At 35.4% G+C, this 267747-nt stretch overlaps 3 protein-coding genes and 1 pseudogene across 9 annotated transcripts; 1 reads left to right on the forward strand and 3 right to left on the reverse strand.

The window, feature by feature from the left end:
- Positions 1-2080: 2080 nt before the first annotated feature.
- LOC150095864 (vesicle-associated membrane protein 7-like) lies at positions 2081-67923 on the reverse strand. 4 transcript variants are annotated; one of them, XM_090409362.1, is made up of 7 exons: positions 67863-67907; positions 67617-67737; positions 42331-42508; positions 37696-37792; positions 17931-18032; positions 12208-12366; positions 2081-2651 (listed from the first exon to the last, which is right to left on the reverse strand). In XM_090409362.1, exons 2-7 carry the CDS (start codon positions 67651-67653, stop codon positions 2505-2507), a joined length of 720 nt encoding a protein of 239 aa, XP_090265488.1. In that variant the 5' UTR covers positions 67654-67737; positions 67863-67907; the 3' UTR covers positions 2081-2504. The 4 variants fall into 4 exon arrangements, with proteins under 4 accessions (XP_090265488.1, XP_090265489.1, XP_090265491.1 ...); XM_090409363.1 differs by having other exon boundaries at positions 67867-67885; XM_090409365.1 differs by lacking the exon at positions 67617-67737 and having other exon boundaries at positions 67867-67923.
- Positions 67924-74667: 6744 nt separating this feature from the next.
- Blos2 (biogenesis of lysosome-related organelles complex 1 subunit 2) lies at positions 74668-128913 on the forward strand. 3 transcript variants are annotated; one of them, XM_090408878.1, is made up of 5 exons: positions 74668-74801; positions 85589-85688; positions 103974-104093; positions 114535-114639; positions 128676-128913. In XM_090408878.1, the coding sequence occupies exons 2-5, from the start codon at positions 85592-85594 to the stop codon at positions 128705-128707; spliced, it is 354 nt and encodes a 117-aa protein (XP_090265004.1). In that variant the 5' UTR covers positions 74668-74801; positions 85589-85591; the 3' UTR covers positions 128708-128913. The 3 variants fall into 3 exon arrangements, with proteins under 3 accessions (XP_090265004.1, XP_090265002.1, XP_090265003.1); XM_090408876.1 differs by lacking the exon at positions 74668-74801 and adding an exon at positions 74886-75074; XM_090408877.1 differs by lacking the exon at positions 74668-74801 and adding an exon at positions 75150-75304.
- On the reverse strand, positions 91225-91787 carry LOC150095866 (ADP-ribosylation factor 1 pseudogene; annotated as a pseudogene).
- Positions 128914-161329: 32416 nt separating the features above from the next.
- LOC150095867 (uncharacterized) lies at positions 161330-267244 on the reverse strand. 2 transcript variants are annotated; one of them, XM_090409159.1, is made up of 8 exons: positions 266576-267244; positions 189896-190058; positions 185239-185405; positions 181739-181844; positions 175412-175482; positions 166477-166576; positions 165443-165557; positions 161330-162706 (listed from the first exon to the last, which is right to left on the reverse strand). In XM_090409159.1, the coding sequence occupies exons 1-8, from the start codon at positions 267078-267080 to the stop codon at positions 162395-162397; spliced, it is 1539 nt and encodes a 512-aa protein (XP_090265285.1). In that variant the 5' UTR covers positions 267081-267244; the 3' UTR covers positions 161330-162394. The 2 variants fall into 2 exon arrangements, with proteins under 2 accessions (XP_090265285.1, XP_090265284.1); XM_090409158.1 differs by having other exon boundaries at positions 165443-165560; positions 266576-267243.
- Positions 267245-267747: the final 503 nt, after the last annotated feature.

The raw sequence follows: 267747 nt of genomic DNA on the forward strand, positions 1-267747 counted from the left end.
GCAGTTTAAACTTAGGCTTAGAGTACGCATGGTTAAATGCTATGTATGGTCTGTATTGCTGTACAGTGCAGAAACTTGGACCTTGAAGACAACATCAATAAAAAGACATGAAGCCTTTGAGATGTGGTTATACAGACAAATGTTAAAAATCCCATGGACAGCAAAAACGTCCAATCAGGAAGTACTGAAACAAATGGGGAAATCACGTGAACTTTTAGATACCATAAAAAGAAGGAAAACTGCATATCTTGGTCACCTACTTCGTAATGAAAAATATAAGATACTTCAATTGATTATAAAAGGGAAAGATAAATGGAAGAAGAGGACAAGGAAGACGAAGAAAATCTTGGCTGGCAGATATCAGACAGTGGACTAATATGAACTCTGAGAGACTGCTCAGAATAGCTGAGAATCGCTCAAAATTTGCCAAGGTGGTCACCGACCTCTGATAGGAGATGGCACTCAAAGAAGAAGAAGTTGTAAATGAAGCAGCACAACACCTAAAAGGGAGACAAATAGAAATTATAGCTGAAAGAATCAGAAATGTATTATAAAATGTTAATTGAGATGGGCTGGATGTCAATAGGACTGTGGAACATAATTTTAAGGAATGTGCAAAACAGTTATCTATATCCTTGACCTGGTTATTTAAAGAAATTCTTGCAGTGGGAAACGTGCCTAAACAGTAGAAAGAACTCTGAATAGCATCACTCCAAAAGCATAGTTCTAGAATAGAAATTTTCAATTACAGACCAGTATGTATATCTGCAGTTGTAGTCAATGTATTAGAGGGGTTGGTAATACAATACCGGATTAGGTTAATAACATAGGCTTTTCTATCAAATGCTTATAGACAGTTCAAGAATATCAATGTATATGAATCTCTATTATCCAACGTAATCTGACAGATTACCACATATTAGCTGGGGAAGATGAGAATCTATAATAAATTGGATTCATTTAGAAATGACTTTCTAAATGATACCAGTAAGTTATGCATGACAAAACAGTGTCTCCAAATTTAATAGTGTAACCAATAGTGTTTTTGAGCAGAGTTTTTCTGTTCTTGTGCCCTGCTGTTTAATTTGTTAATGATATTTCATGTGGATTTGGGGATCTTCAGCTATTTGCTAATGCAAAGTTGAACATTATAGAGTGTTTAAAATTATAGAACATTTAACATCAGCAATGATGTTAATGGCTCAGAGAGGACTAACGTTTAGAAGGTACATCACAAGTGTTGCAAAAACATATTGCACTGCTGCTATGGTAAGGTGTACGAGTACATTGACTAGTAGGGATAAGGAGATGGTTATGCTATTGCATAAAGCATTGACTACACAGAGCACTTTACCTAAATTCAGTCACTTAGTTTTCACTGTGATGTGAAAAGACTACAGAGAGTCTGGAGATGAGTGACAAAGGCAATTGCAGAAATGTAAATTGCAGAGTTTTGTCAAATCAGTCATGCCTGTTCTTGTTTCCTATATTCATTTGTGTATTAGTGAGGGGATTTTATTGGATTAATACAACAGAGGATTATAAAATGAGTGGAAGGTCAGAGGGAAAGAGCAAGAAGCCATCTTTATAAGTTGTGTAAAGATGAGATGAAGGTACTAAGAGCAGATTTTTTGCATGGAGAGAGATGAGTGAGTAGAACGCATTTCCAGAATGTGTTGTGAATGCTGAGAGCATAATGAGTTTAATGCTTTGTATGCCATATAACTTGCTAATATAACAGCATCATAATCAGTTAGTGCAGCATTATAAAGAGTAAGTACATTTTGTATCCAGCCTGTATAAAGATAGGCACTGCACATAAAATGGGGATGCATATCTTTAAATAGACTTAAATCATGCTTTATTTGAAAGATTCTTTTAACTATTGCATAAACTGGTTTTCAAATAAGATGGTTCAAAAAGTCAGTCAAAAAAATGTGTCATGTGTAACTTGAAATTTCATTCTCTACAAATTTTATATATTAAAAACAAGTTTTCATGCATTTTCTATTAACTGTAGTGCACTTTTTTAATGTCCACAAACAAAAAAATTTAAATATTCAGAGTTTAAAAAAAGTACTCAGAATTTGTGAAAAATTTATTAGAAAAAAATTCTTATGACAATTTTCACAAAACTTTTGCTGTTGCTAATGATTAAAATTGGTCTTATATACTCTTTGGAAAACAGAAAATACTTATTTTACTAGTCATCTTTGGCTTTTCTATACCCATAGGTTTGAAAATTTAAAATTTTTCTCCATGATGTAATATTTTTCTTAATGCTTACTTCAAAAACCTTGGCATGACATGATTTTCACATTAGAATCAAAAGCACTTTTAAAGCTATTCACATAAACAAATACATATTCATGTGTACTTGTACACACATGGACCCTCAATTACAGAATGTTTCAAGGCAGTGTTGAAATACTGATGTCTAGGAGAAATCTTCCAGATTAATTTCATTTACATCATGCAATTAATTACTGTTAATTGGCTTGCCATTATTTTACTGGAATCACATTTGTTGCCATAAGAACTATGAAAGTAAGTATCACCAATCCAACGAAAATAAGTACCAACCACATTTTCACATTTTTGCAGTACATTTTACGGTAAACTTTACGAGAAGTTACTTGAAAATGAGATGACTAAAAAGGAAAGAAAAATAGAAAAGGTTAAATTATGAAAATGCAAAAATAAACTATGATACATAATACAGACAGCACTATATACATTTTAATAAAAAAGCAGTATCTAGTAGTTACCAATAACAAAAAAAAAAAAAAAATACTAAATTCCATATTTAGTATTGTTACTTTTAAATGCATTTTAGCATGATGAAAAGGCTGCTCATGAAAAGTTATAATCAACAATTTTAAAACATTTTCCAGTGCAATAAATTAAACATTTCCCTGCTTTTTTTTTGGGGGGGGGGGTGGATTATTTGTATATAAATACAAATTATATAAGTCTAAAACTTCAATTTTTTTTTTTTTCAAAATAATTCAAATAAAAAATATATAGAAAAAATTATTAAATAAATTTGATTTAATTATCATGATTTATGTTCCTATTCATCATGAAAAAGTTCTATTATACAACCTATCGAAAAGTGTCTAGTTATTGGTTACATTGTCATATCTAGATTTTCATTTTTATTTTCTCAACATTCCATAACAACTAGCTTAGCTTGAATAACAATTATATTCCTATATAACATCATCAGGACATTATTTTCTTTTTACTGTTACAGTAGATGTGCTCTACAATGAACCTGTACAGACAAAGTGTATTTTATCACAAAAGTTTGCTAAAGTGAATCTAGGAAAAAAATCTTCCCAAGATTTTCAGAAAATAAACACCTAAGAAATTATTGGCATTTGGTGGGGGAAACCGTGACTTCTCAGCTCTTAACTGCACTAAGCTTGGCAGGGTCAAAGCATTTTAAGCACTGAATAGCTGTGGACATTTCTTCGTAATTCCATATTTAGTATTATTTCAATAAAAATAATTTAAAATATTAACTTGGAGATATTACTGATTTCAGTTTGAACTTCTATATTAACAAAAGTGTAAATTAATTCATACTGGGAGTCATCTTTAAGCAGATGAATGTATTAACAATTTATTAGCTATAGCAATTAAAAAAGGGGGTGCAAAAATAATTCAAGGCAAAACAGTATGCAACATCATTAAGAATTCTGACTTCTAAAATTTTACAAGGCACAACACTGCTTAAGTAGGGAGAAATACCCAATATTATATAGCCAAGCAAGCAAAGTCCAAGACATCCATCATGATCTCCTAATGTGTGATAATCATGGACAAAAAAACAAAGGCATTAGCAAGAACCATACATAAGGAGCACTGTGTAACACACATACACACAATGGAAACCAAAGGAAGAAGAAAACTAGGAAGGTATGAAATTATAAAAATGAAAATCCAGAATTAATCTTTAAATTTTAAAAAATTATGGTAGTTTGAATTAATAATTTACGCAAAATCTTCATAATGAATTAAAACTAAATATCTGTGATGCATATTATTAAAAAAAAACATCTTTAAAATGCTAATTACACTTGAAACTGTACCCCAACTTTTAAGATGTCATCAATGAAGAAATGAAAATAACATCTTTATGTGGTCACAACAGACTTGAGAAGACAGCTTATAACTGCTGACCTTGATCACGAAGAGGGTGGGTACAAGTGATGAACAGTTAGCATGCATTAAGTCAACCTTTAATAAGTGAACTCAATCATGCAAGAAATGGACCTGATCAATAAGGAGATGGATTTATGCACATAGCTGGTGTGCATAAATCAGTCTCCTCCTAATTGGTGGCTAAATGAGAAGCGGTCGAGAGTGAAAACAGCTGGTGTATATTTTTAAGTTCCTAACTGGCTTGGATAAGCTGATACTGTGTATTATGGATATGCTTGTGCAGATAACAATTCTTTTCATGTCTGAAAAGTTAATTTTTTAATCATAAGATAGAAACTAAATTGTTCGATGAAAACCACACAATCTTTATTTCATTCCTTATCATAAGTATTTTAGATGCCTAATTTCAACATTTATAACAGAATAATGTTTCAAATAAGTATTTATCCAGTTATACTTGACATACATACAATAAAAGTAAATAAAAAAAAATCATCCAAGTAAGTAAGTAAAAAAAAAAAAAAAAAAGCTAATGCCTTTTTATTCCTGTAATATATAGGGAGTAGGCGAGGCAGTTTTTAGCCCTATCTTCTAACTTTTAGAGACTGAGTGAGCAGTTCAATCTCCACTAGCACCCAATCAGAGATAGTTGGCCCAAGGCTATCACTAATTAAGCGGCACGCAGTGAAGCGAGGTTAGGGATCTCGTGGTCCCTAACACTCGTATTTAATATCAGAAATAATGTGGGTTCTACGGTCCATTTTCTTGAGTTTACTGGACGAAAAACCAGAGTTTCCAGAAGAAAAAACCCATTTGTCCATGCAAGAGAGCATATCAAGTAAGCATATCTTTAACAATAATTGCAAAATATATTAATATTTTCTGATGTTAAGGAAACCTGAAGTAACAGATACAGTTGAAATAAAAACTATTATGAGTGCTATGGTATTGCATATTAGAAATGTTCATCTTTAGCCTTCTGAAGACTTAAAAGAATGCCTTGAAATTTATGAGCTATAATTCACTTAAAATATTTAAGGTCATTTTAAAGATATTTTAAAGACTACAATTCTTTAGTAACTAAGTTTAAACAAAAAAAAATTCAATGTAACTCAGATTCACATTTCAGGAATCTAAGATATGTGAATCAAATAATGAAATGCTAATAAAGAACCTTAAATATGCTATACAAGTTTACAAATAAATGAGAAACATGAATCAGAATTATATAAAAATGCTAAAGTTACATAAAATTTCACTATAAAGTACAAAATGAAAGCATTCTGCAGAGGAATGAATGTTCATTCTTTGACATGATCACTGAAGGATAGGAGTCAGAAGTGTCAATACTAAGCTTAGTGGAATACAAAGTGAGAGTCCATTTTACATTCATTACTAGTCAAAATAAACAGAAATCAGGAAAGGAAATATTCTTTTCAAGAATTTAAAGAAAACAGCATATATGTTAATAAAGAAAATATTTCTTAAACTATCTATAAGGTCACTTCTGATTTGGTTCTGTACCTGATAATAATAACTACAAAGTAATTTCATTGTAAACAGCCTCAGCTGTTTACAATAAAATTGCTATGCAGTTATAAAATTACCTTCCAACTGTAAATTGGAAAGAAAATAAAGCATTCTTTTAAACCAAAACACCATGATAAATGATTTTATTACCTGAGTTTTGCTCTTGAGGAAGAACTTGGGTAATAAAATCATTTTTGCATTTAAAGAGCTTACCATATTTTTCTGTGTATAAGATGCCTCCATATATAAGACGAACCCTACTTTTTCGAACCCAAAATTAAGAAATCAATATTTTAAACATCTCCACTGTCTAATCATACATTCAGTGGGAGGAGGTCCAAACTGTCTCTCTAAAGATTTATTTTGATGTTCTTTTGCATAATTGAAGATTTTTAACTTGAATTTTGAAGAATATGACAATAGGTTTTTTATTTTTGAACATTTTTATGGGCTAGTGCTCAAAATATTGTTAATGCATTAACTTACCCTGCCAACAAGTGCAGACATATGAATGCTTTCAGAGTTCTGATTGGTTTATTCAGAATCATCTGTTAATGACATCAATCGATAGAGTTAACAATGGCTAGTGATTAGCGGAAGCCTGTTCATGGAGACAAGGTACCAGCAGTTCCGCCACGGCAACCGTGGGTCTCTCAACTGGTTACCCCCATGTATAACACGACACCCAATTTTTGGTCTAAAAATTTTAGAAAAAAGTATGCTCTTATACATGGAAAAACACGGTAAGTTCTTTTAATCTTTTACAACTAGGCACTCATTAAACTAAAATTTTATAGCAATTTTTTTTCAATCAATGCTGCGCTTTACAACAAAACTTTGATCACAACTGCATACAGATTGGCCTATAATTGGATGAAAACTTCTGTTCTCAAATCATGCTTGTGGAGAGGTATTATTTTGCCTTCTTTCCACTCCTTAGGAACCTCCAACATTGCAAGACTTTCATTAAATAACCAGGACAAGGGCATGGCTAACTCTTTTGCACATTCTTTAAAAATAAGTGGTGATATGTCATCCATTTCCCACAGCCTTATTAACATCTAACCTGAGTAACACTTGATACACCTCTGATTCTTTCACCTTTAATTCTAATTCTTGCCTCCCTTCTACATGTTACACAGCATCATTCACACCACTATGATATACACTGAAGTTTCTTCAAATTAATTCAGGACTAAAGATTATGTGATAGTTATCATTTTTTAACTCTCACCAGGAGTCAAATGTCCTACAGTTAAGCCCAAATGACCATATGGATAAAATATATCAACTATTTTGCACTTCATATCCATGTTATTTCAATGGAATATCAATTATATTGTAATTTTAATGGATACTTCAAATTCATGTTTTGGTTACAGGAGGGATTTAGAACCGTAAGCAAAACAATAATTTTCAAGGATATGCAAAAGAACAACAATCACAATAACAAAAAATAAAAGTTATATCCAGTGGCGGCCAGTAAAAATTTTAAGTGGGGATGCCACATATAGAAAATAAGAAAAATAATTCATTTTTTCCTAATCAGTAACCAATTTATTAACAAGTAAATTTACATATTAAAAAATTGCTTTATTAAAAATATTTCATCCTCACCACAAACACACACCAATAATAAAAGTTTCATACACAGAAATAATGCATGCAAGCATACAATTTATCTGTAGCAACACTGCTCATTGAGCAGTGTCAATTTCGACATTGTGACAGTGCGTTTTTTTCATGTAACGATAATTTTTCATGTAATGATAATTTTTCATGTAATGATAATTGAGAAAATATAATCTTTTCATATTTTCAGTGACACTCGTCATAATTCAGCCTTGTATCTATAATAAATAAATAATTATATGTTATTTTAACAGAATAAAATAAGATTTACCAAATATATTTCACCCTCGCCACGAACACACACCAATAATAAAAGTTTCGTATCTCACAGAAATAACGTGCACAAGCATACACTTCTGTAGTGACACTGCTCGTTGAGCAGTGTTGGATTCACTTGCTACGTGCAGTGCAAACGAATATTGGCAAGTCTAGCCGCAATTGGCCGAACGTGATAATTCTGAAAATGCATTAGATCGCAGTGCATTTGTTTCACAATCTAAAGCGTTAATCGAACAACTCCAATTATTAACTATTCAATCAACGTCAAAACATAAGCTGTAACCTTTAACATGTTGTATTGCATTTATATAATGTTGTAAGCATTGTTATTATTTATAAACACAAACAAAATTTAATTTTTTCGTTTTTTCCTCGGGGTGGTGCAGTGTAGCAGTGCTTATGTACAAGCCGCCACTGATTACATCATTACCATATCATAATTACTATTGTTAAGTATATAAATCATGTCTTAGTAGAAAAGCTACAAGTTTCCAATTATCAATAAAAGAAATCTGATATCAAACACGTAGTCTAAGGCAAAAATATACTAATATTATTACATACATAAATTGACATAAAAACAGAAAATGTCTTAAGAGCAAAATTTTCAATCAAGTTTCTCAGCTACTCTTGGTGTTACTGCTAAAAAAGGCTACAATCAAGTAGAACAAAATCACACAAAACCAGAGAGCTTCACTTAAAATACTGTTTAATAAAAGACTTCTCTACTGTTTGCTGATCAAGGTTTTTTTTTTTTTTGTTCCAATTAATCAAGGTAAATGGACACATACTGCAATAGTATGAATGCATAAGAAAATACAGGAAATGCAAAAAAACTAATATAAAACAGTGCTAAAATTTTGGTACCAAATAAATGTTGGAAAAGAAACAGAACTACTGCAGTCTTCTCATAAAGTGAAATCTTCCAAAGGAAAGAGGACACTAGGTACTTCCATCAGGAGCAAACTACACTGGCTAAGTATATTTTTCTATAGATAGCATGCTAACATGGAAACTAATTATATATGCCTGCTAGCAGGGCCGTCTTAACAAGTTTGCGTGTCTTGGGCTAAACATAAAAAAAAATAAGTTTCATTGCAAAAAATTTTATTTTAAAATATATCGACATTGCACAAATTTATTTATAATATTGTTGATTTAAAATTCAACATAATTAGTTTTTAAGTGCCCCTGGCCTACAGCCCATTTAGCCCAATGGATAAGGAGGCCCTGCCCACTGGTTAAATAAAGTTTAACATAAACATGGTCTATTCTACTGCTGGAGTGGTTATTTTCTTTATAAGGCTGAAAATGTAATAATGCATTTCACTGAACATAGAAATAACAAATACAGTCCCTATTACGATCCCTAGGGTTTATTACTACTTTTATTAATTTTTTTTATTCTTAGATATGCTAAAATGAGTCTTTAGGCTGCATAGAGATTGTTAATATTAATAATGCTGCATGAAAAATAACAAAAAATGTTATAATACTAAGGTTATACATAGACACAGTTAAAAAAAATTACTTAAGACTGATTAAACTTCAGATATTTCAATTCCCATATCATAAACCATCATCAGTGTATTACAGTTGGAAATTAAAAATTAAACAACAATGATCATAGATATATGGAGGACAGAATCTCTCCTCATATGCGGTCACAAGGCAGCCAACTGAAAAATGATTTAGAATCAAAAGCAATAAAATAAATGTATCTAATATTAAACTGTATAGTTCTTAATTTTTTTTTTTTTATTCTTAATAATTTCCCAGATTTTTGGCAAGGAAAGTCCATCATTAACTTCATATTTGGGCAATGTAGAAGGACTTCTGAACTTTCTTTACTTAAGAACTTCAGATATTTCAACTTTTTTTTAAAGATATGTTCATATTTATAACATCTGGGTTGTAATCTGGTGTCATTTCAAAGGAAAGATGCCAAATTACTGTGGCTAGTATTAATAATCCAGTGTTCTGCTAGACCTCACATGTTGCATTTCTTGGAGGTAATGTAGGACTGATGTTCAGAAACATATAGAAATAGATCAGCCATCTTGACCAAAACAGAATAATTGGCAGTTGAATAGGACTGAATGCACTTCAGATAGCAGCAGAGATGGAATTTTATCCTTTGGAGATGGTATCATAGAGCTGATTTCTATTGTTTTGGGGTTGTAACCATTGAGAATGGCCATTTCTTTGTTATTGTATAAATTTCTTTTTGAAGCAGTTCAGAAGAGTAACAGATAACATGAGCTCTTGAATGAAGGCATTTAACCATATTTCTAAGAGGGATGGTGGGCAGAAGTGTGATGGATATACTGACCAGAGAAGGAAGGATTGCAAATACAGATGTCAATAAAAACACCATCCAATTCTCTTCTTATAAGGACATCTAAGAAAGATAAAGTCCCACTTGACTCAAATTCCATAGTGAATTTAATTCAGTGATGAAAGTAGCGATTTTTTTTGTGATTAGGCTCCTAGTTATTCACGTGAATTATTCCAAACAGCAAAATCATCACTCATATGGTGAAACCATAGGGCAATTTTTGGTTTAAACACTGAAAATCTTTTCTTTCAGTTAGAAGATGCTAAATCAAAGTTAGAAGGATGGGAAAAATTGGAGAGCATTGCAATACCTTCAATTTGTTGATAAAGCTTGTTGTGGTAGCTGAAATACCCAGGATTAAACCAAGAATATAATTTCTTGGCATTTTTAATTTATATTATAACCAAGTGGGAAAACTTCCAACAAATGAGGAAACTGTGCTGTTATAACAGATTTCTTTCATGGAGATGATATAGCCAAAACATCCCAATGACAGATATGTTGATTAAGGAATGACTGTGTTATCCATTATAATAACATCACAAGTGGAAACAGTTGAAAAATTATTTAATTAAACGTAATTAAACTAGAGATATTTCAAATTTGCATATTGTGAACTAACATCAATGTATTACAGTTGAAAATTAAATAATAATGAAGATATATAGAGACTGGAATTTCTCATTGTATGCAGTCGCAAGACAGTCAATTAAAAACTGATACTATTAAGATCAAATGAAGTGAGAGAGGGAGAGAGATGGGATAGCCATGGATTTGCCCCATTCTGTCCCTTTGGCTGATTTCTACACAGAATACTTAGAGAACCAAGCACACACACACACACCATAGGTTTAACTGCACTATGTAGATGATGTGTCCACAATTTGGCCACATGGTCCAGTCACATTAGATACATTTTTAGTGCATTTAAATAGTCAATATCCTAAAATCCATTTTGCAATGGGAAAAGGAATCAAACTGTTTACTCTTCCTAGATATGCTAGTCATCCACTTTCCGAATAGTTTATCCTTTTCTATTCACAGAAAGCCTACACATATTGGAATATGTTTGCACAATCACAACATCATCATCCAGCACAACAGTATGATATACTAATAACACCAAACAGAAAGCCAGAGATATCTGTTCAATTGATACTGCTCTTTGCTACTGAGTTCACCTATCTTCACCACACTTTTTCAGCCAATGGCTATAATTGCTAGCAAATGGAGAAAATACTAAATATCCCCCCCCAAGTTCTTTTCTTTCCTAATACATAAGACCACAACAAAACTGCTACTATTACACACACATTCAGGGTACATCTGAAAACATATTCAGAGTGCTTAACAAATACCAGCTTCACTCCACATTTAAACTATATATCACACTGACAATCCTCAGCTGTTAATTTAAGGATAAGCTCTCTTTTTTGCATTAAGAAGTAAATGAAGTGTCCTGTATACATGATCTGGATTACTATCGAGAGAAAGGAAGATTTCTTGACATCTGACTCGGAGAATGTAAATAAATTCATCATCATTGTTGTGGCAAGTCAGGACTAGCAGACCCTGCCATGGACACTATTTCACATTGGACTGCATGAAAAAAAAAAAAAAAAAAAAAAAAAAAAAAACAAGTGCCAAACTCAATACAAGTCAGAGAGACTGAATCTGCAGCAGAATGAAAATATTTCAAAAACCTCAACAAGTATAGCTGTTTCAGTTTACCTAAAATCTGGGAGATAGTCATTTCAAGATCAAATTAAACAACAGATGGGCCAATTAGGACAACTTCAGTTTTTTTGTTGTCTGTATAATTTTAATTTTTGAAACTGTTCCCATTATTTAACTACCTGTTCCTGTTTGAATACTGTGACAAACCGTTTATGCTGTAAAGATGCTGGGTAGAAAACCTGAAAAATATCAGCAACTAAGTAAATAAATACATTATTTTCTTATTAGTTCCTTGTGTTGTGAATTAAGCTGTGATGAAAAACTCATTGGTTTCTCCTATCTCACTTATGATGCCATAAAAATGTGTGTCCCTCCTCCCAACTTCCAAAACCAGAAACTTGATTTGAACAAAATGAAAAAGAAAAAAATAAAGAAACAAAATAAATAATACACACACATATACACATTAAAAAGCATAATTATCAAATCTTCAGTTATATGAAAGCCTTAAGGACTGAAATGTTTTAAAAAGAGAAGTTTTAAAAGTCTTTTGTATAACAGCTTCATATATATCAACTTACTGTTGCTTCCAGTTCATTTGTTTTATCTAGAATAGACTCCAGTTTATCTCCTCTTTCTATAACTTTTTCTATGTTGTGGGTCATTACTTCCTTCACTTCATTTACTTGGGCTTTCAACTTTCCTATATTGTCAACTTCATATTCATCACTATATCTTTCCTTGAACAGAAGCATATAAGTATTTTATGTCCATCACAACTGAATATTAATAATTTTATATATTACAAATAATCATCATGAAGCAACTACAATGTTAAATTATGTATGTATGCAACACTATATAAAGGGTGTTTCAAAATTCACGCAAGATTTAAATTTAGCACCATTTGTGCAGTAAAGAGATCCAACGAGAAAAAAAAAAAGACAGCGTGACAGCTGACAGTTCAGGGTTATTAAAAATGGAGCGCTACACGAAAGAACAACGCATTTTCATTGTTGAGCAATATTTTAAAAATAATCAAGGTTTGGCAGCTACAGTTCGCAATTTTCGTACAAAATATGGTCGGAATAGTGATTTAACTTCATCAACTGTGAAAAGATTAATTAAAAAATTCAAGGAAACTGGATCAATTAGTGATCTTATAAACTCTAGCCGAAAACATCGAAGCAGTTCGTGAGAGTGTTGCTGAGAGTCCAGGAACATCAAGCACCATGGTTTTGAATTGTGCATTTCGAGAAGCTCTCTACAGCGTATTCTCATGAAAGATTTGCATCTTTATGCTTACAAAGTTCAATTGACTCAAGAACTGAAGCCTACTGACCACACACACAGCAAAGAGAGTTCGTTGAATGGATTATGGAACAACAACAAGTGGATGCTTATTTTTCAAACAAAATCATCTTCAGCGATGAGGCTCATTTTCATCTTGATGGCTTCGTTAATCGACAAAATTGTTGCATTTGGGGTTCAGAAAATCCACGAGTGATTGTTGAGAAACAAATGCATCCACAACGTGTCACTGTTTGGTGCGGATTTTGGGCTGGAGGCATCATCGGTCCATTCTTCTTTGAAAATGCGACTGGTAAGGCAATAACAGTTAATGGTGCTCGTTATCGCGACATGATAATCCAATTTTTTTGTGCTTAAATTGCAAGATATGGATATGGACGACATGTGGTTTCAACAAGACGGTGCCACATGCCATAGACCCGAGAAACAATTCAATTACTGCATGAGTCATTTCCTGGTCGTGTAATTTCCCGTTTTGGTGATCAGAATTGGCCGCCCAGATCATGTGACTTAACGCCGTTGGACTTTTTTCTTTGGGGTTTTTTGAAGTCTAAGGTTTATGCCAACAAGCCCACGACCACCCACGCCTTGAAGGAGGAAATTGAGCACTGTATCAATGAAATTCAGCCACATTTATGCAAAACGGTCATGGAAAATTTCAACAAAAGAGTGCGTATGTGCCAGCAAAGCCGTGGAGGCCATTTACCCGATATGCTATTCCATGCATAGCCCTATACTGTATACTTCATGAATCAATAAGAAATTACAATTTTTAATTAAAAACCTGTGTTTTCTATCAAAATTACTTCTTGCGTGAATTTTGGGACAACCTGTATATAAAAATGAATTTAAATGACTCTATACTGAGAAAGAAAAGTATAATGTTAAGATATGACTAGTTTCGTTGAAATTCAACTTCTTCAGGTATCACAGGCAAAGAATTAAATAAAAAATAACAGAGACATGATAAAATACATTAACAGATCTAGTATAAAACACACAAGTACATTTAAAAACAGGAATGCATGTTTGAGTTCCAACTGAAGTTGACTACGTGCGTGAGCTGACACGAGTGCACCAGTGTTGGACAGTGGCAATGTGTGCATCAGAAATATTGTAGCTAAGGCTGTTATTAATATGAGATGAATCAAGCAATATTTCTCTAGATTCAATTATTCTTCTTTCAAGTTCATCATAACACACATGGATATTAGACGTTTGTGGCAAGTCTACGAGGTGTTGGCGGCCTTCATCCGAGTTGATAAAGAAGAGAATGTGGCTAGAGAGAGCGCTGGCCCTAGTTCTGTTGTAGGAAATGTCTCTTTGGTGTTATGTATATAAAAATGAATTTAAAATGACTCTATACCAAGAAATATATCTTAACATTAAACTTTTCTTTCTTGGTATAGAGTCATTTAAAATCATTTTTATATACATTTTCTACCGAGTAAATTATGATCAACACTATATATATGTATATATAGTTTTATAACTTTTATATTCTATTAATTATAAAGACTGATAATCGACACTAATTGAATAAGCATATAATTATTAATCAATCCTTATTATGTTAAAGTCAATCTTTTAAGGTCTCATTCTATGCTACTAAACTAATGTAAAATCTTTGTTAAGTAGCTTGAATCATCCTACGATGGGGAAAGACAAATACATTTTCGCTTCATTCTTTCTCCACCCCACTCCCATCCTTAATTTAATAGTTTGCTAGTACTGTTGATGATATACATCAGCAACTCCAAAGCAAAGTTAAAAATTACAGATAATGTGCCCTTTAATTAGAAAAGGCGACTTCATTCTTGCTATGATGAGTGAAATCAAATGAAGATTAGCCAATCTCATATGGAAGAAACAAGGTGTTTTCTTCTCGGAAACTTGGGTTTTTCTTCGTGCACAGATGCAAATTGGCTATAGAACACATGAAAATAGCAGACAAAAAAAAAAACTATTAGTAGAAAGCAGATGGCAAGTTATGTAGTGTGTAGATGGTGGTTGGCAATGTAGGGTTCTTGCAGATGTGAGTCCTTGAACATAAGTTTCACAATTTTAACAATATGCTCAACTATTGTAGAAGCTTTGGAAATAATACAAGCATGGATGCATGCGCGTGCGCGCGCACACACACACACACACACACACACACACACACACACAGAAGGTCATGATCATCTTTCTAAATTACAGATTTTATTAAGTTTTTGGGATTTTTTTCAAATTGTTTATTTAAACAGACAGGCACATGCTAACCTTATACAATATACAATTTTAATACCCTACCATCTCCCTATGAGAATGACTAACTTACTTTCATTTGAAAAAGCTTCATAGAGATCATCTTAGACAGGATCTGAACTAACTGGAGGGCACCGTCATTACTGAGCTATATAGGTTCTAACATTTTAGATCATAATCAGTCTCAAGGGCAAGCCAGATTTAGAAACATATCTCAAAATATCACCTTCAGATAAAACAATTAACTGAAAAATCACATGAATCAGATCCTTCTATGTATCAACTTCATGCTAAAATCCACATTAAACCATGGATGCTATTAAATTATAGAAAAGTCAACAAAATATGAAGGATTTTCCTGCAAACAGGTGAAAAGGCAGAGATTCACTTATTTCAGTATATTTCTTTAATAAAAAATGATAAAATGAAAATATACAAAAAAGGAGTGAAAAAAAAAAAGAAACATTTTTCACTATCTCTTTAATAGCAATGTCGGAGTAAACTGATGAAATGGGAATAAAGATAAATGGGGAATAACATTCAAACTATGATTTGAAGATGGCATTATAATAATCTGCACTGGCACAGAACAGGTAGAAATGTTTCGAGATCTGAAAAAAAGCAAGTGAAGATAGTGGATTAAAACTGATTATTAATTAAAATAACAACAGTATACAAGTATTCAGGAGAAATTAGAAACGGAACACAACTACAAAATCATGACAGAGAAAAATCAATGCAAAATGGTTAGCATTTTCAAAGATATCAAATTACTAAAAAAAAAAAAAAGTTAAAACAGAAAATTCTTGGATAGATGCATACCAACCATGACTCAATATATATGGTACTATTGTATTATAGGTTTTTGAGGTTTCTGGTGCAGGGTTGATATATTAAGAATATATGTTAAAATGAAGTATCTATTGATGCTTACCTACAAAAGGTTGTCAACTACAGTACATTAGTACTGTGAATTAAAACAAAGCTTGCATAAACCTGAAATTATATTGATCTGAATTCTGTGGTAAAGGTACTGGAGAAGTTGGTCAAAGACAAACATTCACAAATGTGTAGATAAGAATATGATACTCTATGGAGGACAGCATAGTTTTGTAAAAGGCAGGTCTTGCCTTTGTAACTTACTTTTATAAATGGTGATAGCAGAGTTAGATAATAATAATATAAAGAAAATGGCTACTACATTAGATACTGCTGGTTTTACAAGGAATTTGATAGGATATCACATAGAATTCTGCTACAAAAACTGGAGCAAAATAGAAGATGGATATGAAGGATATGTTGATAAGGATACAACGGTGAGAGATACCAAAGAGTAATATATGAAGTGCAGAATTAAGTAAAAGGAAGATGACCAGTAATGTACTTCTGGATTTATGTGCAGAGTCCACTGCTATTTAATTTGTGCATCAGTGATATAGAAAATGTTTTGAAGAGAAATATTTACAAAAGGTTATAAACTACCTTTTGTCAATAAGTACCTTCTGCATCATCAGTAATGATATTACTGATGATGCAAAGTTAAGTAGTGTAATAATTAATCGAGCCAACAGGCTGACAGTATGGAATAAAGTAATGGTATTATCAGTTTAATGTGTAAAAGAGTCAAGTTATGCATTTTTGGATGAAAATTACAAGCTTAAATTCCAGGAGAATGATGAAGCTAAGGATTGGAGAGTTGAAATTCAGAGAGCATATTACAAAAGTGTTTAAGGTAGCTAAGTTACTTGGTTATTGAAGAATCCACTAGCATACAGAGATAAGGAAGTTATCAATTCCTTTATAAATCTGACTTGACTACATCTGGATTACTATGTACAGGTGTGTTCACTTTGGTTTCTTGGGGATGAGGAAATCGTAGAGAGAATCCAGAGGTGACCAAAATGGTAAGTGGACTGTAGGATGCACTTTACAAGGATAGATAGAGTTTATGGCTGTAGAAGTTGGCTGACAGAAGCATTTCAGTAACTAAAAGAGTTTTATAGGGCTGATACAGAGGAAATTTTGCTGCACTTGGCTTGGAGGGGGGGGAGAAAGAACAAGGGGGGGTCATCCCTGGAGAGTGAGTAAGTTTGGCTATTAAAAGGTCTCCAGATTAAATTTTTTGTTACAGAGAGGTGAATAAGAGGAATGGGTCATTAGAGTGTGATGAAGTGCCTTTGTCAGTGAATGCATTCAAAAAGTATGACAGATATTAAGTTGAAAGTGTTGGACATCCTCCAAAGATAGGAAGCATTAAAATTAGCTTTAATCCTTTCTCAGTGCTGATAATATTTCATTAAACCTCCAACATGAATTCTTCACAGCACTTAAACTTCAACACACATATAACAAAAAAATTTCTGGATAAACATTATGGGTGCCACTGAAAATGCGCATAGTGGCCATTATGAAATATTCCAAGCTTTATGAGCAGTATGTGAATTACATAATCATATATTTTTTTCCCACACACTATGCAAGTATTCTTGATGATAGTGAATAGTAACAATGAAATATATAAAAGCATATATGATATAAAAGGAAAAAGAAATTAGCAAAGACATGTTGCCTTTTCAGAAATGTATCTCAAACCTCAGTAAATAAGAAATAAAAATCAAAGACATTCTATATAATAAAAATCTTTATTTTATTATTTAAAGAGGTTTTGTCAAGGTTCTGCATTGAATAGAACATTAGAACATAAATTAATAATAACAAGAGTATTAAAAATAACTGAACTTACCATCTGCATCAATAATACATGGGCAAAATCTCGGTCAAATTCATGTTCACCAGCCAGTCTAGATCTTGTGAGAAGACTCCCACTTTTGAAGCGAGTTTTGATCTAACAAAAAGGGATATAAAGTCCCTTATTTTATAATTAAATTCTAATATATCAAAATCTACATTATATATTTATAAATAAGTCTAATATTTAAGACTTACTTAGAAAGAACAAAACTGATGAAATGCTTAATTACTCCCCCCTCCCAAAAAAATCCCAGTTTGTTGGTGATTTTTATGCAAACAATCAAACGCAATGGTTATAATCAAGTAGAATACAATGACATGATTATGGATATTCCCAAAAACTGGGAAATTTTGATACAGTCATTCTTATTTTGGTCAGGCTGAACTACAAAACTAAACTTTTAAGTAAGCATAAGTGAAATAAATGTGTAAATAAATAAATGAAGTAAATGAAAAGAAATGTGTTGCCTTTTCAGAAATAGGATCTCAAATCTTGGTAAATAAGAAATAAAAATTAGAGATATTCTATACAGTAATAATAATAAAAGTGTGTTTCATTATTTAAAAGATTTTTGTCAAATATTTTTACATTTAAATATGGGAAAGTAACAATAATAAGAGTATTAAAACTAACTGAATTACCATCTGTGTCAATAATAAAGATTCAAGTCACAGATTAAAATCTCTAACTTAAATGGTGTGATGCACAAGACTAGACTTGTCAGACTCCAGGAATCGTATATGTAATCCTTTTAAGCATATCATAACTGATCCTAACTGTTCATAACATGAAGAACCACAACAACAATGAATCCAATAAACTCCTGGACTGAACCTTTGACACACACACACACACACACACAGGGTGTTTCAAAAAGAATGTCCCGATTTGAAAAATGTATATCTCTGCAACCACGAACCACAAATGAATGCGACTTGAGCATTTGTAATTATGGTGAGTGAAACTTTAGGCCTTACTTCATACTTGGTAATTTATTTTCTAACTATACCACATTTTCATTATTAAATATAATTATTTGAAATCGGGTCATTCTTTTTGAAACACCCTGTATATATATATACAGGGTCAGGGTGTATGTATGTATGTATGTATGTATGTATATATATATATATATATATATATATATATATATATAAATATATATATATATCAGTCATTCTTATTTTGTGTGTGTGTATATATATGCACACACACAAAATAAGATATATATATATATATATGCATACACAGGAGACGCCTCTTATTGTGATCACTTTGAGACAGTTGCCTTTAACCAGCTGATAACATTAAACAAAGGACATAAAAATTGCATAATTTATTTCAATTAAATGCTATGAACATTATTTAATCTAATTTATTTTAAAAACTTATCTAATGTTGTCTGTAGTGTGTTTGAATATAGTAGTTCATATAAAACACTGACGATTTTTACTTTTTCAAATCACTAGGAGAACTTGTTTCTCACCTTTCATATCAGCGCAACAAAGAACTGCAGGATGAAAAATCTGAGTTTCTAGAAGGAAAAACACTACCACCTCTTATCTGCAGTTTTCATGTCACCATTATCATTTTTGATTCCTTTTACAGTACTCTTTCCTCCATTTCTAAGCTTTTTTCAACACCTTCCAGAACATCCTGCAACCTTCCTAATACTTAGTTTATATATTCTTACCACTCTTCCCATGACTTTTATTTAGCTACTTTTACACATAGCTTAGCCCTGTTACATTTTTGTCTCCATTCTTTTAGGATATCTACACACTTATTTGATAAGAACTTTCAGCATGCTTTCTTATTTTCCAGAACTGCTTCTTTAACTTCTTTTGTCCACCATGTTTTTTTTTTTCTTTTCTCCTATCCTTACAGACAACTTCGCCACATAATTCCCTATCTGATTCAATCAATGTCTTCTTCAAAGTTTGCCACTGAGACTCGAAGGTTTGGTTCTTGTTTACAAGAACCAAACCTTGATGTCATCATCATCAAATTCCTGACATGTACCCTCAAGGGGTGTACAGGATATGATAGTACTACATGAAAAATTTACATCATTACTAACTTCCTATCTACAATTTTCCTCCAAATCAGTCTGTTACTTGTCAAGACTCCAACATTATCAGATCTTATATTTCTACCGTCTAAGGCACTTTGTACCGTATCAATCCACCTATATCTTAGTCTTTCTCTGGGTCGTTTTCCTGCCAACCTAGCAGACAACACTTGTTTTGCTAATCTTTCTTCGCCCATTCTGTTTAAGTGACCATACCACCAGAGATTAGCTCTGCTAACGCATTTCTGGATGCTGACAATGTCAAATTCTTTCCTAATATCTTCGTTTTTAATATGATAATGCCATTGATGCCATCTGTTCACGCCTCTAAGTTTTCTCAGGACTCTCATATCTGCAGTCTCTAGTCTTTGGTTAAGTGTTTTACTTCTGACCCAGCTCTCAGATCCATAAGTTAAAACTGGTTTGAACACTGTCATGTACACAGCTAATTTAGTGTTCTGACTAATTTCTCTTATTCCATATGAATTTATTCAATTGACTGCCTACCATACCAGCTTTGTTGATTCTGTTGTCTATTTCCATATTTAATTTACCATCTTCACTAAAAATCGTGCCTAAGTAGCTGAAATGTTTTCCTTGTTCCACAGGTTCCCCGTTCACAACATAGTTGACATTTTCAACAATTCTACCTATTTTCATTGTCTTCATCTTTTTAATGCTGACTTTCATACCATATCTATTACAACAGCTATTCAATTTAGTCAGGGAATCTTGCAAACTTGTAGAAGATTTATTTAGAAGCATAACATCGTCTGCATAAAGCAAAGAGCTGACATTAACATCTCCAATTCTGATATCATGTTTAATACCACTTTCCTTCATAATGTGATCCATATAGATAATGAATAACAGAGGGGATAATGTACATCCTTGTTTCACACCAGATTTAACATTAAACCATTTTCCTGTACTTCCTTCAATTCTAACTGCTGACTTACAACTCAAATAAAAACTAAGTATTGCTTGATATAATGCCCCATTGACACCATATAACTGTAGCATATTGAATAGCTTCTCTCTTGGCACCTTGTCATATGCCTTTTCCAAATTGACAAAACTTAAATACAGATCTATGGTATATTCGCATGCTTTCTCGACTATTTGTCATAAAGTGAAGATCTGATCCTGACAGCCTCTATTTGTCCTGAATCCAGCTTGTTCTTCACCAAGCTTTTCTTCCACAATTCTTCTCAACCGTTTCTCAAGTATACTTTTTTTCTGAAGTTTCAAAGTAATTACTCCATACTTCAAGGATATCTTTTTCTCCCATTTTCATATCACCTTTATCATCTCTAACTCCTTTTACAGCACTCTTTCCTCCATTTCTAAGCTTCTTCAACAACCTCCAGAATATCTTACCACCTTCTTGATATTTATTTTCGATGTTCGTGCCAAAGTCCTCCCATGACTTTTGTTTATCTAGTTTTACACAGTGTTTCGCTTTCTTACATTTTCTGTATTCTCTAAGAGCAAAAGCTGACTTGTTTGCCAGGAACTTTTGATATGCTTTCTTCTTTTCCTTCACTGCCTCTTTAACTTCCTGTATCCTGCATGGAGTTCTGATTTTTCTATCCTTGCAGGCAATCTCACCACATGCCTCTCTGGCTGAATCAGTCAGGGTTTTCTTCAAGCATTGCCACTGAATCTCCAAGGTTTCGTTCCTGTTCTCAAACTCTTTCATTTTTTCTTCAATAATCTTTGTGTATTTTAGTCTACAGTTCACATCTGAGAGCTGCTCAACTTTTATTCGCTTTAAAACTATCTTACATGTTATTCTTTTCAATATGATTTCAATGTGATCGCTTCCAATTTCAAATCCTCTGTACACTCTGGTGTCCTGCACCAGTGAGAAAACATCACTATCAACAATAACATAGTCAATGAGACTTTTCTTATTCCTAGCCTCTCTCCATGTCAATTTGTGCACATTTTTATGTTGGAACATGGCGTTAGTAATAACCAGTCCATGTCCTGAGCAGAAATCTAACAAATATTTGCCATTATTATTAGCTTTGCTCTTTTCTTCAAATTTTCCCAAAATATTTTTGTATGTCTGACAATCATTTCCTACTCTGCTATTTAGATACCCAACAAGGACTAACTTTTCCTTTTTCATTGTGTCAGTAGCTTTCTCTAGAACCTCAAAAAATTCCTCCACTTCTACCTTAGTAGAACCTTCTGTGGGACCATAGGCAAAAATAAGTCTCATTGTCCAATTTCTCATTCTGATATTTGCCCACATCACTCTACTTGAGACTGCCTGCCATTCAAGAAGATTAGCCTCGTATTTTGTGTTGAATACTATGGCTACTACTCCTTGATTGTCATTTCCTGAATATAACATTTTGTATTTATTGCTCAGAAAGATCTCACCAGTTTTGTCTTTTTTGTTTCAATCACCCCTATTATGTCGATCTGGTACTTATCTAATTTCTCAGCTAGCTCCATTTCTTTGCCATTCAGGCTTCTTATGTTGATAGTACCAATCTTGAACTCTGTTGAGTTGGGGTGTGCTTTCAGATTTGTTCCAGTAGCTGACTTTTTGCTGTTCGCCCTGGTTCCCTGGTGAAAACAACGGGGGCCTTGTTTAACTGGGTGACGCCCCAGCTGGCATAAAATTTTGTCATGTTGTACCATCATTTTCTATATTGGTTTAAGCCAATAAGAATACAATTTGGTTGGCTAAATCCCAAATTGCCAGCCCATTCTCATTTCTTCAGTTAAATGTAGCTTGTTTCTTTGTATATATATATATGTGTATACTCCAGATGATGATGACCTTAATGTGAAAGTAGAAATTTTGATAATTTCTGGTTTAGATTAAACTGAAGTTTTACTTTGAATATGGTAGCTGTTTCCATAAATTTTATAATGAATTCTGATCACCATGTAACCATGAAGAAAAGGATTCTTAATAATATGCCTTGATAACAGTAATTACATGCTAGTTCATGGAATGCAGGTATGAGGTGTGTAGTGGTTTTTATCCTCATTTTTAATATGACATTGCCATTGATGCCATCTGTTCATGCCCTTAATCTTCTCAGGACTCTCATATCTGTGATCTCCAGTCTTTTTTGTCAAGTGTTTTTTTCTAACCTAGCTCTCAGATCCATAAGTTAAAATTGGTTTGAACACTGTCTTGTATACAGCTACTCTCTTATTGCATATAAATTTATTCAGTTGACTTTCTACCATACCAGCTTTGTTGATTGTGATGTCTACTTCCATATTTAATTTACCATTTTCACATTTTCATCAAAAATTCTGCGTAAGCAGCTGAAATCTTTCAGCCATTCTATAGGTTCTCCATTCACAATGCAGTTGATATTTTCAATGTTTCTGCCTATTTTCATTGTCTTTGTCTTGTTATTGCCAATTCATACCAAATTTATTACGATAGTTATTCAATCTGGTCATGGAATCTAACAGTTGTACTGGATTTCTTTAAAAGTATAAACATCGTCTGCATAAAGTAAAGAGCTGAGATTAATATCTCCAATTTTGATATCAGGTTTAATACTGCTTTCTTTCATAATGTGATCCATATAGATAATGAATAACAGAGTGGATAACATACATCCTTATCTAACACCAGATTTAATATCAAACCATCTTCCTGTACATCTTTCAATTCTAACTGCTGCCTTACAACTCAAAGACTAAGTATTGCTTGATACAATGTCCCACTGACACTACATAATTGTAGCATTTTGAATAGCTTTCCTTTTTTCATCTTGTCATATACTTTTGCAGGTCTACAAAACATATATACAGATCTTTGTTATATTCCCACGATTTCTCAACTATTTGTTGTAAAGTGAAAATCTGATCCTGATAGCCTCTATTTGGCCTGAATCCAGCTTGTTCTTCACCAAGCTTTCCTTCTCAACCATTTCTCAAGTATACTGGCAAAAATCTTACCAGGGACAACCAGTAGGGAAATACCTCTGTAATTCTCACATTCAGTTTTATTTCCCTTTTACGTATATGAGTACTATCAGAGCTCAACTCCGATCATTTGGAATTTGTCCCTCTGTCCAGGCCTTCTGAAACTATGCAGTGCAGCCAGCCACTGAAAGACTTTCATACCTCCATACTTCATCATCATCATCATCATCATCAAATTCCTGCCATGTACCCTCAAGGGGTGTACAGGATATGACAGTACTACATGAAAAAATTACATCATTACTAACTTCCTATCTACAATTTTCCTCCAAATCAGTCTGTTACTTGTCAAGACTCCAACATTATCAGATCTTATATTTCTATCGTCTAAGGCACTTTGTACCGTATCAATCCACCTATATCTTGGTCTTCCTCTGGGTCGTTTTCCTGCCAACCTGGCAGAGAACACTTGTTTTGCTAATCTTTCCTCTCCCATTCTATTTAAGTGACCATACCAACTGATATTAGCTCTGCTAACGCATTCCTGGATGCTGACAATGTCAAGTTCTTTCCTAATATCCTCATTTTTAATATGATATAGCCATTGATGCCATCTGTTCACACCTCTAATCTTTCTCAGGACTCTCATATCTGCGGTCTCTAGTCTTTGGTCAAGTGTTTTACTTCTGACCCAGCTCTCAGATCCATAAGTTAAAATTGGTTTGAACACAGTCTTGTATACAGCTAATTTAGTGTTCCGACTAATTTCTTTCTTATTCCATATGAATTTATTCAATTGACTTCCCACGATACCAGCTTTGCTGATTCTGTTGTCTATTTCTATATTTAGTTTACCATCTTCAGTAAAAATTGTGCCTAAGTAGCTGAAATGTTTTACTTGTTCCACAGGTTCTCCATTCACAACACAGTTGACATTTTCAATGATTCTGCCTATTTTCATTGTCTTTGTCTTTTTATTGCTGACCTTCATACCATATCTATTACAACAGCTATTCAATTTAGTCAGAGAATCTTGCAGACTTGTAGCGGATTTATTTAGAAGTATAACATCATCCGCATAAATCAAAGAGCTGACATTAACATCTCCCATTTTGATATCAGGTTTAATACCACATTCCTTCATAATGTGATCCATAAAGATAATGAATAACAGAGGGGATAATGTACATCCTTGTCACACACCAGATTTAACATTAAACCATCTTCCTGTACTTCCTTCAATTCTAACTGCTGACTCACAACTCAAATAAAGACTAAGTATTGCTTGATATAATGCCCCATTGACACCATATAACTGCAGCGTATTGAATAGCTTCTCTCTTGGCACCTTGTCATATGCCTTTTCCAAATCGACAAAACTTAAATACAGATCTTTGTTATATTCCCATGCTTTCTCGACTATTTGTCGTAAAGTGAAGATCTGATCCTGACAGCCTCTATTTGGCCTGAATCCAGCTTGTTCTTCACCAAGCTTTTCTTCCACAATTCTTCTCAACCGTTTCTAAAGTATACTTGCATAGATCTTGCCAGGAACACTCAGTAGGGAAATACCTCTGTAATTCTCACATTCAGTTTTATTTCCCTTTTTATATATGGGTACTATGAGAGCTCTACTCCAATCATTGGGAATTCGTCCCTCTGTCCAGGCTTTCTGAACTATACAGTGCAGCCACTGCAAGACTCTTATACCACCATACTTCAGCATTTCTGGTCGAATATCATCTACTCCTGCTGCCTTTCCACATTTCAAGCCTTTGATGGCTTTTTCTACTTCAAGTATGTATATGTATTCCTGACTGCATGCCTGGTCAGTGTTTTTTATCACTGTGCTGTCATCACTGCTTGTTTCATTTAGCAGTTTTTCAAAGTAATTACTCCATACTTCAAGGATATCTTTTTCTCCTGTTTTCATTTCACCTTTATCATCTCTAATTCCTTTTACAGCACTCTTTCCTCCATTCCTAAGCTTCTTCAACAACCTCCAGAATATTTTGCCACCTTCTTGATATTTATTTTCTATATTCTTGGCAAAGTCCTCCCATGACTTTTGTTTAGCTAGTTTTACACACTGTTTAGCTTTCTTACATTTGTCTCTGTATTCTGTAAGAGTAAAAGCTGACTTATTTGCCAGGAACTTTTGATATGCTTTCTTCTTTTCCTTCACTGCCTCTTTAACTTCCTGCGTCCACCAGGGAGTTCTGATTTTTTTTATCCTTGCACACAACCTCACCACATGCCTCTCTGGTAGAATCAATCAATGTTTCTTTCAGAGTTTGCCACTGAATCTCCAAGGTTTGATTCCTGTTCTCAAACTCTTTCATTTTCTTTTCAATAATATTTCTGTATTTTAGTCTACAGTTCACATCTGAGAGCTGCTCAACTTTTATTCGCTTTAAAACTTTCTTACATGTTATTCTTTTCAATATGAAATTCAATTTTATCCTGCTCAAGACTAAATAGTGATCACTTCCAATTTCAAATCCTCTGTACACTCTGGTGTCCTGCACCAGGGAGAAAACATCACTATCAACAATAACATAGTCAATGAGACTTTTCTTATTCCTAGCCTCTTCTCTCCATGTGAATTTGTGCACATTTTTATGTTGGAACATGGTGTTAGTAATAACCAGTCCATGTCCTGAGCAGAAATCCAACAGATATTTGCCATTATTATTAGCTTTGCTCTTTTCTCCAAATTTTCCCAAAATATTTTTGTATGTCTCACAATCATTTCCTACTCTACTATTTAGATCCCCAACAAGGACCAACTTTTCCTTTTTCATTGTGTCAGTTGCTTTTTCTAAAGCCTCAAAAAATTCCTCCACTTCTACCTTAGTAGAACCTTCTGTGGGACCATAGGCACAAATAAGTCTCATTGTCCAGTTCCCCATTCTCATATTTGCCCACATTACTCTACTTGAGACTGACTGCCATTCAAGAAGATTAGCCTCGTATTTTGTGTTGAATACTATGGTTACTCCTTCTTTTCCTTGATTGTCATTGCCTGAATATAACATTTTGTATTTATTGCTCAGAAAGATCTCACCAGTTTTGGTCTTTTTTGTTTCAGTCACCCCTATTATGTCGATCTGGTACTTATCTAATTCCTCAGCTAGCTCCATTTCTTTGCCATTCAGGCTTCTTACGTTGATAGTACCGATCTTTAACTCTGGTGATGTTGAGTTGGGGTGTGTTTTCAGATTTGTTCCAGTAGCTGACTTTTCGCTGTTCGCCCTGGTTCCCTGGCGAAAACAACGGGGGCCTTGTTTAACCGGGCGACGCCCCAGCCGGCATGAAATTTTGTCATGTTGTACCATCATTTTTTATTTTGGTTTAACCAATAAGAATACAATTTGGTCGGCTAAATCCCAAATTGCCAGCCCATTCTCGTTCGTTCAGTATCAAAGTAGATCCCCAACAGGGTGCACCACGAGAAGGTGAGGATTGGACATTAGGTCAGAAGCCCTGGTCGGTTCTCCACATTCCTTTAAAGGCTATGTGGAGGTCTCCTCTCAGTTATACAGCTTTGACCCTTAAGCACCCCACCTCCATACTTAAGCATTTCTGGTCAATCCTCATCATCATCTACTCCTGCTGTCTTTCCATATTTCAGACTTTTGATGGCTTTTTCTACTTCAGTATGGATATATATTCCTGATTGCATCCCCAGTCAGTGTTTTTTACCACTGTGCTGTCACTGATTGTTTTATTTAGCAATTTTCAAATTAATTACTCTAGACTTCAAGTATCTTTTTCTCCAGTTGTCATGTCTAATTCCTTTTACAGCACTCTTTCCTCCATTTCTGAGCTTCTTCAACAACTGCCAGAATCTTGCCACCTTCTAATTTTTATTTTCTATGTTCTTATCAATGTCTTCCCATGACCTTTGTTTACTAGTTTTACACAGTGTTTTAGCTTTCTTATATTTGTCTGTATTCTCTAAGTGCACAAGCTGACTTATTGCCAGGAACTTTTGATATGCTTTCTTCTTTTTCTTCACTACCTCTTTAACTTCCTGTGTCCACCATGAAGTTCTGATTTTTCTGTCCTTGCCGACAACCTCACCACATGCCTCTCTGGCTGAATCAATCAGTGTTTTCTGCAGGGCTTGCCACTGAATACCCAAGGTTGGTTCCTTCTTAAATGCTTTCATTTTTTTCTTGAATAATGTTTTTGTATTTTTTCTACATTTCTTCCTCAAAACTGGGCACAGTTTTGAGGAAGGTATGCTGCTTTTCATGGTTTTGGGATTAGATTACATCTACTGCCTTTCATTATGCTGGGAAGCAGTGATATCTTAATATTGAATTAAGGTTTTGTTGTAGGAGGCATTTGGTGATTTTGTTAGAAATCACCATCTGTTAAGTTTGGTAACGATTTCAAGTACCTCATCAGGTGATGTTGGTTGTATGGGATTTACGTACTCTTCATCCTTGTGTACAACATACCTAGGCACATACATACTTTACTGATGAAGTCTGGATCTGAATGGGTTCAGCCTGGACAACTGTTGTACTGTGATTAGGACATCAGAAACTCTTGAAACATTGTGGTATGTAGGTTCTGGAGGTCCTATAATCACTGTGTTCCTGGCAGCAGCAGTGTTTGTTTAGGGCTACCATTTCAATTTGTAGTTTTGTTGTTCCAGGCTGTATGCCTGGTGTTCAGGTCTTCTGCTACTAATCGTTGCTTGGTTTGTGTGTAGAATTTCAGTTAAGTCTGCTTCCAGTAACTGTTGGTTTGGAGAACTATATATGGAGTATATTTTCAGGGGATTTGCATTTGCAGATTTCTACAATTTCATTGTGTTCTATGTTGATCTTGACAAATATGGTTGTGTCCCAGACTTCCAGTAATGGATATAACAATGATGCTATTGATCATTCAGTTTTCCAAAGTATGAAAGATCACATTCACACAACTTAGTAAACAGCCAGTAGAGACAACAGTAAGAGTTTATCTTTGGCAATGGGTAAGAAATTGAACATTTTATTGACAGGATAGTTGACACTTCTTCAGAATTCCAGTGACAGGTTAAGAGATTCCAGAAACACAAGAGATAAGTACCCTACATTCAACAATGCAGTTAAGAAAAATAGGCCTGCAATAAATATGTTGGAATTTCCATGGATTAAGCACCTTTATATGCATGACAGATTTAATACATCGAATTTTTGTTGTAATAAAAAATTCAAAGAATGAATGTAAACTCTGTATGCAAGATCTTAATGCTGTCTATTTTTTGGGATGGACGATGGATTGAGTTGAATATATCTACTGGTGGAAGTTAGTCTGCAAAAGTCAGAGCTACTCAAAATATCAAATAAGGAATTCAGATGAGCATGACATACAGCAAAGCTAAACTACTGATCTTTTCCATGGTGAGACTGACCTGAAGATGAAGGATATTTTTTTCTAAGGAGATCAGTGTAGCTTCTGGATGTGGCAAAACTGCAAAAGTGTCATCCATGTCAAGGACCCAAAAGGAAGGCTGAGAGTAAATGGAAGAGAGCCTAATTTGCCAGTCAGGAATGAGTAAACCAGGCAGACTATTTGTTCAACAATGCAAGATTTGAATTTGGATCAGCTTTCTCAAAATATAATTCACAGATTATCCATATGCTTGCCAGAATTAAAGAAACCATTAAATCTCAGAGAATCCATTTAGATGGGTGCAAATAAGAGCCATGCATGTATAACTAATAACAAGCTGCCAAATGGGATCTGATCAAGAATATTTATGCTATCACAGAATGAAAGCAGATGATTTCTGTCACTTAATATCAAACTACTAAGAACTGTTCTACAGATCTTTTGGAACAATCTTTTGTGATCCTGGAGATAACCTCATGCATCCTTGTCAGAAACTGGATTCCCTATATTTAAAACAAAAATCCAGCCATTAACAAATAAGCAGTTAACATCTCAAGATGCTCATACTGAGATTCAGGTTCTCTCCATAGGACATAACTTTGACATTGTTCCTAAAATAAACTAAATAAAATAAACTGTTGATAGAATGACTTGCAATTTCACATGGATGCTTATGACAGATGTACCAACTCAGAAAAAAAAAATTGTATTGCCATCCATGGTTGAAGACTTTTCAGACCACCTTTAATGCATCCCCCCCCACACCACCAGCTCATATCTGCAAGTTTAAAATTCATTGCTGATTTGAAGATGAACTTTAAAAACAGAGGTATGCAGATGTCAGTTTGATACACTGCCAGTGTTATTGCTTACAAGTGTACATAATTTATTACAGGTTTCATTTGCACCCTTCTTAAACATGTCAGTAAGATCAGCAAAGGATAGGCCACAACATAAAAAGAGACATGCTGTTATCAGTCTGGATACAAAATTAAAAATCATACAGAAACTTGAGACAAATTAAAAATCATACAGAAACAAAAACATCCAGTTTTAAGAATGCTGACATCATACATGAATTTAAATTAAGCAGGTGAACATTAGTTTGAATACCATCTTGTATAATGCTAGCTTAGTATTCCAACTGATTTTGCTCTCATTAACTGTGAACTTGTTTAAGTTTGCACATAAAGTCTTTAAACAAGGTATACTGATGGACATTGAAAGCGGACGGCAGTGTCTTTGTTTATGCATGAGTTAAATTTTGGTTTTAGTTTTGTTAAATGTGAAGTTGTGCTACGTGTATTTATTGGATTATGTGGATAAGTGATGAATTTTAAGGTCGATGGAAGGAGAATGTGTCTGCAAAACAACACTTGAATGTAGTTGATGGACAGTAATGCATCAGTGACTGAGGGTAACAGTAATGTGAATGAAACATGAGTGCTCATCTCATATATGAAGAGAATACTGAAAGAGCACTGAATAAGTGGTAAAAATTATGAAAAAACAAGTGAGTGATCTGGTTTAACACAGATGAATGGTAGAAGGTTTAGGAATAAACTGAGGCATGTGCAGAGTGAAACAGGGAGGAGACTAATAGTTAGAAATGTAAATTAAACAGGCATCAAAAGTTTGTTTAAGAGGAGCAAAGAGAGGAATAGTGACTAAAGCTGTGGAGAGGACAAGAGATGAAAAAACTTGGAGATGACTGAAGTAGGAATAAATGATTTGCAAGTAAGTGTGAATGAGGTAGGGCAGGATTTGCAAGTGTTGCTGTAATACAGTAGAGAAGAAAAGCATGAAAGGGAGAATTGTGAGGAGAAGAGCAATGATTATGGACTACTGAACTCAGATTTGGTCACCTAGTTTTCATTGTGATGTGGAAACACTACACGGTCCAAAGATGAATGACTAAACTTATACCAGGACTCTGAAGTGCTGGTTATTAAGACCATTTGAGGGAATATGGATTGCAGAGGTTGGTGGATAGGAAGAAAAGAGGAAATATGATAGAGACCTTCAAGTTAGTTACGGGATTCTATCAGATTAATACAGATGGCATTATACAAAGAGTGGATGTTAAAATGTGAAGAACAAGAGTCCATCCTTGGAAATTGTATAAAGATATGGTGAAAAAGGATGTGAGGAGTAGATTTTTATTGTGGACAGTTGTGAGTGGAATGCATTACCAGACTACATTGGGAATGCAGCGAGCATAAATAACTTCAAAGCTCATTACAATAGACATGTTGCTGGTTGAGTGGGCCTCCCATTATGAGTCTATTGACTCCATGGAGGTTACTAAAATAATAATTATGAATGGCATGATAGCTAGAATGTGCAGAAGAGGACTTGAATTTGTGGATGAGTGGCATAAATTTGAAGATAGGAGAGAGCCATTTGCTGCAGATGATGTGCATCTGAGTGAGAGGGGTAAGGTCAAACTGGGTGGATTGTTAATGAGAAGAGAAGCCAGTCAGGGAAATGAAAACTAGACAGTGGGACTATGGGTATAAGATATCAGAATTTGTGTGAGATAAAGGTAAGACAAAATATTGATGCAGAGAAGGACTCAATGGGAGCAACAGAGTCAAGGCACTTAAATGATGGACTTAAACCTCAAATCACTGATGTCAGTAAGATGTGGTTACAAGAGGATGATGTATTCACAGGAATAGAATGTAATGGTTATAGCATTTTTGAAGATATTGAGGCCATTTAGTGTGATTTTGAGGTAAGCACAAATTTTATATATTCAGTTAGGTGTTGCTAAGGCAAGGGAATACAGAGAAAGATGATTCTGAAATGTTCAAACAGATGACACTGGTTAACAAGAGGATGATAATAAAGCTAACTATGGAAGCACTGACTAAAAGGAGGAAATAATGTACACGCAAGGAGTTTTAATTCCTTGCATTCCTTAGGGAAAATGATCTCATGCTGCATGTGTAACTCTAGTGTTAGACTCAATAACATCATCTCATACAGTGATAACAGATGTCACCATGATGCCACCAATTGGCAACAGTGATCATGTTGTTTTGATGTGGGGAATGGCTAGGCAGGTATAAGTGTTATGGAACAAGAGCGATGTGTAGAATTACAGAGCATGGGACTATGATAAATTAAGGAAACAGTCTGATGATTATGTACAGTGGATTGATCAGTTGAAGGAAAGAGAAGTCAGCATGGAACTTGGTCTGGAATCTGTTATTACTTACAACGTCAGATTGCACTCCTAAGGATCAGAGGATAAATAAAGTGAAATGGTTGAATCATGAAATTATGCAAGAGCTTCTGGGCAAGAGAGTATGGAGAAGATATAATAAAAAACAGGATACTCCTCAGAAAAATAAGGAGTATAAGGAGCAGCCTAGTAAGGTGAGGAGTAGCGAGGAAACAGAAATTGGCAGATGAAAGGAGACTGGTTGAAGCAGTAGAGCAAAATTGGAGAATTCTACAGTTATGTTGTTAGTAGAAGAAGAAAGGGTGAATACGAAAGTCTGACTTCGGTTAAAAAGATTATTGAAGAAAAAATGAAAGAGTTTGAGAACAGGAACCAAACCTTGGAGATTCAGTGGCAAGCCTTGAAGAAAACCCTGATTGATTCAGCCAGAGAGGCATGTGGTGAGGTTGTCTGCAAGGATAGAAAAATCAGAACTCCATGATGGACACAGGAAGTTAAAGAGGCAGTGAAGGAAAAGAAGAAAGCATATCAAAAGTTACTGGCAAATAAGTCAGCTTGTGCTCTTAGAGAATACAGAAAAAAATGCAAGAAAGCTAAACACTGCGTAAAACTAGCTAAACAAAAGTTATAGGAGGACTTTGGCAAGAACATAGAAAATAAATATCAAGAAGGTGGTAAGATATTCTGGAGGTTGTTGAAAAAGCTCGGAAATGGAGGAAAGAGTGCTGTAAAATGAATTAGAGATGATAAAGGTGAAATGAAAACTGGAAAAAAAAAAAGAGATATCCTAGATGTATGGAGTAATTACTCTGAAAAATTGCTAAATGAAACAATCAGTGACAGCAGTGTTGGTAAAAAAAACACTCAACAGGCATACAGTCAGGAATACATATCCATACTTGAAGTAGAAAAAGCCATCAAAGATTTGAAATGTAGAAACGCAGCAGGAGTAGATGATATTCAACCAGAATTCCCGGTGATTGGAGTAGAACTCTCATAGTACCCATATATAAAAAGGGAAATAAAACTGAATGTGAGAATTACAGAGGTATTTCCCTACTGAGTGTTCCTGGCAAGATTTATACAAGTATATTTGAGAAACGGTTGAGAAGAATTGTGGAAGAAAAGCTTGGTGAAGAACAAGCTGGATTCAGGCCAAATAGAGGCTGTCAGGATCAGATCTTCACTTTACAACAAATAGTCGAGAAAGCATGGGAATAAAACAAAGGTCTGTATTTAAGTTTTGTCGATCTGGAAAAGGCATATGACAAGGTGCCAAGAGAGAAACTATTCAATATGCTACAGTTATATGGTGTCAATGGGGCATTATATCAAGCAATAATTAGTCTTTATTTGAGTTGTAAGTTAGCAGTTAGAATTGAAGTACAGGAAGATGGTTTAATGTTAAATCTGGTGTGGAAAAGGATGTACATTATCCCCTCTGTTATTCATTATCTATATGGATCACATTATGAAACGAAGTGGTATTAAACATGATATCAGAATTGGAGATGTTAATATCAGCTCTTTGCTTTATGCAGACGATGCTATACTTCTAAATAAATCTACTACACGTTTGCAAGATTCCCTGACTAAATTGAATAACTGTTATAATAGATATGGTATGAAGGTCAGCAATAAAAAGACAAAGACAATGAAAAAAGGTAGAATCGTTGAAAATGTCAACTGCACTGTGAATGGAGAACCTGTGGAACAAGTAAAACATTTCAGCTACTTAGGCACAATTTTTAGCGAAGATGGTAAATTAAATATGGAAATAGACAACAGAATTAACAAAGCTGGTTTGGTAGGAAGTCAATTGAATAAATTCATATGGAATAAGAGAGAAATTAGTCAGAACACTAAATTAGCTGTATACAAGACAGTGTTCAAACCCAGTTTTAACTTATGGATCTAAGAGTCAGAAATAAAACACTTGACCAAAGACTAGAGACTGCAGATATGAGAGTCCTGAGAAAGATTAGAGGCGTGAACGGATGGCATCAATGGCAATATCATATTAAAAACGAGGATATTAGGAAAGAACTTGACATTGTCAGCATCCAGGAATGCGTTAGCAGAGTTAATCTCAGGTGGTCACTTAAACAGAATGGGCGAGGAAAGATTAGCAAAACAAGTGTTCTCTGTCAGGTTGGCAGGAAAACGACCCGGAGGAAGACCAAAATATAGGTGAATTGATACGGTACAAAGTGCCTTAGACGATAGAAATATAAGATCTGATAATGTTAGGGTCTTGACAAGTATTTCCTCCAAATTTGACTGATTTGGAGGAAAATTGTAGATAGGAAATTAGTAATGATGTAAATTTTTCATGTAGTACTATCATATCCTGTACACCCCTTGAGGGTACATGTGAGGAATTTGATGATGCTGATGACTTCAGTTACTGGAGATGAAACTGAGTCACATCTACTAAAGATATGGAACTTGGTCTGAGGAAAATATTCCATGAGTCTCTTGTTAGTGTATTTCATATGGGGAAGGGAAGTGTTGAATAGCCATAAGGAGGAGGAGGACAGAAGACTGATAGTACAAGAATGGGAAGTGTTTAGAATATTACGCAATCCTGATGTTATTAAGGCTGTGGGACTGGATATGATATCACCACATATATTAAATGCTGTAAATACTGTATATTACTGCAGAAAAGCTGAAAGTGAGCTTGACTTGGATGTACACAGAAGTCTGACAAACAGGAAAGCAGTAACAGAAGAGTGGAGAGAAGGAAAAATAGACATTGCATAAGGGAGAAACTTAGTCAGTAGTATCAAACTATAGGCCAATGTGTATATCAAATGTAATATAAAGGTATTAAAGAGAATAGTGAGGGAGAAAATGAAACCTGGATTGATAACAATGGAATCTTTCAAGAGAGTAGCATGGGTTTGTTAAGGATAGGTCATTCTTTAGTAACCTACTTTTTTTTTTAATAGGGTGACTAGTGTTTTGGACAGAGGAGATGCTTATGCAGTGATTTATCTGAATTTCGTTAAAATATTTGATTGGGTACTACATGATAAACTACTGTTGAAATGAGTAGGATAGGGATGGATAGTCATTTGGAAGCTTGGCTACAGGGATGGTTGACTGATAGAACCCAGCAACTTGTTTATGGAGTTCTGAAAAAGGAAGGTGACATGAGGGATACCACAGGATTTCTGTTCTGGGACCACTGTTGTTTACTTCGTATATCAAATATATAGTTCAGGGTGTGACAGGAGATATTCAGTTGTATGTTGATGATGCTAAATTAGAAAGAGCAATGTCAGGAAGTTCTGAAGTAATAACATTACAAGAGGATTTGAATAGGTTGGTGCTTTAGGTTGAGAAAGGTACATGTCTTTCAATGTTGCTGAGTATAAAGTTATGCACTTTTTCCAGAAAAAATGGAATAAAGTTTATCATATTTGAGGAACTTTGCTTCAGAAGGTGGAAGCTAGGGATCTGGGGATCTTGGTGGATAGGAAGCTGAAGTCTAGGAGGACACAATGCAAAAGTTGTAAGGGTTACCCAAAAAAACTGCTGCTATAATGCAAAAAATAAATACATGTAGATTTTATAATTACACTGTATAAGGCAATAATGAGGCCTCATTTAGATTTTTGTGCATAAATCTTTGTTGTGCTGGCAATAAGGAAACATTGGAAAGAGTGCAGAAGCGAATAACTAAGAATATCTCAGGATCTGGAATATTGAATATGAGGACAGATTAAGGCAAAGTGGTCTTCAAAGCTTGGTGGATAGGAGGAGGTTAGATGATATGACAGAGATGTATAAACTGGTGAGAGGAGCTTACCAAATATATATAAAGGAGAATTATTGCATAAGATAATGGATGATATGAGAACAAGGTTATCCTTGGAAAATGTACAAAGGTCATGTAAGGAGATTTTATGCTTGGTGGATGGTGAATGGGGTGGAATGCATTGCCAGAGTGGGTTGCAAGTACTCTTAACATTGAATGTATTCAAGGCAATGTATGATAGTTATTGCGGTATGCGAGTATCTGACCTCCTGTGACGAGTCTTTGGACACAACAGAGGCTTGAAAGTTATACTAATATTTGCATAAATCTTACCTGAAATGCTCAAGAGAAATTCCTTTGTAATTCTCAGTTTTATTTCCTTTTTTATAGACAGATACTGTGTGAAAAAGATTATATGGTCAGTGCAAAACACATTAGCAATTAAAACACATTATGGTGAGTGCTCTACCATAATCATCTGGAATTTGAAAAGCTTCAAGTAAGATTATTAAGGGGGGGGGGATAATCTTATTAACTTCAGTATTGCTAAAATGAAGTCGTATTTCTTGTACAAAAGACATCATGATCTTCAATCCCCCCCCCTACATATAATAACTGGATTGTATTACAATACTGTTCATGGTTTATACCAGTCAGATGTACAAAAGAATAACAGAAACCAATTGTTGTATTTTCTACATTTTGAATTCTGCCTATTGTCACTGATTATGGATAAGTTCTGTCCAAAATATCTTAGAATTATCAATAAATGTTTTTTGCTGTTGTTGTTGTGTATGGGTTGATTGTGTAACTCTATGTCACATGGTCCTCCAAAATTACTTATTGGTGAAGTAAAATAGTTTTAACCACCCGAATGGTGGTTAAAAATATATTTGGAAAATTCATAAAATATATCAAAAATATATGCTTGTATCCACATATATTATCCAAGGTTATATTGACTTCAGTGGACATCCATTTGCATCCATCTAATTATGGATGCAAAATGTCATCCATAATTATGTCTGAAAGGTGATTTCTGTTTTAGTTTTTAAAACATCTTTGAAAATCATATCTGACAAAGATACTCAATTTCCAGAAAGTATTTTCATCTTATACCTCTGCTTCAAAAATGTTTAGATACATCAAACATTTATGAATATACAAATAACTGTCTTCAAAGTTTTATTCAAAATGGTAACTGGATACCAGCTGGACACACTGCTAAGGGGGTTGTTATAGTATAGTTCGGAAATCGATTCATTAAGTTACACGTGATCTAATTCCAATAATAGAACAATTCTGTTGTGTTCACAAATCATTGCTGCAACTCAAAAGATTTAGTGCAACTTGAAAAACAAGTTAAAACTGACAATAACAAAGAGTTATAATTAAGTTAATTTTTTTTTCTTTCCATACTTGCCTCTTCTAGAAAAGCATATGGTATCCTTCGGCCATAACTGGATTCTGCTGTACAAATATATATCAAGCCATCTTCGACAACAACATGATAAGTAAAACTGAAACAAAATTTCAAAAATGTATACAAGATAGCACTTATTAAGCATATTAACATGTATATATTACTTTGATAATAATGAAAAAAATTAAGTAAACTCTGAATGATATTATGCAATTAGAGCTGGAAAAATTTAGGCACATTTTTACTTCTATTTTGATTCTCATTTTAATGATTGGATGAATTCTGAAGGTGAGGACTGTATTACAGATAAAAGATATTTATTGCTATGCAGTCTTCTACTGGATGGATGGAGTTAAAGAAGCAACTGGAGTGCACTTGGAGGTTTCGAAAGACATGGTCAGGGACAGATCAAAATGGAGAGTGTATGTTCATGGAGTCGCCAGGAGTCAGAAACGACTCGATGGACCTAACACACACAGTCTTCTACTGCTGAATAATTTTAATGTTCCCATGTAACAGGAACTGCTTTTTAATATTTAGTTCTCACAGATGACATACTAAAAAATATTGGATTTTTTTCAACAAACATTTGTAATGACAAAGATTATATGGTCAGTGCAAAACACATTAGCAACAGCAATAAGTTTACTGAAATTAGCAACAAATATTTCATACTGAAATTAATACATCATTAGTATGGGAAAAATAAGCAATTCAAAGAGATGGAATAAAACTGATACTGAGGGCTAAAAGGATCATATAATTTTGATATTTGCAGGGAATGTAAATCTCTCAAACATTTAGGATAGAGAGATAATCATTCTGACTTAAATTTGGATGATTTAACAGGGGCTCTGAATTACCTTTAATGAAATAACATTTAAAACTGCTATGAATTGGTTGATCATTCCAGTGGATACTGTGTTCTGTCTTAATATTATGTTGTGCAGGACCTCACTTTTGAGGTTTAAGGTATTCACAAGAATAGTACTGACATTCACTGTTCTTTTTCCTACAGACCGTACGGAGTGTTTTAAATTACATCACATGGAATCTGATAAACACTAGCTGGAGATAGAGATGAACATTTGTCTTTTGTACTGGTAGAAGATTAGAAATTTTGTTGACTGGAATATGGGTATTAGGTTGAACTTCAATATTCTCCTGATAGGTTCAGAAGTGTCCAAAATGTATGCAATGTAGAACTGCTGATCTAATTATAGCCATTTGATTCCATTAATGATTTGATTGTGAGAAGCTCTTGTTCTAAAGATGAAGGAAATGGGCAATTATGTGCTCTGCTCAAGTTTGGACAACTTACTAAAGGACAAGATACCAAAATTGTGAGATAAGGGACAAAGGAAGACAAGATTGGAATGCAGGGATGCCCTCAGTAGGATCAACAGAGTCAAATTGCTGGAATGATGGGATATGGAATTAAAATGGAAAGGAAAGAGTTAAGGGGGAAAGCTATTGTGCTTATTACACCAATTCAAGGAGTATTAAGAATAAGGGTGCAAGTTTGTGGCCTTGACACAGTTATAATCAGATAACACATTATTGGTGTCAGCGAGATATGGTTAACAGAGGATTATGTGCTTACAGGAATAGAATGTGATGGCTACAGCATTTTTTGAAAAGATGGAAAAGATAAAGGAGGAAGCTGGGTATTACTGATGATTTCAGAATAGTTATATCCACTCAAGGTGGAACTTGAAGAAAGCAATAATGATAGTAGCATTGAGGCCATCTGGTGTTAAGTTGAGATTAGCACAAATTTTAGATATTTAGTGAGTGACAGGAGGGTTGACAGTAACTTTTGATATGCTTTCTTCTTTTCCTTCACAGTCTCTTTAACTTCCTGTGTCCACCAGGGAGTTCTGATTTTTCTATCCTTGCAGGCAACCTCACAACATGCCTCTCTGGCTGAATCAATCAATGTTTTCTTCAGATTCTGCCAATGAATCTCCAAGGTTTGATTCCTGTTCTCAAACAAACACTTTCATTTTTCCTTTAATAATCTTTGTGTATTTTAGTCTACAGTTCACATCTGAGAGCTGCTCAATTTTTATTAGCTTTAAAACTTTCTTACATGTCATTCTTTTCAATATAAAATTCAATTTTATCCTGCTCAAGACTAAATAGTGATTGCTTCCAATTTCAAATCCTCTGTACATTCTGGTGTCCTGCACCAGGGAGAAAACATCACTATCAAAAATAACATAGTCAATGAGACTTTTCTTATTCCTTGCCTCTTCTCTCCTTGTGAATTTGTGCACATTTTTATGTTGGAACATGGTGTTAGTAATAACCAGTCCATGTCCTGAGCAGAAATCCAACAGGTATTTGCCGTTATTATTAGCTTCGCTATTTTCTCCAAATTTTCCCAAAACATTTTTGTATGTCTGACCATCACTTCCTGCTCTGCTATTTAGATCCCCAACAAGGACCAACTTTTCCTTTTTCATTGTGTCAGTTGCTTTTTCTAAAGTGTCAAAAAATTCCTCCACTTCTACCTTAGTAGAACCTTCTGTGGGACCATAGGCACAAATAAGTCTCATTGTCCAGTTCCCCATTCTGATATTTGCCCACATTACTCTACTTGAGACTGACTGCCATTCAAGAAGATTAGCCTCGTATTTTGTGTTGAATACAATGGCTACTCCTTCTTTTCCTTGATTGTCATTGCCTGAATACATTTTGTATTTATGGCTCAGAAAGATCTCGCCAGTTTTTGTCTTTTTTGTTTGTCACCCCTATTATGTCGATCTGGTACTTATCTAATTCCTCAGCTAGCTCCATTTCTTTGCCATTCAGGCTTCTTATATTAATAGTACCGATCTTTAACTCTGGTGATGTTGAGTTGGGGTGTTTTTTCACATTTGTTCCAGTAGCTGACTTTTTGCTGTTCACCCTGGTTCCCTGGTGAAAACAACGGGGGTATGGTTTAACTGGGCGACGCCCCAGCCAGCATGAAATTTTGTCATGTTGTACCATCATTTTATAATTTGGTTTAACCAATAAGAATACAATTTTGTTGGCTAAATCCCAAATTGCCAGCCCATCCTCGTTCGTTCAGTATCCAGGTAGATACTCAACAGGGTGCACCACGAGAAGGTGAGGATTGGACATTAGGTCAGAAGCCCTGGTCGGTTCTCCGCATTCCTTTAAAGGCTATGTGGAAGTATCTTCTCAGTTATACAGCTTCGACCCTTAAGTACCCCCTTGATTTATTTCCCATTTTAGGACAGGCTGGATAAAAGCTTGTTTCCATGCTAATGGGTAGATGACCAGATGGCTATGACTGCTTATATAGATGATACAGGATGGGGTTAGAATCTTTGATGTTCTTTCGTCTGATGAAAGATATGCAGACACACAGTGTGGTAATAGGAGGCAATTTCCCTTAGTCATATATACAAGCGTTGGTGGATGTCAAGAGATCTGCCTATTTTTGTATAATATCACTATGGTACCATCAGAATGTGAGAAACAAGAAAGAACGGAAGTTATACCCAACAGCTTTAGTAAAGGACCAGAAGGCTCAGTTGCAATTTGAGCAAGAGACAAGCATATTTGTATTTGGCCTCACAAAGTCAGCTTTAGATTTGTTGACTATTTTCATCACTTGTTTTGGGAGTGAGACTGAGTGAGAAGCTGAAGTTTTTGACTTGAGTTATATGGTCAGAGTTGGTGTAGGAAAAATAATTAGACCATGGGAAAGAGGCAGAAATCTGGGAGATCACCTACTTGCACTGTTATAGTGGCATAGGGTAAAGAAATAGTCTAGTGTGTGTTGGAAAAATGATGATCGTCTGGTATACTGGTGGTAGATTAACTACACTGGTTCCAATAAATTAAGGAACAAAGAGAAAAATGGCAACCACTCAAAAACTGTATGATGAATTTTTATGAAATTCAGCAAAAAGCAGTATAATGAGATGTGAAGGAAACAACTTCATGGTCAAAGCGTCTCCATGCTTTGACCATGAAGACAATGGTCAAAGTGCCTCAATAAGGAATATGGTCACTCCTCACAACAATACAACATCTACAACGACATTGTATATGGTTTTTAATGGTATCCAAGAGCTCAACTGGTAATAACCAAATTGTGAAAAACTGACAAAATTATATTAAGGAAAAGTAAGCAGCAGTAATGGAAAATATTGTTAAATTTTGTATTCTGTAACTGGTTCTGTATAAAACCAGTTACAGAATGAACTGGTTGATTTCTAGCAAATTTCTGTTGAAACAGAAATTTGCTAAAAAAAATAATATACACACAGCATTAAATTTTGATCATACAGAATCAGTTTGCTGTAGGGTTTTTTTTGTGGGTGGGAATGATATAACCACAAAATACAAAATTTTATACCTGTGTGTGATCAATTACGTTAGAAATAATAACTTTTTTTTTCTCTCCATGCATTAAACATTGTCTTTACATAACTATTATGCAATTCTTCTAAATGGGAAATAGTAAAAATGTGTAGCTTTAAACAGATATATATATATAAAAAATCCTCTCCTCCTCCCCCACCACACACATACAGATTATTACACAAAATACTATATTTTTTTTTTATTGTATGATAAGGAAAGAGAGAGAAACCTTATAAAAAAAAAACTAACTCATTATTAGTGTAGCTAGTCTTTGTATTCCGATCTGTTGGAATTTTGGGCAATATGGACAATATCTCTGTTTCAAATTCACCAGCAATCCTTCCACTGCTTACAAGAAGAGTGTCTCCTCTAGCAACTGCACTATATAAAATCCCTTGCATCATATAGTTTTTAGAGCAACTGTTTTCTATTAAAGAAAATATAAAATTAAATACCAATACACAAATATTATAGTTATAGTACATATAGTTTTAATTTGAGAATTATGAATAAGAACTATAATAAACCACATACAACATTAAGTGAGAAATACAATAACAACACAAAATTCTTTTGGGACCAGGGCCTATCAGATGATTAGAGGGAACCAAAGTTGCAGTAGGGGAAGGAACAACATGCATAGTGGTATACGGTAATAATTTGCTTTCTTTTTATAAGAAAATGACAATTGAGCTGAATTTATTCAACTCAATTGTTTGAAATGGCTATTCAGTGATAGACTGCTAATTAACTGGGCTGTGCTCATGTGGTTCATATCCCAGTTTTGTTGTTTTTAGTAACCAATGATTCACACTTGGGAAAAGCAGTCAGGTGATCTTGACCCGGGACTGCCAGATATGCCAAATTTTCTGTTTAAAAGGGGTACAGGTGGAATTACAAAGCAAGTAATTATAACAAACTGAGAAGATAGCCTAGAGCAGTGCCAAAGCATAAAAATTTGGAGGAGAAAAGAAGCTAGCAGTGCATTTGAGATAGTCAAGGGATGTTTGAAGAAAGCAGTGCCAGAATGTATACCCAGAATTAGATGATAAAAAATGTAGGAGTTGGATGAATAGTATCATTAAGGAGGAGTTGCAGAAAAAGGAAAAGTTGTGAAAGAATGGGAAAAAATCAAAATTCAGCAAGACCATGCGCAGTACAAGGCACAGGCAAGAAAGGTGACCAGTCTAGTAAGGAAAGTCAAAACTAATCACAAGAGGAATCTAGTTGACAGGCCAAAAGAAATCCCAAAGAGTTCTTTGGCTATGTTGGCAAGTAAAAGGAAGAATGGCTGTCGAAGTATGATTTTAATAAGTGTTTGTGGTAGGAATGTGACAGAAGAAAACAAAATATTTGAGTTACCGAGTGTATGTACATTTTGTAAGTGCATGTGCCATCCAAGTAGAGATATTCCAGTGCCATGATGCTGAATGATGGAAGAAAAGAAGTAGATGAATTAGAGAATATGCCATCTAATCCCATAGCCATGTTCACATTAAGATGCTTTGTATATTGCAGAACCTTCATGTGAATGTGGCCATGGAATCAATTTGTGCATTACAAGAATGTGCAGAGAATTATCACTTCCTCTGACCAAGGCTGTTTAATTTGAGCCTCAGTTCTAAGAAAGTACCAAGGGTGTGGAAAGAGCAAAATAGTTTCACTGTATAAAGGATGATGAAAGACAGTAGTTGCAAATTACAGACCAATCAGAATTTCAAGAGTGGTGGTTAAGATACTGGAGAAGTTGATAAAAAACTGCATTCAGGACTGGGAGGATAGGAGCAGGACACAATATTCTTTTCTGAAAGGGTCTTGCCTTAGTAATTTGCTTACCTTTTACAATAAAGTGATAATCGAGTTGGATAAAGGAAATTAGTACTCTGTGATATTGCTGGACTTTGGAAAGGCATTCAATAGCATTCCACTGGAACTCTGCTTTAATCTTTTATCCAAGTGTAAGCAAACAAGTCATTAGCCTCTATATACAAGTTGCCAAGTCATGAATTTACTTCACACAAAAACTTTGTTTGCTTATGCTTAAACCAAGAATACAAATTCTTGACATCTTTAATTTATAGTATAACCAAGTGAAAAAACTTTCAACATCCATCTCTAATCCAGAGTATTTTAGTAATAAGGTGCGACACCTTTTGACTACTTGTATATGGAAATATAAATTCTGCATTACTTCAACCTTGGTATCACCTCTGAGTCTGGCTCCCACTAATGAGACCTCAATAAAATACAATAAAGTACTCTGATTCAAAGTTTTCTCAGTACAGTTATCACTACATGAAAATAAAATAACCAGCTTCCAAATCAAGAACAATAGGCATGAAATTGAAATAATGGAAATCAACTGTAAAAAACTGGAAAACAGTTTACAAGAAGCAGGTTACACAATTGCTCCTTCACAGATTGAAGAACTCATCAGGTTTATCCAAAATTTAGTAGTTAAAGACTTACCAGTGACACTTCATTAACCACAGCATCTCCTTTCTGCATTGTCTCATTAAATGTACAAGGATTCCACAGGCAAATTAAACAAGAAACTATATGGAAACTTATGCTATGCCATAATATCAGGTTTTTGTTTCTTCAAGAAACATACTTCTGATAATATAAAGATATAAAAAGTTTAACAGATAGATATCCACTTCTTTCTTATTGGAGCTTTGGAAGATTTAACAAGGCTGGAGTAGGAGTTTTTATTCTTGCTCCCCCCCCCCTCCTTGAGTCATTCTGTAATATCCAAAGGGATGCACAGAAGGGAGAATCATAACAATAGATTGGAAATATTATGGATGTGTAATAAGGTTTATAAATGTTTATGCTCCATCCATAGAACAGTTAGACGAAAATTCTTCCAGGAATTGGAACCATATGTATATGTTGCCCACTACATCATAGCAACTGGAAACTGGAATTATATTAAAAACCCCACATTAGACAAAATAGGAGGACACCCCAGGAGTGGAATATGCACAGTTAAAAACATGTCTCGACAATGCTCAACTAGTAGACAGGGAGGATTCACATGTCCACCACTCAAGACATCCTTGACTCCTTTCAAAAACCCTACGAAAATCTGTTTGAAGACAATAATCAAGAATCAAGGTATTGGTACTCATATTGATCGAATTTATATCTCTTCTTCCCTTATAAATAGGATAATTCAGATAAAACATTTTGACATCAACATGACAGATCATAATCAAATTCTACTTAAGTTCCACTGCATGGAAAAAGTAGAGATTTGTTCTGGACCATGCAGACTATCACGAAATTTTCTGTTGGTCTTTTCGACTAAATTCCAGACCATCTGTTCAAATTGGAATAATGTTACCTGGAATTGGGATATGTGGTTAAAATTCAAAGAAGCAGTAAAGCAGAATATGATGAAATGGGGAAAGGAACAGGCTTTTCTCAAAATGAAAAAGTTGAAAGACCTACATACAAAGAGAAGCTGGTTCGTACCAAACCAACACAATGGTATAGAATGTAGCAACATCATTAGAAACATTAACATAGAGATAGAACTGGAAAAGCAGAAACAAGTAGAAGAAAGAAATTTTAAGATAAGAATACAGCAGCACTTAGCAGATAACCCTTCAGCTGCATTCTTCAACATACAATTTACAAAATTTCACAAAGAAAGGACTATTACTGAAATCTGCATTGATGGAGAAGACATGTCCACCACTTAAGACATCCTTGACTCCTTTCAAAAACCCTACAAAAATCTGTTTGAAGACAATAGTACTGTTGGAAATAATAACTCTTGGAACATTAATGGCATTCCTGTTCACATCCAAGATGGGCTTGACAGACCCATTACAGCATCTGAAGTTACCACAGCCTATACAGAATGCCAAACAAGAAAATCCGCAGGACCTGATGGTTTTGGGATAGAACTTTATTGCGAGGCCTGGGATTTTATTCTTCCCATTCTAGTTACACTATTTAATTCCTTTCTCTCATCAGGATACATACCAAGTGAATTTGTAGCAAGCCATATTCTCCTCATCCCTATACCTAATAGAGATCACACTTTAATCAGCAGCTGGAGACCTATTTATCTAATACTAACTACGAGATATTTTTCTGCATTATCAATAACAGGTTCAAAGTGAGAATGAGATATACAGTAATCCTTCAATTAATGCGCCCCCAATTAGTGTGTTTTTGATTAATGCATCATTTTTTTTCAATACCCAGATTTGATTAGTGCGCCTATATACATCTTAAAAATAAATATTACAGACTATAAAAATTTTTTATCTATAAATTTTTATGGCTAACTATTTTAAAAAATCACTCACCATAATGAAATAATTTAGTTACTGATTTAAAACATTTTACAAAGTTATTTTTAATGGCATACTAAACTACTTCCATGTACACTATGCTCCAAATTTTTACTGCCAAACTTTAGTTGTCTGCTATAGTACGCCCACAGATTCGAGACCCTTCGACACTTCTGCACGTCACAAAAAGGAGAATCCATTCTGATAATAGGGTAATCAATCAGTCTTCTGGGATGAGTTGTTTATTATTATACGTCTGAAAATTAACTTCTTTTTTAAGATCATTGTAGTTTTTAAAGTGGTAAATATTTTGCTTGAATAACAGTTGGGAAATTTTTATCTATAAAGCACGTGATCTCGCATGTTGGCGACCAATTCGTACGTCCTTCATTTCTTTCTCGCCTTCAGTGATAACGTCCAAGAGTTGAGTGATTCCGACCTGCTAAATTTGATGCACAGCAGGAAGATCCTGAAGAATATGAAGAAAATTTAACTACTGATAGTCAGTCAAAAGAGATTTCACAGAAGCAATTTGAAAATATTTTTTGTACAATTGAAGTTTTTAAGCAGCAATGCTTGGAGGCTGACCCTGATGAAGAGAGAAGCAGTAAAATTTGCAGAAGAGGCAATAGGGCCATACCACTAGTTGTATGAAAAAAAGAAACAAAATGCAGCCAAACTACGTTAGCTCAATTCTTTGTAAATATATATAACCTGTCATTATTATTTAATACCTCCAGGGAATTCAAAGACTCATCAAGGGAGAGTGTGCCAACAGCAGCGAACTATTGATCCTTTCCAACTACTAACCGCGCTCAAACTTGCTCGACTTTTTGCGTTTGCCATTAGTAGCAGAGGCTCTACCAATCAACCAACCTTTGCTGGCAGTAGAATAATAAAATTTATATTCTGAATATGTTTTATTGTCTTTCAGCTTCACGGTTTTCCTAGGCCCTGAGACAAACCTTAATTCTTTTATAAAAAAATTAAGGTTCAAAAAAGAAATTTGAGGAACAAATTATACTTTTTCCCATAGGTTATTATATTTGATTAGGGAGTTTCCGATTAATGCGCCTGTTTTAAAGAACGCATTAGGTGCACTAATCAAGAGATTGCTGTATATAATTAGAAGCACACAGATATATCGAGTACCAGGTCGAGAAGCAGAATTCAATCCATTTTTGCTACGTGATTTAATCTGCTTAGTTAACACGAAAAAGCAGTTGATGGCAGTGCTATCAGTAGACCTTACTCAAGTATTTGATAATGTCCATCATCCCTTTCCATTCCACATTCTCCAGCAAATTGGTGGTGTGGGTAAAAAACTGCTATCCATTATCAAAGGAGTCTATGCAAATTCAACCACCAGCCTCCTAGTTAATGAGTTCCTGTCAGACCGGGTAAAAATTCGAAAAGGAGTCAGGAAGGTTGCTCTCTCAGTCCATTGCTCTTTGCATTGGTTCTTGAACCGTTCTTACAGGAAGTCAACAATACACATGCTGTGTGAGGAATAACAGTTCCTCCAACTATAAAGGAAAATAAGGTATTAGCATATGCCAATGATGTAGTAGGAACTTTGAAGGATAATGATTCCATATACAGTAGACTCTCGACTATCCGGCCTAATGTGGGGGAAGGGCAGGCTGGATAACACAAAAGCCGGATAGGCCGAAGTTCTAGGCCTATGTTTTCACACAAATGTGAAAAGGTGGGCCTAAGATGAAAGAGTCAAAACTTATAGTTTTTAATTTTTGAAAAAGTCCATAATAGATGACTGCTTCGTTCTTTTAGCTCTCTTCCGCGACACAATGTCCCTCCACTTACGCAAGCAGATGATATCAGCTGGCGTCGCTTCCTCCTGCTCACTAATGTACTGCAGCGCTGCCTCAATCATCTTGAACCCTTCCGAATGTGGGATGAGATTTTTCCTGTCATCTAAGGATGCCTCCTCCTCCTCTTCTTCTTCCTCCTGTGTCACCATTTCCACAATATCATTGTCAGTTATTTCATCAACTTCATCATTTGACATCCATTCTGTAATGTTCTCTGCATTGACATCGTCACAGCTCGGTACATTTTTGAGCAACGAAACAAGTTTATCATTTTCATCTTCCACTTCGGTTTCACACACGGGTTCATTGAAATGTCCACCTTCATGGTCCAAAAGAATTTTCCAAGGCTTTACAAGTGATATGTTTCGAATCTCTTCCCATGCTTCGGCTAACCACCTTATGACATCTAGCAAGTCAATCTTTTTCAGAGTGGTTACGCAGTCTTCATTATTATCAATCACTGATATCAATGAACTGAGAAGACACCGACGATACTTTTTCTTTAGCATTTCAAGGACACCCTGGTCCATCGGCTGACAAACAGCAGTCACACTGGGTGGTAAAAATAAAGCTTTGATGTCTCTGTCTGTGAGTTCGTCATTGGCAGGATGCGAAGGTGCGTTGTCAAGAAGTAGCACAGCTTTTCTCGGCAAACTGTGGTCTTTCAAATGTTTTTCTACAGTTGGTACGAATTCATTTTGGAACCAGGTTTTAAAGATTTCTGAATTCATCCATGATTTCTTTTGATGTGTGTAATATAGGGGTAGTGATTCCTGATTTTTCAGTTTTTTAAAAGCTCTGGGTTTCTTTGATTTTCCTATTAACGTAAGCCTAAGCTTGTGGTTGCCGGATGCATTACTGCAAGCCAAGATGATGACTCGTTCCTTGCTTTTCTTGTATCCTAGTGCAGTGGCTTCTTTTTTTGATGCAAGCATTTTTGTAGGGAGCATCTTATAATTTAAACCGGTCTCGTCGCAGTTGTACAACGGCTCCCCAGAAATTCCCTCCTTTTCAATAAGCTTAAAAAGATAGTCTTTGAACAAAGGTACAGCCTCTTTATCAGCGGATAAAGCCTCCCCACTTATGGTAATCTGGCAAATACAGAATTGTTTTTTTTCCACCGATCTAACCATCCATCACTGGCATTAAATTCTGAATCTTCTCCTATTACGTGTATTTGTCGCTTAAATTGCAATGCTTTTTCCTGCAATATCGGCCCAGTAACAGGCAAGCCTTTTCCTCTTAAGTGTTCATGCCATAAAAATAAAGCTTCCTCAACTTCTTTATGCTTACCTTTCAGCATCGTTTTTCTTATTTTCATTGCACTTCCACTAGCTTGGGAAGCACAAAACTTTTCAATTTCTGCTCGATTTTTCTTCCAGTCTCCAACTGTACTTTTCCCGACTCCTACTTCCGAAGCAATAGTTTTTGCCATTACCCCAGGGTCTAGTCACTTTATAGCGCGTAGTTTCTCCTTCATACAACCTTTTTTCGTTTATCATCCATTTCGTAATCTTAATAAAAAAAAACAACAAAGCACACCAAACAATTTACTAACGTAACCAGGAACAGTGGCAAACGTATTCTGCACTTGTGGACATCCGATACACAACTGACGAAGTGGGGAAATCTGCACTTTGCATGTCTCAACTTGTGTTATGCACACAGCACGTAAGAGGATTGTAGCAGACGCCCACTTGCAATGCCAAAGTAAATTACAGTATGTGTTCCTCATTTTATCAGAGAGATTACTGTATTATTATAATTCTCCGTGATAAAATCCGGGCTCCGGATAGTTGCGAGTCTACTGTATAATATATTTTGGTATTTTGGAAAAATTCAGCAAAAGTAGTGGATTAATTATTAATGCAGACAAGACAAGTTTACGAAAAGTGGGATCTTGGAGGCATTCCTTTTGGACTAACCCTTAAAAGAGAACCCCTCATTATATTTGAGGTCTCTTTTAAGGGTTAGTCCAAAAGGAATGCCTCCAAGATCCCACTTTTCATAAAATTTTAATTTTGTCTTGTCTGCATTAATAATTAATCCACTACTTTTGCTGAATTTTTTCTAACATTTCAAAGTCCAAGAACTTTGAAATGTTAGAAGACTGGAAAATAGAGCCACTCTCCTTTTCTTCTAAAGCCATAGTACTCAAAACCATAATCTTTCCTGCTCAGTTGTACATAAATATTACAGACATCGCAGAAACTGAAGAATAGCAATTATATAGCAAACCTCTGCAATATTTTTGGTCCAGCCAATACCAAGTAAAAAGGAATTTCTTCAACCATCAAAGAAGCATGGAGGATTTGGACTTAGTGTCTTAAAATTCTGCTATTTAAGCAAAACATCTTCTAAAATCCATAAAATATTACAGACTGATCACACATGTGCAGACCTTCTCCGGTACTACTTAGGTTTAACTTGTTTGTAAATAATACATCATTATTATTATTATTACGTAACACCTCCAGGCAGTCCAAAGACACATCGAGGGTGGGCACCTACTCCAGAACTCTCCGTCTCCACTACTCCCAACTACCTTCATCATCTACACTAACACTATCTACTGCTGACCACTACCACCAGTATTTTCACAGACAATCATAACATCCATCCCTACAGCACGCACACGCAGCCTTTTGGCTGGAGAGCAGGTATGCTAACCATTCGGCAAACCAGGCCGGAAAATTAGTGTTCGCATATATCACAATCTATCATCGCAGAATACATATCGTATGACTATCTATCATTGTTGGTATGATAAAGAATCTCAAGCAATCTTTGCTTACCTTTAATAATGTACAAACAAATCACCAAACAGGATGAAATCCTTCTCCATGAGGATATTTCTCTTTAGCCTTTTCAGATGAAGATGTATTTACTTGCTTCTAAAAAAAAGTCAACATCTTTTTTCATAGCTCAAAATGCACTTAATTTTCATCCATCCAGTTACTAAATCTGTGCTTTTCTGATCCCTTTGCTTCCAATTGAGCCTGTTAAAACAAATCATGTTCAGCAGCATTCCTTTACAGTTCAACTATAAGCTGCCATGAGTGGCCACGGTGTTGGAGAGAATAGTTATGAACAGAATACAAGATTGGGTTCATGAACATAGTATTCTTTATGATGATCAGCATGATTTGTAAAGGGTAGGTCTTGTTTTTAGCAATTTACTTGCATTTTATGATTAGGTGATAAGTTAGATAGGAGGGGGAATTATATACAGTGATATTCTTGTACTAAAGCATTTGATAGACCATCACATAAGTTAGTGTACAAGCTGAAGATGATAAGAATAGAAAGTATATTGGTTCAATGTATCAGAGATTGCCTCTGAATGATACCAGCAATTTAAGTATGATGTATCAGTGTCGAGGTGCTTAAGGGTCAAAGCTGTATAACTGAGAGGAGACCTCCACATAGCCTTTAAAGGAATGCGGAGAACCGACCAGGGCTTCTCACCTAATGTCCAATCCTCACCTTCTCGTGCTGCACCCTGTTGGGTATCTACCTGAATACTGAACAAACGAGGATGGGCTGGCAATTTGGGATTTAGCTGACCAAATTGTATTTTTATTGGCTTAAACCAAAATATAAAATGATGGTAAAACATGACAGAATTTCATGCTGACTGGGGCATCGCCCGGTTAAACAAGGCCCCCGTTGTTTTCACCAGGGAACCAGGGTGAACGGCAAAAAGTCAACTACTGGAACAAATCTGAAAACAAACCCCAACTCAATATCACCAGAGTTAAAGATCGGTACTACCACCATAAGAAGCCTGAATGGCAAAGAAATGAAGCTAGTTAGCTGAGGAATTAGATAAGTACCAGATCGACATAATAGGGGTGACAAACAAAAAAGACAAAAACTGGGGAGATCTTTCTGAGCAATAAATACAAAATGTTATATTCAGGCAATGACAATGAAGGAAAAGAAGGAGTAGCCATAGTATTCAACACAAAATACGAGGCTAATCTTCTTGAATGGCAGCCAGTCTCAAGTAGAGTAATGTGGGCAAATATGAGAATGGGGAACTGGACAATGAGACTTGTTTGTGCCTATGGTCCCACAGAAGGTTCTACTAAGGTAGAAGTGGAGGAAATTTTTTGAGAATTTAGAAAAAGCAACCGACACAACGAAAAAGGAAAATTTGGTCCTTGTTGGGGATCTAAATAGCAGAGTAGGAAATGATTGTCAGACATACAAAAATATTTTGGGAAAATTTGGAGAAAAGAACAAAGCTAATAATAATGGCAAATATCTGTTGCATTTTGCTCAGGACATGGACTGGTTATTACTAACACCATGTTCCAACATAAAAACGTGCACAAATTCACATGGAGAGAAGAGGAAAGGAATAAGAAAAGTCTCATTGACTGTGATATTATTGATAGTGATGTTTTCTCCCTGGTGCAGGATACCAGAGTGTACAGAGGATTTGAAATTGGAAGTGATCACTATTTAGTCTTGAGCAGGATAAAATTGAATTTCATATTGAAAAGATTAACATGTAAGAAAGTTTTAAAGCGAATAAAAGTTGAGCAGCTCTCAGATGTGAACTGGAGACTAAAATACACAAAGATTATTGAAGAAAAAATGAAAGTGTTTGAGAACAGGAATCAAGCCTTGGAGATTCAGTGGCAAACTCTGAAGAAAACATTGATTCTGCCAGAGAGGCATGTGGTGAAGTTGTGAGCAAGTATAAAAAAATCAGAACTCCCTGGTGGACACAGGAAGTTAAAGAGGCAGTGAAGGAAAAGAAGAAAGCATATCAAAAGTTCCTGGCAAATAAGTCGGATTTTATTCTTACAGAATACAGAGACAAATGTAAGAAAGCTAAACAGTGTGTAAAACTAGCTAAACAAAAGTCATGGGAGGATTTTAGCAAGAATATAGAAAATAAATATCAAGAAGGTGGCAAAATATTCTGGAGGTTGGTGAAGAAGCTTAGGAATGGAGGAAAGAATGCTGTAAGATGATAAAGGTGATATGAAAACAGGAGAAAAAGATATCCTTGAAGTATGGAGTAATTACTTTGAAAAACTGCTAAATGAAACAAGCAGTGATGAGAGCACCGTGGTAAAAAACACTGACCAGACATGCAGTCAGGAATACATATCCATACTTGAAGTAGAAAAAGCCATCAAAGGCTTGAAATGTGGAAAGGCAGCAGGAATAGATGATATTTGACCAGAAATACTGAAGTATGGTGGTATAAGAGTCTTACAGTGGCTGCACTGCATAGTTCAAAAATCCTGGACAGAGGGACGAATTCCCGATGATTGGAGTTGAGCTCTCATAGTACCCATATATAAAAAGGGAAATAAAACTGAATGTGAGAATTACAGAGGAATTTCCCTACTGAGTGTTCATGGCAAGATCTAAGCAAGTATACTTGAGAAACGGTTGAGAAGAATGTGGAAGAAAAGCTTGGTGAAGAACAAGCTGGATTCAGGCCAAATAGAGGCTGTCAGGATCAGATATTCACTTTACGACAAATAGTCGAGAAAGCATGCGAATATACCATAGATCTGTATTTAAGTTTTGTCGATTTGGAAAAGGCATATGACAAGGTGCCAAGAGAGAAGCTATTCAATATGCTACAGTTATATGGTGTCAATGGGGCATTATATCAAGCAATACTTAGTCTTTGAGTTGTAAGTGAGCAGTTAGAATTGAAGTACAGGAAGATGGTTTAATGTTAAATCTGGTGTGAGACAAGGATGTACATTATCCCCACTGTTATTCATTATCTATATGGATCACATTATGAAGGAAAGTGGTATTAAACATAATATCAGAATTGGAGATGTTAATGTCAGCTCTTTGATTTATGCAAACGATGTTATACTTCTAAATAAATCTGCTACAAGTTTGCAAGATTCCCTGACTAAATTGAATAACTGTTGTAATAGATATGGTATGAAGGTCAGCAATAAAAAGACAAAAGACAATGAAAATAGGCAGAATCATTGAAAATGTCAACTGTGTTGTGAATGGAGAACCTGTGGAACAAGTACAACATTTCAGCTACTTAGGCACGATTTTTACTGAAGATGGTAAATTAAATATAGAAATAGACAACAGAATCAGCAAAACTGGTATGGTGGGAAGTCAAATGAATAAATTCATATGGAATAAGAGAGAAATTAGTCAGAACACGAAATTAGCTGTATACAAGATAGTGTTCAAACCAGTTTTAACTTATGGATCTGAGAGGTGGGTCAGAAGTAAAACACTTGACCAAAGACTAGAGACTGCAGATATGAGAGTCCTGAGAAAGATTAGAGGTGTGAACGGATGGCATCAATGGCAATATCATATTAAAAACGAGGGTATTAGGAAAAAACTTGATATTGTCAGCATCCAGGAATGCATTAGCAGAGCTAATCTCAGGTGGTATGGTCACTTGAACAGAATGGGCGAAGAAAGATTAGCAAAACAAGTGTTCTCTGCCAGGTTGGCAGCAAAACAACCCAGAATAAGACCAAGATATAAGTGGATTGATACGGTATAAATTGCCACAGACGATAGAAATATAAGATCTGATAATGTTGGAGTCTTGACAAGTAACAGACTGATTTGGAGGAAAATTGTAGATAGGAAGTTAGTAATGATGTAATTTTTTTTCATGTAATACTATCATATCCTGTACCCCTTGAGGGTACATGGCAGGAATTTGATGATGTAGCAGTGTCTCAAAATAAAAAAAAAAATTCTTGGGCCCCTGCAGTTTGTACCGTATCAATCAATTGTAAATGATATATCATGTAGACTAACTGGGATCTTCAATTGTTTGCTGATGATGAAAAGTTGGAGAGAATTATAAGTAGCACAAGTGATATTAATTTCCTTCAAGAGGATTTGAATAGACTTTTGAACAAAGGTGTGAGGTTGTAGTTTTAATATTAATAAGTGCAAGTTGTTGCATTTTGGAGTGTAGAAATATAAGGCTGTGTACTATATTGACAGTGCTGTAGCGCAGAAAGTGGATAAGATTTGAGAGTGATGGTTGACAGCAGACTGAAGTTTAGAGGGAAAACTGCAAGTGTTGCAAAGACTGATCATTCTAATGCTGCCATGATACAAAGCACACTGACACATAGGGATAAGAAAGTGGTTGTGCCACAGATCAGTGGTATATACGTAGGCTGTTCAATAAGTAATAAGACTATATTTATACAGAAAACAGATTACCTTTAATCGTCATCATTTACATGGTCTTTTTCGAAGCAACTACTGTGAGACGCAATGCATTTGTCCCAACGTTGCGTCCACTTCTTAAACACATGTGAGAGTCCGTTTTTTGAGAGTTCTTTCAAATCTGCCTCCGTAGCTTTTACACATGCTCTGTTGCTTTTGAAATGGCAGCCTCTTAGTGGTTTCTTGAGCTGAGAAAACAGCCAGAAATCGAACGGTGTGAGATCAGGACTGTATGGAGGGTGTGGTAGGATATCTGTGTTGTTGTTCTGCAAAATGTCCACTACACAACCAGCAATATGTGGCCTTGCATTATCGTGGTGCAATAAAAAGCTATTCTTCAGCAATGGACGCTTCCTTTTGACGTACTTGATGATAATCGCTGCTGTGCTGATCATTGTCTCTGTGATGGACATTGAAGTTCTTCCCTCACGTTCAAGATCTTCCAGATTTTGCCTTCCTTCCTTAAAAGTTTTATGCCAGCAAAAAACACTTGCCCTCAACATTGCTTCATCGTGGAAAGCTTTGCGTATCATGATAAAAGTGTCTGATGCTGATTTTTGCAAACGCACACAAAATTTAATTGCATAACGCTGTTCCAAGGACGCTTCCATTCGAAGACTGGTCACACCTCGTAGGCGTGCCGATGAGCACTTGCGTTTAGTCATGTGACACTCTGGCAAATCAGCCCATATATGCCATCTATCAACTTCTTTTGTTAATACATAAACAACATTTCTTTATTCCATAGAAATTAATATTGTGATGAGTGGTTTCGCCACAGTAAAATTAGTCTTATTACTTATTGAACAGCCCACATATATATACACACACACGCACACACACACAGCACTGATCAGACTATACTTATATTTCGTCACCTGGTTTTAAATGTGATGCAAAAACATTGGAGAGAATCTGATGATTAAAAGGGAGGATTAAAACAATATCAAGACTCTGGAATGCTGGCTATGGAGAGGTTGAAGAAATGTGGATTGTAGAGCTTGGTAGATAGAATGAAAAGAGGTGATATGATAAGGTGACCAATCGTCCTTTAGGGAGGACAGTCCTTTTGTAGGTTCTGTCCTTTCTCGAAAAGTGTCCTCCTAGCTGTCCTCCTTTTCGATATTTTAAAACTAATCTGTTAATCTCTGTATTCAGAGATGCCGCGCCGAACTGTTACGCATCATGTGACAGTACAGTTCGGAAAGACGCAATTATGAAACGCATGCGCAGGGCATAGGAGAACTTCACGTGTCTCGCACCATTGCGCACTTCACTTTGTTTACTTTATCTCTATATTATACTTCGTGTTTATTTCTAACGGAAATACGAAATTATTTCTTTCTCAGTGAATATTATACTCAGGTAAGTACAATTCACGTTTTATTAATTCAATTTTATACAACCCTGTTTTCAACACAAGTGTAAAATAATTTAAACATAGATTTAGTAAAGTTTTATTGCTTTTGTTATTCAAGTTTTAGTTTTAATTATTAATTTTATTTATTCATAATGTGCTTGCATCGTTCGTGTTGCTCTATATTTTATTTTTAATTTCATTTAAGGGATGGAAAAATCAAGAAAGAGGAAATGCCATTTCAACGATCAATTGAAAAAGGAATTTCCACTCCTCATATCAAAGAGAGACAACATTGTTTTCTGCAATATTTGCAGAGGAGAATTTTGTATTGCAGTTGGAGGCAGAGCAGCTATAACGAAACACTTGAACACCAACAAACATAAGCAATCATTAGATGCATCGGCTTCCAGTAGTAAAGTAACCTATTTTTTTAAAACTTCTAATTATTCTGAAGATGAAAATCAGTTAGCTGTAATGGAGGGAACATTTGCATTTCATACCATAATTCACAATCAAAGTTTTCGTAGTATGGATTGTACAACTAAATTATTGAAAAAGTTTCACAATGCTAAATTTTCATGTGCCAGGACAAAATGTGAGGCTATTATTAAATCAGTATTTAAAAATTACTGTGATAAAATACTTGCAAAAGACTTGAAAAATGCAGCATTTGTAACGGTTTTATCTGATGCATCAAATCATAATGAAACCAAATTGTATCCAATACTAGTAAGGTATTATAATGTTACCAAGGGCATTCAAGTAAAAATTTTAAATTTAGAATCCATTGAGGGCGAAACTGCTGAAATTTTGTCAAACCACCTATGCAGAGTAATAAATGAAAACAATTTGAAATCTAAAGTTGTTGCACTAACAGCTGATAATACAAACACAAATTTTGGTGGGCGAAGACGCAAAGGAGTGAATAATGTCTATGTAAAATTACAAGATTTACTCCAAAAGAAAAGACTAGGAATAGGTTGTAATGCACATTTTGTCAAATGCAATCAACACAGAGTCACGTGCCATGCCAATTGATGTAGAAATAATAATAACGACAATTTATTTGTATTTTAGTCGTTTTACTGTTCGTGTGGCTACTTTAAAACAATTTTGTGAAGACGCAAATGTTGAATACAAAAAACTTTTAGGATATTCAAAAGTTAGATGACTCGCTCTAACACCTGCTATAGAGCGCGTTTTACAATTGTTTGAGCCTCTCCGTTCATATTTTTTAAGTTTAGACAAATGTCCAAAAATTCTGGAATCTTTTTTCAATTATGAATTATCGGAGATATTAATGTATTTTGTATATAATCAGGCATCTATTTTCCACAAAACGATTCAAAAGATTGAAGGTGAACATATTTCAGCTACAGAAGTTAGTCTTATTTTGAACGATTTTGTCCTTCAATATAAATCACGATTTGAAGAAAAATTTATTCCTTTAATAATAAAAAGAAAATTGTCAAACTTAGAGGAATCAAATCCGGGCATAACGGAAAAGTTTACCAAAGAAGTGCAGAATTTTTACCAAACATGTTTCCAATATGTCAAAGAATGGTCTGAAACAAATATCACAGGAAATAACAGTTTTCAATGGTGTTTTTTTACTTCATCGCAAGTAAATTGGGCAGATATTGAAAACTGTGTTCAGTTTTCATCGAAAGAAATGCCCGATATTAAAATCGATGACAATTGTCTGTTTGAAGAAATTAGAAGACTGAATGTATATTTAAATTCTGATAAATTAGAACAATGGTAAAATCAACATGTTGAAATTGATAAAAGATGGGTGGAAATATTTAACCGTTTCAAAAATGAACACATTCCATGTGAAAATTTAGTTATTCTTGTTGAATTTACGTTGTGCTGCCCTGGAACTAATGCAGCAGTTGAAAGAGTTTTTTCAATTGGTAATGGTTTTTGGACAAGTGAGAAATCAAGATTGAATTTGATACTCTAGCTGCAGCACTTACCGTAAAATTCAATATGAAGGATATTTCTTGCTCCGAAATTTCCAATATATTGTTAGAAAATGATATATTGACAAAAAATATTCATTCAATGGAAAAATACTCGTTTAATTAAAAGGGATGCAAGCATAATTAGTGCATTTTTGTTTAAATTAATAAAATGTTTCATTTATTTACGTTGTACTTTTTTCTTAAATTTTTTCATCCTCCTTTTCATTGTAAAAAAATTGGTCACGTTAGATATGATAGAAACATTCAAGTTAGTAAAGGGATTTTTCTGGATTAATCCATAGAGGGAGAACTAGAGGCTATCCCTGGAAGTTGTGTGAGTGTGTGGTGAAGAGGGCGTATGGATGTAGATTTCTTATATGCAGAATTGTCAGCAAATGGAATGCATTACCAGAATATGTTGTTAATGCAGGGAGTGTTAGGTATAGTTCGCCCACCATTTCTAGATCCCTTCTTGGCTTTGTGCCAAGAATAGTCGATTCATACTGAAGGGGAGAAAGAAATGAAGGATGTACGAATTGGTCGCCAACATGCGAAATCACGTGCTTTCTTGTCTGTCGCTGTACTAGTACTAGCTTGATTTTTGTTGTTCTCTTTTTGCATTATTTTTTTATTATTAATTTGTATGATGGATCCAGTACAGTCAACAAGTTCTATTGTTACACGTTTCAGTAGCTCTTGCAAAAGAATATTGAATAATGTGCTGACATTCTGCGAAAAAGAATCGTCAGAAGGCCGTCTTCTTGTTCCCCTTTCTCAAGTCATAAAACGTGCAAGTGCAATTGCGGGCGTATCGGGGTCGACTGTTAAAAGAATTCGTAGGGAATCAAAAGGTGAAGGTAAGCCAAAATTAAAATCTCCTAAAAAAAAAAAAAAAAGCGCCAGAGTAAAGAAAACCATCTAAACCGTAGCTTTGAATGATTTTGATGTAGACGTTATAAGAAGAGCTATTCACGAATTTTACGTATTCGAGAAAAGAGTGCCAACTGTTCCGAAATTGATTCCTGTGCTTAAAGAAAAAATTAATTTTCCTTGGAAAAGAGAAACTGTAAGGAAAATACTTCATGAAATCGGATTTTGTTTTAAAAAGTCCCAGAATAAAAGGAAACTTATCATGGAGCAAAGTGACATTGTTTTATGTAGAATGCAGTATTTGCACGTATTAACACTCTACGTACATTTTTCCAACTATTATACAAGCAAAATAGTTACACTTTAAAAACAACAATGTTCGTAAAAGAAAAGCTAAATTTTCCGACCTGTAATAATAAACAAACTCAGTTTGTTTATTATTACATCCCAGAAGACAGACTGATTACCCTATTATCGGAATGGATTCTCCTTTTTCTGACATGCGCAGTAGTTTCGAGGGACCTCAAATCGGTGGGCAAACTATATTTTAAGATTCAGTAAAATAGATTTGTTGTCAGTTGAATGAACCTCCCAAGCCGAGTCTGCCAATTCCATGGAGGGTGTAATAATAATCTTCTTCTTCTTGCTAAGATGGATTTTAGACAAAGTTCAAGAATGGGTGGATCAGGATATGATACTCTATAGGAGCCAACATGGTTCTTTTAGTCTCATGAAACAGAATTCACTCTTTCTTGGTCTTCCAATTCTTCTTTTTCCACTTATTTTATAATATTTTCAGTTGTCTGCTGTTGTCCATTTGATTTATATGTTCTATCCATTTTTGTTTATACTGTCTTATGTAGTGATTAATTGGTTTTATATTCAGGGATTGTAAAATTTGTTTTATGGTACCACTTGGTATATCCAGCTGTTTTTCTGAGAAATCTGCTGTTTGAATTTGTTTTTCATCTTTCCTTTTTATGGTCCATGTTTTGCTTCTATATTTGTTGGTTTTGACAAGACATTATATAGTCTGATTGTAGCATGTTTTTGTACTAGGGATGGCTTAAATATATTATTTATTATACATTTACTTTGACAAAGCTTGACATTTTTGTGTCTGTCTTTTTCTTCTTCGTATGATAAATCACATCCTAAGTATTTGAAAGTATTTACTTGTTCTAATATTTTATTATCTATTCTATTTTACTTCTTATTGGGTTTTCTCGTTTGAGTGCCATTATTTTTGTTTTTTCATTAGATATTGTCATATTATATTGTTTTGAGATTCATTTAACAGTTTTAATGATCTTTCTATATCATCTTCTGATGTAGATAATACTATTCGATTGTAATAATCCAAAATAATAACAAGTGCACCAAACCGCTTCTCCTTTTCCTCTCTCATTTCCTTTGTTCATTTGAAACAGCATTCCTCACAAAGTTCTCTCCAACCTACTGCTTCCAGCTTTATAAGAATGTGGAGAGTATCCTTTCACAATCCCTCATCTATATCTGTCACTGATTCAAGGTCCAGGTTCTTCCACTTGTTGAGTATGGGGTTGATATATAATTTGTAGTAATATATGTACATATTCATCAACATCACTAGCAAAATAAGACTGATGGGCCAAAACATAATGAAGTACTTTTTTTTTTTTTTTTAGTAATAATGTAAAAATAATCATGTAGTCAGTATCCTGTATAACCACTGAGGGAACAAATGAGGAATTTGACAACACATTTAAGTAGATATGGCTTATAAAATAAGTATTTAATTTAGATAATATACTATTTCAGAAACAGTATACTGTTTAAATGCTATAATATAGCATGTTTATTTTGCAAAGGAGCACCAGTGTTTGAATGTGCCATTACTCGTGATTCAGTAATTAAAACATAAGTTTAGTTTAATCCTTTATCCAAGTGTGAGTACACAAAGTTGGCGGCTGAAAGTATCTTCAGGACTGGGGTAAGGTAGTGCAACACCAGGCAACTTGTTGCAAAGGTGGAGAAAGCTCTCATCACTCCTATCTCAGTATCCCCCATAATGCAAAGCACATCTCCTTGCGGATATGTGTAATGCTATGCATTAAGGCAAGGGCCACTACCCATACCAGTTTTGACCTTTATTGAGGTCTCGTCAGTGGGAGCCAGGCCCAGTAGTGGAGATACAAAGGCAGAAGCAATGAGAGGTCATCCTAACCTATAGGAGTTGCCAAAGGGTGTGCAACCTTATTATTAAATTACTCCGGATTCAGAGAAAGATGTTGAGAGTTTATTTTTCACTTGGTTAGACTATAATAAGTTTAGTTTAATCCTTTATCCAAGTGTGAGTAAACAAAGTTTGTGCCTGAAAGTATCTTCAGAACTGGGGTAAGGTAGTGCAACACCAGGCAACTTGTTGCGAAGGTGGAGAAAGCTCTCATCACTCCTATCTCAGTATCTCTCATAATGCAAAGCACATCTCCTTGCGGATATGTGTAATGCTATGCATTAAGGCAAGGGCCACTACCCATACCGGTTTCGACCTTTATTGAGATCTTGTCTTACCCCAGTCCTGAAGATACTTTCAGGCACAAACTTTGTTTGCTCACACTTGGATAAAGCATTAAACTAAACTTATTATAGTCTAACCAAGTGAAAAATAAACTCTCAACATCTTTGTCTGAATCCGGAGTAATTTAATAATAAGGTTGCACACCCTTTGGCAACTCCTATAGGTTAGGATGACCTCTCATTGCTTCTGCCTTTGTATCTTCACTACTGGGCCTGGCTCCCACTGACAAGACCTCAATAAAGGTCGAAACCGGTATGGGTAGTGACCCTTGCCTTAATGCATAGCATTACACATATCCGCAAGGAGATGTACTTTGCATTATCTCCACGACTGGGCCTGGCTCCCACTGACAACACCTCAATAAAGGTCGAAACCGGTATAGGTAGTGGCCCTTGCCTTAATGCATAGCATTACACATATCCGCAAGGAGATGTGCTTTGCATTATGGGAGATACTGAGATAGGAGTGATGAGAGCTTTCTCCACCTTTGCAACGAGTCGCCTGGTGTTGCACTACCTTACCCCAGTCCTGAAGATACTTTCAGGTGCAAACTTTGTTTGCTCACACTTGGATAAAGGATTAAACTAAACTTATTATAGTCTAACCAAGTGAAAAATAAACTCTCAAGTAATTAAAACAATTATTATTATTATGTGACATCTCCAGGGAGTTTACAGACTTATTGAGGGACGGCATCTATCGTACAGCTCTGTCTTCACCACTCGATCCGCCAACTACAACTAACTGCAACTACACCAATTCCATCTACTGTCCCCCACCACTTCCACAGACAATCACAAACATCCATGTCCATGGAAGGATTTGAACCTGCCGCCTTTTGGCTGGAGAATGGATATGCTAACCACTTAATAAATATGAAATTGACAATTCATTTCATAATTCCATTATGAAATAGATAATGCATTTTGAATCACATACTTTGGAGTGAACCTGTACTTTCTGTTTCTATCTTTATAAACTTGAAACTTAACTGATAATAAACAATTTATTGATAATACTATTATCAATAAATTGTTTAAAAGCATAAGAAACCAAATGACCATAAAAGAATAAGTCAGAAAAGAATTAAACACGATAATTATAAACAATTAAAATATGAAAGTTAAAAATATATGAGCAATGATTAAAACCCCAGAAAAGGATAAAGAATGTGGAGAAATAATTTAAAACCTCAGTAAGGATGAATAAATAAAAATGACGTTGCAAAATTATGGTGGATGCCATTTTGATATGAGTCTTCAGAAGTAAAAACGTGCCCTACTGAGGGAAAGAAAGAGATAAAAAAAAGAAACCAGTGGTGGAGTCCACTTGTTTCTACATCGAATTGCTAGTCATTTCTTATTGGTGGAAATTTTAATTTAACCATATTAAAATAGATATAGTAAATTTTAATTTTACCATATTAAAATTACTCCATATCACATTAAAATTATTTCTTGGAGGATAATTTTAACATGGTGGAGCTTCCAATTATCCAAAATTATGTAGGGAGTGATGGATGTTTATAGAATTGCTGTCACTCTATAGCTATAGTTTCTGAAATCCTGTCACTTCTCATAGCTACAGTTTCTGAAATCCATAATTATTATTATTATTAATATTATTATTTGACACCTCCAGGGAGTCCAAAGACTCATCGAGGAGAGTGTGCCAACAGCATCGAACGATTGGTCCCCTTCCAACTACTAACCGCACTCAAACTTACTTAACTGAGCCATTAGTAGCTGAGGCTCTACCAATCGACCAACCTTTGCTGGCTAATAATGTCAACAGGATTGTGCTGTCACTTATACAGACTTGACAATTAGATGTCTATGGTTGTGCCTACAAGAACATTTTTATGACTGTAATATACCCATTCCTGAATATCTATACAATAGTAATAAAAAGAATAAAAACCAAAATAATAACAAATCCAATAATGACAAAACTGAAATCGCAATCTACACATTTGAATCAAACCACATTCCTAAATTGAAAAAGCCACCATTCTCGACTGAATATGTACATATATTATTACAAGTTATATATCAACCTCATCCTCCACCATCCTAGAAATAACTAGCAATTCAATGTAGAAACAAATAATCACATCATGTTACAGAATTCAGAAACTATAGCTATAGGAAGTTAATGTAATTCTATTAAATATCCATCACCCATGTGTGATTTTGGAGAACTGGAAGTTCCACCATATTAAAATTATTCTCAAATTTCCACCAATAAGAAATGACTAATGATTCGATGTAGCTATTTAAGTGGACTCTGCCACCTGTCATTTTCATCTCTCGTTCTTTTCCTCAGCAGTGTGCTCTTTGCACTTCTGAAGATGATGCTACATTAAAATAGCTCATATGCTGTAATTATAGAACATAATTTTTATTCATTCTTCCTTTCTGAGGTTTTAAATTATTTCTCCACATCATATTTTTTTCCGGGGTTTTAATCATTGCCCACATATTTTTAACCTTCATATTTTAATCCTTTTTAGTCGTGTTTAATTCTTTTCTGACTTATTCTTTTATGGTCATTCAATTCTTATGCTTTTAAGCAATTCATTGATAATAATATTGTCCCAGTTTATAAATTTCAAGTATTTTTTGAATGTATTTCAAAGCATTTTGAAATACATACAATAAGAAGTATGTATTTCAAAATGCTTTATCTATTTCATAATAGTTTTAATCACTAAATCATAGGTCAAAGCCAGCACATTCAAACAACAGGTATGCTCCTTAGCAAAATAAACATGCTGTGTTAATCTAATTAAGTATTTAATATTTTTTGCTTATCTCATAAGAGGGTATCAATACAAAACATACAGGCATTAAATATATATATATATATATATATATATATATATATATATCAGCAGCAAAAAAAAATTACTAGAATAAGTTATCTTTTTCAGGTGTTTATGCTCTTTTATGCCTGCATAGATTACATTACTCAGAACTGATAATCCCCTGGTTGGATAGTTGGAATTATGGCCGAAGCAACTAATACTATAAGGAAACCCTATTCTGTCTGTTAAATGTATGTGCTGGTTTGCCTATTTTGCAGGATAAAAAAAAAACATGTTTCTGAGTGGAAAAACTGTGTCACCTTTATATGAGACCAGCTAACCTGCTTTGAGGTGGAGGAAAAAAATCTTCATACTACCAGTCTGGTTGGCTGAGTGATTAGCGTATTCGCTCTCCAGCCAAAAGGCTGGGGATTCAAATTCTACCATGGACATGGATGTTTGTGATTATCTGTGAAAATACTAGTGATGGGCAGCAGATGGTGTTGGTGAAGATGATGCAGCAGAGACAGAGTTGTACAGTAAGTGACCTCCCTCAACGAGACTCTGGATTCCCTGCAGGTGTCACATAATGCCAGCCAGGTTGGCCAAATGGTTGGCGTATCCGCTCTCCAGCCAAAAGGCTGCGGGTTCGAATCCTGCCGTGGGCATGGATGCTTGTGATTGTCTTTTGAAATACTAGTAGTGATCGTCGGCAGTAGATGGCATTGGTGTAGTTGCAGTCAGTTGGTGGATTAGTGGTGGAGACAGAGTTGTAGAGCGGATGCCCTCCCTCGATGAGTCTTTGGATTCCATGGAGGTGTCAAATAATAATAAAGGTTCTATGTGTCCTAGACAGAATATGAACACAGATCTTTCAAACAAAATGGTAGTGTAAATAAAAAAATGAATCCTCATATCCTCAGCAGTTTTAACAGTAAATTCTGATGATGTTCTCCTTTATGGGGAAGAAAAAAAAAAAAGTTCTGGGTGATGAACAAGCATCAGCAAATTAAATCAGAAGACTCCTTCAGAGTTTACTTTTCTATTTAATAAGTATTGCCTTTATATACGAATTATTGCTTCATCTATCTAAATGTAATATACTGCAAAATTCAAATATTCAATATCCTTAAAAATTTCTGCAACTTAGTGCAAGGACATTTTAATTTTCAAAAAATGTTCCATCTTTTGTTGAGCTAAATTATTATATTATGGAAAAACTTGCAGAGATGTACGTAACAATTTGCATTTTGTTTTTTTTAATGAAATTAAAACCTTAACTATATACAGCACAGCTAAGCTTTTAATGAAAGTCAAAAACTGTTACAAATTTTCTATCCAAATGGTTTAAAACATTTTTATCTTATCTTACTTTTCTAAATTCCAATTATTATTATTTTTTAATGGAAGGAGTATATTAGAAGTATTTAAGAGAGTAATTCTGAATTCCACAAAAATATTTGATCATCACGGTATCTCCATAGAGTCCAAAGACTCATTGTGGGAGACCCAAAATTAACTTTTATACACATAAAACATATCATACCTCTCCTTAAACTCATTCACTGTCAGTGCATTCACAACTAATTCTGGAAATCCATTCCTCACTCACTATTCTCCATGCAAAAAATCTAGTCTGCACACTCTTACTCACTATGCTCTTACAAAACTTCCGTGGGTGATCCCCTAGTTCTCTCTTTGTTCCGTACTGAAAATTTTCCTTTGTCAATCTTACAGAGCCTCTTTAATAATTTCTAAGTTTCTATCATGTCCCTCTTTTTTGCCTATCAACTAAACTTTGCAACCCACACACCTTCAACCTATCCACAGAGTACATTCCAGAGACATGTCACTTAGTCACTCATCTCTGAATCCTCTCTACCATCTCTTGAATCCCCAAGAAACCCAGGTGACAATCTGTGCAAATTAATCAAGATGCTGTCTTGGGGTAGGCCTGATAATAAAGGGGGACAATAACCTTCATATATTAACTTGTATTTTTCAACATCCTCTCAGCTATTTTGCAAAGTAATCCTCTGAGCAATTTTGCAACTTCTGCAATATGCCCTCTGAACTTTAACTTTCTATCCACCATTATTCCCAAGTCTCTAGCCTCATCAATTTCCTGCAATTCAGTACCATCAATATGATTCACAGTATGTAATCTTTTCAACAGTGCATAACCATACATTCTGCATCATTAAATTCACAGTCATTATTGTTCGCCCACAATAAGTTATTTAAATCACTCTGCACGATATCCATATCACCTATTTCCATCCTCAGTTTTGTCATCAGCAAACAACTTAATATTCCCCTTTAAATCGTTCCCTATATCTTTAATATACAAATTAAATAGTGGCCCTAGCACGGAATTCTGACGCAATCAACTTGTCACCTTCATTCTCCTAGATTCCATTTTACCATATATATGACTCGAGTGTCAATCTTTCTCTTTATGTCTATCATACACGACTACAGTTTTTTTTTTTTTTCTGAATTGTATGAAAGTTAATTCCCTTACTAAATTCAATATACGACTTATGCTTATACCTCTGACTTAAAATTCTCTCCACACGTCAGAATGTGTTAGAAAGAGAAGAAAAAAAAAGTCTTACTTATCTTAGTCTGGACAGAAAGACAGGTGCAGATCATATAACTGTATTAATAACAGAGATGTAAGGTTTGGGCATCGTTTTATCCCATTTATTTATGATGATAATACATACACGAAATTGCCTGTAAGAAGTAAAATAGATTAAAAAAAACACGAGCACTACTCTAGAATACGAAAAAAATATTAGTGAAGATAAAATTTGTAATGAATCTAAACAATGCACATAAATTTTGAACAAGAAACTCACGAACTTAGATAATTTCATCATATTGATAACACAAATGTCATTTTAGAAAACATGCAACGCCCAATGAAAACACAGAGCAGTAGCCATCTATTGGTGCATAAATAAACCATGTTGTTATTATTTTTACGGCTATTTTGCCTGTTTTTGTTTAGGGGTTCCCCCTTTTTTAAAGTCATTGGCTTTTTACTCAAGAATTCTTAGGGCATTGTAGATGAATTTAAGAGACAAATATATGTAGCATGATAGAAGAAAATTGGCACATACTTTTTCTTGGATGTCGTTGCCTGTCTTCTCTCTGCGGTATGCATAGTTCTGCTGTTATGGTGTTAAAAGGGGAGTGGGGGTAGGCAATGTGGCACAATTCTCCCACATTGCCTAAGCCCCCCCACTCCTCTTTCAACACCATAACAGCAGAAGTACACACCGCAGAAAGAAGACGGGCAACAACATCCAAGAAAAGATATGTGCGAATTTTCTTCTATTATGCTACATATATGTGTCTCTTAAATTCATCTACAATGCCCTAAGAATTCTCGAATAAAAAGCCAATGGCTTTAAAAAAAGGGCACTCCGAAACAAAAGCAGGCAAAATAGCCGAAAAAATAACAGTTTTTAAGAGGAGTAACATGGGAGTTTTCCCAGAAAAAATACCATATTGTTATTATATTGTTATTATATTGAATCCCACCACAAAAGGTTGTATAACATACATTAGTACCATGGGTGAGCTATGAATTAGATATTTCGAAAACCTTGCTCTGGAGATGCTAGATATGAAACTTTTTTGAAGCCATATTCAGCGTTCATTAAACAGCGAGGAAATGAAAATGAAATTCATCTACTACCTCATGCAGTAGCACACTTAGGGTTTAATCTTGGGGGGGACGAGTAGAGTAGCCGATTTGAGAATACACATTACGCATCACATACGACCTATGACTGAGCATCTGCAATGATCGCTAATTCATAAGTAGTATAGAAATAGAAGACACGACATAACATAAATAAAAAAAAAAAAGAATTTTATTAATTAGGAAAAGTTTTTGGAAAATTTTCTTGTGTTTTTTCCTTTTTCTTTGGGGGAAGGCCCGCTTCCCCCCCTCTGGGTGGATCACTGACCTGATGACCTCCACAAACACCATGCTGTTAATGAGATTAGAGCCCACGATATATTATTTGTAGAGCAAAGACGTTATTCACCTACGATGCTAAATAATTCGAATTAGTTTTATTTAGGAAGGAAACCTTACAACTCGCATATGAGAATGGATAACTCACCTTCAGTTGGAAAGCCTCTTAAAAGTTGCTTGTGTCTCAGACGAGATTCCAGCTGACATCTTTCGAAGCTCAGGAAATATACCGAGTTGTCCTCGCAATTGTAATATTGAGGCGTTGTATAACAGCTGCTAAGTCACTAGAGAACATCAGTGACTAAAAGAGAATAGAAAGAGAAGATTATTTATTTACCTTGGATTAGATGGCCTATGGTTCTGACTAATAGAATTTCAATATTATTAAGCAGGATGAGGCTTATATTAATTTGGAAGAGAAGTAGAAAAGAATATGGAAAAGGAGGAATTCGAAAGGAAGAGAGGGAGTGGCAAAAGAACAACGGTGGGAATTGGTGATATGTTAGGACAGAAGTGGTAGCATTATAGCAAAGGGATTTGAGATGTAATGGAATTGAGAACAGTTTCCTTACGTCTTAAGCGATATCATAACAGGAAATTAACATGCTTTCCAAAATCTTCTTTTCATAAGTCAGTACAGTGTTCCACGTAATCAAAGATAAGACATCCATCCTAGATGAATAATTATATTAGTCCCAAGAATTTATGGAGCAACCAAACTAAACAAACAAGATATCCGTTACATCCTATTGTAGATGAAAGAGATATCCACCAACCTCAAATTTGGCAAAGTATCTATCAAATTTGAAAGCTTTACACATAGGAAAGACGAAATCATTATATTGTTGTTGCACTGCCACCTCCATGAAATCCTAAGGGTAATTGGTAAAGTACGATAACAATTGCACTACTCCTTTAAAGAACTCCGACTTACTCGGACAACCCATTCCATTCATTCACCACTCTCCTAAAGAAAAACTTAGTCCTCACGCTATTGCTAACCACCCAACTTCCAGAGATGATCTATTATTCTACCGATATAGCCAACTGCGGAAACATTTCCCTTTACCAATCCTATAAAAGCCTTTAAGTTAAATATTTCTATCATGCCTCCACTTTTATGCCTAACAACCAGCTTTTGCAATTCACAAACTCTCAATCTATCCTCATAGGGATCATTCCACACATCGCATACCACCCTTGTTACTTAGCTCTGGATCCTCTCTACACTTCCTCATTTCTAAGAAATCCAACTGCACAGTAATCCAGATGTGGTAGCATCAATGCTTTACAAAGAGGAAGGATAACTCCATTATCTCTATTGTTAGTGTGTTCTTCAACAATAAAGTAATCCTGGGAGCTTTCCTGGCTATTTTAGCAATATTCCCTCTAAACTTCAACTCTCGACCTATTATTACTACTACCATTCCCAAATTCCTGGCTTCATCAGTATCCTAGTGCATTACAAACTGTGTACCATCGAGGTACACAACTTGTAAACTTTGTCTACCAAATTGTAACTTTATACTTTTCCACATTAAATTGATATCCATTAGTTTTTGCCCATATCGTCAGTCAATTTAAATTATTTCACAAGCTCTTTACATCACCCTGATTAACTATTATCCTTCCCAAATTGTATCCGGTGTAAGCGACAGCCGCGTCACTCATTCCACCTGGATATGTGGCACGTTACAATGATAATAATAATTAAACTAAAACAACTTGTGAGAGACAGAAATTAATATAGTGATTGAACTCACAGGAAATAATGTTTTATTCATCAGAATTAGGGTCCCCTGGACTACATACTCGATTTTCAATGTGCTGACCTTTCTTGTGTACAACAAATTGTATTCGGTGTGCGACATGCTCTGCCCCTGAGCATAAAGAGTCAGATTGGATGTTCATAACAGCCCGTTTTCCTGTTATATCCGTTCTCTTTCAAGACATGCAAGTTGCGAACGCTATCAACATACACAACGGATTTCAAATAATCCCACAGCCAAAAGTCACATAGAGCGATGTCTGGGTATTGAGGCGGCCCTGCCGTCAGAAGGAACTGACTGATAACCCTTTCATTACTGAAATGCTGGCGCGTAAATGGCGCTGTACTGAACGTTCAATGTGTGGCCGTGCTCCATCCTGCATAAAAATTATGGAGTCCAAACATTGTCTTTGCTGCAAAGCAGGAATGACAAAATTTTCCAGCATTCGTCGATAAATCTCTCAAGTAATGAAGCAGGTTACAGGACCTGTAGGGGTAATACGCTCAAAAAAGTATCCTATTATGAAATCGGCTGTGAAATCACACCACATGGTTACTTTTGGAGAATGCAGTGGTATTTGCTGGATCACTTGGGGTTGTTTAGATTACCCAACTTCTGCAGTTGTGAGTGTTGAACGACCCATTCAGATAAAAATGAGTCTCATCGCCCCACAATATTCTCCAAGGCCAGTCATTTTCGACCTCCGTTCGGGCAAGAAATTAGCGTGAAGGTAATGCGCTTATCATAATCTGCGGTAGTCATTGCTTGCACACAACTGAACTTATATGGATAGAAGTGAAGCATTTTCCTTAAGATTTTCCAGACTCTACCACAAGCCATACAATTTTGAGAGCTATGGCACGAGCGCATGGACTAGTACTGGTCCATGTGTATTCTATTCAAATCCCAGATTTGTATCCCAGATTTGTATTCTACTCAATGTCCCAGATTTGTATTCTACTCAATGCCCCATATTCTGCATTCAACTCATCGGTTGTTCGAATGCCGGTTTTTACACATTATCCTTAGTAACATCCTACGTCACGTTCGGTGAGTATGGTAGGTCGCCCACTGCTGATATCACTTGCAGTTGACTCTCTGCGCTTCCATCTCATTATGATGTCATTGATTGTTGTCCTGGGATGGACAAATTTGTCAACAGTTTGCTGAACAGATAGGCCTGCAACATGACATCCTATCACAACGTCGCTTTTAAATTCCGTCAGTTCCCTTCTCGCAGCCATTTCACCTGGACAGTTGCACTGATTTCAGAGCGTCATATTTCTTTAATTTATCCTTCCTATTCTTCTCATCCATCCCTTAGGACGGGTTGAGTCCCTTAATGGAGGGACTTATGAAGAATTAAGCAACTGGCTCGTCACTTCTCTGCTGCATCTCCTAAGGACAAGAATTCATGACCGTAGATCCGTCTGTGTTCATGGGGCCTGTTTGTCTGTTCTGACGGACGAAACGAATGAAACTGGCTAACTCACCTTTAGTTGGGAGAGAAAAGATAAAGTTCTTTAAGTCATGGGCGGGAATCGAACCGAAGTCTTTCCAACAAAAGTGCTTCGTCTATTCTGACTGTTCTGACTGACCTATGGAGGCTCTTGCCGAACAGATAGGCCTGATACATTGAATCCTATCACAACACCTCTTTTAAGCCCTACAATTTATACCGTACACAAACACGTGACTCATTACACGGCACGAGTAACGAGTCACGTGGGAGTATCAATGGACACTCCCATGGACACGCATCTTTTCCATGGGAGTGTCCATTGATTTCTTTGGAAACAGTGTAGTTTTTAACTAAGTGCGAAAAACTCCCTAAAATTATCATCGAATCAGAGCACTGTATTTTAATCTCAGTAAGACAAGGCTGTTCTCTATCACCAATTTTGTTTAACATGTTTTCCGAAGCAATGTTAAAAGAAGCACTGGAGAATTCAGAAGAAGGAATAAAGTTGGAGGTAGACAAATATTTTCAATTCGATATGCAGATGACAAGCATTATTATCTACAACATCTGTTGAACAGATTACTGGAGTCCTGTATCAATTATGGAATGAAAATTAACGTAAGAAAAACAAAAGTAATGAAAGTAGAAAGGAAAGAGTCAAATGTGGATATCAGAATAAATGGAGAAAAACTGAATCAAGTAAAGACCTTTAAATATCTAGGAAGGGTGATTAGAAGTGATGGAAAAGTGACATAAAAGCAAGAATAGCGATGGGAAGATATGCCTTTAATAGAAAATAGAATTTATTTAGAAATAAAATGGACAGAAACCTGAAGAAAAGACTAATAAAATGTTATGCGTGGAGTGTTGCTCTCTATTCAGCTGAAATTTGGACATAGAAGAAAGAAGAAATTAAGATTTTGGACAACTTTGAGATATGGATTTCGAGTAGGATGGAAAAAATCAAATGGACAGATAAATAACTAATGAAGATGTCTTAAAAAGAGTTGTAGTAGAAGAAAGAAGTCTGTTTAAGAGGATAAAAAGAAGAAAGGGAAACTGGACCGGACATATTCTGAGAGGAAATCGATTCATCAGAGATGATCGAAGGAAAAATAGACTGAAAAAGATCCAGAGGGGAGAGAGTAAGTAAAACAATGCTAAATGACATGCTGAATGGAGACAGGTACACGGCCTTCAAAGAGAAGGCTCAGAACAGAAGACAGTGGAATTAAAGTTTTTGCGACTAAGAGAAGACTCTTAGTTGAAAAACTTCTTCTTAAGTATTCTGCTCATTTGCAGAATACTTAAGAAGAAGAGATATGGAAAATATATGACTCCGGTATTGTTGTTGGATTTGCATTCTGTTGATGTCGTTTTTAGCTAAAACGATCGTGATCGTCGCATTCCATTGGATGTTTGTCTACGACATTGCTCCTACTGATGTGAAATTAATTAGTGTTCTTCAGGGGAGGGGCAGTCATGTGGCCTGAGCAGTTCTTGATGGTGTTGCTGAGGTTTATGTTTAGCTAGGTGGTAGTTTTTACGAATATCACTATATGGAACAGCGGATTTTCGTAATTGTTGCCTGGATAATCATTGCTGAATATCCTGGAATTGGTAAAGTGTAATGAGTTATATTTCTTTCTGATTGCTTTTTGAAGTTAGAAGGATCTGAAAGATCCACTTCTGAACTTACAATAAATTCATTCTAGTCAGTGACCCTCTGGCTAATGATTTTGCATAATGGGATATTCAACCAAGTGATATGAAGTCAAGAGTCTCTATGCACGCAAGCCTCTTGTGATGATACTTCATGTGGAAAACATAGTTTGATTAAGTATTAAACAAGAATATAATTTCAAGTTAGGTATCATATACTTTACAATAAAGTAAAAAATAAAACTTTCTATAAAGATGGTTAAGTATGGAGAGCAGCTGCCCACCAATTTCCAAAAAGTTCTTAGGGTAAAGTAGCTCATCATCTCCTTAGGACAATTTAAAAAAAAAAAAACGTGTCACAGGATTCAATTCCTATAATTTCTTCATTTGGAGGGTAAAATGTTTACTCCCAAAAATTTTAATTGTTTCATCTTTCAAAACAGGCAACTTTGCTCGTAAAACAGCAATTAAGAGATCAAATATACTGTCCTATTATCTATAGTTCCTTTGGTAATAAATCCAGCTAAATCATATTGTTTAAAACCAATCATGCCAAGTGTACCATAGTTAAAATATATGACATAAATCGAGGATGACGCAGTAAGACATGAAAACTCGATAGTAAAACGAAGCCGAAGAAGCAATTAAGCATACAGCATAATCGGATCGAAAGAGAAAAACTAAGAACTGAGCTGTGTAGATCCTCTTATCATCCATTAGTGGAATATGTGAACCAGAAGTTCTAGATAGGTATAGCTGTTGAAGCCTACGACAGAGCTATATGTAATGTTTCAGTTTCTTTTGATTTTATTTTTATTTATTTTATGGATTGGCTGCTGCACACAGAACAGCAGTCACGCTAAATAACAATGCTTGATGATCTGCTTTGCTGGCAAAGAGCTCTTAAAAAGTAAATGTGAGTTGTCTATCAACCTATCAACTTTATTGAAAGTTAATATAATCGTGATAAGCGAAATACTGCATTGTTACCGCCACGAATGGCGCTGCATATAGAAAATTAAAAAGTTCTTTGTCAGTGAACTCTGAATTTGAATGATATGAAAGCTACTTGAGGGTGGAAAGGTCAAAAAAAAAAAAAAAAATTGCGAAGACTGTAAGGTGATATTTATTCCGAATACAGAGGATGGTTTAAGCGTTCCTTATCCTAACCGACTTTCACACTTACTCAGTAAGACATGTACCGTTCTGTTTATTTTCTTACGATTGTCAGATTGCGAGAGGTGGACGTGTCACTTTTATTTACGTCTCGCCTGCATTTTAGCGTTTAGAATGATTATGTTTTATCGCTATCATGTTCTGCATGCATTTTCGAGAATTATAATGTATAAAATATGATGAATGATTTTAAAGCGTTAAGTTTATTTCAATAAATGTTATAGAGCTGTATTTTGCTTAACGGTAAAGTAGATCAATAATAGTAAATCTCATGATGTTCATACGTATAAATATCATTTATGATGAAATATGAAAATTTCTATATAGCTGTTATATCTACTTTTCCATTGCTGAGTTGGTATACGATATATATATATATATATAGTACAGCAACCAGAATTTTGATGTGGAATGAAAGACAGAAAAAAATAAATGTGTGTATATATGGGGATGAAAATTAATATCATATACACATTCTGATGAGATTATGCATACCTAAAGATGCTTTATGATTAGATAACAAGCAGGATGTTTTTTTTTATTTTATTTTTTTATTTTATTTTTTTTTTTTTTTAACCAAAGCATCCCACTTGTAAGATGGAGAATCCACAAAAGATAAAAACAATTTTGCACTCTTTAAATTTTCAAGTTGCGTAGGCCATGGTTGGCTTGCCCTTGTATGCATGCATTTTAGGGAAAAAATGCATCTGATATCATATTGGTTTTTGTACATACCAAATAATAGTTTGAGTTTAAAAGTTGACATTGAAGTAGAGAAAAGAGAATGAAAGGCAAAATTTCAAAATGTCAGTTCTAGTTCATTGTACAAACTATCGACTTGCTTATTGGAAGTGTGAAAAAGTTTAATATTTGGATTACTGAAGCAGAGATCTTGGATTATCTAACCCTTATCTCTAAAATATGCTTATAGGTTTATCGGCATTGAATATTTTTCTTGTCACTTATTGAAAAAATTCCTGGACTAGAATTTATGCACAAGATAAAGCACATTTCTTACTTTCTTTATTCCTTTATATTATGAAATATCTAAATTGCCTTTAAAAGTTTGTGTTGGAGTAATGGGGGGAAAAAAAAGAATGCCAATCAAGTATAATTGCAACACTGGTTTTCGTAGCAGTAGTGACTTGGTTTTGATTTACACACACAGTGGTGTCTTTAAATCATCTACTGCATTACTCAAAACAGATGTACTAACCACTGCAGCTAATAGTGTTGCAGTGGTGGCTATTTTTTTTCTATTTCTTTTCTACACTATCATTTATCCAACCTTCAAAATGCCGACCCTTGCATATGAACCGACTCTTCTGGTGCATCATGTAATGGTACTTCACTTATCCAACCCTTCAATTATTAGACCAGCAAATTGTCTTCCTCACATGGTTGGATAAATGATAATTTACTGTGTTTTTATTTTTACCCTCTATTTCTGCTTCTATACCTTGGCATATATTTCTAAAACTATATACATGTATATCGAGTTAAAAGCAACAGAGTAAGTTATCTGACTGTGCCTGTGAATTACGTACTTAAATTTACACTTTAACCAAGTCACTAACTCTTAGAATAGATTAAAATTGTAATGCATGATCTGGAATTTGCATTTGTGTTGTAATGTTCTGTTATACAGTATATATTTACTTATGTAATGTGAAAATGAACAGCATTTGTGAAATACATATACCAAATGAAACAAAAAAAAAAAAAAAAAGTTGACAGGCATTTCTAAATTTCTAGAGATGTCTTCTTTTGATAGAAAGTATATATGTGGTTGCAATCTATCCAATCTTTATATATATAATATAATATAACACAGCCTTTCTTAAAGCATAAATTATATTAGTTTTCTTTTTCTTTTTTTGCATGGGTTAGAATAGGGTGTACTTTCCTTTAAATGTATTGGGAGTACTTAATGATTTAAAAATATACCTTGAAGCAAATTTTTTTAAGTGGGCTTAGAAAATAACAAAAAAAAATGCAGTATGAGCAGAATTAGCAAATCAGTTTAAGAAAACCCCTTGAGTTTTTTAGACATGTAGCAAGTAGAAAGAAGAATGATTATGGCAAGATGATGTTAATGGATGAAAATGGTAGAAAGTTATCTGTTGCAGAAGACATTGTCAAGTACTCGGTGATTATTTTATAAGGATGTTTCATCCATATCAGGGTGAAATCATGAGAAACTCACGTATAGAGGATATAGGAGAGGATGGCTTAATTGTGATTGAGTAAGATTTGAGGAAATAAACTTGATGCCAATAAAGCGATAGGACACATGATAATATATCATCGAATCCTAAGGGAATGTTTTAGGGAATTGGCAGTAGCATTGGCATGCCTGTTTAACAAGAGCCTTACATTAGCACAGATTCCAAGAGAGTGGAAAGAAGGTAATAGTTCCACTGCATAAAGGTGGTGATAAGGCTGTGGCTACAAATTATAGGCCTATCTGGAGTTGTGGTGAAGATATTAGAGAGATTGGTTAGAACTAGGATACAGAAATGGGTTGAAAACAGCAGTATTCTTTGTGGTTATCAGCATGAGTTGGTTAAGGGGAGATCATGTTTTTCTAACTTATGTGCTATAACCATTAGGAGTGGAAATGAATGGGGAAATGAGTGGTATGAGTATAGAAAATGAGAGAATGGGTGTGCAAGAGGAGCAGGGAAACGGGGAAACTCAGGGTGGACAGGGATACACAGCGTGAGAAAGGTGGATGCTCCAAGAGGAGGTGAGAGCATGTGTAGGCAGGAAAGTAATGGGATGATCAGGGATCAAAAGGAAACAGATGGAAATGCAAAGGGTTCTAAAATGAAGAAGCAGAAAGGGAAATGGCCCCAGTCCAGCATGGAGAGATCACATCGAGTGAGTGGTATCAGTGGAACTAGCTGTAGATCCAGAAATGAGTTGTTGTGTTTGTATACCAATGCTAGAAGTATAAGAAACAAGGCGGATGAAATGGTTGCACTAATTGCGTCTGTGCACCCAGAGATTGTCGGAATAAGTGAGACATGGTTAGATGAGGATGACATCCTGACAGGAATAGAGATGGAAAGGTATGATGTGTTTCGTGAGGATAGAAGGGGTAAAAAGGGAGGGGGAGTGCTATTGATGATAGAGAAAGAGTTATGTCCATACAAGGTAGAGATGCAAGAGGGAAATGGGGCCAGTGGTTTTGAGGCAGTATGATGTGAGATAGAGGTGAATAGAATCAAATACTTAGTGGGATGTTGTTATAGACCTGGTAATGTGGATGGTGGTGATAGTGAAATGTATAGTCAAATAAGCCAAGCAAATAAGAAAAGGGTGATCATTATGGGTGATTTTAATTATGGCAATATAGACTGGAAGTAAAGAAAATGAGTTTCTTGAGTTTTTGAGGGATAACTACCTCAGACAGTATGTAACAGAGGGCACAAGAGGATTAAGGGTCTTGGATTTGGTCATCTCATCGGAGGATGTAATTATCAATGAGGTATCAAATCATCCACCAATTGGTGAAAGTGACCATGATGTGATTACTTGGGTGGTTGCCAGCAGTGCAAGGACCCCTGAAAAAAGGGTATATGTGGAACTACAAGGGGGGTGATTATGAAGAACTCAGGAGACAGCTTGCAGGTGTAGCATGGAATGAGGAGTTAGCTGGAAAAGAGATCAATGCAGCTTGGGGGATTTTCAAAAAATATTTCGTGGATGCAATGTCTAAATGTATACCACGGGTGAGAAGGTTAAATAAGGTAGGTGTGAGATGGATGAATAAAGAGATTAAGCATGCAATACAGAGAAAAAGGGCATTGTGGAGGCAGCATAAGAGAAGTGGAAGTAACCAATTTCATGAGGTCTACAAAGACCAGGCAAGGAGGGTGACTTGGTTGGTGAGAGTAGCTAAAGAGAGGTATGAACAGCAGTTAGCTAATGAAGCCAAAAAGAATCCTAGGGAGTTCTTTCGATATGTAGCCAGCAAAAGAAAGAATGATTATGGAAGGATGACATTGATTGGAGGAAATGGTATAAAGACAGCTGTTGCAGAATGTGTGGTGAAGATACTTAATGAGCAGTTCATAAAGATCTTTCAATCTTGTGAATGTGACTTCATGGAGAGATTAAGAGCAGTTGATGATGGGGAGGAGAGACTGACTGTAAGTGAGCAAGAGGTGTTTGGGGAGTTGAGTAAACTAGATGTAAATAAGGCTGTTGGACTTGATAATATATCACCGCGTATTCTGAAGGAATGTGCCAGAGAGTTGACACCTGCCTTGACATATTTTTTTAATACGAGTCTTGCACTTGGTCAAGTCCCTAAAGAGTGGAAGGAGGGCAAGATTGTGCCACTTCATAAAGGAGGTGATCGAACTCAAGCATCAAACTATAGGCCTATCTGTGTGTCAGGTGTTGTGGTTAAGTTGTTGGAGAAGCTTGTGAGAACTAGGATCCAGAGTTGGGTTGACAACAATGGTATAATCTTTGATGGACAGCATGGATTTGCTAAAGGGAGGTCGTGTTTTAGTAATCTACTTACTTATTACAATAAAGTTACTGCTTCCTTGGACAGAGGAGAAGGATACACAGTAATATACTTGGATTTCGCAAAAGCTTTTGATAGAGTACCTCATGATAAGTTGACAGTCAAACTAGAGCAGATGGGGTTGGATATTAGATTAGTGCATTGGATTGGAGACTGGCTATCTGATAGGTATCAACAAGTTGTGTATGGGGGTGCAATATCCAGGAAAAGGAAAGTCACTAGTGGAGTGCCTCAGGGATCTGTTTTAGGGCCATTACTATTTAACTTGTATATTAATGATATTGGCGAAGATTTGGATGGAGATATTCAGTTGTTTGCAGATGATGCAAAGTTGGGACGAACCATAAAGAGTAGTGAAAATGTTGTGGCCTTACAAGAAGACTTGAATAAATTGAGTGATTGGGCAAGCAAATGGGGATGTGAGTTCAATGTTGCAAAATGTAAGGTTTTAAAATTTGGAAAACAAAGATGGGATGCAGAATTTATGCTTGGTGAGAATATATTGTTGGAAGTAGAGGAAATAGAGATCTGGGAGTGATAGTGGATAAGGATCTAAAATTTAGGGGACATATCGCCAAAATTGTGAAGACAACACAGACTTCTGGGAATGATGAGGAGGACACTGACGTGTAGAAGTAGGGAGATTCTTGTTCCATTGTATAAGGCTTTGATTAGGCCACACATGGACTATTGTGCCCAGATTTGGTCACCAGGTTTTCAGAAGGATGAAGAGATGTTGGAAAGGGTCCAAAGGTGAATGACTAAGGTAGTTTCTGACCTCTGGTCGAGTATGAGGAAAGATTGAAAAGATGTAATTTGCAGAGTCTAGTGGAGAGAAGGAAGAGGGGAGATATGATAGAGACCTACAAGTTGGTAAGGGGTTGTTATAGGATCAATGGTGGAGAAGTTCTACAGAGAATAGTGGGAGATCAGGGGAGAACCAGAGGTCATCCCTGGAAACTGTATAAAGAGGGTGTGAGTAGGGGAGTGAGAGGCAGGTTTTTTTCGTGCAGAGATGTGAATGATTGGATTGCCTTGCCTGAGAGTGTGGTGTCTGCAAGAAGTTTGAGTGTGTTTAAGACCCGGTATGATGAGATGTGTGTGAGATAAACGGACCTCCTAGATGAGTCTTTGACTCCATGAGGTCTTGTTTAATAATAATAATAATAATAATAAGGTGACAAATGTCTTAGAAAAGGGAGATGCATATATAGTGATATACTTGGATTTTGCAAAGCTTTTGACAGACTGCCACATGACAAGCTGTTAAATAAATTCAAATGGATGGAATCGGATGACAGACTTTTGAGTTGGATTGGTGACTGGCTGTCTGATAAGTATCAGAAAATTGTATGTGGGCATGCGGTATTTCAAAAGAGACGGGTCACTAGTGGTCTGCTGCAGAGGGTCAGCATTGGAACCATTGTTGTTAGATTTCTATGTTAATGGTACTTGGATGGGTTTAACTGGTGATATGCAACTGTTTGCAGATGATGAAAAATTGGGGAGAGCAGTGCAGAGTCAAGCAGATGTTATGGCCTTACAGGAGGACTTGAATAGCTTTGTATGAATGGGCAGATAAGTGGAATGTCAATTCAAAGTTGCAAAGTGTAAGGTTTTGAAATTTGGTAAGCAATGATGGGATGCAAAGTATACACTTGGGTGGAAAAGCTTTAAAGGAGGTAGATGATATGTTTAGGTCCTTGTTAACGATGGTGAACAAGGACATAAAATTCAGGGGGGCACATTGCACAAATTGTGAAAACATCACTGTGTGATGAATTTGAATATGATACCATTGTATAAGGCCTTGATCAGGCCTCATACAGATTATTGTGCACAGATTTGGTCACTGGGTTTTCATATTGACACGGATATGTTAGAAAGCCAGAAAGGTGGTCTTTGGAATGTGAGGACAGATTGAGAGAATGTAAATTACAAAGCCTCATGAATAAGAGGAGGAGGTGGGATATTATTGAGACAAATAAGTTAGTCAAGGGTTGTTTTCAGGTTAACATGGAAGAGATTTTTCATAGAATGGGAGAGGGAGGTGGGGAGAGAACCCTGTATACAGTTTCCAGAGATAAGGAGGGTGTGAGAAGAAAAGGAGGCACAGGTTATTTACATGGAGAGTGGTTGGTGAGTGGAATTCATTTCTTGAGTGTGTTGTGAATGTAGACACGTTGATTCAGTTTAAGGCACAATTAGATGAACTTTGTTGTGATAGTGTGTACCTCCCATGATAAGTCTGACTCCATGGAGGTCAGGTGTTAATAATAACAACATGCATGAAACACACCCATTTCTTTGTGAAGACTAAATTTGCAATTAGCAAATTCCTGATCATAACTGTGTTTTTTTTCCTCTACCTGTCTTTTCCAAACTTTCTAGTACTTCCTCCACTTTGAATCTATTCAAAGGCTTTTTTCCGAATCCAGTAAGTTATAAATTAGCGTTTTAGCAGTTTTCAGTGTCTCTATTTTCTTTACATCAAATATCAAATTAAGAGTTGATCTCCCTAAAACTAAACTTTTCTTCACTTACACATTATACTTATTCTATTATTTTTTTATAAATCTTTGCATACTTACATAGTACTGTTATTCCTCTCTTGTTACTGCACTTCCTTGCTGTGTGTATTATTGAGACACTAATCCTTAGTCTTATTATGAGGTATCTTTTCTCCAGATTTGTGTAAAAATCTTTCACAACCGTTTCAATCCTAAATGACCAGAAGTCTAATCAGTTCCAAAGGAAAATCATCTGTCATGGGGCATTTTTCCATTCATCTTCCTTAATGCTTCTTCAGCCTCTGTTGGACCTATTTCTATATTTCCATATCATCTCTATTGTCTTCTCTTGTCTCTATATTCATTTCAATTTTATTTTACTTTGGCTCTCTGCTTAATGGATTTGTAAAATGATGTTGCCACATCATTCTTATGTCTTTACTGGTAGCCACAAGATTCTCATCTCCATCTGTTATTGGTATGCCCCTCATTGCTTGTTCTTTATTAATCCAGATAACATTTTTTTTTTTGTATTAATATCCAACTTATGTGTAAATTCAGCCCAATTTTTGTTTTTTAATCTTTTCCTCTTTATACATACATGAATGGTCTGGAAAGTTCTCAGCCTCAACCATAAATGGTAACACCATTGGCAAGATTTTTTTTTTTCTAAGTTGGTACATCTGTCATGAGCATCAATGTGAAATTGCAAGTCATTCTATGAAGTAGTTTTTTAATGCAGTTATCAGAAGACAAAGTGTTGTCTGTATTCCTTGAAATAGGTAAAACTGAGTATTGTGTGGTTATAAAATTCTTTGTAAAAGAAGGTTTAAAGCCAAAAGAAATTCATTCGAAGTTAATGAAAGTTTATGGACACTCTTCTCTGGGCTGTCGAGTTTAAACGTGGCCATACCAGCCTTGAAGATGATTCGTGTGAAGTATGTCCAAAAAGTGTAACAACACCAGAAATCATCGATCTGTGCACGATATGGTATTGGATGACCGGCGAGTGAAAGTGTGTGAAATTGCTGAGACTGTAGGCATTTCAAAAGAACATGTAAGATACATTTTGCATAAAGAATTGCAAATGAAAAAGCTTTGCGCAAGATGGGTGCCATGCAGATCAAAAATGCACTTACATGAAAATCTCTGAACAGTGCTTGGAGCGTTTTAACAAAACTAAAACTGATTTTGTGCATAGATTTATTACTATGGATGAGACTTGGAGTCACCAGTACATGCCAGAATCCAAAAAGCAGTCAAAACAGTGGAGAGAAGCCAGTTATTCAGAGCCAAAGAAGACAAGGTCAACATTGGTGTTTTGGGATACTAAACGTATTTTTTTTTTATTAATTATCTTGAAAAGGGTAAAACAATAACCGGGGAATATTATTCCAATCTTTTAACCAGACTAGATGAAAATATTCATGAGAAAAGACCTGGTTTGCTGAACAAAAAAATCATCTTTCATCAGGACAATGCACCTGCCCACAAAGGTGTTTTGGAAATGAGAAAATTAAGGGATATGCATTATGAATTGTTGGAGCATCCACCCTATTCTCCAGATTTGGCTCCTTCTGACTTCTTTCTCTTCCCAAACTAAAACTCTTCCTCACTGGTCAGCATTTTTCTTCAAATCAAGAGGTGATTGCAGCTGTACAGGAGTATTTTGCAGAATCCTACTGAGAACCACTATAGGGAGAGGATAATGGTGCTGGAGCATTCCTGGAATAAATGTATTAGTCTTAAGGGAGATTATGTGGAAAAATGAAAATAATTTTGGAATTATAAATTCGTTTTTTCATTATTAGGCCGAGAACTTTTCAGACCACACACGTATATATACATATATGTGTGTGTTTGTGGATTTTTATTTTATTTTTTTGTATACTCTTTTTCTCATATTAAACAATTCTATCATCATTTATTCTATTCTTTATGAACTTTGGATGCCCAATGCCCATCACAGACACCAGAAAGTTTACCACACTGTTCTTAAACATGTTCACCGTTTGTCCTCTCATTACTCTATCTGGCAGTGCATTCGGCAGTCCATCCACCTTTCATACTAAAAAGCCACTTCTCACCTCTTATTCACCCCTTTCATTTGCAACTTCAGAGATGACCTTTCTCCTTTTCCTTGTTCTATCATATAAAAGATCTCCCCATTGTCAATTCTATAACTACCTCTCAATAGTTTAAATGTCTCAATCATTTCACCACTTCATCTTTTATCCATCAAACTGCTGTTAGCATGTCTAGTCTATCCTCCTAACTAGCATTATATGGTTCTGGTATCATTTTTGTTATCTGTTTCTGTAAGATTATCACTTCCTCTGATATAGTTCCACCAGCGGACTTCAAATTTCATTGTATTAAACTGACATTGCCATTGATTTGCCCGCCTGTTTTGCTTAGTCGCATCCTCCTGCAGAGCCACATCATCACTGTTGCTAATAACGTTTCCCAGCATCACATAATCTGCAGCCAACTGACTCCCTCCCCTCCTCCAGTCCACTAACAGTATCGTTGACATAAAGGTTAAATAGTAGAAGTCCCCAGTACTGAGCGAAGTGCACCTTCCTTGATGCCACTCCCTCGTATATGACTCCCTGATATCTTTCAGAAAGCCAGTCACCAATCCAGTTCACTAACCTTTTTGATTGAACTATTTTTTTTAACTCGCTCTCTCTTTAACATTCTGCCAATATATTCTTTTTTATTTTCTTCATCTACACTAACTTTCCTTACACTAGAATGTGTTGAAGTACTAGCGCATTGATGCTTGAAGTAATTTGGACATACAATGAGAATGAATCTAAAAGAATACCAAGGAGAATGCATGAAATGAAAATTGACAGAAAAGGCCAAGAGGAACCATGTAAAAGGTGGAGAGAGCAGCAACAAGAGATTCATAAAAAAAAAAAAAAATTAAACTCTTTGGAACATTTGTCAATGATGAACATTGTTTTCTAGAAATTTTTAACAGTGGGCACTAAAATTGCTTCAAAATTTAACAGTCAGTTTGTGCAAACTGGATGCAGATAGTTACTGTGTATATGTACACAGTGTTTTTTTTATTTTTTTATTTTATTTTATTTTATTATTTTTTTTTAACAGTATGCTGTATTGCTGACTTTTGCCAGAGTGAAAGTCTGCTGAAATGGCATTTCTATCTCAGTTGACTCATTGGATGCTTATATAACTCCACCACTAAAAAAAAGTATAAAGTGTACCATTAAGTTTCTTGACTAGCAAGCATTTTGAGCACTCCTGCTGAAAATTGTGTTATGATATTGATATCATTCCTTTATGCTTCATTTTTCATAACAGAAAAAAAACTTTGTCTGGTTGTATTGGAAGAGTCATTAGAAATTTTGTGGAAAAATGTTAAATATTGAACTATATCATTTGTAATTGATATAATTATTCTTCAGTTTTTTTTTTTTTTTTTTTTTTTTTTCCCCACTTTAGACAATGGAATCAGATACAACACCAGAACAACAAAACCTCAATGACTTGGCTACGGTGATGTTTGACAAAACCGCAGATTATTTACAGGAAGAACTTGCAGGTATTGCTTTTTTCAGATCGTTCATCCTTCATTTACTTTTTGCAAGCAATTTTTATCAACTAGATGCATTAAAATGAACTGCTATAATTAATATATTTCTTTATAATATATATATATATGTATATACACACCTACATATACATACAGAAACATGTCTGACTACACCATTTCTCAGTTCATAATACAAAGTTATCTCAACCAACTAGTTATCACTTGATGATGGACTTGCAACTGTCTTTACTAACTTGTCATCAATTAACTGCTTCTGTGTATGAAGTAAAGCATCTTGAATGTATAAATTTAATCGCAAATTAAGTTCATGATACTGAACATACAAGGAGAAACTTATGTATTGGAGACTCAGTAATCAGGGGGATTACTTAACAAAAGTATGACAAAATTGTGTTTCCCAGGAGCAAAAATTCATGCTATTAGCCACGCCATTGGATGCAAAAAGGTAAGTCAAAGGAAAGGATTGTCTTGGTTGGTACCAATGATTTGAGATGCAAGAAGTATTCTGTGAGGGAGAATGTAAAGTAGTTGCTAGAAGAGGCAAAACTGAAGAGCGAGAAGGTGAAGATTGTTAAGCTATACGCTATATAGAGGAACCGAGAGGAGGGCATTGATAGCCATTGAGTCTATACGTAGATTGTGCAAAAGGAATTATGTAGAATTTGTGGATCTGTGGTCTCTGTTTAATGGAAAGAAGGATTTTTACAATGTGTTAGGTGTCTGGAGAGCTTTGTTCACTGATCCTGTTGATGTGCAAATTCAGGGAAACTTAAGCAATTTAGGGTGGATGCAAGTGAGTTTGTATGAAGGCATCCATGAAGCAAGTGAGGGTGAGAATCTAGTCTCTCAAGCAAAAGTATTGAATAGGGTAGTCAGTTCAGGGTGGGAGAATAAAGGGATATTGCTATTTCTCTATACTAATGCCAGAAGTATCAGAAACAAGAGGGAGAAGTTTTGGGCATTGGTTAGTGCAACCTCACCAAAAGTTAGACATTAGTGAGACTTGGCTAACAGCAAATGATGTAGTTGTAGTGATTGAATATGAAGGGTTTAGTATTTTCAAAGAAGATAGAATGGGGAGAGGAGTAATGCTGATGATAGCAGATGTATTGGTGGTGTTGAGTGTCCTTGGTAAATGTGGCGGTCGAGTTTAGCTAGTCTAGAAAACGTGTTTTTAAAGTTAAATATAGTGTGGCTTTTTGTCACAAATTGTGCTGCAATTGTGTATCGGTTAGAAACAAGTGTCCTTCAGTGGTATTATTGTTTAGAACTGTGTTGTATATATTGTGTTTTCACTGCCGTTTGTTTCACTATATCAACGTGTAAAGATGGCGTCCAACAAGAAACGTACGTCAGCGGCGCGCAGGACTTCTACTACTACAAGAAAGGCCGGCTCAGCGTTGGATTTTTCGCAATGGATGCGTTGCGGAAACTGCTATATGTATGCACCGAAAAATGTGAAGGATCTGTGGTCGGTCTGGCAAAATGAAAAGAACGAAAATGTCGACGTATGTGAGAAGTGTCGGGATAGGCTGGAGCGTTTAGGAATGGAAGCTGACATCGGGACCGTAGCGGAAGAACTTCGGCGGGAGTTTATGAAAATGAAAAATGACCTTCATCTTCTTCATGAGGAAGTGGAAGTGATCGGTAAGGAGATACTGGAAGTTAAAGCGGAGTTTAATGTGTTAAACAGAGAAATTAGGACTATAGAGATTACTTTAGCTGAAGTAACTAGAACAGGATTACATATGGGTGAGTCTTTGGTGAATGATTCAGTAATAAATAGTATGGGAGTGATTGTGAGTCAATATAATAAAACCACAAGTGGCCTAGAAGAAATGAGATGTAGTGAGAGTGGGGGGTAAGTAATAGAGAGTTGAGTAATGAAGCTGGGAGAGTCATGCTGAATAGTGTAGAGAATGAGTCCATGAGTGTGGACTTGAATGAAGTTAAGAGTAGTAAAATATATGGTGATTCTATGATTAAGGGTATGGAGAGTGGTATGCATGAGGAGTGCTTGGCTGATGGGACAATAGAAAGAGTGGCTTTAGCAATAAAGAGAGGGCATGAAGCAGACAAGATGATAGTTATGGTGGGTACGAATGACCTGAGAGGTAGTATAAATCGGGTAGGAAAAGATTTAAGAACATTATTAGATATTGTGAAGAGGAAAAGTGTCAATGGGAGAATAGTGTGTGTGCTGCCTCGTTTTGACAATTACGAGTTAAGTAGACGAGCAATGATAATGAATGATATGATTGCAAGAATGTGCAGAAAAAGAGGTCTGGAGTTTGTTGATGTTTGGAGTGTGTTTGAAGGAAAAAGGCAGTTGTATGCTAGAGATGGACTGCATCTTAACATGGAAGGACATAAGCGATTGAAGAAGTTATTGTTTTCTGAACAGGTTGAAGTTATTGGGCAGGGAAACTAATATTGAAAAGGTTGAGTGTAAGAGAGAGAAACTTTAGCACTGATTGTGTATTTATTGATCCTTATAGGCTGAATAAATTGCAGAAGAGAGGGGATAAAAATCGGCATAGGACTACGGTAGTTAATGACTTATATATCAGTTCTAAAGCCGGTACAAGATCTAGAGGGAATCTGCAATTTTTGTATACCAATGCTAGAAGCATTCGAAATAAGAGAGAAGAATTTTTGGCATTAGTCAGTGAAATCTCACCAAAAGTTGTAGGCATTAGTGAAACTTGGCTGTCAGCAGAAGATGTGGTCACTGGAATTGAATGTGATGGGTACACTATTTTCAGGGAGGATAGAGAAGATAGAACAGGGGGAGGAGTACTGTTGATGATAGCTGATGTGTTGCAGCCAAAGAAAGTAGTATATCATGATGATAGACATGTGAATAAGAGTTCATTTGAGGCAGTCTGGTGCGAAATAGCGACCAACGCAACCAAATATACAGTTGGATGCTGCTATAGGCCAGGGAGTACGGGGGGAGATATTGAATTCATGCATCAGCAACTTAGTGCAATGAGTGAAGGCTTGGTGATTATTATGGGGGATTTTAATTACGGTGATATCAATTGGAAGGAGGAAATATCACGTAGCAAAAAGGAAATGGAATTCATACATCTTCTACGAGATAATTACTTGAAACAGCACGTAACTGAAGGGACACGTGGTGTGAGAGTGTTGGACCTGGTTATTGGTTCAGAGGTTATATGCATAAGTAAGGTGTCCTCGTTACCTCCAGTTGGTGAAAGCGATCATGTGGTATTGACTTGGGAGGTTGCAAAATCTGTGGATTTTTCTATTAAGAAGGGGTATGTACGGAACTACAGGTTAGGCAATTATAACAAGCTTCGGAGTGAGCTTGCAGCCATCCCATGGCAGAACATATTGCAAGGGAAAGATGTTAGCAGTGCTTGGGATAAAATCAGCGGGTATCTGAGGAAAGCAATATCAGATTGTGTCCCCATGGTTAGGAGGTCAAACAAGGCAGGCATTAGATGGATGAGCAGTAGTATCAAGCTTGAACTGCAAAAAAAGAAAATGTTATGGAGAATTTACAAGGAGAAAGGCGATCAGGACACCCATGAGCAGTACAAGGCTCAAGCTAGGAAAGTTACCAGCATAGTAAGAAAAGCTAAATCAGATTATGAGAAGACCTTAGCCAAAGAGATCAAGGGTAATCCCAAAGAGTTCTTCCGCTATGTGGCAAGTAAGAGGAAGAATGACTTCGGAAGGATAACCTTAGTGGGTGCTGATGGTATTGAGGTGACAAAATCAGATGTAATAGTCGAGTTGCTGAGTGATCACTTTTCAAAAGTCTATCACCCAAGTGAGGATATCTCTATACCTACAGCAATACCTAATGTGAGAATTGAAGCTAAAGAATCAGAGGTATTAAATATATTGCAAAACTTAAATGCAAACACTGCGGTAGGCTTAGATGGAATATCAGCTCGGGTGTTGCGTGAATGTGCAAATGAATTGTCAACCCCTCTCACCTGGATATTTAACTTAAGTTTGAACTCTGGTATGGTCCCTAGGGAGTGGAAGTTAGGCAAAGTGGTTCCTTTGCATAAGGGTGGCTCTAAAACTGCGGTATTGAATTACAGACCAATCACCATCTCAGGAGTAGTGGTAAAAGTATTGGAAAAGTTGGTTAAAGACAAAATTCAAGAATGGGTGGATCAGGATATGATACTCTATAGAGGCCAACATGGTTTTGTTAAAGGTAGATCCTGCCTTAGCAATCTATTAACTATTCATAATAGAATAACATCTGAGTTGGACAAAGGAACTGGCTACACAGTGGTACTTCTGGATTTTGCTAAGGCTTTTGACAGGATACCCCATAGAACACTGTTACGCAAATTGGAGCAGATGGGAATGGATATTAAATTGGTGATATGGATAGGAGAATGGCTCAGGGAGAGATACCATAAGGTGGTGTATGGAGGAGCCGAGTCCAGAATGAGGCAGGTGACCAGTGGTGTGCCTCAGGGCTCTGTGCTTGGGCCAATGTTGTTTAATTTGTATATAAATGATATAGGAAACGGCTTAAAGGGAGATATTCAGTTGTTTGCTGATGATGCAAAGTTGTGTAGTGCAATAAAAAATCAAGCTGATGTTGAAAGTTTGCAGGAGGATTTAAATAAGCTGGTAAAATGGGCAAAAGAAAATGGATGTCAGTTCAATGTGGAAAAGTGTAAAGTCATGCATTTTGGGATTAAAAAAGATTACCAGCTGTGTACTACATCGATGGAAAGGTACTCCAAGAGATTGATGAGGCTAGGGACTTAGGGGTATTGATAGATAGGGAGATGAAGTTCAGAGGACACATTGCTAAGGTGTCCAAGATTGCACATAGGATTACTTGGTTGTTGAGGAACACACTGACATCCAGAGATAAAGAGGTTATTATTCCCCTTTATAAAGCATTGATACTTCCACATTTGGATTACTGTGCTCAGGTCTGGTCACCTGGATTCCTTGGAGATGAGGAGGCTGTGGAGAGGGTTCAGAGAAGAGTGACCAAGTTGGTGAGTGATATAAAAAATGCTCCCTACATTGATAGATTGAGAGCTTGTGGATTGCAGAGATTGGTTGATAGGCGAAGAAGAGGGGATATGATAGAAACATTCAAATTACTAAAAGGTTTTTATAGGATTGATGCAGGGGAAATGTTTCAGCTGTGTGAAAGTGATGGAAGAACAAGAGGTCATCTCTGGAAATTAAAGAAGAGTGTGGTTAACAAAGGTGTCAGAACAAGGTTTTTTGCCTGGAGGGTGGTGAACGAGTGGAATTCATTGCCTGACTTAGTTGTGAGCTCTTCGTCTGTAAATGAATTCAAGAAGAGATATGACAGATATTGTTTTGCTAGTTTGGGTCTCCCGCGATGAGTCTACTGACTCCATGGAGATACCCGTAATAATAATAATGTATTGCAACCAAAAAGAATAGGAGACAGGTGGGGCAGTGGGCTGTTCATTCGAAGCAATCTGGTGTGAGATTAAGACCAATAAGACAAATCCTCATAGACAAGCTTATACGTTGGTTATGCATTATTAAAACACTTAAGGAATTGAACAACGTAGTTAAGGATATACCAGTTTCTGTTGCGAAGTGAATGAAGCCTTAACTTGTCTGTTATTTCTGCAGCATTCATGGCATTAGGTAAGTCTTGTTTATTAGCAAAAATAAGTAAGACTGCATCTCTCAATTCGTCCTCTGCAAGCATCCTCATCAATTCCTCTCTAGCTTCTCCAATACGTTCTCTGTCATTGCTATCTACTACAAATATCAGTCCTTGTGTATTCTGGAAATAATGACGCCATAGTGGTCTGATCTTGTCCTGGCCACCAACATCCCAAACAGTAAAACTAATGTTTTTATATTCTACAGTCTCCACATTGAAACCAATTGTTGGTATTGTTGTTACTATTTCACCCAATTTTAGTTTGTACAATATTGTAGTTTTGCCAGCTGCATCAAGACCAACCATTAATATATGCATTTCCTTCTTTCCAAACAGTCCTTTGAAAAGATTTGCAAAAATGTTCCCCATTTTTCAAGTCTATTTATCAAGCACAGCACTCTAACAACACAAAATGGCGGACGTGGAAAAGCAAACTTTTAGAAAACTTCACAGGCTCCTGAAGAGAGTCACTTCTTGGCCTGTAGAAGTTACCAACAGATTAAAGCCATTTAACTCTATACCCCCCCCCCCCCCGTATTTACGGATTCCCAAAAATACATAAAGAAAATGTGCCATTACGTCCCATAGTGGATGGCATTGATTCCCCCACATACAAATTAGCTAAACATTTGGCCAAAGAGCTCACACCACACTATACTGGCAACAGACCATCACACATAAAAAACTCAGCCCATTTCAAAGCTAGCATAGAAAACCTTACACTCCAACATACTGACATAATGGTCAGCTTTGACGTCTCCTCTTTATTCACAAATGTCCCACTCAAGGAAACTCTAGAGCTAATCCAAGCTAAATTTTCTCCCGATATCTCGGCCTTATTTCAGTTCACAATGAACTCAGGCTATTTCGTTTGGCAAGGAAAATTCTACAAACAAATAGAGGGGACAGCCATGGGTTCACCACTCGCCCCACCCTTGGCCAATTTCTTTATGGAGACCTTTGAAGAAAAAGCCTTAGCCTCTGCCCCACAAAAACCAACCATATGGCTTCGCTACGTTGATGATGTGTTCGCTATTTGGCCACATGGCTCTGAAACACTTCTCTCCTTAACACACTTAAACAACCAACATCCCAGAATCAAATTCACCCTGGAAAAAGAGGAAAAAAACAGCCTCCCTTTCCTAGACACACTAGTCACCCGCCAGCCCAATGGAACCTTGGTTTTCTCAGTTTACAGAAAACCCACCCATACAGGCAGATACATTCACCAACAATCCCCCCCCCACTCACAACAATATGGAGTAGTGAAAACACTATACAACAGGGCCAAACTAATCTGTTCAAACGACTTGGCCCTAAACACTGAACTAAATCACATCCTCAACACTTTCTCAGCCAATGGAGAAAAAAACCCCCCAAAAAAAGTCCAAAAAATATTAGAACCTACAAACCACATCCCCCCCCCCCTCCACAACAAGGATTACTCTAAATCCATCACCATTCCCTACATCCGAGGCACCTCTGAAAAGCTTACCAAAATCTTAAAAAAGCATGACCTAACCTCCTGTTACAAACCTTACAGAAAATTGGCATCCCTTATCCACTCCACTAAAGACCACCCACTTCCCCTAGACCTACCTGGTGTATACCAGGTCCCTTGCAGTTGTAATCTGTCTTACTTTGGCCAAACAGGCAGGACAGCAAATATCAGAATTTCTGAACACAAGGACTACATCCGGTTTCACAAGTATAGCCATTCTGGTCTTGCGGACCACGCTCTGGATACACGCCACAGAATACGGTGGAAGAAAGCTACAGTAATACACCGTAGCAAATACAAATACGAAAGACTATTTATGGAATCAGCCTCAGCCCTAAGAAATTCTCCAAACCTCAACAAATTTGGTTGTATGCGACTGCCCCAAATTTGGGAGGCTTGCATCAGCAGACCTTCAGCCCAACGGCCAAGAACACCTACTTAGCCTGCTAGAGGGCACCATCAGGACTTTTAGGAGAACAATAGCCTCAGCTCTTCATTCCCAGTTACTGTGTTTGTAGTGCCTACGTGCACGTGCCTTTTTGTAAGTTCCTTTAGAAGATGGCAATGTGACATTGCCGAAATATTGGAAAATATTTATTAAAGTTTAATTTAATTTATATCCTTAACTTACGTTGTTCAATTCCTTAAGTGTTTTAACAATAAGACAAAATATACAGTTGGTGTAGCTATAGGCCAGGGCGTTCCACAGATGATCTGGAAGATGTGCATTGCCAAATTAGCATGAGTACAGGTCGAGTGATTATAATGGCAGGCTTCAACTATGGAGATATAGACTAGAAGAAAGAAAGATCACATGGCCAAAAGGAAATATAATTTAAACACCTGCTGAGAGATAATTACTTAAGGTGGCATGTGATGGAGGGGGCTAGGGATGGAAGAGTATTGGACCTGGTCATAGGATCAGGAGAACTGTCCATAACCAAAGTGACAACATTGCCTCCAATTGGTGAAAGTGACCAATGTGGTCTTGACTTGGGAGATTGTAAAACATGAGGAATATTCTATCAAGAAGGGGTATTTGTGGAACTACAAGGCAGGTGATTATGGCATGTTTAGGAAAAAGCTTAAATCTGTACCATGAAATAAAACAGTGCAGGGTGAGGATGTTAGTAACACATGGGATATAGTTAAGGGTCATCTAGAGCAGCACTCCCCAAACTGTGGGCCGCAGCCCTCTTGGGGGCCGTAGGTTTTGTTAAGGGGGACCGTGAAATAATGAAAACAAATTTAAAATGTTTTAAGACTAAGTAGATTTTTTTAATTCTAAAAGAAACATATTTAATTTCTATTATTTATTATTTCTTTTTTGTTATTTTTTATATTTTAATGGAAAAAAATCACACATTGGTGCGGGTTCACAAATTTTGCTTCCTGCGTATTTCGGCGCTTAATGAATATTAGTAAATATATGCTTATTCATATAAGTTTCATTTCAAAGCAGGAATCTAAGAATTGCAGTTTCGAATATTTCACTTGGTATTGACTTTTTGTGTAGCAGTATTGAAATACATCCATCACATTAAATTGTTATTAAACTTCTTTTATGTTTTTAATTCTTTCCTTATTACTAATCGTTTTATGTTTCATGTGCTTGTACTGCAAATGTACAATAACAATATATCTATCTATATACAAAATATGAGATAATGTGCCATGTCAAATGGCACATTATCTCATAGTATGTAAGATGCTAAAAATGTAATATTTGCATTTCATTTTTGCAATATTCGCTGTGGATGTTTTGTATTGAATATAAATACAATAAATATAATATATGTCTATGTTACGATTTTTTTTCGATGGGGGCCGTGAAATATTTTAATTTTTCCAAAGGGGTTCCTGACATCCAGAAGTTTGGGAAGCACTGATCTAGAGGAAACAGTATTAAATTGTATACCTAAGGTAAGGAGGGTTAATTGGGTAGGATTTAGATGGATGAATTATATCATTAAGCATGAGCTGCAGAAGAAGAAAATGCTGTGGAGAGTTAAAGAAAGTATTCAGACATTCCAAAACTGCAATCTTTCCACTGCATTATTCATCAGCAGGTCCTGTGCTCTAAAGTATTGGAAATGAGCAGCATACTCAGGCCTGTGACAAATACTGCGAACTTCATCCGATCCAGAGGCCTCAATCACCGCCAGTTTGCACAATTTCTTAAAGACTTGGAGAGTGAATTTGAAGGGCTACCTTATTACACAGAGATTCGTTGGTTTTCTTGTCATAAGGTTCTAAAAAGCTTCTTTTTTTTTTACTTTTAGAGGAGATAAAATTGTTCCTAGAAATGAAAAAATCATGAAGTTGCATTTCTTAATGATCAAACATGGGTACAAGATCTAGCATTCTTAGTTGATATTACAGGACATTTGAATGATTTGAATGTCAGACTTCAGGGGAGAGATCAGTTAATAGTGCATATGTATGATGCACTGGCAAGTTTTAGATGTAAATTAGGTTTGTTTCAAAATTATTTAAAAGAGAATATTCTAAATTACTTTCCTATGTGTGAACAGTTAATAAGAATCAAAGTTTTACATTTTCTCAATATTTGTCCCAAACTAGAAAAGATTGAAGAAGAATTTGATAGGCGATTTAAAGATTTTAAGGAGCAAGAAGTTTTTTTGCTTTTTACAGATCCTTTTTCCTTTAATTTCGAAAAAGCTCATATTTATATTCAAATGGAACTTATTGATTTCCAAAATGATTCCATTCTAAACGCAAAATACCAAGAAGTTGGTGTTCCAAAAATATGGTTATTTAGGTCAAAAATATCTGGAAATAAAATAGTTTGCAGCAAATATTCTATGTTATTTTGGAAGCACATGTTTATGCGAACAATTATTCTCATGTATGAAAAGTAACAAAACAGCCCACAGATCAAGATTAACCGATGTCAATCATTTCTGCTATAATGAAGGTCGTATGATCACAATCTTTGAGTCCAAATTTTACCAAACTGGTTAAAAATGAACATTGTCAAGTATCGGATAAAAAATAAAATGCTACAATTAAATTACTTAAAATTACTATAATATATATATTTTAACCCCAAATTATTATCAATTTTTCTCAAAATATTTTCATTAACATTTAAAAAATTCCCCAAAATATACACTCCTCCCCTCCCCCTTCAAAAAAAAAATATTATTTTTTCAACACAAACACAGAAAATTTTAAACCAAAAGGAAGATCTGTAAATTTTTGTGATGGTTATTAACATTGTACTTTTTTTAAACTGTATAAATATTTGATTTATTCAAATAAAATTTAATTTTGGTTTAGTTTGGTTTAAATTTCATCTATTGTAAATATTAATATATTAAAAATATTCTTTATTTTTATTTTTTTTCAGTTGTCATAATCATTATACTCCTGTCTTAGAGGATGATTTAAATAGGCTGTATGGGCAAAAGTTAATGGGTGTCAGTTTAATGTCGAGAAATGTAAAGTTATGCATTTTGGGATAAATAGATTACAAGTTGTGTATCACATGGGTTTCTTCGGGGATGAGGAAGCAGTGGAGAGGATTCATAGGCAAGTGACTAAGATGGTGAGTGGCCTGTGGAATGTTTCCTATGAGGATAGATTGAAGGTGTGTGTGGATTGCAGAAGTTAGTTGATAGGAGAAAAAGAGGGGATATGATAGAAACATTTAAGTTACTTAAAGGATTTTATAGGATAGATAGAGGGGAAATGTTTCACTTGGTTAGATGAACCAGAACAAGGGGTCATCTGTGGAAGTTGAATAAAGGTGTGGTCAGTAGGGATGTGATGACTAGATTTTTTGCTTGAAGAGTGGTAAATGAGTGGAATTACCTTTCAGCCTGTGTGTATATGTAAACATGGGGGGTACTTATTTATTATTATGCCCCCTTTTTTATATCTCTTTATTTACTTATATAAATATATAATCTACCCTCTTCTGTTTTTTGTTACTTAATATCTTTATTGGCTTATCTTATCTCATCATAGATGTCTTCTTTTATCTTATCACTATTATATCTCTGCGTCCACTCTATATATATTTTAATGCAGTAACTATTATGTACTTCTAACTATACTTCCTTATCACTCTTTGGTATCTCTCTAAGCTATACTGCCTACCGCACTTGCCTTCTTGTTCTTAGAACACCAGAAAATTTATTTGAAAAGCTGTGCCACTGATGTCCATTTTCTAGTAACAAGAAGTGTTAAGTGCATCCAGTAGTTTCCCCATTACATTCAAATTATCCCTGATTAATTATTATCTGCAGTCGTGGTCTACTATCTATCCTTTACTATCCTTCCTCCTGGGTTCCCGCTAATAGGCTCTAATAATTTTTTCGGAACAGTGCATCAACGAATTAAATATCAGGCAACACTCTATTAACTTTTAAATAACACATTTATTTACCATAAAACAATTTACACTATTATTGCAATAAAGAAAAATTTGCTTAGTTCAGCTCTACATAAACAATTAGCTTAAAATGCCCTTTCAATTCATGAAAATTATGTCACATAAATAACCACTCTCTTCCAAATACAAGTTACTACCCTAAGCAATGGTACCTATTAATAAACTGTTACTTCTTAACTGTTATGCACATAAAAAAATATCATTACACACAAAAGCTCTTTCCTTCTGATACTAAGGATAATTCTATAGGCAAAATGCACCATTGACAAACATTACTCTGACTGTTACACATATAGATTTCTATCAATTATTAAACATCTAATTTTCAACCATTAACTCTGCTCAATTTCATCAGCCTCAACTTAACAGTCCACTAATAAAGTTCTATAATTCAAGAAAATTGAACAAATGGATCAACTCACTTTATGGCTGCTACCCACTGTGTACTTGGCTTCGAACTGGAGTCCTGATCCTTTTCTCCCATGTCAGGTTTTCTCCCCCTGCTTATGGCGGCATTAGACTTGTTGACGACTTTCTGAGACAGTGTCCTCCCAGTGCACAGACAAAGATTCTCAGCTTGAGGAGTATTTGCATGTGCTTTGAACGTAATGGAGCAATTCTCTCCTGCTCGAAAATTCCTTCTCAGATAATAGCTTCCGGTGAAGAGTTGTCATCAGGTCTATGTGTTGCCTGGAAGATCGGCTCCTATCATCTTTTCTTTCAGGCCTCTGGCATGATTCCTGCTGAAGTCGCGTCCTTGATGGCTTACATCTGACGGGCAACCGATGGCAATTTCTCGATAATGACCTCTGGACAACCGATGAGGAACTCCTGGAACCGATACTAGATCTTTCGGCCAACACCTTTTATTCACCTTCTTTCGAATCCCTGCACGAAGATATTGGCCCCAAACATTTTGGTGCGGTCCCTTGTTCTTCCACTGATGCTAACTCTTTCTTTGTTCTTCTCGTGTACTCCTTTAATCCTATTTGTTCTGGCAGCGGACATTCATCTGAAGTTTGTCGGTCAGTCTGACACTGACCTTGAGTGCTTACAGGTGGCCTTCACAAACAAATTTTATGTCCTTATAAGGAGCTAACATATACGGTTTTCTGGTGCAAGGTATTGCCTTAGTTCAATACATTCTAGAATTTTCCCTTTTTTGGGCAGTGAGCATAGACAATTCCCATAGGGATTATTTACATTAACAAACTGTTTCAACTATACATAGACATACAGGTTACAATCTTACTGGGCTTCACTTCTGTAAAAATTGATGTAAGGCTTTCTGGCATTATTAATCTACATCAAATTTTTACATATACACATATAATAATTCTTTTGACTCAGTAGATTCCATGAAATTTGATATTACCCTTACTTATAAGTGGTAGAGAAATACTATCATCATCAGAAAATTCCTGATAAGTACTCTCAAAGGTTGTACAGGATACTATGTTATAAGTCATACAAGTGGGAGAGGGGGGGGGGCTGTGGAAGGAAGACCTTCACAGGGCTGAAAAGTTCAGATAAACACTCTTAGAACAAAAATGATATTAAAGCAACTGATATAATTACAAGAAAGAACATATCTTAGAAACCGTCAATACCCATGTTTTATGAAATTGTAATAATTTGTTCTTCTTTTAGGGTGTATGAGTTGATTTAATATCATTTTTGTTCTAGATGTTTATCAAAACTTTTCAGCCACCCCCTCATAATCAAGTCTGAATATATTACTGGTTTCCTGTAACAATTTTTTTTCCAAATTAATCTGTTATTTGTTAGGTCACCAGTTTAGCTACATTTAACATTTCAGTCTCTTAAGGCATTTCTAACTGCATCAATCCACCTAGATTTTGGCCTTCTACTAGGTCAGAATGCTACCAAATAAATATTGTATTATTCTTTCATCTTCCATTCTGTTTATGTGAACATTATCATATTAGATGACTTAGAATGGAAAAATTGATTCCAAAAATAAGCAAGGAATAGTATACAATACAATAGAGAGAGAGAGAGTGCAGTAATTTTTATAGGGTCCTATACAAAGGCACAGAAACAGATACAGATCCTTTACTGAATAGAAGCATTAAGGGATGTTCTAAATTCAGCAAAAAATAGTAAAAATCCTAGAGAAGACAATGTATTAACAGAGCACATAAAATCGGTAGGTTCACAGTTTCATAAAGTCATGCTGGATACTATAGAAAATCTTCCACAGCAATGGCATGAATCAATGATTATCATATTATATAAACAAGACAGTTTTTGACGATATAAGAAACTATAGGTCAGTCAATCTGTTATCATGATTGTATAAAATTTATATATATAAAAACATTGGATTATGTTGGCTTCAGAGCAAGATTCTCTATAATAAATCATGTGCACACTATTATGAAAGAGATAGAAAAAATAAATGGATACCATCTTCCTGCAAGTTTAGTGTTTGTAGATTTTAAGAAACTCCTATATCAGTCAGAAATAATAAACAGCTTAAAATAATAGTGCATTTCAGCACAGTACATCAGATTATTAAAACCGGTGTGTGTGTATATATAAAATCGTAGACTTCTACTTGGTTATTGATACATTTTAAAAAAATAGATTTAATGACTTAAACCGAGATAACTTATAAAGTTTAATGAGAATAATACAACTAGTTTCGGCTTATAACAGCCTTCATCAGGTATTCGTTAAAGGAAGAGAATAGCAATAAACATTGAGGTATCTAAAAAACTGGGAATTACAAGTAAAAATTGCAACATATAATTGAAACAAAAAAAGTTGTATTTTTTAAGTTGCTCTAACTGTGGCGCTATTGTTTATTGCGTGTGTGCGTGCAGGCTCGTGAAAGCCAATATTGAATAACTGCAGTATGGCTATCTGGGATGTTATAACTTAAATTGCTGTTTAAGTGTTCAGGATTCAGGATGATTTCCCTGGATTCTACAATTTTTCTTTCGAACTCATCACCACAGCGAAAAATATTTTCTGATTTATCCCAGTAAATGGAGTGACTTTGGAGATCATCATTTGGATTGTTTGAAAAAAGAACATGACTGGACAATGCAGTTGCACGTTATCTTTTATAGGAGATGTCTCTCTTAAGCTCTTCTATACGTTGTTCAATAGATTTGTTGGTTTGTCCAAAATATGGGATGTTGCAATCACACCATCATTTATATACTCCTGGATATTTTAGATTGCGATGAATAGGTTTTGGATGGCTGATAAGGGAACGGATTTTTGGAAGTGTGGTGAAGAACGTCCTGATGTATTTTTTATGGACCTTTTTCAGTTTGTTAGAGACTGTGCTAATGTATGGGATGGAGATGCTACCTTTAAAATTATTATTAGTTTCTGTGGTGCACTGCCTAGGAGTTTACAGGAATTCTGATATATCAGAACTCAACAGTCAGTATAAAGTTAAAATGTGAGGGAAAGGAATTGGGCATTGAAAGAGAAGTGATGTAAGGAGATCCAGTATCACCCAAATTGTTTCCTGTCACATTAGAAGTTTTTAGGATGGTATCATGGAAACACTATGGAATTAACATCAATGGAAGATATCTAAATCACTTACATTTTTAAGATACATTGTTATGTTAATAAAAAATAAAAACGCTCAGAAAATGCTAAATGACCTTCACAGAGATAGCAGGGAAAAAAAAGTTTAAGAATTAACATAACTAAAATAAAATTTATGACAAATTCAGATCATCTTGAACTAAAATTTGCAGGTAATCTTACTGAAATTGTGGAAAGCTATATTTACTTTGGACAGTTAGTGTTTTAAGCAAAAACAATTAAAAAATTAAATAGAAGAAATCACACCAGGAAACAAAGTATTTTAGTCATGCAGATTATATGTTAGGAGATTGACCTGTATGTTTAAAAAAAAAAGACTATTTAATTTGTGCATTATTCCTGTGTTTACCTGTGGTAGTGAAATGTGGGCAGTGATTAAAAAAGGAAGTCAGGTTGCATATGGCCCAAAGAGCCTTAAAGAGAAGAATGCCCCACATAACAAAAGGAACCATCAGATCAGTGAACTAAAACTGCTTTGAATACTACATTTATGTGCACTGCTAGTTTCATATATAACATCCAGAATATTTTCAGTTTTTATCATCTTTGATTCCTTTTGCAGTGCTCTTTTCACAATTTCTAAGTTTTTTTCAGTTGCCATGTTTGATATTTATCTTCTATATTCTTAGAAAAGTCTTTTGTTTTCCTTAGCTTTATTTCTTACATTTTCTTATGTATTTTCTTATGTATTTCCTATATATTTTCTTAAGCTTTCTTACATTTTTCTCTGCATTCTCTCAGAGCATCTGTAGCAGACTTGCCTAGAAATTTCAGTTTTTTTAATATTTTTTTTTATGACTAACTTCTTGTATATACCATAAAGTTTGTATTTTTCTATCCTTGCTTACTTTACCACTTGTCTGAGATGAATGAATTAGTGTTTTCTTCAGAGTTTATCACTGTGACTTCAAGGTTTGGTTATTTTTTAATTTTAATTGATTATCATTATTTTTTTGAATAATATTTATATAGTTGAGTAACAGTTTTTCTCCAAAAGCTGTTTGACTTTAATTCTTTCTAAAACTTTTCAGCATTTTTCCCCTAGTATGATATTCATTTTTATCCTGCTTAAAACTAAGTGACAATCACTTCCTGTAAATTCCTTGTTTACCTTTGTATTCTAAACCATTCTGATGATATCAATATCATAGTCGATAAGGCTTTTCTCTTGTCTTCTATCCATATGGATTTATGCACATTTTTATGTTAATACATGGTATTAGTGATGACTAGGAAGTATCTCCTCAACATAAATCTAGTAGGCACTTACCATTATTATCAACTTTGACTTTCCTCCTAATTTTCTCAAAACATTTCTTTATGCCTGTGATTCGTTTCAATCTTCAACAAAGACCAGCTTTTCCATTTTCTCTGTGCCAGCTACATTCTCTTATGACTTGAAAACTTCCTCCACTTCTTCCTTAGTAGAATGTTTTATGGAACCATAGGCACAAAGAAGTTTATAAAATAAACCCGCTAATATCTTTTTTTCCCCAAAGAGAGTAGGCAAAGCCATTTTAGCTCTAACTTTTGGAGACTGAGCAGCAGTTAATCTCCACCTTAGCCAATTCTCTATTTAAAAATTTTCCCACATTCTGGTTGAAATTGCCTGCCAATGAAGAATCTTTGTGGTGTTTAATGCTATCACTATTCCTTCATTTTCTTGATCACTGTTGCTTGATTATAACATTTTGTATTCAGTATTTAGCAAAATCTCACCATTTTCAGTTTTTGTTTTGATAACTTGAGCCTTGATAAGACCTCATCTCGACTGCTGTGCCCAGATTTGGTCACCTAGGTTTCTTCTTGATGGGGAGGAGGTGGAGAGGATCCAGAGGCAAGTGACCAAGATGATAGCAGGTCTATGGAATGAACCTTATGAGAACTGGTTGAAGATTTGTGGGTTGCTGAAATTAGTTGATAGGTGGAAAAGGGAAGATATGATTGAGACATTCAGATTGCTAAAGGGTTTCTATAGGATTAATTCAGAGGATATTTTTGAGATCAGGACTGGTGGTGGGAGAACTAGGGGACACCTATGGAAGCTGGGCAAGAGTGTGGTTAGCAAGGGTGTTAGAGCTGGGTTCTTTACTTTTAGAGTGGTAAATGAGTGGAATAAGCTGCCTGTCTGTTGTGGGTGCTATGACAGTGAGTGAGTTCAAGGCAAGGTATGGGACATTGCACCCTTTGACTGGAAAATGACCTGGGCTTGATTCTTGTCACAATGAGAAAAATCTTTATATAGGCTTTTTTTTTCAATTGAAGGTGAGTTAGCTGATCTCATAAGGGAGGGCAGATTTTTTGTCCTGGAAACTCGGGTTTTTCATCCCCCATCAGGCGAATTGATCAAGAGAACATGTAATTTAGAGACAGAAAAATATTCTTGGTGGTAGTAGTGAGCAGTAGATGGCATTGTGTGTTGCTGTTAGTAGTAGTGTTGTTTAGTTGGAAGATTAAGTAGTGTAAATAGTGAGTTGCGTGTGTGTATATTGGAGTAGTGTGCTCTCCCATGATGAGTCTTGGACCTCCTTGGAGATGTCATAATAATAGTAATAGTTTTTCTGTTGGTTCCACTTCTTTTTTCTTGAAACCTCTCATGTTGATGGTGCCTATCTTAAAAATTCTGCTAATATCAAGTTCCAGTAGCTGACTTTTTACTGTTAGACTTATTCCCTGATGAAAGCAGCAGGGATCTTTTTTTAACAAGGTCGCAACCAGCAAGTTATCTCAATACATTGTCATCATATGTGTTTCTGCTTTAATGCACTGTTTGATTGGTTAAGTCTCAAATTGCCAGCCAATCTTTGTTTGTTTGGTATTCGGTAGATATTAACTGGGGGCACCACATGATAGTGAAGGTGATATGAAGCAGAGAAATGAGTAGGTCAGAAACCCTACTCATTTCTCTGCTTTCCTTAAATGTTTATGTGGGCATTTATTTAGCTTTAATCATTAAGTGACCTATGTACTTTCTCAATAAATAAAATGTACAGATATTTGTATTCATTAAGAAGCTCTTTGTTTCTAGATATAAACAAAAGTTTTCAAATTCTCAGAACATTTCATTGAAATATCTTGACCTTTCTTAAATAGGCACTTTAGATGATTACAGACTATTGGAAGAAATGAATAGAGTTACAATCACCAAATATTCTGACATGAAACAAATAGCTGCCAACGTAAGCAAAGCGCTTAAAGATCTCAATGAAAAGTGTAAGCCAATTTTTGTCATAAATGCACTTAACATTATTTGAGATATGATGTACTCTTGTATAGTTATTTTGAATGGTGTGTGAAATACATACTATATCTTTAGTTGGTATTTAATGATAATGGTTAAGTTAGCTTATCACCTGAGAAAACCAGCCATAATATAAATGATTTTTCACTTTTAACTTTCATGTGAATATTTTTTTTCCAGGATGTCTTTCTAAGTAAGCTTAGTGATCTTTTATTTTATATAAGAGGTACGCAAGCAGTATTGTATGAGGGAGGATGTGAAAGAATTACTTAAAGCGAAAAAAAGGGCAAAAAAGTGAAGTTTGTCAGTCTGCTGCCATGCTATGATAGAGGCGACCTGAGAAGAAGGGTGATGATAGTTTAATACACAAATTCTGCATAAGGAATGATGTAGAGTTTATGGACCTATGGCCTGAGTTTGATGGATGGAAAGATTTGTACAATACTGATGGATTGTACTTTAATGGATTTGTAGTTAGGTATCTTGAGAGTTTGTTCACTGAGAATGTGGAAGCACAAAGTTAGGAAAAGTAAAGAAATTAGGTCAGATTCAGACAGATGTGTGTGTGAAGGTACCTGTGAAGTGAATGAACAACAACAAAAAAAAAAAAATGCGGAATCTAGTTCCTCACACAACAATATTGAATTGGGAAGTCAATTCAGAATGTAAAAGTGGCTGGGGGCCCTAGGAGATGCTACAATTTCTATATACCAATGCTAGAAGTATCAGGAATAACAATAGTTTTTAGTATTGGTTGGTTCAACCTTGCCAAAAGTTATAGGTATTAGTGAGATTTCACTAACAGCTGACAACATAGTTACAGGGATAGGATATTTTCTGGGAGGATAGATTAGACAGAATGAGGGCAGGTGATATACTGATGATAGGAATGAAGCTTGACTATACAAATATTATTGAAGAAAAAATGAAACAGATTGAAAACAAGAACCAGACCTTGGAGTCTCAGTGGCAAACTCTGAAGAAGACATTCAGAGTATGGGTGAAGTTGTCTGCAAAGACTGAAAAATAAGAACTCCATGGATACAAGAAGTTAAAGAAGCAGTCCTGAAAAAGAAGAAAGCATACCAAAATTCCTAACAAATAAGTTGCAGATGCTCTAAAAGAATGCAAAGAAAAAGGTTAGAGAGCTAAGCTATGTGTAAATAAAAGTAGCTAAACCAAATACATGGGAAGACTTTGGCAAGAATATAGAAAATATCAGGACAGCAAAATGTTCCAGAGGATATTTAAAAATTCCAGAAATGGAAGAAAGATTACTGTAAAAGGAATCAAAGATGATAAAGGTGACATAAAACCTGAAGATTAAGAATATATCCTAGATGTCTGAAGTAATTACTTTGAAAGACTGTTAAACAAAACAAGCAGTGACAGAACCGTAGTAGAAAATTCTCAAACGGAATGCAAACATGAGTACATATTGACACTTGAGGTAGAAAAAGCCATCAAAAGTGTGAAATGTTGGAAAGGTATCTAGACTAGATGATATTTGACCAGATATGCTTAACTATATGCCTATAAGCATATAGGGAAATTTTGAAGAAAAGGGAAAAGCTAATAATAATGATAATTATTTATATTTACTGGACTTAGGCTCATGACATGGACTAGTAAATTACTGACACCATTTTTCAACATAAAGATGTGCATAAGTTCACAGGGAGAGAAGACACAAGAAATAAGAAAAGCCCTCATTGACTACATTATTGTTGATAGTGATATCTTCATGGTGGTTCAGAAAAGAGTGTACAGAGGATTTGAAATTGGAAGTGACCATTACTTAGTACTAATAGTATTAAGCAGGATAAAAATGGATATCACATTGAAAAGAACAGCATGTAAGAAAGTTTTGAAAAGAATTAAATTTGAGGTTCTTACAGGTAAATTGTAGACAAGACTATACAAACATTATTGAGAAAAAATTGAAACAAGAATTTAGTTCTTGTTTCAATTTTTTTGAAACAAGAAGGTATTGATTGATTCAGCTAAGGTGGTATATGGCAAAGTTGTCTACAAGGATAGAAAAATAAGAATGCCATGGTGGACATGAGAAGTTAAAGAAGTAGTCCTGGAAAAGAAGAAAGCATACCAGAAGTTTGTAGCAAATAAGTTGGCAGATGCCCTAAAAGAAGACAGAAAAAATATAAGAGAACTAATCTATGTGTAAAAGTAGCTAAACAAAATTCATGGGAAGACTTTGGTAAGAATATAGAAAATAAATATCAGGCAGGTGGCAAAATGTTCTGGAGGATATTGAAAAAGCTTAGAAATAGAGGAAAGAATACTGTAAAAGGAATCAAAGATGATAAAGGTGACATGAAAACTGGTGATAAGGATATCCTTGATGTCTGGAGTAAGTATTTTGAAAGACTGTTAAATGAACCAAGCATTGGCAGAACCATACCAGAAAATTTTCAAGTGAAATGCAAAGGGGAATACATATCAATACTTGAGTTGGAAAAAGCCATTAGAAACTTTAAATCTCAAAATGCAGCTAGAGTAGCTGATGAGAAGAAAAGTTTAAATATGGAAGTATAAAAGTTTTGTAGTTGCTACACTGCATAATTCAGAGGGCCTGGTCAGAAGGTCAAATTGCCAGTGTTTTGAGTACAGCTCACATCTATAAAAAGGGAATAAAACTGAATGTGCAAAGCAATTTCTCTAAGTGTTCCAGGTAAGACTTATGCAAGTATACTTGAAAAGAGGTAGAGAAACTTGGAGAAGAACAAGCCAGGTTCAGGTCAAATAGAAGTCAAGATCAGATTTTTACTTAAGATAAATAGTTGAGAAATTGTGGAACTAAAAAAGACATACGATAAGGTGCAAAGAGAAAAGCTTTTCAAAAACACTATGATTATATGAGGTGAATGGAACATTATACAGAACAATAAATAATCTATATTTATGATGTCAGTCAGCAGTAGAATTTGAAGGAAATATAGGAAGATGGTTTGATGTGAAATCAGGGGTAAGAACATGGATGTACATTATCTCCACTCTTCATCTATATGGATCACATTATGAGAGAAAGTGGCATTAGATCTGATATTAGAATTGGACATGTCAGACTTAATGTTTTGCTTTATGCAGATCTTGTACTCCTAAACGCATCCAGTGCTAGTTTCCAGGATTCTTTAACTAAATTGAATAACAGCTCTAACAAATTTGGCATGAAAATCAGCAATAAAAAGACCAAAACTATGAAAATAGGCAGAACTTTTCAGTTATTTAAGCACAGTTTTTTTAGTGAAGATGGCAACTTAAATGTGGAAATAGACAACAAAAGAAGCAAAGCTGATATAGTGGATAGTGTCGTGACGTGTTCTCTCGACGTTCGAATCCGCCATCTTGCTAAAAGTCACTTTCATAAAATAAAGGAAAACTAATTGCAAATTAATCACTGATCTAAGGGTAGAGAAATTTCTATTATACTGCGCCACTCTATCCTTAGATAAGTCTATATGAATTAGTAGGATTAATTCCAAATTAGTTAGCAGTCTTTTCATTCATTCGGGCCGAAGTATTTATTTTCTTTCTGGGATTCCCGCTAGATTCGAATTTTTGTGAACGGTGCAGTAAAAAGAAATTCAGGCAAACACAATATTTAAATTAACAAACAAAACATTTAATATATGGTTATATGACAAATACATGAACTCCACTTCTAAATATGACAAACCAGTCAAGTCATTCATATTAATTCAATCTTCCAAACTTTCACATACAAATTCACAGTTTCAGAATCACAAAGTTTCTTTACTCAATTTATTGCAATAGAATTTCTTATTTAATCAGTTTCCATGTATCTCTCAGCCACACTCTATGATTAACTCATAACAGGCACTAACCACGGCAGATATTATTTCAATGTGACTATATTTTCAACTCTCAGCCTCGATGATATACTACAGTTAATGTTAGAAACAGCGCAACGGAACTAATACTTAAATCTTCATACACCGAAATAAACTAATATGACTGTCCTTACCAGAAATAATCTTCAGTACTTTCAATATTTTGTGAGCACACTTTCAAATTATATCTATTACACTTGCGAAACACATTTATAAGAATTCTCCAAGGTTATAACTAAAACATTACTAATCGCACTTTATAACTCCAGACAACATCCATAGGGAACATTAATTATTCTTGTTTATCACTCAACTAGTTAAACTCAGTACATTTCCTTTTATGGTAGCATAGAAATAAGTTGTAATTCTAGACTGACTGGATTTATTCAAAATTTCTTCTTTGAATGTCCAGTTCTGGGGGTGCTAAAGGGTCAAAGCTGTATAACTGAGAGGAGACCTCCACATAGCCTTTAAAGGAATGCGGAGAACCGACCAGGGCTTCTGACCTAATGTCCAATCCTCACCTTCTCGTGGTGCACCCTGTTGGGTATCTACTTGGATACTGAATGGACGAGGATGGGCTGGCAATTTGGGATTTAGCCGACCAAATTGTATTCTTATTGGTTAAACCAAAATATAGAATGATGGTACAACATGACAAAATTTCATGCCGGCTGGGGCGTCGCCCGGTTAAACAAGGCCCCCGTTGTTTTCGCCAGGGAACCAGGGTGAACAGCGAAAAGTCAGCTACTGGAACAAATCTGAAAATAAACCAAAACTCAACATCACCAGAGTTAAAGATCGGTACTATCAACGTAAGAAGCCTGAATGGCAAAGAAATGGAGCTAGCTGAGGAATTAGATAAGTACCAGATCGACATAATAGGGGTGACTGAAACAAAAAAGACCAAAACTGGTGAGATCTTTCTGAGCAATAAATACAAAATGTTATATTCAGGCAATGACAATCAAGGAAAAGAAGGAGTAGCCATAGTATTCAACACAAAATACGAGGCTAATCTTCTTGAATAGCAGCCAGTCTCAAGTAGAGTAATGTGGGCAAATATGAGAATGGGGAACTGGACAATGAGACTTATTTGTGCCTATGGTCCCACAGAAGGTTCTACTAAGGTAGAAGTGGAGGAATTTTTTGATACTTTAGAAAAAGCAACTGACACAATGAAAAATGAAAAGTTGGTCCTTGTTGGGGATCTAAATAGCAGAGTAGGAAATGATTGTGAGACATACAAAAATATTTTGGGAAAATTTGGAGAAAAGAGCAAAGCTAATAATAATGGCAAATATCTGTTGGATTTCTGCTCAGGACATGGACTGGTTATTACTAACACCATGTTCCAACATAAAAATGTGCACAAATTCACATGGAGAGAAGAGGCTAGGAATAAGAAAAGTCTCATTGACTATGTTATTGTTGATAGTGATGTTTTCTCCCTGGTGCAGGACACCAGAGTGTACAGAGGATTTGAAATTGAAGTGATCACTATTTAGTCTTGAGCAGGATAAAATTGAATTTCATATTGGAAAGAAGAAAATGTAAGAAAGTTTAAAAGCGAATTATAATGCATTGATACTTCCACATTTGGATTACTGTGCTCAGGTCTGGTCACCTGGATTCCTTGGAGATGAGGACGCTGTGGAGAGGGTTCAGAGAAGCGTGACCAAGTTGGTGAGTGATATAAAAAATGCTCCCTACATTGATAGATTGAGAGCTTGTGGATTGCAGAGATTGGTTGATAGGCGAAGAAGAGGGGATATGATAGAAACATTCAAATTACTAAAAGGTTTTTATAGGATTGATGCAGGGGAAATGTTTCAGCTGTGTGATAGTGATGGAAGAACAAGAGGTCATCTCTGGAAATTAAAGAAGAGTGTGGTTAACAAAGGTGTCAGAACAAGGTTTTTTGCCTGGAGGGTGGTGAATGAGTGGAATTCATTGCCTGACTTAGTTGTGAGCTCTTCGTCTGTAAATGAATTCAAGAAGAGATATGACAGATATTGTTTTGCTAGTTTGGGTCTCCCGCGATGAGTCTACTGACTCCATGGAGATACCCGTAATAATAATAATAAAAGTTGAGCAGCTCTCAGATGTGAACTGTAGGCTAAAATACACAAAGATTATTGAAGAAAAAATGAAAGAGTTTGAGAACAGGAATCAAACCTTGGAGATTCAGTGGCAAACTCTGAAGAAAACATTGATTGATTCTGCCAGAGAGGCATGTGGTGAGGTTATCTGTAAGGATAAAAAAATCAGAACTCCCTGGTGGACACAGGAAGTTAAAGAGGCAGTGAAGGAAAAGATGAAAGCATACCAAAAGTTCCTGTCAAATAAGTCAGCTTGTGCTCTTAGAGAATATAGAGACAAATGCAAGAATGCTAAATACTGTGTAAAACTAGCTAAACAAAAGTCATGGGAGGACTTTGGCAAGAATATAGAAAATAAATATCGAGAAGGTGGCAAAATATTCTGGAGGTTGTTGAAGAAACTTAAGAATGGAGGAAAGAGTGCTGTAAAAGGAATTAGAGATGATAAAGGTGACATGAAAATGGGAGAAAAAGATATCCTTGAAGTATGGAGTAATTACTTTGAAAAACTGCTAAATGAAACAAGCAGTGATGACAGCACAGTGGTAAAAAACACTGACCAGGCATGCAGTCAGAAATACATATCCATATTTGAAGTAGAAAAAGCCATCAGAGGCTTGAAATGCGGAAAGGCAGCAGGAGTAGATGATATTCGACCAGAAATGCTGAAGTATGGTGGTATAAGAGTCTTACAGTGGCTGCACTGCATAGTTCAGAAAGCCTGGATAGAGGGACGAATTCCTGATGACTGGGTAGAGCCCTCATAGTACCCATATATAAAAAGGGAAATAAAACTGAATGTGAGAATTACAGAGGTATTTCCCTACTGAGTGTTCCTGGCAAGATCTATGCAAGTATACTTGAGAAACGGTTGAGAAGAATTGTGGAAGAAAAGATTGGTGAAGAACAAGCTGGATTCAGGCCAAATAGAGGCTGTCAGGATCAGATCTTCACTTTACGACAAATAGTCGAGAAAGCATGGGAATATAACAAAAATCTGTATTTAAGTTTTGTCGATCTGGAAAAGGCATATGACAAGGTGCCAAGAGAGAAGCTATTCAATACGCTGCAGTTATATGGTGTCAATGGGGCATTATATCAAGCAATACTTAGTCTTTATTTGAGTTGTAAGTCAGCAGTTAGAATTGAAGGAAGTACAGGAAGATGGTTTAATGTTAAATCTGGTGTGAGACAAGGATGTACATTATCCCCTCTGTTATTCATTATCTATATGGATCACATTATGAAGGAAAGTGGTATTAAACATGATATCAAAATTGGAGATGTTAATGTCAGCTCTTTGCTTTATGCAGATGATGTTATACTTCTAAATAAATCTGCTACAAGTCTGCAAGATTCTCTGACTAAATTGAATAGCTGTTGTAATAGATATGGTATGAAGGTCAGCAATAAAAAGACAAAGACAATGAAAATAGGCAGAATCATTGAAAATGTCAACTGTGTTGTGAATGGAGAATCTGTGGAACAAGTAAAACATTTCAGCTATTTAGGCACGATTTTTACTGAAGATGGTAAATTAAATATAGAAATAGACAACAGAATCAGCAAAGCTGGTATGGTGGGAAGTCAATTGAATAAATTTATATGGAATAAGAGAGAAATTAGTCGGAACACTAAATTAGCTGTATACAAGACAGTGTTCAAACCAGTTTTAACTTATGGATCTGAGAGCTGGGTCAGAAGTAAAACACTTGACCAAAGACTAGAGACCACAGATATGAGAGTCCTGAGAAAGATTATAGGCGTGAACAGATGGCATCAATGGCAATATCATATTAAAAACGAGGATATTAGGAAAGAACTTGACATTGTCAGCATCCAGGAATGTGTTAGCAGAGCTAATCTAAGATGTTATGATCACTTAAACAGAATGGGCGAGGAAAGATTAGCAAAACAAGTGTTCTCTGCCATGTTGGCAGCAAAACAACCCAGAGGAAGACCAAGATATAGGTGGATTGATACTGTACAAAGTGCTTTAGACGATAGAAATATAAGATCTGATAATGTTGGAGTCTTGACAAGTAACAGACTGATTTGGAGGAAAATTGTAGATAGGAAATTAATAATGATGTAATTTTTTCATGTAGTACTATCATATCCTGTACACCCCTTGAGGGTACATGGCAGGAATTTGATGATGATGATGTCCAGTTCTCTAAATTATCCGACTACGGCATTAATTTCCTTTTATTACCACTGCTGACTTTGCTTTCAGCCAACTATAAGATTCACTTATATAAAAAAAAATCCGCTTAACTCCTGCCCTTAAGAACCTTTTATTTACTTCTACTTCTTCAGTTTTCCTCCTTGCTACCATTTAGTTCCAAAGTTCCGTTCCGACTCTCTTTACTACGTATATATTTTCTCTTCTCCTCCTCGTCACGCTCCCTTCACTCGCGCTCGTTTATTTCACGCGTCTCTATGACAACCGATAAACGTAAACATTCTCGCGAATGTTACATTAGGCTATACAAGTACATAGAGTTATTACATAACATTAAGCTTTCACAAAAAGAATAAATAGAATATTTGCGTTTCAATAAATGCGTAGTTAAATTACAAATATAAGTTCTTACAATATTGACATAACAATAAATAAAACAGCTTATTAATATTTAATACAGAACTTCTTTATCATTAACACTTTCTTTTGATTAAATAATTAAAAACTTGATATAATTAGGGCAGTTATATGATATCAATTATAATTTATGGTCATTACATTAAATAATATTTACAAATATAGTTCTTGTGACGGAAATTCATGTTGGATTCTGAATCAAATAACATTTATTCTACTTCTACATAATCAGAATCCAACAATAGCTATCTGAATCAATTTATATGGAATAAGGCAGAAATTAGCCAAAACCCGAAACTAGAATTTGCACACAATCAACTGTGCTAATTTATCTTGCATAAGAAAAACATTTTTTAACTATCAAAATATAATAAGAATGAAATCTTTTATAAAACATTTGATTGGCTCCTGGTTTTACCATATGATTGGCTACCAGAAGGGAGAAGGGTAAAGATACCGCATGCACTTATTTTATTTTCAAACTTGGGCACGTTTGTTATAGAGGATTTGAAACAATAATTCCAAATAATCTATACACTGCTGAATAGACTAATTTTTGTTAGGTTACCGTATGAGTTTGCACTTAATGTTTCAAATGTTTACTTTTTATTTAAAAAAAAAAAAAAGAAGAAGAACAAGCAGCTCGCATATTTGAGAAAAATTTAACAAAGGTGAGCCCCTTATAGCTCACCACTGGTTTTAACTAGTTTGAACATTGCTATGTTTAAAATAATCCTGTCCTCCATTACTGCACTCTACTCAGCCTATGGATAAGGATAATACTTCTCTCCTATAGCTGCACTTTCTATCTGATGTCATCTGCACTAGGTATTCAAGTTTTCTGATTTGTTACATCTACTTTCTCTCAAATGCTCTGAGAGATTCATTCTCTGATAAGATCACTATACTGAATCCATTGCTGTCATGTTTAAACAACTTGCTTAATATTCTTCCCCCTGCCTCTCTTCAGCTGCAACTCTTATTCTCTCTTGGATTCCTTACCACTCTATTTACATCACTTCTCAAATGATTTGTGCAACCTGTCTTTCAAGTGACTTACGGTTTCTCAAACAGTGTTTCAGGATGCATACCAGACATTCAGATGCTCTAGTCCTCTTTTTTTGTGTGTAATAATGGTATCATCTCATTCATTAATGAGATGGCCACTCCTAAACTTAACACTATCATATTTGGGTTGTACACACTCCGTTTTTCTTCACTTTCTCCTTTCTCTCTTCAGTTACACTGTATATCTCAAACTTCTTGCACTCAGATCATTTTTTGTGATAAAAAGTATTTCATCCACTTTGTTTTATTTGACACCAAACAGGGCTCCTTACACTGCGTTCTGTACCACTTTGCCTTGCAAATGTCTGCTGCCCTCTCTCTTTTCCATTTTCCAACTTTTAACTTACATATTGCTGTCTTCTATTTCCTTCTCTCCACATTTTTTGTCAGTTAGTCTTTTATCTAAATTCCTGATTTTGGCTTGCAATTTGCCTAGTGCACCACTTTTACAAACACAACAAAATGTAAACAGGTATTTTGTAATTACATTGATGATATCACCAAATAATGATAATAAATACTGGTATCATTACTAATGGTTCAGAGGTTTTAATCTTTTTCACTAGCATCTTACCATTGCTTTTTTATGTTTGTCTTGGTATTCTTTTCTGGTGGTCACAGGGTTGATCAAGTGTACTGAAGACTGATATAAAATATTTTTGATGATAAATGAATAGCAAACTCTTGATATTCAATATAACTTCAAAAATATTTAAAGTCTTCAATGGTATTTTTTTTCAACAATGAAACTTTTTTTTTTTTATTTCAGATAAAAGTCTCAAACCATATTTGGATCAGATTGATCAAGTAGAAGACAGTGTAGCTAAGCTGGAACAAGTAGCATATAAATTAGATGCATATTCCAAAAGATTAGGTAAGTTAGGATAAATTTAGATGTTATATTAGATAATTTCAAATAGATGATTCAGTACATATTGAAAATCGCTATCATAATATACATATGATAAAGATAATATGGCTTCGTCATTAATGTTATTTTAACTAAACAGGCTTGTTTTGCTACCTGTTAAAAACAGTTAAAATATTGTTGAGTAATGCAACAACTTGAAAAGGAATCTTCCACATTCTGTTTCAAAAAAGTTTTGTGTACTACTTTCAGCTATCTTGGAAATTGGATATTACAAGTCTCTCTCTCTCTCTCTCTCTCTCTGAAATGAGATAAGATAATGATTTAAATGCTCTTAAAGGTGATTAATATGACAAGATGTGACTATTACAATGAAAAATGGATCATTCAAAGATAAATTTGAAATGCTTTTTTAGAATATCAATATTTGAGCTTTACTGCAACTCTAAAATTCTTCATATGAAATATGATTTTTGCATAGAATCTGCTTTCAAATGGCTGGTTCTTTGTTATCATCATCATCATCAGCTGACACCTATTTGTTCCCATATAGGGAGTAGGCGAGGCCGTTTTTAAGCCCTATCTAACTTTTGGAGACTGAGTGGGCAGTTCAATCTCCACTGTTAGCCAATCAGAGATAGCTGGCCCAAGACTATCACTAATTAATCTGCACGCAGTGAAGAAGGTAGCTAGTAAGTGCCACCATCTGGTGGTCCCTAACACAATATATTTAATGTCTGAAAATAGTGTGGGTTCGATGGCCAATTTTCTTGAGTTTACACGAAGAAAAACCCAAGTTTCCAGGAGGAAAAACCCGGACAGGTGCTCTGCAGGCAGACTTAAATTAATTAAATAAATATTTTTTTAATTATCCAAACAAAATAAATTAAAATTTAATAAGTAAAAATTATTGAAATCAACTGGAGCTTAAAAAACCAACAAATAGCGTCAGAATGTTCAAAGGTGGAAGCAATAAAACTAGATTGTTTTTCACTTCACCCCTCTTTTATTATTCGTCATTCTGCCTCTAAATTTGTAGCTGCAGAATGATGAATAATAAAAGAGAGGTAAAGTGAAAAACAATATAGTTTTATTGCTTCTGCCTTCCTTTCCTGTTTTGTCAGATTTGAGGTGAACATGTGGATAACACATTTCAACCAAGGCTCAATATATCTTCAGAGGTGCTAAGTGATACTTGAACAAAGTGTGTCGTGAGTTAACCCCAGTATTTATATATTTTTCGGAAAGGTTTTTTTAATAATGGAAAAGTGGCTTAGAACTAGGACTTTGAAAAGAAGAGCAAATGAAACCTAGTTGTGATACAAATGTTGCAACGGTGAGTAATTCTGATACTATTAAAGTAGAAGAAACAAGCAGTTCAAAGAAAAAATACAGTAGGAAATATAATACTTCATATTTGGAATTCGGGTTTACTTGGTGTGGAGATGAAAGTGAACAGAAACCTCAGTGTGTTTTGTGTTATGAAGTATTGTCGAACGAGTGCATGAAACCTGCGAAATTCCGACATTTAGAAACTAAACATGTGATGTGAAAAATAAGCCAATTGAATTTTTTCAGCAATGCTCAGGGACATTAAATCATGGGAAAGATATAATTTCAGCTATGGGTTCCATTAATAGCAAAACACTGGAAGCATCCTATCTCTTAAGTTTTTGCATAGCAAAAACAGGAAAACCTCATTCTATCGGGGAAAATTTACTGCTTCTAGCTATAAAAGATGTGGTAAAAACTATGTTTAGCAACAAGTTATTAAAAGATATTGATTTGATTCCTCTTTCAAATGACACTGTCGGTTGCAGAATTAATGATATGGCAGGTGACATAGAATCTCAGTTAATCGAAAGAGTTAAGAAGAGCCCTTATTATGTATTACAAATAGACGAGACTACTGACGTTACAAATGATACGTAGTTAATATGCTATGTAAGATATGCGCATGATAACAACATTCATGATGATATTCTGTTTTGTAGAACTTTGTCATCCTGAACAACTGGCGAAGAATATTTCGCACTCTCAATACGCAATAATTACATAATACACAAAGGGATCCAGTGGGAAAAATGTATAGGCTTCTGTTTGGATGGAGCTCACGCTCTTACAGGAAGGTATAATGGGGTTGTTTCTAATGTCAAAGAAGTAGCTCCGGATATGAATTGGGTGCATTGTTTCATACACAGGGAAGCATTAGCCTCCAAAGGAATGCCACCAGAATTTAAAACTGTGTTATACAATGCTGTCAAGCTAATTTTATTAAAGCTCAACCGTTAAATAACAGGTTATTTTCAGTACTCTGCGATGAAATGGGCAGTGAATATACACAACTTTTGCTTCATTCTGAAATTCGCTGGCTTTCCAGGGACAAAGTACTAACAAGGTTATTTCAATTAAGGCACGAAGTTTTATTATTTGTAAATGAACGTAATTCTGATTTTGCATCGCTCCTTGTTGACGAAGCATGGTTATCAACACTATCCTATCTTTCAGACATTTTTTTGAAATTAAATGAACTAAATCTCTCCCTTCAGGGAAATTCTTTAACTGTTCTTGAATGCTTACTACAAAATTATGGCATTCAAGAAAAAACCGGTTTTATGGATTAATTATGTAAAAGACAGACAATTTGCACCTTTTCCAACATTGGAATCCTTTTTAGTGGAAAATAATATTTTTGTTCATTCTGAGTTTGTGGAAAGGGTTTGTGACCACCTCAAAAATCTAAAACGGAATTTTGAAAGATATTTTCTGAATAACTTTTATAAGAAATTTCTGTGGGTTCACGATCCATTTCAGGCCTGCAGCACGAGAACGACCTTTCGTTATCGAAAAAGGAACAGTTGATTGAGCTTTCAAGGGACAGTGGGCTTAAAATGCAATTCTGTGATCTTGGTTTTGCTCGATTTTGGATCTCTTCTTCAGTGAGAAGTGAATTTCCGGAATTATCTGAAGAAGCATTGAAAATCGTCCTGCAGTTTTCTACAACCTATCTTTGTGAGAAAGGATTTTCATTGCTCCTTCAAATAAAAACAAAATACAGAAATCGTCTTAGTGTGTGTGTCGATCTCCGACTGAAGTTGACCAATATTGAGCCAGATATCCAGCAACTCTGCAAGGGCTGAGAAGCTCAACCATCTCATTAAAAGTAAGTAGTAACATAATTATATCATCTTATTTATTTGTTTAATAAAAATTAAAACTTTGTTCAATGATGATACACTTTTAATCGTTTACTTCCAATTTAATTAATTATGTTGCCATATCTTTCAAAACATGCTTTTAGATTTATTATGTTATAAATGGCACAGTTTTTCTGAAATGTTGGTTATTCCTACATAGGTTTTTAAAAAAAAATTACAAAAAGTCAAAACGACGTATAAGGAAATAAATTAAAAACACTGTTTATTTTTGAAATAAAACTTTAATTCCAACATTCTAAAATGTTATTTTTCTTGCTTTTCTGTTCGCAAAATCGTCGATCACATTGTCGAAGTCTATTTCATCACTCAGTTGCTATTTTATAGACAGTAATGCAAGATTTCATAAACGTCAAAAAAAAGGTGCTGCCAGGGGCGGATCCCCCCCCAGCTACGCCTACGATTATTCCAGACACGCTCTTCTCCATTTCTTCAGGCCCTTTTCATCTCTTAGGTCTTGACTCATCAACTGTATACTTCTCCTTTGACACAGAAACCCAAATATCATCAAATCCATGTTCCCTGTCATTCCTAGCTGCTTCATAGTGTCATGCACTTTTTTTTTTTACAACAGTACAATATATCATAGGATGAAGTTTTCAGTATATTATTCAAGACCATAATAGTTGAGCTATTTAGCAGAACTAAATTAGAACAGAAAAAATTTCTAGCAATAAAATTGTTTTAAAATCTTGAAAAAAAAAAAAAAAACACGAACTTTGATTACTGCATCTCCACTATGTGTTCAAAAAGTTCATTGAGTTGACTTCAGTGATATTTACAGCGCTTGTTAAATGGGAAGTCAAGTTCCATCTGGTTGGTGTGACGGAGTGTAATTTTTTAGCAACAAAATCTTGCAAAAAAATTTATACTTTTTGATGATTTAGAAAAATATGCAACCAATGCACTGACTGTTATGAAAAACAATCTACATTCCTTAATATTCCTTAATATTCTGAGGCTTTGCTTCAGAACCAAATTCAAAACATAGGCATAGCAATGTGTAAATATTTTTAAAGGATATGCCTCTTTCCTCTGTAACCCATTAATATGCCCACTCATTATATAGGCACCATAAGTTTGGTGACTAACTTGTCCTTAATATTAAATTCCTTAGCTCTGTTTACATCTTTAAAAAGACCACTAGAAGTTCTATCATCACATATGTTCCAATGAACCTTTTGTGTGTTTGCCCATTACAGATAAAACGGGAAAACAATTAATAGATGAGATTTTGACATGACATCAGACGTTTCATCCAGAATAATGGCCACAAGTGTAGCAGCAGCAATTTCTTTTTTTATAGTATCTTTAACCAGATCAGATATAGTGCTAATGATATCATTTTGTGCTGCTGTGGAACAAGTTCCTTGAAATGCAGTTGAATCCTTTAAATGACCGTCTAAAAGAGGATTACACTCATGGAGCACATTTAAAAATTCTATATTATTTTCTCGATTAGCTGAATCTTCAGACTCATCATGACCTCTCAAAAGAAGCTCTTGCTTTGCCAAATAGCATACAGCATCAGTTAATCTTTTAAAATGTCTCTATTTTTCTTTACATGTTCATTATGATGGGTGACATAAATGTTTCTTTGTCAATGAGAGTGTCAATTCTTTGTTTTCCAAACATCTTGAGATTTAAAAATGACTGAACATGTGATTGGGAGTGCTCATGTTTTTGCACTGCTGCTGTTAAATGGTTAAGGTTGGAATATTCATGCTTATTCCACATGCCTCTCTCTCTCTGAGATGATAATAAACAAGGCCAACAAAAGTTTTGACTGCACTTCACATCCAGTTAACCATTCTACTTTACTGTATTGTGAAATAGAGAAGCATCTCATGCGTTCAGTTTTTGCATCTTTGTGCTTGCTTTGTAAATTTGGAAGAAGACGAGGCTTACCTCCTTTGACTACAGTCATACAATCTGCAAAAGTTGTGGCAGAAAACAGGACATTCAGTAGATCGTCAAGACTGTTTCCCATTGTAAGTATGGGCAGAAAAAAAAAAGTTATATATTAAAAAACTTGTCTATATTATATATAAAAACTTGCCTACCATGTCAGTTCATACTTCAAGCACAAAACAGATGAAACTCAGAAAATAAAAACAGCAACTCGTAACAAAAATGACAACATTCAATTGGATTGGTTGAGACAATAACCAATCACACCCACTAGGTGCTATTCTCAGAGCAATGAGCTCTGAGAATAGCACCTAGTGGGTGTGATTGACTCAGCTCAGCTCAGAGCTCAGTGATTTTAAACTCGCCTTCTAGGCAGTTTAAAACCATTGGAATGCTAAGAATTTGACTGCTGCACCATCTGCACGTCTGATCAAAGGGCTCAAAAGTGTATGTATTTTAAACACACGCCCCCTGGGATATTAACATGAATGTGATGCAATGTTTACGTGTTGAAAAGTGACCTCTTCATGAAGCATTAGTATACTCTACTTAATTTTAGGAATCACAGGAAGCCAGGAAACAATTAGGGGAGTTTTTAACGGGAATAAATGCAAAAATATAATATCAGTGATATTGATATTTCATGGACGAGCGCTGCACACCTAGCACACCCAGAATATTCGCCCTTGATATACACTGAGCTAGCTTTGCATTAGGATCCCCCCCCCTCAATTAACATATTCTGCATGATAAAGTACCATGTGATATCAACATCACATGCAGCTACTATAAATAGCCACACATAACCTTGGTACGTAATCAGTAAATGTTTGTTTGTGAAAACGTGGTGACATAAGCCAATTTGACCATGGGCAGATGGTTGGGTCTGGGAGGGCAGTTGCCAGTATTTCAGAAACAGTTGCACTTGTTGGGTGCTCCCATACTACTGTATCAAGGGTGTATGTACCAGGACTGGATTAACATGAACAGACCCAGCAGAAGGCTCACATTGGTCAGCCACGCACAGCCCATTGCCTAGAGATGAATTTTAGTTGTTACAACTGATATCTCAGCAATGACATACAACAATCACACAGCTCTCCCACCAGTACAACTGTGGGACAGTTTGATCTATTTCTACATGCACCATGTACTGTAGCTTGCTTCACCTGGGTTTCCACAGCTGGATACCAACAAGGGTACCCATGATGATGTCCAGGCATTGCAAATAACACTTTGCTTGGGCCAAGGAATGTCAGCAATGGCCCCTCAACAAATGGAAGAATGTCATCTGAAGTGATGAGCCCTGTTTCCTGCTGCACCATGCTGATTGCTAGATTTGCATTTGGTGTAAACAGCATGAAGCCCCATCCCCTGGTTTCACAATTGCGATTCAACGGCTGGTTAAAGTGGTGTCATGATCTGAGAGCTTTTTCCTTGCATGCCCTAGGTTGGTTATCATCCCACAAACACTGAAAAGTGAATGCTATAGGGACCTGTTAGCCAACTATCCCCATCCATATACCCTGACCATCTTTCAACAAGACAATGCACCTTGTTATCGGGCTCGTACAACTACTGAGTGGTTGGAGGAACACAGCAAAGAATTTGCCACATTTCCTTGGCCCCCAAACTCTCCTGATTGTAACCCAGTTGAACATGTGTGGGATATGCTAGAATGGGGCATGAGAACTGCTGATCCTCCTCCATGGAATGAGTGTGAACTGGTGGAGTTGCTACAGCAGATGTGGGTCGAGTTATGCATGGAGGATGCTTGACATCATGTAGAATCTATTCCTAGGTGTCTGCAAGCCATTGGTCCACAGGAGTGTGGACCAATGCCTTATTAGGTGGGTGTTCCTAATGTAAAGCTACTGTATTTTCCGGTGTATAAGACGCACTTTTTTACCTTAAAAATTCATCTTAAAAATAGGGTGCGTCTTATATAATGAAGGTAAAGATTGTTTCCTCTTTTCAAAGTCATACGCACTCCCTTTTATGTTCCAAGATCTTTGTAGGTGGTTAATGGTGCAATCAAATTGATGCGTGACCTTCATGTGACGTCTAGTGCGTCATTGGCTAAGAACTTGGCGTGGTCCGAAGGAGATTTTTTACAATTTGCGTAAAGAAAAGCGTGCGGAACGTGGAAAAATTGCGAAGTGGCCAGAACTAGAGACTGAAATTTTGAAATGGGTGCAAGAAAATTGGCAAAATGGCATTACCATTTCAACAAAAATGATTCGTACACATGCAGTCAAAGTAGCCTGTGAGCGTAACATTGAAAATTTAAAAGGTGGTGCGTCATGGTGTTACCGTTTCATGAAATGCAGTGGACTTTGTATGCATACAAAAACAAAAATCAGTCAAAAAATGCCAAAAGAATACGAAGACAAAATTATTTCTATATTATAAGAAATTAATGATGATAGAGAAGAATCAGATGACAGTGACATGGGTTTTGCAGGTTTCTGAAAGGTCAGTTTACTATTAAAAATTACCTATTATTTTATCCATTTTTTTTTTTTAAATCATACTTTAAAGTTTAGTTTTTTTTCCAGAAATTTGTATTAAATTTCTTGGGTGCGTCTTATACATAGGAGTGTCTTATACACCAGAAAATACAGTAATTCAATGTATATATATTACATTATGAAGGGAAAGTAGCATTGACCCTGATATCAAAATTGGAAATATTGAATTCAGCTCTTTACTTGATGAAGATGATGCTACACTTCTGAATAAACCAGGTATATGTCTTCAGGATTCTTTAACGAAATTGAGTAACTGCTGTAATAAGTTTACGATAAATAAAGCTGGTATGGTGGAGAGAAGTAGTTGAATAAATTTATACGGAGCAAGTCAAAACACTAAACCACTATACAAGACAGTGTTGAAACCAGTTTTAACTTGCAGATCTGAGGGCCAGTTTAGAACTAAAATGATTGATCAATGACTAGCAATCACAGACATGAGTTTTGATTAAAATTGGAAGAGAATAATAATAAAAATTAAGATATTTAAAGGAACTTGACATTATTAGCATTTAGGAATGTGTGAAGAGAGCTAATCTAAGGTAGCATGGTCATTTAAACAGAGTAAGAGTGGAAAAGTTAGCAGAACGAGTGTTTTTTACCAAGATGGCAAGAAAAAGAACATAAAGAATAGGTTAATGGTGTTTTGTCGTGGTTTTTGAGTGTTAACAAATAGCAGATCAGTTTTGATTAAAAAAAAAAATGTTGATAGGTAATTAATAATATAAACTTTATAACATACACTTCATATAGTACTATCATGTTATGCTGTACACCCTTCGATGATATAAATAATCACTTGTTTTTTTAAAATTTCATAACTATAATAAAGTTACTTTTACTCATAGTCCCTTATCTTAACATTCTAATATGTATTAGAAGCAGTGGTGAGCTATAAGGGGCTTGCCTGAGCCCGTTGTTAAATTTTTCTCAAATTTGCAAGCCCCTTATTCTTGTTTACTTTTTTATTTTTTCAAAAAAAAACACATTTTGAAATATATTAAGCAACAAACTCATACGGTAACCTAACAAAGTGATTTTAGTTACTGTTACTACCATTTTACAAATAAGAATTCACTTTTGGTAATTGCATATAAATCTCCTTCTTTTGCTATGCCTTCTCCCGTGTTAAACGGGGTCGGCGTTCACATCTTTAATCTTCTTCTTCCAGATTCTTCGGTCCAGGGCATAGACTCCATCCTTTCTCCCTAAGATCCTCTGCCACCTTATCCTGCCATCTGAGTTTGGGCCTGCCTCTTTTCCTCCTTCCCTCCACCTCCATACGCTCCACTCATTTACCAACATACTCCTCACTCCTTCTCTCTCTCTACATGACCAAACCACCTCAGTCTGCTTTCTTGTACCTTCTTACCAATTGGTCCCACCTTGATTGTCCCTCTGATGTAGTCATTCCTTATCCTGTCCTTTGTCACACCACTCATCCATCTCAACATCCACATCTCTGCCGCCTCCATCTTTCTCTCCTGTGCCTTTTGTTATAGGCCACATCTCCATGCCATGGAGCATCGTCAGCCTCACCACCATCTTATACAGCTTTCCTTTCATCCTACAACTTGCTCTCTTGTTGCACAGGATCCTGCTCATCTTCCTCTAGTTCATCCAGCCACATGTTATTCAGTGCTGTATTTCCTCATCTAGGTCACCATTCCTCTCGACGACCAGCCCAAGGTACTTGAATTTCTTCCCTGAAGTTAACCTTTCACCCTGGAGTCGTATGATCATATCCTCGTCACTCCCCGTTGACATATATTTGGTCTTTACCCGGTTAATTTTCATTCCTCTCTCCTCCAATACCTTTCTCCACTCTTCCAGAGTCTTTTCAAGCTTCTCTCGAGATGATTCGCAAAGAACAATATCATCGGCAAACATCATACTCCATGGCACCTCCTCCTTGACGTCCTCCACTAGTACATCCATGACCAGATCAAAGAGGCAGGGGCTCCGAGTTGATCCCTGATGGAGCCCTACGACAATGGGGAACCCTCTGTCGACACAGACCTGACCTGAGTTTTCACTCCCTCATACATCTTCTTCACCAACCTCATGTACTTTTCCGACAACCCCTTCTTCCTCATACACCTCCATGCCACTCTGTTGTATGCCTTTTCCAGGTCTATAAACACCATATGTAGCTCCACCTGCATCTCTCTATATTTCTCCATTAATCGCCTTAGCGCAAATATTGCATCCGTTGTCACTCTTCCTGGCATAAATCCAAACTGCTCCTCACCAATTTTTGTTTCCCGCCTTATCCTTCTTTCAATTACTCTTTCCCATATCTTCAACGTGTGTGACATCAGCTTGATCCCTGTATAGTTGCCACAATCTTGAACATCTTCTTTTCCCTTGTAGATTGGGACGAGATTGCTTTTCCTCCATTCCTCTGGTATCTTTTCCTGTTGGGCTATTTTCCTCATCAGATCCCATAACATATCTGCCCTCGCTGCCCAACCTTCTCCAGGTATCTGGTCCGCCCCCACAGCCTTTCCATTCTTCGTTTTTCTCAGTGCCCAATACACTTCCTCTCTGCTTATGCACTGCACCGATCCTTTGTTAGCCTCTCCATCCTCGCACCTCTCTCTTGGATTCTCCTCATTTAGTAGATTATGAAAATATTCTTCCCATCTTCCTCTGATTTTGTTCTCCTCTTGTAGTACTACTCCTGTGGCATCCTTTATCTGCTTAACTGATGTTATGTCTTTCGAGGCCTTATCTCTAGCTTTCGCTATTCTCAACAACTTAGCTTCACCACCATTTCTCTCCAGTACTTCATAAACCTCTTCAACTGCCCTTGCCACAGCTCTCTTTGCACTTTTCTTTACTAATCTAGATGCCTCCTTGTAGGCTCTGGTTCCAGTCATGTCCCATTTTTTCTTTGCCTCTTTCTTTTCCCTGATCTCCAACTGCACCTCCTCATTCCACCACCATGCCTCCTTATGCTTGGACGGCCCCTTTCCTGATGTTATACCAAGCACCTCTTCTCCAATTTTTCTAATATTCCGACTATTTATGTCCCACCATTCTTCCACATCCTCTGGTAACTTCATTCCTTCCAATACCTTTTCTTTAAACTCATTCCTTGGACCTTCCTCTTCCAATTTCCACCATTTTATTTTACTATCTTTCCGCCACTTCTGTCTATTCTTCTTTTCCCCTTTTATATCACAGTCTACCACAACCAACCTGTGTTGTGCCGCTACACCTTCTCTGTTAATCACTTTACAGTTTTTCACCTCCTTCAGATGTTTCCTTCTGCACATAATATGTTCAATCTGACTCATCCTATCCCCCGCTCTTATAAGTTATCAGGTGTCCAACTCTCTTCTTAAAGCACGTGTTAGCTATAGCCAGGTCGAAGGCCACAGCATGCTCTACGATTCTTTTACCTTCATTTCTTTCACCACCACTACTCCAACCCCCATACACCATTTCTTCACCACTTCGTCACCTTCCTACATGCCCATTCAGGTCTGCTCCAATGATCACTCTCTCACCATCAGGGATTCCCATTACTACCTGGTCTAGTTCTCTCCAGAATGCCTCTCTCTCCTCCTCATCACAACCTACTCGTGATGAGGAGGAGAAATCCTCATCCACACGTATCCACACACTATCACAGCCATGCTTCCTCCAATCTCAAGTTTAACACTCATAATCCGATCGTTCTTTTGGCGCACCTTGCAGACTCCACCCTTCAGCTCCTTGTCGATGATGATTCCAACTCCGTTTCTTCTATTCTCATTCACCCCGCTGTAAAACAGTTTATATCCTTTTGCCAGCTCCTTTGCTTTATTGCCCTTCCACCTTATCTCCTGTATGCACAAGATCTTCAGCTTCCTTCTCATCATGTCTACTATCTCCCTACTCTTCTCGTTCATTGTACCCACATTCAGCGACCCGATTCTTACTTCACACACTCTCTCTTTCTGTTGGATTCACTTCTTTAGCTGCACCTGTCCTTGGTTCGGTAGCCCAATCCCACTTCTCACAGTCCTCGGGCGACAAAACTGCACATCGCTTACAGGGGACACCCTAGCTGTTGTCCTTTCTCTGTTATTTGACTCATCCCTGGTTTTGGCATGATTTTTTTACGGCTGGATGCCCTTCCTGACGCCAACCCTCCCCATTTGTATATAAATAAATAGGACTATAAAATAATGCCCCTTGATTGGTACTGTTGATTATCACTTGAAGTATAAAAACAAAGAGAAATACAATGTACTTCAATATCATTGTGTTTAGATAATATTTATTTATTATTTGTCATAAAAACTTCTATCGGAAACAAAAGAAATTTATTTTGTTTATAAAAAATGTGGGCTATTTCATATGTGCGATTATAAAAGATTTTATTCTTATTATATTTTGATAATAAAAAATTTTTTCTTATGTAAAATAAATTAACACAGATGATTGTATGCAATATTATTTCATGTTTAGATCATGAAATATTGGTTTAAAAATGATAGCCTTTTGCAGGTTGTCTCTCCATACTTTTTGATTGACATTTGTACACAAGCTGTATTAATAAAAGTTTTTGTGTGAAATTTTTTTTTTTGCTCAATGATGCAAGCCCTTTGTTGAAATTTCCATAGCTCACCACTGATTAGAAGTATCATTAATAAACATGCTAGTGATACCTCATTTGTAACTATCTGTACATTTTATTTTGACAATCATTGAGTAGTTCCTTGAAATGAAGAAATAGATAAAGTTAATAGTTAACATGATATTAATCACTTTTTAATCCCACTTCATACTGATGAGTAAGATTTCAACATATAATACTATCGTCCTTTGAATTTATTTCATGGTACATTGAAGATAAAAGAAATTTACCAGATAAACATTTTTTCCTTTTTTAAACTACCAAGCTGCATTTATTTCCAATTCAGAAATGATATGGACTATTATAACAGCAACCTCACCAAGTTCAGTACATTAGGATTAACTAAAGTCATCAGCAATACCAGTAAGATGAAAGTCTCCATGGTATTAAAACTAACTTAACAGAAAGAGATTAATATTTGCTTTTGTTTCCTCTTGTGAAGAATCAGTGGAGTTGTATATGATGGACCCCTACTAAATTTTCAAATAAATAAAAATTGTATACACTGGCATCTATGAATCTTTGGTATCCAGATTTGTTGTAGGAGGCCACTCTAACCATTATTCACACAATGCCTTTCACACCTCCAGTCGCTATTGCAACAAATCTAACCCCCACACCTTTGATAACCACATTGTTATGCATCTTCTAGAATTGATTCCTTGTTTTCTTCTTTCTCTTGTCATGTATTGAAAAATTTATGGCCTATAAAACAAACTCTTTTAGCAATGTATATGTTCTATCATATCCCTTGTTTTCTGAATTCAACTAAATTCTGTAACCCACAAACTTTGTCTATCCTCATAAGGACTGTGTGGATAGGCAAAACATTGTCTATTCTCTTCCTTTTGTCATATATTAAACAGTTCTGCATCCAGCTCATAAAAACCCTTGAACAGCTTATAGGTTTTTATTATATCCCTTCTTTTCTGCCTATCAACTGAGTTTTGTAATTTCACAAACCTTATAGTCTGTCTTCTGCAGGCCTCCAGCCATCTATGAAACTGTCCTCATCCTTGAGAAACAGAGATGACCAGATCTGTGTGTGCATAATCTTGTTGAGGTGGTTATTGCCACGAATATAAGTATGCAGTCCATAAACACAGAACTCCTTAACACTCCATATTAACTGCAACTCACTGTATTGTTTTTAGTCATAATACTAATATAATTAACACTACAGAATATGAGAAAAAATATATGGTCATAACACTTTAATTAATACTACAGAACATGAAAAATTGCACTTGATAATATCATTATCAAGTGCAATATGTGATTTGGTCTCCTGGATTCTAAGGGAATAATGCTGTAGAAAGGCTGCAAAGAAGACTTATAAAGATTATATTGCATATTATAATATTATAAACTATGTTATAAGGACAGATTGAGACCTGCTGATACTAGTAGATAGGAGAAAGAGGGATGAGAAGGAAGTTTAATTTGTGTGCCATTAAGAAAAGGGCAGGTGCATCGTTTTTTTTTTTTTTTTTCTTCTCTTCTCTCTCCTAGAGTGGTAAGTGGAACAGTTTGCCTGTTGAAGTGGTGAATGCATCTGATGTGATTGAGTTTATATCACCCATACCAGATGTCACTGGTATGGGTGATATATGGCCTCCCTTGATGAGTCCTTCACTCCTTAGATGATTATTATTATTACACTGATATAAGCATCATTCTTGATAGTATGCACAAACCCAAAATTATTACATATTTGATAATGCCTTTTTTTTTTTTTTTTTTTAAATAATTTAGAAGCACGATTCAAGCATCTGGAGAAGAAATAATTTCTAGGAAGTGACTTGTGTAATTCAGCAGAGATGTTCATGTTAAACTATGATTATGGTATCTTGGATGAAAAATGTAAATACATTGTTTATAATACTATGTCCCATGATTGAAAAATGTCATATCGTAATGATCACTTGTGATTTATTTTAAAATGTAAGTTGAACTAGACTTAATGAATAAAAATTGTAATGTATTCCTTTAACATTTTTTTATTTATTTATTTATTTATTTTTTTTGAGTTATGTACATAGTGTTCTTATGTAGAAGCTCAAATAAATAAACAGATGAAATGATTGGAAACTGCAAGCTTCATACATACACAGTTCAGGCATTTAACAAGACTTAGTGCTGTTTAATAGTATTAAGTACAGCATTTACAGTTAATAAAGACAAACTGTGAATTTTATTAAATCTGCTGATAATTTGCTGGATTCAGATCAGTCTTCTCAAAACTCCAATGTGCTTGTCTGAAATAAGGAACCTCCTTAACACAGAATAGGATGGAAGCAAATAGTGCTGCATAAAAGCTGTTTTACTAATCTGAAAGGCTGGTTTTGAAGTTGGGAGCAGAAACGAAGCAGTCTCCTAATTTCTGTATTAACGAACTCCAAATTTGTTAGACCAATTCTAAGATCACCTGCAGCCTCTCAATTATAGCCTACTGATCTTTATCCCCAGATGATGCTTGTTAACCTCCCAAATGGCCAGGACGTCTATAGACATCCAGCTAAATCTGGATAAGATTCAGCCCACCTGTTGAAAGAACCTGGATAAGAAATGCAATTTGACTGTCATGTCCATTAGAAGGTGTGATAAACCTTCACGCTGAAGAGAACAGTTAATCGGATTATCTCATGTTCATAGCTGTCTCTCAGTTGCCATATAACAAGAAACGCACTTCTTTGTTCTATACTGGATAACTGGATTTTAGTTATATAGGATAGACTAAAAATAGAGAAATTATTTATATTTTTGTTTTCTCTTTTTATTGTACAATACAATTTTAATGTCTGGACAAAATAAAGATCTTGCATAATTTCTTCACTTAAATATTTCCTTACCTTGGAGAACCAACTTAATTTTTAATTTTTTTTCGCTAATTTTTTTTTTAAAAAGAAAACCAGCTGCGACGTTCCAGATTATATTATTTTTATTTTTGTAGAAAACCATCGAAATCAAATAATACTTCACAGATTTCCTTTAGGACACGCTTGAGCAACTTTGCTTTATAGAGAATAACATGAAATTCTTTAATCATATCACTAATTTTTTTCTTTATATTCTATAGTAATCTACTGTTCTTTGTACTTACACTTTCTTGGTTTCCTTGTATAATTGGTCATTACAAAATGAAATTAACTGTTATGATTTAAATTTATATTCAGATATTTTCTGCATAATTCAGATATTTTATTCTCCAATTTTTAAAGTAAGCGATATATTTACTTATTTTTATCATTAAAAATATGTATATTAAATGTAAAATTTCATTTCCTTTCACAATAGAATTGAACTTTATTTTGCCTCTGATAGTTTAACCCCCCCCCCCCCCCCCGTTGCATCACTATCACACACCCGAAAACTGTTATGAAACATAGGTACAGTTTTTATTTAATTCGTTATTTTTCTCTAGTAATTGTTCCACATAATTTTAACTTTTCGATACTGAAACTGTGGTGATTATTATAAATTAGCAAATTATAAATCACAAAATATACATTATTTCCTGATTATTATAAATCAGGAAATTGTGATATTCGGTAATAGGCAAAATTAATATTTAAAATCACTGTCATCCTTTAAATGCAATATCAGAATAAAGAAAGTGGGAAAACCAAACAAAATATTCAGATATTGCTTGAGGCTCTTTAGTGTGCTGCATGTTCTATTGTTCTGTTTCTCAGTGGGGGTTAGTAATCTCCGTTAGCTTAGAGCTGGGCAGAAAGGAATAATTAGTAAGTATATCCAAGACAATTCATTTACGAGATGGCAAGCAGCAATTCTCGCCGTAAACTTTGGAGCCCGACATATCAGCATGCTCCTTACATTTATAGCACTCTTGATTGTGCAAGGTATCGTGAAAAAGCCCGCTCTCGAAATGTATTGCTCTACAGAATGGATTCTGAACACGCCAATGTTTTGTGATGTTATGACTGAAAAACAATTCAGTCTCATCATGAAGTATTTGCATTTTCAGAATAACGAGGAATACGATCAGGCAATACATCCTTGCCCAGTCCTCAACAAAATTTATGATTTTCAGATGAAAATCCGTCAGAAATGTAGATCACTCTGCATTCCTGAGAGAGACTTGAGTATCGATGAAAGCCATATACCGTTCAAAGGTAGACTGAAATGTAAGCAGTATATTCCCAAAAAGAAAGCAAAGTATGGAGTAAAATTTTTTATGCTTTGCGAATAGCAAAGTGGATATCTTTGGGATTTCAAACCTTATATGGGAAAGCTACCTGTAATCGAGCATGATAAATATTCGGATCTCCCCTTGTCGATGCGTGCAGTAATGTAGTTACTAGACCTTTTGCTGAGGAAAGGTTACTGCATTACAATGGATAATTACTATATGTGTCCTGAACTCACTGATTTGCTTTTACAGCATCGTACAGATAGTTATGGTACTGTAAATGCAAAAAGGCGAGACATGCCTCCAGATCTGGCTTCAGGAAAGCTATCAAAGGGGGAAATCCGAGCTTATCAGTCAGGGAAAGTCTTTGCACTATGTTGGAAAGACAAAAAAGATGTTTTTCTGCTGTCTTCCCTGCACAATCCATCAATGGAATCCATTGAGCGAGCGATTTATGAAATAAATTCTCTGAAATAACCACAGATTGATTACTTCAATCTGTGGTTATTTCAGAAAAAAAAAAAGATTATGAAATGCATATGCACCTTTTCTTTGAAAATAATTCATATCCTCTTTTTCAAGATAATTGTATGAAATAATTTATAATTTTTCGATTATGAAAGTGAAATTGATCATTATAAATTAAGAAATTATTTTGGCATAAATGATGTATAAGCATGTAAACGAAATGTCAGTATTTCTGTTAGGATATCTGTAATCAAAAAGGAAACGAGGCATTCTTGATGTATTCTGCACTACAGCTTGAGGCACTTTAGTGTTGTTCTCCCCCTTTCTTTCTCAATAGCACTGAGAGTAATAAGCCTTCAGCTTTTCCTCCAGCTAAGAGGATATTACCAAGTATTTATAAGACGTACATTATTTCAGAAATAGCTTCCAGCAGCAGCAGAAGTAATATTTAGATTTTTTTTTAAAGAAAAACAAACAAAAATAATACTACTGAACTTTCTTTTGTGTGGTATGCCTATAAACAATTTTGCATGGTGAAAATATAGCATATTATTTCTAAAATTTCACATAATTTCAGCAGACAGTAGAACAGCTGGTTTTAGATTGCAAATAAATAGTACAGAATTAGGAGCATCACGGTACAATCTGATTGCTGCACATCTTTTGTCAAAATGGTAAAATGAAGTAATAAGAAATTTAGAGTAGTTATGCAATTGAGTTTCAGGAGAGGATAAGGAGGGGGGGGTGAAGCATTAGAAAATCTTCAAAATGAGCAAAAATTTTGAATTATTCCGTATATGATATTTTTCATATTATATTTTCGACATAATCTACGAGGATATACAAGATATTATCGTAACATGAATAATACAAATAAATAAAAGACGAAGACGAAGAATCACTGCTAAAATATCATTGGATACAAATTCTAAATTGCATTACTCGGAAACAGAGTAATGCAATTTAGCATTTTAACATTTTTTAAAAATTTTGTCTTTATGAATTACAAAAAATCGTTTCTAAAAACTGAAATGTGATGATCCATGTAATGCTATTTGGCTAGAAACGAAAGCAAAAGGACATATTTATTTCAATAAATATTATTTAAAAATATAAATATTTGACATAGTATTTTCAAAGCAAACATTTGAAAATTTTGAAATTCGAAAAAAATTGTTTCTATATTATAAGTAAAGTGAAAGAACAATCAGTGCAACTCTTCCGGTGCACTGATTTGTAGAATAAAATACAAAATTTACTATCGCTAAATAGATTCATTGCAAAGGCTGATCGGTGGTCATTTCAGGATTGATTTTTTTCGCATATGTGAAATTCGTTTCAATTTTTGGCAAGAGATACAATAAATCATTTTAGAGGCAAAAAAAGGTCAAATAACTTAGGATAGTAAATGAAATTCTAAGCAACACAATAGATGTAAAGACAGGGGACAAAAAAGGTCACTCCGCAACAGTTAATCCACTAATGGCTATAGAATAGCCGTAACGAGATTAATGATAGAGGAAGGTAATGGCATGATAAAAGGCAGAATGCCGATGAAGTTTTAATCCATGAAAAAAGCTAGGGAGAACTGACTATTTCATCCACACCAGCCGGTTGGGAGGTTAAGACTTGAGTTATCACATTTTTCATTATCATTTTGAATTTTTACCCTATATATTATATATGGTTAGCTTATCCGCCCTCCAGTCAGAAGGCTGCGGGTTCGAATCCCACCTTGGCGTGGATGTTTGTGATTGTCTGTGAAAATACCAGTGGTGGCGGTCAGCGGTAGATGCCGTTAGTGTAGATGAAGGTGTTTGTGGAGTGGTTGAGCCGGAGAGTTGTAGAGTAAGTACTCTCCCTCGATGAGCCTTGGACTCCCTGGAGTTATGTTATGTAATAATAATAATATTGCCCATAGAACCTCTTGTTTTGGATAAGTGATTTTGTGCTGCATTGGTAACGATTTCATAACAGCTAGATGACAGCTGACTTAATAAATGCATAGTTAATGTACTTTGATCTGATGTGAGTTAATCCTTTAAAAAAAAAAAAAAGCACAGTGTTGATTGTCACTACTTTTCTGAAAGTCCTGAAAAAATCTACACCATTCTATAAGAAATTTCTTTGGAACAGTGCTTATAAATGCAGTGTTGTGAATTTCTCAGATTTCAGGTAATGCTACTTTAATTTTGCTAAGTAATTTGGCTTAGTCATGGCTATGAAGTGCATATTTAATTCACATTTATTATCATTGAAACACACTCCACTGAATTAAAAACTTTCATTTAATCTTGTGTTGGACCTATAGCTTGAATTACAGCATTTATGCAGTTTGGCATAAATTCCACAAGGTATTGGATTACATCTACAGCATACTAGGCATTCACCAGACAGTCCTTTAAATGACCCAGATTTGATGTGTTTTTCTAACATGTCCCATACATTCTTAATGGAGTTCAGATCTGAGCTTTGTGGCAGAAGTCGCTGTCATGTTTGCTGAACAAATCTTGCACTATGGGCAGTAATAACATTGTCATCCATGAAACACCTGTCACCTGCTGGATAAAAAGTCAACATTGCAGGATGGACTTAATTGGCAATAATGTACATCTATTCTCTGGAGGACACCTGATCTTCAAATATCTGGGGACCCATTCTATGCAACAGAACATGACACCACTTCCAAAATCTTTATGTTTACAATGGAAGCTGGGTTGATGATTGCCTCATGGAGCTCTCGCCAGACTCTCTGCCTATTGTTGGTACCATGACTCGTCAGACCATATAACTTTATTCCGGTGTCCAGTCATGGTGTTTCTGACACCGCTGTAGACTAACTTTCTGGTTCTTTGCAGAAATCAGTGGTTTCCATATAGGTTGACCAACCTAGTTAGTCAACCACTCAGTTGACTAACTAGGTTGGTAAATAACATATACTAATAATATAATAAAATAATATTTACAGATAAAGACAATAAAACAGTGTGCATGTGTGGAAGTTTCTACAACCCTGATAGGGAACAGTGTACTGAAAAGAAACTTAGCAAAATGAGTGTTCTCTGCCAGGTTGGCAGGAAAACGACCCAGAGGAAGACCAAGATATAGGTTGATTTATACGGTACAATGTGCCTTAGACGATAGAAATATAAGATCTGATAATGATAATATTTAAGTCTTGACAAGTAACAGACTGATTTGGAGGAAAATTATAGATAGGAAGTTAGTAATGATTATTATTATTATTACCACGGGCTACTGCAGGAGTCCTTAGACTCATCGAGGGAGGCCCTAAACATCATGTTCACGCAGCTGTTCAACATTCTCACAGTATCTATCATACCTTGCCTTGAACTCGCTCACTGTCATAGCACCCACAACAGACTCTGGCAGCTTATTCCACTCATTTACCACTCTAAAAGTAAAGAACCCAGCTCTAACACCCCTGCTAACCACGCTCTTGCCCAGCTTCCATGGGTGTCCCCTAGTTCTCCCACCACCAGTCCTGATCTCAAAAATATCATCTGAATTAATCCTATAGAATCCTTTTAGCAATTTGAATGTCTCAATCATGTCTCCCCTTTTCCGCCTATCAACTAGTTTCTGCAACCCACAAATCTTCAACCTGTTCTCATATGGTTCATTCCATAGACCTGCTATCATCTTAGTCACTCGCCTCTGGATCCTCTCAACCTCCTCCCCATCAAGAAGGAACCGAGGTGACCAAATCTGGGCACAGTAGTCGAGATGAGGTCTTATCAGGGCTCGGTACAGAGGTACAATAACTTGTTTTTCTCTGCTCGTCAAGGTATTTTTCAACAACCAAGTGAGTTGATGAGCTGATTTAGCTACTTTCGCAATGTGCCCCCTAAACTTCATCTCCCTATCCACCAACACTCCCAAGTCCCTGGCCTCATCAATCTCTTGGAGTACAGTTCTACCAATGTGGTATACTGCTGCTAATCTTTTCACTCCGAAATGCATAACCTTACATTTTGTCACATTAAATTGACATCCATTCTCCTTAGTCCAGAACTCCAATCTATCTAAGTCATCTTGCAAGACTTTGACATCTTCTGCATTCACTATCGCCCTACCCAACTTTGCATCATCAGCGTACAAATGAACTGTCCCACTTAGACCCTTCCCTATATCATTAATGAACAGATTAAACAGCAGTGGTCCAAGAACAGAACCCTGTGGCACACCACTAGTCACAGGCCGTTTTTTGGACTCTACTCCTGAATAAACTACTCTTTGATATCTCTCCATCAACCACCCAGCTATCCATCTCACCAACCCTATATCCATTCCCATATGTTGTAGTTTACGGATTAGAATTCCATGTGGTATCCTGTCAAACGCCTTTGCCAGGTCCAGCAGTATCACTTTAAACCAATTTCCCTTATCCAGTTCAGCCGTCACCTTGTTATAAAACTTGAGCAAGTTACTGAGGCATGATCTACCCTTCACAAAGCCATGCTGTCCTCTGTACAGTATCTCATTTTCATCAATCCATTCCTGTATTTTTCCCTTGACTACTTTCTCCAAGACCTTGACAACGACTCCTGATATGCTGATCGGTCGGTAATTTGCAACCATAGTCTTGGATCCTCCTTTATGCAGTGAAACTATTTTCCCCTCTTTCCACGCCTTCGGGACTAAGCCAGACCTGAGACTCAGATTAAACAACATGGTCAAGGGCACTGATAATTCATTAGCCGCTTCATGCAAGACCCGTGCCGGTATACCATCCAATCCCACAGATGTATTGACACTAAGGTTCTGTAATAGACTATTCACCTCCACTTCATTCATCACAATTCCCATATAAACTAATGGTTCCTTCATTTTTTCAACGTCACCACCTGGATGATATACTTTTGCAAAGTGCGCGCTCAGTAACTCCACTATATCGACTGGTTCAGTGAACTCTTTACCATCGTCATTCCTTAAAATCATTTTGCCATGTACAGTTTTTTTCTTGCTTGCAGCATATTGAAAGAACTGTTTGGGATTCTCTTTTGCTTGCATAGCTAGTTTCCTTTCATAATCGGCTTTTGCATGTAAATTTACATATGATGTAAATTTTTCATGTAGTACTATCATATCCTGTACACCCCTTGAGGGTACATGTCAGGAATTTGATGATGATGATGGAAAAAGCAGTTAGTCAAAATGCTAAAGCAGCAGCTTGCAAGACAGTGTTCAGATCAATTTGTAACTTAAGGATTTGGGAATTGGAATAGAACTCAAATAGTTGATAAAAAAAAAAAAAAGAGACCAGCTATAAGAGTTCTAAGAAAAATTAAGATAGTGAATGAGTGGCCTCAGTGACAGAATCTTATTAAATTTATATTAAAAGGAATTACTTGTCATTGTTAGTATTCAAGAATATGTGAGCAAAACTAGGCTAAGGTGGTATGGTCACTTCATTAGAATGGGAAAAAATAAGGTTAGCAAATCAGATGTTTAATAACAAGAAAAATATCCAGAGGAAAACCAAGATCTGGGTGGATTGATGCAGTAAATAGTGAAGATACACTAGCATTGAAGATACAGATCAGAAAATTATGATCAAAATATATCAAACACCATATTACAAATTTATTCACTCTAGCAAACAATTGAAAAGTCCCAACCACAGGTTCATAGGCACGGTGTTGTCAAAGAAATTCATTATAACAAAATAGCCATTATATAAGAAACTGTACTCGCAGTCTCTACGAGTTTGCCAGGGAGAATCAAATATAATTTATTGAATTTTTTAATTTTAGCAGTTATGAATTTTATTATTATGTGACACCTCTAATGAGTCCAAGGACTCATCACTGGAAGGCACTCTCTCTCTACTCTACTACACACATCTCACTGTCTCCCCTATTGCTTAACTATAACTACTATCAACACCATCTATTGCCCATCACCACCAACAACAGTATATTTTGTCTGTAAATTACATGTTTTCTGCTGACCAACTTGCCTGTACGTGAGATGAAAATCATCAGTTTCTGCAAGAAAAAAAACCCTGCTACCTCCATAGTTGATCAGCTAACTTGCTTTCAATTGAAAAAACCCATATAAGGATTCCTCTTGTCATGACAAGAATTGAACTCAAGCCTTTTCTATTTGAAGGGACAATGTACCATCATCTACAAATGTGCCATGGAGTTGCAATTTTGATGAAGATATTAATGAATAATTAACAGAATCTGACATTCGGAGTGCTTAAGGGTCAAAGCTGATAACTGAGAGGAGACCTCCACGTAGCCTTTAAAGGAATGCGTAGAACCGATCAGGGCTTCTGACCTAATATCCAGTCCTCACCTTCTCGTGATGCACCCTGTTGGGTATCTACCTGGATACTGAACGAACGAGGATGGGCTGGCAATTTGGGATTTAGCTGACCAAATCGTATTCTTATTGGCTTAAACCAATATACAAAATGATGGCACAACATGACAAAATTTCATGCCGGCTGGGGCACCGCCCAGTTAAACAAGGCCCCTGTTGTTTTCGCCAGGGAACCAGGGCGAACAGCGAAAAGTAAGGTACTGGAACAAATCTGAAAGCACACCCCAATTCAATATCACCAGAGTTAAAGATCAGTACTATCAACATAAGAAGCCTAAATGGCAAAGAAATGGAGCTAGCTGAGGGATTAGATGAAAGTACCAGATCGACATAATAGGGGTGACAGAAAAAAAGACAAAAACTGATGAGATCTTTCTGAGCAATAAATACAAAATGTTATATTCAGGCAATGACAATCAAGGAAAAGAAGGAGTAGCCATAGTATTCAACACAAAATACGAGGCTAATCTTGAATGGCAGGCAGTCTCAAGTAGAGTGATATGGGCAAATATCAGAATAGGGAATTGGACAATGAGACTTATTTGTGAGTATGGTCCCACAGAATGTTTTACTAAGGTAGAAGTGGAGGAATTTTTTGAGGATTTAGAAAAAGCAACTGACACGATGAAAAAGGAAAAGTTGGTCCTTGTTGGGGATCTAAATAGCAGAGTAGGAACTGATTATCAGACATACAAAAATATTTTGAGAAAATTTGGAGAAAAGAATAAAGCTAATAATAATGGCAAATACCTGTTGGATTTCTGCTCAGGACATGGACTGGTTATTACTAACACCATGTTCCAACATAAAAATGTGCACAAATTCACATGGAGAGAAGCAGCAAGGAATAAGAAAAGTCTAATTGACTGTTATTGTTGATAGTAATGTTTTCTCCCTGGTGTAAGACACCAGAGTGTACAGAGGATTTGAAACTGAAAGTTATCACTATTTAGTCTTGAGCAAGATAAAATTGAATTTCATATTGAAAAGAATAACATGTAAGAAAGTTTTAAAGTGAATAAAAGTTGAGCAGCTCTCAGATATGAACTGTAGACTAAAATACACAAAGATTATTGAAGAAAAAATGAAAGTGTTTGAGAACAGGAATCAAACCTTGGAGATTCAGTGGCAGACTGTGAAGAAAACATTGATTGATTCTGCCAGAGAGGCATGTGGTGAAGTTGTCTGCAAGGATAAAAAAAAAAGCAGAACTCCTTGGTGGACACAGGAAGTTAAAGAGGCAGTGAAGGAAAAGAAGAAAGCATATCAAAAGTTAGTGGCAAATAAGTCAGCTTTTGCTCTTAGAGAATACAGAGACAAATGTAAGAAAGCAAAACACTGTGTAAAACTAGCTAAACAAAAGTTATAGGAGGACTTTGGCAAAAACATAGAAAATAAATATCTAGAAGTGGTAAGATATTCTGGTTGTTGAAGATTAGAATGAGGAAAGAGTGCTGTTAAAGGAATTAGAGATGATAAAGGTGACATGAAAACAGGAGAAAAAGATATCCTTGAAGTATGGAGTAATTACTTCGAAAAATTGCTAAATGAAACAAGGAGTGATAGCACAGTGGTAAAAAACACTCAACAGGCATAGCATACAGTCAGAAACATATATCCATACTTGAAGTAGAAAAAGCCATCAAAGGCTTGAAATGTGGAAAGGCAGCAGGAGTAGATGATATTCGACCAGAAATGCTGAAGTATGGTGGTATAAAAGTCTTACAGTGGCTGCACTGCATAGTTCAGAAAGCCTGGACAGAGGGACGAATTCCCGATGATTGGAGTACAGCTCTCATAGTACCCATATATAAAAAGGGAAATAAAACTGAATGTGAGAATTACAGAGGTATTTCCCTACTGAGTGTTCCTGGCAAGATTTATGCAAGCATACTTGAGAAACGGTTGAGAAGAATTGTGGAAGAAAAGCTTGGTGAAGAACAAGCTGCATTCAGCCAAATAGAGGCTGTCAGGATCAGATCTTCACTTTACGACAAATAGTCGAGAAAGCATGGGAATATAACAAAGATCTGTATTTAAGTTTTGTCGATCTGGAAAAGGCATATGACAAGGTGCCAAGAGAGAAGCTATTCAATACGCTACAGTTATATGGTGTCAATGGGGCATTATATCAAGCAATACTTAGTCTTTATTTGGAGTTGTAAGTCAGCAGTTAGAATTGAAGGAAGTACAGGAAGATGGTTTAATGTTAAATCTGGTGTGAGACAAGGATGTACATTATCCCCTCTGGTATTCATTTTCTATATGGATCACATTATGAAGGAAAGTGGTATTAAACATGATATCAGAATTGGAGATATTAATGTCAGCTCTTTGCTTTATGCAGACGATGTTATTCTTTTGAATAAATCCTCTACAAGTTTGCAAGATTCTCTGATTTAATTGAATAACTGTTGTAATAGATGTGGTATGAAGGTCAGCAATAGAAAGACAAAGACAATGAAAATAGGTAGAATCATTGAAAATGTCAACTGTGTTGTGAATGGAGAACCTGTCGATCATGCAAAACATTTCAGCTACTTAGGCATGATTTTTAGTGAAGATGGTAAATTAAATATGGAAATAGACAACAGAATCAACAAAGCTGGTATGGTAGGAAGTCAACTGACTAAATTTATATGGAATAAGAGAGAAATTAGTCAGAACACTAAATTAGCTGTATACGAGACAGTGTTCAAACCAGTTTTAACTTATGGATCTGAAAGCTTGGTCAGAAGTAAAACACTTGACCACAGATATGAGAGTCCTGAGAAAGATTAAAGGCATTAATAGATGGCATCAATGGCAATATCATATTAAAAACGAGGATATTAGGAAAGAACTTGACATTGTCAGCATCTAGGAATGTGTTAGCAGAGCTAATCTCGGGTGGTATGGTCACTTAAACAGAATGGGCGAGGAAAGATTAGCAAAACAAGTGTTCTCTGCCAGGTTGGCAGGAAAACAACCCCGAGGAAGACTAAGATATAGGTGGATTGATATGGTACAAAGTGCCTTTGACAATAGAAATATAAAATCTGATAATATTGGAGTCTTGACAAGTAACAGACTGATTTGGAGGAAAATTGTAGATAGGAAGTTAGTAATGATGTAAATTTTTGATGTAGTACTATCATATCCTGTACAGCCCTTGAGGGTACATGTCAGGAATTTGATGATGAATTATCTGACATTCTTGAATGGAAAACTAAAGAAAGTTAGTGGTGGATGATGACAGGACAGAAATCAGTGTAACAAAGGAGGATGCAAATTGGTTAATAGTATAATTTCTTATAGACAGACAGTGAGGTGTTGCTGCAGGAAAGATAATTTTTTTTTTGTGTTAAACAATTTAGCCTTGTGAGTCTTTTTTTATTATTAATTAAAAAACCTGGTGTGTTTTTATGTGTGTGTAGTTGAGTTCTTATTTCATAGTTATTATCTTATAATATATATATAAATATCTTATAATATGTATATTAATTCAGTGTGCATGTGTGGTGTAACAATGGAGGCCATGAATCCTTTGTTCAGATTTGATAAGGGAAAATTTCTTTCAGTGCATGATTGTGAGGAACATATGCATTGGCAAATGGTAGTAATTTGTGCAAAAAAGAGACGTGTCAATCAGGCTAATTGAGGATTGTGAGTTCTTATATGTGAGTAGAATTTTAAATGATATGTCATGGCAGGAAGTGACACATGCTAGGAGGAAAGTGAGCATGAATGGAGGTGTTGGCATGTAGGATAATAATATCAGTGTAAGAGAGATGAGGTGTGTGTATAATAATATCAGCGTAAGAGAGATGAGGTGTGTGTATGTGTGGAAGGTTATCTGAAATAGAAAAAGAAGAATTTGGTGCAATGTTGGAAATTTTGAGGCTTTGATGAGAACTTCGTAACACTACACAGTAGTTAAAGAGACTAGAAAAAAGTGCCTGGAAAATAACAGGAAAGGTAGGGGGGAAAGAAACTTCGAGTGAAGGAAGGTATAAGAAACAGAAATTGACAAAAAGATATATGCTTTACAGTGGTTCCTTGAATAGAGGTAGAATGAATCTGCAGCAAAAATATATTTCCCATGAATAAGGATTCTTGATATAATTAGGCTAAATGTAAATAGAATGAGTGGATAATATATTTTTTTTGGAATGAGTGGGAAAAAGATAGTCGAAAGGTGAAACTTGAAAGAGTAGTATACCCAAGGATATGAAAGATTCTTGAGTGAGACAAAAAAAAAGAAGAGTGTTAGAATCATGATTGTAAGCCTGTTACTATGATATGACACGAGTGAGCTAAAGTACAAAGCTATGTTTGCAAATGATATAGTTAGTAGATATGTGGAAGCCATATTCAGTTTGTTGATGTTTAGGCTGTTTGTTGATAATGAAGTCTGAAGGATATGGGCTTGAAGGATGGATTACACTTGAATTGGTTTAGTGTTAAGTGCTTGGAGAAATTATTGTTAGTGAAAGAGTGAATGTGAATAGTTTGGGAAATGTAGTTCCATGAAAGCATGGCATGTTCATTAAATTAAAAGGTTGCATATGAGACTATAATGATATACAGAGTTAAAAGAAAAATGGTAGTAAGTTAGAGATGACCTCAGGAAGAGTGGGAATAGTTTAGTCAAGAAGTGAAAACCGGAAATATAGTGGGGGATTTGATTAAGGAATCAAACTCCAACTTCCGATTTGAACTAGGCATGTTTTAAGCATTGCAACAATTCTCAAGAGTCTCATTGTTTGCTATCATGCATATACAGGGTGTTCGGGATAAATTTGACATATTTATAATTAATTATATTTTTCCGTAAGTTACATGTATTAACACACACTTCTCTTCATTTAAAAGTTTGGACCCTTCTTCATTCATATACAAGATGTCAGAAAGGATGGATAGCTGGAACCCACCTGAATCATGGAAGAGAATAACTTGTATCATGATGATTCGTGCCCGCCATCAAAATAAGGATATTACGACTGCTGCCCAATGCTCCCTGAATACAGTAAAAACAATCAGGCATGAACTAGAGACTTGCAATGGTGACTACGAGGATGTAGCAAGAAGAAAGATCCCTAGCAGACGATCTGATTGCGTTCGTACAGCAGAATTCCTCGCAAATCTGCAGGAACAGGTGTTGAAGAACCCTGGCATTGGAATTCGGGCTTTGTTCGTGGAGTTGCTAACTGTAGTCAAGCCCTGGATAACAAGGGTAGCCAATGGTAGGCCGTATGTATGGCAGCAGGATTCGGCCCCTTGCCACACCTCTGGGAAAAGTCAAAAATGGTTGTCTGAAAATTTCTACGACTTCACCAGTCCAAATGTTTGGCCTCCAAACTCCCCAGACCTTAACCCCATGGATTATTTTGTATGGGGCGCAGTTGAAAAAGACACCAATCGCACTTCCAGTAATACAAAAGCCCAGTTAATGGATAAAATTAAAACAGTTTTTGCGGCCCTTCCCAGGGAGACTGTAGCATCAGCTTGTTCGAGGTTCCGAAGCAGAATTGAAGCTGTGATCGATGCTAATGGTGGTTATTTTGAGTAAATCTTGTTGATAGTATTGTAATTAACTCTGCCTGTAATGTTTTTTTGTCAATTCATTAAATTTAATAGATACAAAGAAGATTTTCTTTTTCCTTACGAAACTGTCAAATTTATCCCGAACACCCTGTATATATACCACAAGCATTAGAAATAAAGGTGAGGTGATCTTAATATTAGTAGATGCAGCAGTGAGACCAAACATTATTGAAATGAGTAAGATCAGATCTGGCTGATAGAGGAAGATATTGTTACAGGAAGAGAATGTCATGGGTTCAGGGAGACAGACATGGGGAAAGGAATATGCTAATTGTATTATACTTGATAAGAAAGTATATTATCATGTTCTTGGCCTTGAGAATATATGAAAGTTACAAACCAAAAATAGTGGTGTTGGTGGTCGGCAGTAGATGCTGTTGATGTAGGTAATGATGATAGTGGCAGTTTACTATAGTTAGTGGATTAAGTAGTGCAGACAGTAGAGTTGTAGAGTAGGTGCCTTTCTCAATGAGTCTTTGGACTCCTTGGAGGTGTCATGTAATAATAAGCAAAGTCTGCACATGAAAAATTTCTTTGTGACTACAACATAATCTTTTACTTAAGGATTACATTGGTCAATATCCTTGGGATTCCAGAAACTCATGAGTAATCTAAAAAGGTTACTTTTTCACATAGCTTTAAAAAAAAAAAAAGTATATATATACATACACATACATACACGAGGGTGATCTGAAAAGTTCTCTCCTTCGACCATATGTGGCAACACTATCAGCACGAATTTTTTTTTTTTTTTTCTCAGTAGGTACATCTGTCAAAATCATCCGTGTGAAATTGCAAGTCATTCTATCAAGTAGTTCGTTTTATACAGCTGTCTAAAGCAAAAGCATTGTCTGTATCCCTTGAAATGGATAAAATTGAGTATCATGCGGTTATAAAATTCTTTTTAAAAGAAGGTTTAACGCCAAACTAAATTCATTCAAAGTTCATAAAAGTTATGGGCACTCTTCTCTTTCATTTTCGATAATTAAGAAATGGGCGGCTGCCGAGTTTAAACGTGACCCTTACCAGCCATGAAGATGATTCATATGAAGAACGCCCAAAAAATGTAATGCCAGAAATCATTGATCGAGTGCACGATATGGTATTGCATGACCAGCGAGTCAGTGCATGAAATTACTGAGACTATAGGCATTTCAAAAGAACATGTAGGATATATTTTGCATGAAGAATTGCAAATGAAAAAGCTTTTCTCAAGATGGGTGGTGCTCTTGCTCACAGCAGATCAAAAACGCACTCGTATGAAAATCTCTGAACAGTGCTTGGAGCATTTTAACAAGAATAAAACTGATTTTTGTGTGTTGATTTATTACTATGGATGAGACTTGAATTCACTATTACACACCAGAATCTAAACACCAGTCAAAACAGTGGACTGAAGCTGGTTGTTCAGCACCAAAGAAGACAAAGTTGGTTCCATCAGCAGGAAAGGTCATGGCATCGGTGTTGTAGGATGATAAAGGCATTTCTGTTATTAATTATCTTGAAAAGGGTAAAACAATAACCAAGAAATATTCCGATTTTTTAACCAGAGTAGAAAAAAAATTTGTGAGCAAAGACCTTGTTTGCAGAAGAAAAGAATCATCTTTCTTCAGGACAATGCACCTGCCCACAAAGGTGTTTTGGCAATGGGAAAATTAAGGGATCTGCACTATGAATTGTTGGAACATCCACCCTATTGTCCAGATTTAGCTCTCTCTGACTTCTATCACTTCCCAAAACTAAAACTCTTCCTCGCTGGTCAGCGTTTTTCTTTGAATCAAGAGGTGATTGTGGCTGTAGAGGGGTATTTTGCAGATCTTACTGAGAACCACTACAGGGATGGGATAATGGTGCTGGAGCATTGCTGGAATAAATGTATTAGTCTTAAGGGAGATTATGTTGAAAACTAAAACTAATTTTGAAATTATAAATTTGTTTTTTCATTGTTAGGCCAAGAAATTTTCAGACCATCAGGCATATATTTCATTGCATAAAGAAGCTTCAAGACTGATGTAGACTACATTACCGACTGATTAGCATATCTGGAGTTGTTGTCAAGGATACTAGAGAAGTTGGTCAAGAGCAAAATTCAGGAATGGGTAGATGGAAATGGGATACTGAATGGGGGAAACATGGTTTTGTTAAGGGTGGTAGGTCATGCCTCATTAACTTGCTAATATTTTGTAATACAGTCACAGCTTTGTTGGATATAGGTGATGGGTTTACAGTGGTACTGCTGGACTTTGCAAAAGCCTTTGACAAGATACCACATGGAATTCTAATCAGTAAACTGCAGCACATCGGGATGGATATAAGGTTGGTGAGATGGATAGGAGGGTAGTTGATGGAGAGATATCAGAGATTAGTTTACTCATTAGTAGAATCCAGAAGAAGGCTTGTGACTAGTGGCATGCCACAGGGTTCTGTTCTTGGGTCACTACTGTTCAATTTGTACATTAATGATGTAGGATAGGAACCTAGAAAAACAATTCATTGTTTTTTTTTTTTACCAATAATGCGAAGTTGGGTAGTGCAATAGTTAATACAGATGATGTTAATATTTTGCAAGATGATTTGGATAGACTGGCAAAGGAGAATGGATGTCAGTTTAATGTGGCAATGTGTAAAGTTATGCATTTTGGAGTGAAAACATTACCAGCTGTATGCCACATTGATAGAACTGTACTCCAGAAAATTGATGAATCCAGAGATTTTGGAGTTTTGGTGGATAGGGAGAAAGTTTAGAGCACAGCAAAAGTGGCTAAAGCAGCTCATCAGATTACTTGGTAACTGAGGAATACTTGGACAAGCAGGTTATTATTCCTCTTTATTGAGCCTTGATAAGATCCCATCTTGACTACTGCATGCAGATCACCTGGGTTTCTTGGTGATGATGAGGAGGAGATGGTGAGGATCCAGAGGTGAATGACCAAGATGGTGGCAGTTTTATGGAATGAACCTTAAGAGAACAGTTTGAAGATTTGTGAGAAATTTGTTGACAGGCAGAAAAGGCATGGTATGATTGAGACATACAAATTACTGAAGGGCTTTTACAAGATTAATAGAGGAAATGTTTTAGAACAGGTTTGGTGGCTGGAGAACTAGGGCCATTGGAAACTGAGAAAGAGTGTTAGCAAGTTAGCAAGGGTGTTAGAACTAGATTTTTTGCTTGGAGAATGGAATAGGTTGCCAGTCTGTTGTGGGTGCAATGGCTGCAAATGAGTTCAACACAAAGTATGATAGATACTACTCAAATGTTGGATAGTGCTTGGCATGATGTTTAGCACTTCCCTTGATGAGTCAAAGGACTCCATGGAGTACTCTGTAATAATAATAAATCTCTTTGCTCCACCCAAAACACCGCCAAACCTCAGCCCAACCTAGCAGAGCTATGCCTCAGCTGTATGCAATAGCATACAAAAACTCACCATGAGAGTTTTTTTTTTTTTTTTGATCATGGGAAAACCCTTCAAATCAGCCCTCAGATGAACATGCTATAGTTCGCCCACAGATTAGAGACCCTTCGACACTTCTGCGCATGTCCCAAAAAAGAGAATCCATTCCGATAATAGGATAATCAAACCGTCTTCTGGATAAGTTTATTTTTCAGGTCGGAAAATTTAGCTTTTCTTTTGTAGTTTTTAAAGTGTAACTATTTTGCTTGTATAACAGTTGGAAAAATGTACGTAGAGTATTAACAAAATAAAAAAAAAAGATATAGCATGAAACAAAAATTTAACGAAATTTATTTTTAAGAAAGTTTTCTATAAAATAAAAATAATTATATAGAAAAACAGAAAGTTTTTTCAAATGAACTTAGATATTCTAAACTTACAGTTGAGAGAACTGAGACACTTTAATGTCCTAAACCGATTAATTATTTATGACTTGTGACTCTTTTAACAAACCCATGCAAAAAAAAGGGTTGGAAAAAAATACCATTATCAAATCCTTTTAATCTTCATAGTCATCTGAATCGGTGTCTGAATCTCCATCACTTAAACTGATCACCAAAGGTTCGCATAATTCTTCGATAATTCCGTCTCTGTCCCAATGCATATTTTCCAATGAGGTGAAATGAGAGCAATATTTCCCTCGGTTTTGAACTGTAATACTTGCATTGGCCTGTTCTGAAAGCTTAAAAAGTTTCGACATGCCAATATCCCCAGTTACGTTGCGATGGCGAATGAAACTTTTCACTTCTGCCCAAGCATACTCAATAGCATTAATATAGCAATAGCATTAAAACAATTCAATAGTAATAAAACAAAATCCGATTTCATTAAGTATTTTCCTTAAAGTTTCTCTTTTCCAAGGAAAATTAATTTTTTCTTTAAGCACAGGAATCAATTTCGGAACAGTTTGCACGCTTTTCTCGACCACGTAAAATTCGTGAATAGTTCTTCTTATAACATCTACATCAAAATCATTCAAAGCTACAGTTTCGATGGTTTTCTTTCTCTGGCGCTTTTTTTTTATTTTTTATTTATTTTTTTTTTTTTTAGGAGATTTAAATTTTGAGTTACCTTCACCTTTTAATTCCTTACGAATTCTTTTAACAGTCTACCCCGATACGCCCGCAATTGCACTCGCACATTTTATGACTTGAGAAAGGGGAACAAGGAGACTGTCTTTTAATGATTCTTTTTCGCAGAATGTCAGCACATTATTCAATATTCTTTTGCAAGAGCTACAGAAACGTTTAACAACAGAACTTGTTGACTGTACTGGATCCATCATACAAATTAATAATAAAATAATAATGCAAAAAAGCGACAACAAAAATCAAGCTACTACTAGTACAGCGACAGACAAGAAAGCACGTGATTTCGCATGTTGGCGACCAATTCGTACATACTTCATTTCTTTCTCCCCTTCAGTATGAATCGACTATTCTTGGCAAAACGCCAAGCAGAGATCTACAAACGGTGGGTGTACTTTATCAGTTGGAGCCAGACTGCAGGAAGATACTAAAATCAAATCAGTACAGAAATCATATATTTTTTTTTTTATATGAAGAAGCGCAGGTGCACAAATTGAATAAGAATTCAGCAATAGGGACTGATGGGATATCAGCACATGTGCTAAAAGAGGGTTCAGCTAAACTTGCCATTCCTTTGACCAGGCTGTTTAATGAGTCTCAGAACAGGAGGATTCCGCAGGAAGGGAAGGAATGTATGGTAATTTCATTGCACAAAGACCGATGCATCCAACAATCGACCAATTAGTATCTCAGGAGTGGTTGTGAAGATTTTGGAAAAATTGGTTAGGGCTTGCATTCAGAAATGGGTTGACAGTGAATCTCTACTTTGCAATGAACAACATGGGTTTATTAAGGGAAGGTCATGTTTTAGCAACTTGCTCACATTCTATCACGTTACCATTGAATTAGACAAGGGGAATGGATACACCATGGTACTCTTGAATTTTGCTAAGGCTTTTGACAGAATACAGCATGGTGGACTGCTGCATAAATTGGAGAAAACGAGTTTGGGTTATAGAATATTTGCATGGATAAGAGGATGGATGACTGACATATCGAAAAGTGGTATATGGGGGATATGAGTCTGTAAGATTTAATCCGAATTGCACATCCCCTGAGACACTTTGCAAGTGCGGCAGTAGGCGGCCTCCTGGGGGAGATTCTTGGACACCTTCGGGTGACTGACTGGCCTGCTACGCTATTCCTCCCTTCCAGGGTTAGCAGCCCTGGTAGGGTTAAGTTTCCTCGCTTGCAAAACTCATCAGTTGAAGCTCAGACTCTTATAGACCAGAGCCAGGAAACTCGTTGAGTGTGAATCCAGATGTCTATTTCTTGTTTGGAGGTGATCCTGCCACATGTCCCAGCGGCATCCTCAGGAAGAAAGCTCTGCAAGGATTGTCATTTCTTCTAGTTCTCATCATGCTTGTTCTGCCAGTCAAGGAGTTCCCAATCTCAGACACTTCCTATGTCAAGTGTGAGATCGTGCATTCTCCTCCCAGTCGGCCTTGGCGTGCATCGCACCTCGAAACATCCAGCCGAAGCCAACGCTGCAAAATATGAACGGAGCGCGTCAGGCACGTTAGACTGCCAAAGAAAAGATCCTTGCTGCTCATGAGATCGAGTTGACGGCTCGAAGGATTGAGAAAATCAATGAGGCTTTATTTAAGGTGTTCCCATTCAGATCCTTGGATGCCATCAAGTGTCATAGACAGAAAGCCAGTTACGAAGCCTCAGTTCAAGAATTGGCAGCCCATTCACAACAGGTAATATCTCCATATCTCATGTCCTTGCCTCTCCCTCTTGCAGCCACTATTCTGCTGTTGCAGAAATAGCTTTGATTCTCAGAGCTACATCATCTCTAGATGATCCTCCTCTTACAGAATATAACCATCAAATTTTTAAATCTGTCATCCAGACTTCCATTCTGGGAAGGGATATCACAGATCAGTTGAATAACTATCTCCATGCTGAATTCTCCAAACACTTCATGCCTCCTCACCATCAGCCTATGTCTCATTCTACAATGTCTTTTTCAAATAGGAAGCACAGGAAGAGGGCCTATGCAGCTATAGCAGGCCCTCTATAAAAAAGAATAGAGGGCAATGTGCCAAAACCATCCTTGATGGTGCTTCCCCTCCACCTCTAGCCGACTGACATGATGATTTTGTTAAATTCTGGAGTACAGTCTTTTCTACTCCACCTCCACACTTCCCTGATTATGATGATGAACCTATGATATTGAGGTCCATTCCTGCCCTTCAAATGTACCAGCCTGTCTTCATCCAGGAGATTAAGCAGCTCTTCCATCCAATTTCTCTGCATCCGGACCTGATGGCTTTCTTGCTTCTAGGCTTCAAAAGGTGCCGCTGTAGATTCTTCAAGACTTATTGGACATTCTCCTTTCCAGTAAAGCAATATCAGCATACCTACGTGCTTCGAGAACTATCTTCATTCCGAAGAAAGGAACTTCAAGCTTTGCTTCAGACTTTAGACCTATTACCATCTCCCCTGTGATACTTAGACTCTATCATAAAATCTTGGTTAAACGACTTCAGCAACATTATACAGCATGATTATAGACAGAGAGCTTTTGTCCCTTCCGATAGCTGTGCCGAGAATATATATCTTCTTTCTTCTCTTCTTTCGGATTCCCGACACAGCCATATGACGTCACTGGACCTCCAAAAGGCCTTTGATAGTATCTCTTTTCCTGCTCTCCTTCGAGCGCTGTCTATTGCTGGATGTCCAGAATCCTTTCTTTCCTATGTTATGGAGCTATACATGGGTAGCTCCATCACTACAGGGTCCCGTGCAACTTCTATTCCCGCAGTGCGGGGTGTTCACCAGGATGACCCCCATCTCCTCTTTTCTTTAACTGCGTCATAGTTGAATTTCTTCACTCTCTTCCTAGCCATATAAGCTACTCTCTAGGCGCTTCTTCCTTTAATGCTATGTCCTTTGCGGACGATCTTATTCTCGTAGCTTCTACTAAGATAGGCTTGCAGGAACTCCTTGATCGGACAGTTGACTTTTTCTCTATTCGAGGCCTTTCTATTAATGTAGATAACTCATGCTCTTTAGCTCTTGTCATGACATGAAGATTAAGGTCGAAACTATAGTTTTCCCCACACGGGAGGCCGTTGCATGCTTTGACCATCCTGGAAGAGTGGAGATACCTCGGTATCATGTTCACCCCAAAGGGAAGGTCTTCTGTCCTTTCTATCCTTGGGGAAAGCTCCTCTTAAGCCCCAGCAAAGACTGTTTCTCCTTTCCCACTATCTGCTACCTCACTTTTATCACAAGTTGGGTGCTTGGTAGGAAATATATCTCGGTACTGTCCCGCATGGACAGGGCTATCCGTTCAGCGCCGAGATCGTGGCTGCAACTACTGCCTGACACCCCTACTACATATTTCCATGCGAGGGTGAAGGATGTGGGCTTGGGGTTCCATCACTTAGATAGTTGATCCCATGCCTGCGGCTGTCAAGAATCACGAATTTAGAAATATATTCTTCCCCCATCTGCAAAGGCTTTAGCCCATTAATACAAGACTAGGCGGGCTGAAGGCTGGTACCATTATCAAGATACCTTTATTGAGTCAGCACCTACAGAACACAAGAGGTGGACATCTCTGCTGCACTGTTCTGTAGAATTGCTCCTTTAAAAGAGTCATATCTGGTGACTCCCCAGCATAATTGGGTAAGGGATGGCACCAGACTCCTCCCTGGGTTCGAGTATATTGACCTCACCAGGACGAGGATCGGATCAGTGCCCTGCCTACTCGAGCCCGCACAACTCTATGGGGTAGTGACGACTCAAACTGTAGGGCTGGCTGCCACTACAATGAAACATTGTCTCATATAGCCCAGTGTTGCTTCCGCGCCCATGGGGTCCGCGTGCGGAGGCATGACGCCGTGGTCTCCATTCTGAACAACCGCTTTAAGAACAAAGGTTGGGAGACCGCGGTGAAACCACATTATAGGACCTCTGCGGTTTGCATAAGCCAGACTTAGTGATTAAAAGAGATGGAGACGTTCGGGTAGTTGATTCCCAGGTGGTGGGAATAGGGCGCCCACTAGCCTATAGCCATAATAATAAAGTAAACTACCATAAAAATAACAAGATCTAGTTAGTAAGATATGGGAGGAGCATGGGGCAACTCCGAGGTTTACTAGCGCCACCATCTCTTTGCATGGTGGATTGAGCGCAGATAGTTATAAGGACTTAAAACGGCTTGGGCTTACGCAGAAGGATATAAAAGTTCTTTCCTTGAGGGCCCTACAGGGCACACTGGGTGGCATGGCATTGCCACCAGAGAATTACTACAATGATAACTAGAACAGGCATATGGTAAAGGCTTAGACCAATATCAAGTCTGGACGTGATGTAAGGGTAGTACTGCCCATATCCAGTACAAAGATTAAAAAATAAATAATAACTAGTGGTGTACCACAAGGATCAGTGCTTGGTCCACTGTTATTCAATTTGTACATTAATGATACGGGGAAGGATTTGGTTACAAATATGATTTGGAATTTTATGATATATTTCATATTTGTTATTACTTTGCTACTAAGGAGCATAACAAATATTCAGAAGTATATTTGAAACTAGTTGTATGAATTTTATCACCTACTTGAGGCATTTGTCTATTCTATTTATGGCAGTGTAAGCAGAGCTGTTGTATCTGAAAACACTATCACATCTTTTTTGTTTTTAGTGTATAGAAAGGATGCTTTTTATTTACATGTTCAACTCTAGTTACTGAATTTTGCACTCGGATCCCGAATTAGCCGTCTTTGGAGTCAAGTAGTGTTTTCTCAAAGAAACGGTTTTAAATCTGCAAATCTGAAACATTAGTAATGTAATTTACTCTTTCAGACAATTATTATTGTTACATGATACTTTAAAAGGAATTCCAGACCTATTGCGAGAGGTCACTCTGTATTATTATTACGTAACACCTCCAGGGAGTCCAAAGATTCATTGAGTGAGGGCGCCTACTCTACAGCTCAGTGGCGTACCCAAGGAGGGGGCCGAGGGGCCCTGGCATCCCCAAAAGAAAAAGGAAAGAAAACACTAGAAAAATTTTTTAAAAATCTTTTCCTAACTAAAATTCAATTTTTTATTTATGTTGTGTCGTGTCTTATATTTCTACTTATGAATTAGCGGTTACATAAGGTGGGAATACCCTATAGCTCTCGGGAGAATCACTGCCGCTGTGAATGCAAGGCGAACAAAGCAATGCTCTGGCGGACCGAGCGCTACTTCGTTTGCCCGAGCCGGGCCAGAGGAGATCACGAGTATCATGTATTAACGATCAATGCAGATGCTCACTCATAGATCGTATGCAATGCGTAGTGTGTATTCTCAAATCGTCTCCTCAATTCGGCCCCACCTCCCAAGATTAAATCATGAGTTCGCCACTGCTACAGCTCTCCATCTTCATCACTCAATCTACCAATGGCAACTACCTACATCTACGTTATCTACCGGCGACCACCACTTTAATTTAATTTTATTTATTTATTTATTTATTTTTAATTTAATTTAAACAGACAATCACAAACATTCATGCCCACAGCTGGATTTGAACCAGGACCTTTTGGCTGGAGAGCAATAGGCAAATCGCAGTTACAAAGACTCGACATATGAGTCTATAACATCTAGGATCTTTCATCTCTCTCTCTATTCTGCAATTCTCTATTACACTACATAATCCGCCAGCCACGATGTATCCTCCTGTAGAGTATTTTTGCTTGTTAATTTCGTGTATTATCAGGCCAGTTTGTTAGGTGGAGACTAGAGTGTTTGTTTTTAGAAAAGAACTTTCTATCTATCTATGTATAAGAAGATAATTCACCTTGGAGAAAAAAAAACCACATAATGCTTCCTTCCTTGTTTAAGGACAAGAATCGACTGTAAGTCTTTTTCAATTTAAGGATTTTAGCGATGCTGTTCTTCCAATGCTATGGAAGGCCCTAAGTATACCATTTAGTGTTTTGTACTCTTGAACTCAGTAGTAGTCCTGAGAACCAAAGTACTGTTGACGAGTAAGGGCGGAGACCGGCCATCTCCACCGATTTTCAAAGATTAAGCTGAAAAGCGCTTTGTCTACTGTTTTACCAAACAAGTTAGTAAATTTATTTTAATTTGTCTGTTATCTGTCTGGATTAATATAGGTAAATTTACCACTAGATTTCTGGATTCCATTTGTGACGTATGCATCGTTTCTGGGATAGTTGTTTGCCTTTATCTGCGACTTCTAGTGATTTGTTTTATATATTAATGTTAATACCATTTAATAGTAACTTTTCGATTTTATAATTTGTGGCATTGTTTCTCTTGTTGAAAATAATATTCAGGAATATTAATTTTTATATGTTTATTTCCAATCCAAAAGGTGGCGCCATTCACTTCATTACCAGACGACAGTGTTTGAAAGGAAGCTGAATTTGTGACACGGTATTAAACAGTCATATTTAATATTATTGTAGTTCTCTATGGAGTCAACTCATATTTGCGGACGAAGTGCGTTCATCTAGCTTAGGGTTAGTTTTGTGTGACATTTTGAATTTAAATTTAAAATGGTCGTAACATGTTGCAATCCAGACTGATATATTGACATTTTACGGTGATCAGATATATTGTCTGTACTGTGGCAGGTAAGAACGTTGGCTTCTGCTTTCCGACTCCAATATAGAAAATAATATAAATTTTAAATAATGCTTTACAGCATTTCTAACTACTTTTTTTTTTAACATGCATGACGTACAGTATTTCGCAATAATTTTTATATTTTTTGAAATGGGGTATATTCTTTTTCTCTCTATATACTTGTGAGAAACCTTAGATATAAATATAATGATGCAGATTATTTATTCATGTTCTATACAGATAGTTCCTGCTTTACGATTTTTTTTTTCAAATATCAATAAAAAAAAAAATGAACATTAGTTGCAATAAATAAATGCTAGCCAATCATAAATACGGCTTTTCCAACCTGGCGCGTAGCTATACAATGCGCGCGTTTAAGGCAGACGAGAGCGCCTCACTAACATAACATGGCTGTTTGCTTTTATTTTCGTAGTTTAATTAATACTGTACAGCAGGGTTTCTCAAACTTTTTCTACGACGGAACACTTCACAAATCCTGAAATGTTCACGGAACACCGTGGTTATTTCGTAATGTATTAATTAATTGGTATTTAGCTTATTTTATTGTTAATTAATAATTGATAATTATTAATGATTGATAATTAGTAATTAATTAAACATCAATTGAACCATCATTAAATTAATTTGTGCTGATTTTCATTGACATATCCATATCCCATTCTGATCACCAAAAATTTATAAAATAAGTACTTACGAGTGATTGCAGACTTTTTCTCCTGTTTGCTGGTTTTGTAGGTTAGGTAAATGTAAATAAAATAAATGAGTAAATCTAAGCGTTAAGAAAAAACAATTTATTGTCAAATATTAATTAGTAAAAACAAAACACATTAAAATAGTAAAACGTATATTGCAAATTAAGTTCTTAATGACCCCGATGTTTTGGGGTCTTTGAATTACAAATTCTTTTGATATCAGGCACAATATTAGAAAGTTAAATTCTCATATTTGGCGTAGCGTCGAATCTGTTCCTGGACTTTGATTTGGTTGCAGCATAATATGAAAACCCTGCCTTGCATAAATATGTCGTTGTAAAAGGAAGTAAAACAAATAGCTAGTTTTGACACACTTGTCCAGAAATCATTTATTGGCAGTTCCTTGTATTTTTGTTTTAAATCAGCGTCACTAATTAAGTCAATTAGATTTTCATAGTCACTTGCGCTGAAACCTGCTGGCTTAGCTGTCACTATAAATGGATTCAGAACCCAGGAATTGTCCTCACTGGATTTTGGAAAATATTGCAAAAGGGTTGATTGCAAGTCATGCAAGTGTTCTAAAATTACGGTAGATACTTCATTTACTTCAGAATTTATTTCAGTCAAAAATTCATGCAAGGTGGGAAAACAATCAAAATTATTCTTTTCAACTGTAGAAATCCAGAATTGCAACTTCCTCTCAAAAGATGCAATTTTATATCTTGCATTAAAAATTGTAATATTCTTTCCTTGTAATGATAAGTTAATTTCATTGCACTTTGTACAAATATCTCCCATATACGCAAGACTCGTCAACCATGAAGAATTTCTTAAAATTCAGTAAAATTTTGTCCTAAATTATGTGACATTAAGAAGACCATTAACTCACTACGAAGTTCAAAAAGTCTCAATAATGCTTTTCCTCTGGATAGCCATCTCACTTCAGTATGTAATAAAAGTGCATTATGTGCACTACCCATTTCATCGCACAAAATTTTCAATAATCTGGATTGAAGTGGTCGAGATTTTACATAGTTGATAATTTTTTCGGCTTCATCCAAAATAGTTTTTAAATATGTACGAATTCTTTTTGATACTAGTGCTTGTCTATGCAAAACACGACTTTTGGTGGCTCTTGTAGCTACTTGCAGAATACGTGTTACAACTCCCTTCATCTTTTCTTCCATTGCTTGAGCACCATCTGTACAAATATCAGTACACTTCTCCCAACCGATTCCCTGTTTTGTAATATAATTATTAATACAGTTGAATATACTTCTCCCGTGGTTTTTTCTTGTAGATATTCGCACATGAGTAAATCTTCTTTAATACTTTTATCAAATATGTAACGAACAAACACTAGTAATACAGCGAGTCCTGTGACATATGTAGATTCATCCATTTGCAATGAATATTCACTGCAGTCTGTCGATGAATTAGCTCTTTTTCTATGTCAGCAGAAAGATATTTGATGCGGTGTGAAACAGCATCATTTGATAATTGTACTGAATCTATTTTTTTAGCAACCTGTTCGTTTAACATGCATGATACAATGTCTTTCACACAAGGCTTAATGAGCGTCTCACCAATTGTATGAGCTTCACATTGAAGTGCAATGCGGTAACTCACGCGAAAAGACGCCTCTGTTGCATTTTCAGTTGAAGCAATTGTAGCCATTTGAAGTTTAGATTTTTCTAGCGAGTCACGTTGTCTCTTTAAAAAATGTATATTTTTTCCTTTGTAATCAGTGTGTTTCGTTTCGAAGTGCCTACGAAATTTAGCTGGAACCAAAGAACTGTTTACTAGTATTTTATTACATAAAACATCAGGAGCGTGTGTATTGCCAATACACGTAAATCCATAATTTAAATAACTTTCATGGTACTTCCGTTTTGGTCTGTTCTTAGATGACTCTTGTTCTTTAATATTAGCTTTTGAAGAAACTACAGTTTGCAATTCCATATCTTCTCCAATCATACGAGTAGATGTGTCAGCAGAAGTACTTGCTCCTCCTTGTGTTAAAGTTCCTGTTTTTAAACAAGATTCCATGGGTATTTTTTCAGTAATATTCAAATTCCAATATTTGTCAGAGCTATAATAAAAAACAGAATTGTGTTGTAAAGGTAACTTTAGTATGAAAAACAATAAGATTATAAATAAGAAATGTCGAATAATATAAAAGTAAATGAATAATGCAAAAAAGTAAAAAAAGACTGCAACACACAAAAGTAAATGTGAATTGTAACAATACTTGTAAGTATACTAAACCGTATCAAATAATGTAAAAGCAATTGTAATAAGAATGATTTGATAAAATATTCAATAACAAAAATTAAACAGTTCGAAATAAATCAGATATTAATTATAAAATTAGTTAAAAGAGTAAGAAGAATTCTTTTTTTTTAAAAGTCGCCTCGCCTACTCCCTATATACGGGAATAAAAAGGCGTTAGCTGATTTTTTTTTTTTTTTTTTCGAGGGCCCGGTCCCAACAAATTTACTCGTAAATACCTTTTCAATTTTTTTTAAAGTTCATATATTAACATAAGTATTAATAATCAATTATGACATAACCATAAAGAGTATTAGTACACTTATGTATACGGTGTGGCATGTTTGCAAATATAAATTACATTTAAATTAGTTATCAATTACTGGACTAATGAAATGTTGTAGCATGTCGTAGTTTATTCAGGCAAACATCATTAAATTGATTTGTGCTGATTTTCATTTACATATCCCATTCTGATCACGAAATATATTTATAATATTATTATAAGTACTTACGAGTGAATACAGACATCCTGTGTGCTGGTAGTTTTCCCCTCCTTTTGTACATCCTGGAGATCTTTGTAGGCTTCAGGTGGATGACTCACTATCTGTTCTGGCCCAAACACCTTCAATAAGAGATTTCTTAATACCATAATTAAACAAAGTGCCTTGTCTCTTATTCATATCAGATTTTAACTCTGTATTCCTATTACTGTTAAAAAAATCACGGCACTCCGGTTTCAGAACAAGCACTTACACACTGCAATACGAACTTGCGAAAAAAGTATTCAGTAGTAATAGATTTGAGAACCGAATACAGACTACCTCGATCTTCAATTTCAGTGGAAAAATTTTCTTTATACTTCCTTGCTGATTGGTCACTGATATTTGCACCGCAGATGTTATTTCGTTCAGTTTTGAGAACACGCCGCCCATTGTTGTAATCGGCTTGCAGGCAATTTTTATGATCGGTCATAAACGGCGGTATTCTCTTTCCCGATTATTGAAGATTTCAATGTGTGAAAATTAACGATAATTCATGAATACTTCCATGTTTAAAAATATGGTCACTGATATTTGCTACACAGATGTCATTTCCTTCAGTTTTGAGAACAGAAGATATGACACCAATTGTTGTAATGGGCTTACAGGCAATTTTTATGTCCCGTCATAAACAGCAGCATTCCCTTTCCCAAATGTTGAAAGGTTTCGATGTGTGAAAATTAACGATACACAGATGTTATTAGGTGTTCTGGGTCTGAGCTTTTCGACATATTCACGAATATTATTCTCCTCAGAATATTTTTTACTATAAAATATTTATTCATGAAAAATGCTTAATTAAAATGACAAATTTCAGAACTTCTCGCGGAACACCTATTCACCATCCGCGGAACACAGTTTGAGAAACCCTGCTGTACAGTATGCCAAAAATGATTAATACTACGGAGAGTGATATTAATAAAAATCAATAGCAAAGACGAAACATCAACGAGTGTGCATTTAGGCGATGAATAAATTTTTTAATATTTGTACATCATTTCTTTATTATTATAAAACCCCGTTTTTAACATTAAATATATGCAAAGAGGGAATTCATTTAGAATTTTCTCTTTATGAGCTTGCTAGGAACGAATCTATTTGAAAAGTTGGGAACTACCTGTAATTATGTTTACTGTGATAAACCTTTTGATATTGCTGGAGCAGCAACATTAAAAACACAATATAGTAGCGTGGCGTACAAAATATGGTATTATACGCATATTTAGTTCAATCTTCGCAAGTATTCCTTCCTTTTAAGTTATTTTCATTTACATGGATAGATGTCTCATGTGGTTGCCCCGTTGGAGAACAACAAAATGAGGCAGGGAAATCGTGAGCCAAAACATATCATGTAAAGGGGATTACAGTTTGACCGCACATGTTTCACCCTTTTTTGCTGAAGGTATAATGATGTACTGTGGGAAGAGTGCGTCGAGGCAAGCTGTACTCGTTATAGCCAAGTTCAGCGGTTAATAACATATCGGATTTGAATGTCTATAAGTAGCGGTGCATATCAGTTATGTTGGTATTAGTTCCGATTTTTTTTTGTAAAGTCACTGTGGAAGTTAGTTTTTTTAGGGGGATTTTTTGTATTTTTGTGGGATTTTAACTCCAGAAACTTTTTTTTTTTTTTAAATGTAGAGTAGGGATATGCACTAAGGGTTGAAGATTGGGAAGCTTCACGAAGTGTTGCCAACGGTTCGGTCCCGTGCGCTATCTGGCAGCTGACCTATGAGACCTCTTTACTGCTGCACCACGGAATGGAAGAAGTGCTGGTTCCCATATTTCGCAGTTACGGCGTTGAAAGTATGTCCAGTAAAGCCACCACCATCTGCAGTGCATGTCAGAAAATGAGGGGACAACCGGTTACCCTGCTCTAGAGATGAAGCATGACAACAGCCACTTTATTCCTCTAATAATCAGGTCGTCGGTGTTTCGGCGGGCAATGAAAGTCACCTGCCACGTAGAGGTCTAGTTGGTATTTCCTCCAACTAGGAAAGATATAGTAGTCGGGCAGCATGACTTGTCTTGCCAGATCCCCGATTGGAAATAAGACTATAGGCGGGATTAACTTGGCTGGAAGAGGTTATATATTGTGCATCACCAGCTCAAAGAAGATTGATAATTTCACTAATTGGTATGAGATGACCACCTGCTTGGCTTGCAAATTTTTTTTTTGGTCTGTTAGTGTTTACGGATTAATCGATTTTCGATGCATTGACAACTGCTCATGGGTGGAATTCGATCTTACGAAAATTACTTTGAAAAAACAACAATAACTAAAGAATATGGTGAAAAATATCCAAAAAGAACGCAGTTCATGAATACATTTCTGTTGGAAGTATTAAAAACTATTAGAAATATGAAAAACTAGCTAGGACCGATGATATTCTTTCAGAAATACTGAAATATGGAGGTATAAACTATTTACAATGGCCATTACATAATACAAAAGATATTATAGGTCTAATTCCATCTGATTGGATAGAGCTCTCATCTATAAAGTTTTCAGGAAAGTTATTGTTCTTTCATTTGCAGACTAACATTGAATCTATCCATTGAATTTTCACTTTTTAAATTCACTTTAAAAATTTCTTTTGAGAATTTATCAAGGACGTTTCAGTTCATATGAGGAGTGATTAAATATTCTCAAATGAATTTTATCATCACTTTTATCGTATCTTTCCAAATAATCACCATCAATCGAAATGCAATTTGTGCATAGTGTTTAACTGTATAGTATGCATATATCGCTTGAAGAAGACTCATTGCAAAACAATGCATATTAGACTATGGACTTGTTTGATCACTTATCGTATTGCTATGTTGAATGTGAAATTATTTTCGCTTTAGGTAATAAATAGATGAGATCACTTTTTTGAGACCAATGGGTTATATTTTATTTTGGATGTACTGAAAATAGCAAAGTTTGGATGAGTTAGGTTCGATAATCATCTTCCAGCTAATTATGGAAGATAAATGTCAGCTCACATGTCTGTTATGCTGCCCTCTAGAGATGTTAATATCTTATATTTTAATAAAATCATAATTTTACTTCCCATTCAACATCCTTCCAACGCATATGTGATTTCTTCACTGGCTAACATACTTTGCAACATACCGCTTTAAAATAAAAAGACTAGTGTTTATTTATATATAAAAATAAAGGCCACAGACGGACACAAAATTTATTTTTCCTCATTTACTTATAAAAATAAATTTTCATAACTATGAAGGTACAAAATTTTTTACAATGAAAGCGTGAGCTTCACTTCGTGCAGTGATAGCACATGTTGGAATAACACAGAATAGGGATACTATTTATTAGTCGCTTTCTCTCCTCATGAACATATACAGTACGCAACTGGATCATTAATAGATCCTGGAGGCGAGTTTGTGAATGATGAAAGAAAGCATTTGGAATATTATCCCCACTCCGTATTATGAAACTAGAAAAACTAGATCGATTAATTTACAAAAATTGAGGAAAGACCATATAAACTTGTGGTCATCCGAGGTGCCCACCTTTTCTCACCTTATTGCAGTGCGTGAGGGTAGTCACCATCGCCATTCGCATACATCTACAGAAAGTGGATAGAAAGTAATTTCTTATTTGTTAAGAGGTAGAGATTGTCTGAGTAGAAACGTGGAATATTTTAAAAATCTCATTTTTCTTGTAGCCTGAAGGACATGAGTTCAGATTGATTATACTATAAATTTATATAACTGCAGTAGCGAACTTATCCCCCCCCGCAACTAATAAGACATACTCAATGACACTAAAAGTTAGCTGTGGAAATGCGATCTAAAAGACTTCTAAACTACGACTTATATTTATTGTCAGATGAACTGAACAGGTAATTTATATATAGCGGTTATTACAAACTAGAATATGTGATGCAGCGATTAAATTGAAAATTTAATTATTTGCCATGAATGATATGAAGCTATGTACAGATTTCCTTCTTTAATATCGTTAAAATTTGATTAACATTACTCTTATACTTACATAAGAAAAAAATTGTTTAAGATATTCAAGAATGACTCAGCTTACGAAGAAATATTTATGAGATAAGAACACTCCTAACCCTACTGAAACCTCACATTTAGGTAATAACAATTTGGAGTTTAAATACAGACTGGACTTAGAAAGAAAGCATGAAGCATTGTAGCCAGTCAGTTCTGATTATTATAGACGATATAGCAAAGATGAAGGTTTTGTGGTCCAAAACTGTACAGTCACCAATTCATTTCTCAAAATTTTCACGAAGTAAAGATTTCTTTGTATTCCCAAGACCAAATTCCTTTTCAGATGGATTCATTGTCATCATTTCATTCTCTTCTGCATGTGATTTCAGTTTTTTTAAATGGCTGATGGCACCTTCAGTAGATTTTTCAAATGGAGAGAAAGACGACACCGCATGCAGACGTTGGCGTTGACTGAAGTGTGCTGCCTGTTGGAGACCAAATGCTCCAGTAGACGGTTCATTGCCTCCTTCCGAATCGGATGTACCGTCCGCCATTCTATCTCCAGGAGCACATTTCTTTGAACCATTTATCTAAACAAAAGAAACAAAACATGCTATAGTTAAGGCATAAGGCCAGTTAATTATTTCAGTAAACCACTTATAATGCATATTCGTATATTTGTTAACTCATACATTACCGAACACGCCATTTATACAATATGTGCCAAAAAATTCATGTTGCTAAAGTCTAGGTTTTGCATTCTTCTCTGGGCTTTGACTCAACTAGGTACATTGATCTCTGGTAAGTTCTATTACGTGAGTCTTACGAAGTTAAATATGAAGAGTGAAAAATTCACTGTTTTTGTTATGGATACAATGAGATGGGGATGGCAACGAATGCTCGTTGTTTTTAGATTAAATCAAAGATAAGTCCTTGAAGGGATAATGCACTCTGCACTCCATCTAAGTTATATTATAACTGCAAAGCCATTTTATTCCGGCGTATTCTGCGCACAAAGACGTACTTTAATTTGAGATTATAAAAAAAAAGTACAAGGTGATGTCACTTACGTGAATTCTGTTGCTGAGGTGATTATTATTTTTAATCTCAGAAACAGATTTCACCAATAGCCACTGCGATTCAGAATTCCCAGAAAGAAACATCATTTCACCTTCTAACACCCTTACAACCGATTCCGAATACCTAAGTCAAACTCGAGTTCTACAATAGCATTTATGCTAGTCATCAAAACGTTATTAATGCACAGATATCTACCCTCAAAATCTAGGTTGCGATGAACATACTGCTTTTCATTCATTATACGAATCCACAATAACATTATTTTCATTACCTTTCCAGTACGTGATTTTCAAATAGGCCTCTCGTCCATGTACAAACTAAAATACCTCACAAACTAATCGCACAGGCGCAATAACATCTACCGAGCGAGATGGAATTAGGGCTATGAAGCCGCTTACATAGATCGAGTTCCAAAAGTGCTTCTTTTATTGGGATTCCCCTTCCCCCCTCCACACCTTAAAATGTTTCTATACTCACCTCTCGTAATACTCTAATATAAGACAAGATTTTAAGACATTTAATCTTCCAATCTTTCTCGGTTTAAATATGTTAAAAATATTGCTTTGCCAAATCCTCAATTCACGTTGCTACAATTCAACTGTATTAATCTTTAAAAATTTATTTTTGTTAATGACTGCGCCATTAAGGATCGTGTAAAATAATTTTCTATCTTTCCTTTACATACAAGCGAATATTTTAGCTAAGCACGTGGAATAACTCTTAAATCAATTCTATCTCAAGCAACTCCGAATTACTCAGTCGTGGCTGTAACTTTACTTAGGTCACACAGGTTCGATTCGTTTTTATGAGACAGTGCATTGGCTAACAAAGATCAGGCAAGCTATTAACAAAACCAAACATGTATATTCTAACTAAGAAAATTTATATACAAAAGTAAATAGGACATATCACGTCCCAGATTCTCCACATATTCATTAGAACAATTCACCTAAAGCATTAGACAAAAATTATTTACACTCAACTTATTAAACACGTGGATGGATTTTAGCACACATAACCTTACTCTACTACTAACATAAAGCAAAATTACACTATACACGTTCTAAATATTAAGTAATACAAGCATTATTCAAGTCTACAGTATTCTATTATACACATTCAAACTGACATTCGGCTTTCTGACCTCTTGAAGCACCTTACACCATTAGTAAAATAGAATCAACATCATTGTCAGTACACACAATCTAGGCTATTAACTAGTGGCGGCTCGTGGCTTGAAATCGTGTGTGTGTGGGGGGGGAGGGGAATGCTACATACACGCTGTAAATACTGTGTATACGTGTTTGGATAAAACATCAGAATTATGGTAAAAATTAAAAAAATAAAATAAACATGAAAAAATATTGTTTATTATTAATAAAATTATACAGTTTGCTATAATTCAAAATTACTTAAAAATAAAATTTATTCTTGTTTTGTTTCATGAAAAATATTGTTTATTATCGATAAAATTATACAATTTAGTATAATTCAAAATTACTTGAAAATAAAATCCATTTAATTATAATTAAAGGAATGGATTTACACTTTTTGGCCATTACACTTAAATCCTTTAATTGTAATCTCCAAATATTTAAAGAGACGGAGTAAACGCGATAAACTCTACTACTGGTGCAAACTGCATATAAACAACAGTGGAACTGCGCCACAGACAGTGCCGCATTATGCTAATCCAATAGCTCGCATCTCACTATGACGTGCATATGCTTGCACGCGTAGCAATATGACACTGTGGTAAACACAGTTCTGCTTGCCTCCTTCGCCTTCCTAAGTGCTACAAGATGGATTTTTATTATTTTTTATACAAAATATGCGAATTGTATAGGATTGTTGATGATAAAATTAAATATTACAAGCAAATATAAATAAATTAATAAATATTTATAAATCGAGAAAAATTGGTGGTGCTGCAGTTCCGCAGTACCTATGCACTAGCCGCCCCTATTAACATAAAGCAATCTACTTACAAGGTCTCTATATCATATACAGTCCTGAATCCAAAAGGGTTAAGGGTGCATTCCGCTGACTCCTTTCTTTTTCTTGCGCAACGGCTGTGATCGGGCACTATCTGGCGGTTGTCATCTTTCAAATTCCTTCCTTCTAACTTTAATGTCTTTTTTTTTTTTTTTTTTTCATCGATATTAGGAACTTCGTCGGCTGCTACGTGATTTGAAAATTTTCAAATTTGAAAATTAGTGCATTTCTAAAATATATTTTGAACTTACCATGAAACATTTTGCTTTTCTTGATAGTCGACGTGAACGGTTCTGCCAGTTTGTATTCGGCTCACTTTCAGAGGGTCCCTTTTGGCAGTTATCCCGCGATGACTGATGAAATTTCCTGCTGGCATAAAGAGAGTGTCTGTTAGCTTCATGTTTCAGTGACACTACTTGTCACAAGTAAAGAATTTTGTTTTCTTTAATTTGTATCTTGTAATGAACTTTGCATGCTAGGGGATGTTTCAAGCATGTTTCAAGTCTATTTGGCCTTTTATTTGGGGGAGGAGAGTTGAGAGGAAGAATTTAATTTAATTTAATTTCCTTATTGTTAAAATTTTCTATTCTGCTTAGGTATGCTAAAAGTATTCGGTTATTTCACGTTTCTTTATTTGAATTACTACTTGACCGATGCCTCTCTCACACTACCCCGTCATGTTTCAAGCTTTCCCCCTACACATCGATACCTGCACACCTCTGATATCGCACCAGAGGATAAGAGCTGTGGGAAGCAAAATTGATTTATTTCCTAGACAGTATTTTTACTTGAGCTTCAAGCTGTATTAACAGCATGGAATCAATTCGTGAGTACCAAGAAGAGAGTACTAAGTGTTCATTACGAAAGAAAAAAGTTAAATATTTATAACAGTCTTTTGTTACTCATCAGTCGCGTCTACAATAAGTACCTAAACCCTTTCGCCTGAATTTAAAATTTTCTTTTAAGGTTAGAAAATAGATCTTGTGTTAATATATTTTAATATTATGTGGAAGATATAAAATTCATTTCCACAGAAATCATAGCAAGTGTAATCCCTTAAGGGGACAATTGAATAATCGGTACTTTTAGCCTCCAAATAAGCAAAGTGGTAATCTCACATCCTCTATGAAATTCATCTTCCACCTGACATTCACAAACATCCATGCCCACAGTGATATTCGAATCTATGATCTATTGCTTGGGGAGTGGATGTGGTATTCACTCGGCCAACTTTTTAACCTAACGTCATTTATTACTTCATCTGAATATTACGATAAGCACTTACCTGCAAACCAGGTAGATCACTATTCCCAGGTTGGAGAGAAAAAACAGGACCCCAATAATGACCACGACAACAAAGATGTAATGATGTTCCCTCTCGAAGACTGAAAAGATAGATTTCAATTTTTAGAAATTTTTGGATAAAAGAATGAAATTATTGAAAAATATTGAGCATTCCATTTCATTTAAACATGCTTTCATGCTTTTTGAATGATCTCTCTTCGACTGCATTTCTCCCCCCCCCCTTTCTCTGTCTTTTATCGAACTTTAAGTTCGATATAAGATACCGAACTAGAATTTCAATATGAAAACTTCAAGTTGTTTCTTTTCAACGCAAAGGAAACCAATTTTACAAACACCGGAAATCATGCTTTATCTCAAATTCTTTCGCTTTAGCCTAATCGTAGATGTAGATAAATTTACAGTTTTATTTTAAGTATTTTCTGAAAGCCGTAATGAAACTCCTCTTCCTGATTGGGGGTATCATTAACAGACTGCGAAAATGAAATTGTGCTTTTCATGGATAATTCCACTTTATTCAGCGTAATCGAAAAAAAAAAAGTTAGAATTTCATATATTAAAAGATGGATGACCGATTACAAATAGAAGTCCATAAATATATTTTTTGTTGGCATTTTTTTTTCATTCCTCTGGTCTGTTTGGGACACAAAATACTTGTATATACTAAGGAAAGCAATAGACACTTCTGCAAATTTATTTATCCCAACTTTCTTTTTTTTTTTTTTTTTTTTTTTTAATGAAATCAACTTAATGAAAGATGACATTTCGTCTTCTGCTGCCTATCTCTGTTCTCTTTCATACCTTCTTTTGGATTATTCTGTGGTCTTTGTATCTGTTCAAGTCATACATCTGATCTAGGATTGGGGATAAGTTTTCTCTTCTTTACCAACCACATTCCATGCTCATAAATATTTCCGGCACAAATTCAGTAAGACACCAAAATTCACGAAATGCTTAAAGTAAATGGCGTCGCAACCACAGCAGCGACGCCATTTACTTGAAGATTTTCGTGAATTTTTAAACTTTAATTTTTTTTTTTTTTTTGCTTTATATCTAGAGTTGTAATTAGATCTTATATAGATGTGTGTGTGGGAGAAAGAGAGATTTGAAGTTTACTGTAACACTTATCGTTAATCTTATTGAATGTGCGAAGATGAATTGTGATATTGGTTAGGAGACATCCATACCTATTAAATTCGCATCGAAAGATAATTTTTCTAATGCTAGCTTACTTCAATCATAACAGAGATGGTCTCATTGGTGATCGAAATGAAATGAGGAACTCATCAAGTGTTATAAGCTGTTTGGCAAGTTGGAGTGGCGATCAAAAAAAGCTGGTGATTATCCTTCTAAGACGTTACTAACGTGGTCCCGCTGTACATTGTACAGCAATTATTAACATACTGTATTTCAGACAGTCAGTGCACATGTAATTTTCTTCAGGAAAACTGATTTGTCGTAGATTTTTGATCAATGTCTTGAATGATGTTCTCCATCTAAGCTGAATCTCGATGACATCAGCTGTTGGAGAGAATGCATTGTATCTTGTATTGTAATTACCGTAATTACAATGTAATGCATTGTAATTACGAGCAGCATGTCCTGACAGGTATTGTAGTAAAGGATGGAGACAGAATAATACTAATAATATGAAGCCAGTATACGCCACGAATTTGTTGACTCATTGCTTAAGATAGTATTAAAAAGATTAAGGTTCGAATGCGTTACGTCTATCTACAAACCGAAGATGATTTAAATAACCATTCATTCAGAAGCGCAATTGCAACACGAAGGGAAGAACGCTCAAGTGCCTATCTAAAAGGCACTTGAGCGTTGCTAATTACTGAAAGCAAATGACATAGGTTTTCATTTACTGTATATTTCGTCATTTATAGTCTTTATTCAATCAGTAGACAGTGTTCAAAATATAAGACCTTTTCAACTGAAGGTGAATTGGTGGAAGGGTTTTTCATTCCGTAAACCAGGCAAATCGGCCATATGAACGCATGCAGTTTACAGACATAAATTACACTGACCTCATACTTAGTTCGGCTTAAATCTATACCAACCACCAACACCTTTTGCCAATTTGCAATAAGCCGTTTTGATTCAGTGTCATCCACTAAAAGGTGATAAACCTGAATCAAATTATGAAATTTATTTAGGTCACTTGGCTTTAAGTTGTATTTAATCTCATTGATCATTTCCAAGTTTTCCTTAACACAGGTAAAGTGATTATTAGTTTATAAAGTATTTTTAACACAACTTTCTAAAAGAACGAAAATGCCGACATGGCCTTAGATTTCCAGAAAACCGTACAAAACAAATGTTTATAATTAACTTTGAAAAGTATACACATACGACTGATCCTATTTTTAACCATGCTCAATTGAATGCTACTATTAAGTGAAATCGACTAGTGCTAATTTTTAATGTACTACTGCGGTTAATATCGTGCATTTCAAACTCGTGCAGCAAAACTGACATGCTGTTTTTTGTGCCTTACAAAATAACTTACAGTGACTGGATTTGATCATGGAATCATTTCCCGATGTTGGCTGTAAAATGAAAAATATTGTGAGCAACAAAATAATTACGAGCAGTATTGATCTCATACAATGTAAACAGAACAAAATACCTCTAATTTATATACAAATAATTACTCTGGAAATCTCGATCGAATATTCTGATATACGGTTAAATTATATTCTGTATGCATCTGTATCCTCCAAGAAAATTAATTGGTTGTCCGTTCCACTGAATGTGATTTAGATCCAGGAATCGATTTGTATTGTGCCTAAATCACATTAGAAGAATCGACTGATTGTTCTACACGTAATATTAAAATTGTATGCATATCATTCATTAGGATGTTAGATTAACATAAATTTGTTATTTAACATAATGTTAAATAAGTTTTTATTTCGTTATACTTGTCAAAATGAAAAGAAAAAGTATTCTCTCATGAATTTTTAATTTTGACAGTTACATTTGTTACAAAATCCAATTGATAGAATTTTGTAACTAATAAATCTGTTTTTCTTGCATTTATCGTTACGACTAAATATTTTTGAAATCGGCTTACAATTAATGGATTAAATTCGTGTCCATCTTATCTTACCCATTTTAAACGCCAATGATTAAATATATTTTAGTAGCTGATATTGGGATAAAACACGTACACACCAGATAATGGGGTTATCTCCGAGTCCATGATTCATATGTCTAAATTTACACGAGATGATCTAACACAGTTTGGCGCTTTTGAACAAAACTGCCAAACACCATGACTGTCAACTACCGTTTTTAGCCTAAGAAGAATGGGGGAACTGCGAATAAACAGGAATTTTGGAGAATCAGAATTGCAGTACTAATTCTTCCTACTAAAAATGGCCTGATCCGGAAGCCACTAACCCTATAGAGCTAGATGCTAGATAGAACCACAGTACTGAGCCGCTTCTCACATCACAAATCCAATTCACTTATGGCATACAGTTCTGCATTTGATGTATGTGCATATTCCAAGAATCCAGGCTACGCTTCACATCACATCATGTATTCCCCGTGCGTTCTTTCTGTCCAAACATGCATCTTTTTGTTCCAAAGTAATGGAGAAAGAATGATACACTACACCTAGGTTTTAATTTTTTTTGTCTCTTACTCAGCTATAGTTGAAGACATTTTCCTATCAGTACCAGTCCTTTAATAGGAAAGAATGGCAAATTTCAATAGACTGCAGTGTTTTCACAAAACAGCAAAGACAGCCTATTTTGGTTGGCATAACGTTGGTAATTTTTCACGTGAAAGAAACAATCCCTTTATCACACGTTCGACAGATTCTTATTAATAGTAGATTATTAATGAAATGAAAATATTTATTACAGTAATAGTCATCTTAATGAATAACGAGTGGGGAGCTTGGTTTGAATATAAAGATATCCAATACTTTGCGTAGATATGGCAGCAGGCATACCTAAACAGAATATTGACAAGAACTCTGCTTGTTAATTGAATAATATATGAAGGCTGCTTAAAACAGTATTTTTGCTGCAGAAATGAAATATTTTGAAAAACAGGAACACTAGCAGTGATGGAATATTTGTGAATAGAAAAGAGATTGTCAAGGATAAATGCCCCTTTTAGGAAAGAGGAAACTACAGATGAGAGCGCTGGGTATATTAAGAATACCACCAAACTCTCTTTTGAAACAGATTGAAATGGGGTACTTGGTGATGGATTTATTAATTACTATTCAAATTTAAGGACTAAACTATGCTGGACTGTTTAGTAATCTGTGTAATGATGCCATCTTGTTTAGTACTCTGAATACAGTATTTGTGTAAGTAGGAGGGGAGGAGGTGAAAAACTTGCATTAACAGATCGATTCCTAGTAAATAAACTGCCATATATCATGAAACTTTATGCATTAGGAATCTTAGTATTAATAAGTTTTTCAAATTAAAATATTTTATTGTTGATGAAGTTCACTAGAGACCGTATGAAACCCTCCAGAATTACAATTTTTTTTGCTGCTGTTCATACAGGAAGTAGGACAATGAAAATACCAACACCAGAAACACAATCAGTTACTGAATCTGTTTAGTGCGATATTAAACTAAATTTAACTTCGACGGCTGGATCTTATACAGAATAAGGACATTTCAACGTAGAACTTTTGATGTCTTAAATGGACGAGCAAAATGAATGTCTAATAATTAGCGATTTCTAATAACCTCGATTGCCATTGTGCACTGAATATTTAGTTGGTGGACTTTTGCATCGCCATGAAAGACATGCCACAAGAAGTGGAATACAGAACTAGTAGCGCTTTCGCTCTCCAGCCAATAACTCGTAGATTCAAATCCCGCTGCAGGCATTGGGATTCGAACTCCCGCTCATCGCTATTACCTAGCTTATTGGAGATACAGAATGGAAAAGTCCATGCTCATCACTGGAGCAGCATTCCCGGATTATTTAATCCTTAACCGAACTGCGACACTAACGTGCGAAACACGTTGACAGCCTGTTTGGACGGGATTCACATAAAAACTCTCAACTCTGATGTTGGTCGTAATGTACTTTGTAATGTGTGGTAAACAATGGCGTGAAAAGGGATCTTATTTTTCAAAGGGAAATTACTAGGGCATAAGATGCCCGTCCATTACGGGAGGAACCTTTATCTGGTCTCTTTCGACGAATGGCGAGTTAGCCGGTCTCATACGGAGGTAGAGGGTTTTCGTCCCTCAGAACACACACGTCTACAGTCATAAATACTTAAGGCAAGGAAAGCAACGGGAAATCACTGTTTCATAATCATTCCCTGGCAAAATAGCATACTGCTATTCTACCAACCATAAGGTTGAGGTCTAAACAACAAGGCAACACTTAAGGGAATTAATTGAATGGAAACATGCATTAATGAAATGTAGATAATATATGTGAAGTGTTCAAGGAAGCTATACTCTCAGCTTCCGACATTATTATATTACTTAAAATTATCGCCATAGAAAAACTAAAATGGATTATAACTCCATGACGAGATGAAGACCAAGAAAAGTAGCTTGGAACGATTATTGACTTAAGTTAAATTCAGTTAGCTATGATAAAGACGTTTGTAACAAAATTACTAAATGTATAAAACTTGCTAAAGAAGAATATGAAATATTTTTAATTGACAGCGGCAATGTAAGAAATGTAGAATTACATTAATACTTAAGTATATTAAAAATGATGAACAATATTTCGTGAGCATTTCGTTTTAAGAATCTTGAACATAATAGATTTGGACCCGTGCGCTTCCATAGCACAATTGGAAGCACACACAGTGGAACATTGCGCCCTTCGATTGGAAAGGAGCTGAGTTCCATTCTCGTCTTGACGAGAGGAATTTATTTTTTTCCTTCAGCTGAAGGTGAATTAATCTCATACGGAGGTCGCAGAGGAAAGTTCCTCTCCCGGAAACTCTGGTTTTTCATCCTGCATAAAGGTAGATAAGACAAGCGAGCACACCCAATTTACAGACATAAAATAATATTAGATGGAAGATTAATAAGACTTGACTTTTCTTAAGAATATACAGTATGAATTCCAATTTTGTTCTTCAATTAATAATATTTCTTTTTAAAGTTTACTTTGCAGATATGTATTCAGATATACATACGTGTGTACTCGTATGTACATAACTTGACTGACAGTAAGAATTATCGTTTTCCCCCCGATTAAACTTACATTTACTTCAATGAAGACATCAGCCTGACACCTCCATGGGAACATTAATACTAAGTGGGATATTCACTTTACCCAGATGATTCTCATACTTCCCGTTAAATTTGTACATTGGCATTTCATTCTAGTCGCTTGCCGTTACAAAAATTTAGTTTTCCGAATATGACTTCATTGTTCTATTCTAAAAAAATCTAATTTCTTACTTGTGTGTTCTGTATTGTTTTTTTTTTCTTGCCTATTCGCACAATATTGCATATCATATTCCTTTATCAAAGTGAACATTTCTCAGATCCCTTTCGCCACTTCTTCGAAATCTAGCCAACAAATCCGAGAACGCGGATTTCGTTTTCAGTTTTTCCACTTCAATGATGATGATTCCACTCATCAGAAAATAATTTGAAAATTAAAAACAATTCAATATAATGATCGTGAAGAAAATTGATTTTTTTTTTGTTTAGATGTGGTATTTTGTCCCACATAAAAACAAAAGTAAATCGATTTCATATATTTGACTAGTTTAGCTTTCTGTAGAAGACTATTCCTTAGGTATGGGTTTACCCAGATTAATTAAACGTTTTTTTTTTTGCAAACACTGAATTGAGGAGACATTTAATTAGATTAGTTTTCAACTACAGAATTACCTTATTATTTTTTTTTCTTATACCAGCGTAACCCGATTATTTGTAATGGTAGAAAGTATATGATTTCTTATGTACAAAATATGTTTAAATCAAGTATCAGCGACTTGTTTTTATTCAGATGGACCATGGCACAAGGTCATCGTGGTATTAAGCGATAGTGAGCATATTATTATTGAATCTTACAAGCACCCTGGCACGCACGCGCACACACAAAAAAATCTTTGCCTCGCCAGATTTGTAGTATTGTTCTCATATCTGTCCTTTAACGTTGCTTACAATAACGTAACATCTTTAAATAGCAATAGATTTTATTTTAACACGCACTTGGTGTTTTTCGCATAGTGCATGAAAAACTGAAGTCTTCGCACTTCAATTCACTTGTTTTTGCGAACATATTTCGACTTTGGGTGTTTAGTGATTTATTATTATTAAGACTTACTTAGGCCATTTTAATTGGCCTTTTTTATTTTCAAAATTGCAATGGTCATTCCAAATTTGAAGTATATGTGCGTATGAATATCACAGAATTTAGCTGCTGTACACGTTTCCTCATATTTCGATGCATTTCCAATTCTATATGTTGAAAAATTGCTTTAAAAATGTTCTATGCATTATAAAAAGAATTCCAACCCAAATTCAATCAAATAGTATGCACTGTTCCTTAAATGCGCTACGAATTCATATAATTGCATTCCAAATTTGAAGTGTATGTACATATCACAGAATTGCTCTGGTTGGACGAATAAAGACAAATTTTTTGATGTTTCGGTATTGGTTTAACACTTTGGAAGCAGGAATGTACTTAAACTACATTAAGCCAGAATTGTATCAAAACTGATTTTTCCTTTATATTCATGTTCTAGAAGATGGTTTGGATAAAATTTCTCGATAATTCAAATCTAATGTGGCCAAATTAAATGAGACTTGCGCAGAAAACGTTCGTTCTCTCATATCATATCCAGTGATTTTTAATGCAGGTAATCTTTATTATAAGAAAACAAAATGCTGCTTCCTTTTGTTATATCCGTGTTTGTATTGAAACATGGATATTCAATTTCAGGTTGTCTATTTTGGTTACTTTACTAGGATATTGACTTGATTGGCCAAATTTGAACCCCAGAGTCCAGTATTCATTTTGGGAATTTAACTGGCTGTACTTATTCGTCTCCATGTTTTGATGTATCGTCCAATTCTATCCGTTGGGAAACTGCTTTAAATGTTCCACTCATTATAAAAAAAGATTCCAACACAAATTCAACCAAATAGTATGTGCTGTCACTTGACTACGCTACGAATTGCATATAAGCTAACAGAAAAAATCTGATAACATTAAAATGTAGGATATTAGTTTATCATAATATCCACATTTTAATATCTTACTTATGCTAAATTGAAGCCTTCCGACTATGCTTCAGTAAATGATTATGCATTTACAGCTCGAAACAGCTGTCAGGTTACATCTAATTTAAGCGCTAATAAAATTGTTAATATATGGATTCTTGGACAGAACTCATGTTTTATGTAGTTCACTCCAAACCAATTCCGAAGCTGAAGGTTATATTCTCATAAGCTCTGTGGTAAATTTTGAAACTTAAGTTTCTTTCTATATTTGGCTAGAAAATATGCAAGGATCCATAATATCCTACATTTTAATATCGCCATCACTCTTTTCACATATAAAAGCAATTTCAACCATCTCTGATGCTATTTTCTAGTTGGTTACGACAGGACATACATAGTGTTGGTTAATTATCAAGTGCAAAATGTGTTCTCCATCAGTGGAACAGACACATTTAGGGACTGACTGATACAAAGCAACTGCGAAATGAAATACGGACAGAGTATCATATTGAGTTATTGATCATATAATTTTCTTAGTTTGCTTTTAATTTAAATCAAACGGAGTATACTTTCTTTTACGAGTATGTAATAACTCTTAAATGCAAAAAGTTACAATCCATAAAACATTTTAAATATTTGAAATTAAAATGTTAGAAAGCGCACACAATTTGTTAATGCTGCTATATACTAAATCCAGCTAGCAATACGTACATTTTATTTCCCTCAGTATCACTCTAACATCCTTGTAGTGACATCGAAGTCCCACGAATCCTTCTGCACAACTGTTTAGAGCCAAAGCATGACAGACATGAGAAGAGAATTACTTTATCATCATACATACAGTCAGCAATCAGCCAAAGTTAGATTTTGGGAAAAAGCAGGTAGTTCATTTTCTGACGTAAAATGTAACGTTTGGCTGATTGCTAACTCTTATGGTAAACAGAAAAATGATTTTTTTTCATGAAAATATCGAACAAAAATTCTTAACAAATATAAACTGATGAAAATAGTTAAACCTTTTAGTCTCTTTGACATTTCAGTATTTTCACTCCTGTAGAGGAGTTTTAATATTTTAAAATTAAACGATACATGTGCGATTCGATATTTTCAAAGTATGCAATAATTTTAATATTAACAACAGAAATTATACTAGCGTGTATATACACACACATACCTACATACATAGAGGAATATTAATATGAACGTGAACACATACATGCATCAAAACATCTACAAAATGAGAATGTATATAGAAATGCAGTACTAAATTAATCCTAAAAGACCCTTTGTCTGCAATACACAGGCAATGTGCAGTATAGTCACTACACAAAATTTCGCCACAGAAGCTTAAGTGTATACAATGATCCTGGTATATATTTAAGGACAAGCTCAAGGATTAAAGTTGTACATACGAGGTAATGAGACGGCTTTGTGTTCGCATCGATGACCGCTAAAACCGTCTGTGCATCTATAGAAACAGAAAAGTATTTTCTATGAGGGAAAAATCCATTCAAATTAATTCAAGGTAATATTAGAGAAATAGCGTATGATAAAAAGAAATGTTAAAATTTAAAGATGCGAGTTGGATTTTGAATTTTTTTTTTCGCTTTACTAAAAATGAAAAATTTAGAATTTGTTCAACATCCAATATATTTCTGAATTTAGAGTTATTCTTAAAACAACAGCGACGAAGATACAAGCAGCTCTAATATAGACTAGAGGATTTATTAATGTAATAAATTCTTACTCATGTCCTCAATACCGATTCATTCTGTGTGATGAACTTTGACTAAATAATAGACTTAATGTTTTACTGTCCGATCATTTATAGGCGGATATCGTCTTCATTCCTCTCAGGAATATTTCACTACTGTAAACTTTTGCACGATTTTTTAAATGAGTTCTTTCAATCGAACAGAAACTAAGTATTACATGCTGGATGGAAAATCAAGAGATTAATAACTTTTTTTTTACTATTAGTTTTTTAAAAGCAGTATTTATATGTTTCATTACAAAAATGTAAAACAATTACAGCAACATGTATAAGTGGCGATTCCGGTGAAGGTGGAACAGTATTTTGAACCAAACAACAGTTTTGTGTTTTAATTTGATTTCTTTATAAATTGGCAACTTATTGCCGACTTTCGTCAGGTGGAAATTACTGAACAAACGTATGCATTCGAAGATAGCCCTTCCATTTAGGCAAACTCAAAAATGTGTGATAAAAAACTATATGTTGAAGCTCAAAATGTACATGCTTTCTTGGCAGATATCTCATGTTCTTTAAAAGCATAGCTTCAGCGGAATATTTTACTGACTGCTTCCAGAACAGAGCAGTGCAATTTATTGTAGATCAAAATTAATATTTCACGTTTTCTCGGATTCCAAAATTGAAATTTGATTAAGTGGGAAACAAGTTGTAACCAGCACAATTGGAACACAGCAAACGTCATTTTTGACCATTAATTGTTATCACTAATTCTCCACATTATTGTTATTCCCATCAAAGGTTAAGCTTGTCATCATTCTTATTTTGCAGTTATTTAATGTGTGTAAATATTGGTGTTTTTATTTTCTGCATCCTGCTACTTAAATATCTTTTTTTAATGCATTTATTGTTGATTTTAAAACCGGACACTTCTTCTGCAGCTTTTCTCTCTTAAGTAGGATCACTGTTTGTGGTGAGTCCCCTCCACAACTTCCTGTCTTGGGCTGTAGCCACATCGAAGTTCTTCATCCTCAAGTCCTCCTCCACCATCTCCCTCCATCTCTTCTTTGGCCGTCCGCGCTTCCTCCTCCCCTGCACACCTACTCTTCCTCCCTCCTCATCACATGACCAAACCATCTGAACCATGCCTCCTGTATCTCTGCTCCTAAGTTCGTAACTTTCACCTTTTCCTTTACATAGCCACTTCTCAGATGATCCTTTTTGGCCACACCACACATCCACCTAAGCATTCTCATCTCCGCTACCTCCATCCTGCTGATGTTATTTTTCCTCAGGGCCACAGTTTCCATAGCGTACGTGATAGCTGGTCTCACTACTGTCCTTTTAGATTGATCGGCACCCTATCGCATATCACTCCAGCCATCTCTCTCCAGTTTCTCTATCCTGCTTGTATCCTGCATCCCACTTCTTTCTCAGCCTCACCATCCTCTTTCATTGTTGAACCTAAGTATCTAAAGTCATTGACCTTCCTTATGACATTTCCTTCCAGATCTGTCTCCTGGCTGCCATCCACTTTGCAACACATATACTCTGTCTTACTTCTGCTCAGTCTCATACCTCTCTCTTCCAGTACTTTCCTCCAACTTTCCAGTTTAGCTGCCACTTCTTCTCTTGATTCTGCACACAGCACGATGTCATCTGCATACAACATAGTCCAAGGCGCGTCTTCTCTCACCTTCTCCGTCACAATATTAAACAGGAACGGACTTACTCCTGACCCTTGATACAAGCCAACTGTCACTGGAAAACTTTCTGTCTCTCCCAGGCAGGTTCGAACTCTTGTCTTCACATTTCTGTACATCTCCTACACCTCGTTTAAAATCAACTTACTAATACTTCTGTAGACCTTAAAACTATTTTTTGGTATAAACTTTTAGAAGTCAAAAGGTCGAAACTTGTTTTCTTAGTTTCATTTTGTTTTTCTTTTTAGAAATTATTCCTAACTTTTTTTTTTGATAATGCTGGTACACTCGTTTAGTAGTGCAAGTAGCACATTGTTTTCAGAGTTCGCTTCCATGTTAACTTCACATTAACAGTCTAAACAATGGAATGATATCATGGCAACATGATAAATGTTGCCATGATATCATAAACTTCAAAAAACTTGACATACTTCTTCACTCATGACGCTACTTTTAATCTTCCCAGCTAACTCCCTACGAATCACAAATATCTGGTCATCTTTGAAATACTGTTCTTACATTTCTGGTGGTGAGTGCATTTGTGACCTCTACTCTTCTGAACAGCCATCAAGAATTTTTAATTTAGCTTGACTGACAATTCCTAGCTCACAACCGGTCAATTTCCGTATTGTGCCTTCTACAGATATATTTCTATGGTCGCCGTTCAGCAAAACTGGAATCCATGATCCTTCTCTCCATTTCTGCTAAACCAACAATAATACGAGCGACAGTTGCTAAATTTCTTTTAGTGTTTAATTGCTAAGTCACCGAACCTTCTTTCATTCTACTACGGTTCAGTGATACAATCTTCCTAATGAAGTATTCCCCGATTTCCAGCTCTTCGTAAAAAGAACATAAACACACGAATTTTCTCTTCATCCACGCAAGAAACTAGTTTGTTATATGTTTTGCAGTGTGGGAGTGATTAAACCCACACCGTTTTGGGCAAATGCATCCTCTGATCCTCGCGTTACTGCTGTTTGTCTACAATGGAAATAAGATTCAACATCTTTTCCCAATTCACGATACAGAAAACTTAAAATTCTTTAGTGCAGCTGTTTTGAATTAAAAAAAAACTTGGTTTGCAAAATTCAGTTAAAGAATTTTGTAAATATTTGACTGCTAGTTGAGGACTCTCAAACGTTTCTCATTAGAATATCAAGTTATGCAATTTAAGCATCATTTTTTTTTTTTTTTTTTGTACACTTTTGCTTTATTAATAAGAAAGTTTTTCTTTTTTTCTCCGGCATTATACTTTTCTGTTCCTTGAATTATAATTTAAGCATTGTTCAAACATATTTGGCATAACGAAATTTCTTTCTTTCATGGTTTCTAGAGCAAATGAAATTGGTTTAAATATATAACAAGGTTAGAACAATTTTTGATGGTAAGTCAGACGAACGCTTTATTTTTAATAAACTTGAGATTAATTTTCTATTCTTATCCCCTCAAAATATTTCTCTGTGTTTCATTCGAAAATAGAATGATGTCCACGAAATTAAAAGAGGAGAGTCGAGACGAAAAAAGAGGAAGAACACCGTTTAATCTATATTGTAAACCTGTGAACGAGAGTCCATGAACTAGCTCTTATCTGCGACAGAATTTTGACTGATAAAAATGAGGCGGAGTTTTGAAAATGTTTTCAGTTCAGTTATTTTCATATACAGTAGTCTTTAAATGTCGTTCTCTCATATTATTAATGGCTCCTTCGGTATTTTTATTTATTTGTAGTTAGTTCTTAAACTAAAAATACTGGTTGACATGCTGCGAACTTGTTTGCATTACTTTGTTTTCACTGTGCAGTTAATACGAACTATTTGTTAGGAAGTATGCCACATTTACGTGTTTCGTTTGCTCGTTACCACGAAATTGAATCCCCTCCCTAATTTCCTCACTGAAGCAGTAGTATTATTTATGCAATTTGCGAAATTGTCACTTTGCATATAATTTCAGAAAGAAGGTTCATAAGAAGTTCCAGATGAGTTGTGCGTGTAGCGTACTTGTGATTTTAATGTCAGTAATCCAATTTTTCTTTTAATGTAAAAACAGAAGTTGAACCGATGCGAAATGCCATCTCACCTCTCCCGGGGAATGAGCCTCCTTAGCTCAGTCAGCAGAGACGAAGCCCTTTGGTCGGAAAGACTTGGGGTCGATTCCCGTCTGTGACATGAGGAACCTTAATCTGCTCTTTTTCGACGAAAGGTGAGTTAGCCGGTCTCGTACAAAAAAGCCAGACACTTGGCTTTTTTGTCCCCCAGAACGGGCTCCGTGAACACACACACGAATTACTGTCAGAAATACTTAAGAACCAGCCATGAGCCTGATACGTCAGCTATACGGTTCCCGAGCCCGGATAAAAACGGATAAGGGGTGACTGAGATGGTGCTGTACCTGCTCGTAAAAGGGGGCTCGCAGCCGTTGTATCATCATGCGCTAAATAATAACCTCTCCCTGGGAATGGAATCCTCCCATCTCTTTTCAGTCGCTTGAAGCATTGAATAGTTCATCTTACTTTTATTTCTTTGTTATATATCAATTAACTTTGCCACGTGTGTTAAAATTAATAACGGACAGCACAGCACCATTAATCTCTCTGTACTTTCATCCTCAGGTACAGCTGTAATTGGGTTTTGATAATTCTCTCCAGTTTTATCTTGGCTTAAATTAAATTTATTAAAGAAGAAACTGCATCACAGAAACTTTTGTGAAATAAGAAATGCAGTTACTGTTCCGAATGAGAGTCCGCTTTGGATGCAATTCTCAAGTGTGTCAGTTATGTAACGATGCAATAACATTCTTTCCTAATAAACTGACATCAAGTTTATGTTTTCACATATTCTTAACTTTGATTACAATAATCTTAGTGGATTACAAATTAGTGTGTATGGTTGCGTTTTTACATGTTTCATATACGTTATTACAATTGCGAAATTCCAGATCTCTTTTAATGTTAAATAATCCGCCTTGTATTTGCGCTGATAATCGTGAATGATTATTACTATCTTAAAAATAATGTGAGAAGAGACTATTATCTTCTACAATATAAGCAGTAAAGGAAATTTTTATATTTATTGAATGCTAAGGAAAATAATGATTAGTTTAAATTTAAGATTTCCTTTTACATATCAGAGCAAACTAGCGGTGGTATCACTAGTAAAATAAGGCTGTGGCTTGTTTCGGACTTAAACGCGAGACTATTTTTATGAATTTTCAAAACATTTAAGTTTCCTATGTAATATGGTAACACTTAGGGCTGTCATGCATTTGTCATCAGAAATTCACGGATAGTAATAATGTGAAAATCATCTTTTCAGAAATCGATGGAGCTGTAATTCACAGAAAGAAAAACGCACCAGTATTTATTTTGCATGACAGATTTAATCACTGATTAAATTTGTAAAATAATTTGTTTACATGCTTTTGCTTCTCCTGAGATATTTCAAAATGTGTCCTTATCAAATGGGCTTATTGAAACTTTCTTCAATTGCCATACAAATGAAAGCATTAGCGCAGTCATTCTACTTGCAAACGATCACTTTTTTACAAATGAAAACCTCATTAGAATATAAATATTCAGTTATTTATTCATTATAATATTAAATACAGATATTACAGATGCGTTCTTACCGACAAGCATATTCCTGAAGACTAGCATAATAAATACAGGATCCGCCATTCAGACAAAAGTTTGGTTTGGGACATGGAAGGCCTTCCAATGGCCATAAGGAGGTTGCTGAAAGAAATTCGTAGATTGTTATATAATTAAAAAAAATCTAAGCTAAACTGAAGAATTTTCTTCTTTATAAAACTAAATTTTCATTCATTGATAAATTTAGTTACAATTTGAGCCAGTGAAGAATTTTTGCTTGGCAGCAAGAAAGTATCAGCAGAAATTAATCATTCATTATCCTTAATTTGATTCCTATTTGGCTAAATTTATCTGGAAATCTTCAGCGACATACAAAACACAAGTAATTATGAAATTTAGTCGAAATCTGTTAATTTACAATCTTCTTCTTCTGCAGCTTCTCCCACTTAAGTGGGGTCACTGTTTGTTATGAGTCTCCTCCACACCTTCCTGTCTTGGGCTGTCACCACATCCAAGTTCTTCATCTTCAAGTCCTCTTCTACCAGCTCCCTCCATCTCTTCTTTGGCCGCCCACGCTTCCGCCTTCCTTACACATCCATCTGCATGACCCTTCTTCCCACATATTCATCCTCCCTCCTCATCACATGACCAAACCATCTCAACCTTGCCTCCTGTATTTTCGCTCCTAAGTTCGTAACTTTCACTGTTCCCCTGACATAGTCATTTCTCAGATGATCCTTTCTGGTCACACCGCACATCCACCTAAGCATTCTCATCTCTGCTACTTCCATCCTGCTAATGTTATTTTTCCTCAGGGCCACAGTTTCTATAGCATATGTCATAGCTGGCCTCACTACTGTCCTATAAATTTTGCCTTTCAGATTGATCGGCACCCTCATCGCATAACACTCCAGCCATCTCCCTCTAGTTCCTCCAACCTGCTTGTATCCTGCATCCCACTTCCTTCTCACCTCCTCCATCTTCTTCCACTGTCGAACCTAAGTATCTAAAGTCTCTCACCTTCCTGATGACATTTCCTTCCAGCTCCAGGTCTGTCTCCTGGCCACCGCCCACTGCGCAACACATATACTCTGTCTTACTTCTGCTCAGTCTCATACCTCTCTCTTCCAGTACTTTTCTCCATCTTTCCAGTTTAGTTTCTGCTTCTTCTCTTGTATCTACACATAGCAAGATGTCATCTGCATACAACATTGTCCAAGGTGCATCTTCTCTCACCTCCTCTGTTACCAACTCCATCACAATATTAAACAGAAACGGACTTAATGCTGACCCTTGATGCAAGCCAACTGTTACTTGAATACTTTCTGTCTGTCCCAAACAGGTCCGAACACTTGTCTTCACATTTCTGTACATTTCCTGCACCAACCTGACATATTTCTCCGGCACCTTCTTCTCCCTCAGACACCTCCAGACTTCTTGCCTTGGCACTCTATCGTATGCTTTCTCCAGGTCAATTTACAATGCAACCTGTAAAGGAGTTTTTACAGTAGAAGAATAGAAAACGTTTTGTAGATTTTCACAGTGCTATTTTCCTATACTTTAAATAAATTTGGCAGGCTGTGTCTTCTTTCTGAGTATTAGTGGTTTACTCGAATGTGATCAATAGCATTTACCTCTGCAAAACCTATCCCTAAAACGAGAGATTTGTCAGCCTTGAAATTATATTACCATTGTCTCAGATCTCATGTCTGTCGAAGGCAGTAAAGAAGTTTGTCAAGAGCCATTTTCTTCACTACCTGGGAACCAATTAATAATCAGATCTGAATTCTGCTACTCATTCCAAAGCTGATATAAACCTTATTCGTCCATAGTTATCAGACTGCAAATGCAGAAGCTAACAAATCCATATACAGACGATTCATTTTCTCATAAAAACCTTTTTTTTTTATTCTGACTAATCAATTTCTCTAAAACCTTCACTGTCACTGCAGAAATCCAGACTAATTAAATGTCCTTTCCATTTTTGCAACGCTATTACCGTCACCTCTTTCATCGCATCCAGGACTTTTTCTGTTGCCGGTTATCTCAGCACATTCTCTTAAAATATATGGTGGTACATCGTTCAAACCTATGCCTTTATTGGCATCAAGTTTTCTCAAGAAGAAAACAGCACAAAAGTAAAAGAATTAAGTGTTTTCCTTACTCCGTTTACTATTCTCTTCAGCAACTATGATTATTCTTCTGTAGATACTACAGAAGAATTTACGATGATGCAGATATACGACTAAAGATGTCCTTAGTTTGCTTAGCTTGCGCTGCCATTCTTCTTTCATAATTTTTTTTACTATACTTGCTGCTTTCGTAGCCTGGACTTCATATTCCTCAAGCAATTGCTTCCCATTTTATTCTGATGCACTTCCTCCTTAAGAAGTTATTCATCCTCAGAGACAGTCTGTAATCCTTCAACATCCAATCTGTTAACCTCCTTTTCAATAAATTCCTCATGTTTGCACATGACCGCAAGTCGTTACCTGAATCTCTGTCTAATTTTCCACATCTCTGATTTTATGCGTAAAATTCACATCTCACAAATACAGTCCCATAGATGCTTTTAATCTATGCTAGAAATCCCAGTTTACTTAATGTAAATTGAAGTTTCTGCAGGAGAGAAAAAAGAAAAAACCGCTGTCGGCGATAAGCTAACTCATCTATGCATGAGAGTTAGCTGATCACTCCGAGTTAGTTTGAAACATTGGCTCCGTAGAAGCACTACCAAAGTTTTTTTAAATTGATGTGTCCTTTGAATTTCACCAAGGGAAAGGAGGTTGGTGCAGTTGGCATAAACTGCTACGAGAAGTATTTTCCAACCGATGTTATACAAGAAAGATCTTTGTAATCTTTTAGTACAGCAGTATTTAAATCTTAAGCTACTTGATATTTACTTGTATGTCATCCAGTATATATTACACTGACTGATCGAATCATTTCACCAGTATACAAGTGAACGTGCAGCATGGGACTTTGTGAAATGGTACGCCGTTCTAACAGCATACTCAGTTATGTGGTACTGTGAAACAAGGCTAAAGGGAAAATAATATCCGTAGTTACTTGGTTTTTCTTAAGTCATTTGTACGCGCGCAAGGTAAATTCCAGTTATGTTTAATTTTATATTCAAACTGATATTATATTTGTAATTCAATTTGAAGTTTTTAGTTCACCTTTTCTAAAATTAAAAATACCAATCTTTCCATTTCGAGTTATCTGTTCACAATTCATCTTATTTAAAAATTTCATTTGGAATACACCAGCATATTTTTCAAGTAATCATTCATAATTTTGCATTTAGGGGAGAGAAGATGTAGATTCTGAAACACTGCCAAGGTCTTTACGCTGAATTTATCGCTGCAGCATCATTTCATGCGGAAAAATAACTCTCAGGAAAAACACCATGAATCTTCCCCCTCCTCTAAATCGAGGTTAGGAACTATCTTGAGAACTAAAAGGATTTTTTATTTAAAAAATATATTTTACTTGGGACTTGTCTAATATAAATATACAATACAACTACATTACTTACAGTTCGTTGGTGAAGAGGGCGGTAACGTGTTTTTTCTGTCCCTTTTTGTTACTGTGACTAAAGCTGTACGAGAAACCGAGTCCTGCTGAACAACGTTGGTCACTCTACATTCATACTCGCCATTGTCTTGGAGACGGACTTTTTTAATAACTAGACGAGAGTACTTCCTATAAGTAATTAAACATCATATGCTGATATATTTTAGAACTTGTAATTCAGTAAGTAAAGTGAATAAGGTAAAACAGATTTGCAGATCTCGTTTCATGTATTGTTACATGTGCAGTGATAAAATAAATATGACCTAGGAGAAATGCTTTCTTTTTCTTACTCGTAAAATTGACATATTAATCAGCAAATATTGAGGAAATGAACATCAGAAAAACAAACAAAATGTGCATTTAGCATTCTTGTGTAGATATCATGTATTATCAGAGCGGTTTATTATTATTTAAATTGTATTATGTTAAATAATCCGTAAAGGGTGCGTGCATAGCCCTGCAATTTTTTTTTTTTATTGTAACTGCCATCCATGAAAAGTACTTTAGTACGGATTTTTTTTATTAATTAATTTTATGATTTTACATAGTTCGGAAACTATGCTCTTAGAAACTACACATTGAATTTTTTTCCCCCCTCAAATCACTTCAGACCTCCATTAAGTGCGCATTGATCTCACATCTGACGAAGTTCATCTTCCACCTAAACACTATAAACATCCCTGTCCGGATTCGAAAACGCAGCTTGATGGTTAGAGAGCAGATATGCTAACTACTCAGCCATTCCTTCCATAGCACTAGACTGTCTGAAAGAAGACCTTAAGCTCGATTTCTAGTCGCTGACTAGAGTAATTTTCTCTAGCCTTTCTCTACCTTTTCGATGTTTCGCAGAGGATTTTTCCCTTGAAACTCAGGTTTTTAATTTCGTTTCTCAAGAAAATCGACCGTAGAACTCATGCGATTTCTCTCAACAGCATATGGTGTTCAAAATGGCATCGCTCTTGTACGTTTTAATTTTCTCTAGCCTTTCTCTACCTTTTCGATGTTTCGCAGAGGATTTTTCCCTTGAAACTCAGGTTTTTAATTTCGTTTCTCAAGAAAATCGACCGTAGAACTCATGCGATTTCTCTCAACAGCATATGGTGTTAATGACTATAAGATGGCAGTTGTACACTCTCCCAAAAATTAAGGGTCAAGGATTAGCTGCGCATTATTATTTTACCATTAACTAACTTTTAGTTAATGGTAAAAAGAGCCTCGCTTACCTTCTTTAATAATAAAATACGTAAAGAAGATTTATTTAGGATAATCTGGAATCATCCTTTTCAAATATAGAAACTTTTCAAGCCTCCAAGTAAAGCAGAGTAGTAACAGTATTGGTCTCACAGCAGGTGATGAAATTCAGCTACCACGTTGACATTCTATGGTGGATTTCTAACTCCGTCTTTTGGTTGAAGAGCGATCATCCAAGCCTGCTAAAATTTATATCAACCCAATACATGTTACGCTGTTTATAGCATGGCAATGCTGTAGGTGTGTGTGGAGGGGGGGAGTAGGGAAAAAACCCAACATTTTGATATGTTTCTTGAACAGCAGAAGGTTGAACACAACTTTCTGCTGTTTTTCTTGTGAGGAAGCCTGTCCTATATAAGTAGATGGAACGAAAGAAGAGAAAATGGTTCGAAAGGTTTTAAGTTGGACAGTGAATGGATACCACAACCAGCATCCGCATGTTTTTTTTTATAGGATTAAAGGAAAGCGGAGAAATGATGGTAATAAGTTCAGTAGAACATCATCCACGAAAACACCTTTAAAAAAAGGCATAAAAAATGGAAGAAAACTTCCACGAAAGTTAGCGGAGCGTGTCTGTGTGAGAGAGGAGTAATCCATTACATTTACTAATATTAACTATAGCTAATCTGTCTTCTTGATAGAACCAGCATAATTAGGAAAATTTTAATGCATACCCCCTCCCTTTCCAAATGTGTAAATATTCTAAGATAGGGAGCATTTTACACATATGTATTAACAGCTGACCAGGTTAGACTGAGTATTTCGGAGATCGACAAGGCAATGAATGTGATGTGCTTCTAAAAGCCAGGTAAAGCTAGAGATGCAAGTCATTTCAATAAGAATAATCACCGTGTATGCAGATCTGGGTATTATCAAATATGAAGGAAAGGTAAAGTGCGGTCATTTTTGCAAGTCATAAGATGTCTTTGTTTTGGTCCCACTGAACAACTTTACACGTTGTCCAAACTTCACTAAGCAAGGCAACAACGAGATGTGTTTAATGGTTTTGAAGATTTTGAAACTGCGTCTTTGACCACTACAGGGTTGATCAAACAAAGGGGAGGAATGGAGTCTCTTGACATCAGTAGAACTATGGATAAGATTTAAGAGATTAGTAAGGAATCCTTTAGTACATGTTTTAAACGTACAGAGAAGCGGAGCAGAGAAATCTAAAGAGACGCAGCTATCCGTGGTTATTATTTCGTATGATGATACAACGGCCGTGAATCTTCTTTTACGAGGAAGTACGGCACCATCTTAATCCCCCTCCTCTAATTTTATCTTAAGTATTCCTGACTGTAGTTGGTGTGTGTGTTCACGGGGCCGGTTTGTCTGTTCTGGGGGACAAAAACCCGAGTTTCCCGGTGGAAAAACCCTACCTTCGTATGAGACCGGCTAACTCACCTTCCGTCGAAAGAGACCAGATAAAGGTTCCTCACGTCACTGATGGGAATCGAACCCAGGTCTTTCCGACCAAAATTAAAATTTCGGTAATTATGCTGGTTCTATCCAGAAGACAGATCAGGTCTTTCCGGGCTTCGTCTATACCGAGTGAGTTACGGAGGGTCAGCTATCCGCGTGAGATAGGAAACTAGTCACCGAAACTGATCGAGAATTTATTCATGGTATTGTGAGAGACAATTTACTTTGCATTTTATACAGTATGATGCCACTTTCTCTCATCTTAGTAGGCTTCATACTACTTTTGATATTTTTTCTTGCACTGCTTTGGTACACTTGACGGAGAACAAAGGCTGAGCAGTGATCAGGAATTAATTTGAATGAGAGAAGTCTTCCATTTTGGCAACGATTTTATTAGTTATTCGGTCAGAGAAGGGATCTAGATTTATAGATCAGGAACTAATTAGACCATGAAAAGAAGGAACAAAAACCCGAAGTTATCCCATTTGACACCATTATCGCATCAAAAGACACTAGGTAGACTGAAGGATGTACTACAGAAAAGTAAACTTCAAGGTTATGATCAGAGTTATCACGAGGAGAGAGATGACACCTACAGTATATTTGAATTAATCTCGTAGTTAAGTTTGATCATGGTCAAAAAGGTATTTAGGCTTTAAGGGTAGTCCGTATATTAGCTTTATTCATTGCTTGTTCTCCAAGGCTATATTTCAATTTCCGGAGGAAAAATACTGACAACTCTATGATCACTACCTCATCTTCAGTTGAAATACTCTTATAATCTGAAACAAGAACTAGTTAAGAAATGCTTAAAAGCATTGGGAGGATAGCCTGATATTCTGATGAAGAGTGCATAATTCTGTTAGATATTACCCATTTGTCGACAAAAAAAATATCTCGGTATTTTTATTCAGCTTCATAGAATTGGTTATAATTGGTTAAATAAAGAAGAAAGGAAGTCAATTAGTGTCGTGGACAATTACGTTCAAATAAGATAACCTATTTTGGTGTTTTGAATGCATAAAATTACACGTAGAAATATATAATCAAAGAGATAAGAATTACAGAATGTGAAAGCGATGAAGTTAGCAAACGAATACAATAAAATGCGGCTGAGAAGACTATAGGTGTGTTCCGGTTTTGGGCCAAAGAACTATTTTAGTCGATTTCCTAGTTACTGGCTATAATATGAATACCTAATCCTATTACATGTTCAGACTTGTCATCCAAAATAAGCACCCACGTTTAATGCATTTGCTTTATAAGAGTGTCAGGTTACATATATGCTCAGTCAGAATAGCGGTCTGGATTTAGAACGCCTAATAGATAAAGAGGATTCCATCATTCATTCTCCATTTAGAGCGGCAATTATAAATAAATGTCACTTCTTCGCGGCATTCTTGGGCCAAAAAGATTCCGCAACATGTCACTGTTTCTCTGTTGTAGCCAAGGGCAAGAGGGATGCCATTTTGGAATGTACTCATGTGAGTACGGAAGCGGATGAACACTTTTATTGGATACTCATTGAAGGAATGTTCAACGATTGTAAAATATATGGAGAAAATATCTAATATATCGTACGGTTAATTTTAAAATGTGTTTTCACTGGATTCCAGTTAGATATGCTCTACACTACAAAATGAATTAAATAAAATTCTGAGGATTTCCTACCTAGTTTTTTTCACGAGCATTTAGCTTTTCAGTGTTAAAAAAAGTAACATGCAGCACTTGTATTTTGCATTAACGAGATTTAAATAGCACGATGCCTTCCACATCAGTAGCAAACTTCAAATATTATGTGTACTGTATTCTGAGATGTAGATCTGCTGGACGTGATACGAGTGATTATGAAAGTTTCTTACGTAATAGAGAAGTCAAAGCGAGTTATATTTTTTGCTCCAATTCATTACATTGTTGCTTTCAACTTTGGAATATAAATGGCTTACTTTTTGGTCCGTACTAGTATTCTTCCCTTGCCATCCACTTTTTTCCCGTCTTTATACCACTCCACTTTAGGGACTGGGTTTCCCGATATTAGACACTTTAATCGAAGTCTCCTCTTTTCCGTCACCTTCACATTGGACAGACCCCGTATAGTAGGAGGCGATGCTATAATCATATATAAAGGAAAATATCACTAATCATACTAATATTAGATCATATTTTTCATGTTTGTTTTACAAATATTGCTATCTTTCTACCAAGAATGCTTACTAAACTTATCATTAACCTTCCGTATTTAATTGTGAAGGATTTCATTTCGGCTCTGTACAGTATAATTTGTGTCCTTTTTATTTTCAATGTTAAAAAGTGCTGTCCAATCAAGGATCGTCAGTTGTTACAAGATACGACATGTCACCACTCAGAGGGAAGCGTTCACAGAGATTCCTTGCCAAATAGTGACGATACGAGAGAGGCATTTCCTCGACACTCGGGAAGAAACTGTTCTGAAGTCATTACCTTCATCCTTTCTTGGCAAGTGCACTAACAGTGAAACCACTGCCCCTTTTACTTCCCCGACTTGTTAGCCAGACTTCCTGAATCATTTCCAAAAGTATGTCTGGCTTCACTTGCATCAGGTGAGACGTGGTGTGCCATTAGTATCCCTTTCTCTAGCGTTCTTACTGCAAAAAGGTCAAGTAACGGAGATTGTCTTTGCTGTTAACATCCCACTCATTGATTTTACATTAATAATCAAGGATAGACAGATTAGGATCTGTGTATGACAATGAAGTTTATTTGCAATCAGGCTCACTGATATTCGCATTTGACTTCACATTTATTTCCACAAATATTACACACACGATTTGTGTTTATTATTGTTATTTTTTTTTTTTTTTTGTGACACGAAAGAAATGGGAAACTTGAAGCGGCGATAGGTATCGTTCAGTGACTTAAGTAGAAATGATTATATCAGACAGATCCGATTTCTAACCTGTATGTAGATATGGCTTGCGCGCGGTTAGCCTAGTGGCTGTGCGCTTCGCAACCATATGCCTGGGGAAGGAGTGTCCTAGGTTCGATTCCCGTCGTTGACGTGAGGAGCTTAAGGATCTTCCTCAGCCATAGCCAAGTCAGCCGGTCTCGGGCATGGACAGTAGGGTTTTTTCCCCAGTTTATCCTGGAATTTTTCATCCCGCAAAGCAGGCAAACCTGCCTTGAGAACTCAACACTCTAGGACATAGGATACACCGGGGCGTAGGACTGACCACCTTATCCTGTGAACGGTTTGAGGTCCGATGATTAATAAACTCTAGATGCCGCAAGGTAAAAGGAAGATGACATGTAGATATGGCAATTGTAAGAAAGTGGAATGTTTTATTAGACATTTTAGAATAAAAAAAAATAAAAAGTGCTAATATCGTGAAACATGAAGTCGGCAAATAAATTATATTAAAATAGGAATACGAGCAATTTTTTTTTATATTTGTAAGTATTAAATGGAAAGCAGATATTTTATGCAATGTACTTTCTGTCGTTGGTTTGAAATAGTCTGCGGTGAATGCAAAATTCCCTGATGCAGTGAATTCTCATCATTAATCCCTTTCGGGTATCCCAAACCGCTTATTTTGTGACACCAGGATCAACAATCTGAAATGTTCTGAGGAGATAAAAGCCTTCTCGACTAATCTGAGAGTTGTACTGGACTGGCTGCCCAAGTGGTCAGCATACCAGCTCTTCAACCAACAGTCTGTGGATTCGATTCCGCAGTGAGCATGGATGTTAGTGAATATAATCAGCTGAGAGAAAATTTTCATCCCCTTCGATGGAAGTAAAAAATGGAAACTTGTTGAAAAAAATATGGAGCTCCATCAAGATGGAAATATAGCGTTGTACGAGTAAAGGAACATCCTCGAAAGATCTGGACAGCCGGTCTTTCCCCCCTATTCGAAACGCGTTATGTTTCCTCCTGCGTCCCCTCTAGATGCACATATATAAATCTATCATTTAGCCAAATTCGACCATGTTTGTTACGTACAATTGATTTTCAACATTCACTACGAAATTCAGTGTAATTGGACTAAAACGAATGGAGTTGAGAGTAGGGAATTCATTTGTAGACAAGTCACATCGCTCAATAGATTTCTTACGTTGTTTGTGCTTTCCTGATATATTCGGCCCAGTCAGACAAAACGATAGGTGGAAAGCGGGGGGGGGGGCTTGGGAAGATACTTCCGCAGCTCGGATCTTTGAATCGCTTCCGAACTAAACTGAATTATAGCTGCTTCTTATTCTTTTATAATCAGACCAAAATGACGAGTGGCACTGTAATGTAGGAAGGAGATAAAGTAAAATACGGAGACATCACAAGTTAAGATTGTTCAACTGATTTCGACAAGTTTTTGGTCGACTGCTTGGTCTGCTTAATATTTTAGATAAAGTATTACCTCTTAAAAGAAACGGAATTTAAAACAAATGTGAGTCAGTTACTGCAGAAGCTGATGACGTTGCAGTTTAAAAGCTGTTGCTGACAAAGTTTTAATTCTCAATGATCTAAATTCCCTTCTGATATTCGAGCAATAATGCTGCTACCTTAGATCTTTTCCATTTTTTTATCAGATTACCAAAGACATGAACGATCTAATGTGTGTTAGCAGCATTTATGATGGACATCCGGAGAAGCGAGATGGATACTACAAATGAGCTTCCAGATTATCGAACTCTGCATCCACCATATGATATATTAATGCATGATAGGTTTAAAACTTTTTGTGGATGCAGTTATCATTAAAAAGCCTTTCTATTTTATTGTACCAATTCATTTATTTCTGTTTCTTATATCATGCTTAAGATATATGTTGTGCTAATGTCTTTTTCCACTATTTATATTAGTGTCACCTTACACACATTCATAAACATGAATAATGACAAACTCCTTTTTTTTTTAAAAAAAATCTTCATTTTTAATATGATTCTACCATTGATGTTATTTGTTCACAAGTCATCTTCCTTCACAATTCTCATATCTGTGGTCTTGTCTTTAACGGTTTTGTTTCGAACTCTCAGATCCACACATTAAATATAGTTCAAACGGTGTTTTGTATATTATGATAATTTGCTGTTTCAGAAATTATTTTAGCTTTTTTTTTTTAATTTTGTCTTAAATTTACTTTAGTTAGAATGCGAGTAAATAAACAGTAAATAGTTCCTTCTGTTTTTGCCCGTCGGATTCATTCACCAAAATCACATAAGTAACATGAAATCAAGGGGGGCTAGTATTATTCAAGGAGAAGCCATTTGTTTTTTTTTCTAATTTAGTTATCGAGATAGTTTGATATTGTTTTGAAGCTCTTCTGAAAGGTCAATTATTGTTTTTTTTTTTTTTACTTTTTCACTTGCATTCCGCTTCGATTTAACTTTTTTTTATACTGATAATTTCAAAGGGAACTGAAATATCATATTTGCTGCAATTTCAAGCCTCGTATCGTTTCTTTGTTAATGATCTTCTATAATTGCGAACTTAATTTGTATATCAAACCTTTAACTTAAATACTAAGTTTAAACCCTTTTGACTGCGTCGAAACAACTGACTAATTTATCATGGTGGCTTACAGAATGTAACTTTTTAATTCAGTACTAACAAATACTATTAATTCTACAAGCGTTTTCTGTGAGTGAAATGTAAATATTATCACTATTATACTCGTTAGAATACCAGCTATATTCAATTATTTGTACAGCTTCCATAGCTGGGGTTCGAATAATACTGTCTGGAGCCTTTCATTTGAAGGCGAGTTAGCCGGTCTTAAACGGAGATGAAAGTATGTAATATATAATTATACTCTGTATGTAAAGTATAAGCATAGAGCTTACCACCTTACCTGCAAAAACGTAACAACTCCAAGAAATACTTGGAAGGTCATGGGCGCTTATATAAGGGGCTGTTATAACAACTGATGATTGTATTCTTTGTACTTAGGTATACAATACAATATGAAATCAAAGGCATTTTGCGATTGAGGATTCAGCTGGTATTTTGATGTGAATGCATACATCTTTGTTTCATTGCATTAGATTTCATTGATTGTCATCTCATCTCAAACGAATTTGTTAGAAACTTAGGTTTAGTATATTATGTAGTAGTTGGTATATAGATTACAATTAGGGTCAGACTACTTTGCTTGTAAATGTTTAGGTTGGCAGAATTCGGCGCACTGGTAGGTGGACACGTATTTTCTCCTACTGCCAATTCAGAAATAAATAAAATAAAATAAGTAATAAATAGAATACACATGTATGATAAAAATCTTAATAGGAAACGAATGAATAAGTAATTTATAAAAGTCACGAAACAACGTTTTGCCCCTGAAGTATCAGAAATGTTAATAAGCCACTATTTGCCAATTATGTCATCATTTTGTATGAAATTTGCATTAATCATATTTCTTGAATTACTTCAAAGTTAAACCTATTTAATCTTTTACAACAAGCTTTAGGAAGCAGTAAATATTTATTTCAGTTTATATGATTTCCTCGATATTTCGCCTGTTCAGATAATTTTATTTCATTTCCTCCTCCCACTAGAGGCGAATTACTGTTTTGTAAATTTTTCTGTTTTTGGTGTGAACTGCTTACATGATCAGCTGAAACAAGTTTCATATCTATTTCAGAACAATCAAATGCGATTTGTTTCATCCTGAGCTTATTAAAATTAAGCAGTGCTGCTATTGTATAATTCAACATCACTCATCTGTGCATGTTCGTAATATAACTAAGACAATACATAAGATCAATTACAGCGGCCCCTAGAATATCTAAACAACATTCATCCCGGAATGATTTAAGTTGGTGCTGTAGAATAAACGGCACATTACATGCCTAGATACTAGTAATAAACAAGATCGGCCTTAGTTTTCAGAAATACAAGAAATCGAAATTGCACTAAAATAAATTATATAAAACATTGTTCGTAAGACTCTCAGAGATGTAAGGGCAATGTTTTGCAATCTCTCGCTCTATTTCCTCTCCCCCACCCCTTCCATTTACGTTTTGATGGGATTTCTAGGAAATCTTTATATTAAACACTTAAGTCTGGGTGCAGCTTGGGGAACTGAAGCTCTGTGATTGTTGCCTCAGAAACCAGCATTTCTGGATAGTCCCTACCCCTTTTTCCGATGCAGTAATTTCTAATCCCTTCACCGAGAAAAAAAGAAGTTAATTTCTAAGTCGAATCTATAATTTTGGTACAAATTGTGGATTCCGACAAATCAAATACTCTTCATCCCCCCCCCCACACACACACCAGAAGAAACCTTAACCACATCACCTGTGTAGGTGGAAGTGGCGCCATCTGAAGTCTTCATTGTAAATAAACATTCTTTCTACAAAGATGCATGCCGCGTTCTGCGTTTCATCACGATAGATGCTCCTTTTTGCTCTCCTCTCACCGCATAAACAGCGACTCTTATTGGCGCCGTCTGCTGATCCTGTATGCCAAGCAGCGTTTGTAATGAACGCGCGATTTATAAACCTGATGATGTCTTTTAACGAAATACTGCGAATTTTAAGCGTGGAGTACACCCTTTTTAACTTTGTGTTAATTTTAAAAGCTTTCTCGTTTTTACAGAGCTAACGAGGTTAACCTTACAAAGTGCTGCGATAGATCGCATCTTAGATGTCGAAAGCATATAAATAGACGGTACTTGCTATATTACAACGAAATAAAGGTAGGGCAGGATACATTGGGCGCCAGTTGACAACTGAACTGTGTGATTATTGATAAAAGGAAATGTACATAAAATAAGATTATTTGCACACCGAGGTCTTATTGGGCTTATTTCATTATAGACAAATGTTAAGAATTTTTCGATATGATGCTTGCTTCCATTTTTATTGAGGCTGAGTATTCGATTTCAGGGGTCGAGAGTTTTTATTTCGGAAACAGTCTCCAGCGAAACAAACCATGCAACAACCACCTGACGGGACCTGATAATACTCGTAAATTACCGGTTAAAAATTGAAGTAAAGATGGTTAAAAATCAACGTACTAATGAATTAGTAACCAATCTTCTAAATCTATGCCCTGAGAACTAAAAATTAAACTTTGATCCAAATTTTAAATACGCTCGTGAGTTAAACTATCTTGATCATCAATAATTATAAAAAAATGATAACTTCATTATTTAATTGCGAACACTGATTTCTAAATCTTAAATAGCAATAAAATTAAAAGGTCTAAGATGTGTAATGGTATATGAAAAATCTTTTAAGATTGTTCAGTTTAATTGTCAATTTAATATTTAATTGACTGTTTTGTCCAGAAATTTGATATTTTGGTTGCTCTCATTTCATTTTCCACAAGTAAAATACCTCCAATATTTAAGTGAATTAATTCCAAACTTGATTCTGTAATTTCATTTGCCTTATCGAAACCAGATTTCCTTCCATTCTTATGGCTACTGAACTTCAAGATGAGACAAGAACAAATAAATCTCGCTTCTTTATACTGTATTTTCTTACTTTATCATTTTTTGCAATTAATGTATTAACTTTGCAGTGTCATGAAATACAGATGGCTAGTTTTTGGCATTTATAGGCACTATTTTGAGGTTACGTTTCTTCAATTTACGTATGCATAACATTCTATAAAATTCTTTAAGCTTTTATTATGTTTCTAATTTAATTCAGATATCCGAATTTAACTTTATAAACTTTAAAAATTCAGATTTGTGTCGCAGACATATGGGCAATTTTGGCCTTTGCCACGAAGTGACCGAGAAGCTGATCTCAATAGCTGGGTTTCGTTGCATACTTTTATTATTTTCGATTTTTTGCTCCCTATATAACATTACTACACACACACACACACACATACTAGAAGTTAGAAAACCTATTGCAAATTGATGCCATGAACGAACTGCATAAACAATTCATGGGACGGAACGAGTAAGGTTGCTTCTTTTGTATAAGGAGGGAGGGGAGTGGAAGGTTATTTGGAATTACAGCCGAAGCAACAAAGACTATTTAGGCCAGTGTAATGTCTGTTAATTGAGTGCGTTTTTTTTTCTGGTTGGTTTACCTGTTTTAGGGAATGAAAAAAAATCGAGTTTTCGAGAGAAAAAATATCCTTCTCTCATACAAAGAGGGAACAGGAGATACAGTCTTCGCGTGTTGAAATTATTTCAATTATGGATCATAGATTCATTACAAAAATCAAATTAAGCTACTGTATATACGTGATGTCCTTCTGTATGCCTCGTTATATGCTTAGCCAGTATAAGATGTTTATATCATACTTTGTATGATATAAACATTTTAATAAAGCAATGACTTTTTGTGCTGGGGGGGGATCTATGGAACTATTTATAGATCATAAACTTTGCATTTGTAAGGTTCGCTTTAGCCTAGTAAATGTTGCAGAATTCGTTAATTTGCAGCTTAAATTTGAAATCAGAATTAACACTACTGTGTATATTATTACACTTAACTTGTTGATTTCTGCACCAATATCTAAGCTTTGATAACATCGACAATTCTATAGTACTTTTCATAATAGCCGTGTAGTATATCATTTTTATTCTGCCTGAGCAAGTGGAGCATTGGTCTGGGAGTCTGTCTAGACAGCTGCGAAAGCCTATTTCTGTTACACCCCTGGTGGCAGGGACAAAAAAAAAAAGTTTTGTTTTTTTCTTTACTAGAAGATCACCGTCTCGTGCCGCTCTGCACATCTATCTTTAGTGATGTTCACTGGAAACTACGTGAGAGGGTTGAAGATTCCATCGACCCCTACTTAACTTAATGCATCGCATTCTTCAATTAGTATAGTCTTGAACTTGATAATGGTTGTCTTTGTCATGTCAGTATAGAACATTGGTATAATGAAGGTCGTAATACTGTGTTCATCACGTGAGAGTTGTGACATAAGTTTAACTTCTGTATACGCTTAAACAAAATTTCTCTCCCGAATAGTTCTTAAAAAAGGTAAAATTGTTTTATGCATATCATTACATAAAGGTTCATTTGGAGGTTTGGTGTCAGCACTTATTCCGTGATTTAACTTTCGGATTACCAATTTGAGCAATCACGAAAGTGATTACTGAACAGCATTTTGGAGTGTTCTGTATATTATACGAATCATTTAGTTAATGTATATTATCATCAAGCTGGCCATGAGTAATGAGATAAAAGTGATTTGAATTGTTTGCACAAAAAGTAATAGAATGACTGCCATTTTCTTTCACTTAGCAACTTTCGGGTATCATAGTTCAGGTATATACAAAAGCTAGTTGTCGCGTTAACAATTCCTTTGATTTAACTGGATTACTTTCATCGGAAGATGATTCACGGCCCGGGTTGTTAATTCTTGTCCAGGTAAATTTAATGAAACTTAGAACCAGTTAGATCTGGTTTGCACAGATGCAGAAACTGACGTTTCATCACAATAAATGCGAGCCACAAAAGCAGTATTAGTTTTCTGTATATCAAATTTAACTTGGATCATCGTCCTATTTGGTATTGATTTCTAGATGAATGAATAATTCACTCCCCCCCATTATTTTTATAACAAACTCAATCAATTAGAAGAGCCATAAAGATCAAAAATAAACCAGAATAGTAGAAAAACAGAGGAAAGTATCGTTAATATTTTATATACAGACTTTGATTTCCTGTTCCATAGTAATGGAAGGTGGTTTGCAAAAATAAGCCAGGCACACGCATTTCGTGCGAATGACGTCATGTTCCCCCGATTGAATTTCTAAATAGTGAAAGCTGTGAAACAGTGGCATAAGCAATTTGAATGGTAGGTAAACTGTATATGGTAAAGATCGGTAAATATGGTGTATCGGATTCCAAATCAGATGCGGTTCGTAGTTGCCAACGGTTGTCAGCCCACAGAGATTTATTGCAGAATGCAGGGAGCGTACGGATATATGTAGCGAAAGCAACCGTGAAAGGTGGTGTTGACTGCCGATTTTTTTATTTTTATTTTTTTGCGGTATGCGGGACTCATATCCTGGAATGAGAAGTTAAAATTGGTCCAAATAAAAAGCTCCTTATGAACTATTTGTTATTGTAATAAACATTTTCATGAACATAGAAAATAAAAGACAAAAACGGCTCTTATATTTGCATTGAATATTATTAGAAGAAAATAAATATGCACTATTTTATAGTCAAATATGCAAAAATTATTTGGCTTCTTGGTTCAGGATTTATGCACCGACCAAGAAATTATCTTCCAGACATCAGCTAGCATGGTATCTAGAGGGCATTTCTCCCCCCCCTAGTCCTTTCCCTCCTGACGAAAAAAAATCAATTCGAAATATCTGTCAGGCAGCGATACTTTCGGACTCAGAAGTCTCCAAGACAAAGAACATGTATTGTACTACTTATCCAACTTCAGCATTAGTTGTATTTTAGTCGTGCAATTAGCCAGCAACTCATGCCAAAAATTGTATTCTTGTAAGAATACAGCACTCGGAATACTTGTGAAAAATTAATTACTCAACAAGATTAATTTGTCTTCCAAGACAAATATGGACTTTCGCTGGCAAGGCCATAAACCTAACACATTATATTCATAAATCAATTGGTAGATTTTTAAAAAGGTTACGGTGATTCCATGTTCAATATTTTCTCTTTCGAAAAGTTTTATTATTTTCAATCTTGGTTTGAGGCTTTTTCTTGCTCGCCAGATTCTGAACATGGTATCTCACTTTTCTTATATTACTCTGGTAATTCTTCATATTTAACTTCAAAATTTTACGCTGAAGTATCTTGAATCCTTTCAAGTATGATGATTTTCTTAACTAATTTTTTTCAGAGGTTTTACTTTTTCTGCCACCTTCTGTCAAGTCCAAATTTAACTTGAGGTAATTATCTTCAGGGTCATTTTAAATATTTCTGTTTGTGTTAATATTTTGCGGTGTCATAAAATTCTTTGTAATCCAGTTTCGCTTCCAGTGATGAAATAGGAGTGGATTAAGAGTTACGATCTCTCACAATCAAAATGATCAACCACACACTATTTAACATTCTTTTACGCTATAAATGTCGATCAGATAGGATAGAGAACACACTGTATCAGAAATGAAGTAATTTAGCAATTTATATTTATTAGTATGATAGTATATAGAAGCCTCTTGCAATTATTTCTAGCAATTAGTCTATTAAAAGTTATCATTCAAAACACGTAACCATTAGTAGTGAAAAATTATAAATAACTTGGGTCAAATCCCTAAGATATTTAGTCTCGTTTAAGCTGATATATGTATAAGCTTGAACAGACTAGATAAAGCGACAAGAACTAACAGAACATTACCATTCTTTATGAAGATACCAGTAGCTCGTGGCTGTATTTAAGAAAGTGCCAGCATGCAGAATCTTACTACTGATTTAGAATCCCGTGGGAATGAGTCATACTAGTATAGAGTATTTACCTGTGATATTTGGCAGTCAGTGACTTCTTAATGTCACCTTCACATCATTCTGAAGTAGTTTTTTTCCCATGCTGTGCCATAAGTGATTGCTGTTTGGCAACTTCAATGAGGTTGTTGTCAGAAAAGCGAATTCTCAGTTGAACTGATATTTCATTAGGAAAGGCTTATTTTTTTTTATCGTATTCTATTGCTGTTGGGAAGCATGTTCACTAATTTCAGTGAAAGCTTTATTATTAAACTCATACAGTAAAATTAACCCGAGCTATTAGTATCCCCCCCCTCCCCCAATTTATAAATATAATTATTGCAAATTTTTCGACCGTTCGATTAAAGCAGTTTTTATTATATATCTATACATTGGAATGCGTTTCTGGCACTGTTAGGTCACTACAGTTTAAGACAAAGGAAAGTGAATTAGTCAGTCTCATAAGGAATTGGAACCGTTTTCCCTCCATAAAACAGTATAACAGCTAAAAATACACTACTCTGGCCTTATTAGCATTAGTTGCTTAGATGTAATCCCAAACAGGTATGATTTTAGAAAGGGTTAAAAACAAATCAGGTAACTTGCATAATGTCAATATGGTCGTCCAGTTCTCTCGCCAACACTAACCTACTCCCACCTTTTTAGCACTCAAAATGGTTCTAGCTGTGTAATTGCTACAGAAAAAGAAAACAAATTTTCTAATTTCAAAATTTAATTTTTAATTTTAATAGGCCATGAAACTAATTTCATGGCTTATTTCTCCAATTCGTACATTGATAATATTATCTCCTGCCATTCTAAACACAACACTTAATATACCTTTAATTGCAAAGCTAGATTATAATTATTTAAAAAAAAATACAAACCGTACTGCCATTAATCTATTTTGACAGGAAGTCATGTAATTGTTTTTTAGCTCATTGGTTTTTTTTTTTTTTTAAGTTATCATTCAAACTGGTTGTTTCATTGAATATGTAAGTGCGAGTGGAGAATTTATTCGATAGTTTAGTGGATAAATTGTCCACCAAACTAGCGTAGGACTAGCTAAGATTTTATATATATGAGTTATAAATATAACGAAAAAACAAACACCCTTTCATCAAACAATCCTGAACTAGGCCTTTTAAACAGCTATAATTACTTCTATTCTATTCCCTCAGCCATACGGCTGGTGAGGGTAGTTATATGCTACCATACTAGGGAAATGACTATGAGCAAGGTGGTTTCCCGTTGTCTTCCTATATCCTATGACCGTAGCATGCATGTTCACGGGGACGGTTTGCCTGCTTGCTGGATGAAAAATCCCAGATAAACTGGGGGAAAACCCTGCTGTCCACGCCCAAGACCCTGCTAGCTTGGCTATGGCTAAGGAAGATCCTTAAGCTCCTCACGTCGTCGACAGGAATCGAACCTAGGACACTCCTTCCCCAGGCATATGGCTGCGAAGCGCACAGCCACTAGGCTAACCGCGCGGACTAAAACTTAACCATATTAAATATTGCGTTGTGTTGTTTTTGCTGCTGCTGCTATGTGCTCTCCAGTCGTTTTCAACTCTTGGTGATCTTCTGAACCAAGGCTCTCCATCCCACTTGGCCTGTCTTTCAGCGATTCTAAGTACTTTTATGTCGTCGATTCAACTCTTTTCATTCCCCCAATCTTCCATAACATAATTGCCTTTTCCGGTTCATCTGCTCGCATAATATGAAGTACACACGCTTCTGTTTAGTAATCATTCCCTCCAATAAGAATTCTGTCCTTATATTCTTTAAAACCCTTATTGGTCATTCTTGCAGTCCATGAGATTCTTAATAGTCTCCCCCACGCCCTTAATTCAAATTAATCTTGAATTTTTTTACCTTGGTTCTATTATACGTTAAAAGATACTAAGAAATTATATACTTGGTTTTAATCCTTTACCCAAGAAATATGTTCACGTCTGAGCTATTAGCCTCTATTGTATATAGAGGCTACTGAGCCACTTTATAATAAAGTGGTGTGTGCTTTGCATTATGAGATACATACTAAGATATGTGAAGTTATTAGCCTCTATATACAAGTAGCTCAGACATGAATATATTCCACGCCCAAAACCTTATTTTGCTTCTTTGGATAAAGGATTAAAACCAAGTATATAATTTAGTATGTTTAAACGTATTCAAAATGAGTCAATTCGCTTTCCGTCTTTCTTAATGATTCAGCTTTCACATCCATACATCACTACTGGAAATAGCATTGCTTTGGCATTTAGAACTTTCGTGGCCTTACACCTCTACCTATCATAATTTTTGTCAGATTTAACATAGCTTCTCCCACCCCATGACTATCACTTTAATTTCATCTTCACATTTGCCATCATTTCTGATTCTGGATCCCTTCTCCAGTAAATCGTAACTATCAACGATCTCTATTTTATATCTCTCTATTTAAATTCATCTGAATCACCAGAAGCCATCACTTGTGTTTTGCTGATCTATAAATCAAGCCAGTCTTTGTTACTTTCGTTCTTAATAGAATCAATCGATCCAGATCTTCCTTAGTTTTTGCTGTGAGGGTTGTATCTGCATATCTTAAGTCATTTATTTTTCTGCTGCCAATCTTAATTCCAGCTGGGTCTTTGTCTAAGTTATTCATTCACATAATGTATTCGCTAAATATTAAAAAGATACGGCGACAGTATACAACCCTGTCGTACTCCTTTTTCCATTCGAACACTGTTTCCCTAAAGACTGTTTCTACTGAAGTTCCCACTCATCCACGCACTCAAAAGCTTTCTTACAATCAATAAGACAGATGAATACTTCCTTCTGAAATTTTCTTGTTCTTTCTATAATCCATCTCATGTTTGCTATCTCTGTGTTCTCCCCCAGGACCTTTTGAATGGGAGAGCCGGCCGGCTGGTTTTACTCACCGCTAAATAATTGATATGGCTAAATAATGAGCAAGATTGGAAAAATAATTTAAGACATTTTTAAATTAACAGTGATGACAAATCGAACAAGAGAGTCTCGATACTCGTGAGACCAGCTCAATTTCTTAATCAACTGCACACCAATCCGTACGCGGAAGAAGACAAAATTGGGATCTCGAATACAACAGTATCGGTCGCAAAGATCTTTTACGAAAGAGACATAATTTTGATGTTTGAAAGAAATAAATTGTGAAAATTGAGCGAATTCGAATCGAAGGCAAAAATCGATGTTAAAAATCTACAAAATTATTTTTCTTAATAATGGTTTTTGTCCAAAGATCGTGAGTCAAGTATTTAACATTTTAGTTTGTAAAAGAAAATAGGCCTGTACATCAAATATAGTTGTGATCTCGGGGAATTCTCGAAAACTATGACGTGATATCAATTCCCATTCCTAGTAATTACTTATAAACAGTAAAATTGCGACATAACGCTCGTTATGTGTCTCGGGTATTACTGTCAGTGCACAATTCAGTGATTTTTTCTGGATTAATTTAATAACAATGATATTTTGTGTTATTAATTTACCCCATAATGAGTAAAAAGTCAAGTCAGAAAACCACACTCTAAGTAATTTTAAGAAAGATGAAACCGATAAGCATAGTAGCGAAAACACCAAACCAACAACAGAATTGTCGATTTCCTGTAGATCTGGTGAATTAACTAAGAATGATGTCAGCTTTTAGTTGGTGGTATTCCATGAAGATAATAGTAAATTGAAATTCTGAAACTTTCAGTTATTAGAGTGGGTGTATTTACAAATAATAGAAAATAATGCGCAGCATCTTTTTTTTTTTTTTTTGTACGCCCGGCTAGTAAAAATGTCTGGGGAGAACACTATCTGCCCTATAGTTCCTCTGGATTTCCTTCTAAAGCTTGCTTGTTCTTGTGGCAAGAATAAGCAAGTAATTTCACATCCAAGTAAAGTTATCCTTTCTGCATAATTTTACTTGCATGTGAAATTGAAGCTATGGTTCTATAATTCTTACAATCTCTGAGATTTGATTTTTTTTTTTTTTGAATTGAGATTAATACTGATGTTTTCCAATCTCTAGGCCAGTATATTTTCTTCCAAACCTGTTGACAAATTTCAGTCAATATATTCACTACTTAATCTCCAGCTGCCCTCAATAATTCCACTGACACATCAGCTCCAGGAACTTTTCCTTTTGGCAGCTGTTTCATTGCTATCACTTCACCTTTCATTATCATCGGTTCTTCACAACAAATTCTATCCTTGGAAATTATCCTTCACTATTATTATCTTTCTTGTACAAATCCTCTACATACTCTTTCCATTTTTTTTCCATTGAGTCTTCTTCCATCAGACATTTTCCCGAATTACTTTTTACAACTCATATTCTAGGGATAAAATTCCCTGTAACTTCATTTATCTTAATAAACAGAGCTCTTGTTTTACTCGTAATATCGTTTTCTTCTATTTCCTTGCATCTTTTTTTAGATGTTTTTCCTCAGCTTCCTAGCCTGTCTCTGGAAATCTGCACTCAGTTGTCTAATCTTTTTCTTTGCGATACGCCCTACCCAGCTTTTGATTAGTTACTTCACAAAATTTTTGAAAGTGCATTGCTGAAATTTCGATGCTGATATTTCCATTCTTGAGATCCGTCATGTTTTTAACCAATTTAAGTTATTCAAAAGCACCAATTGTTATTTTGTGATAATCCCACTAGTACGCCAAAAGACACTTCTACTTTATATTTATTATTATTTTGCTTATATTTGTTTTGCTGAGTTATCCATTACAAATGACCTAATTTGAAACTACTCCAAAATCGGTAGAGAACCAAAATATCAGATGTTATTAAACTCCAACTCACAATTCCATGCAAATGATTTTCAGTTCTAATAATGTTTTGTCAAATTTGTTCAAGAAAAATGATCAGATTAAAATGAAAGTTGAACCTCATTCTTGTGTACATCCTAGTTTTTGTTATACCTCCATCGGGCCCTTGCAAAAGTTTAATTGTTAGTCATTTTGACAAATATTAGCAGTAAAGTCATGTCGTTGAAACGCAATTGAACTACTTGCACATTCTCTTGTTGGTATTCTAATTCTAAATTTTTATTAAAAATCATCCTTTTAGCCTGACGTTTTGTGATTATATATTACACACACACACGTTTTGTAACTCTGCAAAGAACAAATAGGAAATGGCGATAAAATACGTCCACTCACTCTTCTAAAATAACTATTGCATTTTCCTTTTATGCAATGCACTATAGAGGTACTAATATATTGCCGAAGTCGTTTGTTTTTATGGTTTCAATCTAGTATTTTTGCAGTGAAGCTGATGGGCTAATGTTAGCACTTGGTTAAACATAATGAATGAGATTCTTCAAATAATGGAGCTGTTTATTCTTCAATGCCGGTCGCCCACGATACACAGGCGAGTCGTAAGATTCATTTTAAACAAAACAAAACAACAAAAAGTGAAATCTTCCTGGTATATGTTTCAAACCTGACAATCATGATTTAGAAGTCCTGCTTTATTAGAAGCGCTTTTAAGACAAAATCTGGCCCGAAGAATAAAAACCGTGATGAGCCGACTTTTAAGCCCCCCCCCCTAATATTTACCTTTCATATCAAACTGGCATTCACGTTAAAACAATGAATGCGGAAGATAAAAAAGTTATATTTTAGGAACAAGTCTACAGGCATTACTAACAATAAGATTTTTTTTCCCCTCTGTGGAAGCTGAAAAATGATGAACTTTGGTTTTGAAAGGGTCCTGTATAACGAGAAAACAATCCTGAAGGCTTTCAAAATTTTGGAAATTCGAGAATATTTTAGGAAACAATCCAAAAATTATATTGAACGTCTGAGGAACCTGCCGAAATCTTCCCGGGTCATGAAATGCAATATATTCTTAAAATTATTTTTGCACTTCCATTTACGCTTCCTTCTTTCCAGTGTAGTCAGTGCTGAGCATCACGAAATATTCCATCATGCACAACGTATTAATATTTGGTACTAGGAGAAATGTAAACCAGCTATGCTAATGAAATCGTTAAAAAATGAAAATGTTCTCTAAACGATTTTCAGCATTTAATATGCATTTTTATTCGAATAATTCAGTAAAATTCAACCCTACAAAAACAATAGATTGAAACAACAATTCTAGGCTTGTAAAATATTTTCATTTAAAGGTATTAAAAACGTTTTTTTATGTTGCATAGGGTCGAGATTTAAACAAAAAGAAAAAATATATACAACTAAAAATGAAATCAGTACTAATTGCAAGTTATTGCAGAACATTTTCATTAGAATTGGGGAAATAGATTTAATACACTAAAGAAAAATTCTTTCAATAAGTGACCCTAATAAGATTGACTGGATTAGTTAGACTAAGAAAACTCGGAGCTATGTATATCCGTTTTATACCTTCAAAAATATTCTGCAATAATTCAGTTGTGCTTCCCTCGCGAAGCACAACCGCATAAATCTGAGAAAGAAGTTTTCATACCTTCAGCAATAAGTATTTATTATATTTGCATTACACCGTATAATTAGACATTTCATACGGGCTAGTCAAATTATTCTATTTAATGCGAATGAGATTTCTCCTGTAAAATTCGCGAGATGTATCTATTTCAAATATCTGACATGAAAGTGGTTTTAACTACATTTAATGTAGTTTGGTGTCGTGTTGTCGGTAAATACCAACAAGAATAAACGATTCTTCGTATTTTACCAACTTTGGCTTGTGTTCCACTGAACACTTATGTCCTTACAGCGTTTCCTTTCACTCTTTTAAAACCTTTCCCATGAAGTGAAATATATACACGGCCAATAACATAATCACTTTTTAAATAGATGCTAAGTGGAAAGAACAGCGAATACATAAAATAAATTATATGCAGAATTCTTTGAAATAAAAATCGGCACTGTCACACTGAATTATAACTATAGTAGGGAAGTAACAATTTTTTTTTTTTGCTCCTCGATTTCAGTGAAAATTTGAAATGAGGAAGAGTTGAATATGTCACTCCTGCCGACGAAGAGGTTGCGACATGCGAGACATGTAGCATATTAGGTGTATGATAACTTTCAAGCCACATCAAGCCTCTTAATTCGTAAGGTGTAATGGTCTCGCACTAGGAAATGAAAATCATTTCACAGCGTCACACATCTTTATTGGGAGAGCTGCAATGCTATATATTCCACCACATAGGCCAGAGCTATTCAAACGTAGGTAATTTTCTGGTATACATAGTATTTAAGTTGTATTGTTTCCATCCCATCTTTTATTTACTAGGCTGTGTTATACTACGTTTTATAACAAGCAGCTTGTTGTTTTGAAGATACCCCCCCCCCCCTCCACAAGAGTGTTCTTTCTGATATGCATAATTTTATGGGTCTTTTCAGTTATCTCCCTTGAATTTTAGTAGCTATATAGAGTTAGTATCCTCTTCGGTATTGCAGCTGGCGAATGTGATGACAAGTACTTTATCATTTAGTTGCTGAACTAATTGTCCACCATCAGGTCGGTCTCTTCATCGATCATTTCGTAGGAAATTACCACCAATAAAATGCATTTACAATATCCTTAATTCAAAATGCATACCTTGCACGTAGGAAGATGGAACATTCATTCATCCATTGAATCAATTTGTTCAGATTAGCCTGTGAAGATTCCGTATCGGAAATGCCCTTTATTAGAACCTCAAAACTTTGCATCTCCGAATGATTGCGCGATACTGTCCGGCCATAATATCATTAATATAAAAGTTAAAAGTGTTCCAAATGACAAAACCTTACGATACGCCACTGTTTACCATCCTTATAATCGGCACTTACGCACATTACACAAGAGAGTGGATTAACAATACGGGTATTTTTTTTTTTTTTTGCATAGCCATTTCAGGAGTTCTTTATATAACTCCCATGTGGAATCCTGTCAAATTTCCTTGACAAAATTCAGTAGTATTGCTGTGTGTTATCCAAATTTGCAGTCACATTATTACAGAACGTGAAGAAATTACTAAAAACACCTTTGAGAAACCATTCTCCCTCTCTAGGAAATCAAGGAACTATCTACCCAATTCTGGATGTAGATCCTAATTAGCCTCTCCAATATCTTAATGACCATTCCGAATATAGCTTCGTTCATAATTGTTGCTTCTGTCTCAGTATCCCCCCCCCCCCTTGTATAATGTAATTATCTTTGTTTCCTTTTACTGATTAAGAAATGAGTCAGTGTTGAGTGAGACAAGTTGAACCACCAAGTCTAATTCTCTTGCACATTCCTTCATCACGCATGCGAGTATCCCATCTAAGCCAATTTCTGTATTCGAATCTAGTTCTTGTAATGGTTTTAATACCGTATTCCAAATTCCTCTTATCTTTTCGTCTGTTCCACCTCAGTATCCTGCACCTAATGAATGTATTTGCGATATATACCTTTTTCAAGCGATCGCTTGACTATTCTAAAGCATTTAACATTTCCTACCTTTCACACTCCCAAAATGTAATTAGTTTTACTTGCCACACAGCAGAAAAGCATTTTTATTCTGCTTATAAGTAATAACTGCTTTTCATACACTGATTTGACCTTCCTAACCATAGCTTCACTCGTTTATTGTTGTAGCTACTTTATACTACTTATGAGCCTGCTCTTCACCTTTCTTCCCGGTAATAAATTCACAACATTTTCGTCTTATGCGCCTCAGTCTTATTCATGAATTTTACTCAAATTATTTTCTTAACTCTGGGAACACAGATACAGAAATGAGATACAGACACTTCACACAAGATACACAGATACAGAAACTTCTTGCAAACATCCTTTGACTACTTACCGAACACTGCCGATTCCTTCAGCATGCAGTTTTTCATGCCAGCGCATTGCCTTCTCATTCTATTAAAATCACATTCTTCTATTTCCACATTTATTCAGACTTTCTCATTTTCCAATTCTGAATTAGTACTGCACGGTCACTTTAGTTGGAGAGAAAACAGCTATTTAATTTATTCATGAAATTCTCTGCGCTATGTCTAGATCCATACTTGCACCACGAGTCCTTTATCTCATGAAATATTTAAGATAGAGTCCCGAGGGATAACTATTTTCTTTCTTTTAAAAAGACTCTTTTTAAACTCTTTCTCCTTTCTATACTCAGATAGTTGATATCGCTCGTAATGACAGCCCTACTCATATCCATAAGTTTCACCTGTCTATGAAGTGCATTTCTCTTTAGAAGACTGACTTATATCAACATGCAGCTATGCATTTTATCGGTAACGTCACAACAAACCGCCTCGAAATCACTGCCTGTATCACTCATCACCATTCAGGATCTCCACTAGATTTTAATTCTTTTTGCTGTCATTAGCAAAACTTGCTCCTTTGTCCCACTTGTCGTTCTTGAATACACCATGCTCTATAAAGGTGTTCCCAGTCACAGTTTGCTAATACTAAACATACGAGGGTGGTCTGAAAAATTCTGGGCCTAACAATGAAAAAACGAATTTATAATTTCAAAATTATTTGTATTTTTCAACATAACCTCCCTTATGACTAATACATTTACTACAGCAATGCTCCAGCGCCATTATCCCGTCCCTGTAATGGTTCTCAGTAAGATCTGCAAAATATCCATCTACAGCTGCAATCACCTCTTGATTTGAAGAAACACGCTGACGAAGAAGAGTTAGTTTTGGAAAGAGATAGAAGTCAGAGGGAGCCATATCTGTGAAATACGGTGGATGTTCCAACAATTCATAGTGCAGATGCCTTAATTTTCCCATTGCCAAAACACCTTTGTAGGCAGGTGCATTGTTCTGATGAAAGATGATTTTTTTTCTTCTGACAACCGGGTATTTTCTCACGAATTTTTTCGTCTAGTCTGGTTAAAGGATCTGAATAATATTCCCCGGTTATTGTTTTACCCTTTTCAAAATACCGATGCCATGACCTCTCCTGCCGATGGAACCGACTTTGTTTTCTTTTGGCGCTGAACAACCGGCTTCTGTCCACTGTTTTGACTGCTGTTTGGATTCTGGTATGTAATCGTAAATCCAAGTCTCATGCATAGTAATAAATCAACCCACAAAATCAGTTTTATTCTTGTTAAAACGCTTCGAGCACTGTTCAGAGATTTTCATGCGAGTGCGTTTTTGATCTGCTGTGAGCAAGCACGCCACCCATCTTGCGCAAAGCTTTTTCATTTGTAATTCTTCATACAAAATATATCCTACACGTTCTTTTGAAATGTTTATAGTCTCAGCAATTTCACGCACTTTGACTCGCCGGTCATCCAATACCATATTGTGCACTTGATCAATGATTTTTGGTGTTGTTACACTTTTTGAACGTCCTTCAACATGGATCATCTTCAAGGCTGGTACGGCTACGTTTAAACCCGGCAGCCCATTTATTAATTGTCGAAAACGAAGGAGAAGAGTGCTCAAACTTTTATGAACTTCGAATGAATTTCTTTTTCCGTTAATTTACCGTGTGGTTATAAAATTCTTTTGCAAAGAATTTTATAACCGCACGGTACTCAATTTTATCCATTTCAAGGGATACAGATAACTCATTTGATTAGACAGTTGTATAAAAAAAATACTTATTAGAATGCCTTGCAATTTCATATGGATGCTTATAACAGATGTACCAACTTAACAAAAGATCGTGCCGATAGTGTTGCCATCTATATTCGAGACCGGAAACGTTTCAGACCACCCTCGTAATCGTCTTCATTATTGATGCTTATGGTAGTAGTGTTCATACATGAACACGAAAGCCAGAAGATGGTTCAAATAAGCATCCTTACTTAACAAATTCTGGCTTTTGTGTTCATGTATCCATATTGCCATAAGCATTGCTTTTATTGTCTGGCTAAAGTAGTCTCATTCTAAAGATAATCTTTTCCTACAATTCTTTCTCTCTTTCTCTCATAGTTTCAATCTGTCACATTAATGCATATGTCCAAGCTGTTATTTAGCCACCCTATCAGATCTACTTTCCCTGATTATTTTGGGGGAGGGGATAGAAGTTGTAATCATGTAAAAAGACGATTTCTTAAACATTTAACACAACTTTAGAAATAAGAAAAACGTTAAAAAACTCTTCATTAAACTGAATAATTTGCTTTCAAGACAGGTATGTTATACTGCTGTCTTTCGGCCAGAAATTTCTTCATTAATCCCAACACATAAATCTGATACAGTGAAAGCCAAAATGTTCCATGAAGTTCAATCATACATAAACACCACTTTAAAATGGGTACTAAAATTACAATGAATCATGTGTGTTGTACTGTCGCACATTCATCCAATTCCGGAGTCGAATGTACATCGTTATACTGCCATGCGGAGTGTAGAGCAGTTACGAACTACGAAAGGTTGTTGTAGAATTCTATATCAGTGATCTGTCTGTTCCGCGATGTGGGTAAAATGTCCCGTCATTCAAAATCATATCATCCGATGGAAATGTGAGATTCGGTGCCACCTCAGCTAAGAAACAGAAATATCTTCCCTGAGGCCAAGGAAGTGTACGGAAATACAGGTACTCTAACATGTAACGATTAATCAGAAGTTTATATGGTCTACAGAGCTGTTGGATAGTTGTACACTCTGTAAAGAGCTGCATAATCGCGGTTTCTATGGGGATATGAATAGCAGGCACACACGCAAGCCATCTAACCATGACGATGAACAATGTCAAGGACACTGGTATAAATAACATCGTGATTGGCCCCGTAGACCGTTGACAATTCATGATGCAAATCACTATACCCTTTTCTTCTTTGATGGGAGAGTAATTGTGATGGATGCTTGGGGAAGGTCGTATGTCAATTTACATCTTTACAGATGCTGTGAAGTTATAGACACGGAAATTTCTTAGTATCTTGGAGGATAAACGTTGGTGAATATGCACTATTTCTGGATAATGCTATGTTTCCAACATTGTTACAGTTATACCGAACGATGCCTATGTTTTTTCAATGCCGGTACTATTTCGACATGATTTGAAAAAATGAACTGTTGAGCTGAGATCTGATCTCTATACAGAGACCAGATCTCGGCTCAACAGTTCTTTTTACACATGTTCTGTTGACTGAGACCATACTCAGTCCAACAGAGCACCTTCAAGATTAACGTCAGAACAGGCCGCGTCAGCGCATCCAGCAGCGGTATATGGATTAGTGTTTATGTTGAATGAACAGGAGTCAAGGATACCTCCTCGTATTGTCAGAATCAGAGGATATGCATAGGAAAGCGAAAAGTGTGATCATGCCAAATGACAGCCAGCCACACACTATCGGGCGCGTGTGTCCCACGCGTAGTTCAGAGTTCATTAAAATATTGCTATTCAGTACATATTTCACTGTAATAATTCGCTTCCTCTTTAAAGTGATCTACAAAATATGATTCCTGTAAAATATGGACTGTCGTGAACAATTTACCGACATCAGTATTCGAAAGATTATTCCATTAATAAGGAAATTTATGAGGATGGATAAACTAAAGAATATTATTATTCGTTTACCTTTTTTTTTTTAATAAAGGAGATTTATTCAGTACTTGAAAACATGAGTATATCTATTATGATGTTATCTTTTTTCTGTTTCAGCGGAACTATTTTGATTCCGAAATTTCAGAATTTCTTAAATTTTATAAATGCTTTTAACGATTTTAATTTTATATAGAATCTGAAGAATTTATTTAATGACTAGAAAACCAATAATTCTTCTGATAAATCAGTTCGCTAAGTCGACATTAACATGCCTTTAAAACTTAAGTTCATATTAAAATTAAGGCTGGTGCGTTTCAGATATCCTTTCTTCGTTTTCAGCTAGAGTAGTACGTGTTAAAATTAACGAGAGAGAGAGCTAGCGAGTGAACGAATGTCACTTGCTAATGGAACATGCTTTTGGCCAGGATCCAGAAACACTTCAAGCATTTGTAAAGCTTTTTTGGAGAGAGAGAAGTTGAGCCATCAGGTGGGAGAGACAATAATACATCTGAACACATACGGATGTAGTCCTGTCCTTTTAAAACAACTAGTGGTATTAATGCGGTATACTCATATAGTCTTAAAAGTTTGGTGGGAGAACATCCTGTAAAAAATCTCTCGTTCTTACAAGGTTCTGTTAACTCTATAGTTCTTAGATCGCCATACCTAATATCCATTTCACGTAGTCTTGCTTATTTTTATGGTTTATCTTGTCCAAAGTATTCTAAATGCCTTCGGAAGCATGGATTAATACGAACCTGTTCAAACATTTTTTATTTTCAAGAATTATATTAAAAATGAATGAAGTGCAACGGACACTTCTTCAACCCATTTCACTATACGCGGACAAAATCACAGTAAAATGTCGTATTCTTAGTGTAAATAAATCTAATTATAGAAATCATGATTTGAGGACAGAAATTATGTATTAAACTTTTTTTACATTTTTTGTAAGACATTAAAATAACATATCACGAAACTGAGTAGAGGCGAACTTGGGTTTTTTAATGGATGATCTTGTGTAAGCAATGAGTTTCGTTTTTTAAAAAAGCCGTATACTGCGATTTCGCAAAGATTGTTTGATTGCTTTGTAATTACTGCCAAGAAATTTAGGCTGTAAGGCCAATGTGTGTGTTCATTTGACTGGTTTGCGGGATGAAAAAAAATTCTCCGAGAGAAAGAATTCTACTTCCGTATGCGAAGGGCTAACTTATTTTCAGATCAAAAAAAAAAAACTTGTAAAGATTTTTCGCATCGAAGATGTGCACAAGTAGATATTAGTAAAACTGCTAAAATGTGTTGGGCACTCAGTTAATGGAGTGAAAAGAAGATCGCCTGACATTACAATTCGTGCTTGAAGGAACTGTATTTCTAATCTTCTGAACCAGATCATTGGCTTTCCTCAATAATACATTCTAACTTGTATATTTAGATTCTCTCTCTCTCTCTTGGTTTGGAGAAAGTTACACGTTTACAGATAACCTACATTGTGGAAACTATCAAGAATTCTACTGATGTAACCCTCAGAAACTCTTTAAATTAATATAAAAAGTAAGAATAGTTGGGCACCGATAAATTATATGCAACTGCAGTTTATGGTGAAGTTCTCTTCTGTGTAATTCAGAAATTCGATTGTAACCACATTAGCGATCGGGTACTCCAGAAGATGGAGAAAGGAATTTTGGATAATGGTAAAAGTTGACTCAAGGAGCATTTTGCATACGTGTTAAATGCAACAGAAAAGCAATGTTGCAATAAAAGAAGGAAATTGCAAGCGGGGAGGGGAAGGAGAGTGTTATTACGCAGATTTTGATTAGACTACATCGGAACTATTCTGCACAGATATACACTTAGGATCGCATCAGAAAGATGATGCAGTAGAAAAGTTCAGGGATTGCTAACAAAAGGTAACTCAAAACTGGAGCATGACGTTTAAGTCAAGTTGTGTGAATGTAATCGCCATAGCATAAATAGGAAGAGGAAGGATAATATGATTGCAAGTTGTTGAGCTTATCGAATAGTTTATTCGCGGTTTGTTAATTTTGAAGCATATTTTGTTGCTTTTCCGCGTTTTCACTATTGTTTTTCTCACCGGTTTTTGTTATTTTTCACTTTAAATATTACTATGCTCATATGTATTTTATACTAAATTTATAATTCAGAAAAATATTGACAAAGAAAAAGTTACCTGTTTAATTTTAGTGATATTCCACACATCTATTTGATCTCAAATAGTTGTGTGGAATATCATGATCTGATTCTTTCCATCACTCATATCGAGAGAACTCGATATGACTGGTATTGCGATATGTGTGCACGTTTTATATTCACCAACACGAATTAGCTAGAGATTGTGCGAGGCTGAAAATTGTTCAGATAATATCAGATCAGACTAGATTTTATTGGAAGGCATATGTCGGCACAACTCTGTTTTCTTGACCTTCAGAAAAGCAATTTATATATGATACTCATTGGCTTCGCTAAGGGGAATAGTAACACGACCAAATCAGAACAAACAATGACTTGAGTGTTCCTATTTCTTCTCTCAATCATCTAAATATGCACTTGGAGTGATACACTCCAATAATATGCAAAAACACATACAGTGAAGATTCAGAACATCTCCCATATTCCAGGGTACAGCAACAAAGCAATTCCGCAAGCTGGCCGATAATTTATGCAAGAATCTGATGGTAACGCATTTAGGAGGTTTTCTGATCAGCTGGCGAATAATTTCGCTGTGAGCTGCACTTCTTGATTGTGCCTGGAGGGAGGTAGGCCGTACAGTGGTATGTGAGGGACAATGTTGAGGCCACGTTATGGCATGGAGACTGTACATGCTCTGTATAGGCGACATGTCTAAGAGTATATCCTCCCACTGCATGTCCCCCTGCACTTTCTCTCTTCACTTTTAAATACTAACATGACAGTAAACCTAAATATAGTATGTGTCACTGCGGTTAAAAAAAACAAGCCTCTATTAAAAATAAAAAAAACAAAAAAGAAATATTAGAAAAATTTCTTTCACATTCAGTTCAACATCTGCGGTACAAGCACCAACCTAAATGATGTCCACCATGACCAGAGCAAATATCCAAAACCTGATCGCCTGTTTTTGATTACTGTCATAACCACCACAGCTTATATCTTAACTGTCATTATTTATTTCACCACAAAGTGCTACCTGTTCTTTTGTTCGATCTGATATTCTTTGCCAGAGGATGCATAATTTTGAATCTACACTTTTGACTTTCTGGCTTAAGATTTCCTTACATCGTTGTGTATTATTCACCTTTGACTGCCAAGATATTGATAGTCCAAGAAGTAAACGTTTATGAGACGGACTTGAGATAAAAATTGAACTTTATTCACAGTACACTGAAGCCTAAAAACACTCGAAAAACGAAAACCATCAATAATAATGCTAACTCTGGCTTTGAAAGGGCCAAACCTAGAAAACTTGTCATCTGCGCAAATGGCAGTCAGGCCTTCTGGTTTACTGCAAAAGCTGTGCTGTTAGCTTAACGTCCTTTTTGTGCTCATCCAAATGACAGTATTACAATATCACCTAAAGCTCATCTTTTTGGCAACATTCTTGTCATTTAGCTCTGTAGAGATGACTTAAATCTTTCATCTCATCTAGCAGTTCTGTGGAATAGCCTTGCTGCTTCTCAGTGTGTTGTAGTGATAATTAATCGCCGACAAGGAAGAAGTGATATACGTTTCGTAATAAACATGATTAATGAATGTGTGTCTTTTAAAATCTTGTACGTCTGTATGCACATAAGTAATACTTAAATATGTTTTATATTGCCAAAGTTATGCTATCACGTACTGGTAGTAGTACTAATTAGCTTCTTCGGGAAGAAGTACGGAAATTAGATTGTCACGAATACAACAAAAATATCGAGTATGCATAAAGACTTGTGCATACTCATTGATTAATAAGGATTACCAATCCTTATTAATCAATTACCTATGTGCTGTTAACTCTGTTGATTTAGCATACATAATGCGCTTAACTTCCTATATTCTTTTCGCTTGTAACGTTTTAAATATCGGCGACTTACAGCTAAGAATCATACCTTGATTTTCATTAGATTATAATCGCGTGCTTGAATTCTCTTTACCTAAACAATGTTACTGAAATGAAACAGAAGTTTCATTTCAGTAACATACTGCCTGTTTCTGGTATGAAAAAAAAAAGGTCCCAATTTGTGAACTGTTTTTTTGATCTTTTATGCAGATGTTGCCTGTTCATTGAATAGCGTGTTTTTCCAGTACATCTTATGTTGCGTGCACAATATCTTGAGCACCCCTTATATAAAAATTTAATTATTTTCTTAATTTTCATATATTGGCAGGAAGCCAGTGTATGAAAATTAATAACAGGACAATATCAGGGTGACAGGTGTTATCTTATCTACTGATGTTGTTTTTCTTTATTTGTGACGCCCAGTGTGCATTGATATTATCATTCGTTTTTCGTCATCATTCGAGATGAAACAAACTGTCAATACGGATTCTTATATAACTCTTTTTTGAAGAGAGGATGACGCGATTTTGCATGTAAATACAAAATCACGTATGAAGGCCACGTGAAAGCGAATTCTTTATGATGGGAGATAGAAACCAGAACATTTAGATATGGAAGAGATCTGCATTTCCCCAATTCGAGGGTAAATGGGTCTTTGGATATATGCTGTAGATCTAGTTCAAATATGTACAGTACAGATAAACTATGAAAACATTAGTTACTGTGCTTTAATTTAATACTTGCTCATTTTATGGCTTTCTACTGGAAAGCCACCAAGTAAATTATGGAGTTAGTCCGAAAATGACCCATTTCAGGTGAAAAAAAAAGACCTTTTAGTAAGCCCTACTTTTTAACTTTTAAAACAAGCTAATGAAATGACCTCATTAAGCTGGTGATTAACTCTCCTCCCCCTATAAAAGAAGCCACTTTTTTTTTTTAGTTTGTGTGGTATTAGCACCTTGAACAAGTTCTTAAGTCGGAGAATTCCCGCCATCTTCTTGGAGTTTAAGTGGTTCTCTCGGTTCATGAACTTAAGAGGCTGCATATATTTTTGATACGGGCAGATTTTTAAAACGAAGATGGTCCTTGACTTCTTTAGGCTAGTTATAAAAGATACCTGATCATATTATATGATATGATACATCCAGCCCATATGAGGTCCCTTTCAACTGTTCCCTTCACCATGTAGCATTTTGTTCTATTTTTCCCATGTATACGCTAAGGATTGTGAAGGGTTTGTGTATAACAAGCTGTCTGAATCCGCCCTGATAGTTGCAAATTTCGCAGCTGCTTTAAGCAAGTGATTATATCATCTTTTACTTGAGCTGTAATCTTTATAATAAATTCCTATCACAACGTAAGAAGTTATTCTTGATGGAATCTATCTACTTTCGTTTAAAAGATCGTACAGTATACGTACGCTATTCATATTTCTGTCGAAAATTTACTTCTTCGAAAATTGTGTTGTGATATCTACATTTTTCTATTCGAAGATTTTTTTTTTTCATGTACCTGATTTATTGGCTTTCTCGAAATTAAATGTTCTCGAAGATTGTTGTCGAAGAGCGAACTTGAGTTACGTTTGGAAGGAAATGTAAGGAAAAAGTTTGGGGATGTCTAAAAGAAGAAAACAACCCTGTTCCATATTCCCATTTCACCACAGCATAGTATAATAAGCTAGAAACTAAGTCATTAGATAACCTAGAAACAACTTATATGTTTAATAGTTGTCTGTTATCATAGGACTAGATAAAAAAACAGTGAACATCTGGCCACCCTGTACGAGGTCTTATCCTTTGGTATATACTATTAATTGTCTCATTGTACGAGTTCGTTAAGCAATAAGTTTGTATTCAGATTTATATATATATATATTTTTTTTTTTTGAGAAAGGGAGAATTCCATTTTCTAGTATTTCTACAATAAAATGTGTATTGCTGACCATACATTCAAGATATATTGATCTGAACTGTTAGTGGCATATGAAATATCTACTTTCCTTCTCTCCACTCTAAACTTAGGTACTTAACGATATGAATGAAACAATTACATTCTCTGAGTTATTTATAAATTGTTTCATAGCTGAAAGAATTATGATTTTGGAGGGATTTAATGCAGCATTCGCAAAAAAGACGATTGTCATCTGTCAACATTCCTTTGTATAAAAAAAGTTGCAAAGGTGTATAATCGATGTCCATCGTTTATACAATCGTTTAACATCATAATCCTGTGTGATTATGATGTTATCTAGCATCTCATTCACACGAATGATACAAGCTTCAGTCTCCTACTAAAATGCAAAATGATTTACGCAAAGAAAACATCATGCATAAAAAAAAAAGGTATTTAAGCGTGCGAATGCATTTTGAGGAGAACATTATCCAACAACTTTCCGCTGATGACGTAACCATCATTTGACAACTCCTACGGTAGTTTCCACCCTGCCAGGATTCACATCATGCCAGAAAGTCTTAGATGGGTTTTTGACTTCGTGGAGTTCGTTGCTCTGTTCTGTTACCTAACGTTGGCAAATATCTGGATGTACCTTCTCTATGTCACACGCTATCATTTTTAATTTTCAGACGTCTCAGTCTTTCTTCATTGTTTTATCCGCATTTTAAGTCTGAAGGTTGTGAACTGTTGATCCAGAAATAAGTAAATCAGGGTTTATTCATATTTTTTAAAAGGCATGACAACAGCGTATTCGTATCATGTTAAAATTTATTAAAATATTTAGTTCTCGTTCTTATAAGGGTTAAGATTTCCGATTTTGTTTATCGATATGCTAAGTCAATCATTAAGTTGTAATCTTTAAGAATAACTGCCTGGAAGGAAGGTTGTGAAAGATGTATTTAATTTCCAAAGTTAATCTACAGCTTTCATAACTTTCCTTCCAGACAGTTATTGGAATGGCTATACAATCACATTACTGTACAAGAAAAATGATTATTGCGGTTATACGTATATGCAATGGACAGTGAACTTTCGAAAATATCAAATAAACTAAGACTGAATACTATTTATTTTTAAGGTTCGCTCATATTTAAGAACTGCTCCAATTAATATCCAGCAATTTACGAGTTTTCGTATAATTGCTTCGTATTTATGGTATTAGTTTCTTAAAAGATAATTCATAGTTAAGTGAATTTCAATGAATGGTTGCTGAAATGCATTGCAATTTAAGTTTCCATTCTTTCTCCTTTTTAATATTGAAAGATCCAAAAGTATCACTCATGATGCATTGAATACAGAAAATATTAGTATATTAAGGGAATATACTTAATCTTTTACCAAAATTATATGAAGTCACTTCAACTTTGAAGTCGAAATATCAAGTGGGGCTTAAAGAAACATGCATTCCTCTAAATCTGATCTGATGTCAAGGCTCTTTTTCATGTTAAAAAAATATTGTCAAAAATGTAAATTAAGAGTGATTTCTTGTCTGTTTACATCCCAGATTGCAATTATAGACCCAAGGGAAATGGGGGGGGGGATTACTTCCCATGATGGATATATGCCAATCAGGCCACGCTAACCTTGCTGCTCTCTTTCTCCTCCCCATTGTTATTTCCAGTAATGCAGCGGCCTTGCTGCATTCGAAGTAGCTGCCGTAAAGCTCTATTCTGGGCTAAGCATACAGACACTATGGCGCTTGTTCTTACACGTGAATAGCAGTCAGTATATTATTCAAGCATATTGGACGTGGAAAGGATAAATTGGAGAAAGTTTCCAAAAGTAACAATTATGTTTTAAAACTAATATTTAAATATTATTTAAATATTTTCATATCAAGTTTGTCGCTTTACTTTTTAATAACATCAAGGGGCGGAGACTCAGTTATATGAACAGTTGGTTAAAAAGGTGACATGAACTTGTAGTTGGACTAGTTCGAGGTAACGAGAGACGTCCACGTGTACGAGTATTTTCTTATGTTATTGTTCGTGCTCCTTGTCTTTAATTTTTTTTTTCTTTTGATTGTTCCTGCAGAATGAGGGCCTTTGCCAATTAACTCATCCTTAGTTGAAAATACCTAGAAAGTATTCACGTTCTTAATGGAATTTCATCCTTACCTAGATCGTGTTCGTAGCACTGCAACAAGGATATCGCATATCCTAGCCAAGATTCAAACTTAGCTTAGAAAGATCTGAGTTTGAATCTTGGCTGGAATGCGAAGTATTTTTATATAAACTTTTCATACGGAGGTAGCAGGATAATTTTCCTTCTGTAAATTCAATTTTTTTTTTTTTTTTGATCCTGTAAAACAAACTGACTAAAGGCTCTCATACTGCTTTAAAGCATAAAATACAAATGCTTTCACAGCTTTCAAAGATGAGCGACAAGCATTTTAGGAAAAGTATGAAATATCCAGAGATGATTCATTTCAAGCATTAGCGATTATCAACTTAAAATGATCACGAAGGGCTTGTTTATCATAAAAAAATTTAACTGAATGTCGGATAATTTAACTTTTAAAAATAGAGATCAGTTTGTTAAAATGTTCGAAATTTAGTTTTAACTTAAAACACGAAGTCACTTACAACAGACATGCAAATTATGGTTTTGACAATTAATTGTCATAGTCTGTGAAAAAGACAGAATAATGTAAACATTTGTAATTAACGCCATCTGAAAACTTTTTATTCGAGTAATAACAGTGAAGAATGCATCATAGGATACTTGCAGGCGAAATCTATTTCTAAAAATAGAAGATTCAGACACGCATAGAATTTCTTTCAGCTGCTTTTCTATTTAAAAAATTAAATTTACAAGAAAAACGATTGGAAAATTTTAAATGCTTTCAGGAGTAATCTTCAAACAACAAGTTATAAAAAAAGATTAAATAAGACACTGGTGTAATATAAGACAACTTATATTTCGCCAGTAATATTCAATCGAATGATTTGGCAAAATGCTCCAGTATACTCTGAGTTGGATTATGCACTTCCAACTTCAATAGTTCATGGACTGTTTATTTCTGTGTTTAGTAGAATAGTTGACCCAAGACCGAAAACCGGGATGTTAAAAGTACATAGACTAAGAATTCCATGTCCGTGACGTTATAACATTTTCTTGGCTTTACTGGATTCAACTCTTGTCCTGTCCTAAGGGTAGCACTTGATTAATCTATCGGACAAGGATAAATTCGTAGAAGGAAACAGGTTTTTCTCGCGTTAGCGGGAGGTACATTGTGCTAGTAAACAGCGTTATCTAACTTCTGTGTTTTGTTGCCTTATTTTTTCTTGTCCTATCTGAGTTTTTCCAGATATTTATAAGTTTTTTGTTTCTAATGCCCGTGATGATTGTCTGATACTGTTTTAACCCACATTTAATGTCAAATTATTTTCTATATCTTCCACCATCAATAATATTGATGTGATGTTTTGTTCAGCAGAGCAAATTGTTTTCATTACCGTCATCAACATTAGCCTTTGATACCGCTCTATTGTTCTGAAGGGTTTCAAGCGCCATTTTTGACACAGTACCTTAAATTGGCGGTATATCTACAAACATTTAGCAAATATACTACTATTAGAAAATATTCATCAAAACAAATAATCACCTGTCTTACAGCCGCGTTAAACAGTCTGTCATTAATAAAGTTATATAAATAAAGTATTTCAGGGATCATATAACTATCCTCCTTAAAATGTTTAATGTTATACAGAATAGGGAAATCTGGTTAACTGATAATTCTTCCTCACTCTCTCCCCATCCCTTTTTCTTATTGACGTGTTTTTCTGCTTAGGTATTTTCTATAGGTATTTCTATGGACTTTAAACTGAATTGGCTTATACCATTCCCCCACGTTTTCTTTAGCCCATAAACACACGAGAAACTGCTAATCAAGATTCGTTTATTTCATTACCTCTTTTCTTTAGAAAGGTTATATTCATACGTTTACCCAAGAAATACAAATTCAGAAATCGTATGAAGAGCTCTTTCTTCTTTTATTCGAAACCTAGTATAAAAATAAGGACTTCTCAAATTCTGCCGCCTTCAGTCTCAGAAGAGAGAGCCATGTTTTTTCTTCCAACTCAGGTTTTTCTTTTTGCAAACCGACAGAAGAACACTTTCGTTTATATCCCCTTGTTTTGGACCGGTTACCTACTTTAGACCAAATAACCAGCGAATCTTTTTTTTTTTTTTTTTGGCGCTAGAAAACCTTTTACACTAAAGAAACTGGGAAAAAAAATTCACTTTGCTATCAAGAATTCCGATGTATTTAACACGATTCTAGAAAATAATGTTTCTACAGTGCAACTTTTACCTTGTCCTGTGGGCCGGGAAATTCAGAAACCATCCAAATCAGGCTGAAAGACGACACGAGATGGCCCAGCAGTTAACTATATAAGAAGGCCGAGAAGTTATTTCTAATCTTATTCCCAGATGCCAGTATTCAAAAAGAAAAAAAGTAAATAAAATGGCTTGGACTCGCGTCTTTCCAAGATCGTGTCTCCTGTAGTCGAGATTTCACGACCGTTCAAATTTTTAATGAAAAAAACATTGCCAATAACATGAACTGGTCGGAAGAACGTTTGATCTTTGAATTGCCAAAAGGTCACAAAGATATATCTATCACTGAAGAAAAATGTACGCACTGGAGTAAATAACTTCACGATTGTTTTCCTTTCTGTCAATTCACCATTCGAGCTTTCCTTAAATTTTTCTAAGACTCCAATAAGTAAAACTTATCTGTGGCAGTTAGTTTCATACGTGCTATTCTAGTTGGTTGAGTGGATATTGTCTCTGCCTTCTCTTCCATTATGAGAAATTGAGGAATTATCAACAGATCGAAATAAAGATCGGTACCCGACTATGTCAAATCCTTCGCGCATTTTTATCTTCTTTTGCAGTTAGTTGAAGAGACTTGCGGAGCTATAATGCATTAAAAAAAAGGTATCCAGAGAGTTCATCGAAAAGGCAATTAATCGAAACACAATCCATCGAACGACAATTCGTCGAAAATTTTAACTTTTCGAAAATGTTATGATAAAAGTGATCCATTTAGAACAAATACTGAACCATGCAGAGCGAGAAAGCAATGCTATAATAGGGAATAATTATAGAACAATATGGTTTCTTATGGTCTTTCTTGTCCGATAACTGTTTCATGTGTGTTCATGGGACTGATGCCTGTTTCCGGGAGATAAAGCCCAGCCTACTCCATTATTATTATTGTTACTAGTAGTAACATGCGACTTTAACACAGCCATTATTATGGGATGAATAAAAATCTCAAATAACGAATCTGAATTCAGATTCGCTATTTGAAACTTTTACAAGAAAATGTCGAACCGTTCCATTTTTCATTTCAGCTATATTCGGGGTAACAAAAAATAACGTGTCCAAATTATGTATTACAATAACTCTGACTTAGCGGAATTAGTTGTCGGAATTAGGTACAAGAAGCTGTCTGCAAGGTTCAGTTTTTGTTCTAAATGGATCACGTTTTTCATAACATTTTCGAAAAAAAGTTTCGAAATGATATTAGCAATTCCGCTTTGGCTGGATCAATTTAATGAAATTTTTGTTAAAAGTTTCGGCCAATTGTCTTTTCGATGAATTGCATTTTCGACGAACTGCCTCTCGATGAATTTTTATGGAACCGCATTAAATGTACGCAAAATTAAAAACAGAAATATTCATTTTAAAATCATCCCTTTGAAGGAAATGCAGTAGGGATGTTAGTATGCCAACAGCCTTTTATAACCGAAGGCTATGTTTAGACACCGAAGTGTACCTGTCATAAATAACGTAATTTATAATTTACTTTTTTTTTTAAAAAAAAAAAAGGTTGCTGCTATTTTAGCACCTCATATTCTAATTTTGATGCAGGGTGAAAGCTCTTGGGAAGTCAAAATAAGAAAAATTAACTTGAATATTACTAAATTAAGTACGAAGCACGCATTGCATCTAAAACTGAGAATTGCTTCTTCAACTCAGGTGAATTGCCAGAAGAGATAGGCCAGGTGGAAGAAATGCTACCGTCTCGCTTGAAATGTTTGGGACAGTTTAACTAGCAAGATGCAGTTAAGGAGCTGTGGCTACACTCTCAAATACGGAAGTGCTTCTTCTCGCTCTTCAAAATGCCCAACCTTTTAACACATGTACTGAATTACGTTAGGTATTGGAATTATGGACGAAGCAACTAAAGCTTCGACCACTTAGCTGAAATGTTCTTATTTAAGGGTCTTAACTAGCTCTCCACCCCAATATACCAATGACATAACCTCTCCTCTTTGCCACTGACCATAATCTTCTCTTTTTTTTTTTTTTTTTTTTTGTAGAGATCATCCTTCTCCAAGCGAACTCAGCTTTGTATCCTATGGCTCTACAATAGTGCCAGCTGAGAAGACCTTGAGGATTTTGGTGTCCTTTTTCATGGTCTTATTGCTTCTGCTCTCACGATCCCTGCACTTGCTCTGATCTGATAACCAAAATTATGTTAGCCAGGATTAGTGCCTTTATTCCCCATTCCACTCAAAATCTGACTATTATCCAAGCCTTAGTTTAGAAATGTGTCAAAGCAGTCAATCCTAAAAATGCAGGATACACTCAATGGCTCAAGCTAAAAACTTCAGCCTTTTACTGCAAAAAATCAAATCCAAAGGACTTTCTAGAAGCCAAATGCATCAAGCTTGTCTCATGCTCAAATTGCACCTAAGTCTTCTACTTTTCCAAGGCTGGTGATTAAAAAACGTCTGCCGTATTATGTTTCCACCTCTCTCATCCTAATAGAACACCGACAACATATCGTAAAGATAAGGCCGATTTCATGGCGTCAGTCTTTTCATCTCGACGACAAAGGCAAATCATCCCGTACTGTCCACATCCCGCCCTCGGTATGGCTCAGATTATTTTTTTGAAGGATATCAAAAATACTCCGTAACATTGATAAGTTCTCCGTCCATGATGGTATCCCGCCAGTTATACTGAAGGTTTGTGCTGCCATTGATCCTATATCACCTTTACAAGTTGTTCTACTCATCTGGCTATTTAGCTATCCAACGGCATGGAAGCAAGTTTTTATCCGGTCTGTTCCTAAAAAGGGAGATAAGAATCAGCCATCCTACTATCATTACATTGTCCCTCTTCATTCCTTCTCTACCCATCGGTTAATAAGTGATCACCAATATGAATTTCGCCATTCTCTTTCCACAGAGCTCTTTAACGTCATCTACATTTGGACACAAGCCATGGAAGATTTCAGGAATCTTATGTGGCCTCTAAACATTTCCAAAGCATTTGATCAAGTCTAGCATCTCCTTCGTATCCTTTGAAAGGATTGCTTTCCTCTCTGCTTATTCATTACATGTCATGGTGGATGATACTCCTCATATCTGATTTTTTCTAAATCAATTTTATCTACTCCCAAATCTTTGTGCTTTCACCTACACTTTCTCTTATGCATCAGAGATCTTCGCTCACTATCATCCAAATCGTATTCACAGCTTTGCTGATGATTCATTCACAAAATCTTGCAGTACTCAGATGACTCAAGCTTCAAGATCGTCGATGGTCAATACTTTAAACACCCGATATTCTAGCCATTCACGTGGGCTGAAGATAATTACGTAAATATTAATGCTACCAGAACACCTTACCTTAGCCAACATTTCACGTGCACCACGGTAATTAAATTTTAATAATATGTAGATATTTCGTCTTAAGTATCTTAAAACATCATCATACAGTTATTACAAACAATACTAGATACATAGATCCTTATATAAACATGAGCGTTTATATGAAAAATGTGCTGAAACCTTACGTCACACGCTTTATCTTAACCGTAGTGACTGTCCTCAAACACGTTACTGTATGCATAGAGGGATTCTAATGTATGCATGCGTATTAGCTGTTCCTTTGAATGTACTTCGTGGCATTGTTTGTATTAACTGTCCTAATGTCTTAAGATACTTAACACGAAATATCTAAATATTAAAATTTAATTACTATGGTATAGGTGTAGATTTTTAGTTGTGAATACTCCACAGGTTTCACTATATAATAAACCACCCTAATTTATTTCCCAGAAGAAAGACAATGCATCATTTTTGATAAACACTTTGCTCTCCAATCAAAATTAGTTCATTTTCTTTAATTAGCTTTCACATCTGGCCTATTTTCTTCGGCATCTAGAAAGCTTGATTTTTGTTGTAAACATTAGTTATCTTCTGCTAAACTAACAGTTTATAAATTCCAAACCCGGCAGGCGCACCAAAAACCCCGTTTTTCAGAATGCTAGATTATATCCAGAAGAGAGTTATTCACTTCTTAGATGATCCTTTTCTAATCAATTCTTTCCGAACGCTTTCCCATAGACGCTTACGTCATTTCTATCGGTATTTCCATTGACACTGCTCCACTACCACTGCTTCTAATTATTGTTGTTAAGACAGACCTCCAGGGAGTCAGGAACTCATCGAAGGAGGCCATACTATTCGCATATAATTCTATACTCTTACTACGAAGGCAAGCAGCCTGGTGAATATCCATATACCGTTCAGCTCCAAAACACAGTGAGCCAACAGGGTGACGTGATATCACTCTTCTCGTGCATGCCCGACAAAGGCAAATCATCCCCAAACAAACTAAAACTAGGATCCCGTGATACACTTGCTGTTGGTGAGCAATCTAGATAGCATTTCCACTATCTCCATTCGTATTTATATTCTAACTGGAAGTCTTAACTACCTGTATGTCGTCTTTATCTCACTGGGTTTTCCCTTGAAAGCAGAAAACAGGCCAAGGGTGCACACCCATTCATTTGAACGCTAGAATTAACCGCACTGTCATTATCAAAATTAGATTTATTAAACTTCTTTGTTTGACCTTAACAATCCATTAGACCTAATTATGTAAAAAATGATTGTATGAAATATATTATTACACAATGACGAGCCTCCATAGCTCAGTCTGTTTCGATGATGCCCTTTTGTCGGTTAGACCTAGGTTCGAATCGTTTAGGATGCGAAAAATATTCAGGGCTTTTCATTTATGCGCTTATCAGCAAAAACCTATCTTTATGCTTCCATTCTACTCATATTTCGATAACAGGATGTGAAATACTTTTTGAAAGGAAAGAAATTTTAGGATAGTCAATGTATTTTGGATCTAGGCTCAGAGCCTTGCACCAGCCAATAACTTGTCTTCACGGAAGCCAAATTATTGCACTGATAGCAATTATGCTGATTGGATTAATTGCTCTGTTTGTCATTTGAGTGTTCTATTGCTGGTTTATTCGTCTTACAGGATGAAAAAATCTTGACACAAGTTTATCTAACTCTTCATCAGTTGAAAAGTCCTTAAAAAGATTCTTCACAGTCTTGACAACATTTGCGTTACCCACCTCCGGAGAGTTTTCAAAAGTGGATTTTTTTTAAAGAAAATTCATAGCTTCTGTTCGATTCCATAGGCTTTTATATACCTACAAAAGATAACTTTCGAATATCTTAATTTGTCTCTATTTACCAAGTGACAGTTTGAAAAGTTTCATTCTATCAATGTGGATGTTGTCAGAGACCATTTGCATGTTAAATTGTTTAAAAATTTATTAAGAATTGCTAACATTATACACGATCACAATATAATTTCCTTTTCATTTATCCCAGCAATTAAAGATTCTATATACAGGGTGTTCGGGATAAATTTGACAGTTTCGTAAGGAAAAAGAAAATCTTCTTTGTATCTATTAAATTTAATGAATTGACAAAAAAACATTACAGGCAGAGTTAATTACAATACTATCAACAAGATTTACTCAAAATAACCACCATTAGCATCGATCACAGCTTCAATTCTGCTTCGGAACCTCGAACAAGCTGATGCTACAGTCTCCCTGGGAAGGGCCGCAAAAACTGTTTTAATTTTATCCATTAACTGGGCTTTTGTATTACTGGAAGTGCGATTGGTGTCTTTTTCAACTGCGCCCCATACAAAATAATCCATGGGGTTAAGGTCTGGGGAGTTTGGAGGCCAAACATTTGGACTGGTGAAGTCGTAGAAATTTTCAGACAACCATTTTTGACTTTTCCCAGAGGTGTGGCAAGGGGCCGAATCCTGCTGCCATACATACGGCCTACCATTGGCTACCCTTGTTATCCAGGGCTTGACTACAGTTAGCAACTCCACGAACAAAGCCCGAATTCCAATGCCAGGGTTCTTCAACACCTGTTCCTGCAGATTTGCGAGGAATTCTGCTGTACGAACGCAATCAGATCGTCTGCTAGGGATCTTTCTTCTTGCTACATCCTCGTAGTCACCATTGCAAGTCTCTAGTTCATGCCTGATTGTTTTTACTGTATTCAGGGAGCATTGGGCAGCAGTCGTAATATCCTTATTTTGATGGCGGGCACGAATCATCATGATACAAGTTATTCTCTTCCATGATTCAGGTGGGTTCCAGCTATCCATCCTTTCTGACATCTTGTATATGAATGAAGAAGGGTGCAAACTTTTAAATGAAGAGAAGTGTGTGTTAATACATGTAACTTACGGAAAAATATAATTAATTATAAATATGTCAAATTTATCCCAAACACCCTGTAATATGGTATAATCTAAATTATTCATTTTTATAATCCTGTTGTTGTGATTTAAGAAACAAAATCAATTCTATGAAAACAAATGTTATTCTTTAGACGATAAAATCGCTTATCCGAGTGCATCCAGAAATAAATGTCACTCTTGTAAAGTCTGTAGGATTTTCATATTCGATATCCAACTTTTTAGTCAAGGTTTGTCACAAAATCCAACTATATACATACACTAATATCCAACTATATATCGTATTTCTAGTTGAATATTAGTGTGTGAATCAAAAGAAAAATCTTCAAGTACTTTTGCCAAAAAAGCACAATGAATGTTGTGTTGTACATTGAGTCACCATTGTGAGTGATATTTAGTTGTGATCCTAGTTACAGAACCGATAGCCTATATTCTTAATATTTCAGTCTTAAACGATGACATTTTTATTGGGGAGCGGGATTTTGGATTCTCTCTGTTCGACAGTATCACAGAATTTTAGACCTCATGGCACGTGATTAAAACGCATAGTATGTGTTATACTGTAGAACGTCCGGATAAATTTTAGTTTTTTCTAACTGAAATAAATTTCCAGATAAATCAACTCCCACATTTAAACATTTGTGAGCAATATTTTTAAAATGCTTAAAATTTTAACATATGTTAACTTTCGATTATTATCCAAAATGTTTCGTTCTAAAGAAAACACTTTATGCGACATGCTGTATATAACTTCCATAAAATAATCATTCTTAAGTGGGGCGGCATCGTTTAAGGATGACCCCTTTCTGTTAAAAGAGAAAAACTTCTGCTTTCCTCCAAGGTTTCTGAAACTCTGGAAGACTTCTAAAAGTAGGACATTGTGATTGAAAAAATGAAAATAAAATTAGTATTCAGTGTTATGAATATATGGTCACCTCTGTTGGCAAATGTCTCAGCTGCTTTCCATTCTGTCCTGAACTCCCTTCCGTTGAAGGGATTTCTATCATAGTTGATCAACTTTCTGTTTTAATCTGAGTAACAGTTTTCCCTTGGATATGTTCTGTTGTTCATACTGATACTCATTAGTTATACTGAATTTAAATAATCAAATTTCCATATTCAAATAACTACTTGTTACTTATTTTAATTTGATCGGTAGGATCTTTAATACTTTAAATAATCCTTTAGAAGCTAGTACGTTGCGTTTCTACCTGGAGAAATTCTAATCGAAGCAGTTTTTTGTTTGGAGTTTTCAAATATCAAAAAAATATAGTTTAACTATGAATACCTGTTCTATTAAAAGGAAACAGTTGAGTATAATATATTTGTCGATATCGAATAATTATATATTGTGTTTATTTCTGAAATTTTATTGTAGGCTGTCCATGATTTTGCGGTAACTATGTCAAGATTTCGCTGTCACATTATTATAGCCTACATGTTATTCATTCTGTGGACTATAGCATTCTTAACTTGGAACAACGGGATTGCAAAAAATTGGATAGGAGTCTGTTATTGATAATCGAAGAGATCGAAAGCAGACATGGAATTATAAGCAATTAGTCAGCTTGATATCAGATTAGTCAGATTTCTTCCCCCCCCCCCGGTTATAACTTGTCTATCGTTCATTATATAATGTATTGAATTAAGCGGGACTTTTTTTTGGGGGGGGGGTGGGCGGTGAATACGTTGAGCGAGTTTGAAGAAAGAATGGATTTGTAAGAGGGACTTCTTGCACTTGAATGTGTTCGGTATCATTTGTTGTGCATATGCTTATGCATGCAAATGATTATGATGAAAAGATGATTGTGTTCGTCCGGTTCTAACTTATTAAGTATGTACAAGATTGTATAAGTGAAGCATTACAGTATGAATAGAAAATGCTCCAACTGGATCATGCAGACTATAGACGCGAGTATACAAAAAAGCATAGAGATAAAAACTTACGACTTTACACAAATGCCAGAAGTATCGGAAACAAAAGGGATAGACTTTATAGCCTTGGTGAATACGTTGTGATCTCAGATTATAGGCATTGCACTGGCCAATATCGAGTATAAAAAGGTATAGTATATTTTGGAAGAATAAGACAGGAGAGAAGAGAGGGTGGATGCTTATATTGGATAATTTGGACTCCAAATACTCTCTCAGTAAATTATTATAAATTACTAATAGTTTCCCCATATAGCGGTGAGTTTAAAGCCATCATGTGCGAGGACGTAATGAATTAGTTCCTGGTAACGATGAAATGCATTGCCAAATCAAACTGATGGGTTCTTATCTGAATGCTGATTAAGTAGCAGTGAAATCTCATCAGAAGAATGAAGCTGAATTATTGAGAGAGACAGCTTTCTTAAGCAGTTTGTGGTAGAATCACAATTCGAGGCATAAGAGTGTTAGACCTAATTATAGTGTTGGATGGGGTTCTTTTAAAGATAGAAAATTGCTACTAATATTGCAATCATAACTGGACTCAAATCATACGATATCATAAGCATCAGATATCTCCTATCTTGTCTATTCTTCCTAACAATATTATATCTTTCACACACAATACTAGCTGGTACATCTGTCCTTGAGAGACAGGTCTGAATGAAGCATCCATATACTTAACTACTCCATGTCAGTACAGCATGATCGTGTCATTAACTGGAGGTGACTAAGTATATCTATGTTTCATTCAGATAAGATTTTGAATGCTAAACTATAGAGCAGGAAATTATGACCGTGTGCGGAGAAGACCGGGTATCCCATGGTATCGGTTGCTCGGTGGGAGAATATCGGCAATGCATGGGAACTATTAAAATAAACCAGTGTTGAAATAACGAAATGAGTTCGAAGAATAATAGGGTAGAAATGAAATAGATACGCTATCTTATTAAGTGAGAGATTAAGAAAAAGATGTGGGAGGAACTAATTGCGCCTCTGACCTTACCATATAATTTGAGTCTCAGCACGGAAGATTTCATAAGAGTAGATAGAATCTACGAGAATCCAATTGTACGAGGGTAGTACAAACATTGACGTGTCTGATTGTCGACTTATCAGTATCTCTGGAGCGGTGATGAAAATTTTAGAACAGTCGGTAAGAACTCGCATACAAAAATGGGTTGAAAGAGGATCTGTGCTTTGTAATGAACAACATGGGTTTAGTCACATTTTACAATAATGTTATACGGTTTGGTTAAACAAGGGGCATGGATAATGATACTTTCGGACCTTGCTAAGGATTTTGACAGGATGCAGCATGGAAGGCTGTTATCATGGTTGTTTTATGAGCAGCCATTTTGCTAGACCCGATTAAGTCTTGAAAATATCTAGAGCGACCACACGAGTAAACTATTCCCTTGAATAAGAGGATGGCTTAGTGACTTACCAAAAGTGGTGTACGGGGATTTGCTAGTCTACAAATGAAAAGATAGGAAGGGTAATCGAATGCAACTGACATACAGTGCTTTCAAAAATGATTCGAATAGGCTGAAATTGAGCATGTGGAAATAGCTATCACTTCAATCTTAGTAAAGGTAAGGTTGCAATTATCCTCTTAATTGTATTTGTAGTCTTTGCTATATTGGCTAGCAAACTTCAAACTTTGAACCTACTAAGCTTCTACGATATTCCTAGCCTAATTAGTTTATTCTTGTATAATCCAGTCAATATAATACGCCACTGGATATCTCAACAGCAATTGCAAAACTAACATTGGCATGTAACAGTAAGGACATTTTGCCTTTTTACAAGACCTTGATACTATTATTCTCCTAATGTAGATCTAGTCTCCTGGTTTCCAAGGTAATGCAGATAGAGTGGAGAGGGTGCAAAGGTGCGTGTCAAAATATATCAGAACTTGTAGAATATATATTATGAGAACAAACTGAGAATCTGTGTACTGGAGGCACTAGAAATAGGAAAAAAGCGGGTAATATGATAGACCTTCACACATCTCATATCCAAATGGTACAACTGCATCATCCAAAGATGAGACTGACCTAACAGAATTCGTCTGCTACAACTTGTACTGATGATCAAGGCAAAGTATCTCTCACGGTATGTCTCATCTTGGCTTTCGGTTGTAGGACATAAAGAATCTAATACCTGGGATACTTTCCTTGTACTTCTGATGGTATCTCGCATATTTATGCATACGACTTGTGTTCCTAAACTAAAAATCATTTTTATGTCCTCTGCATAATCTTGTATACTCATCTGGCATCTACCTTTCAACACGAAAATAAGCCTAGATCCAACCAGTACCAAAGAAAGGAGATAAAAGCCAGCCATCCAAATATCGTCCAGTTGCACTCATCTTTTTTTTATAAATGAATGGAGCAGGCAATCAACTCCACCACCTAGAAGATCGCCCGTGTGGATTCCCCGTAGATTCCTTTGCCAGCATCATAAACTTATGTTCCACAACTACGGAACGGTTCGGTAAAACTCCTGTGGTCGCTCTAGATATTTTCAAGACTTGATCGGGTCTCGCGTAGTTTAGTTTTCACAGTTAGGAACATTTGAAATAAAAGAATTAACTTAAGCACATCAAGCTTCGGCGAGATTTTCCTCCCCCCGACATTTGTTATATTTGTAACGGAAATGTATTTTATTTCCAGGAATATAACTATCATATGAGTATATGGTGGCCTTTTATTACTTTATTGCTGACAGGAAACGGTCGTCTTCGGTGACAAGCGATGCTCTACTAATAATGGCGGGCTTAATGATTATAATCATTAATATTAATGATAATCATTATAATCAAATAATTATTTGAAAAAAAATAAATAAAAACATTTATCCAGATACAGATTTTATTAACTAAATACGTAGTTTTAGGGAATACGTAGTTTTGCATCAGGAAAAAAAAACTACGCATTTCCTGATGCAAAACGACATTCTGGTTATTCCTGATCTCTCCATTATCTGTATTTCTTGAGTTGAAATTTGTTCATGATAACGGTGACACGAGCTTCTTTAGATAACACAAGGGGGTTAAAAGTGACACTTGTATAGAAAGGTTTATCACTCTCACTATATTATTCTGTCAGAAACTTGTACTTCTTAATTTAAGCTCCCATTTGCCTTGGCTAAAGTGAAACAAAACGAAATTGACTTTATACCTATGTTGGCTAAAAGTAAAATATTTTTAACAATTTCAGCTGCGAAACTGTTTTAAAGTGCTTTCCAAAACTGTCGGAGAAGTATTTGGAAAGCACCTCAAAAATGTTATACTATTATAGCCAGCTATTTAAGATGTATATAAATTAATGAAATGTTAAATTTTTAGAGAACTCATGTAGCTCAGCAGAAGTGGTGTTTGCATTCCTTAGCGCTAAACCGCCCGAAGATAGACTAAAGTTTAGTCGCCAGCTGGAGGAACTTTTTCTAAGCCTTACCAGCTCCCGAGTTAGTCGATCTCTGGCAAGAGCAAGCATTTTTTTTTTCTCCCGGAAATGAGAGTTTTTCGTTCCGTAAACTCAAGAAAATCGACCGTAGAACCCACATTATTTCAGACATTTAAAAAAAAAGTGTTGCGGTTAGGGACTACGAGATGGCGGCACTTGTTGAGCTGTCTCTTCACTGCGGGTTGCTTAAATTCGTGATAGCCTTGGGCCAGCTATCTCATTGGCTAGCAGTGGAGATTGATCTGCCCACTTAATGTCCAAAAGTTAGATAGGGCTAAAATGGCCTCACCTGCTCCCTATACGGGAATAAAAAAAAAAAAAAGGCTTTAGCTGATTTTTTTTATCGATTTTAAATTATTCAAAGGCTAGCAAAAGCCATGTAATTATTCTATAAGAATAAAAATATTACGAACCATAGACAAACGTATGGGCAATATATGAATAGTAAGTTTACGCTCATGGTACCAGGTGATACAAGGATCGAAACGGCAAGAAAATTTAACCCCTTAACGTACCAATTAAAAATCAGAAAGCGGTCGTTTTTCTGCCAATTTTTTGGGCGGGTGATTTGCTGGATCAAATTCGTCATTATTTGAAAAATAATGATGAACTTGTGCAAACGCAAACGAAATAGCCGATACACGCCGTTGGCAACTTTTCTCGGCTGAAAGAAAATAGGCACAAAATTGTCTAGCGTCTATATTTATATGTGAAACCAAAATTCAAAATCAATTTTGGTACAATAAACAAAAGACATGTCACAGACGTATTGGTATGTTAAGGGGTTAATTAGAAATCATCTTGTTTAATAAAGTTATGGTTTAAATACTCTAATCACGTTTTGTAGTCTAAACCGAACAGTCTGGCAAAAAAAAAATATATATTGTAATGAGATGGAAGAAATAACACTGCAATATTTATAGCAGCTCACAGAAGAAAATTTGCTACGTTTGTATACACAGAAGCCTCTCCCTTATATAGTATGTGTTCACCGTTTAACAAATATCTGTTATAATTGATACATAGCACGTAATATTTTTCAATTATATAAGAATTATACTGTTGGAATTGATTTCATATTACGAGATATTTGCCTGTCACACAACCTGTCAAAGTGTTACAAGTTTTCCAAATGCCCTATCCTCGATACTGTTTATATTCCTGAACAATCTAATATTCTAAACTTAGCTGCGTAGATTCTTCACCGGCTAGTTTGTATGTTTTGCGCTTAGTTTCCTGAAGGGGAAAACTTTGCTAAACTCCCATATAAGACTGGCTAACTCATCTTCAGTTGAAAAGTTCAAGGTTCTTCATATCCTAGACCGCATTTGAAACGAGGTATTTGCAACGGGAGGGGAAATCTATGGCCACCTCTCTATGAAGGCTAGGCCACTGCAAGATATGAAGAACATCATCTCTTTAGGCAATAAGATTGTTCTTTAAGGAGGCTTTACTAAAGTACTGCCTTTGTGACTTAAAGCAATTTAATAAGCAAATTGCAGAATTCGTTCGTCTGTTCATCTTGTTGAGCATTGTTTAAAGTTTCTGCATAAAACTCATGCATTGAAGTTGCAAGTCCAAGACATTGTAGTAAATTGGTGACATGGAGGTCATTAATAAACGTAATTGTTCTTCTAAGGGTTAATGGAAAATTTCTAACGGAGACGAGAGAGTAATATTTATGATTGGTTTTGAATTTTTCAAATTTAACAGTTGGTCCGAAGCAAAGTACGGTAACTCCTGGAACGAAAGCTGAAACCGAGTTTCTTTGATAAGATGGTAGAGAAATACACGAGATCCTCATGCCAAAAAACTGAAGGTTTCACACATATAGTAAGCTTAAGATTTTTGTCTTGTAATAAGAAAGAATGAAGTAAAATGTTTTGCGAAAATAAGGTGATTGTGTTTTATTAACATTGAAGTTAACAGAACCATTGAATTCCTCCACTAATGAATGGTTTAATGTTGTAGTGGGATGTTCTACATATTTATACTACCAATTTTGCTGAATACGTAAGTGCTGTATACTGTAATCAGTATACAGCACTTACTAGCGACCTAGTAATCAAGGGCAGTCAAATGCGAACTTATGATTCCTTTAAACTCAATTTGATCAGATTCGTTAAAGATTGATTACAGTTACATTTTCTCTAAATAGTTCCATGGATTTTCTTAAAGTTGGTTGACAAAGAACAGAGGTTTCTAAGTGGTGCAATTTTGATTGACTTAATAGTTCCTATTATTTTAAGATCAAATTTACAGCAGAATTGGCCTGTGTTTTTGAATTGCAGGCAAAGCAACTAATGCCACGAGATCAAAGTGATGTGTTAATTGCGTGTATTCTGGCTGGTTTGCAAAATAAAAACTCAGATTCTTGGAGAAAAATCTCCGGTAACTGAGATTCAGTTATAAAAAAGTTCTTTCGAATCAATGCGCATCATTATTACCGACTTGAGCTATACTAAAATTGATGGTAAAGATTTACAGGATAAATCTCAATTGAATAGTTAAACGCAATGCAAAACTTCAACTGTGGAGTATGCTTCAGAAAATCTGACAAATCTCATCAGGATCAGAAGACTATACGACAGTTCATTATTTTCTTCTTTAACGTTGTCTTAAAATTTACCTTTTAACCGAATGCAATAATAACATCTCTCTAAACTTCATCTCTTCCAATTAATCTCCAGAATGAAATATGTGAATAAGTTTAAATTATCGATATTGCAGTTGCGTCGTTGCTTACATTCCGAGCTGAGATCGAGAATGGTTTCCATGATGCTGGTCATTTGTGCTATCCCAGAATTTCTAGACTGCGCGAAACTTAAGCATATATTTCCACCACACATGCTGAATCAAAAAAGGAGATACCCTTGTTGTACTATTTCACAACAAGAATAGTACAATAGTTGTAGAGAATGACAGGGTATATAGGCAACTTAAATCCAACTTCCATTATTTACGAAGATTATGCGTTTTCTAAAAGGATATCTAGAACTACGAATCAATCCGACACTGCCTTTCTATATTCAACTACTCTTAATTTTTTATACCTTGCAATGTCTGAAATAAATAACTGCTAATATTTAAAAGGAATAAAAATTATTTCTTATAAACGTCGTATAACTAATACTGAAACTCAATTTTTACTCACTTTGAAATTAATTAAAACGCAGAAGTTGATTTCTGTAAGAAAATATGTATTAATGATATCAATGTGAACAGAAAAGAAAATTCTGCGCACAAAATATGTACCCTTTTTTATTGCTGAGGTTTAGCTACTGTATAATATATGTGAAAGGCGCATCAAACGGGTCAAGATTTTTATTTTACTTCAGTTTGTTGCGAGCAAAGTTGTTTCAGCATTTGCGATGAATCCGAAAATAAATCACATCACAAAATTTACCATAAATTAAAAAAAAAAAACAGTTTGAAACACACGGTGTATAATCAGGAATATAATGACTTGTGGCTGATATAACTAGAACGGGGGGGGGATATTGTATTTAATTCTAGGTGGTAGCGATTTTCATTTACCTGCTGAAATTCTGAAATGTCATTAAAGGTAGCAGTATTTCTGGATTTTCTATCCTTTATTCCAACAATACTAACATACGAAACGAGTTTACAGTCTTGCGTACGAGAGATACGCAAGACTGATGTAACAAGATCTCGCCTACACATTTATCCCTCGGTTTGACACAAGAATCATAATAATGCGATGTACTCAATTTTGTTGTTGTAAATTATCAGCGGCCCCACGAACGCTATAAAACCATAAAGTAGTGGACTGGTATAGTTCTGCATTTGTCGACCGAAAGTGTTTCATAGTGGGTAATTATATGCGACTCCTCGCAGATCGAAATCTATAATAATAATTTAATTTCTAAGAGCATCTGTCTTACAATCGCTAACAGCATTCATTTACATAATAAAGTGCAGTTAAGCCAGTGATCCTGATCCTGCTTCCAGACTATTTAAATTCAAGATTTTTTGCATGGAAGAATGTGATATTGTATCTTCACATTTTTTTCCATAGTCATAGACGCATTCTTTATATATTAATAGGTTAACTGCAATCCCATAGAAAATGCAAATATTTAGTTACCTAAATTGGAATTAATCAAAAATTTCGTAATATAACATCTTCATCCACGTGCCACTTAAATTCTTCTCCCTTTGATCGACAGCAAGCCGGCTGTTTTCGCTCGAATCTGAAGCTTTCCGACTCAGATTTGATATAGTTGATTGAAATGACTGTCACATCATAAAAACTTCTAAATTATTAGTTTCTGTTTCATTGTATTCTTATAATTCCCCACATCACTAATGTGCATCCGTTTTTTCACATTTTCTTTTCGAATTTTATAAACTTTCTTCCCTGCACAGAAGTTTACATATCATAGTTAAATATAAAGCGTATTTTACACACATCTACGATTATAATTCTAAAAGGGGAAAATATCCATTTGTCTAAAATTAATATAAAAGATATTAAAATTATTACTAATTAATCGACGAGATCAATCAAGGTATGTGTCACCTTTACTTTTGTTAAATTTATCTTAATTTTTGTCTTTAGTAATACACCTGAGTTGATTGATCCTAAGTGCAGTTAATTTGGTAAGTTTTTACAATATATTAATTAACTTTTACAAACACAAATGTGACTGATACAATTTGCGGATTAAGTCTCAGATGTTTCTTTTTGAATTGAAGAATATCATCGATTTGTTTTTTGTGCCCTAATAGAAAAATATTAGGACTAACCCCTAGAAATGTGATATTATTATTATCATCTGAGACATCCAAGGAGTCAAGGACTCATCGAAGGAGGCTATAAATCAACCAAACTACCTTCCTTTAAATTCATTCACACTAGATGCACTCACTACCCCTAAGGGCAAATTATTCCACTTCACTCACTGCTCTCTGGGAGAAAAACCTAGCTCTTACCCCTTTATTGACTGAACAAATTTAACTTCAATGGGCCTCCTTGTTCTCTCTCCACCTTCCATATAACGAATCCTAAAAATCCTATAAACACATATTCAAAAGTTTATAGACGTCTATCATATCACCCCTCTTTCTCCTGTTAACCAGAGTCTGTTATCCACATACTCGCAATCTGTCCTCATAATCTAAATCCCGTAATCCGGATATAATCTTTGTAACTCTTCTTTACACCTTTTCCACAGCTTCTTTATTCCCTTGGAACCCGGAAGACCAAATCTGCGCACACTAATCCTGGTAATTTTGATAAGACAACAGGTGTGGTCTTATCAAAGCCTTATAAAGAGTTAAAATTACTTCCGTATCCTTACATGTCAAGGTTTGCTTCAACATCGCAATTATCCTCCGAGTTGTATTTGCAACATTTGCTATGTGACCTTTGAACTTTAAATTCTTATCCACCAATACACCAAGATCTCTTGCCTCTTCAGTTTCTTGTAGCATGACCCCTCTAATATAATATGCCGCTGGAACTAATCACGCCAAAGTGCATAACTTGACACTTACTAATATTAAATTGATAGCCATTTTCGTTACCCCAGATTTCCAGTCTATTCAAATCATTTGTAATTGCTGAACATCCGTTTGATTGCCCTGCCTATCTTCGCATCATTGGCAAACATGAAAACCTATATTAGCATTTTATAAACAATAATTGTATCTTAATGATTCTTTGTGATATTTCTTCTCGGAAAAACAGTTACAAAAATGCCTTCTAAAGAAAATAGGCACATGCTATTTAGTTCTTCCTACTCAGCTAACATGGGCATAAAAACCATCCGTCATATATATTTATCCTTACAGTTTAAAAAGACAAGAGCTAGCAAGTGATTACAAAATGACTTTACAGCCTCAGTGTTAATGTCACATTTTTTAAAAAAATTCTGAGTTTATAGCGGTTTTACATTTCCGTGAAACAGCATGCGTAATTTATGCTTGTCTACTCTCGAACCAAGTTACACCAAACTCAGAGTGTATCACGTGGGAGGATACGACGACAGACAGCCTGCCAGCTTGCGGCAAGGCCAGTTCCAACTTCATTCCCTTCCAACACGCAAAATGTTCAGTTAGTATATAGATGACCGAGACCACCCTGACATGCCCGTTACCTCACGAGCACATAACTCGCGCTTGAAGTACGTGCTGTGAAAGGCAACTGATAAACACCAGTCTAATTTTGGACAGTAGCAAAGATGGGGTAGAAAATAGTGTCTTATTGCTAATACAGTTCGTACAACACTTACTGTTCCCCTTTCTGGGAAGTCTTCTTTTGTGGGAAGTACTTTATAGTGTTGAGTTGAAACCCGCAGCTGGGGAGACGTGAAAAGAATTCATTAATTCTAGGATGCTGCTTTTTTTTTTTTTTTTTTTTTTTTTTTTTTTTTTTTTTAATGTCAGTTGCTAAATGCAGCCATTGGTGGGAAATGTCTATTATTACAACTAAGAAGTAATGTTAAAATATATTTAGGGGTGTTCATTAAGGTGCGTGCTTTACCCAAGTATTAAGCGTGAAATTCTACGAGGGATTATGGTTTTACATTCTTCTTAAAGTTTAAGATTTTTTCACATGAAAATACATATGAATATAATTTTGCTTTTATAACTTTTTGCAGTTAAGTATTAATTATAAAATAAAGATAAATACCTGCGTATTAATATAGAACGATTATAAATATTCCTACTAATACTGTTCATGTTAAGATGGTCGCAACACCGTTGAATTGAGTGAGGGGTCAAAAACGCACAATTTGCTATTTTAAAAGTGAACAAAGTTTTTGCTCAAGTTCCGTGTGTATTGAGGTTACAGTTCGAATAGTTTCGGATTTGGCCGACTTTTTCAGTTTAATTTATTACAAAAATTCATTTAGCATCTAGGAAACAATTGCATAGAATTTATCCTGAGTAGTAATTGAAGAACCTTAGATTGTACAGCTGAAAGATCGTTTAAACTTGCGTGGATTGCGAATCCCTTATGTGCTTCTTAGCGGTGTGCAAACAGCATTTAATCGTTCAAAACAGAACTTTAGAATCTTGCAGTCAGAGATTAAATAACGCATACAAAGCCTTCCCCCTCCTTGCCCATAAAGACCCCCCCCCCGTCCTGAATCATATAAAAGAAGGGCGACTTCATTACGATGCGAATACCTAGTGTTTTTTTTTTTTTTTTTTTTTTTTTTTTTTTTTTTAAGGCAGCGGCATTTCTTACTACTATGCATGAAACGGTAATACAGATACTGTTTGACGCGATCTTCAGTTGGCGATTTTTGACTAATCTTATGTCTCTTGAAAGTAGTATTCTTGAAAAGACAGATTACATTATCTACTGGATCCTTCAGTCCATTACACGAATGAAAAAATGCTATTTAATGTTTAGCACTAATAAGTGCTAAATCTCTCATAAAATTATCATGCTGAATCTTAAGGTCCTTAACACCCCTTGTATTAACAACATTCTGGTAATACATTTCATTCCCTGACAATTCTCCATATAAAACATTTAACCTCGCACCCCTCTTCACCACACTCTTACATAACTTCCATGGATGACTTCTTGTTCTTCATTCTCACCTTCTACTCTTTATAATCCGTCTAACAGATAAGCTTAGGTGTTGACGGTTATTCATGACTTATTTTTTAACGGTATTAACAACACCAAACTAACTATTTTATAAAAGAGATGTTTTATTAACTTGCTTATATTTCGCTGAATTTCAGATTAGCATCATCAGAGCACAACACTGCTATACGTGATAGTGTATAAGTGAAACAATACAGTTGTAACGGACAAAAGATCTAAAGTCCTATTTTGGTGACCTCTAATGTAAAAAACATTACAGCTATGTGGAAGTTGTTCGTACAATAACAGTCTCCCAAATTTTTGGCAAATTAAATCAACCATATTTGTTTAGGTAGGTTAGGAGAATTCTTCATACCCATGGCTAACTCAAAAAATAATCTTTCGGATCTATAATGACTACTGGATAGTAAATTAGTTTTATTCCATCTAATCCTGTGTGAAGGGAGTCCAAAGCGTGGTCTGCCAGTCCTAACTTGCCACAGTAATGATAGCGAATGTATTTTTTTATGTATTTCCAGGCGGATATTAACAGATCTTCCTATCTGCCCATAGTAGGCCGAGTCGAAGTCACAAGGAACTTTATACACTCCGGGGTGTGCTAGAGGGTGAAGTCACTCTCTTCACCCTCATTTCATGTTTCATTAGTACTTTGGCTATCTTTTCTGATGTACCTCTGTCATAGGGGTACATCAGAATAATGTTGTGTTCCTGTGTATCAGAAGAGGGAGAAGTAATGGGGCTATGTAATATTTTATCTATTTTGTAGGAATTGTAGCCGTTGGCCAAGGAAGTATGGCGCAGATATTTGATTTCTGTGGACAGAGCTGTATCATTAGAACAAATGGCTGTGACTCAGTGTAAGTGTTTTTAAAATGCCATACTGTTGGATTGGATATTGATGTGATTGTTTATGTAGATATCTTCCTGTGTGTGTGTGTGTGTTGGCTTTCTGTAAATGGAAAAAGATAGTGATCCATCTGAAAGGCGGATGACTAATGTGTCAAGAAAAAAGGTAAACAGTTATTAGATTCTTTTTCTACTGAGAAGTGGATTTTGGGGTGTTGGCTGTTTAGGTAGATGGCAAACCCATCCAAAGTGTCTTGCCCATGGGGCCAAATGGCAAACATTATAAACATAGCGTAACCACACCAGTGGCTTGGATGTAGCTGTGGTAAGTACTTTTTTTTAAGTGTTCCATGTAAAAGTTTGCTAAGGGGGAGGACCCATAGCAGTACCATTAATTTGTTTGTAGATTTTTCCTCTCTATGTAAAGTAACCTGTATACATAGTAAATTTGAATAATACAAAGGATATCGGAGGGAAATTTAGACCTGATCAAATCAGGTCTAAATTTATAAGTGATACATTGGTAAATAAAGAGGTGACATCAAAACTAAGCATTACGTCTGCATTTTTAAGGATATGATTTTTAACTAGTGATTTGAAATAGGCATTCCCCCCCCTTTTTTTTTTTTTTTTTTTTGCAAAAATAGAGGAGTTACCAGTGGGGGGGGGAGAAACTTGGTAAGAGATCTTAATCTGGAAAATTGTTTTCTACAGTAATCACAATATTCCATCTTTAAATCCTTTGTTAGAAAGCAAATTGAATAATAATCAATTTGAATACTTCAAGAGTTCTGATCATAATGGTATCTCCTCTCGGAAGTTTATATTCAGCTTATTCTTAAATATTTTGATGCTCTCAAAAATTATGGAAATGGATATCAACAGCAGTTTTGTTTTCTTCACATGCTGGTAATTCAGTTGTTCACAGTCGTCACTACGGTCGATTGCTTCTGTTATAGAGAGCATTATGATATTTCTTGAGGAGTAGGATAGAGCTTGCATAATAAATGTCCCAAAGTCCAGCATAACATCTTTAAAAAATTTAAAAGATTAACACTAACAGAATCCAATTATTCATTTATCTTATCATTTCAAATTGTGGCAGTTTGTAGTCCTGAATTGTTAGCTGGAATTAATTTTAAGTTATAGAGAAATTCCTCTTTTGGAAGGAAACAAAATACAGTCGGCTTTTGATATTCTTAAATAAGTGCATTCCTGTTGTTCTTGTGGCATATACTAATTTCTACATCTAGGCTGTTAAGTTGTTTGTGTGTGATCCCAGTGGTACAGAGTCACTTAAGATTCGTGCTGTAAATGACATTGAGGCACATCAAGTATTGCTTAAACCCATTCAGTATCATTGAAAGGCAAAGACATTTAAGTTTCATATAAATACTACCGTAAGACATGCAAGTGATACTACTATTGCACACTGGACTATCGTTACCTTTTAATTATACATTTGTATAATTTGTTTTGAAATTGTAATACACTCTTCCCTTTTAACATTTAAAATATTACCTTCAGATCGTCCTTCAACTTCACTGTTCTAATTTAACTTTCTGGTATGCAGCTGTATACGAGTGTTAAATTTAAGCTCCTGGCTGACGAAGGCTATCAAATAAAAATGTCATTACTTAATGCATTTTATTCCTGACCATTTTGAATGCGTTGCGGAGGGAAAAAACGGAGTTTCCAAGCATGAAGCTGCTTCATCTGAAGCAGAATTATCCAATCTTTTGCTGAAGATTGGATAATTTCATTCCGACTTAAACACCTTAATACATTTCTTTTTGTCATACAAAATTTTTAACTAGGTCTAGTTTCCAGCGAATGATGACTGGTGAATAGTGACGATTTAATGTTTAAAACATTAGTTAGAAAATGTGATCTGTATCTTCCGCTGTCCATCTTAGATGTGTGCATTTAAAATGAGAGGATCATAAAACCAGATTCTGGCTTGATGCCAAAGTTTAAAACATATATTGCGTTAAGCTATGTAGCTTACGGCTTCCATAAGAGTCAGGCTACTAGTAGTACTTGAATTCATATCTGGTAATTGACCAAATATCTTATTAAAATGTTCTAAAGTGAACTGCTCTTCACCAAGAACTTACATGACTATCCATGAGATCACTATCTGCTTATTGGAGGCCACAAATGGCACAAGAAATGTTCAATGTTTGATCTTTAATGCAGAGTTTCAATTTTTATTTTTAGCATAGGCGCAGTACCTATACGAATGAACGATGCTAATTGAGTTTTCTGGTGTCAATCACATGAAATAAAACCGATTACGAATAATTTTTCATACTTATCGAGCGGCGATTAGGGGAAATGAATTTAAAACTGAAGTTAAACATTTGATCAAATAACCAATAAAACTAAATTCATTTTCGAACAATGAAAAGCACATCACATGCAAACTTTAGCATGCTATAAATAAAGCAATCCCAGTAGTTCTAGTGAAGTGTTACTAAAGATGCGAGTTCCGCAAAGATATCAGATATTTCAATATTGCTCATTTTGATTAATTAACCCAAAGACATTTTTACGTGAAAATGTTCATGCTTGTCACAGTTTCCTTCGAAATGAATAATGCTGATAAATTAGATCGTGATCTAATTTCCTAATATCTAATTATGAAATTAGATCTAGTTTGAAACTAAACGATACTGTGTGCAGTACAGTTAAATTATGCCCGAAAATCCAGTAGAAATACGTGCTGATATCCTCATTGATTTAGCAAAGAGGCATTTACTATCATCCGAGGAGAGTCGTCCTCGACTCTCTGAAGTCAAGGACTTGTGGAGGGAGGATATACATCACCGCGAACAAACTTAACTTCCATATAACAAAAATTTTAAATCACAGTATCCTATTACATACATTCAAAGGTTATAAACCTGTAACTTATCACCCCTCTTTTTTCCTGTTAACCATTCTGCAGCCCACGTACTCGCAATCTGTTCCATAATCGAAATCCCATAATCCCGATATAATCTTTGTAACTCTTCTTTGTATTCCTTTCTACAGCTTCTTTATCCCCTTGGAACTCAGGAGACGAAATCTATATACAGTAGTCCAGTTGCGATCTTCTCAAGACCTTGTGAAGAGGCAAAATGACTTCCTTATGCTTACATGTCAAGGATCGCTTCTACATCTAGTTATCTTCTGATTTGTATTTGCAATTTTTGCTATGGGTCCTTTGAACTTCAAATTCCTTTCCACCATCACCTCAAGATCGTGTTGGAAATCAATTCAAAAGGGCACAACTAACATTAAACTTCAAATCATCCGGTAAGTGCCGGATAATCAGCAAATGCCAAGATAATCAGTAGCATTCCTGATTATCTTTGCATCATTAGCAAACAATTCAGTATATCCTGTTAGATCTTTCCTATTATCATTAAGGTATGGATTGAATAACAATGGTCCAAGGATGAGTCCTGTAGTACATCACTGGTCATCTTAAATCTCGCAGATTTACACTCACCATATAACACATTTTTAATACCTGTATGTAAACCATCCACTTATTCAAGTCAACAGTTTATATTCCAAACCTCTCTTCTCCAGTTTATGAATAATCTCTAATGTGGTGTCCTGTGAAATACCCTAGCAAAATCCAACAGTATTATGGTTTATCCATTCCTTTTTATCCAACTCGGCCGTAACATTGCTATAAAATATGAGCATATTACTAGAACATGAACTCACTTTAGTAAACCCATGTTCTTTGCACAGGATAGCGTGTCTGTCCATCTATTTCTGTATACGAGTTCTTACCAACTTCTCTAAAATATTCACTACCAGACCGCAGATACTGACAGGTCGGTAGTTAGACACATAGGTTTTTGTATCACCCTTGGACAACAGAACTATCATATATTCTTTCCATTCCTGTGGTATCTTTCTTGAGTTGGAACTCAAGTTATGCTAAAGGTATGATCAGCCTTGACGTGTATACATATGTGCTGATATTCCATCAGTCCCTGTTTCCGACTTATCCAAGTTACGGAACAGCTCTTCAACCTCATTCACCTCTCAGTGTTCATCCAATGTATTGTTGGATTAACAGTTAGATTTGAAGTGAAAAAAATTCTATACTAGTGTGCACCATGTTACATACATCTGGTTGATATATCTTGAGCACTCATTAATTGAATATTCTCATTAGCCTCTGACACCAGAATACCGTCTGTGTTCAGTAAAGTGTGTTCCTTGTTCCATATTCATTCTTGCGGCATTACGATAAAATTCTTCTGGCCCACGTCACTCTTATTCTCACGATATTTCTTCCACGTGATCTTATAAATTTCTTGCTTAATACGGTTGCACATCCATTTCACTCTCACCCCATTTTTTATTCGCACTCTAGCGATACACTCGGATACTGTTCGTTTAATCACTTTTTTCAAAGATTCCCATGCATTGCTGTTTTGGGGGAATGACTATGACACTAAAGATAGTATTCTAAGTTGGTCATAATTTCTAACTTTGTAGTTTAGCATGTGACCTGATCTAAATGGAACATCTTCATAATTAGCTACTTCCCAGAAAAGTAATGCACGATTTTTATCACCAACTAGCGTTGAAACAGTCATATTAAGTCATTCTTAAAAGAGACCCCTTCTGACGTTATGAACAAATCTGACACTTTTAAAATTCGAGTCGTCCTTTCACATGCTGCCTGAGAAAGTGGTCTCACAAGAACTCAAATTCTGCTTCATTCTTGTCATGAGATTTCTTTTCTACCCAATCAATTTTGGATAATTAAAGCCACTCATAATGATCACTTGTTTAGTACTAGCAGGATAATTTGGCGATGCATTTCATCGTTTACTGCAACAGAACCATCAGATATGTAGCAACACCCCATCATATATTTCATCCTGTGAGCTTCCACTTCATACTAGATAGCCTCACATTGCTACATGGGCCATTACTATCATTCTTGCTTTCATGCGTTTCTACCCTAACTGGAATCAAAGCTTTCGATATTATTAGTAGTACTTCCCCTCCTCTCCTATCTCTGCTGTTATTCTAAAATACTGTGCCCTTCATAGTCGATCCCAGTTACAACATCTGGTTCTGACAGCCAGGTTTCAAAGTGCATACAACCAGTAGAACAGTGAACTCAACCCCTTTATTTCTGGCATATGTGTATAGACACAAGACCCTACGCAGAAGGTCTGAATCGAATGCGTACATTTTCACTCCTCCTGAAGGGTGAAATGTTCAATGCTATTCGTATCTTTATCACGTTTGCTGAACTTTCACACACATTCTCACCATTTCTCTGGTGATAATCTAATTACCCTAGCTCTCTGCATTACTCTCATCCCAATAAGTAATTTTTTCAAGCTCCTAATGCCCGATCCATTCAAGTACAGGCCGTCCTTATATTATACAAGTTTTTTATGCTATCGAATGCACTGCACCCATCTAAAAATTCGCATTCATTTCTTCTACACAGCCTGCGCATTTGAATTATTTGCTTTATATATATATATATATATATATATATATATATATATATATATATATATATATATATATATATATATACACACACATACACACACACATTAATTTCCTATAAATGAACTATAATCCGGAAATAGACTACGCTTGATTCTTTGATTACTCCGAGTTTTTCTAAAGCACACATTACAGCCAGGAAATCCAAGCTAGTCTATGCTTCCTACATTAATATATTAAGAACTATTAACAGTTATCGAACACTTGATCAATTCATCTAGTGTTTGATACTTTCATTATTCCTTGGCATTTAACAGTTTTACTTATTCTGTAAAGATTATCACTGCAAAAGTAATTACTGTAGAAGCATTAAGCACTACATGCTGTGTCCAATATTTTTGTATTGTGGATGTTTTAAGTTTTGCTCCATGCAAACCAAATGCGGCTGCAGTATTTTTACTGCATAAAAAGGGATTGTTATTATATTTTCAGATATTCTTAATCATGACAGCGTTTCAAAAAAGAAGATGACTAAAAATATGTTCAAAAAATGTTTCTTCTATTTAAAGATCACATTATAGGAAATTAGTTAAATATTAACTGTAGAATGAAATTTTATCTATAAATGGACAACAGAAATCATTAATCAATGTTGCGTCGGGTGTATTTGCGAAAGGCTATTATCTAGCTTGCAATTGCATCATTTTTGAAGCATTTTTTCGCAGTTGGTTTTTTAAAATATGAACACCTTTGGTTAATGTATAGTTAAGATTTCTGGTATAAAGAATTCTCTGCAAGCATAACAAAAGGACAAGCTACTCATTTCCATCATTTTGAAGGCAGCTCTTTGGAAACACAAATTTGCGCGTGTCAGGAACAGCGGCGACTGTACTCTTCCTTTCAAGATCACCGCAAATGGTGTATTCGTTTCTATTCTAGGGACTGTGTCTGCAGATGGCAGCAAACGATTTCTACGACTGACACTCTCAATCCCTCCCCCTTTCCGGGTGTGAGAAAACGGGAAATAAAAATCGCTTTCTCTCGTACCAATGCACTCTTTGTCTAATAGAAAGAAGCTTTTCAAAATACGAATCTGGCTCCCTATTATGGTACTACAGCACAGTGGTAACCATGACTACCTGATCCAACAAGGAAGAGTAGGCTAGTGGCTACGATAATTAGGGCTAGCAAGTACGTGATGTATTAAGAGCGATGATAGCAACTGGGTCTCCCTTCCGGAAGTCGCCTGGATTTTTGGGATCTGCTAAATCTATCCTTCAGTTTTAGTAGGACAAGAACGAGCACACGTGACTCAGTATTCACAGCACTTAATGCAACGTGTGTTGAGTTAAACAGAACTGTGACATGTGGACGCTTCCCAACTTTTATGCATGCTAATTTTAAATCGACAACACCTGGTGCGCTTTTAAATATTTAAAACAGCTTTAAGATGCATTTCATTGATTATTTGCAAAATGTAACAAATAGATGTCTTTTGAGTATACTTTGAGAAGATGAATGAGTTTATTTTATATTTCAAGGCAATTTGCTTTTCAATTGGTTTGGTTTTAGTTGGAATTACAAAACCGAATTAAGTAAGATTATGATGCTAGTTATGTCTCGGTTAATTGCGTGTATGTTCTATGACTGAATTGTCTGCTTTTCCATCTCCGTATGAGATAAGCTAACTGACATTCCGATTTCTCTCTTTCTAGAAGGGGTATTAACCTAGGGACTTTCCGACAAACACTAAATGTCATATTGTCTTCGCAACCGAGTTGCGGAGATTTGACTATTTGAAGTGAAAAAAATTCTTGCAGGAATTTTGAATGTGGATATATTGGATGATTATCCAATATATCCACATATTATGTATCAGTAATATTTTGGACACTATTTGGATTAACATATATTTTGAAGAACACCAAGTTGAACACCGATTTCTTTTGTTCTAGAATCTCAGATGTAGAAAGCGTGATTTCCAACAACACTTCTATAAAACGAAGTTCTAGCAACGTTTGATCTGTACATTTCAAATGTTTTTACTTCTCTCTTATAATTTTTAAGAAGCAAGTACTCAGTGACTGCGTCTAAAAGTGACGCTAAAATTGGATATATGGCCTTAGACAGTGAACTGTAATATGGTTTGGAAATGTAGCTTATTTCGAGAGTGCTTTTAGTATCTCTGAACAGATTGCTATAATTGAGTCAGACTTAGTACCGCCCACAAGAAACACCTTTGAAACAGGAGTGAAAGTAACTCGTTGGTAGTCCTGGTGCCTAAAGATGAATAGTCAGTTGTGTGTTCTTCTTTAAACTTACCCTTGATAACATTGGAGTTATGGATATCCAGTAAGTGGTTTGCAAGGGGCGGGGGATACTGCTGAATAAAGATATCCAAAGTAATATAATCCCGAAATGTTGTTACCTGGGGCAAAATATCGAGCTGCATATGCGCTTTAAACATCTGACACTAGGATCCTTAATCAGAATTGAAATGCTCTATTATTGAGATTTTGGTGTGAATAGCTTTAAGAGAATGAATAAGACTACCATTTTAAAATTATGATTCATATGCAGCTGAAATAATTCTCTAAGAGAGATTTCAATTATCTAAAGAGGATAAGGATACTTAGTATATTTCTTATACTGTTTATTTAAATAAACAACACGTTGTTTTAAAATTCTATTAAAGTTTTACCATTGGTAGAGGATCCTCTAAAATATGAAAGATTTGAATTTATTACATCTTACAAAAGATGAGTTTTCTTCTTTAAAAAAATCATCCTTACTTGCTAAATTGTAACATTTAACTTAGATATGTTAAGTAAAACTGTCATAATAATTTGTAATACATTTTGTAAAATTTTTATATGGCGCTCAATATTTACTATTCAGTGTAGTTATGTTCAAATATGTAGAAAGAAATTGAGTGAAACTAAAATCGAAAAAGCCGAAAAAACGTATCAGTTAAAAGTATATGATATGAAATACACGTCATCAAATATTCTGTTAAGCCTGGATTCGTTTTACATACGTTCGAATTCCTCAGTTTATAGACGCAACAATACTAAAAAGGAAAAACAGATTTAGTTATTTAGCCATGCTCTTATATTCAATTCGTAAATGCTGTTTTTAAAATGGCCTGTATATTTGCACTTGGCAACCTTCGTTCCCTCTTGTACCTTGCCTCCTTTTATCAACTTACTTGTCAAAAATTGCTGTGAATTATAATCTTACGTTGTTTGTTACGTACAGTCACAAACCAAGGAAATAAAGATAATGCTGTTCTCTTAGAACGTTGAATTTCTTATCAGCCTTTATCAAACCTCGTCAGTCAGATTTGCACAGTATGCATATAACATAGTCGATTTGAGCATTGCGTCCTCTTAGATAGTATAAGAGACAAAAAGTATGGCTTTAAGTAATTATCATTTGCAACTTGTACATTCAAACATGAAGTTACTTTCTAATGTACTTTTTTTCGCTTAAAACATTGTTTATTTATATCTACAGTAGCAAAAGAACGTTATATGTAATGCTGAGACGAAAGTGTTTCTGTGTAAAGTTTAAACAAGTTCAGCGTTGTTGAAAACAGCACACTTATTCAATACCTTTAGAACAAGGTGCTTCTCTAGCGAAATATGGTACAATGGTTTCTATTTTTATGTACTTTTGCTTTGACACTGGGTAACCTTCATCAAGTCGTTGCCCGTTGCTGACTTTGGCTGTTTGCAACAGATAGTGGAAAAACTCATTCCGTTAGGCTCTCTTTCTCATAGGAAAAAAATAGTACTATGATTTTCAGGAAAGGCGCCAGGAAATTGGGTATTCTATGCAATTAAAATTGTCCTTAAGCAAAAACGTGATACATATTTGCAGCAAAATACCTAGATATCTTCCAAGAGCAATATTTCAAAAGCAGTAATTTTACAGATTTCAATCCTTTTGAATAATCGAGCGAAAATAGCTGTAAGCATGCTGATAATATACACAACAAGCCCAGATAATTCCCTGTAGTAACATTAACTATACAGCAGCCGATGGATGAAATAAAACAAAATTTAAATCTTGTTTTAAATATATAGCTAGTTAAATGTTTAAGTGAAATTTTCTCTGCTAAATTTCTGACCATCTATTCAAATCAGTTCCCACTTTATAACTTCTCTCATATAGGATCTTGAGCAAACCCAATAATTTCCATCTTACAATTATCCGTATCCATTAACTGTTAAACTATCCTTGTCTCGTCATCATTCCATTAATAAATAATTAACGGCCTAAACTATTTCAAATAATATTGTGGAATTATTTCATTAGGTTTACACAAACGATGCTAAAAACACTTCTGTGTTTCTAGAGAAATAGTTTACGATGATCGAATACAGAAGGCCGTATTTCATGTGTAAATACATTTACTATTATTACTATATACTATTCTTTCACGAAGACACAATCTCGTTTCTTCCCATGTCATAGATAAGAAATTTCATTGTATCACTGTTTTGCTTTCTATGCTCAAAAATAAAAATAAAAATATTCCTGCCAAGTCAAACACGATCTCAAAAAAGTCTTTCTTACTTCTCACTGTTATGCTGCGGTAGTTAAGGTGAATAATATCTTCACAGTTTGATCCCAATGTAGATCTCACACAGTTGAAAAACGCGATCTTAAAAGATGTTACTTGCCCATTGAAATTCCTCACTGTGATAATTAATAAAGTAGATGTACAATAGAAGGTGCTTAAAATGCTTTCTGATTAATACTCTTATTTTTTTCCTATTTACCTCGCACTATTTACTTTTAAATGCAGAGCATTTAAAGCGAAACTCTGCTTACAGTGGAGGCCATAACAGTTTCTTGTGTGGTCTAGAGTATGATTTTTGTTTTATCTAACCCTCAGCCCACACATGGTACTAATGTGCTATAGACTAACGTCCTCTTTGTGGGTGGGATTAATATAAGCATTATCACTCAAGATATGGCTTAATCCCAATGACGGAATAATGTATTAATCGTCGATTAATTCCGATAAGTTTACAGTACCCACTCCATTCGGTTACTGTGATTTTCACTAACTCTTTCCGTCTTATTTTAGATACTCGCTGGTGGCTGTGGATAGCATTTGCGTATCTTTACGATTTTATGGACCATGTTTAGCCATCATAGGTTGTTATTTCATCTCGATATTACAATTACAAAAAAACTTTACGAACAAGAAATTTGGACATTACTTAAACAGAGCCTCCGACGGCCTACGCTTACAAAGATTAAATGCATTTTGATATCTTTATAATTCTTACCCACTATATCGATACTGTTTTCATGTTTTGGGAATAGGCTTGCAAGTTTTCAGAGGAGTTTGATGTTTTTCAGGGAGAATTAATCATTGAAAGGGAAAAAAATGCCAATTTTCCCCTCCAAAATCAGTTTATTTAGCATTTCTTGATAAATAGCATAGTAAATTTCTGTCATCACTAACTGGATTTGAATCCAAATCTACTTCTTAAATAACACCTGCAACACGTAAAGCAGGGTCATTTTGTTTTCTGTAATTCGCGACACAGACAGGAAAAAGTGCGTGGGGCATTAATTTATACACGAAGATTAATTTATACACAATACTCTATTAGAGGTCGCTGAATGTCTGCGTTATATTTCGAAAGTTCCCGTTTGTCCATGCGGTTAGCCTAGTGGCTTTGCGCTTCGCAACCATATGCCTGGGGAAGGAGTGTCCTAGGTTCGATTCCCGTCGACGACGCGAGGAGTTAAGGATCTTCCTTAGCCAAGTTAACCGGTATATTACTCACTTTGTTTTCCTCCTTGGCATTTAATTCAGAGTAAATTTTGGATGAAGCAATACAATGCTTGAACAATATAACAGAGTGGCAGTAATGACAACTAATCCTTTTTCATTTATAATTCGATGTTTACTAGTAGTTTAAGAGTCGAAAAATAATTGCACTTCATCCAGACAATTCTGGACCACCATTCAACAAATGTCCCGCATGAGAGAGGCCATACTGTAGATGATCTCATTGACTTACTTAATCTTTTCCACTCTACAGATATCTTTGGCGACTATGCAGAAAAAAAATTGTGTACCAAAATCCTCGTTATACATGCATCTATCCTGGCATTGAAGAAATCGGGGTTAAGTATTTTCGACCAGAAAACATCGCCTTTTAGTTAGGTACGCCATTGTCCCAAAGAGATAGAACTATTGATTTCTAGCTCAAAGTCACTGGTCACAGGGTCAGAACTGTGCAGCTGGTGGTTCAGAATCTCCCAGTTGTAACATCTTAACTGTTTTCATTTGGTTGACAAGGTATAGAGCGGAGTGATCAGTCCATGTTACACGTGGCAGTGTACATCAGTTCAACGAAGTTTCTCTTTTAAGGAATCTTAACACATGAGAAACATTGGTGTCTTGTGGACTGTATGGCTGTTCTGGCCGCTGCCCATTATCCTACCATTAGGAAAGAGACCACACTAGATCTGTTTTCTCAATTGAAGTGCCATTCTCTCCGTACAATGCTACTAACTTAGTAGTTTCTTCCGTTACGATATCCATAACACACAGAAGTCTGATTACGCTGCGCACCTCTTCATTTGACTAACAACGTTGAGCGGAGTCCTAACATTGATAGGGTGAATGATACATCGAATGACAGGGCAGTCGTATGACACGTCGAGATACTAGTTTGTGGTCGTGTAAGGAAACTAACGATGCAAACGCTCAAACCAGTTAACTCTTTGTTCGCAACGAACAAGGCATCATTACTTTATCATTCGAAACAAACATTTCATATGGTATACCATTCCCTAACTTTTAATCCATAAAATATTTCAGTTTCCCCTAGCAGAACCTGTGGTCTGCGATTAAGTAAGTGAGGTTTTGATTTAATCGATTTATTAACAGCGATAAGCATTTTCAAAATGCCTTCAACCTCTTTCACTCTTCGAACAATTTAAGATAAAATTTGTTTCGGATTATGTACTGTAATAGTTGTTCATTCTGTTAAAAGATAACCGAGTTACTAAATCATTGTTTAAAACGAAAATACTAAGCGTCGAATTGTGGCTAGGACTCTAGGAAAAATATAACTTCTCTGCAGGTGAGTTAGCTGGACTCAGCGAGATGTTTCACATGGAAACTGATTTATCATTCGAACAGTACAGGCTGTTAACAGATATGTTATACTTGCTTCAAAAGAACTAAAGCTTTAGTTTTGCGTAGCCAAACAATAACAGCATTTTTTCCATAATATATTCAACCAGTAGACATTTATCCCAAGGTTAGAGAAGCTACTACTAAGTTTTGGTTGAATCCTGTTGTATCTATCATGAAGTAATCAATCATTAACTTCTTAAAGAATTTTATTTATAGATTAGATAAAAATAGGTTCGTTTACTGCTAGTTACTTAATAAAAATGTTATTGCAGTAATACCATAAACTACTCTCATTTGTTTGAAAACTTTCAAGATTACACTACTGGGCTACTAAAATGCCATATAAATGAATATATTTGAAAAACTCTGACTTATGCATGAAATCTTAAAAAATATTAAAGTGGAATGATCTCACGATATCATGTCAGAGGGAAGTAGGTTTAGAGTCCAGTAATGTAGTACACAGAATAGCAAATAAACATTCACTTTTATTTGCTAAAAGATATTAAGATAAATTGTTCCCTATTTTCTTTACCTAAACAACAAATCATTTCCTGAACTTCGAAAGGTCCATGTTATTTATAACTAAGGCTATTAAAGATAAAGCGAATGCAAGTTACAGCAGTCCCATGTATATAACAAGCCTGAGGTAAAATGTTCGTATTCACTACAGATCAGAGCATTTTACATTTTAGTGTTATTAACCAGTTTTACTTTCAGGAATTTTAGTTATTTTGCATTAAGAAAATGACTTTCATTTAATTTGTTCTATTAAAGTTGTCCAACCAAGATAACTCTGTAATAAAATTATATTTTGATAATCTGTTGTCGTCTTGTCGCTATTATTTCCAAAGTCTAAGAACTGTTTTAACTGCGAAAGAAAAAAATGCTAATGTTTTAACATGTATTTCTGTGATATTATCTTTAGTTGGAAAGGCCTCGGTTCAAATATAGGCAAGAACGCATAGAATTTTTATAAGCTTTTTTTTTCTTCCTTCTGAAGAAGAGTTAGCCGGTCTCCAATGAGTTTGCTTCATTAACCTCCGTGTGCAAAACAGGCAAACGTAGTTGCTTCATTCGCAAATCTAAACACATGTTTAGATTTGCGAATTTCGTACTTTAATATCACTTGCCTATGATATTAAAGTACGAAACACTCTTTACTTTACTGTTAAGTGGTTATTAATTATTGCATATTAGATCTGATATGGAAAACTCATGTAAATTAATGGGCCACATTAATCGATAATTTTTATGAGCAAGTTAAAGTAACAACTCTTTAGCTTTTTCACTTTGAAAGAACTAAATAAACTAATCCGCTGTTCAAACAAGTATTTCAGATCCACAGACATGCGCGATACGTTTAACACTTTCTCATACAACTGACAGTTTGCAAGCTAATTCTTTTAAGGCGCGTTTTCAAGAAATTTTCTGCAATTTTTTTTAAGCTGCGATGTTATGTTTATCTACATTAGATTTCTTTATGTCCTTATTATGACTTTAACCTGAACAGTTTTTTCTTTATTAATATCAAGAACAGCGGTGAGAGACGGGAGGGGAAAGAATGTTCATAAACTATACCGACGTGACAGTGCTTTCAAATTTTTTTAAAACTTTCATATGTTCTAATTGCAACATTAAAAGAACAGAAATAAGATAAGAACCACTGATTGGTTCTTATGTTGCTGTTTCAATTTCATTTTAAAACTTGAAGAATACAAAATGTTTGAAATTCATGGTAAACTGAAACAAGTTTTATTATAAAATTGTTCTGAGTTTGAAATAATATTAAAATAAAAATAAACTATTTTCTGTTGATCTCATTCAATCATCCATAGTCATAAACCGTTCGATATTATGTTTATAGTTTTAAAGTTCAATTTACACCCCATTTGAAAAAAGTTTCTTTCCATTTCAAAATGTTTATATTATTTTTCTTCTCTCTATCCCTCTCAGTAACGGTATCAACGATGCCCTTCGGTTTGAAAAACCTAGGTTCGATTCCTGTGTAGCATGTGGAGAACCTTCATAATTTTTCAATTTTTTTTCCCCATTTGAAGGTGAGTTAGGTCTCCTGCGGAGGTGTAAGAGCTTTCATCGCGCAAAACAAACATGACAGAAGTAGCATATGAAATATTATGAATCTCCAGCTTAAAATTCCCTAAATGTGTAAAAGAAGAGAAAATTTGAGATTTTTTTTAAAAAAATAGCAGTAGCGTAGAGGTAAGGCCATTGGACATCAGTATATTACAGCTATCGACTGCGTAGATTTTAGTTAGTTAACATCGGGAAAAATGTCTTGCTAATGTGCGTGTGTGGGAATCGTGCAACTTCTGAGACTTGCAACTTGCATAGTGGTCTTCATGTCCTTGGCAGGATGAAGAAACAATTTTTAAGGTGAAAAGGAATTAATTGAACTTTGATCTGATATAAATTGTTGCCAGTAAATGCATACTGACTCCTGTTTATAATATATCTACTCTATAATATAAAATGATAAGGCTTTTTTTGTAACGTTTTTTGTCAAGTTATTTGAAACGTTTTGAAACGCAGGGGCTACCCTGATTGTCGAGTCATCAGAATTCAAGGAGAACCGGCCTACCAGTCTGGAACAAGGGGGGTTGGGGGCGGAGCCCCCTATTGTGTGTGTGTGTGTGTGTATATATATATATATATATATTTGTGGATGATAATTCAGAACATTAAATTTTATTACTATATAGCTGTTTTATGTTTAATGCTTTAAAAAAATATAGCTGTTTTATGTTTAATGCTTTAAAAAAATATAGCTGTTTTATGTTTAATAATGCTTTAAAAAATATAGCTGTTTTATGTTTAATAATGCTTTAAAAAAAAGAAAAAAAAGCATTCAGAACAGTATTATTTAGAGCTGTTAAATGACTCTGGTCTTAATCATGGCCGACTGAATACGAGTTTGGTACTTTAATGATCTTACACTGTACTTAATCGAGTAACGCATATTGAAACTTACAGAACTCTCACTCTTGACGTTTCGGTTGCTTAATATACTGCCACTATTTTAAGGAGATAAACATCTAGAATAAAATGAAAACTAACACCACACTAATTCTGCACAAGACAAAATACTAACTGTTACGATCGATGATCAGAACTCTAGCTTCACCGAAGTATTATTGGAGTCTGATAGTGTAGTGTAGTGTGCAAACATACAAGTACTCAACTTTTATGAAGCCGTTGAATACGGTTTCATATCACAACATGGACGGCCTGTAATCGTTAGTGAGTAAATGTTAGTCACCCCAATCTGGTTATCGATTATGGAACTCTTGCAGTACAAATTATCAACACCAAATCAGGTCGAATACCATCATGAAAAGGTCTGAAAATGCAAATAAGAAATCAAAAAGTACATAATAGCAGTAAAAATCAGAAATTGAAAAAATTAGAAATAAGCTGCGATTAATTTTAAAACCATCCAGAAAAATTTAATTTCTTCCACCTACAGAATGTGACAAATTAACTCCCTGTCATCAAAATCTAATGTTATGCATCTTCATTACCCTGATAATTTCACTTGGAATGACCATTAGTGCGGATTTAGTTCAGTTTATACCTTTTATTCTCTTGAAGATAGTGGTACGATATTTAACGGCTGGAACTTGGATTCATTTGTCACAAAATCAGAAATAATCTTTGCTTTCTCCTTGTAACAGCTTTCAAAATCATGAACAGTTTGGTTCATGCCAGCGTATATTGACCGCTTAAGTTGAACTTGTTTCTGGCATTGGAAAAATAGCTATGATTACTAAGGCTAAGGTTAACCTTGTCACATTCCTGTAATATTTAAGGGCAAACATTAATGCAGTATGTCAACGCATGTAAATAAGACGGCCGTCATTATTTACGCATATAAATGATGTCAAGCTTTGCTGCTTCAAATGTTCCGTAGGCACTTGGCTGAAACCTTGCAACATTTATGATAACTCAAGCAACAATCTTTAACCGTTATCTTATTTGTATTTCAAAAAATAGTGGAGGATATCCAATTCATGTATGAAGTAATAGCAAAATTCTTCCAGTACGCTATTCACTGTATTGTAGCTACGTTAAAATTGTATTTTCATACCAGTTGCTAGTGGTTTACTGTAGGAAGCATTTTAGAAAAAATAATTTAAAATATTCGTCATTTAATGCAATAATTTCGAGAAGGCAGTCAGTATAAAGGCTCTCTTTATTTCTTTATCGATCAGAAAACTAATAAAGACAGGAAAATCTCCAAGTTGTTAAGGTGTTGAGTTTCTTCTGGACAGTGTGGATGGTGAAGATTCAGAAAGAGGTCATCAGAGACCTTCTCTGAACTTCCGGTAGAAACTATCGACACCAAAAAGACGCCACCCTCATACTGTATGTACTGAAGTAGGTCAGACACGCCTTAAAGAGATGATTATTTGGCATCTATTCCCGGAAGAAATTTTTAAAAACTCTGCCAGGATGTCACCATGTTACAGGAAAACGGAGAAGTCAGGGGGCATGAAAATAGGGGAGTTAGTAGGCCAGACAGACCTATATAATGATACCCTAGAAGGCATCACTGAAAACTGAGGGAAAGAAATCATGGCATTGTTTATTAACATGTTACTAAATTACTTCATATCAGTTTTCTGAGCTGATAAAGAAATGTTTTGTTATTTCTCAAATTAATTAAAAATTGTTTGAAAATGTAAATTTGAATACAAAATATAGAAATGTTTTCATCACCCGCTACATTCCATCCGATGAGAGAGAGAAAGGTCTTTGCAGCAACGCATCGGTGTTTTCCAGTTCTCGATATGCTATTGGAACACAGTTTACTTTAAGGGTGTGTAGAAAACGTAAGCAAAGAATTATAGCGGCTAACTGCATCTGTCTATTATTGTTGACTGATAATGACAAGCTGCTGGTAGAGAAGGAGATAGTAATGTCAGTTGTTGATATTTAGTTTTAAATAAATTTTCACATCACAGTTAAAATGATTACGGTATCACTACAGTATCGAAATTCGATTGTGAAAGAAATCGCCACATTGAAGTCGTTAAATATTGAGGGATAGGAGCATTGTGAAGATTTCAGAATATTTCAAAAAAGGAGTTGAATTTGTTTTTTTAAGAATAAAAGTTGAAGCGAATTATTTACATAAAATTTTATTTAGATGCAGTTTAGTTCGATTCATTTTCAACTAACAGATTAACGAAGAACGTGTTTCAGATAAGGGTCATAATTTGGCTCTAATTATAAAATAAGACAGACAGACCATTAAGCTCAGATAAGTTACTGAATATGTACAATATATTAGATATATTGAGTGGCAGAACTGGCGATTTGTCCTTTCTTTTTTAATAGGATGAATTCCTTTGAAGTATGTTGAGGCGTCTAGAAGCATATGTAGTATAGGTAAAGCTTTTCCAAGAAATAAGCAACTTTATAAGATAGTTCTGTAATAAATCTAAGTGAGATTTATTACGAATTCTAACATATTCATAATTGTAGGCGTAGGCTTCTGTGGTTTAGCAGTTCCAAAAGATTCTGGTATTGCGACCACATGTTTAAGATAAATAAAGATTAACAAGCGTGACAAGTTTCGTATGTCATTTGACTTCCATCTTCAGGGGTTAAAAATGTAACTAAAAGTTTAAACACAAGAAATGAGAAATTACTCAAAATAGTCCATTAGATGTTGTTATGGCAGTCTAACTGTTCATCAAATTAAAAAAATCCGAATGCAGAATCGGTACATACTATCTTTGAACAATGCTGGATGTTGTCACGTTCACTCTGTCCGAGGTCTTACTTAGGTATATTTTTTATCGATGCTGACCAAACTTGGTGTAGAATTAGGCCCTGGTTTTTATTGCATTGCGTTGGGATTCTAAGCATATTTGCAGCTTCCTTAAATTTCCTTGTGAAACAGTTTTTTTCAATATAAGACATGTTCGTTTTATGCCAAAGTACATTATGGTCAGTGGAAGTTGTGTGGGATACTAGGCCTGATTTGTATTCTCTCCTTTTTTGCGCGTCTTTTTGATGTTCGCTCACACGAATTTCCCCTGATCTTCCCGTCTGGCCTACGTAACAGATGCCACAGGAACAGTAAATTTTATAGACACCTGGGTTTTTTAATGGGTAATGTGGAGGTTTTGGGGATGTAGAAATCTTGATATTTTTTCTAGCGGTAGAAAAGTTACTTTAATGTTATGCTTGTATAGTAATTTGGCCAATTTGTCCGTAACAAAAAAACTGTTTCACAAGGAAATTTAAGGAAGCTGCAAATATGCTTAGAATCCCAACGCAATGCAATAAAAACCAGGGCCTGATTCTACACCAAGTTCGGTCAGCATTCATAAAAAATATACGAAGTCAGACCTCGGACAGAGTGAACGTGGCAACATTCAGCATAGTTCGAACATTGATACATTAACGTATGTATCGATTCTTTATTCGAATTTTTTAATTTCATGAACAGTTAGGACTACCATAACAACATCTAATGTCCTATTTTGAGTAATTTCTCATTTCTTGTGTTTAAACTTTTAGTTACCTTTAATCCCTGAAGATATAAGTCAAACGACATGCGAAACTTGTCGTGTTTGTTTATCTTTATTTATCTTAATAAAGATGTGGTCGCAATACAATTGTCCGTTGGCGGTTAAGTCACTGTCTGAATGAATTGTTTTAGAAACATAGTATAAACTGCTGACAAGTGTAATGGATTTCTTAAATCTGATATAGTCTATATTATTGGGTTATAGATTCCATATTCATGGGTTTTATATCTAATTTATATTCAGGTGATTGACATTCGAACTAAAAAAATCCAGTGTACTTAATATTTTATTCGGATAAAAGGAGGGAGAAGGCATGTTTTAGAACAGCGTAATTTAATTTGTGATCAGAGAATGACGAACCTATTTTTTTAAATAATTTAATATTCGTGCGAATTTGAATAACTGAACTAAGCAAAATTAAACCTGGATACAAGCAGATCGCTTTTTCAACTAATTTAGAAAACCTGAAAACTTCAGGTTATATTCACTAACAAAAAATACTATCACATCATTGCTTCATGCTTCACTGTCCAGCAACAGTGAAACATGAAGCATTTTCGTCTTACTTAGGACTGCAGAAACTACACATAAATTTAGGAAAGTGATAAATTTATAATCATAAATGTTTGATTAAAACTAAGAAATGTACTACATTTAGGGAGGGAGGGTCGAATGGGTAGTGACCTTGTGTTTTTCGATTTATTCATGCACACCACCTCAGCCTCTAATTTGGTACATTAAAAATTGCAGCAGTGACTCTTTCCGACACCCTACGTAGCGGCTCCTTAAGTAGGACGCGACTGATGTACATTCTCGACCTCCTTCGTTGACATGAAAATACTGAGTTGTTTGGAGACCAGAAAGACACGCCTTTCATTTGGATGCGTACTATTGATAAATTAAGAACAAGTATTTTGGTGTTTACCTCCACAGATGGGAGGATGCAACTGAACTTCCGTAAATAAATAATTTCTTCAGCTTTTTTATTATTTTTTTTAAACCCAAACTACTTTTCGTTGGCTAGAGCAGAATTTTGAAACCTGAATTCATGACATTTCCTAAAAATGGTTAACCAATTTGTTATCATGTTATCAGCATATCATAAGCGTGATGCAAAAGTATTTTTGCTTTCAGTAACAATGGTGTTGCACACCAGAAAGATTTTAAACCTTAGAATTCCGCAGAGTTTTAGTTTTTACATACTAGTACACAAGAGCTTAAATACCTAAACGTATCGAAAGTCCTAAATCTAGTCCTATCCCCCTATTGTTTGAATACTTAGTTCCATATAAGCTCCAATAAATAATATCGAATTACACCTTCAGATTAGAAATTATGATAATTGTCAACTTAAAATTGAAATGATGATGTAATCTTAACCTTTATGACAAAAAAGGCAAAAACAAACAAAAGAAAAAAAAACTTTATCTAGGAGTATAAGGGAGAATGTTGATGGTATGCATGGGCAAATTAGCATGATGAGTTAAAGGTCGAGTAATTATTATGAGGGATTTTAACTATGGGAACATAGATTGGGAGAAGAAACAGTCACAAGAAGGAAATTAAGCTTATATTGTTGTTAAGAGATAACTACCGGAGACAGCATGGAACGGAAGAGACAAGAGGTTCGAGAGTGTTACTAACACTTCCATAGGGTTAGATGGCATATCGGCCCATGTGTTACTGGAATGTGCAAGAGAATTAGCATCTCCTCTGACCAAGCTATTTAATTTAAGCCTCAGGTCTGGTAAGGCTCCAATAGAGTGAAACGAGGAGAAAATAATTCCACTGTATAAGGAAGGCCCCAAGACAGAAGTAACAAATTATAGGTCACTCAATATGTCAGCAGTATTGGTTACGGTTTTGGAGAAATTAATAAAAATTATAATTCAGGACTGGGTGGAGAGAAATCTGATACTTTATAAAGGGACAACAGGGTTTTGTGAAAGGTAGGTCTTTGTGAAGTAAGTAGTAACTTACTTTCTATAATAAAGTAACAGTGGAGTTGGATAAAGGAAATCCTTAGTCTGTGATACTGCTGGAATTTGCAAAATGCATTTGACAGGATTCCACACGGAACTCTGCTCCATAAATTGGAGCAAATGGGAATGGATCCGGAGCTGGTGATTTGGATTAGAGGATGACTGATGGACAGATATCAAAGAGTGGTTTGTGAAGGAACTGAGTACAGGGGAAGGCAAGTGATTAGTGGTGTACCTCAGGGGTCGGTACTTGGTCCCCTGTTGTTTAATTTGTACATTAATGATATTGGAAATAATTTGAAAGAAAATATCTACTTGTTTGCTGATGATACAAAATTGGGAAGAGCGAAAGTCATTTCAAATTATATAGATATCTTGCAAGATAACTAAAATAGGCTGGTGGTATTGGATAATGGCTGTCAGTTTAACGTGTCTAAGTGTAAGGTGATGCACTTCGGAAGGATGAGATCACACGATGTGTACTATATTAATGGAACTAAACTGCAAGAAGTTGACGAGGCAAGGACTTGGGGGTTATTATGGACAGGGAACTTAAGTTTAGAACATCAAATTACATGGGTGTTGAATAACACACTAACAAGCAGGGATACGGAAGTTTTTGTTCCACTTTTATAAGGCATTAATATATTGCATATTCTGGACTTTTGCACACAGATCTGGTCGCCTGGATTTCTTGGTGATGAAGAAATGGAGTGGATCTAGAGGCGAGTTGCAAATTTTGTTGCAGGTCTGGGGAATGTGTACTATGAGAGAAGACTGAAGGCATCTGTGGGCTCCAAAAACTAGCTGATAGGTGTAAGAGAGAAGATATGATAGAGGCATATAAATTATTAACGATGTTTTATAGGATTGATGGAGAGACTTTTTTTTTTAAGACCAGTGCAGGAAGGGAGAGAACGAGAGGTCATCCCTAGAGATTGTGTAGGAGTGTGGTTAACAAGGGCGTTAGGACTAGATTTTTTGCTTGTAGGGTGGTGAATGAATTTAAAGAGGTATGATAGGTATTGTGTGAATAATGGTTAGCGTGTCAATGTAGAGTCTCCCACGATCAGTCTTTGGACTCCATGGAGACACCGTTATAATAATAATAATAATCTGGATATTCATTGAAAATACATATACTGATTATGTAAAATAATATCAGTCACTCAACACGGCAAAAGATTCATTCAGAAATTAATTTGTTCAAATGGATCAACCTGTAAATGTCATTTTTCTGAAATTGATTTCACACCATTTTTAAATACATTTTTAGCATGAATATGCATGGGGTAGAATAAGAGGTTAGTATCATCGAATTATGTACTTCGAAATTGTTCAGGAATTAATCACGCACATTTGACAATCTCACCCAAACAAAAGACGAACTTATAGTTCACTAAATGGTAATGCTATGGGTTAAATACCAAGAGCCCTACTTTAAAGTCCAAACATCCTCTTTTTCATTATTTCAATTTGACTTTTATTTAGGAGATAATATTTTGCATTTCTCCTTATAACGTCGTTTAAGCGTTTTACTCCCCCCCCCCCCGTTCATGAGATATGTGTTACGTGAAATGCTGTGCCAGACGGCAAGAAAAAACATTGTCACTAAATAATTGAAGATTATTTATTTGTATTAAGCGATTTAACATGGGTTGCTTTGAAAAAATGTCACCCCTCAGAGATACTGATATTTTGAGACAAATGGAAATAATTAAAACATCTACCCCCCACTTCTCTGAACAAAAGTGTGTTTCCTCCAACCGGAGGGCTTCGACCGAGCCATGTTATATTATATGCATGCTTTATGACTTGTTCATGTATTCAGAATTTAAATATTGTCAGTTTTTCTGTCTTCACCCTACAAGAAGCTCATGACATACTGAGCGAAATATATAGGAGTAATAAATTCTATTTAGTTTTCTCTTACATGTGTGAAACATAGGACTTGATTGTATTGCGTTACATGCAAAAAATGCAATATAATTGCGTTGCGTGCGCATTGTACGATGCCTTCATAGCGTTTCCCCATATAGTATGAAGTCTGTTTAGTTTTTATCATTATGAATTGCTATCAATACACGCGAATTTCATTATACAAACTAAAAACTGATATAACAGAATAGTAGCAATCGTCAAGTAACAAATTACTTTGTCAAAATGACCAAAATTTCATTTGAAATTATTATATTGTTATACTATAGAAATTGAATGCTTACCGCAGTTTCTACACAGAATCTTTTTTATTTCCCGAATGGCTTTTTTACTGTATTCAACTGGAACTGAAATTGCATGGAAAATAGGAACGGAATGTTCCAATGAGGTTTCTGACCTCTGCGTTCGAAAAGTGGCGAAAATAATATATTGTCGACCGGGTTGTAGAGTTTCTTCGTTGATTTTTACCACACAAACAGATGTACTCCTTGTTCTCTCTTTAGCATTTTGCACGTATAACACTTCGATATCCTCTACGTGTTGCAGTTTTTTCCTACCCATTCCCTCCATTTTCAGTAGTTTGTGGACTTGAAAATATACTCTGATTTTGCTCCCATCCCGTTCAACGAACGCTGTCGTGACAGTGCCGTGGAATACGACGGGTGAGAGGTATGCTTTGGATGCCGTGTCATATTTAGCCTCTTCGCCGAAACACAGCTCCTGCGACCAGGACACTGAGAAGCAGCAAGTGACAAAAATAAACCACACGGCTGCCCCACTGATCGACATGATTACAATCCGATTTTTGCTTTCTTTGCTGTTGATTTCTCATGGAGGCTACGAATTTCTGGACGATCCATCTCCCGTAGAGGATATGTCAATACACGTGATACTTACACTATACACACTAAAACTGATCGTCCTACATGTTCTACAAGGAGACTTAGCCGTCTATATGCGCAGGTTCTCATGTTGCGCAAAAGACACATGTTTCTTTATCTGCGCATGTACGGAGAGACTGAAGATTGCATTTGTATACGGAAACGTACACACAGACATAGTTTTTTAATGGTGTTTTCTTAAGGCTTGCATAAATTTCAGAGAAGTTTGATAAGATTGTTTCTCAACAAACATGAAATAGCTATAACTTCCCACATCCTAGAGATCATCCACGGAGCATGTTCAAGCAGAACCATAAAAATAAAACAAAACTTAAACAAAAAAAAAATGCTGTTCATCTTAGCCAACTCAGTCAGATGTCTGAGACGGAAAAAAATGTGAGAAACATGCCAAAGAAAATGTCGTAGTAGACTGAAAAATATCTACTATTTTTTCATCTAGGACAATGTACTTAACTCATGTGAGTGTGCGTGTAAAATGTCGATTCTTTCCAGTGATGAAATCAATCATTAATGAAACCGTTCATAGAATTCGCAAGTTTGTTGAAAAAGATGTG

Source organism: Typopeltis vanoorti, chromosome 19, assembly GCF_054136105.1.
Source record: "Typopeltis vanoorti isolate ZY-2024b chromosome 19, IOZ_Tvanoo_1.0, whole genome shotgun sequence".
NCBI classification, from domain to species: domain Eukaryota; kingdom Metazoa; phylum Arthropoda; class Arachnida; order Uropygi; family Thelyphonidae; genus Typopeltis; species Typopeltis vanoorti.

Coding starts and splice junctions, on each gene's coding strand:
- LOC150095867 (XM_090409158.1), bottom strand. CDS start 267,080: ATGTCGATCAGTGGGGCAGCCGTGTGGTTTATTTTTGTCACTTGCTGC. Junction 185,406..189,895: donor ATACTAGTACGGACCAAAAA/GTAAGCCATTTA, acceptor AATTACTTATAG/GAAGTACTCTCGTCTAGTTA. Junction 162,707..165,442: donor GAAAAGCAAAATGTTTCATG/GTAAGTTCAAAA, acceptor TCTTTTGTTTAG/ATAAATGGTTCAAAGAAATG.
- Blos2 (XM_090408878.1), top strand. CDS start 85,592: ATGGAATCAGATACAACACCAGAACAACAAAACCTCAATGACTTGGCT. Junction 104,094..114,534: donor TAAAGATCTCAATGAAAAGT/GTAAGCCAATTT, acceptor TTTTTATTTCAG/ATAAAAGTCTCAAACCATAT. Junction 114,640..128,675: donor TGCATATTCCAAAAGATTAG/GTAAGTTAGGAT, acceptor TAAATAATTTAG/AAGCACGATTCAAGCATCTG.
- LOC150095864 (XM_090409362.1), bottom strand. CDS start 67,653: ATGATCTGCACCTGTCTTTCTGTCCAGACTAAGATAA. Junction 42,509..67,616: donor TTCTGTCCAGACTAAGATAA/GTAAGACTTTTT, acceptor TTTCTTTAATAG/AAAACAGTTGCTCTAAAAAC. Junction 37,793..42,330: donor ACTAGCTACACTAATAATGA/GTTAGTTTTTTT, acceptor ATTTTGTTTCAG/TTTTACTTATCATGTTGTTG.